Source organism: Parasteatoda tepidariorum, chromosome 6, assembly GCF_982258835.1.
Source record: "Parasteatoda tepidariorum strain Cologne lab strain chromosome 6, Ptep-v5.0, whole genome shotgun sequence".
NCBI lineage: Eukaryota > Metazoa > Arthropoda > Arachnida > Araneae > Theridiidae > Parasteatoda > Parasteatoda tepidariorum.
In genome coordinates this window covers 14,095,016-14,383,373 of record NC_141760.1, presented here as the reverse complement: position 1 = coordinate 14,383,373, position 288,358 = coordinate 14,095,016, and the positions used below count along the sequence as shown (strand labels likewise).

The 288,358-nt window shown below is 30.4% G+C and overlaps 8 protein-coding genes and 3 long non-coding RNA genes across 20 annotated transcripts; 7 read left to right on the top strand and 4 right to left on the bottom strand.

Annotated features, from left to right (window-relative positions):
- Positions 1-2,572: 2,572 nt before the first annotated feature.
- Positions 2,573-27,317, top strand: Dhfr (dihydrofolate reductase). Its single transcript, XM_016069283.4, has 6 exons — positions 2,573-2,786; positions 3,956-4,005; positions 10,846-10,951; positions 13,336-13,459; positions 24,123-24,232; positions 25,669-27,317. The coding sequence occupies exons 1-6, from the start codon at positions 2,581-2,583 to the stop codon at positions 25,784-25,786; spliced, it is 714 nt and encodes a 237-aa protein (XP_015924769.3). The 5' UTR covers positions 2,573-2,580; the 3' UTR covers positions 25,787-27,317.
- Positions 5,908-9,927, top strand: LOC139426091 (zinc finger MYM-type protein 1). The gene has a single exon (XM_087166576.1). It carries the CDS (start codon positions 5,908-5,910, stop codon positions 7,993-7,995), a length of 2,088 nt encoding a protein of 695 aa, XP_087022702.1. The 3' UTR covers positions 7,996-9,927.
- On the bottom strand, positions 19,728-22,635 carry LOC122270714 (uncharacterized). Its single transcript, XR_006225961.3, has 2 exons — positions 21,872-22,635; positions 19,728-20,046 (listed from the first exon to the last, which is right to left on the bottom strand). It is a non-coding gene; the product is annotated as an uncharacterized LOC122270714 (long non-coding RNA).
- A 22,563-nt stretch (positions 27,318-49,880) lies between the features above and the next one.
- On the bottom strand, positions 49,881-50,681 carry LOC147807586 (uncharacterized). Its single transcript, XM_087166698.1, has one exon. It carries the CDS (start codon positions 50,679-50,681, stop codon positions 49,881-49,883), a length of 801 nt encoding a protein of 266 aa, XP_087022824.1.
- A 3,417-nt stretch (positions 50,682-54,098) lies between these two features.
- LOC147807585 (zinc finger MYM-type protein 1-like) lies at positions 54,099-56,027 on the top strand. Its single transcript, XM_087166697.1, has one exon. It carries the CDS (start codon positions 54,099-54,101, stop codon positions 56,025-56,027), a length of 1,929 nt encoding a protein of 642 aa, XP_087022823.1.
- Positions 56,028-68,591: 12,564 nt separating this feature from the next.
- LOC107452712 (transcription factor E3) lies at positions 68,592-180,939 on the top strand. Of its 10 annotated transcripts, none has more exons than XM_016069279.5 (9): positions 68,592-68,928; positions 130,276-130,617; positions 166,802-166,997; positions 168,269-168,463; positions 171,369-171,470; positions 174,050-174,221; positions 175,932-176,007; positions 177,342-177,507; positions 179,018-180,939. In XM_016069279.5, exons 2-9 carry the CDS (start codon positions 130,322-130,324, stop codon positions 179,501-179,503), a joined length of 1,689 nt encoding a protein of 562 aa, XP_015924765.1. In that variant the 5' UTR covers positions 68,592-68,928; positions 130,276-130,321; the 3' UTR covers positions 179,504-180,939. The 10 variants fall into 10 exon arrangements, with proteins under 10 accessions (XP_015924765.1, XP_015924763.1, XP_087022704.1 ...); XM_016069277.4 differs by having other exon boundaries at positions 175,932-176,022; XM_071178977.2 differs by lacking the exon at positions 68,592-68,928 and adding an exon at positions 102,628-102,701 and having other exon boundaries at positions 175,932-176,022.
- A 1,580-nt stretch (positions 180,940-182,519) lies between these two features.
- Positions 182,520-188,404, top strand: LOC147807584 (uncharacterized). Its single transcript, XR_015434877.1, has 2 exons — positions 182,520-187,336; positions 188,246-188,404. It is a non-coding gene; the product is annotated as an uncharacterized LOC147807584 (long non-coding RNA).
- A 185-nt stretch (positions 188,405-188,589) lies between these two features.
- LOC107452714 (uncharacterized) lies at positions 188,590-257,374 on the bottom strand. The gene is made up of 6 exons (XM_043049188.3): positions 257,096-257,374; positions 208,263-208,324; positions 196,317-196,463; positions 193,222-193,308; positions 191,048-191,094; positions 188,590-189,750 (listed from the first exon to the last, which is right to left on the bottom strand). Exons 1-6 carry the CDS (start codon positions 257,208-257,210, stop codon positions 189,705-189,707), a joined length of 504 nt encoding a protein of 167 aa, XP_042905122.1. The 5' UTR covers positions 257,211-257,374; the 3' UTR covers positions 188,590-189,704.
- On the top strand, positions 225,005-229,282 carry LOC139425182 (TD and POZ domain-containing protein 4-like). The gene is made up of 2 exons (XM_071178976.2): positions 225,005-226,949; positions 229,108-229,282. Exon 1 carries the CDS (start codon positions 225,137-225,139, stop codon positions 226,268-226,270), a length of 1,134 nt encoding a protein of 377 aa, XP_071035077.2. The 5' UTR covers positions 225,005-225,136; the 3' UTR covers positions 226,271-226,949; positions 229,108-229,282.
- Positions 257,375-261,293: 3,919 nt separating the features above from the next.
- LOC147807583 (uncharacterized) lies at positions 261,294-270,766 on the top strand. The gene is made up of 3 exons (XR_015434878.1): positions 261,294-262,039; positions 262,142-262,252; positions 270,418-270,766. It is a non-coding gene; the product is annotated as an uncharacterized LOC147807583 (long non-coding RNA).
- Positions 270,767-273,571: 2,805 nt separating this feature from the next.
- LOC147807582 (uncharacterized) lies at positions 273,572-280,649 on the bottom strand. The gene has a single exon (XM_087166584.1). The coding sequence runs from the start codon at positions 279,838-279,840 to the stop codon at positions 279,073-279,075; it is 768 nt and encodes a 255-aa protein (XP_087022710.1). The 5' UTR covers positions 279,841-280,649; the 3' UTR covers positions 273,572-279,072.
- Between the last annotated feature and the right edge of the window lie 7,709 nt (positions 280,650-288,358).

Here is a 288,358-nt window from a genome sequence, read left to right as displayed (position 1 = left end):
TTCTTACAAATTTATTTTATTTTGTGTAATATTGTAAGTCTGGTCTGAGAATAATATAGCTCGAAACATTTAAAATTTAAAAAAATTACAAACTTGACTTTCTAAATAGACGGATAAGGAGGAAATAGTTTTTTTTTTTTGATGGACCTAATATCGAAAATATAATGAGCTTCCCTTCCTAAAGACTGAAAAAGGAAGATTTTTCGCGATTTAAGAAGTTTATTGCGAAAGTGATGCACCCCACCCCATGTTTTTATTCTTAAGCTTGGCAAAAATAAATTCGTTTTCTTGTAATACTTAAAACCCATAGTCCTTAAACGTTTATTTTATTTTTATTTTCAGTTGTGTGTTTATTAACTTGTTTTCGTTAGAAAAAAATAGAAACTTTGTTTGCACTATTCAGGAAACAATTGTAACTTGCATTGACACTAATCACTGATATTCAGTTGAAATTTATGCATTTTCACTCTTTGGAAAGTTAGAAGAAGGAAATTAACTAATTAATATATCGTACAGAAAGTAATAAAAAATGTTCTCAATTTCTACAACAATTCTTAGGACATTTGCAACGTATTTTGTAATGCTTAGCATTATACATCATAAAATTTCCTTAACTTGACTTAAACTAATGTTATACTAGTCAACGGCAAATTTTGCCTAACTCCGAAAGTTAAGGTGGAAAAGGTTGACGTGTTTCAAGTGCTAACAAGTTGTTTTTTATCAAGGCCCACCAACATGTGAATGTTGAAAACAATGTAAAATTGAGGTAGTTGAGGGAAACGATGGTGATTAAAAGGAGCAAATCAGATGGCAGGATACAATTTCAAGTGGTGCGGAGGGGCAAATGTCATTAAAAAGAATATCGTCATTTATATGAATAAAATACAATTTCAGAGCATCAAGATGAGCTAATGGCTGATGTGATTCAGTTTGAAAATATTTGATTCTAAATTTTAGGTACCAATAATAGATGATTTGTCTATTTCTTGATGTTGAACATATCTGTTTTGTTCTCAAAATCGAAAAATTAAATTTCTGGGAGTGATTTTAATATATATAAACTAAACTTTTAAAAGCAACTATAAATCTTAAAAATTTTACAGTTGTTATTATTATGAGCTCATATATTGTAATTTTCGCCTATAATAATAATCGATTTTTCTCAAAATTGTTCACCCTTATCACCTTTTAACGAAAACTATGCTATAGCTAATTTTTATAACTGTTGAACAATTCATGTTGTTAGGTTTAGTTTTCCCAATCTTTAGCTAATTCTGAAATGGGGGCAAAGCATTAATATGAAGAAAAGCCACAGTTTTATGAAAATGAAAAGCGTTAGTGATCTAATTTCTATTAATTATGGAACTGCAACGCTGCATTGTCTGGGCTCCTGAAAAGTTGCATAAATTGAGAATTATTTATTGATTTTAATGGTTTTTTATTGGTAAAAAAAACTCAATAAATTTGTAAATTTTTAGAAGTTTAATAATTTTTACTGTATGTTAGTTGTTTGTTCTCTCTAAAGCCCAGATAATTCTTTGCATCAAGATGGTCCGTATGGATGGGTGATCGTGTAAAGCTAAGGGTGGTGGCGCTAGTGTTAAAATTGCTCTTTTCAGACTTCCGGGTTACTGCTTCCGATATATTTTTACTCCGCAGATTGAAGAAACGCGCCATCATATTATTGCATCATATCTTTTGCAGTATTTCACATGTACCGAGTTCTTTCTTTCAGCCTTTAAACTTCAGTATTATCATATTAATATTATAATCATTAGAATATTTTCTAATTAGGCTAACTTAAAAAGATATTTTTGGCGACATTTTATTCAAATGTAGCCAAATAGGGGATAAAATACAAAACATGGCAAACCTTAAGAATTATTCACAATGAAATATTAACTTTCCAAAATTTTTTTCGGCCTTACGACCTGTGAGAATCAATACATTTCAGAAAGCTCTTATGAATGGTACAATTATGTTTAGATTTGAACCCAAATTACAATAGCAAAACTGCATGGAATATTAGGCTTGTTCACACATCGCCTCGTAGACATAACATAAGCGGAGGGATACACCGGAAATTTTCTAAATTTCTTCCGGTTTCAGGACGCTTGTTATTGTTTACATTAGATCACCCATCCATTGCTTAAAATTATGGATTTTTCTCTTGAATTGTGAATCTTTTTTTATTTCCCTTGCGACAACAGGCTATGAAAAACACATTCTATTGAGCCAAAATGACAGAATTCAGAAGATAGTGGCAATTACCTTCTGAATAATTACAGTATACTCATCCATGTTTTTATTGAGTGTTTCTAGTTTATTTTAAGTTTTGCGATTTGATTAAAAGAACTAAACTTGAAAAACTGTCATGAATGTCATAACTTAATTCTAATCTTTGAAACTTTAAAATGAAGCTTTTTAGACTAGAAAATATCAAATCTGTTTCAGATTTTAGAATCCGAGTCAGATTTCCCATATATTACCACTGGTATAAAAATTCTAATAAGCGCCATCTGTAAAAAGTTTTGTTCCACCACACCTCAAGGTTACGAAGACTAGTCAGATCTGATTGAAATGTTAGCGGAGTCCAGCATTAATTGTAACCGCACAATGAAAAGAAAAATAAACAAACTTGTCTGGAATTTTTGGCGGCTTTCGATTCGAACACATTTTGATTCTTACTCGTTAATGAGAAGATTTAAAATGACTCTACATATAGTTGCTGCTGCATGCGAAAATAACGGCATTGGAAGCAATGGACAATTACCTTGGCGTTTGAAGTATATATTTCGTTTTATTTCTTCAATGAGACACAAACTTCGTAAATGACAAATTTTTGCTTAACTGTTTCAATTATTATTTTTTGTAAAATCTAATTGTTTATTGATATATTATTGTTTTCAATATCCGAATAATGCTTGAATTTTTAAACTTATTGAGTTCCTATTTTTGTTATTCACTATCTAAATGAGAAATAATCATTTTCTTAATATTTCTTCAAGGAATACTGACATATCGGTACCTGAATTGACCAAGGTGTCAAATGATATTGCTTGACTGTTTAAATTAAAATACATTGTAGGAATATATATATGTGCTTGACAGGGGGTGGATCTCGTCTCGAATTTATCTCGTTCTTTTCTTCCGTGTTTCTTTTGTTTGGGAAGATTTCACTTATGATCTGTGACAGAATGATCGCCTAGTCTTTGCAACTTCTAGGCAGTTGTTACAAAAAAGCAATAATAATAATTGTAGAATGGGGCCAATTCGAAGTGTATTACTCTTAACCAATCTCAGGCTAATATCTACATGAGTTTTTTTAAAATTTGTAAGTTTAAAATCCATTTGCTACATTGGCAATATTTTCGTAACGTGATTAAACATGCCAACTACAATCATCGAGATAGATTTTAAACTGGTCATAGATGAATTTTAAATTCATGCCAAATGGATTTTAAACTGGCAATATTAAAGAAAAAAAATGATTGCAGGTTTGCCCGAGGGTGGCTAAGAGTTATATACTTCGAGTTGATCTCGTTATGCTTGTTCCCGTGATCTGATGCTTGGAAGTTGTCCCATGATCTAATGCTTGAAGAAGAAGACCTAGCGGGTTTTTTGTCACAGATCATGACATGGAAAACTTCCCTGATATAGGGTAAGTCTGCCCTAGAAAAAGTCACAAAATTTTGATGCCTACTGGACTATATAAATAATAAATAAATAAAAAAACATCACAGAAAAAGCTGAAAGAAACCAGCTTGATAATTGTTGCTCGTAGCCACCCTTGGAGAAATCAAAATTATTTGTTTATTTTTTATTTAAATTTTTGCCAGCACCTCTGGCACCTTGGTGACTAATATGTACGATTGTAGTGTACTTATATTATTTTTAAAAGAAAATATTTTAAAAGCCAAGAGTTAATTATATTTTTGCTTAATTTTCACTGTAGGAAAGAAATGGCTTTCTTCAAAGAATTGACCTCTTCAGTCCTAACTCCAGGTAAGTAACCCTTTGTGTTTGATTACAAATCTTTTTTTTTATTTATGTATTTTAAAACATTTGTGTACACTAATTTTGCTTGTTTCTCTTCACTTGTTTTGAATCATATCATTTAATTACTACTTTAAAATTATCTAAATCATGAAAATATTTTTATACCATAATAAAAATCATAGTTTGTATCGTATTTAAAATCAGTTGTGTATAGATATAGTTCTGACCTGACATTGATTTACATCAATAGGTTTCTAAAATTATAATTATCATCCATATCTATTTTATACTTAATAGTGCTGAAAAGAAGTCTTTACATTGCTTAACTTCTTTTGTTTTTATTGCAACAATGAAGTAGGTGAGTTCAAAGGTGCATTAATTGCAGATGTTTTTTGAAAGGCTGTTCAAATCAATTGGTAGTTTAAAGATTTTGATGCAATATTTATGATAGCTTTATTTTTATTGCAGTGGCGTACCTAGGGGGGGGCGGTGGGTGCGGTCCGCACCGGGCGGCACTTTCCTTGGGGCGGCATTTTTTATATTTACTTATAGTTGTAAAAAGCAACTTATTCATTTCATATTTATTTTCTTTCTTGAATAATAAATGATTATTATGATTATTATAAGTTTAATATTTGGTTTATATAAATTATGATTAACTATATGATTTCGAATATTATTCCTCGGTGTATATAAATGCATTTTAGTGTAAATTTTGAATTCTAATTCAAGAACAAGATAATAATTTTATTTTATTATATTCATTAAAATTCGTTGAATTCGTAAAAGGATCTTTACGATTTTGTTCGGCAATTTTTCCTAACTAAAATTTTTTGATATCAGTTTATAAATGTCATTTCTTTTGAAAAGTTTATATGATTACTTTGAAGTGATATATCAATATTTTTTTAAATCATCGATTTTTCTTTTGAAAAGCAGGGCCGGCGGAAGGCGGTCTAGGCGGGAAGGCGGAAGACCTAGCAGACCGCCGGTCTGCTAGGTCTGCAAAGCATTAGGGCGCCGGCATAAGAACTATCTTTTTCAAACAACAAAATCTAAACGAGACAAAACAAAAATACTGACGAAGTTACAATTTCAGGAATCGCAAATAGATAAATATACTCAGTCCGTTTTGAAGAATTGTATTTGGAATGATAAATTGCTTATAAACCATTTTGTTCATTCGCGATTCAATCTTTTAACAGTGAAGAGTGAAACAAATTATTAGGGTGCCAGTGCATTTGGAGAGTTTATTATAGGTAAGTATATTATATTACGTATTATAGATATAGATGTTATTCTAAATGCTATTCAGAGTAGTAAAATGACTTTGCCGTTTTCTATACATAATATACTATTTATTTCGACAAGTTATATTTTTATTATATATCCCTAGGATGAAACGAGTAAAAGAAAGTGGTGCGTCATTTAGAAAGAAAAGGAAGAGAAGGGAGGAAATACAGACTAAAAATACTGGAGCACTACTCAAATATATCTTCCATAAGTCAATTTCTAGTTCTTTTAGTATTGTTGCCTCAAATACGGGCGAAGAAGCAGCCCTCGAAGGCGAAAAAACATTTTCCAATGTTGTTCAAGAGGAAAGACCTGCTTCACACACTGGCGAAGAAGTAGAAAGTTCACCAAGTTCTGATGAAGAATCTGCTGCACAAATTATTCCGTCTATTTCTATGAAAGATATTGGATTATGGCCTAACAAAATTGACGACAATACAAGAGTATTTCTGGTACGTCAAGGTCCCTTTGCAATTCAAAATTTGTACGCTGACTTCAGCGAAGGAGTAAAACGTCCTAATAATACAATCAAAGCCAAAGGTGAAACAAGAAAACTGAGTCAGGACTGGTTTTTTTCAAATTTTGCCTAATGGCGAAAAGCTCTTAAGATCGTGGATGGTATATTCACCATCGAAGAAAAGTATTTATTGTTTCTGCTGCAAACTGTTTGATAATCTTTGTCAAGCAGGTTTTAATATGGAAAATGGTTTTAACAAATGGTGGAAACTTAATCCCAAAATTAGTCAACATGAGGTGAGTCCACTGCACATTCGATCATATTCCAAATGGAAGGAATTAGAAATAAGACTTGGACGTGGCGCAACTATTGACAAACTACAACAACAGAATATTGATAAAGAAATAAAAAAATGGAAGGAAATTCTAACAAGAATACTTGATATAATTAGATTCTTAGCAAAACAAAATTTGGCGTTTCGAGGACATCGTGAAAGTGTTCATCAGGAAAACATCGATTCAATGGAAAATAGAGGAAATTTTCTTGAGCTTGTTGACTTATTGGCTAAGTACGACCCAGTATTACGAGAACATGTAGTAAAAATTAAGATGGGTAATAAATATAGTATCTTTTATTTGTCGTCGAAGATCCAGAACGAATTCATAGAGCTATTGGGAGGCGCAGTCAGAAAAACAATTATGGATCAAATAAAGCAGGCTAAATACTTTTGTATTATATTTGACAGGACTCCTGACATTTCACACAAAGATCAAACCAGTCAAATTATTAGATATGTAGTTATTGATGGTAGCGAAGTTAAAGTTGTAGAATCGTTTATTGACTTTGTAGAAACTAAAGGAAAAACTGCTGGTGAAATCACAGATATGATTTTAACGAAATTAGAAAATGACGGTTTAGATATAAAAAATTGCAGAGGACAGGCTTACGATAATGCTGCCGTCATGGCAGGAAAGCACAGCGGTGTTCAAACTCGTATTAAAGAAATAAATCCAAATGCAGAATTTGTAGCATGTACAAATCATTCTTTAAACCTGGCATGTTTACACGCAGCTTCTACAGCTATCAATTCCATCACATTTTTTGGAACTATCGAACAGTTGTTTTCGTTGTTTTCTTCTTCCACTCATAGATGGAATGTATTACTTTCTGTCACTGGTCAAGATGTTAAACGCAGTGTAGAAACTCGCTGGAGCGCTAGAGCTGCCGCGGTAACTATAGTAAAAAAACATTTTTTTTGCATTTTAAGCGCTTTGGAAAAATTGACCTCTGAAGAAGAAAATAGTAAAACGAGATCAGATGCTGGAGTATTGCTCAATTCTATGCAATCTTTTTCTTTTCTATGTTACCTTCATTTATGGGAACCCGTCCTTTTGGAAATTAATGACGCTCAAAAATACCTGCAAATAAAAGGGTTAAATGTCCACCAATGCCATATAAAACTAAATTCTTTGCAAACACATTTCATGGAACAAAGAGATACGCTAGTACAAAACGCTGTTATAGCAGCCAAAATAATTTGTGAAGAGTTGGAGATATCGACTGAGCGTCGAGTTAGAAGGAGAAAAAATATGAGTGGGGAAAATTCGCGAGACGTGGGGCTATCCTTAGAAGAAGAAGAAGTACGAAGAGAAATGTTTTCATCTATGGACAGAATTATAAAGGAAATAAAAGAACGCTTCGATCAGTTGCATGGCCTTGTAAGAAAATATTCGTGTATAATACCGTGTAACCTACTAAATGAAGAATTTGAATGTCAAATAAATGACTTGATTGACATTGATAAAGAACAGTTCCATATTGAAAGAAAAAGGATCCAGGTTTTTATGGCTGTACCTACACTAAAAGAAGAGGCAAAACATTGGAAAAACGGGGAGAAGAGCCCTCTTGATCTGCTAAAATTTATTCAGCAGTATAGGTTGGAAAATTCTGTTCCCAACATTGTAATTTTGTTAAGAATTTTTTTAACAATTTCAATCAGTGTCGCTAGTTGCGAAAGAAGCTTCTCAAAATTGAAGTTGATAAAAAATTATCTTCGTTCTACAATGAGTGAATTAAGACTACAAAATCTTGCAATATTGTCAATAGAACAAGAAATTACAAATAATATAAATTTTGAGAGCATTATACACGATTTTTCTAGTATGAAAGCTAGAAGAGTAGATATTATATATATATGTTTACGAGTGCATACAAATATGTCTAAAAAAATTTACTCTGTGTATTAATTAATATTGATTAAATAACTTAATAATTTATTTATGTGTATTAATTTATAAAAACCACTATTTGATTGACTTATAATAGAAAGGGCGGCAAACTGGAGATCGCCCCGGGCGGCAAAAGTTCTAGGTACGCCACTGTTTTATTGTTTATATTTTTTAAATAACTGGATTGAATTTCATAACCAAATATATTCATTCTAATGTACGTAAGCCACGACTCCTTTGATTTTGTCAAAAAGTGGTGAGATAAAAGAAGAAATGATGGCTTTTTTTATTTTTTATTCAGTCTTTAAAAAACTTCCTTTGGCTTTTTAATGAGCTTAGTGAAGAATAAATACAGTTATATCTATTCAAAGTCAGAATAATTGGAATAAATCAATCTCCCAAAATTAAGAAGTGGATCAGTCTAAAATTTGAAGTGAATCAATCCTTAAAATTTAAAAAAGTGCAAATCACAATGCATTACCTTTTCTTGAAGTGCATTTGTCTGAGAGTAGAAATTTATGCTTTGATAAGAAAAATGGTACTTGGGGTTCTTGTTTTTTATTTATTTATTTATTTTTGCGTATGATTTATTGGATTGAAGTCAGATTTGTTTTCAAACTTACTTTTAGAGCTTTTGTAAATATAGTTATAATTATAAATAAATCATAACACATTTGAAACTTAATTACTGTATAAAATTTTTTTTTATAACAATGCATGGTTCAAAATTAATGAAAACATAATAGTATTTATCATTATTAATTATTATTCTTCATTAGCTGTATAACTATTTCTATTTTTATACATTAAGCGCAAGTTGACAAATATTTCAGCAAAAATTCCACTTATAAAAATAAAATTTCATTTTATTAATCAAATCAAGGACCTGAGTTAAAGTAACAAAATGAAAATGTTTGTGATTTCAAATTTGTTAATGCTATCGAATCATAAAAAGTGCGACAGAAAAAGAATCTGAATTTTTAATGAAATTGAAATACTTTGTTTCAATTTTTTATTTTACTTTTTTTTACAGTACACTCTCGATATCTCAAAGTTGGCTAAAAAAATTTCGAGATAACTAGTTCAGAGCTAATTATGTTCTAAAAAGTAGAAAAATATACTCTAAAATAGTACTCTTAAAAGTTGTCATGAAACATAAAAATAACTACCAATGTATGTAATGATAGCTGACTATAAGTCTAAATACAACAATGATAATTCTTAAAAGTAAGACAAAAATAATTATGCATTAAATAGAAAAGAATTGGTTTACAATAAACTTTGGGATTTTTTCGAAAAAAATCGTTTTATATTTCAAAAAATATTTGACATAACAAAGTTTTGAGTAGAAACTCTTTGAGATAGGAATTCAAATTAACATTTGAGGGATCCCTGTGGCAGAATTACAGCGACATTGTCACAGAACTTTGCAGAGTTCTTGCAGAACGATTTTTCTTTTGAAAAGTAACAAAAAATTTACTTTTCTTTTCTACAGAAATTTACACATAATATTTGAATCATGCATTTAGATAAACACTTAGATAACACTAAACCGCAGTAGTATCCTAAATTGATGCAATGTTTCGATTGCAGTTTCGGCAATTATTAATGTTGATTTTCACTTTGATTTTAAATAACCCGGTATATTTCAAACATTATGGAAAGTTCGAATTGAGTGTTTACTTTTTAGTGCAATAGTTGTATCAAATTTTCGGCAGTTGTTGCTCCATAGTTTTTAAATCTGATATTTTTTATATGATATTTATTTATAGCAACAACCTAGTCTCGAAACGAAACACGTGTTTAAGGAAATCGATTCGCGTGACTTTATACTGCACAAAAAATTTCAAAATGCTCAATTTTTTTTCCCTTTTGATTTTGTCTCTAGAATTCTATTGTAATTATTTTTCACTCCCCTGAAGTGAATTTCACTCTTCCAAAAAAAAAGAAAAAAAGGAAGTCTAAGAGTATTTTTACTCTATGAAAAAAAAAAAAAAAAAAAGCTGTATCACTGCCACCTAACTCTAGTCATATTGTTTACCAAATCTATATTCTATTATTATCAACAGCTATTTATGTTGCAGTGAAGCAGATGTTAAATTAACTGTTTTAACTGTTGTAGTTCTTTATGTTTTGAAATAAAAATGTATTTGATTCCTTCAATTAGCTATTATAGCAAGCAATGTAGTTTCTTTGTTTATCATTAAAACTGCTGCTGGTATCTCTCTGATATTATTATTATTATTATTATTTTTTTTTTGTAATGATTTGATATTAAGTTTTGCTAAACTGGATCAAACTCAAAAAATCCACTATTTTTGTTTGTTCTAGAAAGGTTGAGCATTTGCGATGCTACTTATTAATTTTGCTAAATAGGTTTTTATTCTGAATTAATTGCGTCTTTTGAATTGTTATAATTGTTCTCACCTTGTACATGCACTTTTACAATTCTTCATTTTTGAGAAATATTTCGAATTCAGGTATTTCCTTAAAAGACCCATATTTATGAGTTAATTTAATTTTTCAGGAGTCTAAAATATGTATAGTTTGAAGATTTTATTAACAAAGTTTGAATTTTTTGAAAACCAAATATTAATTATTTTGAATCAGTTTTAAAAATAATTAATTTTAAACTGTTCTTTGACGAAACATACATTATGTCTATAGGTTTTGTTTTCTATTTGAAGAATGTCAATAAGTTGGTTCTTTTTAATTTATTTTAATTCCTTAATTTCCGAAAATTGAAAAAATTGACTTATTTAAACAAAAATCCTCTTCTTATTGTTTTATGTCTTAGTCATTAAGATAAAATTTTTTGAATCTCAGTAATATTTTGTATCTTTTTTTTTCTTCGTATTTTATTATCAGAGAAGAAAAATGCTGTTATAATGGGCCGCAAGACATGGTTTTCAATTCCTGAGAAAATGAGGCCTTTAGCTAACAGGATTAATATTGTCCTTACAACAACTCAGTTGTGAGTATTTTATTTTGCTCTTAGTTTTATCTCATTATTTTATCCCAAGATTGTCTCAGTTTCATTCATTGAAACTCTTACAGTTTTGTTTCCTTTACTTTACAAAATAATTCTGGTAAAACCTTTAGGTTTTATTGGCTGTTTAAATTAAAAAATATTTTTTTCTTAATTCACAATAGTTTTCTCCTTTAATTGCAATGATGTATTTTTGTGTCTTTTTAAATTTTTGAAAAGAGTGGTTGAAAATCTTTCTTTTTAAGTTGGTTTGCATAGGTGAACCCCATGCAATTGATAGACATGTAATACGGCAGTTGCTATGGATCACTATATTGTATTGTTTTTTGTCCACTATATTGTAAATATGATTTAACAAGATTGATTTTAGTATTTTACTATATTTAAGTAAACTAACATTTGTTTTCTATGTTTCATCGCTGCTGAAAAAAAAAATTCTATCATGGAATCAAAGCTAAAGTATGTACGGCTTAGCAATAAAAGCTCAATCCAAGAAAACCTGTTTTTATTTGAAAAAAAAAAACTGGTTCTACTCTAAAAAAATACATAAGTGGAATGGAAAAAAAAATTTCTATCATGGAATCAAAGCTAAAGTATGTACGGCTTAGCAATAAAGGCTCAATCCAAGAAAACCTGTTTTTATTTGAAAAAAAAAAAAACTGGTTCTACTCTAAAAAAATACATAAGTGGAATTTATTCCATTTTTATCTATATTTAAAGTTAAGTTTAAATTATCTTTCATTACAAATTTTTTGCAGTCAAGGAACCAGTTTAAAACTGGTTTTATAAAGTTAGTTTGGCAAATATTTTGCAATATTAATTTAGTAACTTAAACAATTGCAAGTTGAAATTGCGTATCTTAATACATCTTGGAATGCTACTATTTCCTTCTTTTGATTTTTATGATTGATTTCAAAAGTAAAATAATGTATATAAAATATTTATGGTGAATGCATTTAACACATATCTGATGCAATAACAAATTGAAAATTGCTTATAATTTTTAAATCATTTAATACTCTTTATAGAAATGGAATATTTATAAAAGATGTTTTATGGCTTACTGATATTTTTTTTCATTCATTCCAAAAATATGTAGCTGTTTTTTTCACTGATTCAAGCACAAGTTTAATCACTAAAGTAAAATTATATTTAATTAATTAATACTAATCTTATTTGCTTAGTGCCTACTCTTTATTATGTCTTCCTGATATGCTTGTTTTCTTATTTAGAAATAATTAATATTATTTTAGGTAAATATATTTTCATTTCAGTGTATAATAATAAAATTTCTGGAATGATTCTCTTTATGAAATGTGAATTATTTCTTTTACAAAATTTTTAGGATATTACTTTATTTTAATTTTCATTCTTTGCAGTTCAAATATACTTTTGATCTTTCATCACAAGAGGTGAACTCGGAAAAGTAATCTAACAGTATCCGTTTTCCCTTTTTATGTCGTACACTGTTGACCTTCCAATACTATATTTATCATCGTTTTTTATCGAGTCAAAATAACTGCTCCTGTTAATACATTTGCAGGTGCACTAAAAATTTGTGGGAAAGATATTAATAAAAACCAAATAAATTTTGCCAAAACGTAGTTTAATTCTTGGTTGAAAACAAAAGGGGTTTTGGTTAATTAAGTTCATATCTCAGTAGAAAGGAGTCTTGTAGTCATTATCATGTCAATGCTAATGAAAGAATGTTACTCCCTATGTCTCCACCCCGTAAATATGAACATGATCTGGGAAGGAAAGAATGTTTCTCAAGAATATGTATCTTTTAAAACCAATTCAGAATTTCTATTTATTTTCTCCCTTTATTTTAACTGGCATTTCCCCGGTATTTCCTCTTTCCTTATCAATCTAATAAAGATAATGTCCACTTCAGTTTTGAGTAACACCTCTAGTTGTATAAACGGTAGACTTCCGTGTATAAATATGTGTATTTATACATGTTTATTGTATAATGTTTATATGCATACATAATGATATTTTTAGTTTATAGTTTCAATATGGTTAGTTAGTTTTAGTTTATAGTTAGTTTATGGTTTCCAGAGCACCACATCAGTAAAAATGCTGTAGAACGCAGTTTATATGTATATATAAACTGCGTTCTACAATCTGCGAAATACAAAATAATAATATTTAAAAAGATAATTAAAATAAAATGATTGTATTTCTCTTAGGTAATAAACTGTACAAACAAAATAATGTTTTTATAATATATTTATTAAAGTTTAAACATTGTTTAATTTTAAATAAAGTTTTTAAATGAATTTTTTTTTTAAATTGCAATCTTTGCTTGAAAAATATTCTTTAAACTCTATAGTGTGCTATTTTGAGATGTTTTAATATGATTTCAGAGATCTGAAAGGACCTGATTATGTGACAGATTCTTTTGATAAAGCAATGGATTGGTTGAACACTTCAGCGGTAAAAGAAAAACTTGAGAAAGTATTTGTGATTGGCGGAGAAGCTGTGTATAAGGTAATCAATTAAGGTCACTGTGGTTACACCTAAAACACTTAAATTAAAAAAACATGCTTTAAAGACTCCACTTATTAAAATGGAGTTAACCTTGAAAGGATTTATTCATAGACAATGTCAACCTTCCTCTATCAAAAGGTACCTCAAGATAGAATCGAGTTAACATGTCTTATATACTACTGAATTGGTATTTAATATTTGTAGCGGTAGTTATGCCACATTTCTCCCCTTCCAGAATTTTATCTGTGATAGAATTCGATGAACGATTACCTCATGCTGTTTATATATTTATATCATTTTTACCCATTATATTTTTCTTCATTTTTTTATAGCATTTTGCTAAATATTTTTTCATATTTTTGTTTATCGCATTTCTCTAATTTTTTCCCCTTCAATATTGTTTATTGACCAGGAGACTTTATTTACTTCACCTGATTTTTTTAAGCAGTATATTTGTAAGCAAATCAACTGTTTAATGTGGATCATCCATCAATACTGGCAAGTTCTTATCACGTCCGCAGGTCACCAAATGAGGGAATTTAATCACGTCCGGGTCACCATTATCGACCATGTCAACCTTCATCTATCGAAAGGTACCTCTAGATAGAATCGAGTTAACATGTCTTATATACTACTGAATTGGTATTTAATATTTGTAGCGGTAGTTATGCCACATTTCTCCCCTTCCAGAATTTTATCTGTGATAGAATTCGATGAACGATTACCTCATGCTGTTTATATATTTATATCATTTTTGCCCATTATATTTTTCTTCATTTTTTTATAGCATTTTGCTAAATATTTTTTCATATTTTTGTTTATAGCATTTCTCTAATTTTTTTCCCTTCAATATTGTTTATTGACCAGGAGACTTTATTTACTTCACCTGATTTTTTTAAGCAGTATATTTGTAAGCAAATCAACTGTTTAATGTGGATCATCCATCAATACTGGCAAGTTCTTATCACGTCCGCAGGTCACCAAATGAGGGAATTTAATCACGTCCGGGTCACCATTATCGACCATGTCAACCTTCATCTATCGAAAGGTACCTCAAGATAGAATCGAGTTAACATGTCTTATATACTACTGAATTGGTATATAATATTTGTAGCGGTAGTTATGCCACATTTCTCCCCTTCCAGAATTTTATCTGTGATAGAATTCGATGAACGATTACCTCATGCTGTTTATATATTTATATCATTTTTACCCATTATATTTTTCTTCATTTTTTTATAGCATTTTGCTAAATATTTTTCATATTTTTGTTTATCGCATTTCTCTAATTTTTTCCCCTTCAATATTGTTTATTGACCAGGAGACTTTATTTACTTCACCTGATTTTTTTAAGCAGTATATTTGTAAGCAAATCAACTGTTTAATGTGGATCATCCATCAATACTGGCAAGTTCTTATCACGTCCGCAGGTCACCAAATGAGGGAATTTAATCACGTCCGGGTCACCATTATCGACCATGTCAACCTTCATCTATCGAAAGGTACCTCAAGATAGAATCGAGTTAACATGTCTTATATACTACTGAATTGGTATTTAATATTTGTAGCGGTAGTTATGCCACATTTCTCCCCTTCCAGAATTTTATCTGTGATAGAATTCGATGAACGATTACCTCATGCTGTTTATATATTTATATCATTTTTACCCATTATATTTTTCTTCATTTTTTTATAGCATTTTGCTAAATATTTTTTCATATTTTTGTTTATCGCATTTCTCTAATTTTTTCCCCTTCAATATTGTTTATTGACCAGGAGACTTTATTTACTTCACCTGATTTTTTTAAGCAGTATATTTGTAAGCAAATCAACTGTTTAATGTGGATCATCCATCAATACTGGCAAGTTCTTATCACGTCCGCAGGTCACCAAATGAGGGAATTTAATCACGTCCGGGTCACCATTATCGACCATGTCAACCTTCATCTATCGAAAGGTACCTCAAGATAGAATCGAGTTAACATGTCTTATATACTACTGAATTGGTATTTAATATTTGTAGCGGTAGTTATGCCACATTTCTCCCCTTCCAGAATTTTATCTGTGATAGAATTCGATGAACGATTACCTCATGCTGTTTATATATTTATATCATTTTTACCCATTATATTTTTCTTCATTTTTTTATAGCATTTTGCTAAATATTTTTTCATATTTTTGTTTATAGCATTTCTCTAATTTTTTTCCCTTCAATATTGTTTATTGACCAGGAGACTTTATTTACTTCACCTGATTTTTTTAAGCAGTATATTTGTAAGCAAATCAACTGTTTAATGTGGATCATCCATCAATACTGGCAAGTTCTTATCACGTCCGCAGGTCACCAAATGAGGGAATTTAATCACGTCCGGGTCACCATTATCGACCATGTCAACCTTCATCTATCGAAAGGTACCTCAAGATAGAATCGAGTTAACATGTCTTATATACTACTGAATTGGTATTTAATATTTGTAGCGGTAGTTATGCCACATTTCTCCCCTTCCAGAATTTTATCTGTGATAGAATTCGATGAACGATTACCTCATGCTGTTTATATATTTATATCATTTTTGCCCATTATATTTTTCTTCATTTTTTTATAGCATTTTGCTAAATATTTTTTCATATTTTTGTTTATAGCATTGCTCTAATTTTTTTCCCTTCAATATTGTTTATTGACCAGGAGACTTTATTTACTTCACCTGATTTTTTTAAGCAGTATATTTGTAAGCAAATCAACTGTTTAATGTGGATCATCCATCAATACTGGCAAGTTCTTATCACGTCCGCAGGTCACCAAATGAGGGAATTTAATCACGTCCGGGTCACCATTATCGACCATGTCAACCTTCATCTATCGAAAGGTACCTCAAGATAGAATCGAGTTAACATGTCTTATATACTACTGAATTGGTATTTAATATTTGTAGCGGTAGTTATGCCACATTTCTCCCCTTCCAGAATTTTATCTGTGATAGAATTCGATGAACGATTACCTCATGCTGTTTATATATTTATATCATTTTTACCCATTATATTTTTCTTCATTTTTTTATAGCATTTTGCTAAATATTTTTTCATATTTTTGTTTATCGCATTTCTCTAATTTTTTCCCCTTCAATATTGTTTATTGACCAGGAGACTTTATTTACTTCACCTGATTTTTTTAAGCAGTATATTTGTAAGCAAATCAACTGTTTAATGTGGATCATCCATCAATACTGGCAAGTTCTTATCACGTCCGCAGGTCACCAAATGAGGGAATTTAATCACGTCCGGGTCACCATTATCGACCATGTCAACCTTCATCTATCGAAAGGTACCTCAAGATAGAATCGAGTTAACATGTCTTATATACTACTGAATTGGTATTTAATATTTGTAGCGGTAGTTATGCCACATTTCTCCCCTTCCAGAATTTTATCTGTGATAGAATTCGATGAACGATTACCTCATGCTGTTTATATATTTATATCATTTTTACCCATTATATTTTTCTTCATTTTTTTTATAGCATTTTGCTAAATATTTTTTCATATTTTTGTTTATAGCATTTCTCTAATTTTTTTCCCTTCAATATTGTTTATTGACCAGGAGACTTTATTTACTTCACCTGATTTTTTTAAGCAGTATATTTGTAAGCAAATCAACTGTTTAATGTGGATCATCCATCAATACTGGCAAGTTCTTATCACGTCCGCAGGTCACCAAATGAGGGAATTTAATCACGTCCGGGTCACCATTATCGACCATGTCAACCTTCATCTATCGAAAGGTACCTCAAGATAGAATCGAGTTAACATGTCTTATATACTACTGAATTGGTATTTAATATTTGTAGCGGTAGTTATGCCACATTTCTCCCCTTCCAGAATTTTATCTGTGATAGAATTCGATGAACGATTACCTCATGCTGTTTATATATTTATATCATTTTTGCCCATTATATTTTTCTTCATTTTTTTATAGCATTTTGCTAAATATTTTTTCATATTTTTGTTTATAGCATTGCTCTAATTTTTTTCCCTTCAATATTGTTTATTGACCAGGAGACTTTATTTACTTCACCTGATTTTTTTAAGCAGTATATTTGTAAGCAAATCAACTGTTTAATGTGGATCATCCATCAATACTGGCAAGTTCTTATCACGTCCGCAGGTCACCAAATGAGGGAATTTAATCACGTCCGGGTCACCATTATCGACCATGTCAACCTTCATCTATCGAAAGGTACCTCAAGATAGAATCGAGTTAACATGTCTTATATACTACTGAATTGGTATTTAATATTTGTAGCGGTAGTTATGCCACATTTCTCCCCTTCCAGAATTTTATCTGTGATAGAATTCGATGAACGATTACCTCATGCTGTTTATATATTTATATCATTTTTACCCATTATATTTTTCTTCATTTTTTTATAGCATTTTGCTAAATATTTTTTCATATTTTTGTTTATCGCATTTCTCTAATTTTTTCCCCTTCAATATTGTTTATTGACCAGGAGACTTTATTTACTTCACCTGATTTTTTTAAGCAGTATATTTGTAAGCAAATCAACTGTTTAATGTGGATCATCCATCAATACTGGCAAGTTCTTATCACGTCCGCAGGTCACCAAATGAGGGAATTTAATCACGTCCGGGTCACCATTATCGACCATGTCAACCTTCATCTATCGAAAGGTACCTCAAGATAGAATCGAGTTAACATCTCTTATATACTATTGATTTGATATTTAATATTTGTTGTGGTAGTTACGCCACAACCTCTTATCTAAGTTTCATTTTTTTCTTATTTTTTAACCCTAATACACCTCCAGCTTATTTCTGCTGCCAAACTGGAGGATCCACAATTCAGGACAAACAATATACTCGATAAGCTTTTAAAGTTCTGTTTCTCAAAATAATACAACTGAAGTTGAACTATGATATGACCATCTTATACACTTTCTCAAATTAATTTAAATTTTTAATCTGGGTTTAATAAAAACAATATTTGTTTGATGAATGAAATTTCACTATTAAAATAATCTAAGATATTACAAGTTATAATATATGCCCATTATTTCAGTAGTTTTTTTTTAAATCTAAATTTTAAAAATAAGGTGTAAAAAAATGAGTAATGAATATATATATATATATTCCGCTCTTTTTTGATGAAAATTTTTTTATACACAGGGTTAGTACGCCTTCTGAAATGCCTGAAAACCTCCTGAAATTAACTCTTTTTTTTCTAAGGGCCCTTATAACTCCTGAAATTGGCGTTTTAACTCCTGAAAATTACGTTTTATCTCCTGAGAAATTTTTAACAAACATAAAAAACTACTCTTAAATGAAGAAAATAATTAATCATCCCTTCCGTCTTCCCAAAATGCCTGTCTTACCAGTCATGCCGATAGACTCAGTACAGTGTGAATGCTCACAAAGCGGAATGATCATTCAGTAGTGCCAGCGTTAAGATCATTTGAAGTGAAGTTACTATTACAATTAATGTAAACAATCTGTTCGTGTGCACCCGAATGTATTGGATTAAGCGTTGAACAGCAATCGAGTATTATTTTTTCATCTCCATTGTATTTACAACTACAACAAGTATGCCTGGAAGAAAGTGCGTTTTTAATAGCGACTGGCTAGCAAATGAATTGTTTAAAGATTGGCTGCTAAGTGTTCCCGAATCTCGACATAAAGCACGTTGCTCACTGTGCAATAAAGTTATCAATGTTTGGAATATGGACGAAACAGCCTTAAAGTACTACATGAAAGGGCTTAATCATAAAAAGTTGGCAGAAAATAAAGAAAAAGTTGTGAATTTAAGAACTTTTTGCTCAGCTCAAGATCGTAGTGTTGGATCTCCTAACCAACCAAGTACTTCATATTCAGTTCAAAGTGATGTTCCTGTGCCGGTTTATAATGTGAATCGAGCAATTAATTTGAATAGCCTCACTACAAAAGCTGAAATTTTATGGACTTTAAAGGTTTTAAGCTCATATTATTCCTGCAAATTTTGTGAAAATTCAAATTTTCTTTTTAAGTTATGTTTTCTGATGGCGAGATAGCAAGCAATTTCAGTTGTGGTGAGAGAAAAAACTGCCTACCTCTCAGTTTTTGGCATAGCGCCATATTTTTCGTCTCTACTTAAGTCAAGGGTGAAAGAGGAAACCAATTATGTACTGCTTTTTTATGAAAGTCTAAATGATGTTAATCAATTCAAACAGCTGGATTGTCATGTAATATTTTGGGATGGTAATCAAATAAATATGCGCTACTATTCTTCAGACTTTCTAGGCCATGCCACATCTGAACATTTATTTGAAAAAATAAATGAGAAATGCTTGTGTAAAAGTTTACTACAATTATCTATGGATGGTCCGAATGTCAACCTAAAAGTGCTAGACATAATGATGGAAAAAATGAAGAATGAACACAATGTGAGTCTCTTGAATGTAGGTTCATGTGGACTGCACACAGTGCATAATGTCTTTTGGGGTGGTTGCTCTGCTGCTTTTCCGGAAGTAGAGCATGCTGCATCATCTGTTTACTGGTTTTTTAAAGACTCTCCTGCTCGAAGAGAAGATTTTGCATCTGTAAATAAATTGTTAATTGCAATAAGGAAAATTAAAATAAAATGAAAAAAGCTGGTATCAAAGGAGGCTGCAAAAAAAATATCAGCAAAAGCTGTCAAATTTCAGAGGCACTTAAAAAAATTAAAATCTAAGGTCTCAAAAAATTGTGCGAAAAATGAACTTTCTTGTCCTACCAACACTGATGATCAAAAGTCTGGAAAACGCAGTCTACAGATCAGTCATGTTAGTGAAAGACCATCGAAAAAACAAAGAATTGATGAGATAGTCCGCAAATGTCCTTTGACCATTAAAGAAATGTTTTTTAAAATGATGTGATACATAAAATCGTGCCTTTATGATTCATGCATGATTACTCAAAGTTATCTAAATTATTAAAAAAAATTATATTAATCAAGATTTTATTTAAGAACATAAGTACCATTTATTTATATTTATTTGAATAGATAATTATGTAATCAGTATCAGATTGGCTATTGAATTCATATAATTTTCTTTTGCACGTTTAGTGCTACAGTTATAAACTTCCTCTTTTTTGTCAATCACATCCCTGAGAATCGCTTTTGGCTCACAAGCCATTACTTGTTCATCCCTGCTCTCAATAATGCAGCTTTTAAGTTGGATCACTGTTTAATTTTAGGATTGTTATCATTTTTTTTTAACCATCAAATTTGGTGCAGCGAAATCGAAGATATCAGAGAAGAAAGTTGAAACATCAAAATATCAAAAATTTTAATTACATTTGTTCTCTCAAACATGTATTCAATGAAAAGCTTAACTCCATGATAACCCATTACACACGCATGAACTTTATCTATGCTGTTGAATTTTTTAAATTAATTAATATTTTCTAAATATTGTTCGCTTAAAAATAGGGGGAGGGGGAAAACATTTGATATTTGATTTGCAAGCTCTTCACTATTTGTCTCTAGTTCCTTTTTTGTTGCTCAAAATTATTGCTTTTGAAATACGTTGATAATGTGTTGGATCAAAATCCCAAATTTCTTAATTATTTCTGATTTAAGGTCATTTCTGATTTAAGGACTGAAAATTTAAATGTTACTACCAAATCATTGACAAGAGATGCTTTTGCTCTAAGAATAGTTGCTTTTCTGAAGTATACCCATCATGTAGTAAAGTTGGTTCTTATGCTTAAGGGAAAGATCTAAATAATTTGCAGAAGGTGGCTTTGAATATTTAATCAATCAGTAGTAAATGCAGTAATGTACCGTGAGTAAAAATTTTGGTACAATTAGTTAGAGTTTAGGCCGAAACAACAAAAAAAAAACATAAAGATCGTATAGTTTTAAAAATATTAACATTAGTACACAAAAGAAAAAAAAAATAAATTAACCTAAATTTGCCGAAAGGTTCGATTCAAAAAACAGATTTATTTATAAAAAAAAATCACTTACCTAAAGCTTTAAAATACACATGCTGAAACAAAAAATACCCCCCCCCTTTTCTTCATTACCTAAAACATGTTTAAATACAATGGGAAAAAAAAAAGGAAAACCAAAATTCTGTTGAGAAATGACTCCAATCATTAAGATAAAAAAAAATTATTTATTATAATAGCATGGTTATCAGGATTAGAAAATATAATTTTAGGTTTTATGGGTTTAAAATGCAGGGTAGTTGGCAAGGTTTACAATTTACTAAACTAAAAGTTCATGAGATGAAAAATAACTGTCCGGTAGCTAAATGCAGGGTAGTTGGCAAGGTTTATAATTTATTAAACTAAAAGTTCTTTAGATGAAAAATAACTGTCCGGTAGCTGCATTCTCATTATTACTATTGCAATTAAAAAGGAAACGAAATCATACCACGTGCCCCCTGGCACGGACTTGCTGGCACTTCCTCATGGATCATGGAGATGAACCAGATCTTGATCACCATTTTATCTTCCTTTCATACTAATCATGTAAGCTTCTGTGCCGCTTGGCACGAGTTTCTTTCCAATTCCACATGGCTTTCTATCATCAGCCAAAACCTCGTGGAGCACGACGTCTACCAGGTAGGAGAGCAAGAGAGAGCACGCTTTTTTGCACACCGCGCACACTTCCTTTTATATACTTTCCAAAAACGCCACCATTGCCAACACCTCGAAACTCACAAACAGAAATAATTTTTCAAAAATAAAATTATTTTAACAAAAATTGAAAGATAATTACAAAATAAAAATACCTTGCATATGTTGTGAAATGCATATGTTGATTTAAAAACCGATTTAAATACCTTGCATATGTTGATTTAAAAATTTAATTACAAAAACATATCAAATCAGCAGAGGAAAAAAAAACAACTTCAACTGAATAAACTGAAGTTAAGTCATGATTGATGCTGCCACCTGTCTGCTAAAAAAGAAACTAACTGAACAAATGTTTTAAAAAAAACAAACCTGTTCACTATTATTCAAAGAAACAGTTAAATAAATCTTTAAAGAGAAAAAGTTATTAGTCTAAAATTTAAATTAAATTAAATACTTAAAAAAACTGAACTCTTACAAGTAAGAATAATAAAGTTTACCAAAAATAAAAGAAATTTAAAAAGTTAAAGGTAAATAAAACATGTAGAATTTTTGAATTCTACAGTAAGGAGGGCCCTTGCTTTTATTTTCAACAATTTTTTCATAATTCAGACATGAGATTTTTCTTTAGATTCATAGTTTTCTTTTTTAATCGCTTTTTAGAATCATTTGTTTGAATTTATTTTAAAAATTATTTGTCTCTTTTTTTGTTATATTTTTGCTGGGAATATTAAAAAATTATCACACAGTTGGAAATTTTATCATAAACTTTAAAAAAAAATGCATAAAAATTTATCAAATTAGATTTTTTAATGTAGTTTATTAAGGGGTCATTCTCTGATTAATTTTCACTGTTTTGCCCTTTGAGTTTATATCGATAGTTACTATTTTATGTGGTAATATAATCTTTCCCCGTTGAAATTTTGTCATTAAACATTCCATTATTCTTAGATAATTAGAACTTTTTTGTTGGAAGCATGGTGTTTTAATGGAAAATAAAGCTGTATTTCACTGAAAAATTCTTCATTTGAAACTCCTAAATGAATTTCTTTCTATCTTCACTAAATGGAAAAATATAGGTGAGTTTGCACAGTAAGAGGTACTGACTGTGTAAATTATTCACTTTTTAGTAAAATGAATGGCCCCTTCTTTACATCAGAAGGGAAACTTTCCATTTTGTTTTTCTTTTTCAAAAGACTTTCTACTCCAACAGCATTTTTTGTCTTATGTTACTGTAGAAAATCTAAATAATGCGATTTCATAAACCACAATTCTTCATAAGTTGCATTAACTTTCCAAAATTGATAATTTGTTTCTAGTGTTCTTGATGGTTTAAACTTTTTTGTGTAAATACTTAAGTGCATAGTTTACGATTTAAACTATTTGTGTTTTTTAAATTATTTTAAAACATTTAATATTGATCTGCTCCAGATATATATTTCGCTATTTTTAGTTTAATAATATGTCAAATGATCTATATAAAACAAAATTCTATGTATTTCTTCAAAGTCTCATGTTTCAAGGTTTAAGTCATAAACATCTCCTGTATATACTTTTGCAAATTAAATGAAGTTAGCCTTATACAGTCTTCAGTTGGTGCATTTAAATAATATTATCCAAATGTATATTTTTGTATAAAAATATTTATTTTTATTGACAAAAAAACAAAATTGAAATGTAATTTCTTGATCGTATACATGCCAATAGAAGAGTACAGAATAAAATTTTTTTTCTTTTCCTTTTGTAAAGTGTTAAATGCATGAGAAAAACTTCATGAATGTGTTAAATATCTGAAAGATAATCATAGTTACAATTATGTTGAAATAAATGTATTAGGTGGGGATAACATTATATGTTATAATAACGCAGATACGTTCTTGATTTTATGTTTGTTATTTTATGTACTTGAACTAAAAGTAACATTAAAGCAAATAATGAGGTTTTTTTTTATCAGTTTTAAAAATTTTGCTTCATGCCTCATATGAGAGAGGTTCTGTTTTTATAAAAATAATCTCTATTAGTGTTAATAATTTTTCAATGTTTTATAGGTTGCCATGGATTCTGATCACCATCAAATCATATACCTCACAAGAATTCATGAAAAGTTTCATTGTGATACCTACTTCCCAAAAATGGATGACAGTTTTCAATTGACTGAGTATGATTCTCTTATTTATCTGGGGTTTCTTCCGAATTTTTTTTGTCTTTTATTTCTTAGTAAATTAATTAGCTATGTTATTGAGTTTGTGGCGCCCGGTGGCTGAGTGGTAGCGCTTCACGGTCCCGTGCTACAGGTCCTGGGTTCAATCCTCGGGCCGGGCAAGGTTGACTCAGCCTTTCATCCCTTCAGTGGATCGATAAATGAGTACCAAGCATGCTTGGGAACTAAACACTTGGGGTTCCGCGTTCGGCTGACCACCAAATCAGTACATCTGCTCCTGCACCCCAGAGCCCAAGGTCAAGAAAACTGGGATGGGCACAGTAGGCCTTGGCCCTCTATGGGCTGTCGAGCCACTGAGTTTTAGTTATTGAGTTTAAGTGTTAAAAAAATCAGACAGCAATTCCACTTAAATGCGATAACTTGTAATACAATATGCATTATAGTGCGTAATTTCCTAGAGGTGTCTCGAAGAGAGAAAAAAAATTTGAGTTGTCCTTTGGAACACTGTATTTTCGGGGGGAAAAAATAGTGCACCAGCAGATTTATGTGTCAAACGTTTGATATAATTTTTTAATAATATTTTATAACTAGTAAATTTATTTGTTTCTTAATTTTACCAGAAACCAGGTTAGAATACTTCTGAAAATACAGTGTATTAAAAAAGTTTGTCTCAATTTAATTGGCTATAATATGCTATTTTTATTTTAAATTATTAATTTTTATAATGAGTAATTAGTGTATCTATGTTATATGATATGAACTAATCACTAATTATAGTAAAATAATATATGCTCTGTAAAGCTTGTTTTTTCAATTTATCAGATTTAAACTGATCTTTTTTCTTTTATTCCCATGTTCGATAAATATAATTTAATGATAAGATTAGCTCATTTACAATTTAATTTTATTATTAATAAGTCAGTAATAAAATAATCATAATATTTATTCAATATTGAAATTGTTATTGATATTCGATCTTAATTAATTTTTTATCCTTTGCACATTTTTCTCAAAAGTTTGAAATAAAAGACATTGTTAAAAAAAAATAATTGTAGTGCAATATATTTTGATGGATTATTTCGAATATAAAAATTCTAATTGTTTGTAAGCCTATAGAATATAACATAATTTTAAACAAATATATTGTATGGAATAATAGACAATATTGTGTGTTATGTAGAATATTTTGTGTTTCAATATTTCTATCCAATATTTTGTTCGTTACTTTAGAAATTCTTGAAAAAAGAGATGGCTCTGCTTCTATAAAAAATATCACTGCTTGTTGGCATCCTTCTTTAAAACAGGAAGGAATTAATAAAATATTTTTTAAAAAAAATCACTTTAAGCAAACAGTTAATATTTTATGAGATTTCTGTTTTTTTAGTAGCTTTGTTTTATTTATATTTTAAAAAAGTCTTTTAAAAATTTTTTAGGGAATTTGAACCAGATTTTTTTTCAAATCATGATCACCTCAATTATTTTAAAAATGTACAAGAAGAAAATGGCATCAAATACAAGCATGAAGTTTACATAAAAAAGGACAAAAAATAAAGTGAATACTTGAACTGTTATAATTAAGAAATTATCTCTTTACATGAAACAAATTTTATGTTATTACTGACATTATGCCACCAATATCATGCTAGTAATTGACATTAGCTGTCTTATTTTTTTAGAAATGGTAAATATGTATGTATGAGCATTGATATACGATTTGTATTGATTTATGCTTCCAAAAATTAATCATTTATTTATTTCCTAAATATATATCACTGAAGCACACATTTTTATATTTTTTTATAAAATGGAAAGAGGGGAAGTTTATTTTAGAATTTGTTGTCTGTTTGAAATTACAAGTAAATTATGCCTTCATGTAAGTTTTTTTATACCTGCTATATTTGCTTGTCTGATTAAATTAGGCATAATAAATCTGTATGTACGTTAATGTGGCAATTTTTCAACCTAAGAATTAGGCATGTTTTTTTTTAATTGTTATTAGTCAAAAGTTGAAGTCTGCTTATTTTTATGTGTAACGAAGTGATGTTGCATTTATTGAATTTTTCCTATGAGAAATAAATAAGGCTGTTTTTTGAGAGCTCTAATTTTTTATTGTTCAAAAACTCACTCCACTGCTGCAATATCTGGCCTCATAAAAACTTGCAAAAAATTTGAATAAGGCATTAATTTTAATCTAGATAGAAAAATTTTGTTAAATTGGCAATTTTTGAATAAGTTTAGCTTTTAAAATGTTTAAGTTATTTTTCTGTTCTAAGTCCCTGATAATTCTTTGCGAGAAGATGGTATAGTTTTAAATTATTGCTTTCCTCAATTTTTCTATGTGAAAGAGCTTCAAAAATCTATGTTAACTCAGTACTTTTCAGTTAGCCAGACGCAAGGAAATTCAATTATTTATTTATTTTAATTTTATTTTGTGTTTAAAAAATAAATTAAACTATTTTAAGAAAAGTTGGCAGAGATCCACATTTTTTGGCAACATTTCGCTTGCTTACAGCTAACTAAAAAGGGTCCTCTTTTCTTTGTGCTGCCGCACTTGAATAATTGAACTTGACTGTTTTATTTTCTGGAGAAAAAAAAATCAATGCTGATTTGTTTAGGTTGTTACCGTCTTTTATCTTGAAGGAAAAATTCATTCATTCAAAATTATATTCAGAACTGATATTATATTAAAATTCTAAATACTTGTTGCTTTACTGTGTTTATATTGTGTATTGACATTAATGTTAAAAGTTTTTCACTTAAAGTTTAACCATATTTGAGTTTAATTATTTTATAATCTAAAATAATGTAATTTAAAAGTAAATTTTATATGTTTTATTCACTTAAAATTGAATTATGCATGTTGTCGAAATCATATGTGTGCTTTTATCTGGAAATAAAAAAAATAATGTATATATGTATTTACAAGCTGGTTCAATTAGTGATATTTTAACTGTTAAGATTATTCAATATATTACATCACACAAATCAAAATACAACTGTGTCATTTGAACATTAAAAAAAATGTTTGTAAGTAAGTTTGATAAAATAAAATTTTTCCATTTTTTCTTGTTTTCTATTAAAATTATTTTAATCTTCATTATTTATATTTTAGTGTTACTCATTTCTAATTCGTTTTGTTTGTCTAATTTTCTACTTTAAAAAATATCCTGCACTAATTAATTGGCATACTTATGGTGAAGTTCTGGAACAATTAAGATAGATTCTTAGTGTGTAATAATGTAATCATTAGATCACACTTAGACATTATAAATGCTTTATGGTGTTAACATTTGCTTTATCGCAAATGAAAATCATTGCCCGATATTAAATTACTACCTGATATTAAATTATTACTAATTTTAATAAAACTGCATTCATTAAGATAACATTTATTTAAAAAATAAATAAAACTATTTATAGGATTGTCTTTTATGAATCAAGTTTAAAGAATGATTTCTATAGACATCCTAAAAATAATGAGTTTCTGAAGTTGTGAAAATAACTAAAAATGATTAACCATAGGATATTCCATATAAAGTTAATGCACAATTCCAAAGTATATGCCACCAGTTACAAAAAATATTTGATTGTCGTGCAAATTTTTAAAATTTATTTATGAATTATTAAATTCTGTTTCCCGTGCAAGCTTCGAAAATTAATATCTAAAGTGTGCTTTGTAACATTGCAATTTTAATTGCGATTTTACCTAAAAAAAAATGATGCATGTAACTTTTTTCTCTGAAAATACTAGTAGCTGCAATCTAAAAATGTGTGGCACCATTTTAAGCAATGACTTGCATTGAAAGTCTGCTTTATGAGAAAGTATATGTTTTGTAGTTTAACCTAATTGAAATGAACTTTTTATAGTTTTCTGTGGCATTAAGTAACATTTTAAGAAAAATGAAAGTTAATTCTAGACTGCTATTTCTGTTAAAATTAGTAGCTCATAATTTTACAAAAATTTCTCTCATAGGACAAACATATCTCTTTAAAAAAGTTTGAATATACTTTACCCAATAATGGAAGAGAGACTTTCAGTTTTTCAACATTTTTTTTAAATTTATTATTATTATTAATTTGTTTTTTGTTTTTTTGTTGTTGTTTTTTTTTTTTGAATTTCCTAAGACTACTTGGAAGATTATTTTGTACCTTAAGAGGTGTTTAGGTCATGTGATTTCTTATCTTTATGATTAAAGTTTAAAACTTTGAGAGGCTTGGATTGATTACTTGGTTATTTGCAATGATTGCATAAAATTTCATAAACTTAGCTTTGATATTTATGGAGATGCAGCCATTTTTATAAGAAACTAATCCTATATTTTTTGCTATAACTTTTAAAATATTCAGTAAATCGAACGAAATTTTTGAAGCAATTTTAAGTTAGGTACAAAATTATCATTTTTAAAAACATTTCGGAAGATATGAGCATTTAAAGTAGTTCTTTCATACTGTGTAGGTACGGATAAAATATGAATAATTTTTCTCATTCTTCTTTTTAGTGAATCACATGTAGCAAATAATGAAAAGAGTCCAATCCGAATATCTTGAAAATTTAATACATTTCTAGCATTTTTATATGTAATCATTGTACTTATTAAAAGAAATTTCATTTTGTATCATAAAACAAAATTAAATAATGCTTGATAATATCCTACACTAATTGTCCATACACCAAAATGCGATGGTATAAGGAAAGAAAACATATTAAAAGAACTTGTATGGGAGATGATCTCCCATATAATGTCTGTGGTCTCGCTATTTATGGAAAACCCCTTAACATTCAGGCCTTTCTCTGAAATATGCACAAAAATTAAGTAGAAAATTACCAGCAATTTCTGACTATTTCTTTTACAAATTTTAAATTGATAATTTTGTAGTTAATTTTAAAAATGTTTTTAAAGTTATAGCAACAACAAAAAAAATGTGAGTCAAAAAGATTAATTTTTTGTAATGTCCATATCTCCATCAATATTCAATTGTTGCAAATAACAACCAAAGTATTTGTTACAAGTTTATTGCTGTATTTTCAAAAATACTTATTTTCATTTGTAGTTTATTATCGGTCTCTCAAACATCCTGAAAGCTATAAACCAGGGCTCGAAAAAACTCAGAAATTTTGCCCGTCCCCGAGGACGGCTTGTCCAACAATGCACCCGTCCTCCGTTGAAACCAATCCGTCCCTTTTAAATAAATGAAAATATCATTTTCTCCTATTTATTACAAGCATTTATATAAATTGCACAATGAATTAGTCGTTACTAGGATTACATTATACAGTAATAAAAGAAATACTAGGTTACTAATAGTAACCTAGTATTTCTTTTATGAAATAATTTAAATGACAAGGGTCAAGTTATCTGGAATATCAAGTTATCCGAGGGTACTACGTTTTTTAAATGAATCAAATATGACGTTTGCCAGTTCCACAATCAAGCCAATGATTTACAGAGGTTTCTGAACAGAAATCTGAAAGGAGTTTTCCATTTAGGTAGATGTTCATAATTGCTTTTAAAGCTTCTTGTTTAAGACCAGTACATATAGTCTTTTTTTGTAAGTTTATTGCTGCAAAGCCCCTTTCAACCGCTGCAGTACTCCCAGACAGAGAAAACATCAATATAGGCGCAGTATGTTGCTGTATTGTGGGTCATTTTACTGCCTTGTAACTTACAAGACTCTTGTAAGATAACAAAAATTTAAAATGTATCACGAACATTAACGGGAAAATGGCCGTCCGCGCGGACGTCGGATTCGAGAAATTCGTTGTCCGCGGAGAATTTTTGACCGTCGAGGACGGGCTGTTTTTCGAGCCCTGCTATAAACTGTATTGATGTGTATGAGAAATTGCATATTCTAAACATGTCTGAAGTTGCAAAATAATCCGCTAAGTATTTCTTAAGCAATTTTAAAAAAAATTCTCAATTATGTTATTAGTTTTTGATTGAAAAAAGAAGACTGCTTGAATATGAATATGGAAATAATAGTTAACTTGCACATGTTTCAAGTGTTCAATGATACGATTCATTAGGTTTTACTCTCGGATACCTCGGATTTTCTAGTTTTCTTTTTACATTTTTTCGTTGACAACTTTACATTGCAGATTTAAAATCTTTTTTTTCTTTCTTCTCATTCATGTCTAGCAAGTTGGTGCCTGTCTTTAAGCGCTTGAAAAATGTTAACTTTTATTTCTATATTCATATTTTTAATAAGCCAATGAAGTTTTTTAATAAAGTATATCATACTATTTCAGTTTCTTTGGATTATTTATCGAATATGTCATGTAATGTGGGAAGCTTTAATCAAACTTTCATTTGTACTTCAACGGTCTTTTTTTTTTTTTTTTTTTTTTTTTTTAATGGTTAATGTTTGATACAATTTAAAAAGAAAAATTATGTTGCACAAAATATTTATGTTTATACTTTATCAGTTTCAATGTTTAAGTTTGTGAAACTGATTTCTAAAATAATGCTCTTCAATATGTTTCAATTTCCTAAAAAAAATAATAATCTTATGATTGTTATAGCTGGAAAAAATTTGCAACTTAAATGAAAATTGTATGACACATTTTAACAAAAGAACTTTTACATGTTATATTTAGGTGCAAATTTGTAAAATTTAATTTCTGAATTGTTCTTTGTAATATACTAAAATTTAGCCAAAAGTATTCATTGCACTACCTTAACTAAAACACTTGAAATTTTTTTCTTATTTGAATTTTCCTTTATTTATTTATGAATTGAAAATTTTCTTCATATTTAATTTTAGTACATATGAGCTTTCTATTTAATTTCGATGATCTCTTAGTATCTCTATGTCAAAAGAAAAAAAAAAAATCTCTTGTCTCAAGTATTTTTAGTATTTTAAAAGAAAATATCTCCCACTGAGCACTTTAGAATCTATATGTTTTGTAGTTAAGATTTCTTTCAGTAACTAACTTGCAATAAGAAATTTAATTAAACAAAATTATAACAAAATTTTTTTTTTAAGTATTTGTACTTAAAAAAGAAATGTGTGATACAAATATTTTGCATATTAAAAAAAAAAAAAAGTTCAAGTAATTTTTAAAAAATAATAGTAATTTATGAAAAGAAAATTTACTTCCAACTTAATTCTGGAAGACCTTCCTACTGATAGTTTAAGTGTTTTCTCATTTTATTTAAAGTATTCCTACGGTAAAACAAAATTTGTGACACATGTTTTTGATATATAAGTTTTTTAAAAAGAAGTTCGTCTATAACACTTTTGCACAATAACTTAGATTTCTTAATTAAATAAAAAATTTCATTTTCCTCAGAGTATCTGTGCATAAAAGACAAATTTGTTTCAACGATATTCTTGATATATAATTTTTTTTTTAAATTCCCAGCTAAAAATTAGGAAAAAAAAAGAGATTTCTTTTAGTAATTTATGAAAAGGAAAAAAAATTACTTCCTATTAAGTTTTTGATTAAGTTTCCTATTAGCAGGAGTCTATGTTGTTCTGATATTTCCCATTTTCCTGATAAAAGATATTTTGTCCTGGTTTATTTTAGCTTTGTGTCTTAAAATTCCTGATTTTTTTGGCATGTTCAGAACATTCCATTTTCTAAAAATACATATTATTAAGAGTACAAATGTGTATTTAGATTTTTAATGTAACATATTTTGTCATTTAATTATCACGTCAGTAAAAATCATAAAATTCGAAAGTTGGAACTTAGCGACCATTGACTACTTGTATGCATGGTTCAGACGGGAATTGTTTCAGACTTTTTGGGGGCTTCAATGACTTTAATGAAGAAAAAAAAATGTATTAAAAATTTTACACTATCAAATTTTAATGGTGATGGATTCGAGAGTCACACTCTTATTTATTATTTTCAGCAAATGCAATAGTAAATCTTATAGGATGGAGTTTTGTAGTTTTTTAATTATTGATTTGTCTCTTTCAGCTGATTTGAAAAATAGTTCATACCAATCATCAATACAAAAATCATAGAATTTTTCAATGGTGAATATCCACAAAATTTAATCGTAACATCTTATATGCGGTAAATTCACTGTGTTTTGGTTTCCATATTATAATGCTACTTTAAAATTATTTGAGTTAGACTCGTAGATGGGGCTAAGCCTCAAATGACAGTGCCATACGTATCCCAGAAGATTTTATTAAAAAAATAAATTTTATCCACAAAAAATATTATTTATGCTGGTTAATATAGTATTCGTACTGATTTATATTTACACTAATATGTATCTAATACACAAATATAGAAGATTGAAAATAAACTAATAAAACTAGACCGTTTTATAGACTAAACTCAGTTTTCCAGACAGACATGTTGACCCAAGAACTCATTTATTTATTTATTTTTATTGTCTCCTCTCAATTTTTTTAAATATTTTTTGAAGGAAAAAAAATTATTTATTTTTTGTTTTACAATTTTTCTTCTTTTTTCCTTTTTTATATTTTAATTCTTTTTTCATTTATTTTTTTTCTAGATATATCACATTTCAATGGAATATTCTGAGCCATATCACGCAAATAATCCATAGTTGTACGCAGGGTCGGATTAAGTTTACGCGGGGCCCCAGGCCATTCAAATTTTTGGGGCCCTTTGATTAAATTTTTTTATCGTATATTTTTTATTTATTCAAATATAAAAGTATTTATATATCTTTTCATTTAAGAAAGCATATTTAAAATGAAAATAAATAATAATAAATTAAATTTTACTTTATTTTATTAAATTAGAACTAAAAAATAATAAAATTTTGAAAAATCATTGTTTTTCTTAATTTTTTTTAATTTATTTTCAAAAAATCTATTTTAAGGGGGGCCCTAATCATTAGGAGCCCCAGGCCATGTCCTAGTCTGGCCTAATAGGTAATCCAGCCCTGGTTGTACGATTGTTCCTATCTGAAATTATAGTGGAAATACGGTATTCTTTTTCAACGTATTGTCCGCGAATAGGCGAAAGAAGTCTGCCACGAACGATATCCTCTGATCGATGATGCACTTGATTCTATTCTTATTTAATTTTGTATTGTCTGATAGTACTATAGAGCGTGAATTGCAGAATTAGCATTTTTCAAAAATTAGTGATTAATCTGAAAAATTATATCTGTAAATCAGCCAGAATTTTTGTAATTTAGTTGTCTGGCAAGCACGAACCTGTTGGGCAAACGGAGGTTGATAATCGAGCATCGATTATGTATATAATTCTGATTCCTTCACTTTTCCTACTTAATTCCACTATTTGATTCTGGTACTTTTATCCTAAACTTAAAATATTTGTACATAAAAGAGAACTTTGTGCCACGTCCATTCAAAATATATTAGTTTATAATATTGTATTTTCTTAACGTGTTGTACTTTTTAATAGTCCAAAAGTAAGTAGTAAGTCCAATGCGTATGGTTCGCTTTACCATCACCTCTCTAAGCTTTTTTTTTTAATTATTATTTTTATTTACTTGAAAAGATTAAGTAAAAAAATATTTGCAATAAAAATCTTTAATCTCTGTTTTTTTCTTCTTCTAAATTTTAATTGTTATAATGGGAAAATATTAAAACGCCGCATTTATTTCTTTAATCTTGCTTTCTTTCTTATTTTTTTTTTTTAATCTTTATCAGATTGTTTACAGCTCTAGTTTTTTTAAACAATGATCTTATAACTGTTGATATAAATAATAGACTTTTTGGTCCGCTTTATCTTTGTAGTGCCAAAGAAAAATCGCCGAAAAGGAAAAAGACAATCCTTTGCCGAACTTTATTAAAGGACCTCCTTATCAATAATATTCGGCAAGTAATTAGAAAATAAACGGAATATTTTTTTCTTTCATTAAAATTCGCATTTTTACTATTATTATTATTTTTTTAAATGGATACATTATTTAGGAATATTTTATTTTATGCTGCGTTGACATTTAATATGCAAAATGGGCTCACAAATCTTCTTTTAGAACGTTTTCAAGAAAGTTTTTTTAATTAAAAAAAAAAATTTAATACGATTTAAAATGTTCCGATAATGAAATTTCTACAGCTTACAATGAATAAATTTGTCTACACTCAAATTTAAATTCAGCGTTTTTTACTATTAATGTCTATTATTGGAAAACTGACACGTGCACCATTTTTTTTATTTACTCACGTGATATATTTTTAAAAACTTAAGAAAAGATTGAGTCAGTTCCCCTGTACGGGGCTTTTGAAGCTCGCTCCAAATTCTTCTGATGATGCCGTTCGGAAACAAACTGATGAGTTTTGTTCTTTCTTTCTTATAAATAAGCAATTTTGTGTAAAATTTAAATGTTTTGAAAGCAAACTTTTCATTTTAATACAAAATATTTTTCTCTCTTTTCGCCTCTTTATCATCAAAATAAAAGTTTTTATAAAATATACATTTAGAAATTGAGAATTTTATAAGTGCATTTAAAGTAGAACGTACAAATCACATTCAATAAGAATGTTCCCTAAGTTTGTAAAAATCATAAATTGTATGGATGGTGTTTTCAATATAACAGCTCAATACCTGTTACAATATACAGTATACAATACCTGTACCTGTTACAATATACAATACATATACAGTAAACAATCTCGAGCTCAATACCTGTTCTAGTTCCGGTTAGAAAGTTTGCAACTGCTTACTACAGCTTATTCTGCGAGGCGATATTTTCAAACGGATAATTTTGTTTTCAATAAAAGAAGTAAATTAGATAATTTCTGACCTCAAATCTGCCGTATTTCATAGGATATTAATGTTATTAAGTAATTCTGGTGAGTTTAAAGTGAAAATTTGTTTTAGTTATTTATAGATATATTGTTAAAAAAGCCATACAATTTCTGTGGATACCTTAGGCTTAAAGTATCTTGCCATGTAAATTTCTATTGTTATCTTAGATTACCATAGGCGCCAAATTTCCCTCAGGTACGAGTTGTACCCATGACGAATTGCCTTTGCGACGAGTTGTGCTCAAGTTAAATTATTGCTGCAACGAAATGCCTCACTGCAAACTGTGCGCGACGAATTGACGCAGAACCTGCTAAGAACAAGTCTTTTTAATATTTTCGACTTGAATTTTATCAGGGCATTTCAACCAAACGAAGCTACATTTATAAGTAATGATATATTCCATCTATAAAATTTTACTTTATATCAATCCTTGATATTCTTTACTTCATATAAAAATGTCAACTAAGTTAACATTATTACCAAAACCAATAAAAATAACTGGAATCAATAATGATATTTGATGCAAAAGCCAAAAAGCGAGATCTCTCCCATTTTTGATCAATTCATCTAAAGAATCTTACAAATATTCTTCTCGGGTACTTCAAATGAAAGTTGAAGTATATGTTGACCTTGGAAAAAAAGATACAAAATCCACTTAATATTCTAAAGCATGCGAATAATTGTCGTCAGCAAAACGAGGCAAATAATTATTTACATGATTTCGTGTAAAACGCTGTATTAATGAAGAGCTCTCAAGGAAAATATAGTATTAGAATCTAGTTACAATTGATTAATTCATGCATTTGACGTATACAAAATTTTTATTCAATGTTAGTGTCTGGAATGTTGAAAAGTAAAAAAGCTAAATAGAGTTATATAATTATAATTTATGAGCGAATTATATAAGCGGAACGAAGGAGATTTTTTTGAAAGAACATTTGAAATTGTATTTAGTAGCTAATTTAATGAGAGTAAGATACATTTCTTTCCATTTTTGGCTATGTGATAACTGTATTAAATGATGTGCTTAACTGTGAGCCATAAAAGAAAAAAATTGGGGGAAAAAACAAAACTGCTAGTTTTTTATTACGGTAAAATCAGAATTGTCAATTTGCAGAAAAATTTCGGAAATTATAAAAGTATTGATTGTATAAATATCTTATTTTGATCTTCAAAAGAAGTAAACAATTCTTGATTATCACCGCTTGTTAATAGTTAAAAGATATGTATTTACTTTGTATAAGTTCCCAAAAATATGTATTTATATTATAATTGTTAATAATAGTGGTTATTACGTGTGGTTTAATCTAGTGATTTCCAAATAGTATTTCGCGGAGCCCTAGGGTTCCGTGAGTTTTTTTTCTCAGTTTGATTTTTTTAAAGAGTTTGATTTTCAAAACCTGTAATTAAGTTTCTATCCAATGAATAATCCGCTATTTATTTAATATTTTCGTTGTTTTTATGAAATTATTTAATTGAAATGCTCGTGAAGAAAAAAAAAATTCTAACAAAAATGTAATGAATGAATTATGAAGAGGACATTCATTTATGAAAAATTCCTTTTTTTCGTATTTAATTAAAACAACCGAATTCTACGATGTTTCTCTGATAATCATTCTCAACGTTCATATTCTTTCTTTTTTTCTTTTTATTTTAATGTAAGCTACATTTTTACTCATTCATTTCCAGTTTATGCATGCATCAAATTCACAATTCTTGCAGATGTCGCTAAAGACCTGTAAATTCAACTGTCTGACATATAAAACCTAAGTTTTACGACTGATATTGATAAAACGATATGATTAAAAGAATTAATTTCATTCGTTCATTCACATTTTCATATTCTTCATTCACATTTTTAAAATAATTAATACAATTTAAATCATTACATATTACATTCTAAATCATTACATTCTAAATAATTAAAAGTGTTTCCTTAATTTATGCATTCGCATGAAATGTATGCATTAAGTCTCCGGGTACCGTCAAAAGAAGTTCGATCATTTAGGGTTCCACAGAAGGAAAAAAAATTTGGAAAAGTTGGTCTAATCAATCTTGACTTGACTTGATATGAGTTGGTACGAAGTACCCGACAGCGAGGCATCTCCAATTCTTCATCTGAACTGAGCTCTGGGGCGATAACTCCACTGTTAGGCGTAAAAAAACAGTGGATGGTGACGTGGTACATTCAGTCGAAGCTGATCAAATTGTGCAAGGTCTAATCAATCTAAAATATAAAATAAATAAACAGGATCCTAGAAGAGTGAGGGGTTTCACCCTCCTCCCCCCCCAAAAAAAAACGGACTACCCAGAATAACTTTTGATTTAATGATCGGATCTTTACGTTATAGGATTCATTCTTAATGGTTTGAAGCGGTGACCTAAAATATTCCAGTTAATTACTGCAGACGTTATTTTAAGTTGCGAAATAAGACACAAAACCGTACTTTCTCTGAATAAACATACCTTTTTTTTCCGACGCATTCAGATTTCTGAACCCTTAAATATCGGGGATAGCCTCAATCTGGGAAATAGGATCACAACAGTGTGGTCCACCGAGAGATCCAAAGTTTGAACCCTAAATGTTCATTTAACTTTTTACGTGTTTCGCCATAACTCGAGAACTTTTTAAGCGAATTGAAAAATGTTTGCACACAATTATGAAATGAAGCTATCCAAAGATAATTCCATGCAAAAAATTAATTTTAGTAAATATTCATCATTTTTTTATGACTTTATTTTATAGTAGTCGAAAAACTTTTGAATCGTAAGTTATCCACTTTTTCACATAATTTTAAAGTGTACAATTTTACACTGCAAAATACAAAATTTCAGCGAAATCGGTCGAATACTTTCTGAGAAATCGACTTTTAAAGAAGTCTTATATTTAAAATTCAATTTCTCAGGATTAAATATAGTTGGGGATAAAACCATTGTAAATCAAATTTATCAAATCAAAAATGAAAGTATAAATCATAAAATTTACTACCACCAGATATTATTTTAAAAAAATGTTCCGTTTTAGCGAAAGAAGTTAGCACGTATGCAATTTGACCGTGTCTGGCATCAGGGCTTTATTTTCAAACGTATTAATTATGATATCCCGAATGATCTTATTCTACTCCTAAATAATTATCTAACTAATAGGAATTTTCATATCAAGATCAATAATTACTTAGATCCTACAGTATTCTCCGGATGCCCCCTGACGGGAGCGGGACGGGGTTCAGCTTTGATCAAGATCAATAACGCTCTACCAGGTGTATCAGGGCTGGGATTCCGCAAGGATACATCCTCGGTCCTGTACTCTATCTGAAAATATTCTTCAGATTTCCCAAAATTTGACAGCATGAAAAACATCATCTCTGCATTTTATGCGGACGATACCGCTCTGCTAAGCAAATCTATTAATCCAAAACAGGCTGTAGACAACATCAGAAAAATCTTACCGCATATCGAAGGCTGGTGCGCAAAGATAGCCATCCATACTTCTAAGTCATCTCTCATAGTCATAAGAAAATCTTGTTGAAAGAAAATTAAATATCCTGATTCAACGATACCGTACCATATGTACAAAAAGCTACCTATCTCGGTGTGACCATCACTAATGCACTAAAATGGAAGGTACATAACATATAAGCAACATTCTCGGAAGGTGCATATAAGAGATTTAAAGCACTTAAAACAAAGAGGACACTTCACCTTCAATGTATCCGCCCTATCATAAGCTACGCTGCTTGGAGCACTGCCACCATTACTTAGAAGAAGAGACTAGAAAGCACTCAAAATAAATTTCTTAGGGGACTCATTGGTGCTCCTATTAGGAACATAAGAATCGAAGAACTAAGAAAAGATCTTAGTATAAATAAAATTGAAGAACACATATATCAGAATCATTTGCAAACTTTTTTAGTGACGATATATCCTGTAATATGTGTAACTCTTATAAAGATTTCGACTTGACCTTATTCGTGATTACATTAAGTTCAGCCCGGCAACAGCCTTTTTCTTATCTGAGGGGGTTCTGTCGCGTAAATTCTGTAAATGCTTTACTTTTGTAAATATCATTTTTTGTTCTTATTTCAATTGCGCTTTATTATAATATATAGATTTTTCCTTAATTCATTGAGGCGAAGTGGCTTGAAGTGCACCCGTGAAGCTCGGGGCTAAAACCCCGGAGGGAGGCGAGGCAATAAGTCACAAAACCTCTTTCTCGTTTATATTTCATTTTTTACTTATTCACTTTGCTTTAATTTTAATGTAGCTCATTTTATGTCCCCATTTCCCCCCATTCAATTGAGCTTCAGCTATTTTTATATATTACTCCCACAGACGAATTAGTTAGAGTCCCTCGCGGGGCTTGTACTAAGATTTCTAATTTATATAGGCATGTATGCAGAGTGCCAGCTTTTTACACTTTTTGGGAAAATTTCTTTGAATGATAGCTAAGTTTATATTTTAATGTAATTAATCTTTGTTTTGTAAAATTGATTTAAAGTTATTTTCCATACCAACTACTTGTGAAGGATTCAAAAGTTTGCATGATGCGCCATTTTGTTCCAACTCTCCCGTGGTGAGGCTAATGTTACCAATTTACTGAAAATTCTCAAAACTTTAGTTTTAAGTCGTTTACTATAAAATATTTTGAGCCGTAACGGCTCAGAAGATAGAGCGTTCGCCTTCCAATGAGGTAAACCGGGTTCAAATCCCAACGATGACGGGTCGATACGAACTCTGCATCCGGCTTGCACCGACCACAGTGCAGACGCAAAATATCCTCAGTTATAGACGGATCATGGGTTAGTCATCCAGCTAACTGGGGAAATTTTTCGTGGTTTCCCTCTCTATCTAACACGAATGCTGGTTAGTTCCATCAAAAATCCCCCACGAAGGCAAATTTCTCCCACTACTTTATCCAGGAGTTTCCTTGTCTTCTGGATTGGGTTCAAAATGACAAGGCTACAGAATTAGTAGTCGTAAACCCCAGAAATTGGGTCGGCTGTTCAACGACGATTATAAAATATTTTGCAAAAACGCGTAGTAGTTGGCAATCCTGTGTATAGGAAGCTAATGAAAAGAATTTTTTTTTTAAATCAAAGAGAAGGTCTCCTTTATCATGCTTCTGGTGACATCTGGATCCTCATTGACAATCGCAGCTCCTTACAGGACTGGAATTGAGTTGTAGGGGCACTGAAATATTCGACACATCGGAACAACTCACCAAAATTCGAACTGCCTACTTATAATGGATCCCATCACATGTTGGTGTCTCTGGTAATGAAGTCGCAGATAGTCAGGGGCACAACTGAGGTTGCAACATCCGACTACCCCGTTACCTAGCAAGAAATTTTCTCGCCGAATAAAATCTGCGATAAAGAACTATGGTAAACCAGCTTCCCCCGAACACATCCTCGATTGTCTGGAATTTTCCTTAGAGGACATCCTCTTGCAATCAATTTTGGGGTGTGACTTTGCGGTTTAGACTCATGGATTTGATATAGCTGAGGCTATATTGTAAAGAATTGGAAGCAAAGACAACAACTGCTTTATCATAACGTTGCCACCACTTTTTAAAATTTTTAAAGACTGTACGAACCTTGGAAAATTTAAATGTTTTTACTATCGATGTCCCCTGATAGTTCAAGCCCTTCGTGAAACGTACAATTTAGGAAAGTTAATCAACCAGGTAGAGATAATTTTATTCTTCACCTATTGAGAATTTCACAGTTCCTGTTCCTAGGAGGAATCCTAGAAAAAGCAGTGGATAATAGTAGTACGGAAAAAAAAATACTCGAAAAACAATGATACGGAAATCAGGGCTGTTACTATGACAAAAAACTAGTTAAGAATGTTTCGCTTCTTTATTATTTTTTTTTCGTGAGGGGGGTGGTGGCAGCAGAGTTGGCCAAAAATGTAATCGATTACATTTTTTGATTACAGTAATCAATTACTTGTAATCATGATTACAATTTTCAAAAATTTTGATTACAGCTGTAATCATGATTACAATATTGATTACAGTAATCAATTACTTGTAATCGTGATTACAAAGTTTGATTACTGCTGTAATCATGATTATATAGTCGATTACAGTAATCAATTACTTGTAATCATGATTACAACTTTCAAAAAATTTTGATTACAGCTGTAATCATGATTACAATTTTGATTACAGTAATCGATTACTTGTAATCTTGATTACTTGTAATCATGATTACAAGTAATCACAACAAAAACGATTACGAGTAATTATGATTACAAGTAATCAAAATATATGATTACATGTAATCATGATTACATGTAATTTGATTACATGTAATTTGATTACATGTAATCTAAATACACGATTACAAGACTATTGTATTCTTATAAATGATTATATTTTATAGTAGATAGTAGAATGTATTTTATAATGATACATTTTGCACGTATTAACATGTACTGCATTTTGTAGGTATTTGTATACGTACAAATGAATGTAACTAAAATGTATGTACATATGATTTTATCTAGTGCATATGTTCAGACATTTTAGTTTCACACACATGTACATACACTTATATTTTAGGTATAAAATATATGTACGTATGTATATAGATAATAATTACGTATGTATGTGCAAACAATGTAGACATGTACATTTATACACAATGAATATATGCATTTTGTGCAAATATTTTGTGTATGTAAAATGTATATCTATGTTCATGTACGCATGTACATACAAGTACTTGTGTTTGTACGAACATACATACATTGTCTGTACAATGTATGTCCCATGCATGCATGTGCAATTTATTTATGAACAGCATAATATATGTATGCATGTACAATATAGGTATATCTGTAGGATGTACAATGTATGTATGTATGCATGTACATGATATGCATGTCCAGTGTATATGTACATATACATAATATGTTCATGCTTAATGTATGTATCCAAATATGCATAATACATTTGTGTACGATTGTACGTACATTGGGCGTATGTATATTTTACATATATTCATGCATACATTCGACATGCATAACGTACGTACATACACACATTTAAAAATGCATATATTGTACAGATGTATATACATATAACGAATATATACAGATGTATATTCATATAGTGTACATATGATGAAATGAACATATAATGTTCATATAATGTACATATGTGTGTACATATACAGTACATATGTGCATAAATGTATTGGGCGTAATTCTTTCGTACAAATTTTACATGTGTACATGCATGCTGTCCCTATCTATGCATATGGTGCAATGTATATATGTCCAATGAATGTATCCACACATGTACAATACACGTATGTTCCATGTATGCATATCCATATGTACTATATATGCACGTACAATACATGAATGTATGTACATACATTGTACATGCGTACATACATTACATGTATACATATGTACATTACATTTATGTCTAAATATGTGTACAATGCAATAAATAAAATGCATGTAAGTTAACTTTTAATGACTCAAGCAAGTTAAATGACAAAATCAAACGATATTTAAATTTAGTTTTCAGCTTTAATTGTTCTATATCATTTTGAAATTCTCTGAATAAAAAATTCTTTTCAGGTATTTTCATGAAATCTTTGACAATACAGATTTATTTTTTTTATAACATAATGCATGATTCATAGACATTTTTTAAATGGTAAGAAAAACGGTAAATTTTATGTGTGGAATTAATATTTAGAAATTCAAAATAAAATTATCGTTTGCTTTCTAAAAAATATGAGGTCGAGTTTCATATGCCTTAGAATAAATTTTAAAACAAATTTTACTAACCTTATTCATATAAATTTTTTAATGTATGCACAATGTATGTGTATATTGTAATTACATATATTTAAATGTACGCATGTATTTGTACATTACTTGTAATTATGTACAGTCGGCAAAAAAAAAAAGATATCACGCTGAATAACTTTTGTTCTAATGATCGGATTTTCACGATTTAAGTGTCAATCTTAATGGTTCCTGGGGGTGACCTCAAATATGCTAATTAATTAGTGCTAACTATTAATTAAGTTACGAAATCAGACACAAAAACGTACTTTCTCTGAATAAACATGCATTTTTTTTTACATATTTGGAATCCTGACCCTTAAAATAGGGGGGGTAGACAAAATTTCGAAAAAAATGGGTTGTAAATTAGGTCGCAATAAGGATTTATATATCTGGCGATGGTTTAAAAATATGCCAAATTACCTCGCCATAGAAGGGGAAATAATTTATAACAACCATAAAGAAACTGAATGAATGACAAGATGGGAAAAGATAGTGCTTCTCGTTGCTAAGCAACCAAAAGAATTTTTCGCGTTGCTTTCTGGGCTTTTTTTTTTTTTTTTAAATCTCCTTTAAAAAGGAAATTTAAATAAATTAATAAATTATTTTTGATTCTCCAAGATTATAGAATCTTTGACTTTTTATCTGACATTATTTATTTTTTTAAAGCTGTTTTAATGTAATTTGTAGGACAGTTTTGAATTAAAACCAATTTTCATAAGTTATCATAAATTTATGAAGAGTTGTAGGGTTAAATGCTTTTGCCCCTCACTTCGAGTTTCTTAGGAAAGGAAAAAAAAGTGATCAAGCAAAGGTGGACCTGAAAAAAGATAGCTATTCTGATGCATAATCGCAAAATTTTATAGAAATCACGGTATTTATTTTCGATAAAATTGTAAAACTTAATAAAGTTTATATGGCATTTTAAAAGCATTTTGATATATATATATATATATATATATATATATATATATATATATATATATATATATATATATATATATATATATATATATATATATATATATATATATATATATATATATATATATATATATATATATATATATATATATATATATATATATATATATATATATATATATATATATATATATATATATATATATATATATGTATATATATATATATATATATATATATATATATATATATATATATATATATATATGAATATATATATATATATATATATATATGAATATATATATATATATATATATATATATATATATATATATATATATATATATATATATATATATATATATATATATATATATATATATATATATATATATATATATATATATATATCAATATTATAATAAATAAAAACAAAAAAAAACACGAAGAAAATTACGAGTTGATGTTATTTACACACTCCTTTCGTTAGTTCTTTAAAAAACATGATTAAAAGAAAATTAGGTTTATAATACCCTTAATTAAACAAGAGTAACAATTGTTACAGTTTTTACAATACTTTTTCAACTCTGACACTCTTTTCATGAGATAACTTCTTTTGCCAACGATTTTGTCCCTTTTTTTTTGTTAATTGAAACCAGCTTACGCATTCTTGTAATTTTTACATTTTATCTTTGAAATTTCAATCTCGAAAGACATGCATGAAGTGACGCCTAGTCCAAAGAATCTAAGTTAAATAGTTGTAAGGCCGATTATTACGAAAACAATTAACTACTCTGGTTCAATGAAACAATTACAGTAAAACTTGTGTAAGTTGATCACTTCATGTGCATTGTTTTAGTGGCCAACGTAGACAAGTGGTCAACTTATAGAAGGGGTGGGACATTGTTTACTTTTTCGTTTCCTACATGTTGCTATACATTTAAATTTTTTTTTTACTTGACTTAAAAATTTGATTTAGCAAATGGCCAAATGAATATCTCAAGAAATGTGTTTAAACCTAAACGAACTTCAATTTGTTACACAGAAATAATTTTAATATTTAACTAACTTTTTAAAAAAAATTATTTTGTTAGTTATGCATGTGAAGTGTTTAATAAAAATAATTTCTTAAAATATCAGAACACGAAAACATTGAAAACTTTAACAAAACAAAATTATTTTAACACTTCAAAATTTATTCTGTTATTACTACACATATAAGCCTATTTGCTCACTATTGCAACTGGAAGAGCAACTTTTCAACTAACACACCTGTTTTCAATGAATGGTCAAAAGCTGAGTCCCTACATTTTCCCCAGATGGTCAACTCACAAAAGGGTTTAGATTAGCTTTTTACACTATTTCACCAAACAAGTGAAATATTAACATACATTGCAAAATGACAGAAACTTTTCTGAATTTTTTTTTTCTGGTCAACTTATGAGGGTTTTAGAATAGAATTTCATAATACTCCTAGACAAAATTAACTTATTTCAGTGGTCAACATACAAGATAGACAGGTGGTCAAGTTACAAAGGTTTTGCTTCTTTATTATGTAGGAAAATTTCCGTTCTTGATAATTGAGGTCAACTTATTCAGATGTAAAACTTACAAGTGTGGTCAACTTGGCAGGTTTCACTGTATAAATAAATCATTAATATTCTTGTTTTTTTATTACGAAATATTAGGAATTTGTTTACATAATTTCTTCAAAACGTGTGTTAAAACTATGATTATAAGTTATTTAAGAAGAAGAAAGTCAAATGGAGTAAAAGAACAATTTTTGAGATGATGATTCTAAAAATAGCACGTTTTTCTAATCTTTTTACAATTTTTTATTTTAGTAGTTGCTTAACAAAACAAGGCATATCAAACATTTTCCTGATATAGCAATATTTTTTTGAACTGTGCAAAAGTTGAGAAATCATACAAACAACTTTTAAAGCAAATATTTTCAACTTTTTAAGACAAAAGGGTTAGCGCACAAGATTTTCTTTGAATGTTGAATTAAAATTGCATGCCCATAGTTTTTTTGTTCATTTAAAAAACAAAACAATCTGTTAAATTTTTCCCCTGTGCGCACATACGCATTTACTTTTCATTTCTCGAATAAATAAGAAGCAATAAAAAAAATAAAATTAATAATTTATCTTCATTTTTCGTAAACAATAGTATTTTTAGTAAATAGTCAGCTGTTCTGCTTCGAATGATATTGTGTGTGATCAGTAGAATATTTTTAATTTCTTAACAAGATTTAATTCTCAGACAGCTGGCAATAATTCTAAGTTTTCTTTCAATAAGAACTTAGCAATAATTTAAAAAGTAATTTTATTTTAAAGAAAAACATAAATTAAAGTACTTAAACGATTGATTAATATATTATTGGACAAAAATATACATAATAGAATTTTAAAAAAATTGCATTAAAATTCAATAAAAAAGTTAGAAAAATAATTCTGCGAAACACGCACAGACAGGTAATTTACAAATTTATTTTAAGATTAAGGCGATATATAAGATGTAAAGAAGTTTTAAAAAACTCTACTCTAAACTCAGCTGCACGACAGTCCATGGAGGGCCAAGGCCTACTGTGCCCATCTCAGTTTTCTGGACCTAGGGCTCTGGGGTGCAGGAGCAGATGTTCCGTTCAGGTGGTCAGCTGAACGCGGAACCCCCAGTGTTTAGTTCCCAATCATGCTTGGTACTTATTTATCGACCCACTGAAGGGATGAAAGGCTGAGTCAGCCTTGCCCGACCCGAGGAACGACAGCGCGAAGCGCTACCGCTCAGCCACCGGGCGAAGTTTTAAGATGATTAAAAATGTTGACTACGCATTCGTATTAATAATTATAAAATATATATTCAAGAAATTGATAAATATATTATTCCAAATCTATGCATACGTATGTATATTATTGAAATTGTATCAGTTATTGAAAAAGAAAATCAAAAATTAAAAAATAATCACATTAAGTAAGCACAATCTGGTGCATAATCATATTCTATCAGAAGCACGCCTTTATAAAACTAGACATTCGTTGAATAAAGTGTTTTTTATTCAAAATGCTTTATTTATAATTTCTTTACTAAATTACAAATAAATTATTAAATTGTGGGGAGAGTAGTTACAGACCATGTCAACCGTCATCTATGAAAAGGTACCCCAACATAGAGTTGAGTTAACATGTCTTATATACTAGTGAACTGTAGTTGTAATTTTGTAGTGGTAGATACGCTACAGTACTCCCCCACCAGAATTATAGCTATGATAGAATTCGATGAATGGATGCCACTAGTTGATTCATTGCTGTTTTGTGCGTAGCCGGGAGAGCTGTATTAAGATCACCGTATTTTTTTAGTGCTGAATGTGAGAGGTGTATTAACTTCACGGTCGTAGTCGCTCCTCTGTTGCCGTTAGCAGTCGAGTAATCACAAGTATGCAAGCCGACGTTGTGTGTGATCGAGATGAGACTGAGTAGCAACTGCGTGAGGAGGTGGATAATGATGCAGTCACAAGTAGCAAGTCAACTGTTCAATGTGGATCATCCAACGAAGTAGGCGTTACTGCCGATGTAGGCGTATCCAGATCAAAGTGGGCGTTACTGCCAAGGTAGGCGTGTTCACATCACGTCCGGGTCACCACTTTTAGGCCCCCGTGTCTTCGAGGGTCTATTGAACGTTATGTACAAGGAAAGAAATATCATTCATACATAAACTAAATTTATTAACTAAAAACAAGAACACAACCATCTGGTTTGACAGCCGAGAATGAAAAGGTAAAACTGGAAAAGTGAAAAACCAAATTACAACTCAGTTGTCAACGGAACGTTGCCAACGGTATTGAATAAATTTAAAGCTTTAAATAAAGTTAGGTGAGGCTAGATCTGTAGCTCACCATAGCATGCAAACGCATGAACATTATTTTCATATACATTCATACATACATTGTCTACGTATACAAAGATACAAAACATTGCCTTTTTGTACAAACTAACATACACGCGTACATGTATCATAAATGCATAATTATATGTACTAAGCATATGCGCATTGCATTAAGTATATTACAATATAATTATGAATATTATACGTACAAACAACGTTTGTGAATACATTGTATGCATAGGAATCGCAAATGTACGTTCATGTCAATTGTACCGGGATGTGACAGGTTATGAAATTTGGAAAAAAATATTTGTCGGCAAGATTGAGGAATAAATGGACGTGCAACATTAGTGGAAGTATCACAACAAAGTATTATACCGTCAGGAGGATATACGATATTTTTGAAAACTAAACTAGAATTAGCTGACGACTTTAAAGTGCTAAGTTCGGGATCGGATTTTTGCGCTGCTGCAAGTTCAGCGTAGTCCATTGGACCAGTGAGTGCTATTTCCTCTATGCGGGAAAGTGCATCAGCAACAACATTTTCTTTTCCAGGCACGTGACGAATCGACGTTGTAAACTGACTTATATACTGTAAATGTCGGTTTTTACGAGGTGAAGAGTCATCCGATTTTTGCTGGAATGCGAAGGTCAGCGGTTTATGATCCGTTAGCACATGGAACTCTCTTCCCTCTAACATGTGAGCGAAGTACCGTATGGAAGAGTAGACTGCGAGTAACTCTCTATCGTACGTACTGTATTTCCTTTCCGTGAGCGTGAGTTTGCGAGAAAAGAATGCTAGAGGTTCGAGTGTGGAGTTTTTTAGCTGTTGAAGGACTGCGCCTATACCAACGTCGGACGCGTCTGTATGCAAAAACAATTTTGCGGCGGGTGTGGGGTGTGCAAGTGTTGCTGCCTTAGAAATGGCTTGTTTGCAAGTTTCAAAAGCGCACACAGCTTCGGTTGACCAATTAATGGGTGTAGGGTCTTTCTTTTTATTTGTGAGTAAGGAACTAAGGAGAGATTGTTTTTCGGAAGCGTGATCTATAAATCTATGGTAAAAATTGAACATTGCTAAAAATCTACGTAATTCCGATACAGTTTTAGGTTGGGGAAAATCGGTAATTGCGGACACTTTACTAGGTGAAGGAGCAATTCCATCGGGAGACACTTCAAAACCTAAAAATGTTAACTTTGATTTTCCAAACACACATTTTTCGGTATTCAAAACAATTCCGTATTCATCAAAACGTTTAAAAACTATATTTAAGTGAGTTAAGTGTTCTTCTAAAGTTTTGGAAGCAATTAAAACGTCATCGAGGTATACGAAGCAAAATTCTAATCCCCTTAAAACGACATGCATGAAGCGTTGGAAAGTTTGTCCTGCATTGCAGAGCCCAAACATCATTTTAGTGAATTCGAATAAGCCAAAAGGGGTTATAACAGCTGTTTTTTCAATGTCTGCTTCCGCGACAGGGATCTGATGATACGCTCGAACAAAATCTAACTTTGAATAAATTTTTGAGTCATTTAGGCTATAAGCGAAATCATGAATGTGTGGGAGAGGGTATCTGTCCGGTATTGTAATAGAATTTAACCGTCTGTAATCACCGCATATTCTCCAAGTGCCGTTTGACTTCGGCACCATATGAATGGGACTTGCCCATGGGCTACTTGAAGGCCTGCATAAGCCGGTTTTTAACATATAATCAAATTCTTTTTTGGCGGCTGCAAGTTTATCCGGTGGCAAACGTCTAGCTTTTGCAAACACCGGAGGACCTGTAGTTTGAATATGATGCTGAACATCATGAGTTGAAGTGTTGAAAGTTAAGTTATTCGTACATATGCGAGGGTACTGCAATAATAATTTTCGATAAACAGCATCTTCTGCAATAGTTGTTAAACCCAAAGAGAAAGTAGGAAATGTTTCCCCTTTAATACCAGCGTAAGTTAAGGAATCAATCAATTTTTTATTTTTTAAATCAACCAGCAATTTAAAATGGGTAAGAAAATCCGCTCCTAAAATTGGTTGAGTAACGTCAGCGACAAGAAATTTCCATTGAAATCGCCTGGAAATTCCGAAATCTAAAGTACATGTTGTCTGACCGTAAACTGCAATTTTCGAACCATTAGCAGCGTAAATATCAAAAGATTTATTAGAAATCAAATTTTTCTGCATATGTGTTTTTGGAATAACTGAAACAGAAGCCCCGGTGTCTATAAGAAACTGGCGGTTGGTGAGTCTGTCGTATACAAATAGGCTACTTTGACTAGGACCTATGTCTGCCGTCGCATGAACAGAGGGTCCAATCAGTTTTCCGAATTTTGAGCGTAATTGCAAGGAGGAATGCATTTATTAGCTTTAGTACCGAATTTATAGTGATACCAGCATAGAGGTCCAGCCACAGTGCGCTGTGTCGACCTTGAACGAGAACCTTGTCTACGTGTGCTAAATTTATTTTTATTCCGATATTGTTGTCTAGACAAACGTGTAACGGTCTCGGAAAGTTTACGAATTTCATCCTCCAATTTTTGAAAACGCGAATTGTCATCTGTCACATTTATAGAATTAACTGTCAATGAATTTTGAGTTACTTCCAAAATTTTATCGGCTTTCTCGGCTAGGAGAGATAAATTTTGCTCACCTTTTTCCATGCAAACTGAAAGAATTTGTTGCACGGAGACCGGTAAACGCTGAAGAAAAAGTGAACGTAAAATTTCTGTGCTTATAGAATTACCAGAGAGATCTTGCATGGAGCGTAATAAGTGAGAAGGTCGTTTATCTCCCAATTCTAAGTCTTTAAGAAGCATTTTCAAACGAGCAGTTTCGGAATCTGCATAGTTTGCAATTATTCTATTTTTAATCGTTTCATATTTATTATCAGTAGGTGGCTGCCGAATAATATCCGAAATTAAAGTTAGAACATCTCCATCTAGAGCAGACACAACGCAGTGATATTTTGTGTCGTCGGCGCTTATCCCAGATACGACAAACTGAGATTCCAATTGAATAAACCACACTTCTGGGTTAGCGCGCCAAAACGGGGGTGCTTTAAAAGCGACGCGAGCAACATCTGCCACGCTTTCAGAAGCAGTAATTTCGTCAGGCATTTTGTTTATATGAGCGAGTCAGAGAGCAAAAGTAAAAGGCATGCACAATAAATCACAAATTTAAATTTCTAATCGAAGTATATCAAACATAAGTTAATAAATGCATTTTGAGAAAGAATGCAAAATACAGTTGAAGAATACTTCATTTTAAATTAAAATTATTGTAAGTGAAGTTGAAACTAATTAATTGTATTTCTTATACTCTAATTAAAAATTCATTGCTTTTCACACATTGTAATTGAAATTTATAGTAAATTAAGATTAGAGTAACAAAGTTTACGAAATTGAAAAGTAGTTATTAAATGTCAAATATAATGACAGAATATTTTAAAAAGTTCAATTAACTTTATAGAAATATTAAAAAATTTGCATTATCTTAAGCATTTATAAATTTAAATTTCATCTAATATTTGAAATAAATGACCATATTTACGTCGTAGAATAAGCTTACTGAACGCCAGTTGACACCACCATGAAAGAAACACATTCTATTTGCAGACTATACGTGTTCTATGTCCAAACGGGTCACCACTTTTAGGCCCCCGTGTCTTCGAGGGTCTATTGAACGTTATGTACAAGGAAAGAAATATCATTCATACATAAACTAAATTTATTAACTAAAAACAAGAACACAACCATCTGGTTTGACAGCCGAGAATGAAAAGGTAAAACTGGAAAAGTGAAAAACCAAATTACAACTCAGTTGTCAACGGAACGTTGCCAACGGTATTGAATAAATTTAAAGCTTTAAATAAAGTTAGGTGAGGCTAGATCTGTAGCTCACCATAGCATGCAAACGCATGAACATTATTTTCATATACATTCATACATACATTGTCTACGTATACAAAGATACAAAACATTGCCTTTTTGTACAAACTAACATACACGCGTACATGTATCATAAATGCATAATTATATGTACTAAGCATATGCGCATTGCATTAAGTATATTACAATATAATTATGAATATTATACGTACAAACAACGTTTGTGAATACATTGTATGCATAGGAATCGCAAATTGTACGTTCATGCGTGCGTACATTCTATGTACATAAAAATATGTAAGCGCATGAATACTTATATAAAAAATTTGACTATAGTATACAATCTTAATAACTTGTAATCGTATAGTTTGATTACAAGTAATCACAATTACATGTAATCAAATTACATGTAATCATGATTACATGTAATCATATATTTTGATTACTTGTAATCATAATTACTCGTAATCGTTTTTGTTGTGATTACTTGTAATCATGATTACAAGTAATCAAGATTACAAGTAATCGATTACTGTAATCAAAATTGTAATCATGATTACAGCTGTAATCAAAATTTTTTGAAAGTTGTAATCACGATTACAAGTAATTGATTACTTGTAATCGTGATTACAAGTAATTGATTACTGTAATCAAAATTGTAATCATGATTACAGCTGTAATCAAACTTTTTTGAAAGTTGTAATCACGATTACAAGTAATTGATTACTTGTAATCGTGATTACAAGTAATTGATTACATAGCTGTAATTATCTGTAATCAATTACAGTTGTAATCGATTACTGTAATCAACGGCCAACTCTGGGTGGCAGTAAATATAACCAACCGGGAGTACCGCTTCTTTCCCTTGGTGATAACAATAATATATACACTTCTCAAAAGTGAAATTGCAACACCAAGAAATAATGCACGTAGCGTCGCTACGTGCATTATTTCTTGGTGTTGCAATTTCACTTTTGAGGAGTGCATATTTAAAAGTGAAATTTCTCTCAAGTAAAAGCATACAATTGTAAATAAGAAATAGAACTGACAAGGGCTCGACCAAGGGCGCCGGCAGAATACTATAAAAGGGGGTGCAACCCTTTAGCAAACTACCCCCCCCCCCCAGTGGCGTACCTAGAGGGGGGCGGTGGGTGCGGTCCGCACCGGGCGGCACTTACCTTGGGGCGGCATTTTTTATATTTACTTATAGTTGTAAAAAGCAACTTATTCATTTCATATTTATTTTCTTTCTTGAATAATAAATGATTATTATGATTATTATAATTTTAATATTTGGTTTATATAAATTATGATTAACTATATGATTTCGAATATTATTCCTCGGTGTATAAAAATGCATTTTAGTGTAAATTTTGAATTCTAATTCAAGAACAAGATAATAATTTTATTTTATTGTATTCATTAAAATTCGTTGAATTCGTAAAAGGATCTTTACGATTTTGTTCGGCAATTTTTCCTAACTAAAATTTTTTGATATCAGTTTATAAATGTCATTTCTTTTGAAAAGTTTATATGATTACTTTGAAGTGATATATCAATATTTTTTTAAATCATCGATTTTTCTTTTGAAAAGCAGGGCCGGCGGAAGGCGGTCTAGGCGGGAAGGCGGAAGACCTAGCAGACCGCCGGTCTGCTAGGTCTGCAAAGCATTAGGGCGCCGGCATAAGAACTATCTTTTTTAAACAACAAAATCTAAACGAGACAAAATAAAAATACTGACGAAGTTACAATTTCAGGAATCGCAAATAGATAAATATACTCAGTCCGTTTTGAAGAATTGTATTTGGAATGATAAATTGCTTATAAACCATTTTGTTCATTCGCGATTCAATCTTTTAACAGTGAAGAGTGAAACAAATTATTAGGGTGCCAGTGCATTTGGAGAGTTTATTATAGGTAAGTATATTATATTACGTATTATAGATATAGATGTTGTTCTAAATGCTATTCAGAGTAGTAAAATGACTTTGCCGTTTTCTATACATAATATACTATTTATTTCGACAAGTTATATTTTTATTATATATCCCTAGGATGAAACGAGTAAAAGAAAGTGGTGCGTCATTTAGAAAGAAAAGGAAGAGAAGGGAGGAAATACAGACTAAAAATACTGGAGCACTACTCAAATATATCTCCCATAAGTCAACTTCTAGTTCTTTTAGTATTGTTGCCTCAAATACGGGCGAAGAAGCAGCCCTCGAAGGCGAAAAAACATTTTCCAATGTTGTTCAAGAGGAAAGACCTGCTTCACACACTGGCGAAGAAGTAGAAAGTTCATCAAGTTCTGATGAAGAATCTGCTGCACAAATTATTCCGTCTATTTCTATAAAAGATATTGGATTATGGCCCAACAAAATTGACGACAATACAAGAGTATTTCTGGTACGTCAAGGTCCCTTTGCAATTCAAAATTTTGACGCCGACTTCAGCGAAGGAGTAAAACGTCCTAATAATACAATCAGAGCCAAAGGTGAAACAAGAAAACTGAGTCAGGACTGGTTTTTTAAAATTTTGCCTAATGGCGAAAAGCTCTTAAGATCGTGGATGGTATATTCACCATCGAAGAAAAGTATTTATTGTTTCTGCTGCAAACTGTTTGATAATCTTTGTCAAGCAGGTTTTAATATGGAAAATGGTTTTAACAAATGGTGGAAGCTTAATCCCAAAATTAGTAAACATGAGGTGAGTCCACTGCACATTCGATCATATTCCAAATGGAAGGAATTAGAAATAAGACTTGGACGTGGCGCAACTATTGACAAACTACAACAACAGAATATTGATAAAGAAATAAAAAAATGGAAGGAAATTCTAACAAGAATACTTAGATTCTTAGCAAAACAAAATTTGGCGTTTCGAGGACATCGTGAAAGTGTTCATCAGGAAAACATCGATTCAATGGAAAATAGAGGAAATTTTCTTGAGCTTGTTGACTTATTGGCTAAGTACGACCCAGTATTACGAGAACACGTAGTAAAAATTAAGATGGGTAATAAATATAGTATCTCTTATTTGTCGCCGAAGATCCAGAACGAATTCATAGAGCTATTGGGAGGCGCATTCAGAAAAACAATTATGGATCAAATAAAGCAGGCTAAATACTTTTGTATTATATTTGACAGCACTCCTGACATTTCACACAAAGATCAAACCAGTCAAATTATTAGATATGTAGTTATTGATGGTAGCGAAGTTAAAGTTGTAGAATCGTTTATTGACTTTGTAGAAACTAAAGGAAAAACTGCTGGTGAAATCACAGATATGGTTTTAACGAAATTAGAAAATGGCGGTTTAGATATAAAAAATTGCAGAGGACAGGCTTACGATAATGCTGCCGTCATGGCAGGAAAGCACAGCGGTGTTCAAACTCGTATTAAAGAAATAAATCCAAATGCAGAATTTGTAGCATGTACAAATCATTCTTTAAACCTGGCATGTTTACACGCAGCTTCTACAGCTATCAATTCCATCACATTTTTTGGAACTATCGAACAGTTTTTTTCTTCTTCCACTCATAGATGGAATGTTTTACTTTCTGTCACTGGTCAAGGTGTTAAACGCAGTGTAGAAACTCGCTGGAGCGCTAGAGCTGCCGCGGTAACTATAGTAAAAAAACATTTTTTTTACATTTTAAGCGCTTTGGAAAAATTGACATCTGAAGAAGAAAATAGTAAAACGAGATCAGATGCTGGAGTATTACTCAATTCAATGCAATCTTTTTCTTTTCTATATTACCTTCATTTATGGGAACCCGTCCTTTTGGAAATTAATGACGCTCAAAAATACCTGCAAATAAAATTGTTAAATGTCCACCAATGCCATATAAAACTAAATTCTTTGCAAACACATTTCATGGAACAAAGAGATACGCTAGTACAAAACGCTGTTATAGCAGCCAAAATAATTTGTGAAGAGTTGGAGATATCGACTGAGCGTCGAGTTAGAAGGAGAAAAAATATGAGTGGGGAAAATTCGCGAGACGTGGGGTTATCCTTAGAAGAAGTACGAAGAGAAATGTTTTCATCTATGGACAGAATTATAAAGGAAATAAAAAAATGCTTCGATCAGTTGCATGGCCTTGTAAGAAAATATTCGTGTATAATACCGTGTAACCTACTAAATGAAGAATTTGAATGTCAAATAAATGACTTGATTGACATTGATAAAGAACAGTTCCATATTGAAAGAAAAAGGATCCAGGTTTTTATGGCTGTACTTACACTAAAAGAAGAGGCAAAACATTGGAAAAACAGGGAGAAGGGCTCTCTTGATCTGCTAAAATTTATTCAGCAGTATAGGTTGGAAAATTCTGTTCCCAACATTGTAATTTTGTTAAGAATTTTTTTAACAATTTCAATCAGTGTCGCTAGTTGCGAAAGAAGCTTCTCAAAATTGAAGTTGATAAAAAATTATCTTCGTTCTACAATGAGTCAATTAAGACTACAAAATCTTGCAATATTGTCAATAGAACAAGAAATTACAAATAATATAAATTTTGAGAGCATTATACACGATTTTTCTAGCATGAAAGCTAGAAGAGTAGATATTATATAAATATGTTTACGAGTGCATGCAAATATGTCTAAAAAAATTTACTCTGTGTATTAATTAATATTGATTAAATAACTTAATAATTTATTTATGTGTATTAATTTATAAAAACCACTATTTGATTGACTTATAATAGAAAGGGCGGCAAACTGGAGATCGCTCCGGGCGGCAAAAGTTCTAGGTACGCCACTGCCCCCCCCCCAAAAAAAAACAATTTTGGAAATATACTGTTATTACATTTTGTTTTGTTATTACATATACTTTCATCTGTTAATTTTTTTCAAGATACATTTCTTAATTGTTAAAAAAAAAAGAACGAATTTACGTGGTACGAAATGTGGAGGAATAGTGAAAATTCTTATGAATCCCTCGAATACATCGATTTAGTTGTTGAGGTCACACCGTTTTATCTAGCTGTAGCGGAGGCAATCAAAATTGGCCTAACTCTTCCAGCTATTACGTGCAGTATTGAACGCACTTTTAGTACAATGCGACGCATCAAAACATGGAATCAGTCTACAATGCCTCACGAGAAATTAAGTAGTTTGGGCATGCTCAGTGTGCATAAGAAAAGAATCAAAGATAACTCAGAATTCATTGAAAAAAAAAAACAGATTTGGACAGCTAACAAGACGATTGCAATTCTTGTTTGATTAAGCAATTTCTTAATTGTTACGTATCAATAATTACTTAATTATTTGTTTTCGAATAAAAATATTTTTAATTGTTGTTGCTGTTGTAGTTCATTTACGTCGCACTAGAGCTGCACAATGGGCTATTGGCGACGGTCTGGGAAACATCCCTGAGGATGATCTGAAGACATGCCATCACAATTTTGATCCTCTGCAGAGGGGATGGTACCCCTGTTTCTGTAGCCCGACGACCTGCACGCGAAGTCGAGCACTTTACGGTAGAACAGTTTAAAGAGGACCAATACCGCACACCCATCCTACGCTGACTGATCCAAGTGGTCACCCATCCGCACACTGACCGCAGCCAGTGATGCTTGACTTCGGTGATCTACTGGGAATCGTGTCTTGACGATCAGTCCACTGCGGGACAAATATTTTTAATAAAAAAATTTTATACTCTATAATTGTTTATAAGAAAAGCCAGGGGGTGCAAGTGCACCCCCTTGCACCCCTCTGCCGGCGCCCTTGGGCTCGACAATTCTTTTGCCAGACATGCTAACGGCATGTAATAAATAATTCCAATTGGGCATTAAATTTTCACTCTTACATGCCCAGTAGAACATGTAAATATTTAATTAATTTTATACGGTGCATTATATTTAAACACCACCTAAAAATTTGATTATAATTAGGAGTGTATGAAACAAGTAATTTAGCTTATTTCTTTTTATTCCCCTACATTATGATTATTAGCATGAAAAAAACCCCTATCGTTGTGCATAAATATGTGATTTTTTTTCATCTGTAAAATTTGTTTTAAGTTCGTTTCTACATTAAATAAATAGTTTCATTTATTTGTTTTCATTAGCACGGATTGGAAAAAGATTTCTGAGTACATAAAAGTTTCTGGTATGTAATCGAAGTGACAAGTAATCATTTCATGTACATTTGTAGTCATGATAGCCAACAATTATCATCTACGGTTGTCAATAATCACATGAATTATAATTCCGATTAAAAATCATGTAAACATTTACCACGATTGCTATTACATTGATTACTTATCACTTTGATGTACAATTACGGATAGTAATTGCATAGTGATCAATTATAAGTAAATAATTACTGTATACCTGTTATCTGTAATTAATTGTAATTGCGAGCAAATCTAGCATTGAATTACTTTTTTCAGAAAACACCTTTTGTTTTCGTGTTATTTTCTCCAACTTAGCAAACAATTCTATCCATTTTCACACTAAATCCAAAAACAATTTCATGCGGTGTACGTTACATATCACATCTTTTGTTGGCGGTTATCAAACAAAAAATAAAAAACAAGCAGGCATTGTCTTTTTATATCTGTAGATTCTAAGATAAAAAAAATATTTTATTACAACACGGCCAATATAATGAATGACGAAATTAATTGTAGTCGTATAACTTAAGATTCTATCTCAGAAAGTAGAACGGAAAATTGTTTTCTTGTATATTTTTTTTTCAATTAATGCTTAATTAACCCCTTAACAGTGACATGCAATTCAGAAAAATGAACCAAAAATGTGAAATTTTTTTTGACTGTTTAATTTTCTTCTTTATGTTACTATAAAAGTTAGAAAATGGTTTTTTATTACAAAAATAAAATTTTAAATGCAGTAACTACTGTATTTATAATTTTTACAAACACATAAGAAAGTAATGAGTTACACACACATCTTATTCAATTACAGCAAATGAAACAAAATTTTGAAGCTAAATATAATATAACTAGCATAATATACTATAAAAACACAACAATATGATTTTCAATACATAAATTTTACAAATCTTTTACAGTATGATATATCCCAAAACACGGTACTGCACACAAGCCCATATCACACTCTTTGCATCACCCACATTTTCCCTCCCTCGACTGAAGTCGTAATTGGTGAAAAACTAGGACCACTAATGCCATCTATTAGGAAAATAATGAATTAAGTATCCTAAAGGGGAAACGAACTCAGCTCGGGTTTCACAAAATAGAAACGTTAATTTTTCTCCTGCCCGAAGTTAGTTCGAGCATCACAAGTACTGTACACGTAGTAGTTGCCCGAACTGGATTCGGGTGACGCTGGCAAGGGGTTAAAGAGTCGTGGTGGCTCAGGGGATAGAGCGCTTGCCTTCAAATGAGGTGAACTGGGTTCGAATCACAGCAAATGGCTGGTCGATATGAATTCTGCGTCGGGCTTGCACCGACCACAGCGCTGACGTAAAATATCCTCAGTGGTAGACGGATCATGGGTCATCCACTTGCCTTCCGACTAACCGTGGGAGGTTTTCCTCTTCATGTAACGTAAGCAGGGAGAGAAGTCAACGCCTCCTAGAAAAGAAAAAGTCTGAGCTCGAGCACAACGAGAAATTCGATCCTTTCGAAGTTCGAGCGTATTGACATGGTATTTCGTATTTTTCCCTCACTACGCAATTCAGTAGTCCATACGTAGTGATATATTTTGTATTTTTTCCCCACAGCACAATTTATGTTTGTTACGTCAGGCAACTAAATTTTTTCGCCTTCCTTCTTCTAGGAGGTATTGGGAGAGTCTATTCTATGAAAATAAAATCCTTATTGAATACCGGAAGAATTGGGAGCTTTGCTGCTCCAATTGTCTTATTTTTATATTCTGTATCGAAGAAAACAAGAATATATCAATATCTTTATTTTTCTTTTCAAAATAAGCGCGTATTTGCGTTGAAATAGATATGTTCCGTAGCGGTTTTATTTCCTTACGAATTGAGTCATGACACCTTACTGAAGGGAAATCTGATAACTAGTTCACATTGAATAAAAGCACCACACCTCTTACAACGCTTGCAACTTCTTTCCTGTTGCCCGCCGTCTTGTGATGGGAGAATAATACACTTTGGTGGTCAGACATTCCCAAAAATGTTATACATCAAATGGTTTTGTTACCAGTTTTTTCTATTTTCCCGGTACCAAACAGCACTACTTAGTCTAATTAGTATCTATTTTATAACATATGCCAACAAACACCCTTTCCGGTGCAGTGTCTGGCAGCACTAAATTTTACAAACAAATTTTGCAAACCACTAGAAATGTAAAGCAATTGCTTTTAAACGTTTAGCAAGCACTATTCTTTAAACACTTCACTAAGAATGTCCTGCTCGAACTAAAAATTTTAATCCTGCTATTTCGAAAAAGAATTAATTATATTAATAACTTCTTATTCAAATGGTTACCTTAGCCAAACATGGTCTTTGTCTGTTATAGTCACTAAGGTAGATAAATTAAAGAGGAAAAAAAAAGTTTTATATGAAAGAGGATATCGTTGTTCCTTTTGCTTAGTTTTTAAGGTTGGGTGTATTTAATGTTGTAGTTCTTCTCGTCGTCCATTAAGGTGGAAGGGGAACGCTTGTTTTCTAGTTGCACCATCTATGGCCAAGAATTCGACTTCTGCCACACTTATACGTCACATCCGTTTATAGGGCGGACCCATTCATACATACATTCATTCCTCCAAAGATCGTAATTTTGACCTGAACCGGAGAACGATCCATCTCCAATTCAGTACCCCCTGAGGTTTTGATTTGTTATGGGAATTCGGTCATTGAAGAGAGAGAATTACAGATTTTTGACTTTTTCATATTTTTCCAACAATATGAGCATATTGGATTTTTTGACATTAATTTTTTATTTTCGAGTAGAGGCTTCAGTTTTCAATTTCAAAATCTTAGTCTTGAAGTTTGAAAATCGACAAGTTTGGGTTTTTGGTTATGACAAGTTACCAGTGTCATTAGCATTAAAAAGTAGTGGGGCTATTCTTATCATCGCGGTTTACTGGAAGGTAAACTAAATGTAGAGTATAGGCGAGAGAATGCTTCCTTGAGCTATGCTGGCAAAAATGTTTCGGGTGGAAGATGTGGCTTCATTAATTTTGATACTAAAGTTTCTGTCTTGAAGAAAGTCTATTTAAAATTTTGTTGATTTATACGGGGAAATAGGGTTGGAAGAGTTTTTCAAAAAAAGTACTTCATGCCAGACACGATCAAAAGCTTTGCGATGTCTAACATAAGGAAAACTGATGATTCTTTTAGGCGTATGCCTCTGCCATTGATATCGATTATTATGATAAGTTGCTTTGTGGTATCTAATTCTGATCTACAGCCATGTTGATCGATGGGTAATAGGAGTAGGTATGGTTTAATTCTGCCGTAAATAACTTTTTCAAATAATTTTCTTATTGGCTTAAGTAGACTGATCGGTTTATAACAATCCGGCCTTGATGGATTCTTATTAGGTTTGAAAAACTATAACTGATTTCCCGATTGGAGGGTAATAGTTAAGTTTCAAGCAGGAATTAAATATATGCGATATGATGTTGCAGTAACATTCAGGAAGGTTTTAGAGCATTGTGTTGTTGATTTCGATCTCTGCAAGGCACCTTACGTTTTTTCAATTTTTTAATAATTTTTTTTAATCTTAGAAGCATTAGTAGGATCTATTTCCTCAGGGATTTGTTGTTTTGGAAGAAAATTGCTAACAGATTCTTTAATCATTTTTTCATTGTCTCTGTCCAATTCAGTATATAGCGAAAATGTTGTCTGCAAAAATTTTGTGCCTTTTTCCTGTCGGTGTAAACGGAGCCGTTTTTCCCCCTATATTGGTTTACTGACTAGCAGTGGTTGTTTTAGAACTCTCGCTATTTGTCAAAACGATTTGTATTGAAGTTCCAATAATTCGATATTATGTACCAATTGACCATAAATTAAATTCTTGAAGCTCTCTTCAATTAGTTTGTTGTGTTGGCTTGCTTCAATTTGATATTTTGAGTTTCCTGTCTTTTGATAGTTCTGTCTACATTTATTTCTGCGAAGGATTAAATGTTTGATGTTTGTTGGAAGTTTGAGATAATTTGGAATGGAGTCAAAAGTAGTTGTTGCATTATTATAGAAGTCCATAATTATAGATTGAAGATTGGAAATGCAATTATCAATTAAGGATAGGTTGTTAAGTTTATCAGTAACATTAATATGTTCGTCTCTTTGCACGATATTATGGTATAATCTCCAATCTGTTTTCGAAATTTTCCCTTTTTTCTTTTGCCAAGAAAGTGTCGATTTTAAATCAAACTGGTTGATGATCAGAAGACAGTTCATTAAATACACAGACAACAGATGGGATATCAGCATTTGGATTAGCAAAGTCAAGAATGTCGGGTCTATGCTTTCGATTTTCTGAGACATGAAGGCTTAGAAGGTTACACGAAAGGATAAATGATCTATCTGCCTTTTTAGAATTTTGCTATTTTTGTTCGTATAAAAACATACCCTTGAAGTATGTATCGAATTAAAATTGGCAACAACAATGGTTTTAAGATCAGAAGGAAACAGATTTATTATATCACTTTGAGGGGAGGTTATGTTTTGGTCGAATTGTAAATGCCGATGATTTTAAGTTTTTGATTGTCAACGAATTTTTGATTGTTATTTAAGAACAATGGAAATTTGCGAGTAACCATCTCTTTTTGTTACTGTTGTATTCAGCAGTATAAAGGCTATTTTTGGCGAGAACTGCAACTCCTTCTCCTCTATAATTACGATCACATCTATAAATATTATAATTTGTAATCTTGATTTAAATATTTTGGTTTAAGTGTGTTTCTGTGACAATTATGATGTCCGGATCTTGTTCAGCTATAAAATTTTTAAATTCTAAATTCTTATAGAGTAAATCGTTTGCATTCGAACCAATCATTTGCAAGGGAGTTTTTTTATTGCTCTTGATATACATTACTGTCGCCATTTTTTACCAGGTTTGAACCAGTGAAGGTTCTCAATATTTCGAGACGGTTACTAATTTTTACAAAGTTAACAAGATCTCTAAGTTCATGAAAAGCTTCTTTTGCATCCTCAATGACTGTCATTCTTTAATGTATTTATTTGATTAAATATGTTGGTTTGAAGTGCATCTGCGAAAGATTTACCTACGGTGATTTGCTTTCGAGTTCCTGATTGTGGATTTATCATCCTTTATAGGAAATTTAACACATTCTTTGAAGGTAGATGGATGTGCTTCTCCGCAATTTGCACATTTCGTTGGTTTTTCCTTTGGGTTTTTCATATTTGTATTTCCAGTGCTCGCAACCGTATTTCTTACATTTTGGCGCATGATGAGAGGATATTTGAACATGATTAAACCTTGGCACCGGAAGCATTGAGTCATTCCATGGAGATCTCTATATTCAAATTCTCAACTTTGATGCTAAGGCGTATCATATATTTAAGTTCATAAATATTTTTGTTGTTCTCAGTTTTGGCAGAGTCCTACTAAAAATGGCATTTTTTCATTTGTGAATCTCGTCATTTGTTTGAGGTTTGAAATTTTCCTTGATCAAAGCTGTATCTATTTCATTCATTTCAGTATCAGTTGAAATATTACTCAAAATAACTTTTAGTTTTTTTTTTACCGGGAAATAAATAAGTTTGGTATTCGATTTCATTTTCAGTTGAGATTTTCGTGACTTGTCTATGAGAGGCTTCTTTATAAGCTTTCAAGTTGATTCGGTCGCCAACGATCCATCGTCAAATTTTCTTTATTTTCTATGATCTCACGAATGTGCGAATCTGCTACCTGCTATTGCATGTAAAAGAGTGAGAAGATCAAAGTCTGTCTGCTAACGTATATGAATGTCCACATCAAACTAGACTATCTCAGGTTATCATGAAACAATAGATTGATATTGAATTTAACGACATAATAAAGCTTGTCTCAGGAAATGAAATATATTGTCTCATAATGTGGAATTTCCTGAGATTATTGAGCTCTATTGTCTCAAGCTAAGGAATATCCTGTGACGTGTCTCAGAATATACCGAGACAGTTTTTGAACGTCATGACGCTTATTTATAAAGTAGCGATTCATTTAAATTTAAAATATTTTTTTAACTGCCAATTTAGATTAAAGAAAAGAATGCATCGATAATTTCATATATTTGAAGGAGATGGAAGGTCCGAGTGCAATTTTAGTGAGTAAATGAGCTTATGCCTTGCCATCATTTCTTTTTCTCAGAGCTTTCAATAGAAGTAATCTAAAAAATTCCTAAAACTTATTTATGGCATACATACGTGCATGGCATTCCCAACAATACAAGTCTCACCATAATGTCCCTTCGTCCACTCTACTTTTTAATTTATATTAAATGATCACTTTATTTAAATGTATTGTGTTGGTAAATGTATATTCGCTTTATTTACATGTATGGCGGATACGAGCATTTTCCTAATTCAAGATAAATGTTACCCCATTAAAGACCAGCCACAAAAAGTGGCTCATCTGTGTAAAAAAAAAATACTTGTAGTACATATTTATTTATGCTAAGTAGATATTTCTTTCTGCAACTTACTATATTAGCTTCAGAAGCCACGTGCTTTGATCTCAATAAAAAAATAAAAAGTAGACACAAATTTACTTTGAACTAACAAGCATGCGTTTTAATTTAGTTTGAAGTTAATAAAATATTTCATTTTTAATTTTTGGTTTATTTTTAAAATATCACCGTTCGCAATTTTATAATTGCATATTTTTCATTAAATTGCCAATATTCCTGGTAGTTAAAATAAATTGACTACCATTTCAAATGCTTCCCAAGACACTGCGATCTCTGAGAATGTACTATATCTGCATTTGTGAATAAGGATTCTCGTGTTGGAATAATAACTGAATTTCATAAATGCTTTCCACTATCATAGATTTCTTTTAAAAGGGGTATCAAAACTGTTTTCTCATTCTATTTTTTATTTACCAATAACTTCTTCATTACCTCGGTCCAAATATGTGAACCTTCACTTCTTAAAACACGCTATTAGAAAATTTATAGTTTTACCTTCACTGAGACAAATTCGTGGATATTTATGCTTTCTGGGGATTCCGCAATCGACGAAGAATGTGTAAGTTATTTGAGTAGAGTTCCGCATAAACAGATGTGATTTTCGAAAAATGACACCAAATCCATGTGCTCGAAAGTATAACTAATTTTAAATATTATATAATTTAGTTATTCAGAAAATAAGTTTTTTTCTTTTGACTTAGAAGTTCTAGGATCAATATGAAGCTTTTGAATTTATATTTATTTTTAAAAATAATACAGTCAAGAACATGCAGGTCCACATACATGTACCATGGTATGATTTATAACAGCGTAGTAGTGAACTGAAATCTCATAATATTATGAGTATTCAATTTTATATCTATTTAGATATATTTTTATGTGTAGTTTAATTAATTGTTTTACATTAAGGTACATACATATATCTAATGAGTTTTACTTTTTGTGTGTGTGTGTGTTTTATAATTATGAAATTTTACCCTCGAGTATTATTATTTTTTATAGTTAATCTTTGAGACTCCCGGTGGCTGAATGGTAGCGCTTCGTCCTCCCATGCCACAGGTACTGGGTTCGATCCTCGGGCCGGGCAAGAAACTCAGCCTTTCATCCCTTCAGTGGGTCGATAAATGAGTACCAAGCATGCTTGGTAACCAAACACTGGGGGTACAGCGTTCGGCTGACCACTTGACTGGAACATCTGCTCCTGCACCCCAGAGTCCAAGGTCAAGAAAAGTGAGATGGGCACAGTAGGCCTTGGCCCTCTATGGGCTGTCGTGCCACTGAGTTTATTTATTTATTTATTTTTTTTAAAGTTAATGTTTGATTCTTTTCAATAATTATTTATTTTGCGCGGTTTTGCATAGTTAAAATAGTTTGGAAACTGAGATTTCATCCAATTATGCCCTGGTATTGCATGTAGTATTGCGTTTCATTGTAAAAATAACTTCGAAATTTTTTTAAAAAAATATTCTAAATAATTATTATATCTATTCATCATTGTATTTAAATAGTCCGTAATATAACTATATGCATGCTTGTTCTTACTTTAAGTAGAATTTAACATTTGAAATATTTATATTCTTCTACTGAGGTCCACGTATGTATACCTAAAATTATTAGCACCCTGGCAGTATAATTCCTATTTTGTTTATCTTATAACTTATGGCAGTAAAATAAAAATTTGGACTATAAAATTTTTTTTTAATATTCTTTAATACTTCAGCAGTGGAAAGGATATGTTATTCATACAAAACTTTTCAAACCAAGATAGTCGCCCTCGCGTCACATAGAGGTTTCTTCATTGGACGGTGTGATATTTTTGTAAAATAACATTTCAATATTAATAAAGATCGACTAAACAACATTCTTAAACTTTGAACGCTATATCACGAGAGATATTCTTCATGGCAAATTATCTGCATAAATATTTTAAAGTTTAGAGAACGCCGAGATAGTCTAGTTGGTAGGATGTTGGACTCGTGTTCGTAAGAACTAGAATTCGAATCCTGTTGGTCGGAGAATATTCCTATATTAAATGGAGACTGTTAAATCTGTCAGTCACAAATTCCCATTAGAAACCTGATGGCTCTGGAGATGAGATAAAGCGTTCACCTTCCAATGAGGTGAACAGGGTTCGAATCCCAGCTATGACTGGCCGATATGAAATCCGCATCCTGCTCGCACCGACTATAGTGCTGACGTAAAATATCCTTAGTGGTAGACGGATCATGGGTTAGAGATCCCTTGTCATCAGGCTAACTGTGGTAGATTTTCTTACTTTCCCCTACATGTAACTCTGGTTAATTCCCTCAAAAAGTCTTCCAAGAAGGCACAGTTTTCTAAATACTCGATCCAGGAGTTCCCTTTGTTTTCTGGACTGAGTTCAAAATTCAAAGGCTACGGAGTAGAACATTAGTTGTTGCAAACTCAAAATTGGGTCGGCTGTACAACGGCGGTTATAAAATAAAATAAAATACCTTTAGGGGCCCTAAATAGTAGATTGATCTTTTTCTGGTTCAGGTCCAAATTACGGTCTGTGTATGAATGAATGTAGTTTGATTGGGTCCCCTGTGTAAAACGGGGTGTGACGTGTGTGTGGCTTAAGTCATATTATTAGCCATTGGCTCCGCTGAAAAACACGAAAAGCACCCTCTCTGCCTTAAAAATTCATTTGATTTCAAGGAGGCTGCTGGTAGTGGCATAAGTAACAAAAATTTAGAGAAAAGTGAATTCAGATAAGCCTAAAATTAAGAAGTTTGAAATGCAGAAAAAAAGGTTCTTTTATTTTGTTTCTTCAACATATGTAAATGTAAACAAAATGTGACAGGATTGCTTAGGATAACGCGGCGTCTAAGTTACAGTGCAATAATTTGTTTCCATTTTGATAACATTTATCCAGCATTTTAAACTTTGTGGCTTACTCTGTGTTTACCTGAATTCACTTTTTTCTAAATTTGAAATTTTGAACTATCAATGGAGCTGAAAGAGAATTTGCCATGAACAGTTTCTCTCACGGGTACTCTTAAGAATTGTGAGAAATTTAAGAGTCTTATTATTGGATTGAACTCCATTTTGGAAACCCGCATGACAGAACCTGAGCTTATGTTGCTGTTTCTAATGCGACTTACCAATATCAGCAGGCCTGCTTGGTGAAACTAAGCGAATTTAAGGCTGAGGGCGCATTTCTTGTTTTTACAGTGGCATCATCTATGGCCAAGAATACGACCTCATATACACTCGCATCTCAGCCCGTTTATAAGACGGACCTGAACCAGGGAACGAACAATCTACCACTCAGTACCACCAGAGACCAGAGGAAAAATTTACCTGAGCTTATTATGTTACTTACCTTCGTCCTAAAAAAACTTGAAAAGTTGCCAATTTTTATGTTGTTTTAAAAAATTTTGAATACTCTTAGTCGTCACTTATTTAGTCGCCCGTGCCAACACTGCAGTTATCAAATTTTGTTACGAAAAAAAAAAGAACTTTAACTATTTTCTTAAATTATGAACGTTGTATTAGTTAATAATCAGTTATGTTTGATGATGCATAACAATCAAAATTAATTAACTATATTTTGAGAATATTTTGTCTTTAATAAAATTTGAATAATAAAAATACTTATTCAAATGCTTTTAATTACACTTAATTAAGTTAAGATATGAAACAAATTTCTTGTACGAAAATCGATACTTTTTAAAGAGATTGTAAATCTATAAAACAAATTTCGTTTTTTTCTTTAAATTTTGATGCATGAAATCTATTTTTTTATTTGTTAGCCACACATGTACAAAATAATTAAATTTTAATAATAATAATTTAATAACAATTAATTAATAAAATAATTTTTTTTAAATTAATGACGAAGATAACGATTTAAGAAACCTAGCTAAGCATATCCAATTAAAAAAGAACCTTTAACACTGCAAAATGTTTAAAATAGTTTCAATTTTTGAACAAAGTTACTTTTTTTTTTTACATTAGTAACACCAATTTTTGTTAAAACTAATGTTACTAAAAAAGGTTTTTAAAATATGTATTAACAAAGATAAACAATTAAATTTAAAACTTTCCTAAAATTAAAAAAAAAAAAAATTCTGATTTAATAAGATAATTTCATGCAACATTCACGCTTAAACATAATTTGTGATCAAAGCATTTTAATATTTAAAATTATTTTTAAAAAAATTGTTGCGCACGGTGCTATTTTTAATTAAAGATTATCTCACTAAATTTTCAATATATTTTCATGAAATTTTACATATTAAATATCTTTAACATCTTTAGTTTGCACAAAAATAATTAAGTTTTCAGCATATACACAATTAAATATTAATAATGAAAAAAAATCATTTTTACAATTTTAATGATCCGCTGACCCCTAGAGATAATTTTTTTTCTTCTTTTTTTTAATCAATGACCCAACTTAATAGAAAACTTCTCGTATTTTAGTTCGATTGGACGCCGCCAGGTAGAAATATGATATTCATGTCATACTGAATTCCCAGTGACCTATAGAATTTGGTTAAAGGGAAAATAGAAGAAAAAAAAGAAGAGAGATTGGAGCTTGCGAGAGGAGAGAGAGAGAGTAAAAGAGAATTTTTCCAACCATTCTAGAAAAGGCTGGTGTTCGGTCTTTTCTTTTTTTTCCTCGTGTCGGCTGGTTCATTCAGAAAACTTCATTCTCATCGGTTGAAAAGTGCGAAAAGGAACAATAGTGGTTTTGCAAACACCGTGTCTTGATTCGAAATTCGTGAGATAATATTATCATTTGCGTATAGAATATAATGTTATCTGAAATTCATTCGCTTTTATCTGTCCCTGGTGCAGTCCTTTCCGAAATTACGCCGGCTAAGGCAGGGGCAGATTTTTAATCTATTTGTTTCCGAGGTGAGTGCATTTTTTATCTTATTAGTATTTTATTTTGAAATTAAATTTTAAAGGGCTTTTATACTGTATAAAAATTTATTCTGGACACTGGATTGATTGCATTTTGTGTACTACTACTAAATTATGCTTAGCGTTGCCAGTTTTCGTAAATAAGTACGGATATTTTATTTCACGTTGCCATCTCCTCATTTGTAACTTTCGTGGAATGTAAGGAAGCTATATTGAATCGGAGAAATGTAATTGACTATGTGACTACGCTTCCACAGCCTTTACATTATTCCTAGTAGAAATTATAATAATAAATGTTGTTTTTTAATAATAGTTAATTTTAATTATAAGCATGATTAAACAAAAAAATTATAAATAAATAAATGTAATTAAAAATACATAATTTTTAGGTTTATTTTGGTTCATATTTTAGATATATATAACGTAAAGTATTTAATCGTGTCATTAAGTTTAGTACTGCCAGATTTTATAATCAAGTATACAAATTTTGCGTTTTGTATTATTAAATAAGATATTTATTTGGATCGAAGAATTGTTGTTGAATGTGCGTACAATAATTTTTGATAATTTATTTTTATGTTATCGTATCTTTTACATGAGTACAAATATTAAATTTGATTAAAACAATTTTTTTAACCAATAATTATAATTATAAATATGATTGCAATTATTTATAATTATAAATAATTTAGTATGAGTACTATTGCATAAATTTTTTTTAGGTATTTTCATTTTCAAAAGTTACCAAAATGATAGTGGTTTTATAGACTGTCGAAAAGTATTACATTAATAATATTACATTAATCAAAAATGAAAAAGTATACATTTACCATATTTATTGCTTTACTGCTTTAGCATGCAGATAGATTTTTAAGTTACATCAAAAATAATCGACTCATGGAATCGATTTTACATTCATATTTTTTAAAGAAATTTACTTAAGCATTTTTTAATCAAAATAAAATTTTATTTTTCATAAAAAAATTAAATTTTTACCAAATTATTTGCCAAATATATTACAAGTCACTAATTATTTATAATTATGAAATTGAAAAACTGATATATGGTTACAACATTATTTGTGTAAAAATTTTGTTATTCGCTCCTAAGACAAGAATTGCGTTCACATTAAAAAGGTGAAACGGTACTTATCGGTTATAGGATTTATATGTTGGCGACTGTTTTTCCGAGTTGTCGCCAACACGTTATAGCACCGGTTAAACGGTATCTAATTAATTATAAATGCTTCTTTGATTCCAAAAACTTTAATTTGAAACTTTTTCTCCATGTACTTGCACAATTTACAACATATCTTTTGAATTTTTAATATTTGTGTCAGTAATAAGTTAATTATTTTCCGTAAACCTGGTATAAGCAAAGCCTTCTAGGGTTTTTTAGGGTAACCGTTAGAGTATTAAATAAAGTTCCCACTTACATAGGCACAATTTCTTCAACAATTTCAAACAAATATAACTATATTTTCTAATTATTTTCTTTAAAAAAAATTTAATTTTTGTGTTAAGACTTATTATCAAAAGTTATTAATATCCAGAGCTACAAATCCTGACGTTTTCTCCCTTTCCATTACTTAATCAATTAATCCCCGATAATTATAACCAGCCACAGGGCGACTAAATGTAATAAATGGCGATTAAAAAATTGTCTGAAAATCGCCACATATTTCGTCTAAAATACATACCTAGTGAATTTTATTTTTAAAAAAAAGGGAAATAAATATGGATTTAATAAAATATTTTATAATATGTAAATATGACTTTATTTAACGCTTGATTTTTAAAATTTTCTCCATTTTAAAACTTAATCTTGTAGCGTTTACTGTATTTCGGGAAATGCTTTATATTATTAATATCAACAGTTTTTTTTTTCGTTTAAAATGCTCTGTTCTTAAAAAAGGAGACCACGTGTTTTGAGAAGTGGCCATTGTCAAAAATGATACAACAGCTCATTGGCTAGTAACAAAATTTTCAATTTTGCTCTATACCCTGGATCAATGTCCCGTTTTTTTCAACCTTTGCGTCAGCGCTGCAGATCACAATAAAATCAGTATTATAACTGGTTTCTAAGATTGTTTTATCACAGTTTGCTTCTTTTTTTTTTTTTTTTTTTTTTTGTTAGATTGAATCAGTTCCAGTAGCGAACACAGATTTATGTGCGAACCCCCTCCCCCCACTCGCAAGGTTTATAAGCGCGTTTATAAGGTTCATAGGGCGCTATTATAAACACAAATTTTTTAAAGTTAACACAAATTTTTTAAAGTAAACACACATTTTTTAAAGTTATAATATAAAGCAGAATCACCGTGTAAATTCTTTTTTCAAAAAAAAACATTTTATTTTAATTTTATTTTAATAATTATTTATAAAGAATTAATAATTTCGATGGAAAGTCGGGATTTAGATAAAGCAAGTTTTTTAAATGAAGGTCTACTTTATTCAGACATGTTGGCGGAAATTATGGTAATTTTAATATAATCATCTGTGTTTCAGACACAATACTTTTTATCAGTCAATTTAGTAATATATTTGCATAAAATTTAATTTTTTTAAAAATTTAAACTCATATAAGACTGAAAAATACCAAACTGATACTTTTCAAAATAAAAATATCTCAATTTTGTCAAAAAATAGATTTACCTGAAGAAAAAAAACAGAAATATTTGGAAAAAGTGATGTTTTTTTTATTACACAATGTAGCAAAAAAATTGTTATTTAAAATAAATTAACTGTAATGTTCTTGAATGAAAGTAAAAAATAAAATATAGATAAATATATTTTATAGAGCAAGATAAATGCAAATTACATATTTGAATTAAAGAAATTGTATTAGGTCTAAAATGATTGATTTCAAATGAAACAAACGCTTTTTAGCTTCAAATAAGATTCAACATTCAGTTCGCATTCAGTTCAGTACATTTTTAACTTTTATTATAACAGGAATTTATATTTAGTGAATTATAAGAGATTTTATGAATGATAAATCTTAAAATAGTATTTTTAGCACTTTTTTAAGCTACAAGAAATTCGAAACAAAGATCAAAAACCATAAGCAGTTTAAAAACCCAGCTTTGAATTTCGCGTTTTGTAATAATATGACATTAAAAATACCAATATTTAAAAAAAAAAAAAAACAGCAAAAAATCAGTAGTAACAACTGCAAAAAAATTAATAAATAAAATAAAAATAAATAAGTGAAACAATTTAAAAATAACATGGATTGCCGATGGAATCGGCACAAATGAAGCACGTGAATAAAATGCCTGTTCCGAAAATTTCTAGTCGTTATAATACCGGATTAGAATTATCAGGCTTTTTGAAAAAAAAAAAAAGCTTAACAATAACTGGTGTAAGAACGATAAAAAAAAATCTCTTAGATTTACAATAGACACAAATATAAATGCACGATTCGAATGTCATTTTAATCTATTTTAAAAATATCGATAATTTCAAAACCACATATGGAAACGCGTTGTAATAAAGTGCTTAACGATAGAAAAATAGCCACTTGGATTAACGATAAACTTGACACAATTAAAGCAAGTTACACGTGATTGTGATTTGCACGATTCGAAAGTCGCGAGTTGTTTGTCATAATATCGTGTGAAAAAGACTGGGATTTTGAGAAATACGCTGAAATCCGACGATAATCTCTGAAAACGTGATCGACCAGTTACTTGAATTAACTATGAAATGGACACAACTTAAAAGCTTCAAAAGTGATTGCCAAAATTAGAAATTCCCGCTTCATAATTTTTTGTCATAGGTTTGGCGCGTTAAAAACTAAAATGCCCAATTCAAAATTTCAGATTTTTTTTTTCATTATCTTTTAATTCTGTCATTTAAAAAAAAAATTAAGTGTGGGTGCACCCCAACAAATAGTGCAGTATTTCTAGATATCACTTCCTACATCAGAAAGAAGTTTGCGCACACTGTTTAAAAAGTGAACCAGTTGTGCACATGAACCCTAATTCTATTTTAAAAGTACTGGAGAGAAATTTATCATATATATTTGAGAACGGAATCTGTATTGGTTGACAAGTAAATAAAACAAATCAATTATATTCATAAATTAAACAAATTTTTAGACATATATTAGCTACCACTTTCTTATTCTTACTAGATTTTGTATTAAATGGCTCTTTCGTAAACTGGTTTACCTTCATAATGGTCAGATCAGACTACTTAAGAGAAACCGTGTGGAGGCTTCCAGTTATAGGAGACGTTGGCACACCCCCTCGAACGGATTATTGTTTAAAATTTAAATATTTTAGAAACAAAATTAATGCAAAACATTTACCGATAATTATTATTTGTCACTTTTTCATAAAAATAAAAATTTATATTAAATACATATTTAGAAATCGAGAATTTGATGAGTGCATTTTAACTAGAACAGTCAATATTCCTAAAATTTGTACAAAAATCGTGAATTGTATGTTATATTATTCTTTAAGATTTTAACTTTTCTTTACTGCAGTATAATTTTGTGAGAGAAATATTTGAAATTTGGCAATTATTGTTAAACCATTAAGAGATTAACAGCCGTATAACAATAAACTTCTCGAATTTGAAAATATTAGAGACGGGTTACAATAGCTTCGAGTTGCGGCAGACAAACCCATTGTCTTTAAATCTTATTCGATTTGAGACCTAAGATGCTGATTTTAAAATGTACAGGTGAATTTATGTTCCAACTTTTGTAAATTATCATATTTTACATTGTAGCCCTTTATTTATGATTTTATTATCTTTGCGTTACAAATAAAGCATTATGATCCTTAAAACTTCCGCGTATCTTTTATTTTATTTAAACTTTGTTGATTACATTCAAGGTAAGAGGAAGAAGACTCATACATATTTACGCACAAAAACTGAGTTGAAAATTGAAACTTTTTTTTACAATCTGTTGGCATAACCTTCACTTTTTTGTAATTTGTTTTTAATGACATTGTCTCATTCAATAGTTTTTACAAAAGAAAAAAATCAAGGTAAATTTAATTTGTGATTAGAGATTGTAACCTTTTTATGGTCCGAGATGTTTTTACACACACACACATATATATATACTTTTATCTATTGCGACTACATTTTGCATCATTCAGTTATTTTTATTTATTTTTACCGTCAAAAGATGTTTTCCAAAGAATTAAAACGAAGAAAAAAATTGTTTTGTGATAATTGAGGAGCTTAGTGGACGAAGCTGGTAAGGGACACTTTAAAACTGGTTACAATGGGGATAAGGAGAGAAAAAAATTAATATCGGAATTATTTTATTATAGATTTATTTGTAACCAGGGCGAATAATTCTTTGCCTCAATTTATTTACCACTACCTTATTTAAAATAAAATAAAAAATAATGCAAGCATATTCAAAATTAACGTGGATAATTTATGTTAAATTAAAATGAAAGTAAAAACAATTATGTTATGTTAAACATACCCATATTGATACGACAACTTTACGTTATTTCCCTTGATTAGTAAATACCTCTGAAAATGTCACTAACCTGCTTCATCCACCACTAAACTTTTCAATTGTTATTCGTAGCCTGCTTTATATTCTGACATGTTACATCATTAAAAAAATGGTTATTTTATTTTTCATATACTTTGTATACTTTCTGAAAATATTTATTTATTTATTTATTGAAGGCATTTTCTAATTCACTAACTTTAAAGAAAAAAAAATCAATGCAAATTTAATTTATAATACATTTAGTTGCCTTTAATCTCTTATGTGTCCGACATAATGCAACTCGACAAAAATTGGTCTTTTTAATATTTTTACTTCTAAATTACACAGACATTGCGCAATGTAGTAAATATTATATAATTTAGTTATTCTGAAAATAATTTTTTTCTTTTGACTCGCTAAATTTATATTATAATTTATATAAAATTTTAATTTTAATTAAAAGTTAATTAAAATTTATATTAAATTTTAATTTTAATTAGCTTAAAATTTATATTACTTAATATTTAAAAATAATACAGTCAAGAACATCGCGGTCCACGTATGTATACCATGGTATGATTTATGACAGCGTAGTAGTCAAATCAAATCGCATAGTATTATGAGTATTTAATTTTTATATCCATTTAGTAATATTTATAAATGTATTTTAATTACATAAAAAATAAAATGAATCAATTGTTTTATATTAAAGGGCATACATACATTTAATAACTTTAATTTCTTATGTTTTTCTTCTCAATAATTTTGAAATGTATTAAATGCCCGAAGGTATTAAACATCTTTTTTATAGTTAATGTTAGATTATTTCCAATAATTATTTATTTTGCTTGGTTTGCATTTTTAAAATAGTTCAAATTGAGATTTATTGCAGTATTGCATTGTACTTAATTAAAACTTCGTATTATATAAAAAATATTTTTTTTCTAAATAATTATTATATCTATTCATCATTGTATTTAAATAGTTTATTATATAACAATATGCATGTTTGTTCTTACTTTATGTAAAATTTAACATTTGAATATTTATATTCTTTTACTTAGTTAAAAGCTGAGGGCCACGTATGTATACTTAAAAGTATTAGTCATTCACTGTAACATATATACTATATTGTATACTTCAGTAGTGAAGCGGTTAAAGATTAATGTATGTTTACCTTGCATAATATTACACAATACCTTACATAATATACAAGATTACGTAATATACATAATATACGACACATCACCTTACATAATATACAAGAGTTATCACTTCATTGTAATCTATATAATAAGGGTGTTTGTGGATTATAAACACAGTTTTCAAATTAGCGCTTTTACATGCTAAGAATACAAACTATAATTTATTTATTAAAATTATTTGGAGTAGTTATAATTTCTACGTAATAGTTCCTACAAAACAGTATTCATACAATGAAATGTTTTTTTTTTTATTTTTGAGTAACTTTAAACTCATAACTTTCAACAAATTTAATTTTTAGGATTTTTTTATATGTATAATTGTGCTGTTATTATTAAAAATTTCATTTTTTTCTGATTTGAAGCTTAGTTGCTTTATAAAGGATAAGGCTTTAAATTAAAGGGTTAAAATAATTTTAAAAAATCGCGTTTCTTAATGTGAAATTTCAGCATATTGTATTACAATAAGAGTTTAAAATTAGAAAAAAAATGAAGGAAGAAAAAACTAGATAAGTGACAAAGATAACTGCATTCCGAGAAATATTAATAAAATAATATTTCATCGTAAAAGATCATTCGAAAAGTCCATCTACAAACATTCTAATTTTTTTATCGAAATCACATTTTATTTAAAGATAATACATTTCTTTTCACGATCATAATATTTTACATTTATTTATATAAAAAAGAAGGAAAAAGAACGTATTCAGGCAAACTTTATCCAAATATGAAATATATTCCAAAAATTGAATCCTTTACCTACCACTCTTTCTAGTTAATTCAATCGCTTCCTGAATACTTCAATAGGAAATAAACTTTGAGAAGGACACACATAATAGCAAATAAAAATAAAATAATCTTTCATTTTTTATTCTTTTTTTAATGGTGGATCTGCTTATTTCCTCACCTGTACAATGAACAGAAAGAAAGGGGGGAAAGTTGTTAGATGGCTTTTGGCAACACGCACAACTTATTTTGTTCTTTTTTATGACATTAGCACGTTTTCCTTCGTTTTTTTTTTTTTCTTCTTCTTTTTTCTCTCTCCTCTTTTTGTTGTCTTGTTCTTCTTTAAATGATTCTTAGTTGTCAATTAAGAAATATTCCTCGTTAAGGGTTTGTTTTACAAAGGGAAAATGTCACTCTTCATTTCATATATGCTGAGTTACCAGGAATCGGAAATATTTCATATCATTTATAAAAGTGATAATGAGATAAATCTGTGTATTAGAGGTAAAAGGTGAAACAGTTGAACGATTATTCCACACTTTTTTATTTTAATGTTGCCCTGGTTGATTTCTTTAATTTGCTCTATTAATTTTGTAAAATATGGTCATAAGGCTTTCAGCGTCCGAAACACAGAAATATTGATTTTGAAAAAAAGCAAAACTCCAATTTTTTTCTGTTATATTCATATATCATTTAAAAGGTTAAATGTTTATTTAATAATTCTTTTATTGTTTCTTCACAATTTTCACTATTGCTTTGTAAAAATATTGGGCACACCATTTCCTCTGGTACAGAGAAATGTTTATTTAAGACATGTGAAAATCCGCTTATCTTCTATTATATTTTAGGGTTAAATATTTTTTTAATGATTCTTAGATTTGTTTCCTTAAATTTTGCACTATTATTGCATTAATTTAGTAATAAAAGCGCATAATGTTTCTTGCCATCGATATACAGAATTTTATATTTTTGTAATAGAAAAATCCAATTACTTTATTAGCATTGTATTTATATAATTTTAAAGCTCGAACTCTTATGTAATGCTTCTTTTATATGCTTCCTTAAATTTTGGACCATTGAATTAATTTCGTAAAAAATCGGATTTAATTACTTTTTTCTCCGATGAACAGATTCTTGAAGAAATGCAAAAATCGAATTATTTCTATTAAAGTTTTATAATTTTAAATTCTGAACGTTTTTGTAATGATATATCTTATATTTTACACAATTGCTTTACTTTCGTTAAAAAAAAAGTAGGTATAAGGCGCTTAGCTTCCACTAAACAAAAATGTTTTTTTCCCTTTTTTTTCTTCTTTTTAAAATGCAGAATACGGGTTAGTTCCCTCAATAAGTCTTCTACGAAGGCAAATTTTTCCAAATACTCGATCTAGGAGTTTCTTTGTCTTCTGGATTGGGTTCAAAATTACAAGGCTACGGAGTTGAACACTAGCAGTCGTAAACCCAAAAATTGGGTCAACTATTCTACGACGGTTATAAATAAATTGCTTTAACTATTAATTACGGTTAAAAAATAATTACGGTTATAAATTACAACGGTTATAAATACGGTTATAAATACGGTTATAAATTAATTACTTTAATTATATATATTTATATAATTATAGTAATTTAAATATTATGAAAGAAAATGGTTTTTTGTATTTGTGGGGAAGAGAAAAGTAGATCTTACTTTTGACTTTGCCTTCGTATATGTTTTTTATAGTGTATAATAAAGCAATTCAAATGCAATTGATAGAAGTTATTAATTTTTAAAAGCATATCGATGGAGATAATATGTATGTTGAAAACTTCATATATCTTTAAGTAGTAATTTTCGCCCAATTTTAATTTTAACAAAATCATTTAATCGTATATGAAAGAAACTACAATCTTGGTAAGTTTATTTTTTTATCTGTGACAATTTCCATTGTTAGTCTGCTATCTGAGTACTATTTCATTTCGGCAAGTGTTGCGAATTTCGATTTTTTCTTTTTGTTTTTGTATTTTTCCTATTAACGACATCCATTTCCCGGTTGTTATCAATCAGCGTTTATTACAATAATAATAATAATGATAATAAAAATACATTGAAGGGTTAAATAATTTTCGAATTTGATATTTCACGAAAATAATTTATTTTTGTTTTGATTTTTAAATAGTTGGATTTTTAAAGTTATTTTCAAACAAAAACATTATAATAATAAATTATACAGTAAATGTGAAGAGAAGGGAAAAACAACTGTTTCTTTAAAAATTGTGATAAAATTACCAAATCGTTTTTTGTTATTTATTTTCTAGATTTTCGTTCCTCATAATAATTTTTAAGATATATGTTTCTGGTAATATAAAAAAGAAATCTTTAAGGATTTTAAAGAAATTTAAAAATAAAATGTTTAAAAAAATACTTTTCGTAAAGTTGAAAAAACATTGTACTCGCAAAAATAAAATTGTTTTGTATTGATTATAGGTACGAAAGTAAAGTAAATTGATAGAATCTATTGCACATAATGCAATAAAAAAATTCCATAAATAAATTGACTTAAAAATCAACAAGTAGTGTTTTTCGAACAATTTTATGTATTCTTGGGCAAGGACATAATAAAATACTATAAATATCTATTTTATACAAATGCGTACAGTTGTCCTTATTCTATTAGCACAGATTATACACATTATTCTGCACTTTGTATGTTGGTCTTTAAAGATATAAACAAACGAACGTGACTGTAAATCTCGAAAAAAAATACATAAAAAAGTAATTCTTCAACCGCAACCTTTCACCTCATTTCCTTTTCTTTCAATTGGAATTACCTTTCTTATATAACCTACTCGGTATAACTCAAAATAAATTCAGATGAAAAAAATCGTCAAAAACAAGTTATCGTTTGATATTTTCATATAACAGTAAGATAAGAACTTTTAACTGTGTTTACTGAACGAATACTTTTAGAACCGAACCGTGATTGTCATAATTATTCTGTTCGTAAAGGTCCTTGGTTTTTTATTTATTTTTTTTTTTTATTTAATTTTATTTTGATTTATTGATTTATTTATTGCTTTATGGCTTAGAATTTTAAAATCAAAGGTAGATACTGTAACTTCAACCTTGAATCTTTGAGAAGTGTGATACGCTATCTTAATGAACAAAGAAAAAATAAATTAAATATAAATGTATATTCAGTTGTAAGAAATGACGCTAATTTTGAGTAATTTTAATTTAATCGTAAATTGAATTGTAAATATTTAGATGTCATTTTTGTAATTCATACACTATTTTCCGTTCTAAAAAAATAGTTTCGAATTATTTTTTGCGATTTCTGTGGTTGAATCATTCCTTAATTAGAAAAATAAATCACGAACAAAATGTAGGATATTTCATGATAAAAATTTATTATAAGCAATTATCAAATAAAAAAAATATTATTTTTAAAAACCATGTTTTTGTAGTAGAGAATAATAAATAAAATACAAAAATTTGAAAAACAAAAATTCTCCGCTACAAAAACGTGGTTTTTAAAAAAATTACTTTTATTTTAATTTTACCACGTTTATATAAACTTGCCTTCGTGTATGTCTGTCCGGGTGGAATTTTGTAATCGATTTTAAACTAACTTCCCGACTAGCTACAAACTTCAAATTTGGCACACAGTTCAGAATTGGATGACAATGCATGAAAATGAAGAGAAAAAAGACATACAAAGTAAAATAAAATTAAAATTTAAAAAAATAATTATTTTCGAGATTGTCTTTTGTTGTCGATTCCATTATTTCAAATTATTACGTGTCAGGTGAAAATATTTTTGTTGTCGGAGTATTTTTATTGGCTGAAAAATCACGTGGTAGGATCCAGTTTCTCCTCATTCATTTCCAGATTGTTTTGGTTGTCATCAGCATAAAACTAATGAAAGTCGTAAAGGTATTGTTTTTCTATAAAGATTTTTGTATCCCTAATTTAAAATAAAAGTTCTATTACTTTAGTAGTGGTCTTGTAGTAGTTTTGACTACTCTTGACTCAGAAAAATAATCTAAATAAAAATATATATTTTTAAAAACCACGTTTTTTGTAGTGAGGAATAATAATTAAAAAATGATAATTTTTTAAAAATATAAAATAAAAATTAAAAATTAAAAAAATCTCAGTTTAAAATAAAAAAATTCAAAATAAAAAAAATTCAAAATAAAAAGTAATATTTTTAAAAACCACGTTTTAGTAGTGGAGAATAATAATTAAGAAAAAAATTGAAAAACGAAAAACGTGGGGCGCATGAAATACATAACAGTACATATACACATTTTCTTACTCATACACATGCACAGCCACATATACATGCACATACATATGCATATACGAAAGCATATTCCAGATCCACATTCAGATACAATTACAATTACTGATATACATACACATATTCTCAAGAGCACACATACACACACTAATATAACATTACTGTTATGTATTTCATGCGCCCCACGTTTTTCGTTTTTCAATTTTTTTCTTAATTATTATTCTCCACTACTAAAACGTGGTTTTTAAAAATATTACTTTTTATTTTGAATTTTTTTATTTTTGTACTCACTTTCAAAATCACAATTTTTTCACTCACTGTACACAAAACTTTTCATCTGACATGTGACACTAATTTGAAATAATTGAATCAACAACAAAAGACAATCGCGAAAATATTAATTTTTCTTTAATTTTAATTTACTTTGTATGTCTTCTTTCTCTTCATTTTCATACATTGTCATCCAATTCTGAACAATGTGCCAAATTTGAAGTCTGTAGCTAGTCGGGAAGTTAGTTTAAAATCGATTACAAAATTCCACCCGAACAGACATACGCGAAGGCAAGTTGATATAAACGTGGTAATAATAATAATAAAGAGTTAAAATGGCGTAAAATTAAAGCAATTTCAGCAAATAATATAAATAAATCGAATCAGCAACTTCGATTTACACATACACCAACCTGCTTCAAACTTAGGGAACGTTAAAAAACTAAAGAAGTATATTTTTTATGATCTTGTATCCCTTTTTAAGTCAGAAAATATAAGTCATTCGCATCCTCTCATGCGTATAAAAGAACTTTTCAAAGCATAATTTTTACCTAAATGAATTAATTGTTGTGAATAATGGGGGATTTCTTTCTTATACAGGGAATTTAGAGTCTTACACAAGCATGGGTCGTATTAATCCGTTACCAATTCACAAACTCCTTCTCTGAGTGCTTACGTAATGTTTTAATCATTACAAACATATCGTTATGAAACGATTTAGAGATTAATCGTTTGTACTCAGAATGAAGAAATTTTCTTTTTTTCATGATTAAAACAATTATCATCAACGTTTATATATTAATCGCATTAATCTTACACTTTTATCTAAAAAAACATGATTCTTCCTGTTCGTAATACATTTCTCTTAAATTCCCACTATATTTTTGGGTGATCACGAAATCGTAAAAAAATTTATATTCAATTTAGTTTTGTTATAAATTTTTACTTTTTTGTTTTAAATGTAGGTGTCACGCGTGCTTCGTTTTTGTTTCTCAATTGTAACACACTCTAAAAAAATATTGGTAAGATAACAAAAACTTAGTGTTTAAAATAAATGTAATGTGTTTAAAATATTACAAATGAATGTAATGTATGTAAAAATAAAATCAAATAATAATGATCGAAGTAACATTCGACAAAACGTCATGCACCATTAAGTGTTAAAAATTATTTCGTTATTTCAACATGTATGCACTATCATGAAGTATTAATGCTTTAAAAATTATTTATTTCGAATTAATATCAAATTATTGTGCAAAAGTGAAAGCTAATGAAGTAAAATATCCACTTAATGTGTACCACTACTTTTTTAATAGGGGCACTTTTTTCAGGGAAACCAATTAATTAGTAATCTGCATCTGCCAAGAAAATGTATATTTATTTAAAGAAAGTATCGTATATAAGTATAGTATAAGTATTACAGAAAATATAGTATTACTGACGTTCGATATCTTGTAGACACTATATCCGTATTGAGTAAACATTTTCTCATCTAGTTTACACTATATTCGTATGAGAAAATTTTTTCTCATTGCTCATCTAGTTGACATTACATGCGTATTGAGAAAGAATTTTTTCATTGCGCATCTAGTTGACACTACATGCGTATTGAGAAATTATTTTCTCGTTGCGCATCTAATTGACACTACATGCGTATTGAGAAATTATTTTCTCGTTGCTCATCTAGTTGACACTATATGCGTATTGAGAAAGCATTATCTCATTGCGCATCTAGTAGTCACTACATACGTATGGAGAAAGTACAGTAGAGAACCGATTATCCGGAACGATCGGGACTATCGCTATTCCGGATAACTGATTTTTCCGGTTTTCTGAATCGCTACAAAAAGCCGTTTTTTTAGTGTTAAACCCAACTAAAAAAAAAAAAAAAATATTTGGAAATAATCTTAAAAATAAGAAAAAACGATGAGGTATTACACTAATGATTATTTCTGAAATGATGGTAAGCTAAGCATCTTTCAAAAAAGAAAGAAAAATCCCAAAATCTTATGAGGAAAAAAAAGTTTTTTTAAAAAATTTGCTGGAAAATTTATCGAATTTCGTTCCGGTTTTTTGGTTTCCCGGTTTTCTGATTTCCGGATAACGGGTTCTGTACTGTATTTTCTCCTTCCTCATCTAGTTGACACCATATGCGTATTGCGAAAACATTTTAGTTTTATAAAATCAGTTTACACACTACTACCAAGGTAGCCAACTTCCTAAGCCTTTTGTAAAAATTCATTCTAGTGGTAGCTAAGTTAATGTATTCTTTTTATTCATTTAAACTTGTTATCCACACAACTACATATAAATAAATGATTTAAAAGTTAATAAGCTACGCCACTTTGTTGCAGCTCTTTCGTGGTGAGGCTTTTGAAATGTTGACAAAATTAACAAAGATTCCGAAAGCTTTGGTTTTTAAATATCTACCACTCAATAAAATATTTTTCAAAACGCGTAGTAGTTGGCAGGCCTGTACTACAGAGATGCCAACTACTACGCATTTTGTAAAATACTTTATAGAGTGGTAAACATTTAATAACCAAAGCTTTCGGAATCTTTGTTAATTTTGTCAACATTTCAAAAGCCTCACTACGAGGCAGCTAGAACAGAGTGGCGTTGCATATGAATGTTAAATTAATTTATGTGTAGAGGTTTTCAAATGCTCTAATCAGCTTATCTATTATAGTGGCGTTTTAAATAAGCTTTTGAACTATTTAAAAGTAGTGGTAAGTAAAAAGCCCGATAAATCGTATTTACTAAACCAAAAATAATACATTAAAAGACTACCACTCCAATATATTTATCCGCTGTCCGGGGCAAGTTGGCATTTCTGCCACTATAAACGCTACGAAAAATTATTTTAACCGATATGTTACCGAAGCATGTATATTTTTCCGAATTTAGCAACCACTTTAAAATAATTTTCAGGTCGTGCTGAGTGGAAATATATCAGGTCTGATCATTTGCTCATCAAATTTAATTTAACTCATTAACGCTAAAATTTTTCGGCAGTAATTTATTAAAAATTAGAAAATAAATGTACAGTGCGCCAAAAAAAGGAACCTTCCTGAAAAAACTTGATCTATTGATAGGATATTCGCGTTCTAGAACTCAATTTAAATGGTTCGAGGGGGTGACCTTAAATATGCTAATTAGTTAGTGCAAACGTTACTAAATCAGACTCAAAATTACTAAATCAGACAAAAGTTACTAAATCAGACACAAAAGCATGCTTTTTTCTGAATAAACATACTTTTTTTCAATGGATTCGGGTTTTTGACTCTCAAAATATAGGTAGTAGCCGCAATCTGGAAAATAAGGTCCCCATAGTTTGATCGAGAGAGCAATCCTAAGTTTGGACCCCTTAATGTTAATTTTTTTCTTTGCATATTTTGCCATATCTCGAGAACTTTTTAAGCGAGTGAAAATTTTTACACTCAATTGTAAAATTCGTTCATCCACCCAATAATTCTACCCAAAAAATAAATTCTAGTAAATATTTATTATTTTATTTAATGATAGTAAAAAAATGCTTGAATACAATTTTTTGTATACAATTATAAATATACAATTTTGTATACAATGTATACAATTTTTTGCCTCATTTTAAAGTAATTTTACAAGGCAAAATCGGTTGAATAGTTCCTGAGACATTGAATTTTGAATATACGACTTTTTTATAATTCAATTTCTCAGAAACTATTCAAACGACTTCATTCAAATTTCGTATTTTGCCATGTTAATTTACGTACTTTAAAATGATGTGAAAAAAATTGCATACCTTACAATTCAAAAAAGTTTTCGATTACTATTAAACAAATAAAAATAATAAATGTTTGCTTAAATTTATTTTTCACATGGAATTATCTTTAAATAGATGAATTTTAAAATTTTGTACAATTTTTTTTTAATTCACTTAAAAATTTCTCGAGATATGGCGAAATATGCAAAAGTAAAATTAACATTAAAGGTTCCAAACTTCTGATCGCTCTTCTGACCAAACTGTGGTGACTATATTTCCCTGATAGATGCTGCCCCCTATATTTTGGGGGTCAGAAATAGTAAATCAAATACAAGACAATCGTAAACTAACACTTTTCGTAAAATTTTTATGAAAGTTCCAACTAAAACCATTTTCGCTTGTATGGATTTACAAAACGAAAAAACACACATTTTAATGAATTAAAAATGTAAAATTTGATTCTGAATAAATTATTAGCAAATGTTGATTTCTGTTTCACTGAAATATTTTCCGGTAAATATAAGGCTTCTAAATATTAAGTGTAAGGTAATTGAAAGTTTATGTCTCGATGTTGTTTCTAAATTCATCAACGTAGTAAAATTAGGGTGCTCATTATCTACCACTTTATCTATAAAAAATATTGTTGTGTCATTATTTCCAAATTAATAGAAAAGTTATTTGTTTTGAAATACAAACCTAGATCCATCATTCCCGCATTGTTTCGTTTTTCGGTACGTATCGTTTTGAATTAATAGTCCCGTAACAAATTTTTATAATGTTAATGATTTAGATCATTTTTGAAACTAGAAAATTCCCGCATCTATGTTTCAGAAATAATAGCATCTCCTAATGCTAAAGATGAAGAAAATATAAGGATTTAGTGCAGTTTTGTGAAAACGTTGAAACTTGTGGCGTTGTCGGTTCCAAGAGACAGTTGCAGAAACTGTAGAAGTGTAAAAATACCGATGAATAAGCCGTAATGAATCCACACCCATTTCATTTTATTTTATAAGCGTCTTTGAACAGCCGATCCAATTTATTGAGTTTACAACTACTAACGTTCAATTCCGTAGCTTTGTAATTTTGAACCCAATCCAGAAGACAAGAGAACTCCTGCATCAAGTAGTAGGAGAAATTTGCCTTCGAGGAGGATTTTTGATGGTACTAACCCGCATTTGCGTTACAAGGAGAAGAAAACCTCCCACGGTTAGCTTGACGGCAAAGGTATTCTAAACTACGATCTGTCTACCACTGAGGGTATTTTACGTCAGCAGTGTGGTGGGTGCGGGCCATCACTGGGGTTCGTACCCGGTTCACCTCATTGGAAGGCGAGCACTCTGTCCTCTGAGCCACCACGGCTCTATCCACAACAATTTTTTTTACAACCGTCGTTGAACAGCTGACCAAACTTACAGTTTGCGATAATTAATGTTCAACTCCGCATCCGTGCGATTTTGAATCCAATCGAGAAGACAAGAGAACTCCTGGATCAAGTAGTGGGAGAAATTTGCCTCCGTGGAGGATTTTTTCATCGAACTAACCCACATTTGCGTTACATGGAGAGGAAAACCACGAAATCCTCCCACGGTTAGCGTGACGGCAAAGGGACTCTAACTTTTGTTCCATCTACCACTGAGGATATTTTACGTCAGCAGTGTGGTCGGTGCGGGCCATCACTGGGGTTCGTACCCGGTTCACCTCATTGGAAGGCGAGCACTCTGTCCTCTGAGCCACCACGGCTCTATCCACAACAATTTTTTTTACAACCGTCGTTGAACAGCTGACCAAACTTACAGTTTGCGATAATTAATGTTCAACTCCGCATCCGTGCGATTTTGAATCCAATCCAGAAGACAAGAGAACTCCTGGATCAAGTAGTGGGAGAAATTTGCCTCCGTGGAGGATTTTTTCATCGAACTAACCCACATTTGCGTTACATGGAGAGGAAAACCACGAAATCCTCCCACGGTTAGCGTGACGGCAAAGGGACTCTAACTTTTGTTCCATCTACCACTGAGGATATTTTACGTCAGCAGTGTTGTCGGTACGAGCCGGGTGCGAAATTCGTATCAACCAGCTATCGCTGGGATTTGAACCCGGTTCACCTCATTGGAAGGCGAAAGCTCTATTCACAACCATTGTCAACATTTGCAAAAAGAAATTTAATTTTTGCGCTGAGAGGAAAAGATTGTATTCAAACCAACATTTTCAAATATTTAAACTTATAAATGTGTAAATTTTTTGTGCACTAATATTTTTGAATAATAGATATAATTTTCTTCGATATTTTTTTTTTCTACACTCAATATTTTTTTTTTCCTACACGAATTAAACTTTTTAATTTTCAAGTCGTTTTTTTTATTTTTTTACTTTTTACACATTTTCAAGTCATTACTTTAGATTTTATGTTGATCTAACATTTATCGTTTTCCCGTATCTATCGTTTCAAATGAGAAACGATCGATAGAGGTTTTACTGTATTTTGGTAAAGGCGAATGTCTTATTTCTCTACAATAAATTTCAAGTATTTACGTTACCAGTTTTTATCATTTGAAAAGAAAATTTTATGAGAACTTTGGTTAATAACGAGTTATCGTTAGATTATTACGTTTTAAAGCTACATTTTACAATTATTCCGGCTTCCTGATTGAAAAGCAAGCTCCAGTTAGTTAAGAATGCAATTTTATCAACGTTGTTTAAACCCTTAATTGATGCATTTATTGTTAAGCCGGTTTACCTTGGGATTTTCTTTTTTACTACTTTTGACGCGGATTCAAGCAGCGCTCAGATTTCTGATTACACGTGTAAAGATTGTCTCAATTTTAATTTATGAAAAAATAAATAAATGTCAAGGTTTCAGTTTTTTTTTTTTTTTTTTGATGCTTTGGTGTTTCTAGAATTGTTAAATACATGAAAGATTACATAACAATACATATCTATCTCTCTTAAATAATAATTGATAAACATGACAAACAATTTTTTTATTGAATCGTTATATAATTTGTTATACAATTGTTTATAGGGGCGTTTTCGAAAACTTTTTTTGTTATACCTCACTATTTTAATCCCACATCTATTTTTCGTCACGAAAAAAAAATTGTAGACACGAAACAAAGAAGGATAACTCAATTATTCAATTTTTTACATAAATGTACTTTTATTTTCAAATTCAATAATTTATATTACATTTAATATCTTGCCATTAGTTCTAACATCTAATTCTAACTTTCTAATCTTGGAAGAAAAAAAATCTTCATACCATAGCAGCAACCGGAGTCTAGAATTTCTGGATGTAACTTTGTAAATCTGCAACTCCTATCATTAATAGCTTTTGAATATTACAGGGCTGCTTGGGAAAATTTATTCAATTTGTAGCTAAGCTTATGGCTCTTGCTAATGATTTGGTAATAACCGATCGGACAAAAAAAAAGCAGGTACAACGTTTAGGAGTTCTTCAAAAAAGATGCATCTATAGCTGTTAAGGAAGACAAGACCAAATGCATGCCAATTATTAAAGCACCTGTAAAGTACAAAATTTTTAAAAACCGGAAATTCTAAATTCGAACTTCTTGACAATTACCTTGGTTCAAATAGTAATGCCTAAGCGATATAAGTACAGAAAAAAAGAGACGCATTATGGCAGCTAATCGATGTCTTCGTGGCTTAAGAACATTTCTAAACTCAAAATTAATTAAAAGATGAACCAAAATAATGCTATATAAAACAACCATTAGACCTGTCTTAACTTACGGAACCTAAACATGGACTTTATCTAAATCCCCAAACAGACCTTGCTCGCTGTTTTTGAGAGAAAAGCCTCGAGAAAAATTTTTGGTACTATAAATGGAGATAACGATATACTTTCAAAATAGGCTATTCAAGGAAGCTGATATCAACAAATCTATCTAAATAAGTCGCTTAAAGCTTGCGGGTCCCATCTGTCGAATGGATCCCTTCTTCCTTGGCATTTTAGATCTTCAATTACAAACCAATGGGAACTAGAGTTAGACGTAGGCTTACGATCAGATGGCTCATTGACTGTGTGGAAGAAAATTTTTAAATCCTGAGAATTACTGACTGTAAAACAATCGCAAAGAAAAGAGCAGAATGGTGGAAGGTTTATAGAGAAGGCTCAGGCCCACAAAGTGCTGTCATGCTAATGGAAGAAGAAGAACCTAATGTTTGAATGAATGATTATTTACTTTAAGAAAATCTGATTTAAAGTTATTTTTCACACCACTACATAAAAATGATGTAAAAGTTCATATGAAACCCCACTCTGAAACAGCTCACTCCTTCTGAGGAGCAATAAGTATTGTATTATAATAATAGCTTCAATATAAACGAATGTAGTATAATATTAGAAAGTTTAAAGTTATTGACATCTGCTGTTTTTAATAGCAATTTTACTATAATTTATTTTATTTTTATACATAAGTGTGTAAAATCTATTTGCAGCATTAAAATTAAAAGCCTCAAAGACTTACTCGAATTATGTATTTCTAATAATCGTGACTTCGCCGATCACCGGTGACCCCCGTGGCGCTACGAACAAACTCAGTGCCGGTCACCGGTGACCCGCGTGGTGCTTCGAACAAACTCAGTGCCGGTCACCGGTGACACCCATGGCATTCAACGTGTTAAACTAGATTAGAAAATAATAATATTTACAGGTGTCAGAATATTTACATTTACGCAGTTGTAATAAAATAGAGGAAATGTATGCAACTATTTACATATTTACACGAGATTGACAAAAATCTGCCAACGACAAAGAAAAAGGTTATATTCTTAAAATGATGAAGTGTTACTTATTATTAAGGTATAAAAAGTTTTAATTTTAGAATGGTGACAGAGTGCAAAGGGTTAATAGCAATTGATTATAAAAATTAGCTATTTATAATTGTGAATTCAATTTGTAGTTTGTAGTAGTATGCATGTTTAATAGGTGATGATTTAATTTAATTTTTACTAATAAAATTTTATTGATATTAAAAAGATTTCTTTCAGTACAAAATTTGGTTTTATTATACTCATTTTCTTAAAATTTAAAACTACATTAAATTTATAATTCTTTCCAATTTCCGAATTTTAGTTTTTACTTGATTAAAAATGAAATTGAAAATTAAATAGCGTGGAAATTTATTTTATTAATTTTTTTTAACTAGTTTGCAATTATGAAATATTTTTCTATTTATCTTCGAAAAAAGTGTTTCTTCTACTTGGGTTGGAAGAAACAAACATCCAAACCAGCCTCTTCTTTTTCCACTTTTTTCAACTTGTCATCCTTGCGTTATATAATAGCAGATTAAACATTTGTATTTGTATAGGGCGTCTGTGGCTTATAAAATGCATCTTTGTCCAGAATACAAAGTATTTAATTTTTTATTTTCCTTTAATTTGCATTCCAGTCGCTGTAGAAGCCACGACCTGAATGTAATTACCTTTAAGATGGATGAGAATACAAAGAAAAAAAAAATATTTGATTACTTATATAAAATGAATGTTTTCTAAAAGAGCACATAAGCTTTTACTTCCAAGAATGTTTCAGGGTTGGTTGTGAAATGAAAATGGAAAAATCAATTTAAAACAAATATGTTTTTATATTTTACTATAGCTTTCGCAGCATTAAATGATTCGTCGAATTTTTGGGACATATAACGGGGGAATATGTGAAGTGGGAGTAGAATTGAGGGGAGAGGGGGGATGCCAAGCACCAGGTAGTAAAGTCATGATTAGGAAACCAGTCGGTTGAACATGCGATGAAATCGATAGGAAATTAAACATAATTGAGATTAAACTAGATTCGAATATAATAATATTTACAGGGGTCAGAATGATATTAACATTTACGCTGGTGTAATAAAATAGAAAATAATATAGAAAACATACACAACTATTTACCCGATATTAAAAGAAAAAATTGCCTCTGTTATAACGCCGACCGAGGCATCCTGGTAGTACCGCTCGTTTCGGGGTTGCTCATCATATAATTGCATGTTAATTTTATCAACCCCACGGCAGCTACCCACTGGGGTTGATAAAATTAACATGCAATTATATGTTTATTTTATTTTTTGTAGTGGTGATTAAATTTAAGAATAAAATAGATCGCTAAAGTTTTACTTTCCCTTTAAATGTAAACATAAAATCTGGAAAAGCCGGAAGAATCGACAACTATGCATTTAGTTCAAAGGCAAATAAGCTACCACTATTTGTCATGGCATCGTGAAATAAAATTAATTCGGCAAATAAAGGTTAAAGAATAATTTCGAATCTAATATAATTGTTCTTGTTATAAATATGATGTGAGGAATATATTTGTATGATTTTTCTCACGTGAAAATCTATTACTAAGTGACCAACCTTTAGCCTGATGGAAAAAGTTAATGTAAGTGTTTTTGGTATTTAACACATAATGCATGCAGGTAGCTTTTCCGAAAAATGCATTACAGCTCTGAGAGATTGAAATTTTAAAAAAGTGGTTGGCTAGACTTCATAAAAGCTTCAGCAAACTTGTCTCCATAGTTACACCAATTTTAAAAAAAATTATGACGAGTGATTATAATGCTGATTACATATATGCTGAATCATTTATGTTTGTGGTAATCACGAATGGATAATTTCTTTGTAAAACAGAGTGGAAATGAATTAATTTTGTTACCACTTTTTAAACTTTCGTATGGATTGCACTTATTTCAAAAAATTATGTTTACGTGACTCGCTTGCAATGAGTTAATTGGATCAGTTTATAAGCGTCACTAATTTTCTAAGTATAATTTTGTAATTTACATTGAAGGCCACAACTAAGAGAAATTTAAAAAGTGGTAAATAAAGATTGAAGAAACAAAAATTGTTTTTACTAATTCCTATCTACCGAAATACATTTGTAAATGAAAAAAATAAATCTAACTGTTAAAACAGACTAAATTTATTTTTAATATAAAAACTTTTGAAATTTTCAAAAGCCTCATGAAACATTTATTATCACTTTTTAAATTTTCTTTCGGTTGTGACCACCCTGATCAATTGCGGTTGTGGTAGCAGGGTTGCCAGGGGCTACTAAAAATGCAAAATGTAGAGACTAATAAAATTCAAATATTAATTAAAAGAGATTAAAATTAGCAACTTTTGTTTTGTTTGTTTGTGTTTTGTGTGGTAGAAGTCGAATTCTTGGCTATAGATAGCGCCACTGGAAAACAAGAACAATCGTACCCCTTACCTTAGTAGCATGTGACAACAACAACAAATGTTTATATTTGGTTTAGAAATTTGTAATTTTAATAAAATCAAAGCAATCTAAAATAATAATATTCTTCGGTTTATAGGTAATGATGTTACCTTTTTTTTCATTAACATCATTTTCACGTGTCTACAAAAATTCAATTCGGCAAATAAAGAGTTATGAAACTAAAGGGAATAAGTGAATAAAGTAAATAAAGAGTAATGTAATCAAACTTTTACTATTTGTATTTAATTTAACAGGAACGTTTCATGCTTGATACTGGCGATCGAAGAATCAATCGATCAATATTAACTTTATATCGTTTGTAGTTAATCTATGAAATAAATTACAGTTATTCTAAAATTGTTTCAATCTTTATAAAACGTTTATTCACTGATAACATTAAAAAAAACAATAAGTAATCAGTAATGAGCTGAATTTTATCTACTTTTTGAAACTCTCATTTTTTCTTATCAAATGATTAGAATTTTGCTGAAAATGGCTATAGCTCTATGTTGGGGGTTATCCATAAATAATGTCACAAATTCTTTAGGTCACAAAGTGTCACTTTTTACTATGCCCCTACTTCTCGAATAACATGTACACATTCTAACAGTTCAGAAACAAAATCATAAGTCATGAAGTAAATTTTAAATATAAACTTTAAGTATTTGTTTTAATTATATCTGCGAACAATAACAATGATTGGATTAGTTTTTATTTTGATAAAAATAAATGTATACGGAAATTTATTTAATCTGTGAATTCAAATGTTATTTTAACCAGAATGTTCAGAAGACACACTTTTTGTTACCCCCTCCCCTCTCCGTTGTCAGTAACTGCCACATGGGTGAAAGCGAGGCGCAAAAGAGCTGGTAGTAAAAGCATTTCAGTTTTGTTTTCAGGAAGAGTAAATGTACTCTCTTCTTCAAACTATTTAACAACATCTACTTTTTCGCAGGAAATAAGCCATTTTTATATATAAACGTTATAATTGTAAAAAAAAAAAAAAAAAAATCTCGGTAGATACAGAAATGTAATGTTTCTCGAAAACAAATGCTCGAATGAAATGCCTTTCGTGCCAGTTTTTTGCTCTTTTCCGTCTTCCCAAAGTCAAAATTTTTGATGCTTTTCCATTGATGGACCAACATAGTCTTGATGGTAACCATCCATCATGAACCATTATATTTTTTTACAGTAACCAACATAAGTAACCATCACCCTAATGTAGGAATTCGGACTGACTTATGATGGTTCGGCATAAGAATAGCAACTTGTTTTGATGGTTTGTTCATGTTGAACCATCTAAAGTTCTCTTTAATAGTTTCTTAAAAATCAAATGTTGGCACGATCATGAACCACCATCACCCCAAAGTAGGAATTTGGACTGATTTACGATGGGCCAACGTAAAAAAAATTTTTTTTTTGATAGTTGATTCCTGAGAACCAACAAGAATTCTCATTAATCCATCATGGAAATGTATAGTTGGAACTATGATGGACCGTCACGGATCACCATGAATTGTTCGTCTCTACGAGAATCAAACTTCTCTTGTGTATTGAAGTAACATTTTCTATCATGGAATAATGGAAGTTAGTTGGCATATCAAAAACCATGAGAGCATAATGGAAAATGTTGGATGATGATGATCATCAAATGATGTTGATCCATCATGAATCGCACTGAAACCAACATTAAGAGCTTACGGCTCTTAACTGCCTAAGGGACACTTCACTCCTTCATCTATGATATGTCTTAGGGCGGGGTTTCTTAACCTGTGGTTCATGAACCCCTAAGGGGTCCATGAGTCATATTTTGGGGGTCCGCTAACTACTCCTAATTTTTAAAACGTTTGGAAGCCTACCCATTTCTTGTAAAGTGAGCTATGGCGGCTATAGTTCCGTTTGCTACAATGTATCTTCGCGAAGTGGGATTTTCTACACTTGTGACAATAAAAACAAAACATCGAAATCGATTGAATGTTGAACATGATATGTACGTTGCTTTGTCGAACCCATCCCCTAATTCAATTCATTAATTAACGAAAAGCAGCAGCGGCCTTCACATCCAAAATTTTAATTATAAAAATTTTGTATACTATTGAAATAATAAAATTAAATGTTTTCTAATTATGGATGTTTTTTTGCAATTATTTTTTTCACAGGGGGGTAGCGCGTGACTTCTTAAACAATTTTAAAAGGGGTCCATTACACCAAAAAGGTTAACAAACACTGCCCTAGCCTGACTGTGACAAAATGGTGTGAAGAAAAGTGAACGCAAACAATGTTTTCGATATAAATATGAATAAATTCCATTGTAAGTCTTGGTGGTAGAAAGTTGAAAAATATGGACTGGTAGTTACGCGAAGGATAATTTTGATAAAAATTAGAGCAATAAAATCATTAGACTTCTCTTATTTAAACACATCAAATGAAAGTTAAACTTTCATAAACATGTTTACAAATACAACGGTGGAACTTGCCTGTGGTGATTAGTTAATGTTGATCAGGAGACTGATCATTAGAATTTATATTATAAACATCGAGAAATATTAAAATATGAAGAAGGTGAATATAAATCAGCACAGCGCGTGATACGACAGATACAGCTTAGATTGTTCTGGCGAATAAAAAGTTGAGCGTTCAAGTTCTTGATCGTAACCGTCGCGGTTATGATTAAATTGAGCCGCCGTGTGCTGTTTAAAAATGTATAAGAAAAGTGACCTTTAAAGCATAATTCGTGATTATTTATTCTAAATATAAAAAAATACGATTTATTTGATTTAAATCAGAGTTATTTAATTTAAATCGATTTCTTTTTCTTTTTTTAAATATTTAAAACAAATTTAGTCTTTAATTAATTAATAAATTACATTTTATAAATACAATTATAATGGAAATTTAATTAAAAATAAATCATAACACTCAATATCAAGCTATATTTCAGAATTAAAAACTATTTTATTCATATTCATTAAAGCAAATGCATGATTATTGAAAACTTGAAAAGAAACGTATTCTTAATTATTGAAAATCATCGAAAAATTAAGTTTAAAAAAAAAGGGTTTTTGAAATGACAAAATAAGTTGTTTGTCGACAATTCCTGCCTATCGAGAGTAGTAAATGGTGACTGATGCACCTTAAATTGTAGGGTCACAATGTCCTCCCTGTTCTCATAACAAATTTTACTTCTGAGGGTACAGAATTGGAGATGGATCGTTCTCTGGTTCTGGTCAAAAATGCGATCTGTGAAAGAATGAATGGTTGTATGAATATGTCCGCCCTATATGTGACGTATGGATGTGGCAGAAGTCGAATTCTTGGCCATAGATGGCGCGACAGGAAAACAAGAACAATCGAATCCCATGCCTTAACACGTTCACGCCGGGAAAAGTGAAAATACTGGTAGAAGAACTATTTCAATATTAGATAATATTCGGGAGGAATTAATCTATTCTCAACAATAACAATTCGCTGTAAGGAAATTTATCACGACGAAGAAGCAATTCAATATAAAAATTGTATCCGTTGCAAACAGTTGGTAAATATGGATTTTTATTATTCCCGGAAAAAAACTGAAAAATGAAATTTATTGTTATCAGTTTTTACTCCGGTGCGCTGCCAAGATGAGAAAATCTAGCGTGACCCACCGGTGGGTCACCCCGGCGTGAACGTGTTAATGACCTAAGACAGCAACAACAGGAGGGAAAAAAATGTCCCCAGTATTATCTTTCAATAACCCATTTTAAATAAAAAGTAGTATGTCTTTTCATGCAATTCAAAAAATTTCAATATTTCAGTACAATCATCATACTAAAAAATTTATAAAAAGATCGGAGATGTTCTTAATTTTTTTTGTTAAGATAAGTTCAGAAGAAAATTACATGTTGTTTTCTTAGGAATTCCAACAATGTGGCAGTTGCTATAAACAAATTACATAGACTAAATGTCTATCTCACTTAGTCTAGTTTTCAAAATAGAGAGATGTTTTTAATTTGTTTGACTTCTTTTAACTAACTAAACTTTTGACTAATTGAATACTATTTTGTTAACAGTTCCAACGATACAACAATTGCTAAAAACCAGTGACACAAGTCTAAATGTCCCTTCCATTTAATCTATAAAATATAAGTGAACTGTTCTTCATTCTATTGCCCACTTTGAATTAAAGTAACATGATGATATATAGGAAACAGTTTGAAACAAGTAACAGTTGCTCTGAACGTGTAACACCAGAATAAAAAAGACGTTCACCTGCAATAACAGAAGTATTACACATCATTTTCTTTTCCTCTCACATTAAATGCATAAATGCACACGTGTCTTATGTGATTCAATATAAAAATACTGAATAGAACAGCTGAAAGATATTATTCGCTGTCAATCGACTTGTCTGCGTTATAGGTCATCTCCCACCGAAACATCTTACGTCTTTTCTCTAATATTTGTTTCATTTTATTTCTATAATACATCACGTCAGGTCATAGCATTCATTTTCTGTAAGAAACAGACCACCATCACCTTTTATATTTTTGCAAAACTTGCGATACTCCTTGAAGATAAGCTCTACCCTTTCACGATAAGATATTTAAAGATAAGATACTCTTTGAGATAAGTTTAAAGATAATATGTAAAGATCCCCATTCTATAAAGTCCATCTCAATAAGATACGCTTTAGGTTACAGCTCACTTTTTATATTATCTTCATATAGTAATGGGAAACCTAAAAGGTATCTATTTATATTAAAACTTATTTTAAAGTTATGGAGAACTACAGGAGTTCCAGACCAAACGTATGCATCTGTTTTAAAGCACTTAGGAGCAAATTCAATTTGTGTTCCCCTTTGCTATATGATTGCAGGAGATCACGTTCATTGGGACAATTTTAAGTTTTATTTAATGTAAAAGTTGAAATTCACTTCACGTGGCCGTGGATTGTAAAATCTAGAATGAGTCTGCTAAGTTTTAATGATGTTTCTTTCCAAGAAGGCAATTCAATAACTACATAAATATCAGTCGATTTGGTTAAAACTTCAGAAGTATGTTAATCCCTTTCGCTCTCTGGTACCATAAATTACTCACCCATCTGATTGTTAAAATTTTTACACTCTAATGTTTAGTAAACACTCTATTTACTGGAGTTGCATATATTTTCTCTAGTATTTTCTATTTCATTACATCAGCGTAAATGTTAATATTATTCTGACCCCTGTAAATCCTATTATATTCGAATCTAGTTTAATCTTAATTATGTTTAATTTCTTATCGATTTCATCGTATGTTCAACCGACTGGTTTCCCAATCATGACTTTACTATTTGGCACCCCCTCTCCCCTCACTTCACACATTCCCCCATAATATGTCTCAATCCGACGAATCAGTTAATGCCGCTTCGCGACAACCCTTTGAGATTTGAGCTATGTTCCAATGTTATTTCATGGTCTATATGCGTTATACGAGTAAGCCACTTTACAACGTTGTATGAGGAAATTTTTTCGAGTGATAGCTAAGTTTATGTTTTGGTGTATATGATCTGATGCGAAATTATTCTCCATACTTAAATATATTTCCACTGTTCACTATAAATATAACTACTATAAATATATCACTATAAATATTCTCCACACCACTATATAAAAAGCCACTTGGTTCCTGGAAGAATGACAGAAAATTTGAGTTTTTAATAGGCTCTCCGTAAAATATTTTGTAAAAAGTGTAATAATTAGCAGGCATGATTTGAAGCTTCTCTGTTTTTTTCTTTACATTTGTAGAAAGAATTTTGAGCGCAAAAGTTTCATGCATTTACAGTTGGGTTTAAAAATAAGATGTTATTATCGGTTCTATTGTTTACGATTCATTGAATGATGAAGTGTTTTTCAACGTATTTTTAACTCTGCATGGTCGCAATTTCAATAATCATTTCTTTTTTTATAAAAAAAAAAGACATAACCCTACGTTTAATGAAAATTGCAATAATGATATCCAGCGTTTTAAAATCCAGGTAAATCGGGAAAAATTTCACTTGGGCCCAGTTATTAGCAAACGAAGCCGGTGGTATTTAAGACAGAATAGCATTTTCGTTTTCTAAATTATGTCATATGAATTGACACTCCTCCACCACAACAGCCAGGTGCAGAGATGTCTCAATCATTTAGCCACTGCTTTCTCCTTTAATAGCAGTTCTTTTTACCAAAGATAAAAACTGGTAGTAAAATTAGTTCATTATAAGATTTTCTTTTGGAGAATCAAAACTGCAAAACTGAACCTTTAATCTAAAATATATTTAGCTTTATACTCATACTCATATGTGGTGGTTATCTTAGCATCAGCCCCGCCAGGGGCTCTAACTAATTCATCTGAGTGGGAATAAATAATAAATCGCCGAATTTCAAATGAATGGTGAAAGTTGGGGTTCAGTAACATTTACTGAGTGAAAATTAAAATTAAGTAGCGAGATTAAACAAACAAATTTAAGAGAGAGAAGAGGTTTTTGTGGGAGACTGTCTCACCTCCCTTCGAGGTATTACCCCCGAGCTTCTCAGGTGCACAGTAGCCACGTAGCCTCAGAGAACATGAAAAATGCATGATGATAAATGATAAATATATATATACATGATGATAAATATGATGATAATATATGATAATATATGATGATAATGATGATAAATATATACAAGTATTTACAAAATTTACGGGTCAAAACTCCATCGGATAGGAAAAAGGCGGTGGCCGGGCTATATTTTATATTGTCTTTGATCAGCTCTAAATCAAAGTTTTTAAAGTAGTTGCATGTATCACAGGAGAGTGCATCTCTGAAGAAACTTGCACATAGTTCAGCTATATGCTCATCTATTTTGTTGATTTTTAAATCTCTTCTTAGATCTTTCATTCTGATGGATCTGGGGGCTCCAGTGATGTATCTGAAAAATTTGTTTTGAGTACTCTCCAGTTTCTTCTTTTGATTTAGCTTTATATTTTTAAAGATTTTTTTTAAAACTTTAAAGGATAATTATGGTAGATAATTTAATTAAATATCTGCAGAAAAGGACCGATTGAAATGCCCAAACTGCAATTAACCATTTATGCAACTGATTCTATTTTTGTTTCTTAATAGTTATTTTTTATTGGCAAGTGAGGGACACAGTTTGGAAAAATTAAACAACTGTCTCATCAAGTTGTCGTGAATTGCATAATAGGCTTCAATTTCAACTCAATTTTAAAGACTAAGTTCTTCAGTTGTATCAGATATATAATTTACAAATATCTTTATTATAAGATAGTGATTTGTTAAAGGATATTGTTTCCTCGATCTTTTTTTACCAGTTTTTAAACTTTTACAGAAAATGGATACACTGTGACCTAAAGGTTCGTATCGACTAGATCAACCCTTTGACGTAGAATTTTTATTAAATTCTCGTATAATTTTCATTATTTCGTATTAATTTCGGTCAAAATAAGTGAAAATATTATATTTAATATTTTATGGTTATGAAATACAACATGAAACACAGTGTAAGATTTCAATTTTCGTTAACTCTCCATTTTAATAAACATTTCTTAAGGAAATACACAAGAAGAAATAATTTGTAACATTTAGAGATCCTGTGAGACTTAGGCGCGCCTGTCTTGGCGAGTGGTGGCCATTTGGCGATGAGATGTGGAGTTGGATCCGAGAAGTGAAAATGGGAACACTGCTTTTGAACACTGTTCTCTCGCTCGAAGCAGTGTTCAAAAGTAGTGTTCCCATTTTTACTTCTCGGATCCAACTCCACATCTCATCGCTCGAAATCAATTTTTGTCTTATTTGGTGTTTTGACTGAATGTTATGTTTGTTTGTATTTGTGTATGTTGAGGAAATGAGAAGATTTTATAAATAATAGATTTACAATCCTGGAATACTTATTTGCCACACCGCTATCTTTTTTAAAGGTAAAATCTTCCAAGAACGGGTCTTCTTCAAGAAATAATTTTCTCATTTGCATTTACTAACATCTAAGAGAAACAGTTATTCTCTAGTGAAATATCTTCAACTAGTGGGCTGCGCCCCCTGCTCGCTAACGCTCGCCAATCCCCGAAAATTGCTACGCAATCTTATATGGTTTTCTTCGCAAACCAAGCTCGCTTCGCTCGTTACTAACTTAGGTGCATTGCAAATGCACAAAATTCTAAGAATTCAAAACAATCATTCAAATCCATATAAAAACTTTTTTTTTAAAAAAATTACATCTTTTTAGTAAGACCAATAGTAACCGACCTACCCCCGAAGGAGTTTGCGGATAAGGGTTTCACCCGTTTGCACGTGACTAAACACTATCAAACTACAGAAAAGTAAAAGTACTAAATTAAAAAGATTAAAACACATAGGAAAAATCCCAAAATCGAAAAAGTAAAATAAAAATAAAACAGAATAAAGATTAAAAGTGCTTAAAACATCAAAGTGGATAAAATCAACCGACAATAAAAGTGTCAAAAATACAGGTAAAAACATATAAAAGTAAGGTCAGGTAAAACAGCAAATGGTAAAATATGAAAAATCACATTAAAAATAAAAAAAGACTAAAATAAGCCCAATAGAATAAATAAAATAGTCGACTAAAAGTTCAAGTGTCTCCCTTTCAAGGCTAAGTGCTTCTAAGATTAAAATGTTCTAAGGTAAACCAAAGTTTCACTGAGATGATAACACTCAAAGATGACACCAGGTAAGACAGAGGGTGCTGAATTTGACCAAGAGCAAGGTTTCATTTCGAATGTCCCATGTATAATGAAGATGCCAGTTTAAGGGGAGAATAAAGTCATGGATCTTTTTAGTAAATACTAAGTCATTAAAATAAATTTGAATTCAAATAAATGACATGTAATTCATTAAACCTATTAGAAATGTGCTATAGTATAATTCGTAATATAAATCAAAAATCGTCAAATAAATTCGTAATATATAAATTCGTGAAAAAAAGCGCTTTCGACAAAATACTAAAGTAGAGATCTATCGACAAAGACTACTCACTTCTGCCTAGTTTAATAGTATGAGATTGCCGCAGCTGATGCTTACTGGTTATTTCAGTTTCCGTTTTTAAAAGCGCTATATGTTGAGCCACCTCAGCTAGATTTGGCATGTATGTGACATTTTTAGTGGTAATCATGGGTCGATTCGCCGTGTAAGAGAAATAGTAACGTAAACAAAGCAAAGCAAACGTTGCCACCGGTGGAAAAGAAATACAGCCAAAATTCTGGAGCCACGTAAGAGAATTATATATATTAGATTAACAAAGTCAATTCTTGTAAATTTTTGAATACGAATGAAAGAAAAAACATTTTCAAGCTACCTTTTTGGATTATAGATTTATCGTACAAATATAATTCCGATAAACTAACAGACTTTTTTAGTAACTGTTAGAGTGTTTTTTTTATGAGAGAGTACCAATATCTATATATGTATATATAATAAAACTGTGAATGACCGAAATATATACTAGGTCTAATTAAGTGCCACTACCCGGTATACATTTGCCCGGTATGCCCTAACATCAATGTTTTTTCAAGGTCAAGTGCTACTGCCCAGTATACATTTAATCAGTACTTCGAACCCTTATGTTTCTCCTAATCTATCTTCCGTAGATATTAAAATATCGAATAAATATGATTATATCAACGAATAAATTAATATCAAATCGGATATAACAAATATTTCGAACGTTTACCAAAGCGACTATGAGATTGTTGACATTCACCGGTGAAAGTCGACATTCTCTTGATTTCGTACCGATATATATATATTGTATTTAGAGCGTGAGAAAAAAAATATATAAAAGACACCAGTGTCCTAGAGTTAATACTACATTCGCTTTGTTACCACTTTTTACAGATTCACCAGTTTTCTAAACGGTGCTCCAAGTTAGTTCATAAGTATCATTTTAACCCTTTCTAAAGCGGTGGTAAGTATACTCACCACCTCTTTTTAAAGTCCATGGTAAACTTTTTTACCACTTTTAGTTTAGGTTTCCATTTGTTAATAACTTCAGCTTTCTTGAAGTGCGTTTGAATAAATTTGTTAACCGTTTTTTAGTTTAAGAAAGCGTATAAAAGTTATATAATACCTTTTGAGGTTTGTAGCATTTATAAAATATATTTTATAAATAACGAAAAATAAAAGTCAATAAGTTCCTAATAGATCGTGGAAAATATACTTACTACCAAAAAAAAAAAAATGGCATTAAAATTTCCATAAATTTTTTATGAGCTAAATTAGCTTTTTTTCTTTCTCATATTAATTTCAATGCCAAAAATAATTTAATTTACCTTTACTAGAAATAAATGACCCATTAAAGGGTTAAAGTAAAATTGCATTAAAAGTTTTGTACAGCGCAAATGTTTAATAATTTCAATCATTTCCTGATTGGTAATGTAAAGAATAATAGCATGATAATAAAATAAACATTGCAGTACAATTCGTGGAACTTACTCGCGATCAAAATATAGAGTGAATCACTTATTTGGCATTTTCTAAATGGCAACAACACTAATCTTTATGAAAACATATTTTTCGGACGCGTGCAATCGAGTAATCAAGACAGCTGTCTTCATACTACTCAAAAGTGATTGTGAATGAAATATGATCTTAGTTCACCTCATTTCAAGGTCTCTTTTCTACATTGATTAGGTTATTGTTGGTGTCTGGTTCATTTTTGTTATGAATCACCGCGACAGGAAATTTAAATTTTTCTGTGAACAGTGAAACCTCTCGGTAGCGACCGCTCTCCGTTCCACAGTTAAAATGGTCGCTGACGGAGATGGGTCGTTCTTAGAGGTTACCTCCATTGACTTCAAAATTGTTATCGAAGGTACGTGATTTCTCGCAGACGGTTTTATTTTTAGTCAATGTCGTTTTCCTGGTGTGGAAATGCCTCTTCTGTTGGCGTCATGAAAAGACGTATTGATGAATAAAAATTTAGCGTCTATAAAAATGATCCCGACTGATATAATTATGTGTAAAAACAATTTTACCAATTATGAATGATAAAGCTATTTTAAGTAAATAAACAATAACGTTTTTGTTTATGGTTGCTTTTCATTTTATAGCATAAAAATTAGTTAGTTTTAAAAGATGAGAAGAGGTTTGTTTATTAGAGAAGTTTTAAATTTACTCTATAAGTAAATCATTGATAGCATCGTCTTTAGCACTCTGACTGAAACATGAGGCTGTATTGTTAAAAAGAACTGTCTACATAAGAGTCTCACATAAATATTTAGAATGCATTTTAATCTACTTATTTGATTTTTTGTTTTGATATTTTTTCGTGTTTCCTTATTTGACCTTTTCCACATTGAGTGTAAATATTTGCCCGGTCACTGGGAGAGGTTTTAATGGTCTCTCCAAAAGGTTTTCTCTTCAATACAAAGTCTATGGGAAAAATTTCCGCACCCCCCCCCCAAATGTGGTCATAAATATATGTGGTCTTCCCTGGAGGTTTCACTGTACTTAGTTCATTGAATTTGTCTTACTTTCTTATGGGTTTGGATAAATGTCACATTATCACTCCGGATGTCACATTATTTTTTAAATAATTAAAATTTTAAAAGTAAATTATAAAAATTAAAAGCATTTTTTGTGTCGATTATAATCGAAATTTCCTGAAAAAAATTTTTCTTCACAATTTTGTTCTAAAAAAGATTAGTAATCGAACAATTTCATATTTCAGACTTAGCTCTGAGGTAATTGAGATTAATATGAATAAAATGCTCCGAATGTCACATTAGCTTTTAAACAATTAAAATTCATAAAGTCTATGATAAAAATTATGAATATTTGCATTTTTTTACTTAATATAGTAGAAATAAATAACGGAATTTTTTTTAAATTTAGTTTTTAATAAGATTTGTTAGTAATCGAACAGGATGTAACATCAGGTTGTTTAGAAATAACAAAATGAGTCGTGGTGGCTCAGGGGATAGAGCGCTCGCCTCCCAATGAGGTTTCCGGGTTTGAATCCCAGCGATGGCTGATGGATACAAATTCCGCACCTGGCTTGCACCGACAACAGCAGTGACGTGAAATATCCTCAGTGGTAGAGTTGCCTTGTCGAGAGTTACCTGTTCTTGGCAATAGTGGAATATCCTTGATGTCGTTTATCCATTTCTTGTCTTTGTTTGCCTCTTTTTTGTTTTTCCAAAAAGACAGTTATAAAATAAAAATAAAATTACGATTAAATTGTTTTAATTTCCATTGAATATTCAGTGGCTACAATATGAAATGAATTTGTGTCACTTTAGTGGAATTGACTCCAACTTTCCTAATCGACGGTATTTGCCTTAAGAAACGAACATTTGTTTAATGCCATTCGTACGAGCTAAGATAAAATGTTTCAGCTGCTTACATATTAAATTCCAAAATCCCTAGACGCACGCACTGGTAGTTGATGTTCGAAAAATAAATAAATAAATAGTGTCTTTAATTACTCTACACCGAAGTGCGAGTATCTTATTGCAAAAGTCGAAAACACCAAATAAATATGCGTAAAAATATTTTCAATTCTGTTTACTTTTATGTGAGTCAGTGAAATATAAATAGAGTTGTTGATTTGTTGAAGAAGAGATAAAAGAGTTTAGAAGGAACGTTTAATTGAGTGTTTTCAACATTATCTTCAAATCTAAATAGTCATCGACGCAAAGGATCAATAACTAAGTAGATAGCCCAACTTCGATAAAAATTTGACCCAGTCGGGATTGCGCATGCCCAGGCGGCATGCAACCTACCTTTACATCTACAGTTTGTAAAGAGAAATTTGGAGAAACATTTTTATTAGTATATAAATAGAATTAACAGCTAATAACAATTTCAAAACAAAATAAAAACTGAAAAATTAAGAAGGAGTTTTTTAAGGAATAGTAATATTAAATTACAACAAGTAGGTTTAAATATTTGGAACACATCATGCTTTTGAATTTCAAAATTAAATTTACTTCACGCGCAAGCTCAACAAAAATTTCGAATCCATGAAATTTTGATCCATTATGTGAGCAACCATGCAAATTAGATCCATTCTGTTGTCTGTGAGATTTCGAACTTATGGAATTCTATTCCGTATTGTCAGTTCCCCTAATTCCTTTACCCATTTGTTACAATCTTCTCAATTTAGAACATTGCTTCTAACAAGGGAAACTAGGGAAGTGTGACTCGCCAATTTTGAAATAAACTAGTGGGATGTATGCCTTATGAGGAATAATTTTAGGGGGAACCATTCGTTTCGGCCCATAGAAGGTCCTGTGAGAGATAAAAAATAGTTCAATATATAGAAAAATCGGTATTTTATTACTTCAATGCAGACTATTAGTTATTGCAATTGTCTCATACTCCAATTAATTTTGTGGTACTTTCACGTACTGTATAACGCATATTTACTGTCGAAATTGATTTCGAAAATTTTATATATCTGTAGTTTTTAAGAAAAATTTGTTAGGTTAATTTTTAAAAAAAATTGACATCAAATTTTTAAAATTTTTTTTTCAAGAAACTTTCCAAATTCATTGGAGTATGTAATTGCAAATCAATTAATAATTAATTAATTTTCTGATTGATTTATTAATTAGCAAATTAATTAATTATCCAATTAATTAGCAAATTAATTGAATTATGAGACAATAACTAATAGTCTGCATTGAAGTAATAAAAAACCGATTTTTCTATATATTGAATTATTTTTTATCTCTCACAGGACCTTCTATGGGCCGAAACGAATGTTAATTAATTTATTAATTAGCAAATTAATTAATTATCCAATTAATTACAAATTAATTGGAGTATGAAACAATTACAATAACTAATAGTCAGCATTGAAGTAATAAAATACCAATTTTTCTATATATTGAACTATTTTTTATCTCTCGTAAGACCTTCTATGGGCCGAAACGAATGTCTCCCCCTAAAATTATTCCTCATAAGGCATACATCCCACTGGTTTATTTCAAAATTGGAGAGTCACACTTCCCTAGTTTCCCTTTTAAGTGTAATAATGTTAGATTAAATAGTTTCTATTTCATTTTTAAATAAAGAAGGCAGTTTCTCATTCGTAAAAACTGGTACTTCAAGTTTGAAAAAGAAAAGCTGTAATACAGAAATTGCTCTATGTTTAAAATAACAAGCGTAGCAGAATGAAATTGCCATACGTCTCAGAAGGTGTTGCTGAGAAATCCAATCAACGAATCATTCTCTAAATCACCTCTAATCAATCTAACAAAATCTCTCTTTACAAACTGTAGATGTAAAGGTAGGTTACATGTTCCCAGGCTACCTCTTCGATTACTTGAGTAAATTTAAAAAAGTATATAATCAATGAAGGGTGCTAAAAATGTCAATTTAATTTCATTGAGGGGATATGTATGTATCATAAAAAGTTTTACAAATCTTTGTATGTAATTTCTTTATCTAAATTCTTCTTTTTAGTTTATTATTCAAAACGAAACTCGTTTTTACATTTATTATTCACATCCGGCATTTTAGTTCTAACTTTAGATTAAGGAATGCCGGAATTAACATTTTAAGTTTTTCCTTTAACCAATCGTGAGAACGGGAGAAATCCCTCAACCTATTTTTTGAACGAGTTACATGAAATAATAATTCCCTTTTTGCATGCTACTAAGTGATCATTGAGGTAAGAATGCAAGATTTTCACTAGCTTTCAGACTGAAGGACTTCCAACTTAGATCATTCAGCTTCTTGCTCTCTGTACGATGATTTCAAACTCCTATCTCATATAATTGCAAAACTGTAAAATCATTATTTATAATTAAATTTTTATAAATGCAAGCGAAAATTATTTGCGAGTAAAGAAATTGCTATTTTAAGCAAAATAACTTTCATCATTTCTTATACAGTCTGTTATATGAACAATTCACTATCGCAGTTGGAATTGTCGATAAATTTATTATGTATGCATTAGTCACCACCGACGCTATATTTATTTCTAAATTGTTGATTTAAATTGAAAATTGGAAAGTTGTTAGGAAGGCAAATAAATGACACGTCCCTAAAAAAGCATAAAAACATTAATTATATTAATTAAATAATTAATGATAATAATAATTGTTAATTAAATAATTAAAATAAATAAAAAGGCATTTTTGATACCTCTGAAAAGACTTTACTTGTTTCTATACAAAATATTTTGAGATTAGAGTTCAAATAAAAACAGACTTTAACACAAACACTAAACATCTTTTTTTGACCAATTACTTATTTATACTCCTCTGTCTTTATCAAGATAAAGATTAGAGCAATGAAAATTGATTCTGGAAGTAAATAGTGTTTATCTAAGATTAGAGAGACAATGAAATGTGATTTATATATTATGAAATGCTATTTTCTGACATTATTTATTTATTTGAATAACCTCTTAGATTGTCTTTTTTTTTTTTTTTTCTGATTGACATTTAGATGTTTAGTTACGTGATTCACCAAAGATTGTTTTGCTGTCAAGCTATGTTTCTGAAAAGATTGCCATGTATCGTTTATCAGTACAGCGAGAAAAAAATAATTGACGCCGAATTTTCTCTTGAATTTCTGTTTACCTCAAAAAAATTTATGTTTATCCTCTTTTTCAATGAATATATAAACTGCTTAAGACCCGAAGTATACATTTTCCACTCAGCTAAATGCAGAATACCTACGATTCTTTTTTGTTTGACTATTTAAAAATTTTTTTTAACAGGTTTACCATGGTTCTAATAATAAATTAATAGTGGTTACTATAATGAAATAAACTTCGATCATTTCGGAAATGTATGGCCAAAGCGATGTGTTATTTTATTTAAAAAAATTTATTTTTATGAAATTCTTGTTCTCGAATGTATTAAAAATGAGTAAGAAAATAAAAACGGTAACACAAACGGGCAAGATAACAATACGAAAAATAAATATGACATCAATATGAAAGGCTTAAAAATTCAGAATAATTTTAAGAAACAATAATAAATGAAAAGAAGTAACTAAAATTGCACACAATTAAAAGTGTAGTTATCTTTTAATCACATCCTTTAACGTCTGTGAAAGTGAAAGTAACTTTTCGAAAAAGGGTATTTACCGATTTATTTTTTTACTCATTTCCTTCCGTCAGCAGAATAGGAAAAGAAGTGAAATGCTACATAAGCAATTTATCGCCTGCTCTTTGATAAGAACAAATTACTGCGGTTTCCACAGAAAAAAAACTTTGTTTATTGTCTGCTGATCTAATTAAGTTATTGCTCATATTCATGTGGTTAAACGTGTAAAAATGCAATTTTTATAATAAGTTAATAAAATAAAAAACATTAGCATTACATTGAATCTTCTTTCTATCAGCGCTTTATCTATCAAGAATCTATCTATCAGCGCTTCAAGTTACAGTTATTTTCAAAAGTGACTACCATTTAACTATCAAATACACAGTTTCTGATAAAAATGAAGATACTTTTATTATTGATACTTATTTTGGGGAACACGAATGTTGCTGTCGAACCCAAAAAAATTTAAAAAGTAAAATAATTAGTGTACCAGTTTTAACTTTTTTGAAAGAAACGCAAGAGAGCATTTTTCTTCCCTTCCTGTGTAACCCATGGAATATCGAAATTCTCGCATAATTTCGAGACATAAATTATATAGTATAATTTCATTAGTTTTTTTTTTAAATTTATTTCTTTGCAAAATATATTAATATTATGAGTCGTTATATTTTGATTTAAAATTATGCATTTGCAATAACAACCAAAGCCAGACTATCAATGCACTGTGGGCCAGAAGACCATGATCTTTGACCAAAAATCAAAAATTAAATTTTCAACTAAAATATGTGTAGACAGTTTTAATATAGCCCAAATAAAGTATTCATAATCATTCCAAACATTATAATTTACTTTTTGGATCGACGAGAGTACAATGTAATGAAAAATATGTTTAAAAAATTGTTTTAAATTTAACTTTTAAATTTTTATTTCAGAAATATATATAGGAATTTCACCCTACTGTTACATTTTTATCAGAGTAATTAGTCTGAAATTATAGCACAATTTTTCAATGTGTTGGATTAGTTAATACTCTTGACAAACTTATAGTTTATATCTTATCTTTCGGAAAAACCTGCCCCATTTTGCCCGTATTGCAAAGGTGGACTAAATATTCCGAAAAACAAAAATCATGTTTTTTTTTCATGTTTTCGCGTTATTTTGTAATATTGCTTCGGAAATATAATTTGCTTTTTATTTTTTATGTAAAATTACGAAAATTATTATATTTTCATTGCTATATTTAATTATTTAAACGTACTATATAAAATTTTTATTTTTGCTCGCCATATTTCAGCAGCCATTTTTTTTTTGTTGGTATTTTTAGTGTATTTCAAAATTTCAACTATGAATTCAATTTACCTGCACATAAAAACCCCCAAATTTTGAAACAAATTTTATCGAAATACTAATTTTGGCAACGAAACCTTGGATGCTGGCCCACTGCGCAATGGTCCAAATTGAGGAGAGGACAACAGGGAAAAAACAGGGTTCCTACGAGTCTTGAAAATTTTAAAAGCGATTACGAAAATGAAACAAATATCGATATTTTAATTTTTGGCTAACCACAATAAAAAATTGTTTGTCAAAGAAAGTATATATGCATGAAAATTCGAGCTTCTAAAGCACTTAACGATAAAGTGGTACATTAAAATAAGAAATATCTTCTAGAATTAATTTAAATTTTCTACTACTACTAAAACTTTTCCAGGACCGCGGGAACCCTCTAAAAACTGTGTTTAAAATCTTTATTTGCGCACTACACTATACAAGGGGAAAAATTATTTGAACTTGATACAGAAATTTTTTATTAATCGAAGGATATTTAACGTACCCTTTAATTTTATTTTCACTTTCGCGTACCTAGCCATCTTAAAGAAGACGCAAGTTTAAAATTTTATTTCCAGCGAACCATTCGACCGATTTCGTTCGAATTTTGTCATTTAGAAATACAAATTTTAAAATGGTTTAAAAATGTTTATCTTAAGATTCAAAATATTTTTGACGATTAACTAAAATAATGAAAAAAATAACAAATATATATGCACATTTAAAATTATTTTTACATGAAATTATCTTTAGATAAACGAATTTTAAAAGTTTGTGCAAAAATTTTCAATTTTTCTTAATGTCTCCTAAACTATTAGGACAAAACTTTTAACATAGTGACTCACTTCCATAATTTAAATATCAAAAATTCCAAACAGGAGTTTAAATTTGCTGTTGCAAGTTGTTTCAAACATTTTTAACCATTTTTGAATATTTAATAATGTGCGTAATAATTTTCACTTTTGAAAAGAAGTAGATATTTTTTTAAAATTTCTGGGTTTCTAAAAATTAAAAGTCCCGCAGTGAACTGATCGTTAAGACACGGTTCCCAGCAGATCACCGAAGTCAAGCATCACTGGCTGCGGTCAGTGTGCGGGTGGGTGACCACTTGGATCAGTCGGCGTAGGGACCGAGGGTGTGCGGTATTGGTCCTCGTTAAACTGTGCTATCGTAAAGTGCTCGACTTCGCTTGCAGGTCGTTGGGCTACCGAAGCAGGGGTGCCATCCCCTCCGCAGAGGATCAAAAATTGTGATGGCATGTCTTCGGATCATCCTCCGGTTTCCCAGACCGTCGCTAATAGCCCATTGTGCAGCTCTAGTGCGACGTAAATTAACAACAACAACTAAAATTAAAAAAAAAAAAAGAGTTTTTAAAAATTGTGAATTGAATTGAGCAGTTATGCGCATTATAAGTATTTATACCAGTTGCTGGAAGAAAAAAATCTGGATACTATTTTTAAACTGTGTTGAAAAATTATAAAATATGTATTTTGCTTTTACGACACCCTCAATAACCTTGAGACTCCTTAATTATATATTTAAGGTAATTTCATATTTAAGGCTAGGTCCCAGAACCATTAAGATCGAGTTTTAAGACTTGAAAATCCGTTCATTCGTTCAAAAGTTATTCAATGTGATGACTTTTTTTATTTAATTTTGCACACTTAGCTAAGATTTTGTTTTTAGAACGAAATCGTTAATGATTTAGAATTTATGGCATAGTAAGTGTTTTAGTTTTGCCCGAAAAACTTTGAAAATGGAGGGAACTAGTTAAGAAATCAAATGCTTTCATTTGACGCTAACCTTAGTTTTGTTACGATATGACTGAAGTATCGTCACAAAATCGATATTAATATTAAAGTGAATAATTTTTTAGCAATTAATTTTCATACTTAAAATAAATATTTTTTAAAATTTTAGTAGTTTCCGGCCTTGTTCCCTTCTATTTATGCGGCCGCAGAGGGGAGTTTAGACTGACCTTTTCCTTTACTGATTGTTTCATAAGGTTTTATTTGACGGTCTAATAGCTTTTGACTTTTGTGGTGGTTGAACTTAAAACTTTTAAGAAAATAAGAGAGTGAAAGAAAGAATATAAAAAAAAGACCATTATCAAAAGTTTTACAAAAAAATTAGTTAGATAAATTTTTAAAAGATCGAGAGATATTTTTAAAAGGTTCAAAGGACACGGTTAATGATGATTTCCCATTCTTACATATCTCTCTTTTATATACAAACAAAATACATGATTTAAAAATATGTTATAAAAACTTTGAAATTCAATATGATACATTTTATTCTGTTAATAGAACACAGTATGGTGTTATTTTTAAAAGAAGGTTAACAAATTGTTTTCTTGTTTATCTCGGTTTTTAACGCTAGTAATTTAAAACAATGCATGCTACGTCACAGTTTGTCCAAGAAAAACGTGTTGAATGAAATAGCACGGAAAACATGTAACGTGTATCGGTGACACGTATAGTCTTTTACTTAAATTTAAAAACCATGCACATATTTTGTGAATCAACAAATTAACCTTCCCCATTATAACCCGACTTTGATTTAAAGTAGTTTCCTTCCTTAAAAATAATCATATTAAAAGCAATGCCAAACCTTATCTCTTTAGTTAATAAAGATGGATGATATAAGAAATTACTGCGTAGTTTACCTGCTTTAGATAAGCTATTGTTTTCGAAATGGATAAATAAACAATTTGTATTTGGAAAAAAATAATGATTGGTATAGGCGCTTCTATTTTACCTTCTTTCATAATGAAGTGTCATAATTTGTTTTTGATACTCATTGTAACACATACATAAAACAATTTAGTACGGAATATGATTTGAAATCTTTTGAAAATTTTAATAGTCTCACTCAGTAGTGGTCGGAAAAATTACATTTTTTTAGTAGTTTATTACAACTACATTGTTACAAATGTAGTTAACTACAGCAACGACTTTTTTTTTAAATGTAGTGATTACGAACTACTACTTTGAAATTCAGTACTTCACTACTTTAAAGAGGCGAACTTGACTGGAGAACTTGATGTACGCCTATGTTCAAAATGGTTCTGAATAAGAAATTGACTTACACTAAATATAAGGGAATAATTAAGAATTATTCCGCTCATGGGCTGCAATAGCGGCACAACTCAAAAAATCATGTTTTGAGATAAGTGGGTTTAAAGTTTTCATTGCTAAGCAAAATGCATAAAAAATGCTTTAGTTTGTTTAAATGAAGATTACCTTCAAGTTGAATTATGAGTTGTGCTAGTATTGCTGCTGAAAAGAATGTGTATTTTCATATTTACACCTGTTCTTAGTCCAAAACACGTGTTTTTTTAGTTGTGCCACTATTGCAGCCCATGAGCGATTTATTCCTGTTTACACGAGCCAGTTTGTTATTGCAAAACATTTTTTGTCTAGTTTATTCCTTTAACCTTCAACTTCTTATGCCTTTTTCGACGACAAATATTTAATTTAAGAAACTCGATACTATCAAATACTTGCAATTTTTTAATTGTTTAACGCTCTTTTATTTCCTCTAAGAAATTAAGTACATCGAAAATACGTTCCCTTACTTTGAAATAACATCAATGTTTCGTGAGTGCGAAAGTGTGACAGAAGTGATTCATTACCTATTTTTTGCAATGCTTAGTTTATGTATTAGTTGTACGTGATTTTAAATACGTAATTTCTATTAACGCACAGCTGCAGCCACAGGGTCTTTTCCATTGCATTTATTGACTGAGCAGCGAAGATTTTTACCCATCAAAATCGAATAATTAGTAGGGTTAGAGCCTTGTTTCTTTACTAAACTAACGTTAAAAGTAGTGGCCAGGAGTCGCTACAAACTACTGTTTTTTTTTTAATCGCACTACTCGCTACACTACTTTTTTTTTAAAAAAAAAATTACACTACTTTTTTTTAAAAAAAAATAGCGCGCTATAAACTACAAACTACGAAAAAGAGTAGCGACTGCAATAGTTTCACTACTTGTAGTGCGCTACTTCTGACCAGTAATCTCACTATACTTTTTAGTTTCTTTTAATTTTATTACAGTCCTGAATTATGAAAATTGTCAAAGTGTATGTCTCTATATTAAACAATCGTATGCACCGCTGCTACTATTTTGGCTGTTGAACTTTACATTTTGTTTTGCTATGCAAAAACTAAGACTCTTAGAAAGTTGAGATTATGAACGTGCGTAGAACGATATGGAGAAAGTACAAGGGAATAAAATAATTTAGCATGCGATTATTAGTTTGTGAATTATTAAATGCTAAACTTGTATTAAAAAATACCGTACAGGCTACTCCGCAGGCTGCAGAAATGCTACTACACGGTAAAATTTGATATGCTGATTTGCCATTTCTGTTGAACACGAAGATTTTTCGAACTTCCGATTTGTTCTAATTTATTGTAATTTTAAGTGCTTTCGCGCTTACCCCCCCCCCCATTTTTTTGCTTTAAATATTGAATAGTTATCAATTGTTGTGGAAATTTTGAATATATCTCTTGAGATCTTTATTTCATAAACTCACGTTTGATTTGTTAAAAGTAATAAAAATAAACTTCCGAAACTATATATATATATATATATATATATATATATATATATATATATATATATATATATATATATATATATATATATATATATATATATATATATATATATATATATATATATATATATATATATATATATATATATACATACATATACATAAGAAAGGAAAAACATTTTTAAAGTTCAAGAAGAAAAAAAACTGCCAAAGTGACAAATTTATTTTCAAAATTCCTTTGAAATTAAAAAAGAATATTTTGATATTATATCATCCTAATCCACGTCTGTGCTCGATCGTCACAGATATTTTCCCCCCTCTTCAGTGGGCGTAATCAGTAATCAATCTTCAATTGTCAAAATCGGAGAAGGAAAATCGGAGGGGTGAAGGACTAAGATGAACCTAGGAGAGGGGTGCTAGAGGATTATCCTTTATCGCCTCTTATTTGCAAATTATTTATAACAAGCTGATTATAATGCTGATTAGTAGAGGAAAGCACGTGCTTTTTTGAAAGTTATTATCTTAAAATTTCAAAAGTTTATTCCTGATTTAAGTTTAAGTCATTTAATTTCAGACAATTTATCAAAAAGGAAGTAAAATAATTCTATATTTATCACTTAATATAAATGGTGTTTTAAAAATCATACATTTCCATGAATTATAACTTAATGTTAGTTAATAATTTTAGTTTGCAGTTATTTAATTAAATTTATGTTATGTTATTAATGTTCAGTTATTAATTATTATTAATTTCTTATAAACATTGCGTAATGTTTCTTAAATATAAGTTCTCAAAGGTTTTAATGTTGGTTCCAATTTTTCCTTGGTTTACATTTATGCGCATTTTAATTTTTCTTAGTTATGATACTCAATTTATACCAGTTTTTTCATTATTTCGATTGTAACTTAATGATGTTAATGCTAAGTTCTCCTAATTGTAGTTATTTAGTTTAATTTACCTACAATGCAAATTTTTATTAATTATAATTATTTTTTATTAACATTTTGTAAAAAAGTTTTAGGAAAATTTTCAATTTTTTAAATGTCAAAAGTTTTCATTATTTTGATGTCATGTCATTTAAACTTATTTTTTATCTCTATCATCTATATTTATTTATTCGCTAATTTACAATTATACTACTGTTTTATTAAAAAAAATATTTTGTGAATATTTGGATTATATTTGATTTTTTGTTATTTTTCAATCATGGTTATGCGTGAAAATTTAACTGTAGCATAACTCTTATACGAATAATTTCGTAATCTCTTCTTAAAGAAGTAAATGTTAGGGAAATCTGTTTTTAACGGTTAACAAAATGTGTTAATAATTATAAGAAATACACGTGGAAATCGAGAAAAAAAGTTATATATTCTTTTATTCTTTTTAGTCTTATCTCTTTACAGGAAGGGTTTATAAAATGAAAAATTATGCTCGGGCTTTCAATAGTTGCACAATATATACATCACAGTATATGTCATGCCCTGCGAAAGATTTTATTCATTGCAAATTTTTCTTGCTGAAAAGCAGAAAATTTTGTATTTGCTGTTATTGTATTTGTTTATTATGCTACATACATACATACATACCTTACCTTTGAAAAAATTTATTCAATAAATAATTGTGTCAGTAAGTATTACAAGTAAGTACAGTCAGTATTATTACAATATAAGGCATATTTTAACGAACTCTCAATCTTTAAAAATGACTTTTCATTTCAAATCTTAAAGATAATAATTAATGTATTATAAAAACTAATAGAACCTTGCTTCTTTATTATTAATATTTTTTTTCGTCGCCATTAGGGTATAATATAATCTTTTACTAACAAAAACCTACTTTTTGTATTAATTAAATTTTCTTTCCTATTGCTATAAATGCTATAATTATATATTAATAAATATATATTAATGTTATAATTTAAAATAATATTTTAATGTTATAATTTAAAACTAAAAAATAAATCTTTATTATTTTCTAAAAAAAACCATCACTGCTTTTGTCCAGTAAGTGCCAATGCAATAGCCAAGGTGTATACAATCGCCGATGTCGACAGAATAATTTCGTCAACAAAACTTTATGTTAATAAAATATACAAAATAGAATATTGCTTAAAATTAAATTTCTTTATTCTTAGTTTGCATATATTTCTGGTTTTACATACTAAAGTTAATTATAATTTTGAAAATTTAAATTTTTTATATAATAGATTTATCAATAGGGTGAGATGAACACGTGCGAATATATATATAATATATATTATCAAAATAAAGGAAGAAAAAAATATATAAAGAAATTTTGATTATAGATATTTCTAATTTCCGTTAAAAAGGCTTCAGATATTTTATTTCGATTTTTTTGATTGCCATTATTGATAGTAAAGTCGTACCTCAATTTTCACTGGCATACTACTAGCATTGCAATTTTTAGCTATACACAGGGCTGACGATTCTAAGGTTGCACAGTAATCTCTTAATTTATTCCTTTCCTTGTGCGTCAGACATAGTTTAATGCATTTTTTGTCAGTATACCTGGTGTAGTAATTGTTTTTGTCTGACTTTATTACTTTCTACATTTAGTCATGTAAATTTAAAATGCATTTTCCTCACATTTTAATTTTCAAACTTCGTAGTTTACTTTGATTTTTTGTTAGTTAATGAAAATCCGAAGAAAATGATATTTTTTGAAAATTTCTCTATAATAATTTTGATTCCACGGTCTTTGTTATTTTTCAAACATTTTTAAACTAAATGGTACTTTTTGCTCATTTTTGGGATTAATTTTGTAACCCGTAATTCTTAATTCTTATTAATAAAATAAGTCTTTGTGAAAACTCTGTAATAGTTTTAAGGAGTACAACAAATTTTTCAGATTTATTTCTTGTTTAATTGTAAATATTTTTTTAAAACTTCATTTTCATAGGATTTTAACTTTTACATTGTTTATGTTAATGATATTTTTGTAAATTGTTTTCTCTATATTTCTTTAGAATAATTTAAAGTCATTAAATATATTTCATTCAATTTATACTTGAAATTTTTTAAATATTTTAAAAGTATATAACATAATTTCCCAATATCATTAGGTTTTTCAAAAATTTTTTTTAAATTTTCATTAGTCTTTTTCGCTATCTAGCTATCCAATTTTGTTTCGAATAGCTATAATTCGAAAAATAATATTACATTGTTAAGTTAAAAAAAAAATTATAATAACCATGCATAACATACAATATACTCTAATATACAATACACTCTAATATACAATAAATGTTAGGTTATAATTTTAGAATTAACAATGTGTTTAGATTATACTTCGTTAAATAAGAAACATATTTAAATATGACACGCTGGAAGATATATATACATATACTATTTTAATTTGTGTGAATATATATATATATTTCCTTTTATGTAAACTTAATTTTTATCTTAGACTAAATCAGTTGACTTGTTAAAATTAAAAGTCATTTTAAAATGAAAATTAATTCCATCATTTGTTTTAATTTTTTTCATCCCTTGTCCTCTATCATGAAAATTGAATTAATTTTACTCCTTGGAATAAAGCAGAAAAATCTGAAGACTTGTTAAAATTCAAAGTCATTTTAAAATAAAATTCAGTTCGAGAAATCAATCTCTTTTACGTCCTTCCTTTGTTTTATTTTTTTTATACCATGTGCTTTATCTTTAAAATTAAATTAATATCATAAAGTTAATTTTAATTTTTTGTATACTGAAAATTTATATTCATGATTAAATTCAAATCTATGTCAGAATCAATATGTAAATCACAAATTATTCCTGATTCAATATGTTTTTGCGGAGCGAAAAACCATTTCATGTCATTATGATTAGAATGCATCTACAAAATGTCTTGCTCAACATTAACAAATTTAAAGGAGTAAAACTACAAAATTAATTAAATGTTAATGCACTTTTTTCTTTTTAATTTGTTTTCGATTGATAAATCATTTTTTGTTAACTAATTTGTTGCTGTGAATGTAATAGTTAAATCATAGTCATAAACAACGGAAATAATTTAAATAATTACAATTAGTTAATTACAATATAAATAATGCAACTAATTTTAAAATATTAGATCGGACGAAGTTTATGACTTTGCATTCAGAATATAATCTTAAAAAGTATAACCCTATAGCCTCTGTAACTCTGTGGGGGAAACATTTTGAGCTTGTTAGGTGGGTCATCTTGACCATCATTTACTAGCAGGTGTTCCTTTGTAACACTCCTTACAATGCCCTTTGTTCATTTTGGGGGGAATAAGTTTGTGACGAACCTTGCATGTCATCATTTTGATGATATACAATATTAGAAAGCACTCTAATTTACGGATATAACCGTGTGAACTTAAGACGAGATGATATCTTCTCGTTATTTTGTTTTTTTGTTTAATTTTTAAAAGAATTTTCGAAAAAAAATTTGCTGTTTTTGTCTACTTCTTTAAAAATGTTTTTTCCTTTTAATTTCTTTCTTTGTAAATATTTATTTATGTATACTATTTTGTCGGTAGCAAACCGAATGAGCCGGCTGTTTTATTGACATTGAGACAACAATCAAACAGAGGTACATTCGCACGATATACTTCCATCTGTTTCAACAACAACATTTCTTTTCTAGAAAAAAAGAAAATCATTTCCAAAGCCTATTATTACTAGGGATTTTCCCTTATTAACCTCTTTAAAGATTTTGTCCACTCGTATAGACGTACTATATTTGACTTCTGCGTTATCAGAACATATTTGTTTATAAAACAATCCACTTAGTTTAGCTTGTCAGACCTGCAGTCTCAAAGAAGTAAACATATTCTACTAAATGTAAAGAGATATTGCATTTGATGGAACAACCGAGTTACCTTAATACTCCACTCGAATCTATTCTAGAAGAAAACAAGTTGCAGTCAGTTAAGATAAAGTTTATTCTTACCTGCTACATAGTTCTAGATTTAAATACAATATTTATTCAGAATTTTGAATTTCCGCTGTTCTATCTTACTACCTTACTGTACTAATTTGCTGCGTTTTTGCAGTTAATTTATTAGAATTTTGATCGTCTGCTGGAATTATTCCATTATAATGAATTTATCGTCTGCCCATCGGAAATTTGACTTTCGTGATGAATTGATCGTCTGTTTGAAATAAATTATTTTATAAAATTAAGTCATCGCTAGTAGTGAAAAAATAATTTTATTAAAATGAGTTAATAGCTAGTTTGATTAAGTTAGTTTGAAGTTTTTTAATTATTTTGTTAAGATAAACTCAGGGACTGTTAAGAAGATATTATTTTATTATCTTGAAATAATTGCCTGCTTGGTTGAAGTTATCTTTTTTTTTTATAATAAAGCAAATGTCAATGCAAATAGCACTTTGCTGCCATGAAATTAATTTTCCCCCAAAATATAAGTGATCATCCGTCAGCAGATGAAAATTAATTTATTATATTAATAACAATAATAATCAGCTACTGAATTGAATGGATTTTATTATCATGATCTCCAATTCCAAACGGATTCCATAACGCAATTTCAAATAGGATCTTAAATATTGTATAGAGCCTTACTGACCAAGAAATGTATAACAGTTCCTAACCATGGCCTGATTAGTTTGCAAAGTAAGTATAAATTTTATCTTTTAATATTGGTTTATCGTTCTTATTCATTTACACTTTAATTCATATCACTCCTCCTAATCGTTTTTGGGACACATCTTATCGATATTGAAAAATACCATCTATTTCTCGCTTTAGTTGCATGCATTATCATTGCTTCCCATATCGCTGCAGCAGTCTTTAAAACTGACAGCTGATAAACCTATATTAAACATAATTGAATACGCACATGGAATGCCCTCTGTTCGCTGTGTTCGAGGTTAAGTTAAATCAGGTAAAAGTATATTCACATGGACTTCGCTCTGAAATAAATGATATATTTTAAATGAACTGCCATCGATCATAGATTTTGAGTAATTGGTATTTCGAAGATTAGAATGGCTCGTTTCGCTGATAAAAATCTGGTTTATTCCAGCTGGAATGGGTTTAATTATTTAATCAGTTGTAACTATTTTCTTTTTTTTTTTTTGAAAAAAGGAAAATGATATGTGCTTGAATCAGAAGAATTTTTTTTTTCTATACTGGTTAAATTTTATTTTTATTTATTTATTTATTTTTTCATTCTCAGTTAATGCATTCTTCTTTACACGTTTTATTCCTTTATGTTAAATAAAAACTTGTTCACATATTCCTTAAATCAAAACTGTATAAATAGAAGTTGCGATGTATGGATATCTTTCTTAAAGTCGTGTTTTCAATGTGCAATGTATGAAAAAAAATTTGCATTTCCCGCGATAGCAGTTATTAAAACTTTCTATTATATTAACATATTTTTGTTTTCAAATCTTTCCCATAGTCTAAGGCCGTGAACTAGGCCGGTTCAAATTTTGTAGGGGCCCGGTACTGATTGGTAACCCGATGCCCTATCCTAAACAAATTTGAAAGCAATTATACTTTTTACGTACAAAAACTTTTATAACTATTAGACCGTTAGTGAACTCAATTGTTCCTATCGGATGCTTAAAAAATATTTAGGGATCAATGCCTAGATAGCTACGCCAGATACATAAATACAAGTCATAATTTGTTCTCTTTCTATATAAAACTACTTCACTAACTTTTTAACTATTAGTTTCTTTTATTTGTGTGTGATTTTAATGGATTTAGCTTAAAATATTTAATCAGAAACATTACATCTCTTGTTTAGGCAGAAAATTGAAAGTTTTGCACCCTTTTCCCCCTCCCCCGCAGTAAATTCTAGATAGAGACTAAAGCTCACTTTAAGAGAGGTGGTTAACTTAAGACATTCATATTGGTTTCAAATCGCATTTTTAAAAACTATTTACAACTTTTTTTTATTTATTTCTGTATTCAATCATTCAGGAACACCCCAAAATTTATGGTCTTATTATAAAAAAAACTTGAACCATAGTATTGTTAGAAGCCATAATATTGTTGAAAATAACCATAATATTATTAAGTTGGTTCTGCTTGTGATATAATTAAGTCCTGATTTCCAGCAATTTTTTTTTTCTTTCAAAATATGACACACTGTAAATTCATCTGACATACTGTAAGAAATCACGAACAAGCAAAACCGCGTTTTAAAAGTGTTTTTAACAATTTATTACAGAATGTGTTTATTCGTAATTGAATCGATGGTGCTCTTCTACTTTGTTATTCACTTTTTCTTTCAACCATTTTTGAGACAGAAATGCAAATTCAATTAGTTTTTCACCAGAGGGCACTGTGCAATCTGTTATTAAGTTGTGTACAGCCACTTTACTTAAGATTCTACTTTTATAGATATTGGCGATCGAAATGGGCTACAGGTGGCGTGGAACAGAACTCTCTACCTATGGCTACACTTCGCACGCTTTCACATGTAGCGTGTGGAGAGTCGTAGGAGAAGGAAGTACGTTAGTTTTTGTCTAGATTTTCAAATAGATTAAAAACTCTAAAGTGAAAAAATTATACGGAACTGAAAACTGCATTGAGTATAGATCTAAAAGAAAACGTCGTGGAAATTTTAGAAATTATTTTTGCTACATAAAATATTTAAGATTATTTATAAATTTTTGCTTTTATAAAATATATTATTAAATATATAATATAAAGTAAATACGAAAAGTATTAAGTAAGGGAAAAATATCGCAGTACATTCCTATACAACAGAGAAGGGAAGGGGAACGTGTTAAGACATGAAACCGTTGCAATAGAAGAAAGTAAAGAAAGAGAGTGGTTCTGGACATAATTAATCATTTTGCTTATTAGTATATGCAAAAGATATATAGAGAGGGCCAGTTAAAAGTTGATCCTCCTCCTTCTCTGAAGATAACATCTCCTATTTGAGTTTCATTACCGAGATTTTCTCTCACATCGAACTTTATCCCTGATCATCTCTTATCATTTCTTTTTCATGAGTATTCCTTATCAAATGGAAGAAAGTGTACGAGTTCCGAAATCGCATAGAATTAGTTACGATAACATTCCTAAATTATGTGTTTCTTTTTCTTGTAGACATTTCACGCTTTGAACCGAAAGAAAACATTTTGGTTAGGTTTTCTGTTTATTTTATTTTCCTTTGTTTGAAATCTTCATTTCGCAACTATTTCTCTAGAGTTATTTTGTTGGTTTTTCGTATTTTTGTCTCAGATCGGGAATATTTGTTATGGCAGAAATTTCACTTTGTGGCTATTTTCTCTTAACATTTATTCACCATAGGGCCCGTTCAGTAATTACATGGCTGCTAACATTTGCACTTTTTTCGTTGTGCAGGGAAACTACAGAAATTTCAGTTCAATATTCTTTTCTTCTTCTTTTTTCTGTGATCGTAACAATTATTTATAAAATAATTCATTACTATATATATATACCGATTTAATCATATTTTTACTGAGTAACTAGCTCGTAGGGCTATCTGCTCATTCATCGAAATTGGTTAAGGAATGTGGAAGGAATGAGGGAATAATGTACTCACATACGTACATAGTAGTTAGAGAGAAAAACATCAATGGGAGGATGCTATCGAAGGATGCTTCTCTTGAATCCCTGCATCCCTTCCTCCCCCGAAGGGCTTCTACGGTGCAGTGTGATGCAGTTCATCTTGAGAATTTAAAGAGAGGGTTCGTAAAGTAGCTAAAGTATTTCGAGAGTACATCGTAGCTAATGAAAAAGGCAGGAGCCGGACTAAATTTGGCATTATCATTCATTAAATTGAAATTAAAATCCTTAAATTATGTGTGTTTAGTGGTGTTAGAAATTCATTTTTATTTATTTAATCTCGCGCTCCCCAACGGACCGGTAAACGTTTGACAATTTTATCGCTAAATAGGGGGAGGCGTTGATTGTTTACATTTTAGATTGCTCCGATTTAATAATTTTAATATAATTACATTTAAAAATGCCTTTAAAATAAAAACAATTGCATGTGCGGAATTGGTACAATTCAATTTGACCGGTGAAAGTTTGTTAATTTTACCACTGAATGAGGAGGGGGAGTTGATCCTTTACGTATTGGATTGAATTGATTTGATAATTTTAATTTAACTATATTTAAAAACGCCTTCAAAATAAAAAACAAGTACATGTACGGTATTGGTACAGCTTAATTTGACGTCTCTTAGCTCTTGGTTAACCTCTCCTCCATAGAAAGTCGTGCAAGCCAGAGAGAAATACATCATGGTAAATAAAATTGAAATAATTTAATTTTCCTTGGTCGGCCCAGTACCATTGAAACCACGGTCCGGCCTGCGGCCCGGGTCTTGGAGATCACACATTTAATCTATCTAACTTTAAAATCGTAATTATACTTACATAACAAGTTACTCAATTTTTAAACATAATCATCCGCTGGATTCACTTTGAATACTAAATTGAAAGAAATATGCGAGAAAGAGTTGCTAATTTTAATCCCTTTTAATAGACTTGTGCTTTTTATTTGTCACCACTTTTTACATTTTTAGTCGCTCGTAGCTTCCCTGTATCAAAATATAAATATATTAACCCTCTTACCACTACGAAAATAATTTTCCAAAACTATGGAGAATAGTTCTATAGTAGTTCTCTGTATTCCCTTGGTGATGAAATGAGAATTGAAAAGTCAACTGTAGACAAAAATATTTGTATAATTATCTGAGCTTAATGAACCATCGTTCGATAATGATGATGCATTTATTTATATGTGTTTCATTTATTTTTTTGTAGTGGCCATTAAAATCATTGTAAATTAAGTTTATAAACACAAGAAGAAAATAAAAAAGCCAAAGTTTTTATTTCACTTTAAATACAAATCTTTCGAAAAATCTAAAAATATTCTGCCGCGGTATATTATTAGACTTTAGACTTTTTAATATGCTATTTTATTTATATAAATATCTATTTTCATACATGGCTGCTTCAGATTTTGCGTCATCATATTATAATTTCAAAAAGTGCTGATGTCTTTACCTTAAACTGAACTAGAAGAATTGTGTGGTTTGCACATATGCGTATTCATCAGACGTATGAAAAAGGGTGGAATGTTTGTCTCGAAATCATTTTAAATCAAAGTTATTCTTTTAACCCTTCAGACGAGAGGTTCCAACTTCAAAAACACGTTTTTTTTTTAAATGAAAATAAAAAAGAAAATGGGTTTTAATTATTTCATTCTTGTTGTTGTTGTTACTTTACGTCGCACTAGAGCTGCACAATGGGCTATTGGCGACGGTCTGGGAAACATCCCGGAGGATGATCCGAAGACATGCCATCACAATTTTGATCCTCTGCGGAAGGGATGGCACCCCCGCTTCGGTAGCCCGACGACCTGTGCGCGAAGTCGAGCACTTTACGGTAGCACAGTTTAACGAGGACCAATACCGCACACCCTCGGTCCCTACGCAGACTGATCCAAGTGGTCACCCACCCGCACACTGACCGTAGCCAGTGATGCTTGACTTCGGTGATCTGCTGGGAACCGTGTTTTAACGATCAGTCCACTGCGGGACTTTCATTCTTTAGATTTATTTTGAAAAACTAAAACGTTCATATATTCTACAATAGATTATTTATATAAATATCTAATTTGTTTACAAGTTTTTAGAAACTATACAGGTAATAACACTATATATATAATTTTATATTATATATTTAGATACGTATTATATTATACACACGGTTATTATATATAGATTAAAAGGGATTGCTAATTACAGAAAATTTTCTTATTTGGCCAATTGTCCGTCAGCTGGGTGCAAACAAATTAAACCATTTTTATTTATTTATTATTTTATTTTTTGTGGTGAAGGCCATTTTGTTTTTGCCGTATCGCACATCGAAATTGCAGAATTATAATTTTTTCTCGACTACATATTTTTCTTAACTTAGATTCATTATTTGTTTGCGTATTTTATTGTATCCGTGATATATTTTTGTTTTGTGCACCTGTCAACTTCGATGCATGATTAGTTTGTTTATGTTCTACTCGGCCTCATGCCTGTCATTACGTTAAGTAAAAAATATGTAATGAAAAAATTGAAATCTTTGTGTAAAAATATAGAATGTGTCATTAAAAATAATTGATACTTGACGGGCTTGGTTTACTCGAAATAGAATGGAAAGAGCAGTTGCAAACGTAAACAAATGCCACGTTTCAACTACCAATCATGATCGATACACCCACACTACGTCACTTGCACCTTATCCCATTTTGTAGTTGTTAATGGCAACACTTGTTTACACTATTTTTACTCTGAAAAGAAACGTAATCCGATTGACTGTCGCTACTTACTGATTGATCTTTGATACATTTTTAGTTAACAGGCAAGTGAATTGGTGTCAACTTAGATATCTTTATACTCTATACTGCCGTGTATTTGTAAACACAAAATAGGTGCTTCACGAAAAATTTCAGCTTCTCAATTATTTTATTCACTATCAAAGCTAAAAAAACAGAATTTCTGAAAACTAAAATTAGAAAAAAATTAATTTATGAAAAAAATATATATTTTTAGTATATATTTTATTATACGTAAATGCCCATTAAAATATTTAATTTTTTGTCGCTTACGTTGATTTTTATAATGCACAGCAGAATAACATCAGATAGTTTTACATTCACTAATAGTTTTCAATATTTTTGTAATAAGTGGTCCAAGACCATATGCATCAGAAAGACTTGAAACCTAGATATTATTAGATATTGTTATGGTTTATAATTAAATTTTTAATAATGCAAAAAAAAATATGATTGTTTGGAAAAAGTGGGAGGAAAAAACTTGTTAGAAGAAAAACTGGTTAGAAAAAATTTAAATTTAATAAAAATGCCTTACAATAATCATTTTTGCAATATTTACAATATTTTTTTTGCGTTATAAATGCTGATAAAGAGTTGAAAATATAATAGATAATTCTTTTATAATAAAACATTTGGGCATAAAGGTTTTTTTTTTTTGTGTTTAACTTCCAAAGCGTCTATAGCAAAATTTAATACAGATGTATAAAAGCGTATTTAAAAAGGCCTTAAAAAATAGAAAAAATAGAAAAAAAATCATTTATAAATAGAAAAAAATCATTTAAAAATAGAAAAAAAATCATTTAAAAATAGAAAAAAATCATATAATAACAGAAAAAAATAGTCTATAAAAAATTAAAAACAATTAATCCAAATTTATAAAATGCTTCTGACAAGAAAAAACCTACATTTAAACTAAAATCAATTAAATGGCCGTTAACTTAATATACTATCTATGCATAGTCATCGTACTGAGGAAGGTGGGGAAGGTGACGGTGAAAAAGACAGAGAAAAATAAGGTTTGAATTCCAAGAGGAGATAAGAGTTTATCTCTCTGATAACAAAAATTTATCATCATTTTATTTTGGAGAGATATTTGTTCCACAAGAAAAATATATACACCTATTTTAATGATGGATAATAAAAAAGCAACTATTTTAGCATGCACATTCATTTTAGATTTGTATTTTATAATTTTATATTGATTTATAATAAATATTTGGGGGGAAGGGCATTGATAGCTATACAATATTTTTCAAAATATTTGAAATTGAGCTCTAAAAAAGTTCTTGATTCAATAATAATAAATAGTATTTTTCAATAATAAATAGTATTTTTTCAAATATGGTTTGTTTAAATGGCATTAAAATGAAACATATTATCATCTTTGTTAATATTTTTTATATCATGGATTAAACCCTTTTGTGAGTGTTGCTAGATTACATTATATATAATACTATATTACAAGATTTTATTTTCTATAAAAATTTTCGAAGTAAAAGAGAAAAATAAATAAATAAATATGTATCGAGAGTTGCCAACTTGTTCCGCTTAGTGAGAATTCTTTTTCCAGTTTTAGAAAAATTAAACGAATTTGAACTCTACATAAAAATAATTCAAACATTGAAAGAAAATTAAAATTTGAAAATTGAAATCGTTTTCAAAATTGAAAGAAAACTGATTTTTCTCACCTCTCTACATAAAAATAATTCAAACAAACATAAAATACCCCTTTGATATATTTTTCTCGGGATGAGGCTCTTAGAATTGTTTTTAATGTTAAACAAAATTATGAAATTTTTGTTTTCAATATTCTACCTCTTCATTTATGCAAAGCACAATAATCGGCATCCCACTTACATTTTATTCAATATAAATTCGGTAAAACAAAGGCTCAAAAATGTTCTTCTGCGATTTGTGATAAATAATAATTTAAGTAATTGTCATAATATTCATTCGAATATTACTTTTCTTAACTATTTTCTTAATTGTAAATATTTATGTAAGTAACTTCCGCAAGATTAAAATCCTTTTTAATTCTTTCTATTTTAACCCTTTGACGCAGAGTGTTTTCATTAAACAAGTATTTCCATGCAGTCTTTTGTAATAATTTAGGTCAAAATAAGTGAACATTTTTTAATAAGTAAGCATTTTAATAATTTATGGTTATAAAATACAGCATGAAACACGGGTGTCTTTTTCTGCGATAAAGATAAAATCTTCCTAACACGACTCACTTCCAAACAATAATTTTGCGAATTCGTACTAAATTGTAGTTATTTATGTCTAACAGATACTCTCATTTATCATTGAAATTTCTCTAATTTACAAAGCCATCAGTTATGGATAAATTTTTGAATAGGAATGAAAAAAAAATTCAAACTACTCTTTTTTCCTGGGTTTTATATTTTAATACCAATATAGTTCCAATTATCTAACAGAATTTTTTTTTGGAATTATTAGACTGGTTTTTTTTAAGTAATTAACTAATACCGAAATATGTTTTGGCCCGAAATTAGAGAGCCAAAAAAATATTTATAAGAGGGAAACCAGTGACCCTCTTTTATATTTTTTTCTGTGTCCCTCTTAGCTATATATATTAGTTATGGATAAATTTTTGAATATGAAGGAAATTGAACTACTCTTTTTTTTTTTAGTTTTATACTTTAATACGAATATAATTCCAATTATCTAACAGATTCTTTTAGTGATTATTAGACTGCTTTTAAATAATGCCAAAATATATATTTTTGCTTGCAATTAGAGAGCCAGAAAAATATATATAAGAGGGAAACCAGTGTCCCTATTATATATTTTTTTTCTGTGTCCCTTTTATAAATCAATTATTGATAAATGTTTGAATATGAAGGGAAAAAATTTTAAACTACTCTTTTTTTGGGTTTTATATTGCAGTACAAATATAATTCCAATTATCTAACAGATTTTTTAGTAACTATTAGACAGTTCTTTTTTTTATTTTTTAAATAATTATAAGATACCAAAATATATTTTTGCTTGCAATTGAGCGCTAGAAAGAAATATACAAATGGGAAAAAAGAAAAGAAAGAAATAGAAAGAAATATACAAAGTTTTCGTTTTTTCTATTTCGACTGCTCGATTTCACAGCCCTGTTCTGAAACAAAAATAATAAGAAAATAATAATAAAAAGTATTTATTGCTCGAATTAATAATACGAAGGAATTATATAAATTAGAACTTAGTGAGATTCTTAATTATTTATTCAGTTTTTATTCACGAGAGCGACTGACCACAAGGAGCAAAGGTCGGTGATGTTTGTGTGCCAAATGGCAACTATTTACTTCACAATTATTTTGAACCAATTTTTTTTTTAATGAATCTAACTATGGCCTGCGGTTACGTTAAGATCTGCAATTAAACACGATAAAATACATTTATCTTTCATTTCTGTCGAACAAAAATTAGATTATATGTAGTTCGTTCACCAGGAGTTGGCATTTGGCTCCGCCTTCATTACGTGGTATCCGACGATACTATTTCACTTTTTTTAGGAGAAGGATGTGAACAGTCCTGAACAAGGTTGCCATTTGGCGATTGTATGACAAAAAAATTTCTTCGAAATCTTTATGTGCATTTTATTAGCATTAAATATTTCATAAATTTGATGGCATTTGTTTCTTTTGAGTGAATAGTTTGTCCTTTTTGAGAAATTTTGCTGGGAAAACAGCAGTTTTTATATTAAAAATATATTTAATTAGCTAGAGTAAAGAAAGATATATTAGCGATAGTATATAAATAGATATAGAGATAGATATAGATAGATATAGAGATAGATAAATAGATAGAAAGATATATAAAGCGAAGTGACTGAAAAAGAATTGACTGTTTGCGTTTGGTGCGCATTAAGGGTTGTCTCAATTTCAAGCGCGGAGATGTTTCTCCTCTTACTCCTTACTAAACTTATGAAGCGAATTATGAAATTCGTCTATCCAAATGTAATTCCGTGCAAAAAATAAATGTTAGCAAATATTTATACATTTTTATTTTATTTAATAATAGTCGAAAAATTTTTGAATTGTAAGGCATATAATTTTTTACGTCATTTTAAAGTTACATAGCAATTTTGCTCGGCCATTTTCATGGCAATAATTTTACATGGCAAAATACAATAATTGAGCACAATCGGTTGGATAAGTGGCACTGAGACTGAACCTTAAATAAACATTGATGTAGGGCATACGGGGTAAATGTATACCGGGCAGTGGCACTTAACTAGACCTAGTATATATTCCGGACATTTACCAAAAGCGACTATAGGATTGTCAACATTCCCCGGCGAAAGTTAACCAACCATTTCAATCATTCATAATATCATGTAAATGGAACTAATTCTACGGAACATCTTTTAGGAAACGCATAATAGTTCCGTAGAACAACTTTAAAGAACCGCTGCTTTATAATTCTGTAGAACAGCATTTAGGAACTGCTGCTTTATAATTCCATAGAACATATTTTAGTGTTCATATGTGTGTGTGTTGTAGTGATTAAAGCAATTTAAACTCAAATCTTTTCAAGCCTAGAGTAATATATATAACATAAAGTTATGATGTAATCGCTTCATCTCTTGTTTTAGCTACAAATTGAAATTTAAAAAGTCGTGTTTAAAGATATTATCTTTTCTTTAGCTAACCATATTTTATTCAGGACAGACAAGTCACTTCAAAGAAATAGGTTGAGTAAGTAAATAAGAATTGATTGAGAGAGGAAAAGTTTTGCCTCTACGTTTCTATCCATAAGTAAGAATCCATCCATTCCTCCATCTTTCTTATGTTTGGAGGAAACATTAAAAGATTAAAATCAAATCTTATCGTTATCATCTTCTCATTAAAACCTTCGTTTTAATTCTTATCCACTCTAATGTCTCACTGATAGTGTCTTTAAATGCTGTTAGTCAAATGAAAGGGTTTCAAAATTTGAAAACCTTTCTTTTTTGAGCAAAATTTCCAGTTCTACACACGAGCCCAATCGCAAGCTTTCGTTATCGCATTACACAGGTTCTAATTCTCTTTATAAGAGAGATAAATAGACTATAAAAATTTTTATTTTTACTGACTCATAAATTGAAACTGAAAGCTGCTTCCATGAGAAAGAATTTTTAAGTCAGTCTGGCTTACTCTTTCAGAGAGAAGAGAAGTGTGCGACCTTGCGGTGATATCACCCTTTACGTCATGCCAAGCTGTGACATCATCACTCCTGACTCCTCCTCTTCCTTCTCTGCCATCGAAACTCCTCCTACTCGACGTAGACCCACTGTAGTGCCGGCAACAGCACTACTCACTGTATTCCGTGACAAAAATTCTAATTGCATCCCCCACATCAAAACAACAACCCCTGATTCGAAAAGACCCCTCATCAAGTGCATTGTCAAGGTTTTGAAACGTTCTAAGAGCGAAGAGGATAACAATAACGAAGGTTCCAAAAAGCCCAGGGAAGATTTTAAGGAAGTTAAACAAGTAAACAAAAAGTAAGTGTAATTTTTTTTCCCCTTTTGATAATCATTTTATAAGGATGATTTGAATATTCGGTCAATCTTTATAGCTTCAATGTAAAATGTTCTAAGAAAGATATTATTCATAGTACTATTATCATGTTTTGGGATAGTTTTATTTATTTAATTTTTTTACCTTATTATGATGTTTGTTTATTTCTACATTTTCATTCCACATTTTTTAGATGGTTATTCACTTTTTTGAAAGAAGTTAAAAAATTACTTTTTCAAAAAAAAAAAAAAAAAAAAAAAAAAAAGCCTGCATACTAACAACAGCTTCTCTAAACTTTCGAGGAGAAAACCCCCCTTTTTTTCAAAATTTGCTTTCATAAAAAGATTTTTTTCCCTTTTCCACGTCGCAAGGGGGGTGGCAGTGTAGAATTATTTACATTCTTTTCTCCTACCAAGTGTTTCTTACTTCCATTTTTTAATGAACCCTCCAATGGGCCAATTTGTTTCTAAAGAGGATAAATTTAAATATATTTGGAATTGCTATTGAAATAAGGAAAAAAAAAAGATTTAGCTTAAATTTTAACACCTTTTTTTATTTATGAAATAAATTTTATAAATGCTACAAACTGCAAAAGGATTTATGTACTATAACTTCGTATATATTTTCTAAAACTAGCATAAATGGTTACCTATTCCTTTCAAATGTACTCAGGCCGACCAACTTCTACGCATTTTGTAAAACAATTTATAGAGTGGTAGACATTTACAAACTAAAGCTTTCAGAGTTTTTCTACATTTTGCTAAAATTTTTATAAAGCTGGATCAAAATAGCGTTGTATATGAACTTTTAAATCATTTATGTGTAGCGGTGCGGAAAATAAGTTCAAATTAATAAAAAAATAATACATTAAAACATAAACTTAGGTACCGCTAGAATAAGTTTTTACAAAAAGAGTAGAAAATTAGGCACCCCCTGTGTACTTCATCGCAATTGAAGATAATAACTAATGGAATACTAAATTTAAAGTTATAAAGTAGTTTACTACGGTGTTTTTGAAAGTGGTGGTAAGTCTTCTAACCACGGCTTGGTAAGTTCTTCTAACCAAGGATTAAACCGTAAACCAAGTGGTGGTAAGTCTTCTAATCAAGGATTAAACCGTGCCCTACTACTACTATGGATTTTCTGTAGATCTAGAAAATATTTTTCCTAGTGGTAGCAATGGTAATGTATTAATATTTTAATAAATAAGAAATGACAGTACTTTATACCCACGACTTATAAATCATTTTAAAAATGTATATAAATGGTCAGAAAAACGAATAGTCATCGTAATACAATTTATAATGACCTTAACAAAGTAGAAAATTATGAATGAAGCCACTCAGTGCACATAGTAGTGCGACTTTGATCAAATCTTCAAATTTGTTTTAAGCGACTCAAATATTAAATTTGTTTTATTATATGGGCATTTCAATTAATACTCACAACGCATTAAGATGGAATGCATCACTCTGCACCTCCGAATACCTTCGGGGGTGGGGGGGTGATTCAGAAAATTAAGATATCTGTTCTTTTTTCATCATTCTTCGATTTTATGTATATGTTCTAAATTATTTTTTCCCCTATCCCAGATTTTTCCTTTTTGTATATAACCTATTAGTTTATATTTTTTCATCATGTTAATTTACTAACGTTATCTTCCCATCTCCCCTCTTCCCTTAATCCTATTAAATTTCGATGAAGAAGCAGATAGTACAGATAGTGTTAGGTACCCATAATTTAAATTGACAATAATCATCACGAGTATTCGTCTTTAGCTATTAATAGTCACCGTGACTATTAAGATGCCAATTTGAACCGCTTTGTGAAAAAAATATTTTCTTGTGGTAACGATTGGATTTAAGTTATTTTTGATTTGTATTTACGTATACAAAAAGAAAGTGGAACATGGTATGTATTTACACTTTAACTTAATGATAAACTTCTAACTTTAAAGAGCATATATGACGTGCATCCGTATTCAAACTTGCAACGGAAGTATCAGACAAAATTAAGCGATACATCTGATACATACATTTTAGGGTCCTCCCCCTTTTTTTTTATATGTAAAGGCACCATTTGAATTTTTTGTATAATAAGGAGTGTTCTTTCGCGGGCAGAATTTTCCGAGACCTAATATATAAATAGATTTTAGCGAATGTGTTTATGCCATCAAAATAAATTTAAAGAATGAAATACGAGCCGCGATGGCCCAAGGGATAGAGCGTTCGTGAACGGGGTTCGATCCCGGCAGTGGCTGATCGATACGAATTCCGCATCAGGCTTGCACCGACCACACTTCTGACGTGAAATATCCTCAGTGGTAGACAGATCAAGGGTTAGAGTACCCTTGCCGTGAGGCTAACCGTGGGAGGTTCTCGTGGTCTTCCTCACCATGTAACGCAAATGCGGGTTAGTTCCATCAAAAAGTCCTCCACGAAGGCAAATTTCTCCCAATACTTGATCCAGGAGTCCCCCCTTGTCTTCGGGATTGGGTTAAACTTGATAAGCCTACAGAGTTGAAATTAGTAGTCGCAAATCCAAAAATTGGGTCGGCTGTTCAACAACGGTTATAAAAAAAAAAAAGAATGAAATACCAGATTTTATCGTTTTAGAAAACACATGGGTGAATGGGAGTTTTGACGGTAATGGCGTCCTATTATTGTGATGGCTCCATTTTTCATAAGAAAAAAAAGGGTAAGAGTCGTACACAATTTTAGCTTAATTTATTGTTATTGTTGCTGAGCAGCGGTGGCTCAGGACATACAGCGTTCGCCTTCCAATGAGGTGAACCGGGTTCGAACAACACCTCCTAGAATAATAAAGGCCTCAGCACGGATCAAATTAGTAGTCCGATGTGACGAAGTTAACTGCGCAGTTGATGAAAAATAAGAAAGATGTCATTACGTTCGGGGTACTAAGCTGCGCAGTGGTTGAAAATACGAAATATGTCATTACGTTTGGACTACTAAAGGATATTTATGGTAACCCGTGCAGAGGCCTACTCTTTTCTAGGAGGTGTTGGTTCGAATCGATAGCTGGCCGATACGAATTCCGCACTCAGTTCGCACCGACCACCGTGCTGACGTAAAATATCCTTAGTGGTTGACGGATCATGGCTTTCCTCTCCAAGTAACTCAAATGAGCTTTAGTTCCATTAAAAAAGTCCTCCACGAGCACAAATTACTCCCCCTACTCGATCCTGGAGTTTCCTTGTCTTCTGGATTGGGTTCAAAATGACTAGGATACGGAGTTGAACATGGGTGGTCGTAAACTGAAAATCCGGTCGGCTGTTTAACGACGGTTATAAAATAAAATAAAATGTATAACTGATAGAACATTTAGCAGAATGGATAGTAACAAATTACAAGAAAATAGTTCAGAGATAATTCTGTCGGTTGTAATATAACAACTCGTCCTCCTTAAAGAATTATTAGAATACAAAAAGAAAATAAGTTTAGTCAAAACCAGGAAATTTACTGAAATGAAGGACAATGCTTTGGGCAATAAAATTTCCAAATCCTTTGGCTAGAAACATGCTGGCAAACGAATATATGATTAAACGTCAAACATTAACGAGAATAATTTAGCAATTATATTCCTTTGAATAAAAATATGATTATTGCGTATGATTAAGAAAAAAACATGCAAATCTTTTATGTGCGTTTATTTTATTATTTTTACCATGTCCGTAAATTTCAGTGGATAAATTATATATTATATTTTTTTGGGGGGGAGGGGGTTCACATGAAATTTTCAAATATTATCTTCAATTTGCTCTTTTTTTTCCGCGACAAATTTGAAACCCTAATTATTAGTTATGTAAGATAAGCAAATAATTTTCCCTTCGTTTCACTTTTAAAACCATTTCCTAATTAATAGAATTTCAATTTTAAGAATTAGTAAGTAATTGTTTAATTTAATGCTAGTGCTTAAATCATTAGCATTTACGTTCGAGGGCAGATGAAATTGTTTTTCTTTTTTTTATGGTTTCTTTTTTTATCAGTTTTCTCCCAAATCGTGTTTTTTTCTTTTTTAAAGGGAGGCCCACCCTGCTTGCCCTTTGGTTCCCAAAAATGAGCCCACTTTGCCCTTTTTGTAAAATTAAGCCGCCCTCCCTTAAAAACACTGCCTTTTTATTTAGATTCCACTTAGAAAAAAATTTATTCATAGTTTTTAAATAATTACCCACTGGTAAAATTTTCTGTGTTTATAGCCTAAATTCTGATTACTATTACTATTTACTTTGTTAGAATTATTTTTCAACTGGTTAGATTTTTATAAGTATCTTCTTCGGGGGTGGATATTAATCATTTTTTTAAGGGATTTTAATAAAAAAAATTTTTTTTAAAAATACATTTTTTGAAAAAAAATGAATCTTTAAATGTTGATTTTCTCATACTTTTCAGTTTATATTATAGAAAAAAGCTTTCAAGTTGTTTATCAATTAATCATTTTTTCCAAGCTATATTCTATGCTCAGAGATTGCCTTTTAACATGCCTTTAATAATTTTTATAAGCTACAAATTTTTCTCTTATTTTGATGATAAAAGAGAATTACCATTTGAAATATACTCATAAAATAGTATGAAAGGATAATTTCGAAATTGTTGAGAATAAAATTCAGTTATTACATAATATTACACATTTTGATAAATATTTACGAATAAGTGAGTGAAAACTCTTTCAAAACTCTTAAGTGCGCTTTTCTATTTCTAGGGAGAACTCGGCTATTTTTTAACGAATCTCACTATGGAAAAAATTTGTTGTATTTATACAAGTACTTGAGAGTTCCACAATTAGCAAACAATCTATTTATTTTTTCTTTAATACATATTTATTAAATACAATGCATTACGGAATGCTATTATTACGGAATAAATACGAGCTTACAAGTTGTAGCTTAAAAATTATAGTTAAAAGTTGTTTAATTAAAGAAAAAAAAGCTTAAATGAAGATTTATATTTGAAAATTTAGTATTTAAAAATTATAAGTAAATTAAAATGAATACTTTTTAAATATCTCTTAAATTTTGAAAATGCTTTATTAGGAATTTAAAGCATAGCTCATTTAAAAATTTTCAATTATGCCTTTAACTTAAATTTTCTCGTATAGGGTGAAACCGGGTTAGTGGGTCCACTTTTCAATTTTTATTTTTTTCTCGCGGTAAAATTAAATATAAAGTTCAATTTCTTTTATAAGCTACATCACCTCCCATTCAAGATTGTTTTGCAAGAGGCTCAATTGGTAATTTATTTCAATTCATTACTATTAAAAAAAACTTGAGTTAACCGCCGTGTTCCGTTCATAGGAAAAATGTATTGATGAATTCATAGGAAAAATGTATACAGAAGCATTATTGGAAGATAAATATTATCCACTACAGTAACTACACTCTTTTCATTAGCATTTAAATTTAAAAATCCATTTTTGAAAATAAATAAAATATGACTTAAAATCGCCGATTGACCTGTGTAGGGGGCAGGGAACTGTCCTTGCATCAGAAAGGTTCTGGGTTCGAATCCTGGGCAAGGCATCGATGTTCTTTCCTTCTCTGTACTATCTGTCCTTACTGTGGGAACGACGTTGGCCCACCTAATAGGGTGCCCCTAAAAGAGAGGTCAACAAAATCGCCCTGTAAATACCTGAATTGACGGATGTTAACACTGGTGGGCATTGGAAAAAAAATGACTTGAAATTCCTTCATTCAAATTTATTGAATTTCATTAAAAACTAATTTTTGGCTTTCATTCAATAAATTTTGATAATTATTATTAAGATTATATCTGTGTATCGATATCTCGAACCCGATTTCGAGAAAATCTTGTTATGTCAAAAAACTATTTTTCCCCTTGGCAATATATATCCTAATTTGAATTCCTATGTCGAAGGGTTTCCTCTCAAAACCTTGCTACGTCAATTTAAAAAAAAAAAAAAAAAAAAAAAAAAAAAAAGGGAAATAGAAAATGAATTTTTTCTGAAAAATCTTAATGTAAGTTCTTATGTAAAAATCTTACTTTCATTGTAAAAAAATTATTTTCCATTGAATGCATAATTATTTTTGTCTTACTTTTAAAAATGAAATTATTATTGTTGTATTAAGACTTATAGTCAACTATCATTACATATATATATTTATTAGTAATTATTCTTACGTTTCATGACTCTACTTTTTAGAGTCATATTTTAGAATATATTTTTCTACTTTTTAGAGTCATATTTTAGAATATATTTCTCTACTTTTTAGAGTTATATTTTAGAATATATTTTTCTACTTTTTAGAGTCATATTTTAGAATATATTTCTCTACTTTTTAGAGTCATATTTTAGAATATATTTTTCTACTTTTTAGAGTCATATTTTAGAATATATTTCTCTACTTTTTAGAGTCATATTTTAGAATATATTTTTCTACTTTTTGGAACATATTTAGTTCTGAACTTGCTATAACGAAAACGAATATACTGTAACTAGAATAATGCTTAGAAAAAAGTTTATCTGAATTTTCGTCCCTCCGTTAACAGTGAACCAACGTATCCCATGTTGTAGGTTTCACAAAATAACACATAAATTCTTTCCTTATCTTATGAATTTAAATTTAATTAATGATCTAACTTTGAAAAATGATTGCAATTTATTGTATTACATTGTTAAAGAAGCTAATTTTAGAAAGTGAAGTATAGTAGGGGAGAGTGGGGTCAATCGTAACATTTTTTACTTAACTATTTTTAACTAGCGAAAAAGCCAATATATTATTAGTATTAATTGACAGACGAGTAAAGTAGACTATCCTCTACTAGAAAAAAAAAAACCTTATTTTAAATGTTATTATATTAGCTGTTACAATCGCCCCTTTACTTATTGTTACAATCGTCCCCAAAACGCCATTTCAGCTTCATTTGTTAAAAACAATGCTAGTTAATTAACAAAACTAATCTTTTTTTTTTGAAATTTTAATTAAGGTGTCCACTTACATATTCGGTTAATAATTTTTATTTGATTAAACAAAATTACTTTGTTACAATATAATATTCTAGTTCCAAAAAAATGTACTTACGTAGTGTGAAAATATCTTTTGTGATGTAACTCTTTCAAAAGTACATAAAAATGGTTGCCAACAGGGGTGTACATGTAGATTTATTATATACACCTCGTGCGCTACCTAGAAACCAAATCTAGAACCCGACACTCGAAATTTTTGCTCTGTTACAATCGTACCCTGTTACAATTGACCCTACTCTCCCCTACAGTTCAAAAAATTACTTAACAGTGCTAAAATACAACTTGTGGTAATAAAAATGACTCTCGGTGGCTATGCTTAAGAGGAAGCTATACAGTGGGAGAAACTTTTCATGGCGAATTTTCTTTCACCTCCATAAGTAGTTTAAAATTGATATAGAAAAAGTGAGTTCAGACGAACCTACAGTAAGTCACGAATCGCCTGGTCGGTAGGGCGCTGGGCCCATACCCAAGAGGTCGTGGGTTCGATCCTCGCCGGCCGAAGACTCCCCGTGTAGTAAATGGTGACTGATGCAAGTTAAAAAGTCCTCCATGTTCCCACAACAAATCAATACCTCTGGGGGTACTGATCCAGGAGTTTCCTTGTCTTCTGGATTGGTTCAAAATTACAAGGCTACGGAGTTGAACGTAAGTAGTCGTAAACCCATGAAATTGGGTCGGCTGTTCAACGACGGCTATAAAATAAAATAAAATACTGAAAAGAAATTTTCAAAATATGAAAATGAAAACAAATTATAAGAAGATAAATTAGCATTTTTCAATAGGGAAGTTCTCATCCATAAATTTGATATTTTAAAATTTTCTTTTCAGCATTTGAAACTTAATGGCTTTCTCAAGGTTCGCTTGAACTCATTTTTTTTTTCTATGCTACAAATTTTTAACTGCTAGTGGACGAGAAAGAAAATTTGATATTAAAGATTTCCCCCTTGGTATGGCGTCCTCTTGAGCTAAGGCATGTGATGTACTAGATTGAATTAATTCGATTTGATGTACTAGTTGTGAAATATGTTAATGGATAAAACAAAAAAAAATACTTAATAGGATTGTAATAATTGAACCTGGTTCAACTTATTCCATCTCCACCCATATATATCTGTGACAGCAATTCTCTCTTAATAAAATTAATTAATCTCGAACCTCTCGTAATTTGGAGTCTTTTAATTGAATACTTTTTAATTTTATTGATTGCGAAGCAGTCCTGGGGTTCCATGAGCGAAGCGATCAATATTCCAAGCGGAGGGCCTATTTCTAAATAAATAGTAAGTGCCGAGGAGTGTAGAGTAAACACGGATGCTTTAGTTAAGGTAAAAACGTTGACAAGATCGATCTGTATTTACAAATACCTAAATCGATTTTTTAAATTCATTTTTTATATAAATGCAGGAAAAAATTATTCTATAGTTAAAAATCAATTAATTAAATCGAAATTTCATTATTTCTTTAAATTTAAAGAATATTTTAATTTTTAATGACCTAAAATTTCATTATTTAATTAGTTGGAAGTATTTTTCTTGGGCCAAATATTGACCTGTTAAAAAATTTATTTTCATTAAAAAATAATAATTTTTAATGTTTTCGATTCGATGTCTTCTTTGACTAGATGCTTGGGGTTGCTGTTCCCTTAATCCCTTATAAATATTTGCAATAATTATAAGACTATGAAAATCATTACAAATATATATATCTATCCCATATTAAAACGTTTTGTAAATTCTTAAATTAATGATTACTTAAAAAATACCGTTTGATTTAAATTGGTGATTTTTTTTAAAAAGTCAGTTGATTTTAATCGTGATCGCAATCAAGCTTATTTAAATCAACAAACACTGATTCAAAATGCTACATTTAAATCATAAAACCCAGTTATCTCGGCGTTCAATCAGTGACTCCTGATAACGATCGAATTTTTTTTTTAAGACAGCATAGATAATGTTGTGGAGAATTCCAACATTTCCTTTTAATTTCCTATTCCATAGTAGTATGAGGTAAAAAAAAAAAGACTAGCAGTCGACCTGTTGAATTCGACCTTCACTTTTTGTCTCCTCACATCTTCTTGAAGGTGAGTGAAAAGATAAAATGTCTGTTACACTATTTGATTGAGTGGTCGCTACACAGTTGATGTATTTAAATTTAGAAAAAAGTTTGCGTTCAATTAAATCATAGTTGGCAAGACAAGGTTTGTTGCTGTTTATGAAAAAAATTAAAAAGTAATCAAATATTATTAAAAAGAAAATTTTTATAAATGACCACTTTATTTTTCTAAAACATACCCCTCTTTCATTTTAAGGCTTTTAAAATTTTACCGTCACAACTTTAGCACATTTATTATGTTGTATACGTTTTTTTAAGGGCTTATTTAGTGAATGTTTGCCTAATACTAGTTTCAATGTTATTGTCAAATTTTTTTATAAATATTTTTGAATCAAAATAGATTTTTTTTAAATACTGCATAAGTTATGCAAGATCTTATTCTTGTTTGGACATTTATTTTTATGTTGCGCCTATAAATAATAAATTGAAGTTTTTGTATTTTGTTTTTTATTATATTCCATATGTTTTTAAATAGTTTTGTAAGATTAATCAATAGATGTTTCTTTAAATTGTCATGTATCTCAAACAAAATCATAATTATTTATAAAATGTATTAAGAAACTTTATATTTTATTAAAAAGAAACTTTGTATTAATTTAAAAAAATTCTAAATCTAGTGTCGAAATTAATTGTTTTAAATGTTAACCAAAAAGTTCTTATTTATGAAAAAGAAGAATTTTTTATAAAATTTGGAATTTTTAAAATCGTATAAAAATTCTAAAAAGATTTTTTATTTATTTATTCTATATTTCTTGCATTTGTTTCTCATTTCTATAGTGAATGCCTATCATAGTTTCTAAAATAAATGCTTATCTAATAATGCCTAACAATCAAAAATAAATGATTTACACATTAATTAGGCCTAACATTATCTAAAATAAATACCTTCAGCACTTTAATTCAAAAATTAGTGAAATCAAACTCATCTGTTCTGTATTTATGCTTTTATTCCCAATATCGTGATTTAAAATTCACAAAATGCGAAGCGTCATTCCTAATTCACTGGATTTCGTAAATCGCGTGAATTTAAACGGGTCCCATAAACATCGTGAATCGCAATACTTGATCGGAAAATTTTTGAAATTATGATATTTAATTTGTATAGCGCGATAAAAAGAATCGCCATGTCTAATTCATATATACAGCAAATAAATATTACAATGAGCGACTTGTAAATCGTGAAAATACAAATCGCTATTTAGGATTAAAATAGCAAACATTTCAAAACTTTCACCTTTGTATTATTTTTAGAATGAAATAACTTTTCTTTTGTCACTCTGTTTTGTTGACTTCGACGATATATCTGAAGTTTAATGTACTATTTTATGTGTTTAATAACAATAGTTGAAAAGTATAAATTAGTGCATTAGTTTTTCCGGTTAGACAATTCAGCTTACCGAATCACACCTCGTCCTGTGGGTGTCACTTAACTAGGGTTAACTGAATGTTAATCGATTAAATGAAAAAGTAGTTAACCCATTACTTGGAAAGGTAAAATTGCCGGTACTTTTATCCAAAACTCTGCCAGGCATTAGATTATAACATACTATACAACCATATAAAAGGAAATAATTATATACAAATTAGGGGGGCCCAAAATGTAAACTGGCAAAGCAGTTATTTTATTCTTAGTTTTTTAAGTTCTTTAATAAAGCATGCCTCTACGCCGTGATATTTTAAAAATATCAAGCTTCAAATTTTTATTCTATAATCATGTAATTATGATTTCTTAAAAAAAAAAAAAATTCCTAAATAGTAGCTAACGTAAGAAAATTCCCTCTCAATTTAAGCATTAATGAACTACCATTCTTTTTGTAATAGCGCTTTTTATATTATTGCTACGTAAAAATACCGGCTTTGATGGCTTGTGGATAAATAGAATTTATATGTCCCACTGTCATGCAAAAAGGTAAAGTTTATGTATTTAAAAAAAAAAAAAAAAAAAAAAAAAAAACGACGAATTCTTTACTTTTTTTTTTAACTGGAAAAATGTGTCTCGTTAATTTTAAAATAAGTAATAAATTGTACGTATTTGATTTTAGAAATATTTTTCGATCTCTCACTTTTGCCGACTTCAGTTGACAAAAGCGCGACGCTTTTGTTTAGAACAATAGCTCCAAAAGTTACCCGTGTCCATTGTTAGGCGTTTTTTTCTCTCTCCTCTGTCTCAAATTTGGCATTGTTTCTCTTAAAATGACATCCCGTATCGTGTGTCTTCATCTTAGATTATCGCCATTACTTCGGTTTCAGGTGTATATTTAAGATGATAGATTGGCAATTAAATTGCTATTTTATGCATTTAATGCAATCTTTTGTTTGGGAAGATGAGTAACTATCTTTCATCGCTGATTTATAAAAAGAAAAAGAAAAAATACCAATTGGCATTTGCTAAGAGAGTGATAGAATAAAATGCTACATGATTGGTATTAATATGAGTAAAATATAAGCATATGTTTAGGCTTATAAAATGGATTATCGAATTGTCATTAACAATGTAAGTTCTTTTAAAAATATATAGTTCACACTGGCGACAAATAATAATTATTCGCTATCTAAAGCAATAAAATATTATATAAATATATCTAAAGCAATAAATAGAAAGCGTTCGAGTTATTATCACTATCTAAAGCAATAAAATATTATATAAATATATCTAAGCAATAAATAAAAAGCGTTCGAGTTATTATTCGCTATCTAAAACACTAATTATTTGGTTTTCCTGCCTAAAGCACTAACACGAGTTTCATTTTAAGACCAGCGTAAGGAAAATATACTTTTTCTGTTTATTTAGCACCTTTGCTTCATACTGAATGAAAATGACCCTTGGTCAGAAACTAGTGTTTATATGTTTGGCAATGAATTTTTCTTCCTCATCATGTAACGAAAATGCAGGTTAGTTCCATCATAAAGTCCAATTTCTCCCAATTATTGATCCAGGAGTTTCCTTGTTGTTTGGATTGGGCTCAAAATTACAAGGCTGCGGATTTCAACACTGGTTATAATAACACGTAGGATGTGTAATGTTCACAGCATGCTATTATATGACAAAACCAGCTTACCATACAATTTTATTCCAATTTTAAGACCGTCATTGAACAGCAGACACAATTTTTTGGTTTTAAGACTACTAATGTTCAACTCCGTAGCCTTGTAATTTTAAAACTAATCCAGAGGACAAGGATCTACTCCTGGATCAAGTATTGGAGGAAATTCTTTCGGGGAGGAACTAACCCGCATTTGCGCTATATGGTGAAGAAAACCACAAAAACCTTCCACGGTTAGCCAGAAGAAAAGAGAGATATTTTCCGTCAGCACTGTGGTCGGTGCCACCCGGGTGTTAAATTCGTGCCCATCAGCCATCGCTGGGATTCGAACTCGGTTCACCTCATTGGAAGGAGAATGCTCCATCCCCTGAGCCACCACGGCTCTTACCAAACTATTACATGGATTGCTGGTTCGAGGATAATTTATTTTATGGTGTTTTGAGTCAAAGTTTAGCGGTCATGAACTAACCAGTTGATTTCAAACCCCGCTTATAATTTCAGCCAAATAGACGCATAAGTGCCTAGGCGACTCTTAAATCGGATTTGTAGAGGATGAAACTTAATGGATTCTCAACCGAATAATTTCGATTTTATGTATGTAAACCTACTTTATTAATTTTGCTTTCTATTTTATCTAAAATTTTGGCTTTTTCGCATTTTGTTCAGTATATATGTTACTGTGAATGAGAGATATTGGTGGTGGTTGACTTCCACCGGTGAATGTTGACAATCACATAGGTCGCTTTGGTAAATGTCCGAAATATATACTAAGTCTAGTTAAGTGTCATTGCATTTATGTACATTATACATTTGCCCTATATTATACGGTATACATTTGCCGTGTGTGCCCTACATCAATGTTTTTTTTTTTTTTTTTTAAGGTCAAGAGCCACTGCATTTAACCGGATTAGGAGAATCATCAGTGTACTCCGAACACTGATGTTTCTCCTATTCTATCCTCAGAAGATATTAAAATATCGAATAAATATAATAATATCAACGAATAAATTAATATCAATTCGGATATAACAAATATTTCAGACATTAAGTGACTATTTAACTGTTGACATTCACCGGTAAAAGTCGGTAACATATACATAAAATGTTCTACGTTTTCTTTTCGTACTTAGTTTACATTCCATAATATCCTCCCAAAAAAATCCAAACGTCATTTTAAGAGTATTTGTTACTCATTTCGCATCAAAAACTAATGCGGTTTCGATAATCAAAACTCAAACACAACAAAATATTTGCAATAAATTATAAGACTATGAAAATCATTAAAAAAAAATTTATATCCCATATTACAACGTTTTGTAAATTTTTAAATTAATGATTACTTTAAAAATACCATTTGATTTAAATCGGTGATTTTTTTTTTCTTTTTTGAAAAAAAAATTTGCTGATTTTAATCGTGATCCCAATCAAGCCGATTTAAATCCGAACATAGATGTTTCTCCTAATCTCTCCGCAGCAGATATTAAAATATTGACATTCCCAGTTTAAGTCAACATTCTCGTGATTTCAGTAATTCACTAGTAAGGGTAGCTCGGATATTATTAATTTTCAACAAAACTAATAAACTTTAGATTAAAACAAGAATTCTTTCATTTGCTTCAAAAAAGCAGTTAATTAAGGAACATTAAAAAATTTTGTCCTTCTATTTTCATTTCTAACCTTAATAAATTCCTGCTGTTTAATATGGAGAAGTGGTGAACGTCTGGATTACTAAACATCCAATAAATATATTTTTTTTTATCATATTAGCAAACTTTTATGATTAATTTATTGACCGGAAGAATTTAGGAAATATTCTAGGAGAGAAAAAGAGAATTATTCGTCCTAGTTATTAAATTCTTCATTTATACGTAAGAATGCAAATAAAAATATTTATTAAACATTCATTGCTTTATTAGAAATATCTTTTATGGATGCATTTTAATTACAAAATATTTTTTTTATTATTCCAAAATGATTAAAATATTTTTCTTTATTATAAACCTAAATTATATTATATAATAAAATACCATTATTTTATTATATAATATAATACCATTATTTTATTATACACATAAATTTTTTACATAATAAAATACCATTTTGTTATATAATAATGATAATAACATTTACAAAAATTAAAACTAAATTTTAGAAAAAAATTCGTTTTAAAATCATTCTGATAGTAAATAGTTTGAAAATGTTTTATCAAATAGTAAAAATTAGTATTCCAATTTATTGTCACGTTTTGTCTCTGTGTTTTAATGCTGCGTCAGAATAATTCTGCATTTTCTAAGAAATACATAATTAAATTATGTATAACAGTTTTAACTATTTACTGTCGTAAAATAACTTATTTGTATAAAGGTGGCATTATTTTTTATTTATAAGCAATAGTAGAAAAAAAAAACGATGCATTAAAATTACCTAATCAAGAAATGTTTATAATTGTATAATTTATAAATGTGCGCAAATTTTTTTTAATTCGCTTAAAAAGTTCTCGAGATATGGCGAAATACGCAAAAAATAAAATTTACATTAGAGGGTCCAAACTTTGGATGGTTCTTCTGATCTAACTATGCGGAACCCAAATTGCGACTACCGTCAAAAATCCGAATCCATCGGGGGAAAAAAAGGTATGTTCATTCAGAGGAAGTACGTTTATGTGTCTGATTTCATAAATTAAACTGTTGTCATCTGCATTCATCAATAAGCATATTTGAGGTTACCCCCTCGAACCATAAAGATGGAGACCTAGAGTGTAAGGATCCGATCATTAGATCAAAAGTTATTGAGGGTGGTCTGTTTTTTTTGTTGTTGTTTTCTCTTTGGCTCACTGTACATGTAAAGGGTTCGCAAAACATGATAAAACAATTAGCTGTTTGAAGGTTTCGCGTGAATTAACACTTTTTAATGATCAATAGAACCGTTGTCAGTTTGCAATAATTATTTCGTGACTTTTAGGTAATGTCCTGACTGTCTCTAACCAACGTGCTAAAAATGAAAGTAGCTCAAAATGTCAGGGGAGATTTGGAAACTTCCGGGCAGTGGCCTGCGAGAAACTAAAAAGAAAAAAAACATCACTGAAAGGGACCCACTCGAAAGGTATGACTTGTAGCCACCCCCGAGCAAACAGCTACATGTCTTTTTTAAAAAATTTGAAAGTTTGAAATCTATTTGGTATTTTGGCGAGACAGGTCACGATACGGAAATATCCCCAAATGTCAATAGGGGGGAAGAAAAATCCCAATTTTTTGAAATTGCAAATTGTTTAAGATCTTATTTTTTTATGCTCAAAAAGTTTCTCTGTGCAATTTTAATCCATAGGGTGTGCCCTCCTAACTATCCTAGATGTTTCCCACAACATTTACGCGACCATTGTTATAAATAACGTTTTTAAACATCTACATTTCGATACAAAATTGACAGTTGTATATTCAGTACAGTTTTTTTAAGTATCATCAGTTACTGTTTGCAAATTAGGAAAAAGTTTCAACTATCAGGAATCTGTTTAGAAGAAATTTGGGTCCGATTTTTTCATAAAAACGGATCCTTCACAAAATATTTTAACTTAAAAACGGACCCTTCACAAAATGATTTTTCTTTTAATCGGACATTTCACAAATTTGTTTATCTTCATTATTGTTTTGTTAATTGAATAAACCTTACCCAGGGTAGAAAACAAGAAAGATGAATGTAAACGAATTAAGTTTTGTCTTCGGCAGACGATTCTTCCATTATTCGTCCGAAATGAATATTCTGCGTTCAGCAGTATAGGCTAAATACCAAATATTTGTATGTTGCATCTCTAATTTCGAAGTAGCAATTGCTGTTTAGTTTTGGAGAAAAAAAAATCTTTATTATAATTTTGCAGTGCCGAGCATAATCTTGTATCTATTTAAAATTTAAAAACTCCTTGAAAAAGTTTTTTGCAATAACCGGACCCTATTGCACAAATTCATAAAAGCGGATCCTGGTTGAAAGAATGTGAGTAATTTTTTCAAAATTTCACGAAAACCGGACCTTTCACAAAATGTCTGTACAGACCCCTGACTATAATTTAATGGATAGGAAATGCATTATTCTATTTTTCCCTATGCTTAAAGAATAAGCGAACCATCAAACCAGTTTCCCGAAACCAATTTTTTTTTCTAGGTCTTATCTTTTATACTTTGCCAAACATAAATAAGAAATGTTAACAACAAAATGTAGGACAGATAAGTGTCATTTGTAAGTTTAATCCTAGGAACTTTCCCTTCCTTCAAATCTGCTCAAGACATTTGTTGGTGTGAATTAATTTCATTTGGCGCCTCGCTGTTTATAAGTAAACAAGGTTTGACAATAGATTCTTCTTTCGATGAGATTAACAACAAGGTCGTATCTCTTGATTTGTAGGCAAATGGAGTGCATAGGATTGTATAACCTGGGAACAGGTTTTTCATTCAAAGAAATCCAATAGCCTTTCATCCTAGTCTATGTGATACCTGTCATTCTCTTAGTAACAGGGATATCACATTCATTTCCTCTTTCTGGGATTGAAACTGAGAACGTATTGATCGAATTTTCTTTCCAGATATAAAAAAAAAAAAATGTTGCGTCAAGGTATGTAGGAGACATTTTAGGCTCTTGGGAAGAGGAAAAAAAATTCTAATTCTGGAATTGAGATGCGTTATTTGATTCTAGTTCCACCTGAAGATCCATTACAGTTACAGTGAAAATAGACTAGGTTCTAATTTGTATATAGCAGAAACTCGTTTTTTATTATATATATATATATATATATATATATATATATATATATATATATATATATATATATATATATATATATATATATATATATATATATATATATATATATATATATATATATATATATATATATATAGATAGATAGATAGATAGATAGATAGATATCGGATACCCGTTAACAATCACTATAATAATTCATTAAACAATTATTTTAGCTTTGTTATTTGATTGAAGCTTCACCACGAAATTTATTACCGTTGCGCTTAAGATAAACTAGATTATAATATGTAGGTATATATGGTAGTTTACTTCATTTTTTAAAATTAAATTTATAAAGCAAATATATTTCATTAATTACAACCTCTGCACTAATTAATTAAAAGATAATAATTATTATTATTTTTTAATCTATTGTAAACTAGAATAACGAACAACGATTTTAACATCACAAAATTATTTTATAAAGCATGAGGATGCAGCGTTTCTGTGTGACAAAAAGTAAATTTTTTAAATAACATTCTTTTCTTTTTCTGCGGTGCCACAAGGAGCACTTTCTTCAAGCATACAAGTAAATCGAAAGGTAGTATTCCTTATACCACCGAAACTCAACCACTTTTTATTAAATGGTTGGTAAAATGGTATTCTATTTAAATGTTTAACTTTTATTATCAAAAAGGTTGGTTTTTTGTTATTTACAAAAATAATTTGTTAGACTTTTTTCCTGGACGCTGCTTAAAGTCATTTTGTCAAATAAAATCTTAGAAAACTAGAGCGAAAAAACGATTAAAACGGTTTTAAAAACTTTTTAATTTGTTTTATTTTTTTCTTAGCTACTAAGAGCATCGAATACCTAGCACACACACGAATTTCTCAAACATACGTACAAATAAATCCAAATGTTGTGTATGATTAAAAAGCATCTACAAGTAAAAACTTTAGTTATAATGAAAAATGAGAAGCAGAATAAGAAAAACCACAGTGGTCGAAAGGGACAAATCAAGGTAAAATGCATTTCCACGCGTTATGGAGAGTTGATGAGGAATTAATGTCATTATCAAAGGATTTTTTTTTTTTTTTTTTTTTTTTTTTTTGTGATCGCTTGAAATATGTCGACTGTTATTTCCAGTTAGTACATTTTGGAGCGAATGAAGTTTTATCTTGTTCAGTTTCTAGGGATTATTTATTTGATGGTTTTAGGATTGTTAACTAAAGCGAATTGTCACTAATAATGTATAACTAATCTTTATGTTTCAGAATGAAAGTTAAGAGTATTATTTTGTTGAAAGTAAATCTTTTTTCTTTCTACAGAACATTAATTTTAGCTTACTTTATGACTTGGTGGTATAAAATAACGGTTTAGATTTTTATTAATTCTATATTTTTCAATTTCATTTTTTTATGTGAATCATGCTGCTCTAGTAATTACACTCATTTCAAAGGCATTAAATCAAAGAGTTTGACCCGGTCATCTCCACGTCACTGTCTACTGTCATAGATAAAAATTTTAAATAGTACTTAAAAGTAATTTATCTAAAAAAAATGCCCATGAGGTTATGAAGCAATCTTTAAAAAAGTACCAGGGACACTCAAGTGTAAAGAAAAAAATATATTCATTCATGTTCTGAGTCATCACTTTATAAGCTACACATATATTTAAAATCCCCCTACTGAATGTACTCGAAGGCGGTATTCATCGTATGAAAGGTCAATAGGAATTTTGAACCTATTTTGGGGTTATTATTGGCGATGTAATGAATATGGGGCGCCAAATAGGTTCCATAATGTCGTCGACCTTTTGACTAAAGATTGGAAAAATGCATCATATTATACTATGTAAAATATGAATTATAGAAAAAAAGTAATATGTTAAAAAGATAACTATAAATTTCTAATGAAGTGATATATATTTATATATGTTTTAATTATGCTTATATTTAGGTTTACGAAAATTTTATTACGTAGAAATTGTTTCGTTATTCCAATTCTTATTAAATTATTTTTATTTGTTCTTCCTATTAAATTATCTAGTTTTTCTTCTTTTTTCTTTCTTTTTTTCAATTGATCTTTAAAACAAAAATTACTAGAAATTTAATACTTAATTTCAATTTCTTTTTTTTTTTTTTAACGAAGCAAGTTGCTCTTAAATTACTAAAGTATATCTGACCGATGTGTACATAAAAAAAAGCCATGTTTTCGAAGTTAATATGTATATATAATCCTACAATAATGGAAGAGACAGTTTCATCACTTTTTGAATTTTTTTTTATTTCTCAAGAAATACTCAGATGATTATTTTGTAACTTTAAAGTTGTTTAGTTCATGCAATTTTTTACACTTTGTAATTAGGTTTAAAGCTTTCAGACGTTTAAGGGGCCGACTGTAAATTACGAAGGATTTTTAGACAGACTATGCCGGGAAATCAAGCAATAAGCTTGTATCGATTTCTATAAATATTATTTGCAACAACTGCATAAAATTTCGTTATTCTAGCTTAAATATTTATACAGATATGAGCATTTTTTTAAAAAAAAATTTATTTTTTTGTCTTGCGATTTTGCTATAACTTTAAAAATTAAAACGAAATTAAACGAAATTTTTGGAGTGATTTGAAATTAAATACAAAAATTTTGTTTTAAAATTTGAAAAAAGTTCGCTTAAAACTACGCAAAATATGAGTATTTAAAGTAGTTCTTTGGTACTGCTCATGGGCGGGAAAAATTTTAATTTTTTTAAAAAAAAAATAGAATTTGAAGTATGATTGATATCGAGCATGTGTTTTATTTCTTGGTTGTGAGTTTACGGGTATATGTTACGGGTATCTGTTCATTATCTGGCATGAAGAAGAAGAAAAAAAAAGGTACGGCTTCACTTATGATTATGTATGTGACTTTGAAAATGCTTGGTTAGCGATTTTATCATTATTCCACTGCATTTTCTTTTTAAAAATTTTCTGCTGTTATGATGATGCTGAGAAAATGATTACTTTGCTAATAATAATTTTTTCCCAGAAATGCTTAATCGATGTTATTGATTATGGTGCAATAGATAATGAGAACTATTGTTCTTTTAAATAAACCCGACTTTATCATTCCCTTGTCCTTTTTAATAAAAATGAGTTATTGCTCAGGCTTGAATTCAACCCTTTATCTGAAGAAGACAAAAGAAGGATTGCGTTTAACACTTTCAGCTTTTGTTTGATTTCTTTAGCGATGGAGAATGTCCTTCAACAAAGTGTAAAAAAAACAAATCTTTGATGAATTCGATCTCACACTGATAACTTTTATCAATATGGCAGTTTTGATTTTAATAATTAAGATCGATAAAAAGTTACTAATCTATTATTTATCCTGGCCCACTTGTACTTTCTGTTTGTCGTAAATAATTCTCACAAAAATTCATAAGGTCATTGAAATTAAACTTACCCTCTTCGGAGGTCTAGGCCAGCGGTTCCAAAAAGGTCTTCTACGGAATCGTCAAGCAGCCGTTCCTAAAATATGTTCTACGGAAGCATAATACAGCAGTTCCTAAAAGATGTTCTACGGAAATATAAAGCAGCAGTTCTTAAAAGATGTTCTACGGAATCATAAAGCAGCAGTTCCTAAAAGATGTTCTACGGAAGCACAAAGCAGCAGCTCCTAAAAGATGTTCTACAGAATTATATAGCAGAGGTTATTTAAAGCTGTTCTATAGAACTATTAAGCATTTCCTGAAAGATGTTTTATTGAATTAGTTTTATTGAATTAGTTCCATATATACTGTGAATGACCGAAATCGGTGGTTTCTGACTCCACTGGTGAATGTCGACAATCATATAGTCGCTTTGGTAAATGCTCGAAATATATACTAGGTCTAGTTAAGTGCCACTGTTCGGTATACATTTGCCCGGTATGCCCTACATCAATGTTTTTTTTAAGGTCAAGTGCCACTACCTAGGATGCATTTAACCGGTACTCCGAACACTGATGTTTCTCCTAATATATCCTCAGCAGGTATTAAATTATCGAATAAATATCAAAGAATAAATTAATATCAAATTGGATAAAACAAATATTTCAGACATTCAACAAAGCGGCTATGTGATTGTTGACATTCACCTGTGAAAGTCGACATTCTCTTGATTTCGGTCATTCACGGTAACATATACACAGAGGACGAGTTGCATGTGCTCTATGTCGACATTGAAAGATAAATTTCAATTTGCAAAATTAATGTTTTTAAATTATTTAATATCGTTTTTGAACTAAGTAATGATTAAAGTCAGAAATGCCTGTTGTCTAAATTCCATTTCATCGTGACTCATAGTTTCATCCTGAAGAAAGTTTTAGTGAAATTTAGGTTTTGAACACTGGATTTAAGTTTAAACATACATTTGGTACTAAGAATATTAATTTGAATAAATTTACGCAAAATAACGTGAAGCAAAACAGTAACTTTTAAATTCAATTTTTACAATAAATTATATGCTTCACATTTTGGTTTTTTAAAAATCATTCATTGCCTTAGACTTTCCCTTTAAATAGCCCTATGCAACTACGTGTTATATATTCTTAAAATATAGTCTTAAATTATCTCTTGTTAATACATTGTCAAAACGACTAAAAAAATTTTTTTTTTAACTTTGTTTATTAAAAACCTTTTGTGAATCGTGGTCGGATAAATAAAAGAAATAATATCTTAAATGGATGCTCTGTTAGTCATAGTTTAAACAAATCGGTGTTGATAACTGCCACTTTAAAAGAAAAATCAAAGCGTCTAGAATTATTTTGAAACCAGTTTTGTCGAAATCAATCTCATTTCACTGTTATTAATCATAGATTTTTTTTATTATTATCTGTCAGAATAAAAAAACACGTCCAGAAAAATCTAGTTTGTCAACATCTTGTTTATCAATCCGAATATACTTTCTACGATGATCATCTGTACGTTGTCATAGAAACGCCATAAAACAAAAATTGAATCACACTGTTGCAATAGTAATGAAAAAAAGATAATCGTGATTATGTTTTAAATTTATTTTAGAATAGGGAATCATTAAAATGAAATCTGAAGTGATAATATGTTATCTTGTTGTTGAATTCAAAGCTTGTGTGAAATGGATGTATGTTTGTTAAAAATGTATTTTTAGATTTGCATTAGTAATTAAAAGGTATGAAGCTAAAACTCAAAAGAAGGGTTATAAATACTAAAATATTCTGTCCATTTGATTCCAATGCATGGCAGGTCAACTGATCCATTTTTAATACCGACTTTGATGTGATTTTTTTTTCATTCTCCCTTTAATATTTACTGTATGTAAAGATATATAACACGTAAATTTGATTAATTATTTCAATTGGCCGATTTAAAATGCCCTTTCTTAAATTTAACATGGAAATATTCGTTAACCATATTTTAACGTCTCTTTATTTTTGAATTTACCTGTAGCTTTATTTTATTTTATAAACGAACCCAATTCTGAGTTTACGGCTACCAATGTTTCACTCCGTAGACTTGCAATTTTGGACCTTACACAAAAGGCAAGTGGATCAAGCCTTGTGATAAATTAACCTTCGTGGAGGACTATTTGATAGAACTAACCCGCATTTGCGTTACATGGTGAAGAAAACCACGAAAAACTTACATGGTAGGCCTGTTGACAAAGGGATTCTAACCCATAATCCGTCTACCTTTAGAGATATTTTATGTCATCACTGTGATAGGTGCGTGTCGAGTGCAGAATTTGTATCAACTGGGCACTGCTGAGATTCGAATCTGGGTCACCTCATTGGAAGGCGAATGCTGCCTCCCCTAATCCACTGCGGCACTTTACCCTGAATTTTATTGCATTTTATAGCCGTCGTTAAACAGCAGACCTAATTTTGAGCAGACCACTGCCAATGTTGAACTCCATAGCCTTGTAATATTGAACCCAATCCTGAAAACAATGGAACTCCCGAATCAAGTATTGGAAAAGATTTCCCAACATGGAGGACTCTTTTAAGGAACTAACACGCATTACCGTTATATTTAGTGGAAAACCCCGAAAGGATCCCATGATTAACCTGACGTCAAAGTGATTCTAACCCATGATCCGTCTACCTTTGAGGATATTTTGCATTGTGCTCGGTGCGAGCCTGGTGCGGAATTCGTATCGACCAGCCACGACTGGGATTTGAACCTTGGTCATTGAAAGGCGATTGAACTCATTGAAAGGCAAATGATCTATCCCCTGAGTCACTGGCTGCGACTCTTTACCATGAATTTGAATTTATTCAAAAACCCAGTTTAAATGGTTCTTTTTTTAGTTTAACTCTGAATTAAATTTAATTAGTGGCCCAATTTAAACACCTTTTTATCTTTATGTATTTTTTTTTATACCGCAGATCTGAGCTCATTCATAGACAAATTTAATCACCGTTTTCCTGATTCGCTGGTCGGTGACCAACAAAGATGCGACGAAAGTCATTGCTAAATAAGAAAGTCCGGAGTCGAACAATTCAACTACAGATGGCATTAAAACGGTGCAAAAACTTCTCACTCTTAACCTTCAACTTTAAGAACGGCATTTGAATAAAGTTAGTGTTAAAGATCGTAATGTAACATTTTTCCAGGTGTAACATTCAAGCCTGTAGAAGACTTTGCAGACGGAATTTCATTCGTTTTACGATTGAAACGTCTGAGAGCATTCTTTTCGATTTGATTCATCATGTTTTTCTGCATCATAAAAAGGCTTATTTCAGTTTTATGACAGAATGAAATGCATTTAAATCTTTCGTGTGAGAAAAAAAAAAGATCTGCCATGAAGGATCTTTCTGGAATGTTTGGAACACAGAATTGTTCGAAAACATTAATTATTCGTAGTTTCTACATAAGCTGTAAACTTGTAAGAGCGAAGTTAAGTTGAACATAAAGGTTCATAAATGGCTTCTGGCAACTGAAGTGAAATGAGGATAAATATTCATACATTTAATGTCGTTTTCATGTGTCTTCATAAAATTCTATCACTTGATGGAATATAAAATTAAACCCTGTGCATATATATATTCAATTTTTAATAGAATGAAATGGTTTTATAGTTTTTTTTTATTTCTAAAAATTTTTGCAGTCTTAATTAAGGCAAGTAAAATGTTAAATGGTTATTTTGTTATCACAAGGGGTAAATGATAACGTAAAATGAGGTAGATTATTATAATTTTAAAAAAGTTACTATACTGTTATTTTTCAATTTGCATTATTTACGTCTGCGTTACAATACCAACGTTACAACGTTTGCAATTTAAGAGCAATGACAATTAGCAATACTAATTAGTATTTAAGCACGTTCCACTATAGCGTCACAGTACATTTCTTTTCACCATTGTTTCTAACAAATTTTAATTGGAAATCTTCGTATCTACAATATCAATTGATAACTTACAAGGTAACTAGGGAAGTGTGATTCGCCAATTTTGAAATAAACTAGTGGGATGTATGCCTTATGAGGAATAATTTTAGGGGGCAACATTCGTTTTGGCCCATAGAAGGTCCTGTGAGAGACAAAAAATAATTCCATGTATAGAAAAATCGGTGTTTTATTACTTCAATGCAGACTATTAGTTATTGTAATTATCTCATACTCCAATTAATTTTGTGGTACTTTCACGTACTATATAATGCATATTTATTGTGAAAATGGATTTCGAAAATTTATATATCTGTAGTTTTTCAGAATAACCTGTTAGGTTAATTTTAAAAAAAATTGACATCAAATTTTTAAAATTTTTTCTTCCAAAAAATTTTCCAAATTAATTGGAGTATGTAATTACAAATCAATTAATTAGTAATTAATTAATTAAAAATTAATTAATGATCGTATAATTGATTTGCTACTTTTGCTTTAATTTGTTAATAAGCAAATCAATTAATTAACCAATTAATTAATAATTAATTGCAGTATGAGACAATTACAATAACTAATAGTCTGCATTGAATTGATAAAAGACCGATTTTTCTACATATTGCATTATTTTTTATCTCTCACAGGACCATCTATGGGCCGAAACGAATGTTGCCCCCTAAAAGTATTCCTCATAAGACATACATCTCAATAGTTTATTTCAAAATTGGCGAGACACACTTCCCTAGTTTCCCTTGTTAGATACAAAGAATTAACAATCAACAAGGTTTCTTAGGCTTTCTCTCGTATTTTTATTTACTCCAACTTACTTATTTTTTTTTTAAAAATATTTTATTCTTTTATGTAATAGTTAAATTCCATGCCAACTGAAACCAGTAGTAGAATTTCAAGCGTAACAGAGGGGAAATCACACAGGTATTTTATCATAAAAAAAGTATTAAATATATGTGAAAACAAAAAATTGTGCAATAATATGCTACTTTAAGGTGCAATGTTTAATTAAATGACATGATATTCCCCTGTAACTATTTGCCAAATTTGCAAAATCCCCACTGTTACACTACATTTTTTGAAGTTAATAAAAATGTGTAAGCAATTTAAAAAGTCTTATAATAATTTATTTTACCTTGAAATGTGATTATTAAAAAAAAATTAAAAATAATGTTTAGGATGTTCCAAATCATAGAATGTAGCGGAAATAACAGTGCATGTTAAAAATGTGGGATTATCTTTGTCCCCCTCTGTTACGGGCGCTTTTAATTACCTGACAATTAAATTATGAGGCTCTTTTATTATTTTATGCAATTAAATTAAACATTGCCCCTTAAAGTAGCATATTATTGCAAAATTTTTTGTTTTTACATATATTTAATACATTTTTTTATGATAAAATGCCTGTGTGATTTCTCTTCTGTTACTCTTGGAGTTCTATAATAAATTCTTTTATAAACGAGGAAATGAAAATTGACTAAATCAAACGTTTAAAAATAACAAATAGAAAAATTTTATTAAATGATGAAATTACTGAAATTTTGATATTGGTGATTTTTGAAAGTTGTTTTTAATCAATTTCAATTTAATCACAAAGGATTTTTTTATTTTTTTTTATGAAAAATATGTGTTGATTATATATGGGAAAGCATTTAAATAGTAGCTATAAGCAATTGCATTTTAAAATTATTACTTTAATAAATTTAAAGATTTTATGGTGATATCAAGCACTTAAATATGTTTTTAACCACATTTAAGAACAATAAAATGGAGAATAGTTAAAAATTTTAATTCAAATCGTAATTTACATTAAATTATTAAAAACTGTACTTCTTCTTAACCACTCAGCATCCTTAAAGAAGTCGAGTATTAATAAGCATTGAGATAAAAAAAATTTAAAAAAAAGAATCTAAAATAATTTCATCAACTCATAAGTTGACACGAGTTAAGCTTATCACCGCAGAAAAGCATTGTCTCTTTTTTAGTTTTTAAAAGATAAGCCCGTTGTTTTTTACCATACTCTTGCATAAAACTGGTAACACTTTAATATTTCTCTTGGCCTATTACCTTGCATAAGATATCATATAAAAATTATTTTTTTATAATGTCGTAGTTACTTATTAAGTTAAACTCAGTGGGTAAAAAAAAAACTTGTAAACAATTAAAATGAGATCGAAAAAAAAACTTACAAAAATAGATAAAAAAAAATTGAGACACGTGTAATTTTATGTTCTTAATCAGATAAGTCTCGAGATTCGTCATTTGAAACAGTTTGTACTCTATTTTAATTTTCTTGGTTGCAACGGAATTACCCGGGAAGCTAAAAGCATCAGCCTGTAAGTCAAATAAGCTTACAATTTTCTGGAGAATCAGAATCTGCAATAAAAGTAGGGTTTTATATTAAAAATTCAAAAGTGTCCCTATCTCACTCCCAGGGGGTGGGAGTGAAAAATGGAGTTTGGTATCATTGGATAGTTTTTTTTTTTAAAAATATTGAATTGCGTCGATTTTCCCTTTTCGATCCCATGTATATTTCTTGAAAAATTTGGCCGTTTCGAAACTTTTTTACCCCGTTCAATTTTTTTAAAATTAAATTAATTTTGGTTTCACTAATTGTATATGAAATCGAATGCGAAACTTTTCGTAATACTTAGAAATGTCAGCTGTATTTCATATATTACATTGCTTTAACTTTCTTTATGTTCTAATCAAAACAGCTGTTTGACAAAAAATATCGTTTGCTTTTCTCGGGAGAGACGACCGCAAAATACAGCTGTGTACACGTTTAAAAACACTGGTTAGTGGGTTTTCAACTTATTTTGCCTCTATATAATCCATCTCTATTATCTGTCAAGGTGAGTTTAGGTTATTTATAATCTTTATTTCTGCGACATTTTCGCTTGTTTTTTTAACAGATGAACGATAAGTGATGTTTTTTTTCACCAGTTACTGGAATCTTACAAAATTCTTCGACGTTTCGTCACCGATATAAATACGGAGTAGCTGTAGTACCTTATATTCATATTAAAACGTCATTAATACGAAAATATGAAAAGTAGAACAACATATCTTACCAGTGCGCGCTTTGTTTAATAAAGGCTAATTTTTTTCTTCTAGTAATGTCATACTAAAATATTTTTAAGATTGGGATTGATTTATGAAAAGAAATTCATTTAGTTTATTATCTAAAATTAATTTGTAATACCCACTGTATAGAATGGGTCATAAATTTAAACTTTTGTACTTATAAATAACCGAATTTATAAATTCTGTGTTTATAACCACAAATGAACTCGACGATAAATGATCTTATTAGCGATCGCTTAATGCACTAAAGGAAACTACTCACCAGTATTGGTCACGCTTCTTGACACCACGCTTACCTTTACTGGTACCCATATTTATGCAAACAAAGCCGTGGTGATTCACGGAATAGAGCGCTCAACGAAGTAACCCTAGTTCGAGCTCCAGCGATAGCTGGTCGATATGAATTGCATAATGCATGTTTTACGGCTGGCATAAAATATCGTCAGTGGTTGACGGATCATGGATTAGAGTCCTCTCGCCATTAGGCTAACCGTGGAAAGGTATTCGTGGTTTTCCTTTCCATGTAACGCAAATGTGGGTTAGTTCCATCAAAAAGTCCTCCACAAAGGCAATAAAGTTATCCCAATACTTGATACTGGAACTCTGTTGGGTTGGGTTAAAAATTACAAGGCTACGGAGTGGAATATCGGTTGTTGTAAACTCAAAATTGAATCAGCTGTTCGATGATGGTTATAAAATAAAATTTTAAAGAAAAGTAACCCCTTACTTAGAATATTTTATTTCAGAAATAATCATGAAAATCTATATATATATTTCTCTTACACGGGGACAAAAAAAAGCCTCATTTCAACTCCCCGAATGGCAACGCTAGAAAATCGACCAATGATTGCCGGTAAAAATGTCACATGGCAAATCTAGCGAGCTTGGTTTGCGAAGCACACCATATAAGATTGCGTAGCAATTTTCGGGGGTTGGCGATCGTTAGCGAGCAGGGAGCGCAGCCCACTAGTAGTTTATAATTGGTGAGAAGCATATATCCCACTGCCTTGTAAATAGTTAAGCCAAAATATTATGTTAACTAGCAAAAGTAACCATAAATAAATAACGGAGTTAATTAATGCAATTGCTTTTAATCATTTTAACGAGACGATCTTAAATTTAAAAAAAAGTTTAAATGATCTTTTAAACATCGAAACTTAAGGTAATCTATCAAGGTTTACGAAGTCAAGATAGCCAATACTTAGGACCAAGCAAGATTTTAGTTTATACGGGTTACCATGAGCTACCGATAATGAAAGTTTTCTGTTTGTTCTATTAATTTAGAACAAATCAGTTTGTTTGATATTTATTATTTCATATCTAATTCATACTTGGAATTTGTTATTTATCAGAAATTATACTGTATATACTCGTGAGTGTCCAGCCACAAAAAGTGGTCTATATATGAGAAAAACACTCGTGTGAAAAAAATGGTAGTGCAGTGGGCAAATAAAAAAAAATGTGGAACACCCAAAATAATTTTTGATTTGCTGATTTTTCAACGATTATTTTGGATTCCTGGAATCTCAAAATATGGGTGATTATTGGTTTGAAGTAGAAGAAGAGGATATTGCTTTAAAAATATTAATATTAAATGTCAATTATATAAACCTGTATTTTATTCACCCTAGAAATAAATTTAAAAACAACAAAATTCTAGTGAGATTCAAATATTAAAATCAAACCTTAAATTACTTCAGATACTAAGACACGTTCTTTACGTTCATTACCCCACGACATCCATCAGCATTTCATAAAATTACGATAAAACAAAAAAACGGAATGGTTGGAAAGATTTTTAAAAATTTAATGAAAAATAATAAAAGAAAACGATAATCCGTCATTTAAAATTTGCAGTTAAGCTTTTTACCTCAGCGGGGCGCTGAAATCACGTATTTACCATTTTGCCACGCTTCGAAAAAGAAAAAATTCGTCGCCTTTTTACATATTCTACCCCCTTCGAGTGAAAATTCAATATTTCTCATTGATAAAGATTCGAAAGTTAAGAAATACAGTGTATATTTCACGATTCTTCTGAACTATTTGTAATTTGAACTTCAATTAAATGGCAAACTATATATTTTATATGGCTTATTTCAAACACAATTTAAATATATTGCTTCTAAATATCAAACTATGATAAATTGCTAAAAACTCATTTAACAATTTCAATAAATTCTGTCCACGTTTCTGGCTAGCTAGACAGTTTGACCTAATCTGTCATTCGTTAATTCCCTGCATTAAGGTTGTTTAAATTATTGCCACGACTTAAAGAACATGTATTACTTTAAATATATTTAAATTTATCCTCAATTTTAGATAATGATTCCTGCTAATTAGAGAGTTTAAAGTATTTTCCCCTACGATCTTTAGGGAAATTTTCTTTCTTTTTTTTTTTTCAGGAAAAAATAAACATGGTAATAATTATTTTTTTCCTTCTAATTTCATTGAATTGACGGACTAACTGTATGTAACTGATTGTAAAATTAAAAGAAGAAAATATTTTTCTTCTTTTAATTTTCGACCAGCAGCTACCAATTTTTCTCTTTGTTTTTTTCATCGCGTTACCTTTCAATTAAGTTATCGAGCTTCTTTTTGCTTCATAGATCTTAAAATTAAGTCAGCAAAGTTTTTAAAGCTTAGTTTTAAGTTTTTAAAACAAAAACAAAAACTCCCTGAGGGTACCGTTGAACACCATTTGGGAATCTCTGCCTGAAGATTTTATGGAACACCTTATGGGAACCGCTGGTCTAAACAATTGGGCTCAGCAATATAGAATTTTTATCATTTAGAATTTCAGCATTTAGAATTTAAAATTAAAACTTTGTTTCCACATTAAACTAAACTAAGGTTTTTATTTCCTTGGCAAAAAGAACTTCGGAGAACGCTTTTGAATGACTTATGACATTGCTCTTTTAAACAGCCACACGTGTCAAACATGAACAAGTGAAAATTCTGGAACGAGGAAAAAAGTAGTCGTCTACACGAATGTTAATTCTACTTTCGCTCTCTCTCTCTCACTCAATTCATTATTTTTCTCTCTCCTATTAATTATGTCATTTAAAGAGCCGAACTAAATTCAAAGTTGTTCAACTTCCTTCCCATAAGTTATTCTTTGCAGTGTTGCCATCATGACGCAAATTGTCGTTCTATTGATCAAAAACTAATAAAAGAGAAATGTCAATGGAATATTGGTGTTTCTACTCAGAGGGAAATGAAAGTAAATTCGATCATTACGTGAACTGGTTAAGCAAACAATTTATTAAAGAGTATTATTTAATCGCGAATCTGAGAAGAATCGAGCGTTTGAAGTCGGCCTTCAGTGTTCATCCTCGAGAACTTGTTGCCAAGGGAAAAATTCAAACGATAAATGAGCTAAATATTTCTTTTTTAAATAATTTATTAAACATTTTTTTGAAGAACTTATGCAACGTAGCATAAATTTTGTTACAAATTTATTTTATTTTTGTATCAAATACTATCAATACTTCATTTAAATAAATTAATTACTAATTATTATTTAGTTGCGGGTCGGAAAGGAATCGGATATTTAAAGTTGGCCTTTAATTTTTATCCTCAATATTGTTATTGCCAAGGGAGAGATATGCAAAATAAAAAATTAATAATAATAAATAAATGAATTATTTTACAATATATTCAAATTTCATTGAACAAATTAATGTAGTGCATAACTAATGCAGTGCGAAGCAATTTTTCTAAAAAAGGAAACATCAATGGGATAAATAATAAAAAGTATTTTAAATATTTTAAAACAATAGTATTTCAACAAAAAATGTGATTAAACTTTTCATTTATAAAAATTACAAAGATGATTTAAATACTTTGAAGAGCAACTAGGGCTGCATTACTAAAATACATGCTGCTAGTTAAATTGGATGAAAACGCTAGAAGTTATCAATCTTACGATGATACAAAACTATACAAAATACAAAAAATTCAATTGAACTTTACGAACGAAGAGTCATTCCGTCTATCTACGTATTACCTTTATCTTGCATACAAAGATTATATAGACCATTAGTGGCCAAGACCTCTACATGCGATCCACCTTTGTCAGTTATATAAGTTTGAGATTATAGTGACTTAATTTTTTTTAAAATTGAAATTAATTTATCGGAATTTTTTAAAGTTTATCGAATGTTTATAGTGTTTAGTAAATAATAGATTACAAAAAAGAAAAAATTACAAAAATTTTATAATAACTAATAAGTGTTCTTAATGAGGCTGAAGAATATAGTTCGCAAAAGTTACTTTAAAAAAGTCATATCAAAATAGTCATCATCATACATCATTGTACATGTAAATTATAGCAGTTACGCAAACATGTGAATGGGCAAGTTGTAGTTTATTTATGTAAAGGGATGACGTATGAGTTTTAATGCGCTATTGAAAAATAACAGTAAAAGAAGATACTAATCTGATTTTTTTCCCAACGAAGTTGTGAATACGTTTTAGATTTATTTTAATTTTATTTGTGCTTTAAATGATTTTTAAACACTTAAGTGTGAACGTTTAACAAAAGACGAATTGAATTATCATTATGTTATTTAAGCATTTCATCTGCTAAAAAGGGAAAGAAGAAAAAACATTCTTTAAATTCTGGAATAAAACGAAATACGTTACACCTCTACGTATGTATTTTACAAACTAATTGTTATTTTTTTATTTTACCATTTTATTTTTTATGTGTACCTTTAAAGCGTAATATCATTATTTACTTTACTTTTTTTAAAAAGAAAATTTGATTAAAAAGGTTTTTTCTTTCTTGTGTACGTTTGTCGAAACTAAAAAATAAATTATTACTAATAAGTGATGACACTCTTAGTTTGATGACAGTAAATTCAGTAAATTTTATTTTAAAATTCTAAATATTATTAGCGAATAGTTTTAGTTAAATACCAGCATGCTTCGTTAAGAGTATTATAAATTCCTAAAATATATTTATTTGTGTATAAATGATTTATACCTTTAAAAAAATATCTGCATTTCATGAGCAGTTTTTTTTAAATTTATTAGTCCTTAGTTAATAAATTAATGTGTCTATTATAACTAAATTGAACTATCTGGTAAGGAATTTTTAATAACAATGCTCAGAAAGAAGAAGATGATATTTAGCGCTGCTGAGTAAATAACCGAAAAGACGAAAACGAAACTCTCTGGTGGAGAAAGCCACATGACTTCAAAGAACCAATCATTGAAATGAACGAAAGCTCAAAGTAAATGTTGAAGTTCTTACTGGAATCGTGCCGAGACTTGTGTAATATCGTAAATTTCAAGTGATTTCATGCAAGTTATATCTTTCTTTATGCCTCAAAATTTTATTTCACATACTTCTTAGGCTTTTAAGGGGAAAAAGATAAGTGTTAAGAAAAAACTGTTTTCCTTTATTTTGAGTGCTGTGTTTCACTGTAACCGCAAATGATTGTTCTAATTGCAAACTGAGGTTGCGTAATCCTTGAAGTTTTGTTGTTATGATTTGGTTGTAAACACGGGTGTTCATTTCGGAAGTCTTATATTGTTTGAGGTAAGATTTTTCAGTAAAAAGGATGCATTTTTATTTTAAACGGCAGATTTATGTTCTTTATTTTGTACAAATCAGTTGTCAGATTATTTGAAGATACGATTTTTCTTATCAACAGTAAACGCCATACTTCGACATTTACTTCGGGAAATAACTAATACTCTTACAAAATTGAAGGGGGAAAAGTGCACTTAAATGTTTGTTTTCCTTATATTGTATCGCAGAATCAGTTGTCATATATTTTATAAGAGTTGTAATTATCTAAGGTTTGTTTTCCCTTAATTTTAAAGAGACTTCGTATTGTTTCAGTGTTACATTGGTCCTTATTTAACGCGTGCTATTTCTAAATTTAAAAGATACTACATAGTGTAACATTGTTTTTCTACTAGATATTTATTTACTATATAATTGTTTTTCTAAAATTTAACTTATGTTTATTAAAGTTACAGATTTGGATATATACCCCACTTTTAGCTTCTTTATAAAAGGTCAATTGGATATTTCCGTATCATGATTCAAGTTTTTATGTATCATTACATTAATGATTAAGATTTAAATAAAGGGGATATTTCAGTATTGTGATCTGCAGCAGAATAATCGCCTAGTCATGCAGCGGCCGACGAGAAAAAAAAAAGAAAAAAAAATAATACATCATATAAGGAAAGGAACTTGATGCCACCCTTGGGCAAATTTCTACCTGTTTTTTCTTTTCAATTTGCAAGCTTATAAACTTTACATTATCATTAAAAAACTTTAAAGCTGTGAAATAAGAATCCTGAATATGATTTCTTGCACTAAGTAGTACTATTATCTAATAAAAGTATATTGTAGTGAACTTTTGCACAGAGATTCATTTTTAAATAAATAAGTTGAACTTTAAATGCTAATGTCAAATATTCTATCTTTTTAAATTTTTGTTTTAATTAATAAATTTCTTTATAATAAATGAAAAAACAAGTGTTTCTTATTCTACTGATGTATGAATGGAATGGTGCTTGAAGATTTCTGTTAAAATATTTAAATTTGCTTATGTTGTTAACTATGGTAACTACTTGCTGTGCAAAAAGCGTAATAAGTTTTTTCTTCTTTTTTTTATAGTGTTTAATATTTTTATTAATTATCATTAAAAGATACTGTATATAAGCTTTACCATATAGTCTACAAGTTTTGTAAATTTATCCCTTTATTTTGCTTGGGATTATTCCGTTGACCTGACAACACTCGTGAAAATGTGTAAATCCTTTGGCGCCATAATAACGAGAAGCAATTCCCATAATAAACATTCTAAACACATTAAATTTATCAAATAATAATAACAAAAAAATGTGAGTGTAAAAATATGTAATAGAAAAGTGTAACAGAAGGAATCAAAACATAGTAAAAACCTCTATTTTTTTTAATAATTAGTCATTGAATTATTCTTGAATATAACCATATATATTATTAAAAATAATTATAAACAGTTTATTTGAACATGCTAAAAAAAACTTCTTGCATAGTCAAGGATTACACAGTAAATGTAATAAAATTTGTGTTTATTGGCTCTGGAGCTACCTTTTGGCAATAATATCAGTTTTGGGGGAAATTGTTGAGGGAATGATCCCAAAGTACGAGAATGGTCGACGGGAAAATTTCAAAAATAGAAAATGATTGACAGGATAATTCCAAAGTACGAAAATGGTTGACAGGATAATCCCAAAGTACCGAAAAATTTCTTCAACATATGTTTTACTTCTAGAAGTTAATGTATTTTTTGTAGGAATTAGATATTTTATAAGACAATGTTGAATTCATTCAGTATTTACCACCCTTAATGTGTTGGTGTTCAATGTTTTCAAAATTTAACAATGAATTAAAAAGTTAACAGTTTTATTTTTTGAAAGTTTTTTTTTTTATGTTATCGGTCAAAGTACGCATATAATATAACATTTTTACTGTTATTAAAGGAAATTCTTATTCTTAATATATTTTTCTTTTATTAAATGTTAATTTTCTTAACTAAAACACTGTTCTATAAAAAATTTTCCTCACATGTTAAAGTTGTGTAAAATAAATTTTTAAATAAATTTATTATTTGCTGCAGTTATAGTTTGGCAGTTTTATAACCAGCATTCATTGGTATCTGAAGTGTAGCTTTTTGATTTAAAAAAAGACTCCTGTATTGAAAATTTTTTTAATTGAGTCAGTAGCAGCAGAAGTTTTTACTTTATTTATTTCTCTTTTGAAAGGATTGATGATTTTCTTAAAGTCTATTGAAAAAAGTTCTTAAAGTTTAGGGAAAGAGAATGATTTTTTTCTATTTAAAAATCATGTAACAGATATGAATTTAGAACAAATACATCCATTTTACACAGGAATATTTGTTTTACTAATTCTTCAAATAACAGTTTATATTACATAATATTCTACTGAAATGTTTCTATAATATTCCTCTAGTAAAATATTCATTACTATATATCATAGAAACAATTGCGGGTTAGCATTTGGCAAAGGCGTAAAAAATTGAACATGTTGACTATACATGGGATCAATTACATAAATTTATGTTGGCAGTATAAGCCAACGGTTCGCAAACTGGCCGTCGCAAGAAAATTTTTTCGTGTTTCCAAATACAAATAAATTCAAATGTATGAAAAATCTATAATTATTCATTTCAAAGAACAGAAATAATACAAACGAAGAAACTGACAATTACTATTTTACGGGCGTGATTGCTATCACAGGGCTTCAAAACCTTGTTGGCATGCATAGTGATCTGTGGTATCGGCTACTCGCTTCCACTTGTAACAAATACCGTCATTCTTGCTCACTCCTATGCAAAGCAAAAGGTCGGCAGCAGAAACACAAGAACCAATATGGTCGTCGAGCAATGCCGGAGACCGTTGGTGTCAAGCCATGAATTCCTTATCACTCAATAGCAGCCGATACCGACTGTAAAAACTAGATGCTCCAAGCTTGACAATAAGAAGATTTAACAGTATTCTATGATTGTGTTTTGGTTTATATGCTGCTTCTGTTAATTCTGCTTAATTTGTTATCAAGTAATGTACATAACTTTTTTCTCATATTTTTGTATAGTTTTTTAATGTTGTTTTTTAATATCTCATCTCCTCTTGCGATGAATAGCCAGTTCCATTACTTTTTATTTTTACTAAGCCAGACAGTTTGGAGCTTACTATAAATCTTTGTATCTGTATGAATACTTTATGCAATTTCATCTTTCATTTATCCTATTTGTACTTAAGATGTATTTTTCTTACTGTTTGCAGACACATAATAAAACTTCCCATCATGATCAGCCGAACAAACCTGAAGCAGCAGCTGATGCGGGAAGAGATGCTGCAGCGGGAAAAGAAGGAGAGGGAGATCTCCTGCTCTGCACCCACACAAACATCCATCGCCATTAGAGTGCCTCACTACATCCCTCCACGTGTTCCTGTTCAGCTCCCTCGACAGGAATACAAGGTATCCCTTTTGCCTCTAGATGTTTATTTGATTTTTTGTGCATCCCAACCTTGAGTCATACTAACATTTCTGGCTCACCACTCTTTGTAAGAAGAAAATGCACAAAATAAATAAAAATGATTCTTATTAGTAGAAAGACATTCGATGACAATGGAATCGTCTTCTTGTTTGGGCTTGTCTGATGTGATGCACCTCTGCTTTTGAACTATTTTGTGCCAAATGCTCCTAACCCAATTCTTCTTAGTTCCATTTTCTTGGGTCGCCTACTTTGTTTATAGAATCTGACAGAGCCTGAATAGAGCTGAGGTGCAGTTCTTTAGGATGGGGAGAGTGCCTGAAGTTGTAAATATGATACACTGAGTCCACATTCTTGTAGCATTTCCTGCTTTTTGGTTCTTGTTGAAATAGTCCATGAAAGTGTCCACGATGGTGCCCAGTGATGACGCTCACAATTGTTAGTATCTTCAATCTTGGGAGCCTATGGATTTCAGAAGCGATTTTTGCAGATAGAACTGATAATCATATTTTAAGCATGTTTTTGTCCGGGGAGAATTGCGCCAAACTTTGTTCTTTTCCAGTTTTTTCCATTTAAGGATGATTTCCCTTGCAGTCCTCATGTTGATGCCACAGAAGAGCTCCTTTCCTATTGGATTGAAAGAGGATCCCTGTTTTGCAAGTTCATCAACTCTTTCGTTGCCTTCAAATCCCATGTTGCCTAGCACCCCTAGCATAAGGATAATCCTATTCCTGGTTGCCAATTCTCTTAAAAGGTTTATTTTCTACTTTCCATAACAATTTTTGATTTATTTTTGAATGAATTAAGGTCACTTGACTGTCCCTGAAAATAAGAATTCGCTTACTATAGTATCCTTTTCTTATATTTACCTGCAGAGAGTTGATGATGGTAATAACCTCTGCCTGAAAGACAGTTTCAGGCTTCCCAGGAACATCAAAGAGGTGATACCCCATATACTCCCAGTTCAGAAAGGTTACCTTCTTTGATCAATCCATAAACCATAATAATTTACAAAATATTTGTGAAATTTGGGATCAGGGCAATGATAGTTTAAATTTTCATGTCTTAGACGTAACTATTGAAGAGCTTGTTTTGAAAAGGATAATTTTCTAAATAAATATTTTGTTTTAAATTAGCTATTTATTAATAGTGCAATATTTTTGTCCCTTATACTTTTTTTTCTACTTATAGAAAATGTATGCTTTGCCATTATGAAAAGTTACATGTTTTAGCCAAACATTTTTCTTTGGTATAGAGTAAACTGGAAAATCCAACTGCTTATCATGTTGAAAAAAGCCAACAGCGCCAGTTTCAGGAGTATATTTTCCAGTCACATCATGGAAAGAAATCCAACAGCCTACCTACTCAACACATAGCCAACAGCGTTGAACCAAGTCCTGTCAGTGACTTTTCTACTGCTGTGAGTAGTAATGCTCCAAGTCCCACAGAAGTGAGTATTTTTTGTATAATTTATTTATTTTTGTTTCCTAAGGCAATGTAGGGTCTTTCAATCAGAAATTAAAAACCTCAAAACTCGATTAATGTTAATTTTACTTTCTGTGTATTTCGCTATATCTCGAAAACTTTATAAGCTAATAAAAAAAAATTGCACATTATTATAAAATTCTTTTATCCAAAGGTTAAATAAATTTTGAAGAAAAAATAATTTTTAGTAAATATTTATTACTATTTTATATAGCAATGTACGAAAAAATTTTGAATTGTAAGGTATAAAATTTTTTGCATTATTTTAGAGAATATGATTTTAGATGGCAAAATACAAAATTTGAGCAAAATCGTTCAAATAGTTCCTGAGAAATTGAATTTTAAATATCTGACATTTTTTTAACCTTTTTTGCGCACTGTACTTATAGTTCCTAATGCACAAAGAGCTCTTTTTCATTAGCTGGATTGTTACCTTGGTATCAAGATATTTGATCGTGTGAGCTCATTAAGGACATTGCTGTCTCGAATCTTGATGGTGCCAAATATAATCGGTCAAGTGAAATTTTTTTGTACCTGAAAGAAATTTAAAAAAATTACTTACTTGTTTAATTAGGCAATTGCCTTTGATTTTGCCTTTAGAGTTTATTATCTTGCGAGGCCTTTTTAGTTTCTCAAGCTCTTTGGTGCCAAAACTTGGCAACTAATAGGGCCCAGGACCCAAAATGAATTTTTAAAATACAGTGTCTAAGTCCTTTTATCAAATTTTTTTATTCAATATACCCTTATTTTCTTTTGTTTTGTTACAATTTATAAATTGCCTTTTATATGAGCTAGTTTTCTTTTAATTTGGGGATAGATCTTTATTTTTCACTATTGAACTTCTCTTAGATGTTCTTATATGTTTGATAAATGAATTTGTTCTAATCTTCTCACTATTTTTATATTCTCTTATGCTTTTTATATTTCTTTTGTTTTTTAAAATGTATAAATATGTGATTGAAAGTGTTATTTGTGTATTCTCTGGTACTTTTAAAGATAAGTTATACTTTTTTTTTAATATTAAAAACCACCCAACCGAAAGTAAAGTGTTGTTTAAATTAAAATTTGCAATTTTAATTTGAAAAAATTGAAATTTCCAAACTATGTTTCTTAAATTAAAATTTGCAATTTTAATTTGAAGAAAAAAACTTTAAACTGGGCAAAATTCTGTTTTTCATTTTGTTATGATGTATTTTTACAAGCACTTTTTAAAAAATTTCTGAATTCTCCTTGCTGTCCTCCTATCTTCGCGATAAATATATATATATATTTAAGTAAAGAATTTAAAGAAATGATCTCTCAATCATAGAGCTCATAATGAAATGTAAAAATATTTTCATAATAAGTAGGTTTTGCAGAAAAATGTGATTGTAAGTTCCTAAATTTGAACTCATGTTGAAGCTTATCATTGTATTTTGTTAAAAATATATATTTAAGTAAAGAATTTAAAGAAATGATCTCTCAATCATAGAGCTCATAATGAAATGTAAAAATATTTTCATAATAAGTAGGTTTTGCAGAAAAATGTGATTGTAAGTTCCTAAATTTGAACTCATGTTGAAGCTTATCATTGTATTTTGTTAAAAATAGTTTTATCAAAAGCAGAATCTCAGTATGTTAGTTATTATAATGTTTGTTAGTATGTTAGTCAGTATGTCAGCAGAATGGAATGTTAGTCTGCTTATATAGCATTTTTCAGATATTACTGGTTGGTAAGTTTTTGTTGCAGACCTTTTGATATTATGTGTTTTTCCTGTTAAAGAAATAAAGTTCTCAACACACTATTTTTCATAACATTTTTTAAATAAAAACTAACTTTATTTCAATATGTAATTAATAGAGCCCGGAATTTGATGACCTAAAAAATCTCAATTAATGCCCTTAAAAAGTGCAAAAAATGCCCTTAAAATTCGAAAATTGCGCTAAAAATGCCTTTTGACATGACTTAAATAGAAGTAAAAATATTGAACTAAAACAATGTTTTACTCTTTAAAATTATTATCAGTCTTTCAAAAAATATAAAGCAATTCAATACTTGTTCTACGTTCATTAAAATTTGAAAAATATGTTTTATATCCTAAAATAACAAAAAAGAAGGAAAGTATATTGACACCAAAACATTTTCATTTTGTATAGAAACTTAAATGAATATAACAACTTCCATCTCATAATGTTACTAAATATCAGAATTACAGTGGATTATTAAATGTTTTTTTAATATTTTGAAATGTAAACGAGCGTCTCTTGTCTGAAAGCAAATTTTTATACCAGGAGAAGCTTCTTTCAACGTCTACTGATGTTATTGGTGCGTACTTGAAAAGGATGGTCACACTTACTGACAATTCTTTTTCAATTTGAAAAGATGTTGCTTCACCTTTTAATATCCTAGAGATTTTCTTCATTGTTTGGAAGCCAGTGTAATAATAAAAAATTATAAAAAATAATAAAAATTAGAAAAAAATTAACAAAAAATTTAAAAAATGCTTTAAAATGCAAAATACGCTCCAAAATTTAAAGAAAATGCCCTATAAATCTCAAAAAATGCTCTAAAGGGCAAAAAATGTCCAAAAATGCAAAAAAATGCAAATGTCATCAAAATCCGGGCCTTAGTAATTAATAATGTATTAGAAACATATCTGTTACTTAAATTGTTTGCAAAAAAAAAATAAAAAATTAAATAAATAAAGTAAAAAATAAAAAAATAAAGAAGAATGAAAATAAATTTCTCAAGATTAGCTTTGTGGTTAAAAAGCACTTTCATGCTTGTGTATGATTGAAATTTTCGATTTTAATTGCTTAAAAATTAGTATGATTTTGTTATAAAATATTATTTTAAAAGAAAAGTTGTTTGATGATGTTTTACTTTTCAGTTGGATGAATTTTGGAATGACTTTGAGTCCTATAATAGATCTTGTACAGATTCAGTTGCTGATAATTTCTTAGATCCTAGTCTTACAGTTCCTGTTGCAGCAGTGAGTAATGTTAATATTTGATTATGATCTTCACATTTCATTTTGATGTCCTGTTTTACCATTTATTTATTATTATTTTGTAGATATTTTAAAATTACAGCGTGATTGTAAAAATAATTATTGTCAGATATTATGGAACCTATGGGTTCAGTATAAGTTGAAGTTAAATATATTATTTTAATAAATGAAATCTTTAAAAGAATAAGAAAACATCATAAAATTGAATATTTCAATTAAAAAGAAGCTTGATTTTTGAATTAGTTTTAAGAAATAAAAAGTTGTGTTTATTGTTTTAAAAGGAATATTTATGTTTGGTTTCAATTTTAAAATAATAATGTTTATACAAATTAAAGAAAGGAAAAGTATATTTAATTAGCAATTTAATTTTTAATTTAATTGGCAAAAGTATTTTAAAATGCATATTTTTAATAAATGTTTGGATTAAATACATGCAGTTTTATACTCCAATTTTATCTATTAGTTCTCTAATACATAATTATTTCAAATAGTTAATATTTTATAACATTATAATACTATGCTTTAAATTATTATTTTTACCATTACATCATTACATTTGTTTTATGTTTCTAAATTATGATTTTTAATTTAATAAGGCTGTGTTTCCCTTATTGTTAAATTTTGGAAATTAATTTTTAATTTTATGCCTTACCTTCAACCGTGTTAATGATTCTATGACTGATGCATTTCCAAAATAACTATAAAAAAAGTTAGATACAAATATGATTATTCAGTATTTAATTATTTTATATCAGCAGTTAGTAGGTTATAAAACAGCTAAGTAATTCGGAAATTTTGTAAAAAAAAAAAATAAAAAAAAATATGGAAGCGTTTTGCATTTCTCCCACATTAATCAGGCATAATATCTATAATATGGTAAACAATAATGAAAATTGCTCTAACTAGAGTTAATATTTTTTTGTATTAACTATGAAATTTTTTTAATACTTTTATTCAGTTTAATTCCTTCATTTTGGACATCAACATTTTCAGACTTTAAATATTTTACTACAGATAGTATAAATCGAACAGTTTTAATAGGGTTTCGAAAAATCCAGCCTTTTTATGAGAAAGACCAGCTTTCGTTAAGAGGGGGGGAAACGATTTTAATCCACTTTTTAACAATTTACATATTATGGTTTAAAATTAACATACATGTATTCTATTTATTTTATTAATCAGTATTCAGTAAAATAATATAATTAATATAAGTAAAATATGTTATGACATTATGTATCATATGACTAATATTGCAAAAAAGCACAAAATCTGATAAATTTAATAGTCATTGTGATGAAAACAATCAATACTATTAGTTCTATAATGGTAAAATTTAAAGATGTTTTTCGGTCTCATACTATTTCTCAAAATAAAACTTAGTATACAGAAATTTAAATAATTTAGTTATTTTTATTTTTTTGCATGCATCGATTATTAACAATACAAAAAAAAAAATTTAAGGTTGTTTTTGAGGTGTTGAACTTCTTTTAAAATGCATCAAAATGTAACAGGAACAAGTTCTAATTATCAATAATGTTTATAAATGCTAAGTAGTTTGGACATAAAGCAAAATTTTCCTATGTGTTTTTAATTATAATTTAATAAAACAATAATATTTTTTATCAGTTTGAAATAAAGTTTGAAACTGAACGGAAGCATAGATAGTTGTATTTATTATACAAAAATAAGTTATCTTTATACTTGTTTTAATTTTTATTGTACCGATTAACCGTGCTATTAATAATTTTTTTGACTCAAATTTGCATCCATTTTTCATTTTTTTTTTTTCGAGCTTGAAATTTATTTTTACTTTTTCTTAAGGACATTTATTCCATAAATAGATAAAATGTTACTAATTTTTCCAGTGTAATTACTGCACCCTATTTACTTTAAAACCAGACTCTTTTTTTTTTTTTTTTTGAAGTTGCTGCAAAATTATTTCAGTATTTCAATTATGTTTTTTCCTAGTTGTGCTTTAAATTGATTCAGAATAATTGATTTCTAAGATCATGCTTAAGCATCAGTAAATTAGGAATTCCTATAACGTATTTAGGAATTCCTATAATCCTCTATAAATGATCTAGTGTCCATCAAGAACCATTTTACTGTGGAATAGAGAGAGGTTTCACTGTATTAGCAAAAATTGTTTGTATATAAAATCAATTGAATTATGAGATACATTCCACATTTTTTAATTGATTTTGTTTCAAAAGTTATAGGAACAATGTTTTGGTTAAATGTTTGTAATGGAGGCATTTGAATGAAGCAAATTTTTTGTATGCATTTCAATTTATTTGTTTTATAAAAAAAATGTTACGACTCTTGTTATTTTAATAGTTAAAACTAGTCTTCTGTTAAAACTTAATATTATCTATCACTGGAAATTTATGAATTGTGTGAAAGTTGGATGATAATTAAAATAAGATATGAATTCAAAATTACTATCTTTTTACTAAATGTTCTTTAATAATTTTCCAAAAATTTATTAATTTTCTGCAGTTATGAATTGAAACCTTTAAGCAAAAAATTGGATTTTACTTAATTGCAATTTTTTACTGCAGCCAGCTGATCCTGCCTTACTAGATATGCTGTCCACTATGTTGCCACTTGATCCTGTGTCCACATCTTGCCCAGCAGAATTGGCTGAAGTTATCAGTGATGGAGAATTACTTACAGAAGAAAAAGTCCAAGCAATTCAGAAAGATAGACAGAAAAAAGACAACCACAACAGAAGTGAGTTATCTTCTGGTTGTTAATGTTTGACATGACCTATACTATTAGGCTTTTGGCTATAGTCTGGGATTCATCTCTAATTAATGATTGTAGTACAGTACTGGCACATTACACTGCCACTATTAGGTACTTATACTTCAAGACGAAGAAGATCAGAATACAATACCCACACGTGTTACCTATGACATCAGCTCCAGCTAATGGTTTATAAGCAAAATGGCGTGTTAAATTTAGGCTAAGTTTCTTTATGTAAACTGGAATGTTAATTAATGTGAAGTTGATTAAATACAGCTCCTTATCGCACGTAGAATTTGTTGAAATATGATTCCTTCTTGTCTACGTCTTTTACTTAACTTAGATTTTTTTAAATGTATTTTATTGAAACCGTGATATATTTTTGTTTTGTGTACCCTGCAACTTTGATGCTGCATCATTAGTTCTTCTCCTTGGGCTTCTTGCCTGTATTTGTGCTAAGTAAGAGATATATAATGAAAGAATTAAAATGTTTATGAAAGAATCTTTGTTTAGGAATATAGAATGTGTCACTGAAGAAAATTGATACTTGGCATGCTTGTCTTACTCAAAATGGAATGGAAAGAACAGTTGCTAACATTCAAACAGTTGCTTTTCAGTTGCTAACATAACAGTTGCTTTTCAGTTGCTAACATAACAGTTGCTTTTCAAAAACCAATCAGGATCGATATACCCACACTACATCACTTGCAGGTATCCCATTTAGATTGGACAACATTAATATATTAGTAGTTCAATTGAAGAAAAAAAATTATGAGCATTCTTTCTTTCCTATTAATACTTAAAGGGAAAAAATATTACTGCTTTAATTGAAATATAAATAGATTTAGAAATAAGGTTATTCTCTCTTTTTTAATTTTTTTATAAAGAATAGAATTTGTATATATATTATTGGCTTAATTGAAAATTATGTAGTTAAGAATTTAAAAGTATTTCTTTTATAATATTTTTCTGAGATAATAGAATTTATATTGTTGGGCGTAATAAAAGCTACATTGTAAAATTTAATATTTTAAACAGAATATATAATTTTTTGAAATTCAAAAAATAATCAAATACATTATGCAATTTTCTAATTATCATTTTAAACAACTATCGCTAATACACAAGTTTTTCAGAGCTCAAAAAAAAAAAAAAAAAAAGAGGGAAAAATTCTGCAAGGATTACAATTTGTCTGCAAGAAAACTCTGCAGAAATTCTTTGCAGAACAAATAGAAATGTTATGGAATACTCTGCGGTATACTTTGACGAGATGATATGTATATTTTACTACTTGGTGTTTCCTTTTTTTCAGCTTCCGGTGGGGCAATTTTAAACAACTGAACTCTGAGGAGATGACCCATTGTTTACACTTTACCCATTCCTTCACAATCCTAGGCGACATATAAATTCTTTTTTATCTATAACTTCATATGTTTTAAATTAAATTTTAACAACATGCATTTCTAGTATTTAATTTTCATCTGCCTTAAATTTTGCAATGTTTGGTAAGCCTTACTTGTGTGTGTGTGTGTGTATATATATATATATATATATATATATATATATATATATATATATATATAATTTAACAGATACAATTTCATCCTATTATTTTATAATTTTTGTTATTTGAAATGCTGGAATATGTATCTGTTTTAAGTCCTTCATCTGAAATTATTTGTAAAAATTTTTTAGTTGAAAGAAAAAGAAGATTTAATATAAATGACCGTATAAAAGAGCTCAGCACATTGCTACCAGGCTGCAATGATAAGTTAGTATATTTTAGGTATACTTTAATTTATTTGTTTGTTTAATTATTTCTTTTTTGTCAATCTCCCTAATGGTGAAGTGTAAATTTGAATCTTGTTTATTCTTTAAATAAAACTTGCTTATTCTTCTTACTGTTTCAAGTAATACAATGAAAAAATGAATAATATGAGGGAAAAAATGATATGTTGGTTGATAATGTTTATAATAGACAAGTAATCTGAAAATAGTAAAAATTTATTTCTAGTTGTCAATTTTGCCATATTGACAATTTTATTTAAAATGAATATATTATTTCCCATTCATTTTAACATTTTCCAATGTTATCAAGCAGTGTTTATTTTTTGTTCTTTGTGTTTAATCTTAATTTTTCTATCATAATACAATAATTACAGTGTTCGTATCTTTATTTCATATTAATAATTAAAAAAAAAATTATTTTGTTTATGAAATAAAAAATATTAAATTTAAAGTTTGAAATAAACTTTTCTAAAAATTAAACTTGTGTTAGAAAGTTTTCCTTTTTTTAAAAAAAAAATTAAGATTCCATTTTTTTCATGAAATTTGTTATTAAGCAAGTTATTTTGTAAAGTATGATTTAAAACTTGCAAAATCATACTACTTCTTATAAAAATGTATTTAATTTGATCATTCATTTCTTTCAAAAATTTATTTTCATTGAAAATTAAGTTTGCAGCTGTGCCTTGATGTTTGATTTTAATGTTTATTTATCTTAGTGTAAGAATTTCTCTAGCTTACATGGAAAAAAAATGAAAGTTTATTTTTAATGTTCATACTTATACTTATTTTATTGAACACATAGTTATGAATGCAATTTATTAAATTTTATTATTCATCAATGGATTGTCAGTGCTAAAAATGCCTGAGTTTTGAAAAATCAGTTAAAGTAATTCTGATTGGGATAGAAATGCTGTGTTCTGCTTAAGAAGCCAAATATTTTTTTTTTCATCTCAAATTTAGTAACAAATTCATCAAGAGAAGAAATTGTTAACTGAAAAAAACTATAAATCAGTATTTTGTATCAAAATGGAATGTGGCTTAGACCACATCACATTTTTAATCTGATGCCCTTTCAAATATTTCTGTTGAAATGATCTAACTGATTTTTTCTCAATCAGTAGCATGATCTATGACAAACATAGCAGGTACTAATTACTGTGACTAAATTTGTTGAACATAAAAACTTTTTTGAAGTAGAGCCATATTCCCCGACTATTCTTTAATCGGTTTTTCAAAATTTTTAGTCATGTTTTGGACATCTGAATGTTAGTTCTTCAATTGTTAATTTGTCTTTATTTCAATGTATATTTTTATTAGGTATTATGAATTGGTGAAAGATATTCGACAAAATAAAGGGACAATCCTGAAAGCTTCCGTAGATTATGTACGATGTCTGAAAAAGGAAGTACAAAAAATCCCTGACTTAGAAATGCGTTTGCGAGTTGTCGAGCAAACAAATAAAAAATTACTCTTGCATATTCATGTAAGTTTATTTCTTCATTATTGTTGTTATTATTATTCATTATGTGGTCATAAAATAACTTTATTTCATGTGAAAAAAATTTTAAAATTTTATAAATCTTAGTTTTTTTTTTATCAGGGTGAAATTTATGGTACATTCCGTTGCAATGTATTAAGAATGTTATTTTGAATCTTAACTTAAGTAATTTTTACTACTGTTGATCAATATAAATGAGAAAAGATTTAATAATAATCCATGAATGAAAACCCAAGAAAGTTCATAAAAATCATCATGTAATCAGGCTTTCCGAATATTTGTTTTTGTGTTTAAACTTCTACAATGCCTCAGAGTCCAAAGATATAACAATTTTATTTTTGAATGATGAAAGATTCTTCCTAAGTAATATCATATGTGAGTATTATGTGTTTTGTGATGATTTTATCACTGTTTCATTTTTAAGATATGGCTTGTTTTTTCTGAATTGGGAAAATTTGTTAATATCGTTATTCATTTTCGATTATAAGGAGAGCAGAACATTTCTTTCTTCTGAAATTATAAAAAATTCTTAACTTGCATAATGTGATATTTGTGAATTGGATCTAAAGGGAGATTTATAAAATAAATTAGGGTTCTAGTTTTTGAACATTCGTAATATTTTTTAAGCATACATTTGCACAAATAAAGTCACAAAATTAACAAAGCAAAGAATATTCAGTAAACACGACTAATAAAGGAGCTGTGTTTCTGGTTGCTTTATTTATGTTCAGGATGAAGATAATCTTCTTATTTTGAAGTGTAGAATTTGTAAAATTTTATGTTTCAACATATAGTTAAAATTGATATTTTTCAATATATGCTTTATAAATTAGATTTTGTAAATATATATATATATATATATATATATATATATATATATATATATATAGAAAGAGAGAGATTGAAAATAATAAAGATTGATGAAAAGATAAGAAAAAGAAAAGGTATTTCTAAAAAATATTTTAAAAATAAATTATTTAAAAAAAAATTAAAAACCATAAAACAAAATAATGAAGAGATATAATCTCTTCATCAGCTTACACGATTATATCCACAAAAAGGAGTGCTTTCTAATATTGTATCAATATAGCCTAAGCAAAATATATCAACACAATAGTGTGAGGAGCACTCAAGAAAATTGAAAAAAATATAGATCACATTAAGTAAAAAATATGTACAAAATTTATTTTGTATATATTTTTTACTTAATTCATTAGCTCTACTTTTTTACTTTCATTAACAATTTCAGAATTACAAAAGTTGAATTATTTTACTGTTTATTTCAAAATTGTTGAAAATAAAGAATCATATTGTATAAATATGTTAGTTTTCTTTTTCTATGTGCGCTAATTATAACATTGATTTGATTGTATTTAAAAATTAAATGTTGTGGTAGTGTGTGAAATCGTAACTCATTTTCAACTTGTTCTGTTTTTTAACTGTATATATCTATCTTATTCTGCTACTTGATTTTTTTTTCTATTTATTTTTCTAGAACTTAGAACTTCAGTTGAAAGCCAACAATATACCCATCCAGAAATCAACCTGGTACCCATCAACGGAAGAAGAGATACAGTCACTCATTAAACAAGAACCCATTCCCTACTCACCCCTCACCCATTCCTCCAACGAAAAGTACTTTATAAGTAGTCAACCAAATCTGGCACCTCTGCCAGAACATTGCAGCAGTGACTTTCAGAACTTTGACCCACTAGCTTTGCGCTTCCCGCACAGCGACCCCAATGGCACTCGCAGGAGAGTTCCCAACATACAATTCCTAAATGTCAAAAAAGAGTCCCAATCTCATACTTCCTCCTCCTCGTGTAGTCAAAGTCCTGCGACCTGTTACGCCTCGAGTCCTGCTCCCTCCTACAGTCCTTTCGAGGACTTGATGATGGAAGACGATCAGCCCGTTACGGGTGACCCCATGCTCTCGTCTCGCGACAGCATGACTCCTGAGCACATGGATTTTATGTCGTAGCTTGTGAAACGTCAGTTTTAGTCCTTGTTAAAAGTTAGACTTTAAGCTATGAAAGTCTTAACTTTCATTTTGATATTTAGTGAAAAGTGTGACTTTTGATGTTGCTTGAAAAAAAAGTGTGTCTTATCCTGAATTTTGAATCGGGAAAAGAGCTTTTAGGATATCGTGTTTTCCCTTTTGTGCAAAGTTGTGAAAAGTGAAGATTTGTTTAAGCAGGTAGAAGATGTATCTGGGTCCTAAATATTTATCGAACCTGTGTGACCAGAAAAAAAATCTTGATTTATTACTATATCCAGTAATCAATAATAGTATGTGAATTGTATTCAGTATGAATTAGCCTTAACTGATACAGGTACTCTGTTTTTATTGATCTTGTTTCATTTAAGAAAGTTTGTCCTGATACATCTTTGTTTATCAGTACCTGATTAGTATAATATTAAGTGGAATATTATTTAAATATTCGTGCACTATCGATGAATACTGTATGACACTCATAATGGCCTTCTCACAAAGGTTCTATCAGTTGTTATTGTTTTTAATATTTGTGCCAAGGATCTGTTTTCTCTTGACATTTTTTCTCTCGTTGTTTATTCTATGTATTCGTAATGTTAAAATTTTCGAAAAATTATTATATTTTTAATTTTATCCTGTTAAAAATTTTATCCTAGTTAAATCTTATATTGCTTTGGAAGCTTATTACCGACAATAATGTTTGCTAGTCAAACATCACTAGTAAACTTACTTCAACCTTGACTATCTGGTCTAGTTTAACCCCTTTGCCGTCGTATGGTTATTCTTAGCCACCAAATCCTTTTGAGTTTCCACAAGATGTGACCGCAATTTTTGTCATGAAGGCATGCAGAGATGCTCAAGTAATCGCAACAAATGAAGCTTTTATAACCAAAATAGGTTATGCCTGGTGCAGCTTTTTTATTGTCATAAAACATTTAACTTTTTCTATGGATGTGATTATACCTATAAGGAAAAAGCTAAGTTGTGTCACTAAATTCTTAATTATGCAAAAAAATAAATAAATTAGTAAATAGATCTAGTCCTTTTTACTCTAGATAATGATTGTTTTATTGGAAATATTAGTTTGATCACTAATTTTAATAAAAGTTATTGACCCAACTGAAAATTATTTCACTGTCTGTTTGAAACTGTTTCAGATGAAATATCGTTTTTTTGTCAACTGTGGAAATACTTGTTTTATGTGTGGATGGAATAAAAACTGTACTCTTCTTTTGCTAGAATTTTCAATTGTTATATTAAACAGTGCCTTTTTTCAGTATTTTACTATGGGTAAAATACTTCTATTTTAGCAGCTTACTCGTATTTAGTATGGATAATTTTAATTTGTATTTTAAATTCTTAATTGGATGTATAGAGTACCTTTGAGAAATTACTCATGAATGAAAAGCTTAAAATTAGGGAAATTTTTGGAATAAAGTGAAGAAGAGGTACATTCAGTTGAAAATTAATATTGAACAAGTGAAAATCATTGATTTGTTTGATCTATTTGTCTTTATAATTTCCACACAGCAGTTAACATTTTTTTTAAAAAAAAAAAAACTTTCCTGGAAATTGTCTTTTATCCAGATTCTAAACTCTTAACTATAGTTCATAACCTTCATTTAAAAGTTTGTAATTTAAAAGTAATATAACTTGGGGTTAAAAAGAATGACATTTTTTTTATAATTAAGTTCTCAGAAAGGCTTCTTTTAAGTGTCCCTTTAAATGAATAGTAAGAATTTTTTTCTTGTTGAAAATTTGTGTTGTCACACAAATTTTGTTGTAATCAATTGTATAGATTACAGATGAATTAAACTCTTAATTGCTTTTTGTGTTGACAGCATGAAATTTTTGTGGTTTACTTCCCAGGAAACAAAGTGACTTGCTTTTACTTTAAAAAAGTTTCTCTGAGTAATTGACTCAAGAGTTTTCTTGTCTTCAGATTTAGGATTAAAGTTAAAATATTAAAAGATGTTAATATAGATAGAATGGTTATTTAATTGACATGATAAATTATCTTTAGACTTCTGTTATAAACTATTTACTTCTGATAGTAATTGTGAACCTAATTCAAAGAACAAGGTGACTCTTGAATTACTATAGTTTGTGATTCTGGCGACAAAAAAAAAAAAAAAAAAGGATTAGCATTCACCACTCTTTAGTGTCATATATTTTATTTGCTGGTGTAAATAATTTCATATATAGAATTTATTTAAGATTGAGTGTTAAATATTCTCATATACATAACTTTTCACAATTACACCACATTTCAAGTATTGATAATACATACTTTTGAAGTGATGGTGTTGGACATATGTCATATTTTATTTCTATCTACAGTTGTGTAACATAAATCAAAATTTACTCATTCTATGTAGTATTAATATGCTATTTATAGGACTTACATTTCCTTATCATTTCATAAAAGTTTAACTAATAAAAAAAAAATTATCAAATCAGAATCAAATTACAAAATTGCCTTCTTATCAAAGCTGACTGTGACTAAACTGAATAAGTAAAGACTTTTCTCATTCTAGAGTAATATTTTCATTAAATGATCTATTTTTAATGTTCGTTAATCACTTATTGTTTGTTTGGATATTACATTTTTATGAAATATTTAAAAGTTTTATGAGATATTTTAAAGATTGCTTTTAAAAAAAAAGTATTTAGATTTATCATTCGTAATTAATAGATGTAACTTAAAATTGTGTTAATTAATTAGCTATAAGGGTGTATTTCTAAGACAAAACTGTGATGTCTAAATACTGATGAGAAGATAGCCATTTTTTTCAGACTATGAATTGTTTTTTTACTTTTATTTTTTGGAGACCCTGTTTATTTATATTTGAAATATTTAAATATGTCTTAGTAAAATCTTTCAATGCAATATTTAAAAAAGTTTATCATGTCTAAATATTGTGGGAAATATGACCATTTTTTCCATATATATATATATATATATATATATATATATATATATATATATATATATATATATATATATATATATATATATATATATATATATATATATATATATATATATATATATAATGTGTGTGTTAAATCTTTAATGCTATGTACTAATTAAATAGAAACAAAGAAGTTTGTCATTTCTAAATATTGTTGGTAATTTTTCTCACACATTACTATATATACATATTTATATTTGTGGAGGCCTTATTTATTTATATTGGAACATTCTTAAAACATTCATTTTCTTAATGTGTCAGTTAAATTTTTGATGCAATATTTAATAAAAAATATTATCAGAAAATAAGTGAAATGAATTACATTGCCGTAAAAAAAATTTAAACATTTGCATTTAGCACAGGTTAACATTTTCAATACATTTGAAAAACAATCAAATTACAAAATTAAAATAAAATTAGATGTAAATGTTTTATGGAAACGTTTTTTTATTTTTATTGGATTATTTTTAATCAATTTTTTTATGTTTTTATTTTATCTTCCAATGCAATATTTAATTAAAAAAAAATTGCATAAAAAATTGCTTGTGTTGCATTGCATAAAAAATGTTTGCATGTTGCATAAATTAACATGTACCCATATATTATAAAACAAAGCAAATTAGTTAAAACAAAGCAAATTAGTTAAAACAAAATTAAATATGCAGACATGTTCAATTAGATTATTAAATTAAAGAGAAATATTTAGTAATTCATCATTTAAATTTTCTTAGAATTTTTTATTTTATTTTCAAATTAGATGTTTTTTAATTTTAAGTTGATATTTTTATACACTCTTTTTTAACTTCTAAATAAAATTATAACTGTTACTTTTCAATGAGAAACAATCTTATTGACAGTTGTGCGGGGGATATCAAAGAATTATCAATTTCAAGTACCTCTCTTGATTTGATATTTTGTCAACACATCAAAGAGTTGTACAAAGTAGTTGATGAAATGGTTTCTGATTGAATTTTGTATATAAGATGAATTCGTGTAAATAATGAATTGCCTAAAAAATTTGTATATTATAATGTGTATAATAATTCTTGTTTAAATTTTTACATAAAAATAAAATTATCACAATGAGTTATTGAAATTAAATTTATACTAATTATCAATGTTGTACAGTTTTCTTTAAACAATACTACTGTGCCTTCTGTTATATATTCTATGAAATATTTTATGTGTGATGATTGTGGCATCACATTGAGTGGCATTATTTTTCAATATATGATGCTTTTTCTTTCAATGATAACTAGTCTGTGAATATCTTATGCCATTAAAAAAAATTATTAAATTGTTATTAAAACATGTCATTCTGCTCATAATATCTGATTATGTCATCATTAGAATGTTTAATAAAAAATATTCTTTGATATATTTCTGCGTTTTAACTTTCACACTATCTTATGTATGGTCCTTTATTTATTACATTATAATTATAAAAGTTACATTTTACATAATTTTTTAAAATTGTTAGTAAATTTACTCTTTTCAGTCGCATTTTGGTGATACTTCATAAAAACTGGTGGCTAGAAACAGGCGTACAACTTCAAGAGATTAAAAAATACAAGTAATAGAAATGTACATATTAACTTCGTGAGACCTAGCTTGCAATATAGTGAACAACATCTGATACAATTTTATCCCTTAAGGAAATTTTTTTTTAAATGTTTTTGCAAAGCGATCTGTCAATGATATTGAAGACGTCCAACCGTGTACACCGCGAGCTTTCTTTCTCTGTCTTTTTCTTGTCTCATTCACACGGGAAGTCCTTGAGAATGGCTTTAGGTTACCGGATGCTGTTACAATTGTAACAGACCTCGGTCAAATTTCCTTTCTAAAGATATTGGGTTTTTTAGAAAGGAAATTGACGGCAATTACATTGTATAAGAACTACAACTTTGAATAAAGGGTGTTCAAAAATTCTACAAAATATGAAAATAAGACTTTTTGTACTTTGAGGATGGGGCCCCGCAATAAACTTCGTCCCGCTGCTCGTAAAACCTGAGTTTGATCATGGCAGCGTATCCAAATTCTCTTGACGGTGTAAGAAACGTTTACTTAGCAGAGTTCGTAACAGTCCAAATTTTCCTGATTAAAAAATATTTCGTCTCTATTCTAGAAAATCAACGTAAGCGACAAGAAATTAAAAATTGTAATTTGTATATATTTGGCATCTCAGTATGATAAACTATATGTTACTGAAGCATTTTTTTTCTCAAAAATTCTTTTGTTTTATCAGTTTTCTAAAATTCAATTTTAGCGTTCATAGCATTAGCATTAGAGAGAAAAAAGATGCCAAGCTATTTTTCTCGTAATCTATCGTGAAGCACTTACGTTGTTTCTTCAATTGCACGGCAGCATTATAGCCTTACCCGCAGGATTCACTGCTTCAATTTTTTGAAAATTCAGTCATTTTGTGATAAAGGATCTCGATTAACAGTTTCACTTAATCAAATTTTTAGAATTCTGAATTTAGAGGTCATAGGCTTATGTATTATTTTGACAAATGCAGTAGCAATTCCTGTGGCTTGGAATTTTGTAAGTTTCACAATTATTGATTATCTCTTCCGTCTGATTTAAAAAAATTATGAATACCAATCAACATTACAGTAATCATAGAATTTTTAACTTATAAATTGTGGGATTATCCACTAAATTACTTTTTCAAACTTTGTCCCCAAATTTTTTCTTATAACCCAATAATGAGATGGTAAATTTGTCAAAAAATTATTAGAACTTAAAAATTTTTTTTTCTCTCCAAAGCTTCTTTCTAAAAGAGAGACATTGCCACCTTAAAACAGATTTAGGGCAGTTAAATACAGCGAATTGTCATAAGAAAATATAAAGTTACTGTAACAGTTTTTTAATGGTGCAGTGGTTATATTAAATTGAAAAGCAATGATTGTTTTCAGAAATAAAGAGACTATGATTTTTTACAAGATTTATTTTCTCAAAAGAAAAAAAAAAACACTATGAATACATCAGTAATAAAAAATAAAATTAAAAAACAATGGATCTCTCTGCTTCTACTACATATGATTGATTTCAACTATATACAAAATGAAGGAAAACTAGCTTTAGTTTCAATTCTCTCAAGCAACTTCAGGAAGAACAAAAATATGATAAAGTACCAAATTAGACATACTATAAATTCGGTACTAAGAACAAGAACCTCAAAGAACTCAAAATGACGGGAGAAAGTAAGGAGACAAACACGTTGCATTGAGGAAAAAATGGTTTTTGAACGAGGTGAAACAAGATTAAACACTTAATTTCTTTTTTACAACGTTTTTGACTTGTTTCTTTTTCTTGACATTTTGAGTTTCAACACGGAGAAATGTTCTTGTTTACAGTACCGAAATTATTATGTGTCTGTATCTATGCTTTATTCACATAGTCGGTAGTATACTCTGCCTTCATTTGAAAATACTATGCACCGCAAAACTGCACAAGAATTTCTAAAATTATTAATCGGTAATTAAAATTTTTTTTGCATCAACATAAGAACTTGCTTGCTTGTAAGTTTATTTCAAACATTGTTTTTATTAGTATTTATGTGAACAAGTAAGAATGCCCTTCTTTTATTATTACTTAGGCGTCGTAAAATTATGCAAAAGGTATTCATTATACTATTAAGTACCAATTAGTAATCAAATAAATAATGTTGATTACTTACTAAAACATTAAATACGCCTCTAAATTATAGAAGAAAGACAATATTGATCTCTAATTAATGCAGCAAATTATGCCATTTAGGCTGTTCTACGAAGATTCTATTCTCATATCAAATTAGCTCTTTTTAGGGAATAATAAGCTATTTTTATATCTGTTGCGAATTCGTATAGTTTATCACGACTATTAAGTTAATTTTTGTCCATCTATAATTAGGGAAGCCTCTGTACTGATAATGAAAATGGTACAAAATGACATTATGAAAACAAAGCCATTAAAACTCGTTATAATAAAAATCGTTTGGTGTCTAATTTTTCAATATTTAAAGTTACTCCAACAGCGCAATCTTAGAGTTCATAAAATATGCAAAAATTTAGAATTATTTACTGAATTTAATCACTTCTTTTTCACGCCAAAAACATCTCATCAAATGAGAGTATTTAAAATTGGGTACCTGTAACCAACGTCACGCTTGGTTATAGAACCTGATTCACTAAAATATCGTCTGCCTGACACATCCAGTTCGAAACGATTGGGTACCTGTAAGCGACGTCACGCGTGGGAGTCGAGCCTGATTGGCCGCTGAATCGCATCATTTGTTTATGTTATTAACTGTTCTATTAAGAAGCCTACAATAAACCAAGCCTAACAGATGTAACGTTACGTTAACACACTTGTTAACGTTACATCTTGTTCCTACTCAACAAGTTGATTGCAGCGGTCTTCTTCTGCTCGAATTCCAGGTACCCAATTAGTTTAATAAGCTTAGAAATATTAAAAATGTTTGTCGGTTTTAAACCCACAATTAGCACTTCTGAGTTGGTATGTATCGTATAAATAGTTTTTTTTTCCCTTGTCAGATGATCTTAGAAAAACACTCTTAAAAAGGCAAAATAGTAATTAATATTAATCTCTAATTTATACAATTAAGCCACAAAACTATGATAGTTCATATTAATCAGCAATTAATAATTCCATAATTATGCCGCTAAATTAATAAATTTTAGACAGTTTAACTTGTGTGCTCAGCAACGACTCGCGTTTAAAAAGAATGTTAGGTAAGCGGTGGTGGAGAGTTAAGACATTTCGTAAACGCAATATTCTTAGCAATGTAAATAGCAATTTTGTAAAAAAATAAAATGAGTAGGAAATTTGTAAATCAATTAAGGTGACAAGGGACTTTCAAAGAAGCAAAAATTTGTCAAAAAATCGATATTTTACATTTTATATTTTTGAAATTTAGGCATTTAACTGAACATTTTTAAAAAAAAATTTCTGGAATAAGAGCAAAATTGATGAAGTTATGGCCATTTCAGTTTTGACCACGCCCCTTTTTTTTACCTTTTTTTGTCTGCAGGTAACTGTTAAAATTAGTTTAGTTTAAAATTAATTTAAAATTAGATGAATATTTTGTTAATTTTTTTAAAAAAATTTAAAGTATGTAATTATTAAACTAGTTTATTAGACAATATTTATAGGTATTTATATTAAAAACAAGAAATATTTGGTCAGATGTAAAATTTGCAATGAAAAAGTACTAAAAGTCATTTTTCTCAAAATGTCTTTTTTGAGAAATTTACAATTTTCAAACTGTTCCAGCGTAATGAATTTTCATTCTATTGACCTGAGAATTTAATGCTATATATTTATGAATATTATTAACATTTTGTTGGAAAAGTTTTTTGAATTAAGTGAATAGTATTTTTTTTATACATGATATTTTATAGAGGTATCATGATTTTTTCCTAAAAATGTAGGTTTATTACTGTTTTTTTAATGTTATTTGTTTCTATAATAAAAAATTAAAAAAGTACTTCCAACAATTTTTTCAATATTACCTAATATGTAATATTTTAAAAGAATTTTGTCATTTTGACAAAATTTCAGACGCGAGGAGTAATATGAAAAAGCATAAAAAATTGAAAAATTTAAATTTTTTAATTTCTTAAATTTTGAAATATTTTTTTGAAATTTTGTATAAAAGTTGTTTTTAGCAATATAAATGTATCCTGAAAATTTCAAGCAAATCCCTTTATAATTTCAAAAAAAAAATTTTAAAGCCCTTTGTCGCCTTAAGTTGATAACTTCTACTGCTGGATACCACTTTAGTCATAAAACACAATGCATTCCCGTTGTTGTTGTAGTTCATTTACGTCGCACTAGAACTGCACAATGGGCTATTGGCGACGGTCTGGGAAACATCCCGGAGGATGATCCGAAGACATGCCATCACAATTTTGATCCTCAGCAGAGGGGATGGCACCCCTGCTTCGGTAGCCCAACGACCTGCAAGCGAAGTCGAGCACTTTACGATAGCACAGTTTAACGAGGACCAATACCGCACATCTTCGGTCCCTACGCAGACTGATCCAAGTGGTCACCCACCCGCACACTGACCGCAGCCAGTGATGCTTGACTTCGGTGATTTCCTGGGAACCGTGTCTTAACGATCAGTCCACTGCGGGACGAATTCCCGTAATTTCAGGATGAAATATAAATATTCTAATCTAATATACTCAGGTTTACAGAAATGTCTTTATCTTTTCACGCTAAATGTTAAAAATGAAATAACACAGTTACCAGTCGTTCTCACTTTAAATATTGATGCAAGCAATGATTTGGTTTGGTTTCTACATTGGAAATCAACGCATAATCTTTTTTATTCCAAAACTTATTTTTCAGAAAAAAATGGTACTAAATATTTACCTGAACATGATTTAAATTTTTAAGTTTTTTTAGCATTTTTTTTCTTCCTGCGGTCAAGGGAATTGTGGCTTATGTATTAAAAAAAATGTTTCTCCTGATAATCAATTCTTTTTACTTGTTCGAATCGTGAGATGAAGTGCATTTTACAAATTATCATTTTGATTTAAATTTCGAAGTTGGTATATTGTTAATAAGGTAAGAAGTGTTTTACAACGATTCTTTTTTCAAATGACGATTCTTACGTCTTGAAATGACAGGTCTTCAAATGACAATTCATATAACACGATTCTTCTTTTAAACACAAATAGTAAATCAGGTAACAAACACACGTATACAAGAAATACTACTCAGGAGCGTCTCAAAACACAATGATCACGTTGTGGCTTCAAAACACTCCAAAAATAGTTATGCGGAAATACAGACAGTCAAGAGCTTGCAGCGCTCCCTAGTGTAGAAAACACCATCCAGAAACATTGTACTATTATTATTAATTCAAATTTCGATGATTTTTGTTAAAAATAAAATTTAGTCGGATGTGTCATCAATGAGAAAACGTGCAAAAAGTAATATTTTCAAAGGATGTAACGAATTAACCTGACAGTTGCTTAGTTCATTCTCGCTTTTGGATAATATCTAATTGGATAAATCCTGTTCTATTCTAATGCTTAAACACAATCACAAACTGGACGATAATGCAAAAGGATGGCAAATAAAAGTGATGGCAATGTCCTTGTATGACGTATGAATAAAATTAAAATGGCATTTGCCTGTCAATATCACAATTATAGTCAAGAAAAAATTCCTCTGGGAATATCTTCAGAAGCAAATCATCATTCTGGATCTTCAATCAGTGTGTTCTCATTTCTGTTCCTTGTGCTGCAATACATGAATATATATGCTCGTTATTATTTAGAAAATTTGCTTAATTAATTTAGGGGGACGCTATAGCACTTTAGAAATCCTTAATGGCAAATTTACTTTCACCTACATAAGTCTAATTTAAAGTTTAGAAGTTCAAGTAAGGCTAGAGTATGTCATTAAATATTAAATGCTGACTAAGTGTTTTCAAAATATCAAAGCGAAAGAATTTCTTACCCATTGGAAAATTGGGTGTTGTTTTGGGTTTGATGGCGTGCTTATTTATTTGGACGTCATCACACTTTTCAACTGTGTTCAAGAGTAAAAAAAGTAAACAGTATGCATGCGTCATCATTGCATGCATTACTATGGAGACCGCTGCTGTTTGATAATTTTTTTAGAATTCTTTTTTTTATTTTGTTATGCACTAAGTTGGTGAGTTTATTTTTGAGATAGGGGACTAGAGAGATTCCATACATACTTCTTGAGTTGTGAATAAAAGAGAATTTCATGATTTGAACGATATTTTTGTTTTTATTGCTTTAATTAAGAATCAGAAATTCTAACCTACAGTTCAAACCGGATCGTTTTCAACGCTAATTTAGGGGAATATCACAAATAAAGAGGGTAAAAGAAATTAGACGACAACCACATTGCCTTTCGGTGATAAATTTTTTTTCTCTTACTCTTTTTAAATATTTTTTTTAGTTAAATTTAGTTTTCTTTTGCAAAAATTTTTAACTAATGTTATCAAATCAAAAAAGTATCTGTATCAAAAAGTGTCTGTATTTTCGTATTTTATTTTATTTAATTACCGTCGTTGAACAGCCGACCCAGTTTTGAGTTCACGACTGTCAATGTTCAACTCCGTAGCCTTGTAATTTTGAACCCAATCCAGAAGACAAGGGAACTCCTATATCAAGTATTGGGAGAACTTAGCCTTCGTGGTGGTGATTTGATGGAACTAACACGTATTTGCGTTACATGGAGATGAAAACCACAAAAATCTCTCTCAATTAGCCTTACGGCAAGGGGACGCTAACCCATGACCCATCAACCACTGAAAATATTTTACGTCAGCAATGTGGACAGTTCCAGTTGGGTGTGGAATTCGTATCGACCAGCCATCGCTGTGATTCGAACCCGGGTCAATCTCAAAGGTGTGTTCTATCCTTTGAGCCAACATGGCTCAAACAAATTATTGAATGATTACTTTCCCACTGCTTAATCCTGCCATCAATGGAGGTGAAATAGAATTTGCCATTAAAAATTTCTGTCGTTATATGGCGTCCTATAAAATGAGGAATGAACTTACCTGTCTTTTAAGTATAGTGTTGGAGACTGATAATTCTCGAAACATTTCTACGTAAAAAGGATGAAAAATATAATAGGTTACAGCAAATATATTATGGTATACATCAAATATATTATGGTTATATTGCGGACAGTAAAAAAAAAAATATATATAATTTTTCTTAATCATCTGCGCTAATCTCCCTTTTCTTTTAGTCTCTTTTTTTCTTTATTGTGCTGTACACAGACAGGGGAAAAAATCCCAACATCAAGAAGTTGTGCTAGATAAACTAAATTTGGTAGGCTTGTCTATTGTGCTTGGCACTAGTAGCGCCATTGTGATTATGCAAATCAGGGTTGCTTTTTTAAATACGTGTTCTACAGTATGAAAGCATCATATTTCGTTAAACTTTGTCACAGTGAGTTGCTGTTAGTCAACAATGCCTTTAGGAATACAAAGAAGCCATTATCGACAGCTCACTGACTTTGAACGTGGTCTTGTAATAGAGTAGCGAGAAGGAGGATTTTCTTTCTGCGATATTGCAGAAAGACTGGGTGGGGAGAAATGTATCCACTGTGCATGATTGTTGGCAGTAGTGGTCAAGGGAAGAACTGCTTCAAGAAGACCGTGTTCTGGGCGGCCACGCGGCACTACTCAGAGGGAAGACCGCAGTGTAGGTCTGGTGCACCGTGCTGCATCTGCGAAATTCGAGCTGCAGTTGGCACTGCAGTGACACAACGAACTGTCACAAATCGGCTACTTCAAGTACAGCTCCCAGGGAGACGCCGTTCCACTCACTCAAAACCACTGAGTGGTGTGAGTGATTCAACAGCATAACAGTCTCCCCCATAATGCTGTTGTAACCCAACATGAATGTCGACATGTTGCCTTAGTCTGCTACATCACCACATCTTTCACCCATCGAGCAAGTACGGGACATCACTGGAAGACAACTTCAGCATCATCCAACATTAACTATCCCCGTATTGACAGGCCAACTGCAACAGGCTTGGAACTCCATCCCACAAAATGACACAACGTATGTACAGTGCAATGAATGATCTTGAAACTTTAATCAATGTTACTCAGACAAACGCATTGCCGAAATTTCATTACTCTACAAAATTTTTTTCTTAGAGTTGCGATTTATTCCCATCAATGTATATGTATGTATACAGAACTGCCAACTTTCTACGCATTTTTCAAAAGTTTATAGTGGTAGCTAAGTTTATGTTTTAATGTATTTTTTTTAAAAATTCATTTAAACTTATTTTCTACATTACTACATATAAATGATTTAAAAGTTTATATGGAAAGCCTGTTTTGTACCAGTTCTCTCATGTTGAGGATTGTAAAATATTCGTAAAATTACCACCAAAAATTCTGAAAATTGTGGTTTTTATATGTCTATCACTCTATTTGCAAAATGCGAAGTAGTTGGTTCGCTGGCATTATCTATGCATATATTTTTATTTCCAATGAGCTGCACAATCAGTTTTCTCGATGTGCAGACCTAGTGCGTTCTCCAGAAGTGGTATCCACTCTTTCAGGACCACAATGGGTGAGATAATGGGTGAGTTGGCCATGTTAATTTGGACGTCTCCGGGGATCTTTTACATGCCGCATAATCATACGACATGGCCGCTGAGGATTTTCTGCATGCCGAAAATCCGGTATCTGGGCCGGGGATCGAACCCGCAGACTTGGGCTCAGAAGGCCGACGAAAAACCAACTGCGCCACCCAGCCACTATCTATCTATCTATCTATCTATCTATCTATCTATCTATCTATCTATCTATATATATATATATATATATATATATATATATATATATATATATATATATATATATATATATATATATATATATATATATATATATATATATATATATATATATATATATATATATATATATATATATATATATTCTCACGAAATTTATATATATATATATATATATATATATATATATATATATATATTCTCACGAAATTTATATATATATATATATTACTCACGAAATTTTCACAATGTTTCGTGGAAATCAACCAAGGGGTTTGGTAACGGAGATGGGGAGAAATTTACTAGTAGTAGCATAAAAAAATAAACACTATCCCTAAGCGGTTACTATACTTTATTTTGTTGAAATTTGAAAACAAAAAATAGCTAAAAAAATGAAGCATTACTTACAGCAAAAGCAGCCTGCCACATAGGCAATGGACGTTGTACCTCGCCTAATACACAGGCCATCCTGCCCAAGGCAGCCAATCCCATCACCTATAATGGAAAATTTATGTCAATATTATTTAAAATATTTCACCACAACGTACATAATTTAAAAATAATTGAAGATCATAGAGGAAGAAGGTTATAAGTAACACTCTTTAAGAAATTGTATTTCTCGGACAAATTTTTTTTTTAGTCTTAAAATAATTTCAATTATTTTGACAGAACGGAGGTGGCTCAGCGAATAGAGGGCTCTCTCCCAATGAGGTGTCCCTGGTTCGAATCCCACCGATAATTGGTCAATTTGAATTTCGCCCCCAGCTCGCACCGGCCACAGTGCTGATGTAAAATATCCTCAGTGGTAGACGGATCATGGGTTAGAGTCTCCTTGCTTTCAGAGTAAGCGTAGGGGGTCTTTGTGGCTTTCCTCTCCATGTAACGCAAATGCGGATTAGTTCCATCAAAAAGTTCTCCACGAAGGCAAACTTTCCCAATACTTGAACCAGGAGTTCCCTTGTCTTCTGGATTGGGTTCAAAATTACAAGGTCATGGAGCATTGGTAGTCGTAAACTCAAAATTGGGTCGACTGTTCAAGGATGGTTATCAAATAAAATTATTTTTAGAAGTAATTTTTAGTACTTGTTTAACAGTTAATATTTTCGAATTGTTTGTCGCATGTAATTTTTTTATTTCATCATGCCCCATGTTTTTTAAACATCTTCGTAATTTCAAGTTTCTAAACCTAACGGTTTTTACGCTACAAAAAAAAAAAATAAATAAATAAAACTTAAAGTTGAACACCCAAAATAGGGACTTCTTATAAGGGTTTTTAATAAATAGAGATGAAAAATGTAACAACTTTCTCTAACATTATATAGGGAAGTAAATTATATAGATTTGGAAAGGAAATACCTATTTCGTCATGTAATTCTGGGAAGAGAGGCATAGTTGGGATTGTTGAAGCGTTACTTTAATCACAAATTAGGTCAATAATTGTATTATTTCCCCTTTCATTGGCCCCCATACTGTGATCTATTTGCGGTATGTCTAAAGCGCCCTCTTGCAAGGTGGGTATTTCCCGTACCATTTGACATCCTTTTTTACTTCATCGGTCATTTCCCCCTAACCACTTTCACTTTCATGAAATTCATCACTTTCACCTTAATTTAGGGTTGCCAAAAACAAAAAAAAAAAAAACAAAAAAAAAAACGTTAAGTACATCTTGATTTCTCAATTCGTTCTGTCGTTCTTTGGGATTAAAAATGTCGTTTGCATCAGTCCCATCATACCTCGAGGCGGAAATTGCTCCGTAGGAAAGGTTTGCAATTATGACTGAGTACTTAAAACAAACTGCACTGCTTAAGTTATTTTGATTAAAGACAGTAAACAATCGTTTCGTAACTATTATTTTAATTAAATTTTATATTATATTCAGAAAACTGTTGGGGTAGTGTGATATTTATTAGATTTTATAAAACAAATTCCACAAATTTATGAAATTACAAAACATTGTGGTTTTAAATAAAATATTTTAGAATCACAAAATAATATTTAGTGTATTTAATCTAGTATTTAACTTAACGATGTTTCTCGAGGCTCTCTCACCAAGGGGAAAAAAATGTAGATTAAGTGCTTTATGCTATGATTTTAAACAGACAAATAACTTAAACTTTTTAAAGGTTATTCATAAAAAAATATAAAAAAATCGCCGATTTGATAACATTTTTCCATTCAAATTTAAGTTATCAAAATCACAGCCTTATTCTCAGTTTTTGCAAATTTTTACGAGACCAGGTAATGCAGCATTAGAGTAAGTTCTTAAATCTTAAAAAAAAAAAAAAAAACCCGAACTTTTTTTATTTTCACAAAACTGTGGCTTTTCTGCATATTGATGTTTTGCGCCATTTTCAAAGTAAGCGTAGACGTTGATAGATGGACTAAACTCAACCTAGCAGTCATGAGTAACAGTTGTAAACTCACAGCAGTTATAAAAATAGCATATTTTTCTGCAAAAAAGCATAATTTCATATTACGAGGGAGCCTTAAAAAAACAGCTTTAACAATTGAAACTGTGCACTTAGGTGATTTGAATTGGTGATTTGACTGATATGTGAATTTATTCAGGTGATAATAGATAGTGTCCATCTCCACATTCTTCTAACTTTGGATCAAACTTAGAGAACTATTTAGCCAAATATCAGGACTAATTCTCTTACAAGGAAGACTTTTTCCTTTTTCTTCTTAAATTCTTTTTTTAATTAATTCATTTTATTTATTTCATTTAATCAAACCTGAACTTACCATAAAAATACATCGGAAATCAACCTCGATCAGCCTGACTGCAATAATATTCTATTTCACAATCCGTCTACAACTGGGAATAATTTATGTTCACTTTTTTAGTGCTTTCAAATAATCAGAAAATAGTAATGAAATAATTTTCTGTTAATAAATAGCAAGTCATTACTCTTTGGAGTTAATTAACAGTGCTTGATAACTCAGACTTAAAGGCCTCAAATATTTTTCCACTTCTTTGGCACTATTTAGATTGGCAATGAAAGAAGCATTCTAAACAGACAAATTTAAGAACAGCATAGTCTCAACCTCCATAAAAAAAATTTCAGAAAAGAATCAATTAAAAATAATTATACATTCTAAACAGTGGAATAAACATAACGGATACAATATAAATAAATTGGCGCTCCCGCAATAGCCCGTTGTTGACCATGGAGGTCAAGGCTCCATAATTCTTTAACCAACGGCATGATTACGGTATAGTGTTCAGCATTACACTCAAGTTTCGTTAATGCTTTACGTGGAGTTCCCAAACTAATTGGTAACTGCCAATCTGAAGTTGGGTGGGCTTCAAGCTGCCACTGAGGGTCGTTCCCCAGTCCTTCACAATGAGAGCTCAGGGCTTTTTAACCAATGAGCCACCGTGACTTAATAAGCGTAATAGTAGCGCAATGCTCAACGAACCGCAATATAACATTGAAACGCGTAAAACAATAGCAATGCCTAAACAATTTAAGAACACTCCACAAAAGATGTTTACTTACCTTAGTCAGTTGTTGGGGTGGCGCTGTGTGTTTTGCGACCCATTCTGGTACGTGGGTCATTTGTTCGCAAAATTCCTTCACGGAATAGGTCTCATTTGAACCATTGCGACCTGGGTCTGACATGCAAAGCTCCACTACTGACACAACCTACAGAGAGAGAGAAAAGGAATCTTAAAAATCTAATATGGAAAACAACAAGGTGTGAAAAGATAAACATTATTCGTTTTGATGGGAATGATTTAGGATGCTGGGCCCATGTCCGAGAGTTCGTGGGTTCGAACCCCGCCGGCCGAAGACTCTCAAAGTTCATGCTTATTTACTAAATTACTAGTACTTAATTTATTTCTTCTTTCCGTACATCACAAAATGAGTTAGTTACTATTTTGTTTTAAATTTCTTATTATCTCTTTGTTGCGTTATTGTTTTTCGGATAAAACTCATAGCCAGAAAACATCACCCATTTCGCTTTCGTAAAAATTTCACTTTTTTGCTGAATGGTCAAAAAAATTTTTTTCTTCGAGTAAAGCGTAGCTAACCTGCGTAAGGCGGAAGTATGTAGAAATTTCATAAATCGCAAATATATTGCTCACTGAAAACGGGGTTTGCTCGTTAAAGCTCTGCTCCTAAAGACTTAACATTATACCAACAAAATATTTTAGATTCGTTCGTTAAATCCATGTTATTGTTAAAGGGGATCTTGCTATAAATGTGTTCGTTTTTCGTTTTGTTGTTTCGATTACTATTTGTCAAAGCCAGCAAGACTGTTGGGGAAACCAAGCGAATTTAAGGCAGAGGGGTGTGCTTCTTCTTGTTTCTCAGTGGTGCCATCTATGGTCAGGAATACGATTTCAGCCATACACACATGTATCAGCACGTTTTACAGAGCGGACCCATTCATACATCCACAAATCGTAATTTTGACCTGAACTAGAGAACGATCCATCTCCAATTCAGTACCCCCAGAGGTATTGATTTGTTATGGGAACTTGGAGAACTTTGTAACCTCGACAGATTTAACGTGGAGTCACGTGGGATTTTTTCGGCTGCCGGCTGGATTCGAACTCACGTTTTCACGAACACAAGGTGGCATAAAGAATAAATTTAATCCTCCCGAAAACTAGCTATAACTGAAATAACTTTACTACCAGCTTTTATTCTTTTCTGTCTTGCTTTCCCCGAGGCACAGAAAAAGCTATTTTACTTAATTTAATGAGTTAGCGACTAACTTGTTAAGCTTGCCAAGTTGGACACCAAACTATAAAATTAGGAGGAAACAGCTATTACTGGAGCAATATGAAGGTAAATTTTGACTAAGAAAAAGTTATTTTATCATAAAACTAAGACAATTTAGCTTTTAAAAGTAAGATTTCATATGTGCAAGAGCAATCAGCTCATAACTTGGGAGACGCTTCGCGAGGGGCGCAATGATGTTACAGGACATGATTCGATTCTCCATTCTTTTGATATGCCCTATCTCAACTTAAAGGACAACCCTTATATTAGGATAGATACAAATGACTTGATTGAGCTGTGGTGGCTCAGGGGATAGAGCGCTCGCCTCCTCATGAAGTGAACCGAGTGTGAATCCCAGCAATGGTTGGTTGATTCAAATTCCGCACCCGGCTCGCACCGACCACAGTGCTGACGTAAAATATCCTCAGTGGTAGACAGATCATGGGTTAGAGTCCCCTTGCCGTTAGGCTAACCGTGGGGGGTCTTCCTCGCCATGTAACACAAATGCTGGTGAGTTTCATCAAAAAGTCCTCTACGAAGGCACATTTCTCCCACTATTTGATCTAGAAGTTCCCTTGTCTTCTGGATTGGTTTCAAAATGACAAGGCTACGGAGTTGAGCATTACCTGTCGTAAACCCAAACGTTGGGTCGGCTGTTCAACGACGGTTATGAAATAAAATGTCTTGATTGCACTACCTGATAACCGCAGTTACGATCTATCCCCAGAAACAGTAGGATTTTGTACGTGTTGAGTGACAGATACGAAATGAGCTTTCAGAAAAGTTTTTTTTTTTCATTTGTTGCTCATTTAGTGATTGGCAAAGAGTTCGCTTCTCGTTTTTCATTTATGTTTCGTCTTGAATTTAGCATTCAAATTTATTAAAATAAAATGATAGTGCCTGTGTATGTATTTTAAATAAGAGGGTATTATTTATTGATAACAACCAATTTAGTGAAATTAAATACAATATGGATATAATAAATTCCACACTTGGATTTTTATGTTTTTCGGCCGAACAACACTGACTCCACGATCCCGAGGCACCCCATTCATCATTTCTCCTTTTCAGCATACCAGACTTAGTTTATAACACTGTTTAATCAGTTTAGATTACTCAATACCCTTCACATTTGTCGCAGAATAGACAAAACGAAAACTTCTAAATAGTAAGATGTACACGTTTCTTAATCTTCTTAAATGATGTAATTTGAAATAAAGAATTGCAAATTTAGTGGGTCGAACAGTTTCTGATAGATAAGACTTAAAAACAAATCGCATTTTTAAGTTTTCATTAGTATAATAATATTTCGTAAATTAAGCAATAATTAACAATTATATAAATGTTAGTATTTTGTTTAACATTTTCGTACAAACGTATTTATAATTGTGACTTGCTTTAATAGTTTCAGAGACATGGTGAAATATGCAGAAAGTAAAATTATGGGGCTCAAACTTTTGACCACTCCCTTGAATAATCTGTTGGACCTTTTTTTCTGATTGCGATTACCTAACAGATTTTTTAAGATCGAAAAAGACTTGCTTATTCAAAGAATGCACGTTTTTCTCTGATGTTTGGTTATGTAACATCTGCCTTAATTAGTATATTCGAAATCAAACATTTAAACCATTAGGATTGCATCGAATACATGAAAATCGAATTATTAAATCAAAAGTTATTTTGATTTCCCGATTTGTATTTTGCACATTGTATAACAATAATAATAATATCACAACTCTATCGTTGGTCAAAAAAGTGAATCAAAAATAGTTTAAAAAGACATAAAGTATTCTTTAACCTCATTTAAGCTGTAGATATATGATTGTATAATTTAAAAAATTCTCTTTAAAAAACCTAATATTAATATAATAACTCTTTCGTTATAAACTGTTTACTCTTATAATGGTGATTCTCTACTTGTATAACTCTTATTTTAGAAACTGTTAATCTTTTGATTACGCTGATACTATACTTGTATAATTCTTTCTTTATAAACTGTTACTCTTAATAACGGTGATTCTATACTTATATAACTCTTATTTTAGAAACTGTTAATCTTTTGATTACGCTGATACTATACTTGTATAATTCTTTCTTTATAAACTGTTACTCTTAATAACGCTGATTCTATACTTATATAACTCTTATTTTAGAAACTGTTAATCTTTTGATTACGCTGATACTATACTTGTATAATTCTTTCTTTATAAACTGTTACTCTTAATAACGGTGATTCTATACTTATATAACTCTTATTTTAGAAACTGTTAATCTTTTGATTACGCTGATACTATACTTGTATAATTCTTTCTTTATAAACTGTTACTCTTAATAACGCTGATTCTATACTTATATAACTCTTATTTTAGAAACTGTTAACTCTTAATAATGATGATTTTGTACTTATGATTGTCGTGAAAACTTATTGTTTTTGACTAGTTAAGTGCATTTTGATGACGACATTCTTTTGTTAATGGGACATGCAGACGAGATCGTGATGATATTTTAACGACACCCTCCCTATCTTAGGCAGGATGTCTTTTAACAAATATTTCCTCATTCACAGTTTCAATTTTAAGCCCTTCTTTATTTATCCTTACGTTCTTTGACACTTTCAGAATAATTAGCCTTTATGTAAAACTAAATATTTATAAAAGCAGGTTATTTTGATACTTCTGTAATCCTGAGTAAAAAAACAAAAATTAGTTCTTCAGACAAGAAACAGCTACCAATTTTTTTTATTTTAAAAGTTATATTCTGATTTATATAATTTATCCTACAACAATAATAACTTATCCTGCAACAATCATCACTCAAACTTAGTAGCAAGAGCAGGTGACAAGTATTACAGTTAGCTTAAAGAAATGTTCTCATTAGAAATTTTTTTTAAAATTTAAAAACTGGTAATTTAAATTATTTATTCTTTATCTTAAAGAAGTAACATATTTGTGTTCTCTATAGCAGTGTTCCCCAACCTTTTTATCACCGCGGACCTGTCAACGTTTGATAATTTTACCGTGACCCGCTGGGGGGGAGGAGGCATTTATTGTTTATATTTTAGATTATTTTGATTTATTAATTTTAATTTAATTGTATTTAAACATGTCTTCAAAATAAAATACAGTTACACCAAAAAATAAATATAAAGTGATTTAACATTTTAACTCACTAGAACGTTAAAACTATGAGAATCCTGAGATTGTTTCTTTGCAATGAGACGGTTCCATCTGGGGTTAATCGGAGACAATGATACATTACAAACATTAAAAAATTTATGTCACTATCCACGGACCAGTACCGGTCCGAGGACCGGGGGTTGGGGAACACTGCTCTATAGTATATTAATCATAGGTGACAATAAAATACGAATACTTTATTCTAATTCAACTCTATGTTAACGATCGTTCTACTAGAGGCAAGCAAATGCTTTGAAAAATTTTACGAGGCAAATCTGTTGGCACAATTTGAAACGTCATGCTTGAAGCTTTTAGAAATTGTGTCCTTTTTTGCATCGACCAAAATGAACGTTGAAACTTGTTGTTGTTGATTCTATTATAGTGCTGTTTTAAAGAGAACTCTTCCCGACTGGGGTTGTCTACTGCTATGGTAACAGGTGTGAGCACATTTTTAATGGGGGTGCAATGGAGGAATGAATGTGTCGATTGGTTTAATCACGCTATGCCTAGATCAAGACAAAACTTTTACCACACACCCTTATTCGAAGTGACTGTTCCTCGTAACCATGGTACCCGTCCGAAGTGAGACTGATGCCTGGAGGAGTTCTCCTGAAAGCCGCACTATACCTACTTGCCATGCCAGCAAGCCTGCTTGGGAAACCAAGCAAATTTAAGACCGTGGATGTGTTTCTTGCTTTTCAGTAGCGCCATTTATGGCCAAGAATATCATTTCAGTCACACACACAGGTCACAGCCCGTTTTACAGGTCGGATCCTTTCAGACATCCACAGGTCGTATTTTTTGACCTGAACCAGATAATGATCAATCTCCATTTCAGTATCCCCAAAGGTATTGATTTGTTATGGAAACTTGAAGAACCTTGTGACCCCCACAGATTTAACGTGCACCCATCACATTTAATATACGGGGTTTCTTCACAGGCAGGATTCGAATTCTCGTTCTCACGAACACGAGTCCAACGTCCTACCCACTAGGCTATCCCGCCTCACGTTGAAATTTAAAAGCTTTTATCCTTCTTTAATCCCCTCTAAAAGCATTCTTATATAAATATCACAATTCTGTATTATGATTAAAAAATTTTTTAGTATTACAGCAAAAAAGACAATGCAAGCAAGCTATGACAATAACGAAACTGGAGGAAAATTGTATCGCAATATTTGAGAGAAAGATTTTGAGGAGTATACTTGGTGGTGCAAATGAAAACAATAACTGGAGAAGGAGATTTTACTTCAAACTGCGCGAGATTTATAAACAACCCGATATTATTAAGTACATAAAAATGAATTGGATGGCCCACGTGGTTCCAATGTGCGATGACAATACAATAAAAAAGATATTGCTTTTTAGACCCACAGGAACAAGAAAGCGGTGAAGGCCGCGGTTGAAATGGGATGATTCGGTGGAGTCTGATTTTCTTGCAATGAGTGAAAAGAATTGGATATCAAACATAAATCAGTCGCTATGGAGAAATCTTCAGAGGAAGGCATTGGCCCACATTGGGCTGTCTGGACAACTATGATGTTGATAAAGCAAGAAAGAAATTATATACGTCCTTTTCTCAATTGAGTTGATCCGTATTTTGCATTGGTAAAAATGACACCATTTCTAAAAGCATCATCAAACACGATCTCCCACCATAAGAACTCGTATTATTTTGTATCCCATTTGTATTTCAATATCAAAATCTGTGTTTTGATCAGTAATTAGAAAACTAAGACATCTTTAAGCTAAAATGGTAGCCAACTCTAGAAAATATTAAATTGATTTAAGTATCAATTTATCACCACTTTTTCATAAAGGTTCCTTTTACATTTCTACAAAATGTTACGTTTTTGAAACGGTATTTAATGATACTGTATCCACAGTTAACAGAACTCAATATCTTAGCATCACCTACACAAATACATTAAACTTGAAAGTTGACATTTCTTCTAATATTCTCAACAAGACAGAAGGAGCTTACTAAGAACTCCATATTAACCATAACACAAAATTTACGCTAAAAATAAAAGGAAGTTTTACTTACATTGTATACTTCCCATTATAAGCTATGCTGCTCCGTCCCGTAGTGGACTGATCGTAAAGACACGGTTCCCAGTAGAACACCGAAGTCGAGCATCACTGACTGCGGTCAGTAAGCAGGTGGGTGACCACTTTGATCAGCCTGCGTAGGGACCAAGGGTGCCGGGTTCTCGTTAAACTGTTCTACCGTAAAGTGCTTGACTTCGCGCAGGTCGACGGGCTACCAAAGCAGGGGAGCCATCCCCTTTGCAGATGATCAAAATTGCGATGGCATGTCTTCGGATCATTCTCAGGGATGTTTTCCAGACCGTCGCCAATAGCCATTTGTGCAGCTCTAGTGCGACGTAAATAAAGTACCTACTTATGCTGCGCCAGCATGGAGTGCAACAACTAAAATGCAGAGAAAACACCTCAAGATATGTCGAAATAAATACCTGAGTAGGATCATTGGAGCCCCCATATTTTTAAACAAAAGACAAGTTGACAGTATTAACGAGCATATTCACATTTTTCAAGGATGCACTCAAATGTAATTACAGAAACATCTTTGAACTATTAGAGGAAAATGTAAAATACAGTTCAGCAACTGCGTTCTTCTATTCGAACGGAGTACTTTCGAAAAGATTCAGTAAGTAGCTGATAATATATATATATATATATATATATATATATATATATATATATATATATATATATATATATATATATATATATATATATATATATATATATATATATATATATATATATATATATATATATATATATATATATATATATATATATATATATATATATATATATATATATATATATATGGCATCTCCTGTGCATCAGTGAAACTCGGGGTTTGACCCTCCGGGGGAAGCGAAACAGGAGATTGAGACCGTTCTATTTTTATTATTTCTGATTCGCAATTCAAGAATGCATTATTGTTTTTATTTTTATTTTTCTTACTCAACTCAAATGTGCTTCGGCAATTTTTACTCATTGCCCATACAGATGAATGAGTTAAAGACCGTCGTAAGGCTGGGACTTCGATAAGCAGTACACATAGGCATAAATTTTTGAAACGATAGTCAGGACCAGTTCCAACAATTTCTTTGACTTTGTGACACAGTCGATAAAGCCGTCGCTCACTCCCCTGGTGGAGGACTAGTTATTTACCCCAGTCCTATTTTTAAAATTCCCAAGATCATTATCTCATTTCATATTAAAAGTATAACTAATCAAACAAATAAATATAGAAATTTAAAGAAAAGAAAAACTAAATTTTTTAAAAACTACCGACATTTTTAAACATGCTACTTAAAATTATCGTTCTACTTGTCTACCTTAGTTAAAGCTCAAGGTTTATGATTGACAAATACGGTAAAAAAAAAAAAAAAAAAAATTTTCAATGTAAATATCGCAACAATTAACAAATTAAACTATATAACGGAATAAACATTCTTTAATTAACAGTCGAAACCCGTGTACATCACAAAGCCTACGAGAATTTCATAACTCCGAAAAAAAACCTATTAATTTCAAAGCGTTTCTCAACCAGTTCAATTTATTTTCAAGAAAAATCATCTTGAGCCCTTGACTCTTATAATCAGGCCTAGGTCGTCTCCTGCGACCTTGTCTCTTGGGAGACACTGCTGTCACACGCCAACCATAAAACGATCATAAAGGGGGGGGGATAGATTAATTCCATTGACATTGAAATCCATGACGACAATTATGAGTGGCTTATTGAGAGATTTGATTCCGTAACTGCGCCTTAATTACTTAGCGCACGCAATTGTTGTTTCAAAATAGCTACTCACTTCATTTTATTATTTATATAATGAGCCCTTTGGGTTTATTAAAATAGAAATTACTATTTGATTTTCATTTGTGGTATAATGCATGTATATCTGCCAACCTTCATAATTTTAACTAGGTTTTGTCACTGTGGCAGTGAAAATGCATTTAAGTAATTGACTCTATTTTTTTACCTAGAAAACGTGTAACAACTTCAAAGCTTTTTATTTATTTAGTAGGGGGATAATCCCCCTGTCCACTGACGCTCACCAACCCCGGTGATTGCTGTTTCTTGGCATAAAAGAATTGTCGTAATTCGTAAGAGTATATTAATGTAATTTGCACCAAAAAATAATAATTTTAGTAACGGTTCATTAGATCAGGCACCGATTTAAATAACTTTATCTTAAAATGTAACGCAGAATGGCATTATTCTAATAATAATAATAATAATTTTAAAAAAACAATGCTCCTAAACTCTTAATTTCAAAAATAAACAAAATCAAAAACGCAATAATAACAGTACAGTAATTTTGACATTTAAATTAGGGAAACAAAGATATTTATAGGAAAACAATATTTTTATGACTTATATCAATTTAATGCTGATGACAACCAACCCAATATGAAAATTATTGTTGTTATTGTTCATTTAAGTCGCACTAGAGCTGCACAATGGGTTATTTGCGATGGTCTGAGAAACATCCCTGAGGATGATCCGAAGACATGCCATCGCAATTTTGATCCTCTGCAGAGGAGATGGCACCCCCGCTTCGGTAGCCCAACGACCTGCACGCGAAGTCGAGAACTTTACGGTAGAACAGTTTAACGAGGACCCATACCGCACACCCTCGGCCTCTACGCAGGCTGATCCAAGTGGTCACCCACCCGCACACTGACCGTAGCCAGTGATGCTTGACTTCAGTGATCTGCTGGGAACCGTGTCTTAACGGTCAGTCCATTGCGGGACAAATGAAAATTAATGTGGGAAAACTGGATCCTACTATGCGATTTTCCAGTCAATAAAAATGTATAGACAACAATGGAAAACTGCTACATCATCATTAGATTTGTATATACAGCAAGATTCACTATTGCACACACCTGCAAAGGCCGCTTATAATTGAAGAATTAACAAATTGAAGGGCTGATAGCACAAATCAGTTGTTGTTGTTATTGTTGTTGTAGTTCAGTTAGATCGCACTAGAGCACAATCGGCTATTGGCGATGGTCTGGAAAGCATCCCTGAGTATGATCCGAAGACATGCCATCGCAATTTTGATCCTATGCAAGAGGGAATGGCACGCCCACTTCAGTAGCCTGACGAACTGCACGCGAAATCGAGAACTTTTCGGTAGAACAGTTTAACGAGGACCCATACCGCACACCCTCAGTCCCTACGTAAACTAATCCGAGTGATCACCCACCCGCATACTCACCGCAGCCAGTGATGTTTGACTTCGGTAATCTGCTGGGAACCGTGTCTTAGCGATCAGTCCTTTACGGGAAGCACAAATTAGAAAAAAACGGAGATCTCAAATATCCAGGGTTATGACCGGACTCGAACCTGCTACCTCAATGCTGCAAAACGTTCGATGGATCGGCGAGACCGCTCGGCCAAAGAGTTATTTATATTTATTTATTCACAAATGCAGACTTCTGTGATCATTATAAATATGTCTTATAAGCTCTTGTCAAGTTGAACAACAGACAATACTAATTGGAAAAAGACATCACAAACAAACATAAAGAATTACAGCTGGATTCGCCCCAGCTACCTGCATGTTAAAGAGTGTTTGTGCAGATCAGCGAAACCAACGGAATTTTTATTTCAAAGTTCTTTTAATTATATATGTTTCTTGGTGTTATATTAAAATAATATTCAATCAGTTTTTTAAAATCCAAAAATAAAATTTTTCAGCATAAAGTTTTGCTACGACTACAGCAAATCCTTCATAAAATGTGTGAGAGTTTTGAGCTATGTGCGACTCGATTGATGCGGGAAAAAAAAATTCCAGAGTTAAATTTTCACCAATCAAAAATCGTGATGGAATTTTTTAATAAAATTGATATTAATATTTCTGCACACTTTTACTTTTAAAATTTAAGAATATTTTAAATTTAAACTAATTTTCAAATATGTTAAAAAGATCGTCAATACTCAATTTAAACAAAATTGGCCAACTAAACAATAATTAATGTTTTTTTTATTAATTCAATAGGATATATTGAGATGATCATATCAGGATTTATCAATTTAAAAATCATGATCTTAGTTCAATCGATTAATTCAATTTCATAATTCATTGAAGATCAGTCTTAAAAGAGTTCAATATCAAGAGGAGTGGAATTTTATTTCAAAGAATTTTTTTTCTTTTCAGATTTTAAAATGCTTTTACTCTCTTTTTAAGTTTCGAATTTTTTTTTATTTAAAAACAACACAATTAACCGAAAAGGTCGAAAATAATTTAAGAAATAAGATAATTTATAATTCCAGTTTAACAAATCAAATTAAATTCGTCATTTTACAAATAAACCTTTTTAAAAAAATAATTTCATAATTCTATTCAAATCAGATCAATTTTTTGATTCTTTGCAAATTACATCTTAGGGTTATTATCTTTTGCTGAACTACAACCTTGGTAGCGAATATAAAAAAATATTTACTACAAAAAAAAAGGTTAATGTTCTTAAATATTTGGTGACCAGTTTGAAAAATGTGGTTTGAAGAAAAACGTCCTTAAAATTCTTCTGATAATGCTGCAGGACTACATTATTATTCTTAACTGGATCATGTTTGAATAAAAAAGTTTAAAAAATTTGCTTACAGTTAAAAGTCACACTTTTAAACAATAATAAGACAACAGAATTTATTTAATTTCTTGCTTAAGATTAACAATTAATATTTTTTAATGTTGAAATTGTTACTAATTCCACTTTCCAATATCAAAATGAAATCAAGCGAATTTTTATGGCAGGTGTTGCGCTTCTTTTTTTTTAGTGGTGCCCTCGAAGTCCAAGAATATGACTTCGGACACGCACACGTCACGACCCGTTTTACAGGGAGAACCCAATTATACTCCATTCATTCATCCACAGAATTTTGACCTGGACCGGAGAACGATCCATCTCCAATTCAGTATCCCCAGAGGTATTAATTTGTTATGGGAACTTGGAGGACTTTGTGACCCCGACAGATTAAACGTGCACCTGTCACCATTTAATACACGAGGATTCTTCGGCCGGCTGGATTCTAACTCCCACTCTCACGAACACGAGTCCAACACTCTACCAACCAGGTGGGACGTTGAAATTAAATTACGCAAAAGATAAGCCGTTTTTATACCACCCTAATTCTTTTTTTTCTTTTCCAATTCTATAAAATAATTTTATAATTGCTGGTAGTAAAGCTGGAATGAAGTAATTGATTTTGTCGCCTCGTTTCGAATTTTGCATGAGTAACACTGGCACCGTTTCTTAAAGCATAAACTTTAAAATTGTGCCAACAGTTTTGCCTTTTTAAAAACAGTTGCCGCCAAAAAGAAAGTTTGTTTACACAGAGTTAGTAAAGAAGTACTATTATTTTGTCTCTCATCTGTATTTTCAAGCGTATTTGGTTCATAGGTAATGTGTTAAAACAATTTGTTCCATCAGTGTGCAATTTTTATAGGTTGTTGCCAACCTGACAGTAAAAATTAATTCTCACCTCCTTTCCCATGTGTGAACTGACACAGGATAAACTATCTTGTCGATGTCGTTCATCAGTGGCTGCAAAATTAAAAGAGAAAAATCTATTATTATCAGGTCGTTTGTTTATTTCACCAACTCTTTTGGTTGATAAGTTATTGCGTTGTAAGAGTTGAATAAATGTAAAGTGAATCTTTGCTTATAATGTGACTTTAACTCAGAATTCATTACCATCAGAAAGAAACTTTTATGAAGAAATTGACAAGTATGTTTTTTTACCTTTGCAACCAGGACAGAAATCTTATACAGGTTGTCCAGTAAATGTTTTTTCATAGCCGTCGTCGAACAGCCGACCCAATTTTATGAGTTAACGACTACTAATGTTCAACTACGTAGCCTTGTAATTTTGAACCCAATTCAGAAGACGAGGGAACTCCCGGATCGAATATTGGGAGAAATTTGCCTTCGTGGAGAACTTTTTGATGGAGCTAACCTGCATTTGCGTTACATGGAGAGGAAGACCACGAGAAATAACCACTGTTAGCCTGACGGCAAGGGGACTCTCACCCATGATTCGTCTAATACTGAGGATATTTCACGTCAGCACTGTGGTTCGTATCGACTGGGATTCGCGTTATTGGAAGGCGAATGCTCTATTCCCTGGGCCATCGCGGCTCTCCCGTAAATGTTGAGACAAACTTCTAGGAGAAGTAGAGCACGTCATAAGGAATAAGAGTTACCTAGGAAACCATGACCGGAAATGTTATTGTATGCCGCTAAGGGCGCTTTAATATTATGAATTATTACATCGTTGACCTTAGAACATCAGGTATATTTATTTATAGAAATTATCTTAATTTTTTGTTTTATAATTAATTACTGTCAAAAACTGCGTTCAAATATGTAGAGTATTAGCTGTTTTATCGTCATTTAAGGATTTGGCGACTCACTGCACGAGCTCGCTTATTATTAAATTACGATAAAGCAGCATTTCTGTGCCTATTTTAACGGAACTCTTGACAAAATCTAATAGTGATATTTTTGAGTAGTAGTCCTCAGTGGTAGATGGATCATGGGTTAGAGTCCCCTTGCCGTTAGGCTACTCGTGGGTAGTTTTCCTCTCCATGTTATGCAAATGCGGGTAAGCTCCATCAAAATCTCTTCCACCAAGGCAAAATTTCTCCCAATACTTGATCCAGGAGTTCTCTTGTCTTCTGGATAGGGCTCAAATTTACAAGGCTACGGAGTTGCACATTAGTAGTCGTAAACCCAAACACTGGATCGGCTGTTGAACAACGGTTATAAAATAATAGTAACATAAAATTAACATGAAAATAAAATAATTTAGAAAAATAAAAGTGCAATTTCAAAGGCACATGTATGACATGTCCATAATGGCAAGCTCCCCTAGCAGCGTAAGATGACATTTTCGGTCATGGTTTCCCAGGAAACTCCCAATCCTTATAATGTGCCCTACTTCTCCTAGAAGTTTGTCGCTACAACTGCTCCGCTTTCTGATAAAATTTTAATAAATTGGTAGTGAATTAAATTGCAAAACTTGTAAAATAAGGGTAATTACGCCCTCTTTTTCTAAATGTCAACACAAGATAACTGGCTGATAATAATAATGAGATAAGAGTCCCTAACTATGGACGTTATCTACTTCTTCATCTGATATAATAATTTTAAAGGGTGAAAAGGATATGAGATAACTGCGAGAGAGCAGAGATGTCAACTTGCTCCGCTTTATTAAAAAATATTTTCTAGTGGTAACGAAATTTAAGTTTTTTTTTAATGTAGTATTTTCAGTTTTAATTACTCTTTCCACCACTGCTTACATAAAATTCAAAGTATCAGATGAAATGCAAATTTTGAAGCATAATTATCTCGTGGTAACACGTGTAGAATCTGGGAGTAAATGTCCTCATTCTACAAGTTTTACTCTTTGCTGCCAATTTAATGCTACTTTTGCAGGGAGCGAAGCAGTTGCATTTCATTTATATTTTGAATTTTTGATATGTCGTGGTGGAAAAATAACTTCAATTTCGTCACCACTAGAAAATATTTCCTTCGCAAAGCGGAGCAAATTGGTATCTCTGTATATATCAAACCGGATAAAAACTAAAACCAACATAAAATTCATTTCATTGCAGCTTGTTTTTGAGAAGATTAAAATATCCATGACTACTCAAAATTTTTAAAAGGTATACCATGAAAGTATTATTACTTATTACCCAAAAAAATATGCAGTCATAAATATTTTATAATTTAGAATAGTAAAAACTAATTTTACTCCCTGCGAAAACAAACTATAAATGAAATGGTTTTACTGCCAGTTTTTCATAATTCCTATCTTAGTTACAGCCAACTCATACCGTCGTTGATAAATAGTGTTTCTTACTGGAAGCAATATTTGTGTTAGAATGTAAAGTTTTAATACTTAAAGTTTAACCAAAAAAAAGGTTTTATCTCCGTAACAAATGAATAGTTGAAACATGTAACTGTTAGTAGTACTATAATTGAAGATTCCGACTAACTCTTAAAAAATTCATTTAACACACATAAAATAGGGCACATATAACAGTCACAAGAAATACACATATTAAATGTGACAAAAGATTATTCTAAAGCTGATAGGAAACATTGACTTTCCTCAGAGACACAGCTTAACACAGTTCAGCTACTGAAGATAGACTAACTTTAATGTCCCCAGATCGCTTTCAGTTCTCTTTCACTATCTTCATCGTGATTTATATTTATGTACTTCAGTAAAAGTTACTGATCCCCCTTTCCAATTGCGATTTTCATACCTCTTCACTCAGATGAATTAGTTAGAGCTCCCAGCGCGGCCGATACTAAGATCCATAATTCAAATAGGAATGTACTCGGTTGCAAAATCCATAATGAATGGCAATAGCAGGATGTTCTGTGGTTCCTCAAAACTATTGTCATAATATGTATTTCATGTTTTTACAAAGTTAACATAAAACATTCCTGATCACCGTAATAATTCCATAACGCAAGGGCATATTAAGAGTTTTATGTAAAAAATGGTGGGAAAATGTATAGCATTTAAGTGGTAGCTGAAGCAAGTTCAGGGCTGCCAACTGCTACGCTTTTTGCAAAACATTTCATGCAGCGGAAGATAAAGCTTTCAGAATAAGAGAGCTTGAACAAAGCGCCGTTTCATATGAACTTCTTGCATCATTCACATGTAGTAGTGTGGAAAATAACTTTAAATCAAATTTACAAAGCAAAACACTCATATATCAGAACATAAACTTAGCTACCACTAAGTTTCGTGCAGCAAATTGTCAATCCTAGCCAAGAGAATTTCGATTGTTTTGATACCACTATTACAAGTTACATACCACTATAACAATTTTGGAGACTGCTAGAGGCACTGGAATAAGGTTTAAAGCGTCCCAGGTGCCCATTTGAAGGATCAGGTTAAAAAATGCATTACAATTATGAGTAATAAAAGGTTTCTAATATTTGCTTTCAATTTACTTTCAGAAAATAAAAGCAACTGTATGAGATTTCTCTTACAAATATACGTGAGAACTGTTCATAAGTCTAGGTAGTCACGAATATTTTACAGTTCCCCCCAAAATAAACTGCAGAAATGAAATGTTTTAACTACTACGTTTCTCTCTTTTGCGTTTTAACTTTCGTCTTGATAAAAATTAGAAATAGTAAGGTTTAGTAAGAGATTACTTCATAAATTGTAAAAATCAAATGGAAATAATAATGGTCTACTAAAAAATTACCCCATCACTGGTCAATAAGAATAAATAAAGTCTACTAAAGTATAGTAAGAGATTACTCAATCACTGATAGAAGTCAATAAGAAATAATAACGTAAGGTTTTACCAGTAAGGATTACTCCATTACTGGTAAAAGTCAATAAGAAGTGATAATGTCAACTAAAAGATTATTCCGTTGCTAGAAAAGGTCAATAAGAAATAATAACGTCAACTAAAGTAAAGTAAGAGATTACTCCATCACTGATAGAAGCCAATAAGAAATAATAATGTATGGTAAATGATTACTCCATTACTGGTGAAGTAAATAATAAATTATATCTAGTATGATATTACTGAATCACTGGTTAAAGTCAATAAGAAATAATAATGTCTAGGAAGAGATGACTCTCTTTACTGGTAAAAGTCAAACTGTCGAACAGGTTCTGGAGTAGTAACTGTTATCGGTGGTAATATTCTAGTTTCTCTATACTCATTAATTTCCCTCACTAGATCAGGCCACTCTTTTAGCAAATAATTCCAATCTTCTCTCGATGTCACTTCTTTCCAGTAATCCAGAGCGTACCTGATGGCAAACTTTTTCAACTCTTCGTCGAAACACATATCTGCGACAACAATCAATTCTAAAGTATAGGCCGGGCATATTTGTGACTTTAAATAGTCCCTGCATTTCTGTTTAAATTCTGGCAACATAAACTTATCGGCAAATTTGTAGAACTTGTAGGCATCTTCAATTTCCTCAAAGTTCAGCTCCGTATCTTTCAAGATAGTGCGTAACATTATCGAAAAAGCCTCATTTTCATCTTTATCGAATAAAAAAGCTGGGGCATTTTCTTTTGTCAGTATTCTTTTAAAATACTCTGACTTTTCGCTAAGAATCGCTCGAAAGGGATGATTTTTATCGTTAAGAAGCATAGTTAAATCGGTGTAGCCCGTCTCGCGTAAAAGTTCCTCCCACACGTAACTACTTTTGTGTGGATAAAAGTAAATGTCACACACCACAAGTAATCTTCCATTGCATGTAACATCCGAAGTTAACAAAAAGCTTTTTTTCATGCATCTATCGAAGCGAAACTTTCTAAATCCACCTCCTGGTTTTCGAAACGGGAAATCATCCGCATAGTCAATAGGAAATGATTGGGGAAATCTCCGATTCCCTTCAGCGTCTAGTACACACAACGTAAAGTTCAAAGTGAAGTTCTGACTTGCGTGAAGATTGTCAATTTCTTCGAACATCCAAGAAATGTATCCTTCATTTTCTTTACAGTAGCCGTTGGGGTAACACGACAACTTAAAGAACATATTGAAAATCATAGAATTCATTTTACCAGAACTGTTTTTTGTGCCCATGAAACTCACGCCACAAAGTATCTCTTCCTTGAATATCGACTCAGAAAATGAGTAGAAACACGAGAACGTCGTCGCATCTCGACAACGTGGAAAAAATAAAGGACTGTGGCCTGCTTTACGATTCATCTTAATTATAAATGATAGAAGCAATGACAGAAACGATAGCAACACTGGAACAAAAAGAAGTATCGTTATCTCAATCCCTGATATCGTTGCAGCTCTTGAAACGTCATAAGAATGCTTAAAAACAATAGCTCTGTCACCCACCACCTAAAATTAAAACCACATACATATATCTCGGTTTTGATAAGACCAGTGTCATTATCACAACAACAAAAAATGGGTTTAAATATTTATCTTGTTAGATTTCTAGTTACTTATCAGTTATCAAGGTGACAAGGTATACATTACTTTCATAGAAGTAAATAGGTTAATGTAAGGTGAAAAGCGTCTTTCAAAAACTCAATTCTCTTTACATCTTCAGTATATATATATATATATATATATATATATATATATATATATATATATATATATATATATATATATATATATATATATATATATATATATATATATATATATATATATATCAGGGTTGGCAAGGTTTAGGACAGAATGGATTAATCCACGGTTTAAACCCTGGTTTAAACCGTCCTGTCCAAAACCCTTTTACTCAAATTATGTCACAATTTTATCCGAACAATATTTAAGAGGTAAAATAAACATAGAACTAATAACATATTGATAATTAAATGTACCAGAGAATATTTGTTTTTAAAAGTGTAATGTTTTATTAATATTTTTGACTCTTCAATTTAAACAAAGGAAGATTAATCAGTAATCAAGTTCAATTGGTCCTCTCATTCAATAGTACATAACTGAATTTGGCCTTGCCATACAGTTTAAAATATTAGGGACTAAGTGCTTGGTTCGTCATAAACAGGTTTATTTATCTATAGTACTATTCAAGAATACTTTTATTTCATTCATGTTCAATTCTTTTAGCATAGTGGTGATACATCACCAGTGCCAGTCACTGAAACTGATGTTATGCCCTTCAAAACTGTTAATACCTACATTTTTCAGTTATTTTGTATATTCAATTTAAACTAATATATTTATATTTAAAAAACATTTTTTTTAAATAGATGTCTTTTTTATCATCCTGTAATGCAGAAATTATAACATTTTTTAAAAAAAATATTGTGAAAAATAAAAGGTTAATTTTTGAACAAATTTAGTATTTTTTTTTAAGAAAAATTCTTATTTTTTAATATTGCCATATTTATCCTTATGCAAAAATATTATTTATCAGTATTAAAAGCATATTTATATTTAAAGGATTAGTTATTCACTTTTGTTGTTCAATGAATTGTGGAGCTTCAAAAATTATAAACCTTTTCCTATTATATTATATTATTTTCTTTTAATAAGTTATAGTAAATTGTATAAAAAATATAAAATATTTATTGATACATGTAATTATTATGTGTACAATGGTTACACCTATAGAATTTTTACCTTTTACCAAAGTTCAAGGTTTTGGACACTTTAAGACAGTTTAACCCAGTTTAGGACAGTTTAACCTAGTTTAGGACAGTTTTACCCAGTTTAAGACAGTAAAACCCACGTATCCTGTCCAAAACCCCAACCCTGATATATATATATATATATATATATATATATATATATAGAGAGAGAGAGAGAGAGAGAGAGAGAGAAAGAATATTTAATTGGAAAGATAAAGCAGTTACACAAATATTCGTATAGAAATTTCAATACCAGTTTTTTTTTCCAGTTTTTTGAGGACGATAGTCAGCTTAGCATTTATTTGTGTTGTGATTTATAAATAAATAGTGATTATCTTATAGAGTTTTAATTCATTACTGTTGGAGGTAGAGAGAGTAAAAATTTCTCTTGCTCTTATAATAAAATATCTCATCCTCATCAAAATTTATTAAGGCGCCAGAGGCCATTTATCCATCCATCTTGAAGTTTTAACCTAAAGGTAATATTTTCTGTTGAATGGAATGCAAATTTAAGTGAAAAGAAAATTAAATATTTTGTTTTCGAGATGAAGATGCATCGCTACAAAAATAAGTAGCCATCGGCTTAAGGTTTAGTGTCTTTTTTTTCAGTTTTTTTTTTAAAGTAAACATTTCTTTGAATTCAGTGGTATCACAACTTTTAGTTTTTTCGAAAGAAAAAAATTGCAATTAAGCTTCGAAATAGGATGGTCTAAAAAATCAATGTTGGGATCACGATGTATGTTCGTATTTCGGATAAACCATCTTAGTGTTATTTTTCGTAGTATTTTATTCTGACATCAATAAGATGTCTCGATTTGAGCAATTCAATAATTTTTTTATACTTTGGATGGAAGTTTTCAATTCCTGGCCCCTTAAAACAGGTAGGCGACAGTCAGGGTAAAAAGATAAAACTGGTTCTTCCAAACTAGTTCTTCAGCAATTTATTTTTGAGTGGGATAATAATAGTTTATTTTATTTCATTCACCACAAATTAATTCAAAATAAAAATTATATAGCTATAATTTGAACTTAAAACTAATTCGACGTGATATAATTAAAGTGAAGCAAAACTTAATCTGTCAATTTAGTCATGCTGCCCTCATTTAAGGTACCACTTTTTATTTTCTTCCAGGCTGTCGCCACCCTGCATTTATAGGATTTACCTCACCCTATAAATCTTAAGTTAAATTATTGATCAAAAAAAATTGTTACATTACATAATTATATCGTTTAACATTTTAAAAAATAAATTTTAAAAATGCAGAGCACACAAATTTTCTGATTAAATGAACACAATTTTCACTATGAATGTAAACGCATATAAGAGAAGTAGTAGCAAATTGTTTTAAATAAAAATGACACAAAGTAATTTTAAAAAAAAATCTAAAAGACTTGCGTCAAAATACCTATCTAAAACTTTTCATTTCATAGTCTTATCACGTAACAGTTTGAAAATTTTTTTTAACTAACAGTGCTCACTTATTACCTGATTAAATGATCACAATTTGCCTTAAAAGTGTACAAACATAAAGACAGCATTAATAGCAAATGCTAAAGAAAATAAATAAACATCTATATCTTTGAACTTTATCAGTGTACATAAAGATTTTTTTTCTTCTTTACAATCATAAACTATCTGATATTAAAATACTTCATACATAACTAAATGAAAAAAGAGCGTAAGTGTTATCATTTATCCTTATCTTATGGACCTCTGGATTTTGATCACATCTCCTTAGTAATTCGTTATCACAACGGAGGTGAATTACATTCTGCAATAGGCGCTTACAGATAGTCACACAAACAACATTACAAAACCATTTACGATATTAGAAATCGTATACGATGCAACCAGTTTAAGATGATAACACCGTATACCTTTTACTTAATTACGATATACCTTTTTTAAAATTTTGATGATTTTGGAGTTTGATATGGATGTGCCTGACAAACAGCTTTCTAGTACGTGTGATATTGTACCAGAAAACCAGAAAATTGTACTGGATGACGGTAAATCAATCCCGAGCTCCTCTGAAAATCAGAAAAAAATTAAAAGGGGTGACGGTGAACCACTTTTGAGATCGTTCAAAGAGTCCCAAGGGATTTCATCAGGTGATCCGATTCCAACTACCTCCGAAGAGCCACTAGTGTTTCATCCAAAGCCTCTTCCGTTTAACCACGAAGAGTATCAAACCTACATACCAGGAATTGGGGATACATTTCCATATTTCAGAGATGTAGCCGATTTTCGATTGATCTACGTGATTCCTAAATCACTGTTACTAGATGAAACAAATAATGAGGGGGTGATGATTCAACTAGACGAAGAGTTTCAAACGGGTGAGGAGGCTGAATTTTTCACGCGCTATTTCACCTTAAAATGTTACCCGAATGGTGATTGCAAAGAAAATGAAGGTTACATCTCACTGTTATTTGAAGAAAACACAAGCAAAATGTTCGTTCAACTAAGCAAATTGAGCATCACGTTCGCCCTGCTAGATGTGGATAAAAATCACAGATTCCCGCAATCTTTGACAATGGACCACAACGATATACTGTATCTCAATCCAGACAACTTGACAATTGGCCTCAGTAGGTATATGAGAAGAGACGCATTGTTGTCTTCCGACGCTTTTTGTGCTGAAAAATTACTCGTACAGTGTGAGGTGCAGTTCCACATGATTGACAATGTTCTGCAAGAAGTGGAACCCCCATTTGTTCGGGAAGACTCGTACGATGAAAAGTCAGTTCATCATATTTCAATTGTTGTGAATGCCGGCCATCTTCTGTGGACGATTCTTAGCGAAAAGTCGCCGTACTTTCACAAAATAGTAGTTAGAGACCGCAATACAGTTATAGCTATGTTTGACGAAATGGAATACAAAGCTTTCGACGTCATCGTGAAGTGTATAGTCAGCGGCACAGATCCCAGCATGCACGGTCTGAGTATGCAGAAAGTATTCAATCTCTACGAGTATTCTGATTATGTTCTATTGGCGGAATTCAAAGAGATGAGCAGAGACATCATCAAGGAAAGGATGACAGCTAAAATCGCGTGCAATGTGATCGCCATGGCGGATATGCATGGCGATGCTGATTTGAAAAAGTTCGCGATTCAGTACGCGATGGAGCGTTGGCGTAAAGTGACTGCATCAAAAAGTTGGGATATTTTGAATAAAGAAAGGCCGGATCTGGCGAAGGAAGTGAAGGAGTGCAGAGTAGCTGAAAATGAACCTCAAATAAAGAGAAGGAAAAAAGTGTTAGAGACTGAAACGGAATATGTAGAACAATTTCAGTACTATCAGTGATGAATTATTTTTCACGCGTGTAAATAATTAGTTCAATTTTTCCGTGGAAGAATATCGTGCAACTTAAGTGATTTACGGAAACAACATCTTGAAGGAAATTTTTTTAAAACGTTCTAGATTTAAGAACATTTTAGGGTCAACTGTAAGTATAGAATAATGTTTTTTACTAATGTGCATAATTGAAAGAGTTTTCAGATAGTTGTTTGTATAATAAATATGTTTTTTTTAAAAACAAATTTCGTTTATACGAGGTATTCCAAAATTATCATCTTAACTTCTATTTTTAGACTCCTTGTCATAAGCCAGGTAAAAAAATCTACACAAATTGAAGGTCGTCATTTAAGATCATTAACCAGAAAGAGGACATGAAAGACATCAAAACCAGTTTATTTGCCTTAAAAGTGTTTCTAATGATCACCTTTCTTCTAATCTCTGTTTCATCCAGCCACCAAACGTGTTTTGGTATTTTCACTCCCACCTCTCGCCGCAGTTATTTCGTTAACGTTTTTTCACTTCCTCGCTTCAATAAAAATAGTGTGTAATTTATAGTGTGTAAAACCGATAGTGTGTAATTTTTAATAAGCATTCTAAAATATATATGGAGGACAGTCATTAAGGTACCATTAGTACTTGATTTGTTTAAAGAAAAAATAGAACTTACGGGGCCTTAGCATATAAGGAAGCCTAGATGTTTGTTGTTGTTAACCGAAAAAAAATCATTATCTGATAGATAATTCAGGCAAGAAAATATTTCTTAAAAAATTTATTTTTCTGAAAGTAATGTTTTCTATTCTACTTTTCCATGTTAAGCTACAGAGAATTATATGAATTTCATAATTCATCATAAGTTAACACGGGAGTTATTTTGTTAATTAAATCAATAATAATTTTTTTCATTTTATTCATAAATATGCATTTTACAGAATTTCGGTATCAAGTTTTTATAATTGCTTTGCAATCATCTTTGTTCGTAATGAATTAAAAATTTTACAGAAATTCAGAATTTGTTTCGTTTTGTATATTTCATCTACTATTACCCCTGCCTCATTAACGTTCGCCTCTTCATTATTTATAACTTTGAATTCAACTTACAGAAGACTTCTATTGACAAGAAACAAACTCATCTTCGTGGAAAGTATTTCGAGTGAAATTAACAAACCTTAATAACCAATTGCGATTATCGATTGTAACCAATCATAACCTTATTATACGTTAAAACCCAGTTATAATTTTCAATTGTAGACAATCATAACCTTATTATGCCTTAATAACCAATTATAATTATCAATTGTAACCAATAACAACCTTATTATACCTTAGTAACTAATTATTAATAACCAATCTATAAACTGTACACACTCAGAAAAATAAATTCAAATTTGAACCATAATATCGGAAACTTCAACCATATTATGATAAACATTTCCTGTAACTTTAATAAAGAAATAAAAGGAACCATACTTCTGTTCAAGTTTAGCCATACTATTGTGCATACAAGTATAAGGTGTGTGTTAATTTGCTTCAACTTCGCTTCATTTAAAATTGCTGAACGATATTATGGTTTAACCCGCTCAAGATAACCTTTTTTTTGAACTTATGATTATTATTTTTTTTTCAATTTCATTCTTTTCTCTTTTGTAAAGAAATAAATTCATTTTTAAAGTTTTTATACTTCATTAAAAAATGAATAAATGACAGAGTAATGAAATAAATATGGAAAAATATTAATCTTTTGCAGTTACTAACCAACCTTTAATTGACAAAGACTACATCATGTCAGAGGCACAATCAAAAATTATAACTTTAGGTGGGGTTTTTTAGGATTATAAATTGAATTATTTTTATGATTTCACTTTTGGTATTATAATATTTCAAGCATAGATAAAGTTTGCAAAATATTTTGATTTTATTTGTTAGATTCATATGTGTCCAGTGAGATCACCTCAAATTTTTTGAAATTTGTCTTGTTAATTTTTTTACGAGAGGCATATCACTTCAAAAATTGTTGTTTGTTTTTCAGTGGCACAATCTATGACCCAGAATAGGACTACAGCCACACACGCGTCACAACCCGTCATTCATACATACATAGCTCGTAATTTTGACATGAATCAGAGAGCGATCAATCTCCAATTCAGTACCCCCAGAGGTATTGTACCTCCCATCGTTGGACAGCCTACCCAATTTTTTGGGTTTACGACTACTAATGTTCAATTCCGTAACCTTGTATGTTTGAACACAATCCAGAAGACAAGGGAACTCTTGAATCAATTATTGGGAAAAATTTGTCTTCGTGGAGAACTTTTTGATGTAAATAAACCGCACTTACGTTACATGGAAACGAAAACCTCCACCTGTTAGCCTGACGGTAAGGGCATTCTAACCCATGATCCGTCAACCACTGATGATATTTTACGTTAGTACTGTGGTTGGTGCAAGCCGGATGCGGAATTCATATCGACCAGTCATCGTTGGGATTCGAACTCGGTTCACCTCATTGGATATTGATTTGTTATTGGAACATGAAGGACTTTGTGACCCGTCATATTTAACGTGTACTACTCACCATTTACTAGGGGAGTCTTCGGCCGGCTTGGAACGAACTCATTACTTCTTGAACTTGGGCCCAACTCCATATCAACCAAGCTATTTCGGCTTTACATTAAAAAATAAAAATTACAATGAAAGTTATAATAAGGAAAATAATGTTGCTAAATTCGAGAAAAAAGAAATCACCTACAAATTAAAAAGGCAATTTAGGGGATCCATTTAAGTTGTGTTGCACCGATTATGAAAGTGTTCAGGTATTTTGCTGAGAGAATATAAAATCTGCATTATTAGATTCTTATTCTTAATCATATTTTAGCTACCTCTTTCTTTGCATAAATTTTAAAGAAGAAAACTTTAAAGCGTCATTTTCAATAATAGGATAATAAAACCTTATCAATTCTTATCACTTTAATGGTTTCAAGAGTGATCAAGACTAAAGTCCTTATGTTATCTACGAATTTAGTGCAATGTTTTACCCTTTTTAATAAATGTTTCACTTTTCAGTAACAACAAAAGCAAGATGTATGAGCTTATACAGGAGATAATTTCAATTTTTGTTTCTTATTTGATGAGATTTACTCTTTTAACCTGTTAGAAATGGATGCATTTAGCCAATGCAGTTCATTCAAAGATTCGGAACAGTTTGTCTCAGATGTTGAGGAATCCTTTCCGTACAATAAATATCTAACAGAGTTACAAATAATCTACAATATCCCTAAGTCAATATTCTTAAAACAAACGAATTGTAGTGTAGGAGTTCAACTAGACGTGACAGAGGAGAATGAAGATTATGACGAATTCGTGCGTTACTTTTACTTAAAATGCTACCCAAACGGCGATTGCAAAGAAAACGAAGGATTTGTGTCCTTAATATTTGAGGAAAATCCAGACGAAATGTTTGAGGAGCTGGATACTTTGAATGTTACTTTCGCTTTAGTGGACGCTGATCAAAACAGGAGGTTTCCGCAATCTTTTACACTGGATCACAAAGAGAGACTCATACCGGTCAATGAAACGATGCCCATCTTGAGGTTCGGTCTGAGCAGATACATGAAGAGAGAGACATTGCTGTCATCAGACATTTTCTGCGCAGAAAAACTGTTTGTGCAGTGTGACATTCAGTGCTATACGCTTGAAAATGTTCTAGAAGAAGTTGACCTGCCACCCTTCGTCCTAGAGGATACAGTAAGTGAAGAAGGGTGCCACACTTCGATCATTATACAAACAGCCCACCCCGTGTGGAACTTTATAAGTGAAAGATCACCATTTTTCAATAAATTGTTAATTAAGGATGGCGTGTCGAAGATCTCATTGTTCGATGAAGATGAATGTCGATCCTTCGATATTTTGGTACGATGCATAATGAGTGGTACGGATCCAAGCAGGCAAGATTTGAACTTGGAAGAAGTTTGCAATCTTTACGAATTCGCTGATTATGTTCTGATGCCAGATTTCAAGCAAAAATGCAAAAACATTCTAAAACAGCGGATGACTTCTAAAATGGCGTGCGATATCATCGTTATGGCGGACATGAGCTGTGATACCGATTTGAAAAACTTTGCAATTCAGTTTGCGATAGAAAACTATAAGAAGGTGGTTGCATCTAAAAGCTATCGCGTTTTCTGCGAGAAAAGATCGGATTTAGCGAAGGAAATAGAGGACTACAAGGAAACTGTAGTTGGACCTCCGAAAAAAAGGAAAAAAATATTAGAAACTGACGATGAATATGCACAAAGTTTCCCTTTTTATCAGTGAAAACATTCCCTGGATTAGGTTTCTACTCTTAAAATATAGTGTATATGTATAACATAACAAATTTTATTAGTGGTAGAATAAGTTTTTAGCTAAAATGTTCATGAGTTTTACCTACACTAACAGTTATAAATAAATAAACTCATGCTGCATAAATACGGTATGATTACATTTATCAGTAAAATACATTTTTTCCGATTATTTCACGTTAATTTCATTTTATTGTTTCCAGTTTTCATATTAAACGGTAAGAATTTCTTATAATTTCAACTATCTTTGGCAAATGCTTTTTACTATTTTTTAAATTCATTTTTAGGAATTCCTCATATTGATTTGTAACTATTACCCGCTATACCTGGTTTTCCTTAGTATAAGATTATGATAGTCATTAGTTACAGTTTGTCAATATTTCAAGCATTTAATAATACCATTTTATAAAATTCCCTTAGGAAAATATTTCTCATATTCACTGGTTTTAATTTTTCGTATTCATTGGTAACATTTTGCATAAATATTCGCAACATTTGCACTTTTGTATTGGTAATATTTGGTAAAATAATTTTCAAAGGCGATATTTCTCAAATTCATTGGAAAGAATATTTTTTATTCATTAGTAAGATACTTCTTGTATCATTTAATATAACCTAGCTGTCAAATTGTACAGTAGTTGAAAAAGATTTTGAAAAGTGATGGAATGCTTAAGGAAGCGTAGTTACTTAAAATATTAAGAAACCCAGAACAAAATGAGCTCTTTTATCAATACTCAAAAATATAATCTGCTAACTATAGTTTGTCTATTGAAAGAACACCCCGCACCACAAAGTCTGAAGTCATCTGCTGTTATGGAAACAAGAAACAGCACAAAGGGAGTTTCTCTTTCCTCTGATTTTCTTCCTCCCTCGGACTCGAGCCAAAACCTGCCTTAAATACTGACCTAACACCCCTACTTGAAATAGTTAAACCTCGTAACCATAGTCACAGTCACTGTACCAGACGAATGGCGAGGGAAGTTCTTTCCATAGGCATACTGTAATCTATCTTACATACATATTAATTGTAATATGCAATAAATTAAAATAATCTTGCAATAAATTGACTCTTTTATCGTTGTAGGAAAAATAAACTTTTAAATTAAGATTGATACTTTAAAATATGAGTGTTAAATTAGATTGAAAGATATCTTAATATCTTGAAAAGATATCTTAAAGACCGTACACATCGGCATCTATGGTATAAAAAAATAATTGGTATTATTCATCAATATCAGAATTATTATAATAATTTCTCAATATTTTCCCATATTCATTGTTAAAAAAAATTTCATATTCATTGAATAACTTCTCTCAGTCTTAGTAAAAGATTCATACATTTAATAAAACAAATTTATCATTATTTCTTCTATTTATTAATAAATAACTTTTCAAATTTATTGGTAATAATTTTTCAAGATATTGTACAATCGAGTTAAATATTATTTTTTGCATTCATTTGTAAAAATATTTCTAGTATTCATTGCTGCATTCAAATTTATTTTTAATATTTTTATATTCATTGAAAAGAATATTTTTCATATCATTTAGTTCTCGTTTTCATCGAACACTTACTATTGTAATAGAAAAAATCTCATGAATAAAAAAGAACATATATTAATAAATTATTAACATGACATATATTAATCAAACATGTCTCATAATTCCGTACTTTCATGGGTATTGGTATTGATTATAACTCTTAATATTTTCTTTTCTTTACTAAGAATTTCTTACATTTATTTATAAGAATTTCTTACATTTATTTATAAGAATTTCTCATATTTATTGTAAAGACTCTTGTTTATTTGTAAGAATATTTCTTAGTCTAACCAATAGGCAAGACCAGCACCATGAGTTTGTATACGTTCAGAAAATCTAATACGAGAAGGTCTCAAATCCTCCCTCTCAAAACCCAGGGAGATGATCGGGTCTGGATTCCAGATCAATTCTTCTTGATCCTTTAAGTGCTCACTTGATAGTCTGGACCATGGTGTACTAATATATGAGCGCCTAGGTCTTCACAATGCAACAACGAAACCCGTCACTTTTTTCGTTCAAAGGTATGTATTGTTGTTGTTGGCTGCTGATGGGCTGATAGTCCTAAATTTTCATCAAAAATTAGTTGATGAAATCGGTGGCCGGCTTTTCGCAAATTAATTAATTTTCTAAGTAATCTGAGCAGTCTACTAATAAAATAAGGTGCCGTGGTGTTAATGTCTTGGGTGATATGATCTTCGATAATTTTCCACAAATCTTCTGGTTGTTTTTCTTGATGATTGCATAAAGTTAACAAGAATGCACTTTTTTTCATGATGATTAGTTTTTACCACGCAAAAACTCCAAACTGAAGATAACCTTTATTTTTATTAAAGTTGCATAGCAACCTGATAGCACGCATGTACAAAGCAGAAAGAGATAACCTTCAGATAAACGGCGATTATTCATTATCTTTTTGTTTAATTTATAGATTTTCCACTTAAATAGCTCATTGACGGCCAGCAGCGAAGACGATTATATAGAATCTTGGCTTTAAATTATTTGTTGCAAAATTCATACAATTCTTCTATCTTTTTCATCCTCATGTGTTTAGGAATTAGTGTTTAATATGAGTACAAAGTTGCGTAAAAATTACGGGATCTCTTTGAACAACTATAAGTGGTATTTAAGTTGGACTATTCCTAAGAACGAGTTCATTAAAGAATCAGAATGCGGTGTGTTTGTCCAAGAATCGCCAAACCACGAAGAAGTTCCGTGGAATTTGGCGCGGATATTCAATTTCTTCTGTTATCCGAACGGCGAGAGCAAAACATCAGAAGGCTACGTTTCTCTGATGCTTCAAGAAAAGACAACAATGTTTCAGTATTGCATTCTAAACGTTACTTTCAGTTTGGTAGATGTCGATGGAAACCTGAGATTCCCACAATCCTTTGCGAAATATTACGGAGAAACTTTTCTGAGGCCGCATAAAGCCAGCCCTAAGCCATTTGGCCTAAGCAGGTACATAAAAAGAAGTTCGTTGTTATCTTCAGATGTTGCCGACTTGGAAATGCTGCACGTGCAGTGTGATATTCATTTCTATAAGGAAGAAACTCTAAAGTTTGTTCGAAAAGTACCCTATATGCTGAGGTATCCTAAATGTACACTTTACAGAACAAGCGACATTACAGAAAAAGCGGGGACTTTATTTATTTTAACTAATGAACATCCCCTGTGGGCATTTCTTAGTGACAATTCCCCTTACTTCCGAAAATTGTTAGTTGAAAATAGAGTTACGCAAATAGATTCGTTTTATAGAGATGATTATAGGGCTCTAAACACGATAAATAAGTGTATCTTAAACAGAGAGGACCCTAAAATTTTTGACATAGATCAGGCTTTCGCCCTCTACAAGTTTGCTGACATGGTTTTGATTCCACAATTCAAACAGAACAGCGGTGATTTTCTTAGAGAACATATGAGGGATAATATTGCATGCATTGCAATTGTGTTGGCTGATATGCACAGCGATCCGTCATTGAAAGATTTTGCAATTCAGTATACCTTGAGCCATTGGCAAGATGTGATAGCAACCACGGAATGGGGAATATTTCTAAAGCAGTCGCCTGATCTGGTTGCAGAAATAAAAGAATACAATTCGGCAGAAGAAAATAACTTTTACGAAAAGTTTAAGAAAGAAGATTTCAAAATGGCCACTCGGAAAAATCCACACCATTTAGATCAATATCAGTTTTACCAGTGACTAAATCATTTCGTATTACTTTACAACTTCTCATTTGTTACTTTTGCAAAACAAAAGTCCGGATTTAAGCATCGCATTATGTGCGGATTTGCATGCATGCGAATACTGATTTTTGCTGGCGTAAAGCAACAACTTGAAAATATACAAGGGTTAAGAAGAAACTTAGAATTTATTTATGAAATAAACAGTGTAACATCGCCTTATACATGAGTATTTGATGATGTAACGCAATAATTTGATAAATCGTATTAGAGTTAAGAAGAAATAAACAAATTTGCTTATGAAATGAACAAGTAGTATTGCATTATACAAGTGTACTTTCTGTATTATCACAATTCAATGTATATTACAAGTATCTTGTAGTGTTAAGATGAAATTGACATTTTGTTTATGGAATGAATAAGTAGAGTAATACTTGATTATACACGAGTACTTGCTGCATTACCGCAGTTTAATATATATTATTAGCGTTAAGAAGAAATTGACGTTTTGTTTATTAAGTGAATAAGTACTGCATTATACACGAGTATCTGTTGTTGTTTAACAACAGATTTATGATTAGCCATTTCGATGAAGAAATAATTAAAATCCTACACCGAAAGATTTAACAACTTCAAGGGGCCATTGTTATGGATTTATTACTTACCACATTAAGACATAAAATAATATTAAAATACAGGTAAGAATTTGTATTTAATGTCTATGCTTGTTTCTAATTCTTTTCTTGAAAAATGATTCAATTATTTCTCAAGTTCTTTTCATAAGTTCATTTTTGGTATTTTCGTTGGCATTAAAAATAGGGGCTCTATGCTTGTTTTAAACTTGAATTTTAGCTTCTAAAAGTATTTTAAAGAATTATATAAATCATCAGGAAATCAAATTTCATAAGAAATTTGTTGTATGGATTCCAATCAATACACGTTAAAAAGTACGTTTGCTTCAAATTTATAATAATAGTTAAGGAGTACCAAAAAAAGTCATTGTATTTCTAATTAAAAGAATTACTTAAAAGAAACTTTGTGCTATATTTAAAATTAACAATGGACTTTTTAACTCTCTACAAGATGCTTTTTTCTGTAATGTTAAAAAATTTTTGGGATGAGGATCGATTTAAAAACATAAATTCATTTATCTTGTTATTCATTATCTTCTAAAATTCATTTAATTTTTTAAGACATTTTTAGGTGGGATTTTCAAAATTGTGCACACTGTTTTGTAAACTCGGAATTCCTGTGCTTATAAATAACCGAATTTATAAATTCTGTGTTTATAACTTTAAAAAAAATTGAATGAGAAATGATTTAACCCTTTATAAAGTCGTGGTAAGTATACTTACCACTAATTCAATTTTTAAAAATCGATAGGAAACTACTGATAATTTTAGCAAGCACAAAACGATGCAGGACTTCGTTTTCATAAAAGTGGGTATCAAGCAACAAACGTTTGTGTGGGGTCAAATAGGAAGTTCATGACAGGAAAGCTATTTTCTCTATTTAACCCTTTGCAGTTCGCTCTGATGCATACCCTTCATACCTATACAACTTGGTGGCTATCAGCAGCTTTTTCCGTACTTTCAGAAAATATTATTCCTAGTGGCAGCTAAGATTACATATTTTACTTTAAATTAGATTTTTAAAAAATATTGTTTACCAGAACATGTTTAAGGCTGACAAACTTTCAACACTTTTTGTAAAAATTTATTCTAGTGGTAGCTAAGTTAAATTGTAAATTATTTGTGAATAATTACAATTGAATTTCCAAAGTTAGCATTCAGTGAACATTATGTAACAGTTAACACTCGATTACGTATCACGTTGAAACTTCATCAAATGAATGAACATTTCCGAAGTTGATATTCAATGATCGTTTTCAATTATGTGGCATTTAACAATTTATTGATGAAAGAAGTTAAAATCTAATCTATTTATGTATCTCGTTGAATTTCTATCAATTAATTGAATATTTTCGACTCGAACTGTTTTAATAAACATTTCGATTCATCGGCAGTTTGGATTTATTCATGAATCACATTCAAGTTCTCGGAAACTTAAAGAGAATATTTAACTATTGGTAAGATATTTTTATTTTGCTCTGTTTGATACAAATTCTTTTTTTCTTCTTCTTTTTTTGAATCAGGAATTTAAAACTCATTTGTTTTGTAATAAATTTTTTCCAAAACTTATTTGAATAAATTTTGGAATTCCTTTTATGAGTGCAATGAAATATTTTTCCTTTTTTTCTTAAGGCTTTCCTGTCCAAATTTATTTTTAAAAAAAATTCTCTGAAATCGATGGAAAAGTAAAAAGTGGTAGCAAGCAACAGGCTCCCATAGTACGTCTGGAGGCACCCTGGAACTTTGTCATGGAATTTGTTTGACCACATGTCGATGTGGTAACAAACGATTTCTTTTTTTCAGCTTTTCATTATTAATTACTTTATATTTACACTAGATCTGCCCCTTATAAATATTTTAAATTTTTTTTTTTTTTTTTTTTTTTTTTTTTTTTTTTTTTTTTTTTTGCATTTGACCTTTAACGCATCGTTTATTCAAACCCGAAGACTAACAGCAATTACTTTATTTATATCTAGAAATTATATTTATGCAAAATGTAAAGCCCTAAACTGCAGAATCTATCTCTGTATATATAATTGCTACAGTGATGGGTCGTATGTTTAGAGTTATAAAAAACGGTGACTAACAAAAAAGCTAAGTTCAGTAAAAAAAAATTAAAACTAGCAAATTTCTCTTACTCATTTTTTTCACTTTATCATTAAAAATAACTGAATTTAGAAATCGAATATTAAAAAAATTTTATGCTAAAACTTTTTCTCTTTAGTTCTCAATTCAACTCTGCTGTTACAATATTCCTGATGCTGGTCGCTTGAATCTACAAGAACCTTTTCACATTCATTTGATATAGAAAGCATCTTTACGAAAGATTTACATTCAATCTATGTAGATATCTTTTTCTGTCAGATAAAAATTTATCATTAATAAATATGCGCTCCATGTAATTATAGATATCGATATAATTAATATGTAAGGATAACTGCTTCTAACTGAAATGGACATTTTGTAGTTTCAGAAAATAATTTTTCCAGCAATAGTAAAGTAATGAATTGGTGTTTTAAAAAATTAGAATTAAACACGCAAAAATTTAAACGGATACATAAAAAGTTCAATGAAATAATGGTCGCATTCTTCGATTCTATTAAAAGCATTATTATAAATGTCTGCTTTAATTTACTATCACTAGAGAAAATAATGCACCAAAACCTCGGATTTTCTTAAGGTATGTGATAAAGGCTAAAAGCATGATTGCCTAAGCGGTTTTACGCACATATGTTTGAATTATTTATTTGTCGTGGAGAGTAAAAGCATTTCTGCAACAGACCGTTGTGGGCTGGGGGGATAGAGGTCAAGGCTCCGCAGTTTCGTGACTAAGGGCATGATTGTGGCAATGTGGTCATCATTGCGCACAACTCACCTCTACTTCCCTGGTAACATGCTGGGTGAGCTTAAAACCGCCAATGGGAATCGAATCCCAGTTCTTTACAATGACAGTTCAGTGCCTTAACTACTGAGCCATCGTGGCTTCGTAGTTGGTAAAGATATATTTTGTTTTATTCGTGTTTTATCTATTTTGAATCTTCAAAAACAAAGATTTACACATTAAAACATAATTATTGCTCACATTAAACAATTTTTTTTTTCAACGACCGCCCAGATCGGTGTCGGAAAAAGAAACAGTCTTGTAAATATGACGCCTGGACGATAACCCGTTAAATAACCTCTTCCAAAGAAAAAAAAATTATAATTCAATGTCTTCAGAGATTATAAAATAAAAGCGTGGCGACATGAATGAATGTAATTCACCTGTTGAAAAAAAAAGGATGAGGCTGAAAATAATGATGACCTGTATCACAAACATTGGATGTCCTAATTTGAGGAAACTTTCTTTTCGGGAGAGTGATTTTGTAACCACCCTCAGGAGGTGGCAGCAGATAGTGATCTTATTTTTGGCCCACATTTTCGAACGATTCCTCTTAGGGTGAAAGTGAACGGCCATGAACTTTTAAAGAGAGACGACAACGCCTGTCGGTGAGTAGGAGGGAAAATGGTGGCCACTCAATTTGCATATTTCATTATTTAAAAATCACCCTAACATTCATGGGCAACTTGTTAATAACAGCTTCAACAATCAGGTTTGTGAATGTCGATGGAATAAGCGCCCACGTATATAATTTCGAATTTTTTTTCTCTATAATATTTGGGAATTAGATAGGACAATTTTTACATTTAATTCTCTCAGCAGTAAACTAAACAATATTTCAATAATATTTTGGAATTAGATAGGAAAATTTTTAAATTTAATTCTCTCAGCAGTAAGCTAAACAATATTTCAATAATATTTTGGAATTAGATAGGACAATTTTTACATATAATTCTCTCAGCTGTAAGCTAAACAATATTTCAATAATATTTTGGAATTAGACAGGACAATTTTTACATATAATTCTCTCAGCAATAAGCTAAACAATATTTCAATAATATTTTGGAATTAGACAGGACAATTTTTACATTTAATTCTCTCAGCAATAAGCTAAACAATATTTCAATAGTATTTTGGAATTAGATAGGACAATTTTTACATTTAATTCTCTCAGCAGTAAGCTAAACAATATTTCAATAATATTTTGGAATTAGATAGGACAATTTTTACATATAATTCTCTCTGCAGTAAACTAAACACAAAGCAACTTTCCACCAATTTTAATTGAAAGAGAAAAAAAAAATATTCCGATAATTTTTTTAAAACAACTTCATGTGTTAAAAGATCAAAAATATGAACTACTTTATTAAAAGTAATTCCCGAATGCATTTGTCATATTTGTTTTTTTCAACAATATTTTGAAATTAGCTAAGATGTCCAAATCAGTTTTAAATTTTTACACTTAATTCTCTCAGCTGTAAGCGAAACACGTTCCACAATCGTAATTTTAAAAAAAATAGATTGGAAGGATTTTTAAAACAACGTCATGTGTTACCTGATTAAAATTAAGAACTTCATTCGATTCAAAGATATACAAATTAGAAATATCAGTCGACATGTTTCAGGCGTGTTATAAAACAGACTCCCATTTTCAAGACTTGCCAGACGAGAATGAGATGAAACGAAAGTGATTTTAAATATAAAACGTAACGTTACCAGTTCTTTTTCTCTGTCTTGACTACTATTTTTCTAGTTTTATTTCGTCGCCAATAGCCCATTGTGCAACTCTAGTGCGACGTAAATGAACAACAAAAACAACAATCTAGTTTTGTTTCCCACCTTTATTTTTGCGTTGGCAACTTTACGTTTTATATTTGACATCACTTTGTTTCATCTCATTCACGTCTGGCAAGTCTTGAAAATGGGAGTCTGTTTTATAATACGCCTGAAACATGTCGACTGTTATTTCTAATTTGTATATTTTTGAATCGATTGAAATTTTTAATCAAAATGATATCTTCTCGCTTCAGTTTCTTGAAATTATTTATTGAAAGCTTCGTGTGTTGTATTTTAAAAAAATTAAGAACTATCAGCATTATAAAATATAGCGACCGTATGAATCTTTATAGAACTCTTATTTCCTCAAACAATCATTCGATTAAATGTCCGGATTTGAAAAAAACTTAAATCCAAATTTTCAATTGATTATTAGGGCAAAATTAAAAAAATGACCAGTTGTAGCATTATTAACAAAAGCCTCTTTTTAAAACATGAGACCTCTTTTTAAAAATTTGAAAATTTCAAACGATTGGAAAAAAAATCTCTCGGTATTAATAATGTAAGGTATTTCATAAATTATGATAAATATTATAAGGTTTATTTCTAAAATGAAGAAAAATTTTAAACGTTAAATAAAGACAGTATATTGCAACGTATCTAACAGAAATTACTGTAGTCAAAAAATTATATATATATATATATATATATATATATATATATATATATATATATATATATATATATATATATATATATATATATATATATATATATATATATATATATATATATATATCAAAATAGTAATATTAATAATAATAAGTGCACATGGGGTGCAGTTTCGAAGTAAAAATGTGGTGTTCGGTTGACAACTGGCAAACAATATTTTATAAGCAATTTGCTATAATTGGCCAAGGTGACCAATAGTTTTGTCCTATACAGTTGACCATATATAATATTGGGCCTGAAGCTTGCCATTATGGGAACATTTTTTTTAAAATTTCAAACAAGCGGTTAGCGTGCCTGACTGCGAAACCAATGATTGCAGGTTCGAATCCCGCTCAGGGCATGAATGTTTCTCTTTGTGTGCTGTCCTGTGTGTGATACATAAATGAGACCCACCCTATGAACAGATATCTGTGGCGTGGGTAATGTTGCTCGCCTTCGTCACAAGGTACTCACCAGGCAACGCAAAATGAGCAACACCTTCCACGGCGAACGACCATAAATTCAGTGCCAGGTGTTGAAAAAATAATAAATAAATAAATGAAAAATATAAGTAACTAAATTATTTAACCCTTGAAACTTATTTTGGGTAAGCAAGTAAATCGTGTCGAACATAACGATTATTAATCGTGATGTAATAATAGATTATTAATCGTGAAATTAATAATCTAAGTATCTTAATTACATCGTGATGCGATTTTTCTTAACAAACACAAAAATAGCAGCTAAGGCTGAATAATTTCCATTTAGTTTTTTTATTATTTTTTTATAGAACTACAAGTTTAGCTCCTTTGCCGTGCGTATACAATTATCATTTATTGTATAAATCAAATCTTTTCTAGCAGCAAAGCTCAATTTGGTAAATGTCAAAGATGCCAAGGATTTTTAAAAATGGGTAGAAATTGTTTTTTATTTATTTATTTAATCTATTTAATTTTAAAATCGTGAATACCACCATGACTTACATTGTAAATTATTCATATTTAAAAAAAAAAAAAAACTTTCTTTATATTCACTAAGAAAGACTAAACTAAAAGAAATCTTCAAAAAAAATTGATAATTTTAATAGATTTTTGCTTTTTATTAGTCACCACTTTACATTTTTAAACGCCCGCAGCAACCCTAAAATTATTATAACGAATAATTTAATTCATATTGGGTAAATTATAACAAATTACTAAATAATACGTAAATTGTAAGATAAATAAATATAAATAACTTTTCAAAGTTGTTTTTTTAACTCACGTGAATCTATGAATAAGGGAAATCAATGAAAAATAAAAATGGAAAATTAAATAGGGAAAGAAGTTGCAATTTTCTAAGCATCTGGAATAATAGACTTAGATAAAGCTTACGAGGCAAGTAACTTATGTACTCCATTGTTAAATTTTTTTTTCTCTACAAAATTACTTAGACCTTGCATTTCTTTTAAAAACGATGAAATATATTTCTGCTTAATATATTATTGACCAAGCATAAACAGTTCAAACCACGCAAAGTCAACGAATTCTGAAAATGTGACATGTCTAATTTTTTCAGCAAACAAGCGCAACCCAGATATTGCACAAAAATACACATTCCTGCTTTTCTGTAAGTGCCCATCGGCGGCTTCGATCAACACACTCGCCAAAACAAACACATCGAACATCCTTTCACCAAATAAACAAAGCCAAAGCTTATTGAAATAAGTGACATCAAGAGGAAAGTATTCTCTCTCGCCATCAATTATACACACTCAAACTAATCTTAGAAAAGGAAATGATGTTTGACTTCCAACTTGACATCTCCTTGCGATTTAAGGTTGCTTTATCATGCATTGCATCTTAATAATCATAAAGTAGTTAAATCTATTAGTAACATATCAATAGTTAAATAAATAAATAATTTTTAGTACGATGAAGTTTTTATTAACATTGCATTTTTGATCATCTATTGAATTTATATTATTGGGAATACAAATTAGTTCGGTCCGTTTTTAAAAGATGGCTCTGGCTGTTATGTTTCATAGTGACAGTTGGTTTCAGAGAGGTTATACATCTGTCAATAATATTCAGTTTATATCGCTTTGAGTTTCATGCAAAAACCCTGTTTTTTACTTTGTTGAATATGTCAAATTTTGCGGTAACTATGCAGCATTTGCGGGAGATTTTATGTTTCTGCTTTAATTGGAACAAAAGTGAAGCTGAAGCGCGTCGAATGCTTGTAGAAGTTCATGGTGGCAATGCTCCAACTGATAAATCATGTAGGGACTGGTTTCGAAGTTTCAAGAATGGTGGTGAATGAAGAATGGTGTTGTATGCTATGAGCTGATACAACCTGGCGGTTCCATTACGGGTGATCGATATAGGCTACAATTGATTCGTTTGAGCCGTGCATTACGAGAAAAACGGCTGGAATACGAGCAAAGTCATGAGAAAGTCATTCTTCTGCATGATAACGGTTGGCCTGATGACGTAAAAAATATTTGGAAACGCTCAAGTGGGATATTTTACTGCACCCGCTGTATTCGCTGGACATTTTTCCTTCTGATTACTGGTTGTTTCGACGGATGCTGAACGATTTGGCAGGTCACCGGTTCACTTCTTTCGCAGAAATTGAAAATTGGCTGATAACTTGGATCCCCTCAAATGACGAGACATTTTTTCGAGATGGAATTCGAAAATTGCCTGTGAGGTGGGGGGAAAATAGTAGCCAGCGATGGACAATACTTTGATTAATCTATTCATTTATTTTGTTCTAAAATAAATGCATTTTTGACCACAAAACAAAATTAGACCGAACTAATTTGTACTCCCAATAATAAAGTAGTTAATTTAGTGGGGTTTCTTCTTTTACGTACCACTTTATTTTCGAAAAGTCACAGTTTCATATGGTTACAGATATATTCTTAGGTACCTAGTAACAGCCACCCCATTGACTGCTGAACTCAAACTGTTTTTTATTTTAACTTTTGTAAAATTTCATGATGTAAGGGATATGGGCCTTCTGCGCGGCCCAGGTGCCCAATTTTTGTAAATAAAGTCTTAGATAGCTATCACAATATCAATAGCATATACATAACCTCATTTTCACCATAGCTCAAGTGATATCTCATATTTTTACATTATGGTCTTATCACCCTACTGCATATAACTATAGAGTTAGAACCTCAATGATTCACATGAATACTTCATTTGCATTCCACCACCTCATGAAAACACCACAAAGATCAAGTTAAAGATGAATGGGAAAAGATGTCTAGATGTTTAAAACAGTACAGTTAGACACCTTTCAATTTACTTCCTGTCCATCAGGCCAATACTCACTTACGCATGCCCAGCTATTACCACCTTAACTTCCAGTCTCAAAAATAAACTCTGTGTGACGGAAGGAAAAATTCTTAGAAAAATGGTGGGTGCACCTTGATGCATCAGCTTCAACATTATAAGAAACGATTTAAAGATAGAGGATATAAACATCTTCATGGACAAACACAACGCTAAATTTTATGAAAACTTACACGATTGCACTACTAGTCACTTCAACTAGACATTGTGTAAAAGTGTGAACGTGAACATTAATTATATTCTTATTACATATTTAGTATTCCATGTTTTGGCAACAGCAGTATTTAGTATTCCATGTTTTGGCAACAGCAGTTCTTGTGTACTATATAGATTTTGAGTTTTTAGAATAACGGTGTGCGTAAATTTTAATAAAAGTAAACAGTAAATGATCTGCGTTTTTGTTTTTCTTTTAAAAGTTGTTTCCTACATTATCAGAAGTGGGATAAACAGGCAACTGTAATTAATTTTGAGTTTTGAGTTTAAAATGGCATTTTTATCGCGATTTCGTAAAGATCAGTTAAGTTACATAGCTAATGAGTTATCTGAAGATGTTTCGTCTACTACTTTGAAAATCCCTGACTTGAGAAAGTTAATATTGAATAGCGAGAAATACGATGAAGAAATGGTTCGAGGAATGGTCGAAAATTTGGTTGAAGATGCCGAGCGCCTTCGTCAAGAAGAGAAAGAAAAATCCGATCGGGAACATGAATTGGAACTCAAGAAGTTAGATATTGCTGCTAAAACTTCAGGAGTAGTCGAAACTGAAGTAATAACATCGTCGCCAAAAGTTGATTGGCAGTCACAACTGAGAAAGTTTTCTACCAGTAATGAGGATATCAGCCTTTATTTAGTACAGTTCGAGAGAGTAATGAAAAGAGTACAAATGCCAAGTACATTGTGGATGGCATGTTTAATTAGCCAGTTACCAAGTGAAATTGTCCAAATGATAATGAGAGAACCAGAAGAACAGTCAGAAAATTATGACTATGTTAAATCTCTTTTGCTTAAGTGCTACAGACTAAGTCCTGAAAAATTTAGACAACTTTTCTATTCTCATGAGAATACTGATGGAAAGTCATGGAAAGAATATTACCACGAGCTTGAAACGTATTTTAAGGGGTGGACTTCAGGACTTAAAATAAGTAGTTTTGAGAGTTTAAAAGACCTGATCATCACAGATCGAATGAAAGCTCGGGTGCCGCCAGATATACGAGAACGTTACTTGGATCAGTGGGCCCATATAATTTCACCTTATACATTAGCTGAAAAGGTAGATGAATGTATTGAACTCAAAGATGTTTTTAAGAATCATATTCAGTATAATAATAAATTTAGTAACAATAAGTTTTTGAAAGAAGAAAATATCGCCAAAGGTAAACAAACAGAGCCAAGTCGAAGTACAACTAATAATCAAACTGTTTGCTACAATTGTTATGATACCGGCCATTTTGCCCGTGATTGTGTAAAGCCAAAACGCCCAAAGTTTTGTACTGCCTGCAAAACAGAAGGACATGGTACAAAGGAATGTCCAAAGAGAGCGTCTTTCCCATTAGTCAATGCAGTTTCGTTTTTACCCAGTTCCAGTAATAGTACAACGAAGAATATTATCATAGAAGAAGTAAATACAAGTGCTCTTATGGATACCGCTGCTGATATATCTATGTTAAAATATAGTTTTGCACAAACGTTTAATAAAAATATTCATAAAAATATAGTTACACGAATTCGAGGTATTGGAGGTGTAAGGGAGTCACTAGGAATTATCATACTTAATGTAACAATAGACAGGGTAAAGCTGAAGGAAGTTCTGTTTTATGTAGTGACTGATGATACATTTGAAGGCCCGGATGTTCTCATCGGGAACGACATCATTGACTCACCCGAGATAATAATGGTTAGAAATCAAGGCAGGTCCAAGTTAGTTCATGTGGAGGAGTTGGATTTCTTGCATGATTTCCAGATTAAAGAAATGCCTGATAGGATTGTGTTGAAGACCCTCGAAAAGTTCGTGATTGAACCGCGTACAGTTCAATTGGTAACTGTCTTCAGTGCATGTACATCTCAAAACGGATTTATTTCCTGCAGTGGTCGAGATGATCTAAGCAAGGATGTTACGTTTGCTATCCACGATGGTAAATCCCAAGTGCCCGTCGTGAATCCTAGTAGCATAAAATTACAATTAAAGAAAAATCGCGTTATCTTGCGAGGAAATTGGGTATCTGAAAATAGTTACAATTCAATGGTTAAAGAAAATGCAGATTCAACCCCAGCCGTTTTATTAGCAAAACAAATTGTGCGAAATCTTATCGATAGAGAATGTGTTAAAATTGGACCATCAATAAATAAGGAACAACAGCAAATTTTATGCGATTTGTTAAATGAATTTAGGCTGTGTTTTGCTTTAAAACAAGATGAACTAGGATGCATTAATAATACTGTAATGCGTATCGTTGAGACACCGGGTAGTAAACCTGTTTCTCGTTCACCCTATCGAGCTTCGAACTACGAGAGACAAGTTTTAAGAGAAATCGTTCAAGAATTAAAAGATCAGGGTGTTATTCGTGCCAGTTCTTCTGAATACAGTTTTGCTTGCAACTAAGAAAACTGGTGATCATCGTATGGTAATTGATTACAGACATTTAAATTCACAAACTATTAAGGATAAATTTCCATTACCCTGCATCGATGATTTGCTTGAAAGACTGTCTGGTTTTAATTTATTCTGCATCCTTGATGCATGTCAAGGATTTAATCAGATAGCAATGGATGAAGAATCCTCACGAAAGGCAGCGTTTACAACTCCTGATGGACATTACGAGCCTACACGTTTGTTTTTTGGCTTATCGAATTTTCCACCTGTTTTTCAGCGAGCGATGTCATTAGCTTTGGGTGATTTGCTTTGGAACGGTGTATCATGTTTTATTGACGATATATTCTTCGGTTCGATCGGCTTTGATGATATATGATAGTGAAGCTTCGACAAGTGCTTGAAAAGTTGCTAAAAGCTGGGGTAACACTGAAGCTATCTAAATGTGAATTCGGAATGTCAGATATTGAGTATTTGGGATTTGTAATTGATAAAAATGGAATACGACCAGGTCCAAGAAAACTTGCTGCCATTGCTGAGTACCCCGTTCCTAAGACCAAAGATGAATTGCGTCGTTTTCTTGGCTTAACAAGTTTCTTTCGCCGATTTATAACACGATATGCTTCAATTGCTGAACCCCTCACAAGGATGCTAAAGAGAAATTCATCGTTTACATGGACTGATGATCAAAATGATGCTTTTGAAAACTTGCGTTCTAAATTAGTATCGAGACCAGTGTTGAAACTATTTGATCCACGCGATAATACTGAATTACACACTGATGCAAGCTCTGTTGGATTAGCAGGAATGCTCTTGCAACGAAATAAGTCTAGTGCTTTTCAGTTAGTTTATTTCGTAAATCGCCGTACAACTCCTGAAGAAGAAAAGTATCATTCAAGTCGTTTGGAACTTATAGCTGCGGCATGGTCAATGACTAGACTTCGTCCTTTGTTGTTGGGTTTGCATTTTACATTAGTCACCGATTGTTCAGCAATAACATACTTGAATACGTAAAAGAACATTAAACCCCAGGTAGCTAGATGGACTGAACTGTTGAGTGAATTTAATTATAACGTTAAACACCGAGATGGTACTAAAATGGCTCATGTAGATGCCCTTAGTCGTTCACCAGTCGAAGAAAGAATTTGCACACCATTGTATGAAATAGACATTACGAGTCCTGTAGAACTAACAAGAGAGCCTACGGTATTTTACATCTCTACTGAAGAAGACAGGGTAGCCCTCATACAAGCTCAAGATCAAGATTTGCAAAAAAATTGTATTTTCCTTAAGAAAACCAAAGACAAATAGGTCACTGGAAGAAAAACAACGAGTCGATAATTTCGAGTTGATTAACGGAATACTTTATCACCTCCATTATGAATCTGGTGATAGAAACAAGAGACGAAAGTTGTTTGTAATGCCAAAATCAATGAGAAAGTATCTTGCTGTTCGTTTCCACGACTTTTCTGGTCATTTTGGAGTTGAGAAAGTAATTCAAATGATATGTCAACAGTTTTGGTTTCCACGTATGGCAAGTTATGTCAAGCAGCATATACGACAGTGTGTCGTATGTGCATTTACAAAAGTACCAGGTGGGAAAGATCAAGGTAAACTTAATGCCATTCCACCTGGTAATCGCCCATTTGAAGTTGTGCATATGGATTTCCTTGGCCCATTTGTAACAAGTTCAGCTCGCAACAAGGAGCTTTTGGTTTTTGTCGACAATATGACTAAGTTTGTGCGCCTCCGTCCATGTCCTAGTTGCTCAACTATAAGCGTTTTGAAGTACCTTGATGAATTTACTGATGATTTTGGTTCTCCGAGGCGAGTCATTACAGACAGAGGGAGCTGCTTCACGTCCTCGGCGTTTGAATGCTATTGTATGCAATTGGGAATCAAGCATACATTAAATTCCAGTCAAAGACCACAAGCTAATGGACAAGTTGAACGCATCAATCGTATACTTATTCCAATGATATCTTCGAATGTCCAAACGGAATCTCACAAGGATTGGGATAAAATATTACCAGAAGTACAACGGTGTATTAACTGGTCTCCGAGTAAGTCGACTGGAAAACCTCCTTTTGAACTCTTGTATGGATACACGCCAGTAAAGCCTGGATATTTTCCTCAAGATCTACTACCAACATCAAATGACTACGTAAATCCAACATAACTGCAAAGAAATGCCCAAGAAAGTGTTATCATTGCACAAGAATAGATGAAAAGGAATTATGACAAACATCGATGTGAAGCATTTAAGTACAATATAGGTGACGTTGTGGTCGTAAGACGATTACCTGAACACACTGCCTTATCTAACACTAAAACCCAAGTTAAGTACAGAGGTCCTTTAACAGTCATCAAAATATTACCATCCGACACTTATCAAGTAACTGATTTACGCGCAGTTGGACAAGGAAGAAGAAGGCAACATAATTATACGACTACCGCCCACGCTTCGCAAATGAAACTATTTCATCTGGTCAACGACGAAGATCTGTCTGATGATGGGGACAATATTACTGGAAGTAAGGAAAACTTCATTGCTTGTGAACCCATAAACGACAACAATAGTACAAATCAATGCAACGACGATCCAAATAAAAATTTAAGCCAAGATAACAGTAGACCAAAGAGATGTAAAAGTGTGCCGCTTCACTTGAAGGATTATAAGTTGTTTTGAAGGGACGAGGTCGTTCAAAAGTCAGGATGGTCGAGTGTAAAAGTGTGAACGTGAACATTAATTATATTCTTATTACATATTTAGTATTCCATGTTTTGGCAACAGCAGTATTTAGTATTCCATGTTTTGGCAACAGCAGTTCTTGTGTACTATATAGATTTTGAGTTTTTAGAATAACGGTGTGCGTAAATTTTAATAAAAGTAAACAGTAAATGATCTGCGTTTGTTTTGTTTTTCTTTTAAAAGTTGTTTCTTACAATTGATCTTAAAGATGACAACACCAAATATAGCCCCGTTCTTCCTGGAGTGATACAGGCTTAGCCTTTTACCCTAAACTATCACTCCATTAATTTAATCCCAAATAAACACTCGCGGTTTAAGACACGACAATTCATCGGCACCGCGGTATGCGAGCAACCCAAATGGGTAGCAGTCGTAGAGACGATGCTTAAGTGTGATGAGCCACCCAGAAACGAGTGGTATTACCATGATGCCTGGGTCGTCACTATAACAGAGTCACAGACAAGATAGTTGCCGGACTGTCTATCGCTTGTATAACCTTTCCTTTGTCGTTGACAAATTTTTGTCAATCTCGTCTAAATATGTAAATAGTTGCATATATTTTTTCTATTTTATTACACCTGAGTAAATGTTAATATTATTCTGACCCCTGTAAATATTATTGAATTCTAATCTGGTTTAATTTCCTATCGATTTCATCATGTGTTCAACCGACTGGTTTCATTACTTTACTATTTTATGCTTGACACCCCCTCTTCCCCAATTCTACCCCCACTTCACACATTCCCCCATTATATGTCCCCAAAATCAGAGGAATCAGTTAAAGCCACTGCGCGGCAGGTTCTTCTTGTGATTTTGTTTCAAAATGGTATCATTGTTAACATATTGGAGGGTAACCTAATATTGGACGTTGTGCAGCCAGAAGAATCCAATATAAAAAACTTAACAAAGAGAAAAATAATTTACATATGTGACTATTTTTATGAGGAATATTTCGTGCATTACAACACAAATTATTAAAGCTACTGTTATCATTATGATACAGTAAAAACTATATGAGCAGTTTTGAAAGAAGAAAAATAAATTAATAAAAAGGAGATCAAGTTCACGCAATCCCTTTTATTACCTTATTCACAAATAACTTTACGAATGCATTACTTTTAAAACCAATCAATCCGGTTCGCTAACTCAATGAGGCGCAAGATAAGGTCAAGAACCTGAAACCATTAGAATAATGAACCGTGTTTTGAAACCATAAAGACTGACAGATAAATAAAAAAAGAGAGAAGGAAATTCAAGAGTATGAAAACAATGAGAAGATACGGATTTCTTTTATTTTATTATTATTGCAGCCGTCAATAAACCTGTGATGACCAGAATTCGGTCAGGGTGTCCATTTTTTCTTTCCAGGAAATATCGGCGGTTAGTTTTCATTGTTTATTGTCATGATTTTTGATGAAAAGCGCTATTTTCTTCCGATATAGCCTAGTTTTTGCATTTTGAGGTAAATTTGATAGACATCAAGCATAGGGGGGAAAACACAACAAACGAAATAAAACTGAAAGCTCTCATTTACATTCTAAGAGCGTTGCATTCAGAAAGAATAGAGGAAAAAATGCGTGTCAATGTCTCTTTATCTTTTCAAACATATATTTTACTTTGATTTAAAGTACAGAATAAAAAACTGAATATGAAAAAGTACTAAAGAGGAGAGAGATACTTTTATCTTTGTCACACTTAAAACGAAAAACCTAGGGCACATCACATGCGAAAGACGTGGAGGTAATTTTCGATGGGTGAACGAGCTTTATTACGAAAGTCATTGTTTTTAATGTGACAAAAATGAATTATTTTTTTCTTCTTTAGTCTCCTTACATAAAAAAACATGATATTTATAGCAATAATTTACTGTTGTTAAAAAGAGAAAACTGTTATTCAAATAAAATAAAGAGTTTTAAAATTGTGTTATCTAATTTTTATAATTCTCTTACGTGGCTCCCAAATTTTCACTATATTTTTTTTCCGCTGGTGGCAACTTTTGCTTTGTTTTGTTTACGTTACTATTTCTCTTACACGGCCACAAAAAAAGCCTCATTACAACTCCCCGAATGGCAACGCTAGAAAATCGACCAATGATTGCCGCTAAAAATGTCACATGCCAAATCTAGCTGAGGTGGCTCAACATATAGCGCTTTTAAAAACGGAAACTGAAATAACCAGAGAGCATCAGCTGCGGCAATCTCATACTATTAGTCTTTGTCGATAGATCTCTATTTTAGTATTTTGTCGAAAGTGCTTTTTTTCACGAATTTATATATTACGAATTTATTTGACGATTTTTGATTTATATCACGAATTATACTATAGCACATTTCTAATAGGTTTAACGAATTACATGTCATTTATTTGAATTCAAATTTATTTTAATGACTTAGTACGTATTTACTAAAAAGATGTAATTTAAAAAAAACAAAAAAAAGTTTTTATATAGATTTGAATGATTGTTTTGAATTCTTAGAATTTTGTGCATTTGTAATGTACCTAAGTTAGTAGCGAGCGAAGCGAGCTTGGTTTGCGAAGCAAACCATATAAGATTGCGTAGCAATTTTCGGGGGTTGGCGAGAGTTAACGAGCAGGGGGCGCAGTCCACTAGTATAAAGTAAACTAATAGCAAAAATTAATTCAATTTTTGTCACAGTTGAAATGAAAATATCTGGCACATCGCATGCGAAAAGTTTATGGAAAAAAAAATTTTTTTTTGTTGATAATTTCTCTTTTGAATAAAACGTAATGTTTATAAATACTGTTTTTGTATTATTTTCTTTTTTTAATATTTTGTATCTGTTAATTTGATGACAATAAGTGGTCATAATTTCAATTAGTGATACTTGTGACATTAAGGAAACACTTGTAAATTGTATTGTCATCAAGTTGAGAACCCTAATTAAAATTTGATCATTCTAGATAGACGATAAGTGATCCAATTATATTTGATGGATGATAATTTTTTTTTCCCGATAATATGACGATAAAATATACTTATAGCAATCAAAACACGATTTAAACACATTCCAGTTAAAATTGGAGTGTTCAAAAAAGTTAGAAAATTATCGAAATTGTGATTAAGGATTGATCGCTGGAAAATCATTTTATAGCGGTTAGGAAACGATGCAAATTTTTATTTTCATCAAGAACAAAGCTTTAATAGTGATTTCAATGTTTAAGCTGGCCGGAAAATAGGTCAAAATTTTGACTACAAGACTTCCATATCACACAAAAAATATAGAGTTAGTAGAAAATGTAGAAATAATGAAGAAAAAAAACTATTTAACTGTCATTTGAATGATCAATAGTTAGTGCTTAAATAATATTTTGTAAAATGTAGCCAATTTTTTAAAAAAATTATTCCTTATGAAATTTTGAAGAAAAAAAAACATATTTTTTTTTTTACATATTTTACCAGAATACATACACATTTGTGGACATTCCAAAGAGTGTAGGTTAAAACCAGAATGTTCAAGACAGAACAAAAATGTTCAAGACAGAACAAACTGTTTGAAGTTATCCAAAAAATGTATGAAAGTGTCCAAGATTTTTAAAAATAATGAAATCTCCATGTTTACCATAGAACACTTATTTTAATAGATATCCAACTACTTCTTGGTAAAATCTAATTTTGAAAATTAAATAAATAAAACTTAAAAGATTTCCTGCAATAAAATTAAAAGTTTTATTAAGACATTTCGCATTTCTTTATATAGATAAATGAAGTATGAAGGGCTTCAAACGTTATAAACCACATTTTTAAATTATTCTTTATACCATTTTTAGATGTGTTTTTCGAATAAACTTTTGAATAAACATGATATAAATTTTTTTTTGCGAATAATATGTTATTTGTATAAACTGTTGGTAATTTGTAATAGTCATTCATGATTGTTAGAACAATTTTTTCATCCATCTTTTACCAGCGTAATTTATGCTTATTATGGAAGCAAAATTTCAATATGGAGAAAAACCACAGTTTTGTGAAAAATGAAAAATGTTAGACCCTGTCGTTAAATAAAGACAAAAAAAAACGCTTTTTTTGCAAACAATATGTTATTTTCATAAATGCTGGGAGTATGTAAAAATTATTAATGACTATTAAGTCAAGTTTAGCGGATAGTTAGACGTATCCTCTAATGACAAGTGAATTCTGAAAACGGCGCAAACAAATTACAAATTCAACCAATTTCGCTCAGACTTTAGATAATATTAAATTACGTATCTTGTTCGGATACAAACTTTCTATTTCTAACAATTTAAAATATTTCAGGTATAAAAATAGCTTCGATTATTAAATGAAATTATAAATAAGAGTAAAAGTATTTTTTGATGCAATTATCTTTGGATAAAAAGTTAATTCGATTCTCTTCGCTCAAAGTTTTGCCAATAAATAGCATGTGCGCAAAAATTCAAGAAAAAAAAATTTGTAACCCTCACCTACAATTTTGAGAAGTCTCGTGCAGATTGCGTCAATCTCTATATCTTTGTGGTCCAACATAATTATCCACCGAAAAAAAGAAGAATTATTTTTATTTGGAGCAATTCCATTAACTGATACATCTGCATTTAATATACCTTAAGAAGCTTATCAAATAATGAAGAACGCATAGTAATACTCAAAACCGAGATCATAAAATTAAAGGTTAATAGTAACGTTTTTTAGTTTACGCACAGCAAAAAAAAATTTTAAAAAATAATAAATAAAAACCAGATAAATAAACATCTGAAATACCGCTTCATATCGTTCTTCGAAATATAAAAACAGCATTCTGATACTTTTGTTTGTTTATTTATTTTCTATATTCATACATGACTAAAGAGTTGCGCAAAACAACTCTCAATTAAAAGATCTTTGCGCAACGATAACTCCTTCCTCGAGTTTCTAAAAATAAATCTTAATCTATCATCTTTCCTAATAGTAACGAATGTTTTTTTATTTTTTCTTAACTTCCTACGTTACGATATCTCTTATTTGATTGACGAAAGTCTGTTTCATTGAGGAGGAAACGTAAACAATGGATTTATCTAGAATAGAATTCGGGAAGATACGTAAGAGTTACATAAAAATAGTTTCTCGGAAATGATGCAATAAAAAATTTGAAACTACGTTTTGCAAGTAGACTAAAAGAAAGAAAACATTTTTATTTTTGTCGACTCATTAACACGTTGAATGCCATGGGGGTCACCGGTGACCGGCACTGAGTTTGTTCGTATGCGCCACGGGGGCCACTGGTGAAGCCAAGAGTATCAGAAACACATAATTCGAGTAAATTTTTAATGCTTTTAATTTTTTTAAATATTATTAACGTTACTAAAATGGCTTGAAGAAATTAATGCAATATAGAATTCACAAAAATCATTTTGGCCAGACGGGTGAGCCATGTAAAATTAGCGTGGCATTCAACGCGTTACCGAAAAACATAGGGCGCTTAACTTTCGAAAAGTGAAAAAATTCGGTGAAGGGTAATGATGTGAGTTTAATGTGGCCAACGTTTTTCGTCAAGTCTAACGAAAATTTAATTATTTTCACCTATTTAGTCAACTTGATAAAACATCGTTCTTGAAATTTTTATTTCGTTTTATTATTTTCTTCTTTTTGGTTTTATTTCCAATAGTTTATGTCGAAGAGTCGTCAAAATTTTTAAGGATAATAAAATGGCGATAAATACTGCTTACACTATTTTGTAAATAATTGTAACTTCTAATTGGCATCAGATGAGAGCTCCAGCTGTAGTTGAAATTTGGCCAATCAAAAAATGGTCGAAATTACGATTAACGTTGAATTCTATTTGACGATAAAACGATGATATAAAATCTGTTTGAAACGGTTCTAAAACTATTGAGACTTCTATCTGTTTTAACTTTGAGCTCCGGTTTTGTTTCGAATACTTTAATTAATCGTAATTCGGATGGGCAATAATTTCTGCTTGTATCAGTTTGGAAACCATTGAAACTTGTATTCTCTTTTGTCTCAAAATTGAAATTTGAGCACTAAGTTACAGTTGTAGTTGGTCGGATATTCCGTACTTTTTTTAGTTGTAGTTAGTGGATTTGCGTTCGAAGAAAAATCTCTTTCCTTGCTTTTTCCTAATTCTCTTTCTTTCCAGAAAACAAAATATCTGTTTTATTTTCATTATTCAAGTGTTGGTGGGTCTTGATAATGAACAGCTTGTTTTGAGAGCTTGAAACATTTTTATTTTCGATTCGTGGTTTTGCATTTTTATTTTTGAAGTTTTTTCCTTTGGCAAATATACTTTTTCACTTTAGTTTCTTGAGATTATTCATTCTATATGCTGTTTCTCTGCCAAAACTTATGTATTCCTAGTGTAAATAATTTAAAGTTAATGAAATAATTAAAGATTGGTTCAAATCTTAGCGGCCCATAGAGAAAATGCGTCCTCTTGCTTTTCGACTTTAACTCGTAAGAACTCTGACGTACGTTTTCTTTCTTTTTTTTTTTTTTTTTTTTCATTTTATAATACTTTAACTATTCTTTTTGTGTTACTTTCGAAATACTAGTTTCTGCGTTGTTGGGAGCATGAATGTTTTTTTTTTCCTGCTTCATGTAGAAAAAAACATCAATGGAAGCAAATCTACCTGCAGCTGGGTAACAAAATTTTGTTGCTCGCATACTACTAATTATTGCAGAACAATGAAGACCATTTCCTTATTAAAATATATTTTACTTCACAGCTCTTCGTTTCATGTTACTGTTCGTTTGATGGGATACCTGCAAGTGACGTAGTGTGGGTATCTCGATTCTGATTGGTTGTTGAAACAAGGTATTTGTTTACGTTAGCAACTGTTCTTTCCATTCTTTTTCAAGTAAGCCAAGTTTCTCAAGTATCAATGCTCACATTCGATTTTCTTTCACTAAGATTTCAATTCTTTCACTATACATTTCTTATTTGACACAAAGACAGGCAGGAAGTCATGTAGAGCATAAGCAAACTAATTATGCACCGAAGTTGCGCGAGGTACTCAAAGCAAAAATATATCACGGTTACAATAAAATACACAAACAAATAATAAATCTAAGTTAAGTAAAAGGCGTAGACCAGAAAGAATTATATTTCAACTAATTCGATGTGCGATTCAACGTTGTATTTAATTAACTTCACATTAATTAATATTCTAAACCATGTGGAGAAACTTAGCTCGACTTAAACGCGCTGTTTTGCTTATGAACGATTAGCTGGCGCCATAGGTCATATGCGTGGGTTTCCGTCATCTTCTTTTTGAAGTGCAAGTACCCAATTATTGAAGGGTAGTGTCATTTATTATTAAATTTTGCTTTATATTGCAAAATGAAACTTGTAAAAAAAAAAACTCTTATGATTCAGAGATTATTTTTGAAAAAAAGTACAAAAACTAATTAGAACATTGCCTCAAACTTTTAAAATTTCAAGCTGTTCAAATCAGATTTTTTTTATAAAGTTACCAAATATGATTGATTCACTGTAAAAGTATGAAAAGTTTGTTTTAAATGTTTTCGAAAGGACTACTTTAACTAGTCATATATTTCCTCAATATTTAACGATGTTTTTTCCAATCAAATTTTAAAATGGCACTTTGTTATTGCTTAAAAAACTTCGTTTAATTTTATTGAGAGGTTTTTCAATTATAAACTGCTGTTTGTAGAAAATGCAACACCATGAAAGAATCATCAGAATCAAATGAAATTTAATGCAGAAACGACTTGTACTGATACAAATAAATGATGAAATTTTCAAAACAAAAGAAACAAATTAAGCGTCCGAAATCAGTATTTGGTGCAGCCACCACGCGCTGCAATAAGTGCTGCTATACGACGTGGCATGGAGTCAAACAGATGTTGAATATCTGCTTGAGGAAGAGAATTCCATATCGCTTGTATGCGCAACCAAAGTTCGTCTTTGGAAACTGCAGGACGCGGATCACGAGTGAGACGCCGACCAACCATATCCCACACGTGCTCAATAGGCGACATATCCGGCGAATAAGCAGGCCAAGGAAGAAGTTGCATGCGTTGTGCTGAACAGAAGTCTCTAACAGTCCGCGCAACATGTGGGCGTGCATTATCCTGCTGAAAGATAGCTCCAGGGATGCCTTGAAGGAAAGGAACGACTTCGGGCTGTAGCACTTCACGGACGTATCTGTTGCTATTGAGATTACCCTCAATTAGTATCAAATTGGATCGTCCATGATACGAAATCGCACCCCAGACCATAACTCCGGGTGTTCGACCACTATGTCGTTCAATAATACACTCAGGAAGGCAGCGTTGACCGGCATAACGTCTAACACGAACACGGCCATCATGGGTCTACAAATTGAAGCGTGAATCATCTGAAAAGACAACTTGGTGCCAATCAGCTCGCCAGTCTCTGTGCTCAAGAGCCCACTGCCGACGCAGCCGTCGATGATCCGCCGTGAGGGGAATCCTGTATAATGGCACCCTTGCACGCAATCCACGGCGCAGCAGACGACGACGAATTGACGAAGCCGACAATTGTACACCTGTAGCAGTAGACCAATGTGCTGCCAGCTGCCTGGAGGAAGCTGTGCGATCATTCACCGCCATGCGGAGCAGGTGTCGATCATCGCGCTCTGACGTCACCTTCTGTCGTCCAGTGCCTGTTTTTCGAGTTGTTCGGTGCTCGTCGGTCCACTGCTTCCAAACTCGTATCACTGTGGAACTGTTCCGCTGCATACGAGCTGCTATTGCGCGATAGGAAAATCCTCCTTCTCGAAGGCCGATTATCCTCCCTCGTTCAAACTCCGTAAGTTGCTTGAATTTCTTATTCTTCCGTCGTGGAGGCATACTCAGGTCTCACTAAACGTTTGCCACTAACAAATAATCATAGACTATTTTCAACGTCCCGCTACAGCACTTTATTTATACGCTTTCAGCATCAATTCAGAGGGCGCTGCGCGCGCCACGCACGCGCGATGGCTCTGAAACTTTATTAATTTGCATAATATCCTATAATTGACATTTGCTGCGAATTTCATTTGATTCTGATGATTCCTTCATGGTGTTGCATTTTCTACAAACAGCAGTTTAGTAAAACATTACGTAAGGGAGAATTCGTTGTTTTTTTTTTAAAAAAATATGTGATCACAGTTTTATGAATATTTAGGCAGAATATACGAAAATGTATGCAATTATTGCATATAATAACCAATATAATTTATAAGCTGATTGCCATAATTCCAGCATAAGGTTCTTAAACACACTCTTTTTCGTTTCTAATTTATTACTGGTCCTTTAAATCTCAGAGAGCGTTTAACTTAATCGATAACTATGAGCAATCTCATGATCTAAATCGATTATATATATATATATATATATATATATATATATATATATATATATATATATATATATATATATATATATATATATATATATGTTTGTATGTATTTGTTACGCTTTGAAAGCATAAACATTTTAAGTTCGTAGTGTGGCCGGTGCTTCTTGAAAAAGATACAGAATCATAATTTTATTAAAGTTAGGGCCGGAGGCCCACAAATTAGAACATTACATGTTGGTGGATAGATGGAGAAGAACACATTTGACCATGGAACGAGGTTTTTTATACCTTTTCGGACAATATATTTAAATATTAATAGTTCTTAGTAACGTGAGACTGATCAATTTCCTAAGCTACTAAAGACACATCATCACATTTTCTGCGATGATTGGATCAATATTATTACTTTCATTGCAGGAAAGGTTTTAAGTGATAGCGCGTTAGATAAATGCTCTATTTATGGATTATATTTAATATATAATTGTTTTAACATTATATATATATATATATATTTATATTTATATATATATATATATATATATATATATATATATATATATATATATATATAAGTTCAAAATGAAGAATGAAACAAAGAAAAATTATAGACATATGAAAAAAAGGGGGTGGGAAATAATAAGTAAAAAAATAACAAACAACATTGTATTTAAAAAAAAAAAAAATGAATTGTTAATAAGAAAACCGGAAAAAAAGCCTTAACTTTCTTAGTGTTTTCTTGTATTTATTTATTTATTATATATATATATATATATATATATATATATATATATATATATATATATATATATATATATATATATATATATATATATATATATATATATATATATATATATACTAAAGCAAAAGTGAGCCCCTGAAATGAGAATTGAAAATATGAATATATTATTTTTACTCAGAGTCAACTTTCTGAATCCTAACTCCTATTGTCTAGTTATATAACCGTAACGAAAGTAGAACAATAGGGTCAACTGCTTATTTCATTTTGTCTAATTTTATTTGAACTGCAACTTAACCATGATAATGATTTTTGATTTTTCAAACGAGCTCAAAGGCTTGTTAGAAAATCAAATTAACATGAGTTGCGCCATAATTATAAAACAAATTCTCCCGGCATAATAACCGATTATGAAAAGTCGTGCACTTACAAAATAAATAATTCCATACCTGTTTTCAGAAGAAAAGTAAAGCATTTATTTCTTATTTTAGTTTCATCGTTTGTTTTTATTTCATTTTCACGTGCATATATTATGTGCTTTCTTATCTAATTTATCCATATTTGTATTTATCAAACGTGGCACCAAAACCGCGTGTATTTCTCAATCTCAGGTGGCAACACTTGAGTCATACGTTAATTCGTGAAATTTATTTTTGCTTTTTAAAAAGATGTGAATACATGACGGACCTACCAAAAAAGTAAAGTTTTTCTATTAAAAAAACAAAATTTTTTTCCTAACAAAATACATTCATTTCCTTTTTCTTTTTTTTTTTTTTTTTTTTGTTACTAGATATTTTCGAAGTCATGTACGTAGAATAAATTTCAGTAATCAAGAAGATTTTAAATAGATTTCTAAAGCACTGAATAAATTTCAATTGCTTACCATCCAAAACATTTGTTTAAACATATAGGTAGTTGTTTTATTGCTCTGCTTAGAATTTTAATATTGTTATCTACACCTATGCACACTCAATTACTTCACAGCTACTGCAAGTATTGTGTAGTGATGAAATTCGGGGTTGGCAGCTTATTTTAGGAGAAAGGATGAGAAAATAGTGCAATTTAAAAAATAAATAAAAAATTTAAAGCAATTTAAAAAAACAAAAATTATTACCACTTAACATCACAACTTGTTAAATATATATTTAAACAGATTTTAATATTATTCATATGATCAATAACATCACCTAATTTTTATAGGATTAATTTTGCTATCACTTTAAATATTTAGTAAGTCTGTCATCATTTTATTATTCAGATAAATGTTACATTTATGCTTCCCCCCTCGACAGGGAATTCATGTGTTATCTCAAATTATGATTTTACGAACTAAATTGAAATTTCTATTTCATTAGCCGCATCAATCATTCATTATTATACAAACTGTCAGATACGAGGTAAAAATGGGTTTAGAAAATGCAATTATTATTTTCCACTCTGTGATTTCATCTAAATAAGAATTAATTAATCTGAAAATCCTCTATCACTTTTTATTATATTTCCTCCAAAATGTTTTTCGCTAAGGTAGTAAGCGGTTTGTGACAATTACTGAAAAATCTAAAAAATAAGATAAAATTGCACGAAATAAATTTTCGTAATTCTTAAATTGGATATTTTTCAAGTGATTGGCGGAACGGGGAAGTTCTTGTCTGGATTTAGATCCGAAGTTGGTATTTAATAGACTATCTTGAAACACAATTAAATGAGGTTACGAAACATCAATTGTCAAATAAATCTGAAAACAAACAAGGAAGGACGGAAGTTCAGTTTTCTAATAATTTAATTGCATTTCGAATCTTATCAAACCACAAATTTCTTACTATTTTGACCTGAACTATGGATCGTGGGCCCATTTTGGGCTCTACAATAAATATTTAAATAGCCAGAATCGCGTATCGTCGCTCCTACTCGTTAAAAACTAATTTCGAAGGAAATCAAAATTTTTAACAGCTAAGTAGCCGGAATTTCTGTTCCACTAATTTAGATTCAACATTTCTGTTTTAAACAAAGATTTTCTGCTCCTTTACAACATTTAGCTTTAACATTTCTGTTTTAAATGCAGATTTTCTGTTTCTTCACAACATTTAGCTGTAACATTTCTGTTTTAAATGCAGATTTTCTGTTTCCTCACAACATTTAGCTTTAACATTTCTATTTTAAATGCAGATTTTCTGTTTCTTCACAACGTTTAGCTTTAACATTTCTGTTTTAAATGCAGATTTTCAGTTTCTTCACAACATTTAGCTTTGACATTTCTGTTTTAAACGAAGACTATCTGTTTCTTCACAAAACTTCTTCACATTTTATTCTTTTCTTAAACCTAAAACCTATCACTCTTTCATAATAAGATCTTCAACTATCTTAAAATTATCAAATGTATAGATTTATGCTGCTACCTTCTTTAGAGTTTTTTTTTTTTTTCTGGTAGTAGCAACATGTATTCTTTAACTATTTGATTATTGGTTTAATTAAATGTGATAAAAAGAGATTTAGACCACCACAACATATAAACATTTCAAAACGTTGTTCAATAATCTCATAATTATACAAATATGATTTAAGTACTGGCTAAATTGCATAAATTTATACTAAGTCAAATTTCAGTTGAATTTTTCGAAAAAGAAAGTATTTTAAAATATAAGTTTAAGTTGGTAGATACGGATCCAAAATATATTCTGACAACTTTTTAGAATTATGTCAATAACAGGAAAATATAAGTTTACACGTTTACTTGCCATAAAAATTCCTAATACAGTTGCTTTTCGCCAGGGGAGTTTGTAAATATAAAGTAAAAAATAGTTACAATAAACTATCGTTAACTCATTTACTGAACTGAGCTGAAGTGTATTAAATATCTGTGCACCTAAGGCCGCTTGTGGCCTTAAGTGTATATAATGCTTACTGCAATAGTGAGCTGCTATTGGTCTAATGTTCTTGCCTTCAATTAAATTTCAATATGGGAATATTTTATTGAAATTTGAGCAAGAGATGGCTTTTTCATAGAATTTCATATTTGATTTACCTATATATTTGTCTATTGCATTGATTTTGAGGTCGTGGTGTACTTATTGCGTCGTTTCTTACGAACCATCTGGCTTTTACTATCCTTATCAACGCATTTAAACGTCGTTTTATGGGATTCGAAGCAAGTAGAGAAATTTAAAAAGTGGTATCAATCTAAAAAGCAGTATTTTATTGTGTTCGTGAACTAGAATGTTTTATTTACTCCATGTAAATATGTCTAAAGACTGATTTTTTGAACACTCTAATGAGAGCGAATACTAAAATTTTTAAGCCTCTTTTTAAAAAAATTTAACAAATTTCGTTTTAAAAAATAAAAGTTTTTAATTTTTTCAGATGCATATGAACCCTGTTGTAACCCATTATGGAAGAACGTTTCTGTAAACTTAATTTTTTAAAAAATATATGGATTGGTTACTCAATTTAATTAATATCTGAAATTTTTCGAAAAGAAAACCATTCGGATATCTAATTATATTGCTATCTGAAGAAGCATGATATTTAAAAACTGAAGTGTTAAACACAAGAAAGTATTAAATTAGTTTGAGCATAAATGCCCTACCTATTTTTACCATTATCCAAAATTGTTTCTCGTTTTTTATTTCTACCATTAAATTTTATAAATTGAAAATATTGGTAAAACTCAATATAATATTTAGGAATGATAAAAATAATCAAACCCAATTTCCTTGCACCAAATCAAAATGATACAGGTAACATATGGGGGCAGGTCTGCCAACTTTCTACGCCTTTCGGAAGAATTTATTCTAGTGGTGTTTATGTTTTAATCTTCCTTTTATAAATTTGGTAAGAAGTTTTTTTCTTCTCACCACTACTTGAAAATGAATCGAAAGTTTATATAAAAAGCCACTTCATGTGAGGTTAGACTGCTTTTAAAATATTGAAAAAATAACCAAAAATTCTGAAAGCTTTAGTTTTTGATTATCTACCACTCAAAGAAATATTTTTTATGAAGCATAGTAGTTGGCATATCCCTCTATATGGATTAATTTGTTTCTTAATCTAATTTCAGGATGAATGGGAAAAGGGCCGTAAGGCCTCAGACGCCCAGTTCCATTACAACGAACAATATGGATTCATTTCTGATATTTATCAGATCCACCAACTGCTGAAAAACCATCATCGATCCTACATCTTCGACGAATTGGTTAATGCCACTTACCGATATTTGCTGAATTTCTAATGCATGGATTAATTTTGATCCATAAAAATTTTTATGACTTAGAAATAAATTAGTAAAGGTTATTCGTAATATTTCACAATTTTTTGCCGTTTAACAATATGTAAACGCATTAAAACAGATCGGCAAAAACTTTATTACTGATAGCACAATCGTTCCATTCTTAGTTTTAATCTTTGAAAATGAAACATTCCGGACCTTCGGCGATATTCGTAAAATATTGTTCAAAAAGTAATATTTTATGATTATCACCAAAAATGAAATTCAGGGATAGCAAACATTAGAAATTACCCACTTAATTTAAACATTAATGAGCTACAACATTTACTTTAAAATCACTTTTTACATCATTTTCGTATATGAGTGTTTATGGATTAATATTTATAGCGATTCGTTTATGCTACTTAAATCGTAGATTTTATGCCCTTAGAAAGACAGGAGTTTTAAACTTCTCTCAATAATTGTTTAACTATTTTATTCCAGGTTCATATTCTTTCAGAGGTTGGAGGAAGTGCTGTAGAAGATTTTGTTCCATGGTTATCGTCAAAGAACTTTTTTAATCGAACATTTTTCTTATTCTTACTGTTGTTCATTATGTATACATGACATAAAAAGAATTTCCTTTTAATATATTTAAAAGAATCTTGGAAACTTTCTTAGTCTTGACTCTTTCTTTCATTGTAATGTGTTTTTCAATTTTATTTGCCAAACACATGTTGTGAGGGATTCGGGAGACTGCTCAACTCAGACTTACGTTAAGGAGTGATTAAAAAAAAACATTTTTTCTTATAAAAATTATTTAAACAAATATTTATAATTATGTGAAAAACTATCACTCAAATAAATATTTTGATAATTATTTGAATTATGACTCATTAAACTATAAAAAAAATTTTTAAAAGTTCAGAAAAATTTAGAAACTATTGTGACATCTACATTAATAAATATATTTAATTAGTATCTTTTAATTTATAAAATCCAAAACCAAATTTATAATTAATTTTATTAAAAATATATGCAAATGAGTGTAATATATTCTAGAAATAGTTTCATAGTGCATAAATATTTACTAAAAAAATTTCTTGTCATTAAGTGATTATACATGTGTGTGAGATTGAGAAGTTGACACATAATTCAGTGGTTTAGTACGATTTCAATCTTTGTACAGATTTCTTTTTTTATTTTTTATAATTCATTTATTATATTATAGTATTTAAAAAGCTACGTTAAGTAAAATGTTCTTAACCCTAATTTCGCATAAAATAGAGAAATCTATCATTTACAATTACCTTCCAAACAATAAAAATACTTTTAATAATTTCCAAGCTACCTCGAATAGAAGTCGAAGTCAAACTACCTCGAAAAGCCGCAGTTGGAGTTAACTATCGACTTTCTATCTCTGGTAACTAATGTTAGTCATTAAAAATTTTAAAAATTTTCCCTAAATGTGAAAGCAACATAAAGAATTATAAATTGAATTATTGATTGTAAATTTTTATAGGTCGTTTATTAAATTATTTGCTTTGTATCTTAACAGTTGAATTAATCCGTTTGAGTAAATTAAATTTTTGTAAAATTTAAAAACAAAAAGGGCTGATTTTAGAGAAGATATTTATTTAAAAATATGATTTATGAAAAATGAATCAACAATCATTAAATTAATTAAAAATAATATAGTTTTCAAAGTAACATAATCGGCAGTTATTTATTTTATTTAAAAATTAAGTTTGATGCTCGTTGAAATTCGATATAAATTAAGTTTTATATTGAACATGGAAATTAAATTTTTTTTTTATTCATTGTAAAAATATCAATTAAAACATTTTTCTTCAAACAATATTTGCGTATATATAAATTAAAACTATCAAAATAAGCCAATATATTTAATTATTACTCACAGCAAACTTGGTAAACCAGTCGCAAAACATCGTAAACTGTAGGAACTTTACCACCATCAGAAAAACTTAAAACTAATACTGTGAATATCCACAAAATAAATATCGTTCTCGCCATGACTTTTTTTTTTAACGTTTTAAATTAAATAAATGATTTAATCTATTTTTATTTAGCTTTGTTTGTGTATTAAATGACACAACAAGAGAGAACAGCAATTCACGAACACAGATCGCGGATGAAGATTCGTTTTGAATTAAACCGGCAGCCGACACGTTTTTTACTTTATAAGAGATGCGAATTGTCAACAAACGATTGCCTCATTTTGTGATTTATCGCTGTATTTGGCAATATCTTGAAATCTTTTGAATGGAATTCTTTTTATCGTTATCTTAACGTAAGGAAAAGATAGAGTAATATTTACGTTATGTTTTTGAGATGTATTTTTTATGTAATGAAGAAGAGGTTTAGAGATGCGTACATTCTTTGGTTATCTTAAAATAAATGGCAATACTCAAGTCTCAAAAAAACATCACGAGACTTAAAAATAGCTGCACGTGTTCGAATTTGACCTACTTGAATTTATCTATTATTTCACGTGATTTTATACGCCTAAACAAATAAAAAATGACATTGAAACAACCTCTCTGCATGATTAACTATGATTATCAATAATATAACGGAATTTCATATAAGGCCGAAATGGGTAATTTCATACTACAAAAATCTAATGATGTTTTCCATTGTTGTCAATACATTTTTATTGGCTGGAAAATCACATGGTAGAATCCAGTTTTCCCACATTAATTTTCATATTGGTTTGGTTGTCACCAGCATAAAATTAATATAAGTCATAAAAATATTGTTTTCCTATAAATATTTTTGCTTCCCCAACTTAAAGATTAAAATTACCGTACTGTTATTATTACGTTTTTTATTTTGTTTATTTTCGAAATTAAGACTTTTGGAGGATTGTTTTTATTAGTATTATTATAATAATGTAATTCTACGTTATATTTTAAGAAAATGTTATTTAAATCGGTGTCGGATCTTATTAATCGTTTTACAATTATTATTTTTTGGTGCAAATTACATTAATATATGATTATGAATAGCGGTTAAAGAGATTTGTTAAATGATATAGAACTTTACTTTCCGCTTCATGCACAAAGTGATGAATGCAAAAATTGTATTTAAAATACATTCGTACGTTTGTTAAGCAAAAACAATTACAGTGTGGCGTAAGTACCACTATGATTATTAAACATCAATTCACTGGTATAACCAGGGCTAAAGAGAATAGAAGGGCTGGTTCACTCCTTTGAAGTATCTCTTGCCGCGCCGATCCTCCGACGTCACTCTAGTGACGTCACTTTGGCGCAAAGCTCGCACTTTTACTTCAAGAACGGAGCGTTTGGCCTTACTAGCTCTAACTAATATTGGATCATTTCTTTTTGCGAGATATTCTAGGACATTTGTTATTTGCTATAATGACTTTCCTCAGTTTTTGCAGTGAATTTACAAGAATATAAAACTATTATCGAAATGCCAGTTTGCGCGATTGCAACTTGCAAAAATTCTGATATAAAAACAAAAGGAAAAAGTATAATTTTTCGCGTGTTCCCTAAAGTAAATGAACAACTATGTAAAGAATGGATTCCGAAATGACACAGTTAATATAAAACAGCAATACGTTTATTCTGTCGTAAAGAACTTTTATAAAAATTCATTATCTAATTAGAAACCGCCTCGTTACTTCATAAAGAAAGGCAGGTGAAAAGAATTAAAAATTAGATAAAGTCAAAGAAAATTAAAATGTAAGTAAAAAGTATAAATAAAATATATAGTATATAGTTGAAATTCTCCTAATTTCATAACATATTTTTTAATGAATATTTATGATTTTTTTTAAAAATTATATTCTCTTCAATTTAAATATCTATAAATTATATCATCGTAAATTTAAATGTCTATAAACAATTGTAAAATTTCTAATGTCATTATGAACCTAAATTATTATTTTGTTTCAGTAATTAGCGTTTAAGGTTGATGTTTCCTAATGATTAAGTATGAACAAATTGCTATTAACGACATATTTTAAAATCAGGGATTCTAAACTTAACTTAACTTATCTTTATAAAAGAATATGTAGATAAAAAAAGTGTCGATATATGCCTTCATTTTTCTTAATAGTTAAAGTTAAAACTGAACTTTTTAAAATAAAGTATTTATCGTGTCATTTTCACCAACTAGCAAAACATTTTTATAAGTTTAAAATGGTATTTTTTTAATATAATAACCAAGAAAGTTTTTTTTGAACTATGTCTATGAACGGAAATAATGTGTTAATTACGTAAAGTTTGAAGGCTAATAACCAGAAAAAGTCTAACTTATTTTTACAAAGAGAAAGATGCAAAGTTATTATATCTTTGCTTGCGATCTCCGAGATCTGTGGACACAGTGACGTCATGAGGAGGGAAATCGTAGCTTCAGCTCTAAGAGCGGAGTGAACTAGCCCTTGTATTCTCTTTAGCCCTGGGTATAACCAATACCTCCTAGAAAGGAATCAAGCCTCACGACGGGTTACTATAGGCGATGATGACGTAGTAGAGTTAGGCCCAGAGGGAAACCAGTCAGGGTAGCTATTTTTACGAAAAACTCCGAATCTGATCAAACGAGCCATTGGCGATATTCTCAAGTATTATAACCTGTGTCGGCATTCAGCCAATTGGCGAATATTTTTGATTTGAATTTGTAAACAACCGTCTGTGTTCTGGTCTCAACGTTCTTCGTAAAATTTATATTTATTCTACAAATGATAAAATGTCAGCATTAATTTAATTCTTAGTGTTATGAATAATTGCATATGAGTGCTGTGTACCAAACTGCAGAGGATTTTACAAAGTTGATGGTACAAAAGTATTAAATTTTGGATTTCCCAACACGTAAGAAATGGCTTGCCGCCATGCCAAGAGATTTTGAAGTTGCAAGGAATTCTAAAGTGAGTAATATTTGTTTTTATTTTTAAAAATTTAATTATGCTTCTTTATTATATTTTTACTAAGAGTAAATTATTTTTAATTGTGGATAAATTATTTATAATAATTAAGTTGTTCTTATCAATCATATCGCAAACTATTGTAATATATAGTTATTTTTATAGAGTTTTATTTTATAAAAATATTAATAATTTTAGTATTTTATTAAATTTTTGCTCAAACTTTAAACATTTTTGTTTGACCATAATATATTGTAATTTATTTGATTATGAAATTTAAATCTATTAATTTTTCTACAAAAATCTATTAATTTTTCATACATGAATATAGTATGTACTATTTATTTTAAATGCACATATAAATATTGTATTCATTTTGTTATAGGTATGTGAGATGCATTTCAAGGAAAATGACATTAGAAAAGAGATATTAAATGACATTAGAATTATTTTTAAATGCTACTGAAAGTTAAACATATATCAGTAAAATTTATGTTTACATTTTATTTATCATTTTTTGAATTTGCTATTTAATAAAATATTTATTATCTAAGGTTGCTTACTTTATTTTAGTTTATCAGTGTGACGGGTAAAAATTATACTTTTTTAAATGTTACTGAAAGTTTAACATATTTCAGTAAAATTTGTGTTTACATTTTATTTATCGTTTTTTGAATTTGCTATTTAATAAAATATTTGTTATCTAAGGTTGCTTACTTTATTTTAGTTTATCAGTGTGATGGTAAAAATTATACTTTTTTAAATGTTACTGAAAGTTTTAACATATTTCAGTAAAATTTGTGTTTACATTTTATTTATCGTTTTTTGAATTTGCTATTTAATAAAATATTTGTTATCTAAGGTTGCTTACTTTATTTTAGTTTATCAGTGTGATGGTAAAAATTATACTTTTTTAAATGTTACTGAAAGTTTTAACATATTTCAGTAAAATTTGTGTTTACATTTTATTTATCGTTTTTTGAATTTGCTATTTAATAAAATATTTGTTATCTAAGGTTGCTTACTTTAATTTTAGTTTATCACTTCTAACAATCACACTTCCACAGGAAAAAAATACAAATTATAATCATGCTTTTGATATGTTTTTTTTTTACTATCTAAACCTTGTTTGAAGACTGCATTTGATTTTCTAAATTTTTTTAAGCTCATTTTATGTCATTGTTTATAAACAATTTCAATTTTATTTCGTATGCTCTAGTTCTAATAACATGCAAAACATAATCATTAAAATCCAAAATAATCATCTACTAAAAATGTAAGTATCATATTATAAAAATTAGACCCCTTTCTTAGTTTTATGTCAAAACTATAATAATAATAAATGTGTAAAATCCCTTTAAAAATATATTTCTTTGTTTTTAATCCATACATTTTATAACAAAAAGTTAGATAAAATTTTCCAATTTATAAAATAAAACTGATATTTAATGCTTAAAAATATATTTTTTTTCATTCACACAACAGTTATTTTTGTTAGAATTGATTTATTGTTAATCATTTCTGAAAACAAATAAATATATTAAGCATTTTTACACAATTTAAGAACATTTAATCTAGACAAAAAAAATAATAATAATAATTTGTAGAAAGTAAAAAATTAGTAGAAGAGTAACGAAAAAGTGTCGAGAAACAGAAGGGAAAAAGAGAAGCTTCGTCAGAAGTGATCAGCAAATCTGGGCCTAACTGTATGAGTCACCGTTTTCCGTCCTTCGGCTTTCTTCCATCTAGGAGGTATTGGCATAACTCGCGAAAGTCGTAACAAAATTTGGCACAATGCCAGCGCTTCGTGTACGGCGGAGAAGTTTGTCTCCAGGGGCTCAGTGCATCGCATGCGCATTATCATCCTTAGTTTTGGAAGGAGAGTTTGGAGAAAGAAGCACATGAGAAATCAATCAATGGCGGACGTTAATTTGACAATTATCCCTAACAAGTAAGTGCGTTTTGTATAACCTATCTTCTGTTGATTTTTTTCTCCTTGTTTTCAATTTTGATAAAGATTCTAATCCTCTTTTTTTCTTTCAATATTTTTCAGTGATTCTTCTGTGCGCAAAGCAAAGAATTATGATAGGTATGCTTACTGCAATGTAAATAGAGCGGGTTATCCAAATTTGAAATTGTTTCGCTTTCCACAAAATATCGAAATGTAAGTAAATAGTTAAGCATTTTCGAAGATTTCGGTAAATTATTTTTCAATGATTGATTATATGAACCTATTAGATAAGACTGACTTAGAATTGTAACTAAATGTGTGACTAATTTATAGTGTCCGACTTTAATTTAATTTCATTTGGTTTTTAAATTCTGTATAATTCCATAAGTCCACAGTTTTAAATTCTGTATAATCCCATAATTAAATATTTACAAATGAAATTTATGTATATAACTAAGTAAAAATTTAAATGTTTTTCAAGAAATGTGAAAAAGATCTATAAATTTGACATTTTAAATTTTTGAAAGTTCATTACATATATGAAATTATTTAAATAGTGTTAAGTGTAAAAAGTGTTACTTTTTATTCATATAATATTTATAGAGTGGTTTATAGTAGATATATATATTTTATTTGTCTGTTAGCTCTAAATGTCCAGCAAACAGTACCGTCTTTACTTACAGGCACACAGGGCAATGCCCGGGAACCCCATTTTCTCAGGGGGCCCTTGAGAATCGTACTTTTTTGAAAAATTGCATTAAAAAGAATTTAAGACTAAAAACATTACCTTATATATTTAAAAAAAATTTTTTTTATAGAGTATGCATATTTTTTCTACAAATGGTGATTGATTATCAAACACCAATAATTGGGTATAATATAGCCTACGTCACAGGTGTTGTTGTTCCTACTAAATTTAACCCATGAACGGCATTTTCTGCGAGCCTAACTTCAAGCCACAAATAAACAAACGAAGTGTTCGATCATTTAAATAGCTGCTCGCCAGATTTTATTGCATTATAAAGAAAAGTTATTGAAACTAAATACAACTAAATAAACAACAACAACTAAAACAAATAACAACAACTACTAATAACAATAACTAAATAAACAGTAACTAAATTCCATTCGTTTAGCATTGCGTCATATGTTGTTCCTACTAAATCGAAGTAGTTGTGTTTTTTTCATATTATACCCAATTGGAGTAGTTTATCACCAAGAAAACTTAAAAAGTCAACCGAAAACTATTTTTCTTATTTTATTATATGAGGATTACAACTGGTTAGCGTATCAATTTTTTTTAAACTATGCATAGTTTAAAAGTACTTTATTTGAGTTTTTGTGGTAATCAAAATTAGTTAAAATTAATGCATTATGCAGTCCCTGGTCAAATTATTAGACGCACTATAAGATTCTATGTAAAATCTTAATTACTCAGGTGATACTTCCACAGCTTTATTGTATTTACGCTACTGAAACCGGTTTGTACTTGTTTACGTTTGTGTATCAATTGGTTAAATTAGGCGATATGTAATATAAATTCGACAAAATGTTATAAATATACAGATTATTTATTGTATCAGGTACTATATTATAATAATTAGGTCAAATTAATAGACGCACTGTAGTTTTTTAATAATGACATGATTTGCACGAGTTTACATACTATACTTTTATAATTAAACATACGCGTTAATTTATTAATATAATGTATTTAATTATAAAAGTATTAATATACATGTTAATACTTTTATAATTAAACATACAAATAGATTTTTATTTATTTTTAACGTATTTCATTTCATTGTTAACCAACTGATACACTAACGTAAAGAAGTGAAAACCGGTTTCAGCTACGTAAAAACAATAAAGCTGTATAGTATTACCTGATAATTATAATTTTACATAGAATCTTAAAGTGCGTCTAATAATTTGGCCAGGGACTGTATCTTAAAAATGATTTATTTTTTGTATGTGAAGTTTTTTAGTTTGTTTTGAAGCATTACGACACATTACAGGTCTAAAATATTTTTGTGCCCTGGGCCCCTGCATGCTATGAAGATAATACTGCTAGTAAAACATAAATTTAATTGATTTTGTTATTTAATCCCCCAATGAATTGTTTTGTTATTAAATTTCCTTTCTAAATATTTTCCTTAAACACTGCCTGCTTTTTTAAAACTATGTAATAAAATATTAATACTTAAGAAAAATAATACATATAATTTATTAATGCCATACATTTTAAGTTCCGTTCTCGAATTAGACAGCATTCTTATGTCTTTGTTTATACGCTAGTTCTCAAAACATTCACAACACAAAAAAAGATGACTGGAACTTTAAATTATCATCACTTTTATTTCTCGGAGATTGTTTCACTCCTTACACATAACACTCACATAGGCACACTGCCTCTCGTTACACACTAATTAATTTCTCTCTAGGGGGCGCTACAACACAATACTCTCTCTAACACTGAACATCCACCCCCGGATTGAATGACATATTCAATGCTTAAAATTAAACAATCAAACAATTTAATACAATGTTCACAATAAAACTAAAATATTCAAAATACACACAAATTTAAATTTTCACACTTATTGATCATTTGAGAATGGTAAAATACAAAGTTTAGTAATTGGACGTTTAAAAATTCCATTTTTAGTTTTCACTAATACTACTCTAATTTTCTTGTCTTTACCAGAATACACTTCAAGAACTCGACCAAGAGGCCAGTTACACACGGCCAAATTATCTTCTTTCAAAATTACCATATCATTAATTTTTACATTGTTTTTCTCAAAATACCATTTTGTTCGATTTTGAAGTGTACTCAGATAGTTATTTGACCAAAGCTTCCAAATTTGTTGTACAATTTTTGATAATCTTTGCCATACTTTTAACCTGTTTTCAGGTACTTCGGTAAAACTTGGCTCTGCTATCGCTGTGAGGGGACGGCCTACTAGAAAATGACCAGGAGTTAAAGCTTCAAAATCCTCAGGGTCACATGATAAAGGGTAGAGGGGACGCGAATTGAGAATGCCCTCAATTTGGTTAAGAATGGTTAAAAATTGCTCATAAGTAAATCTAGAATTACTCATAACTCTTCTAAGGTGATGTTTAACGGCTTTTACCCCAGCCTCCCAAAGGCCCCCTTGATGTGGTGCTCTTGGTGGAATGAAACTCCACTCAACACGTTCCTCGCACAAAAAATTACTCAAATTATTATCACATTTACTCAAAATTTCTTTAAGTCTTTTTAACTCTAATTTCGTACCAACAAAATTGGAAGCATTGTCTGAAAAAATGCGTTCAGATTTTCCTCGTCTACTAAAGAATCGCTTTAAAGCCGCGATGAAGGCTTCACTAGATAGATCTGTAACTATTTCGAGATGACATGCTTTAGTGACCATGCACACAAATACACACACATATACTTTGTTTAAAACTCCTTTCCTTTGATTTGGATATTTAATCCAGAAATGTCCACAAAAATCTAATCCGACATAGTTAAAGGGAAAACTCTGAGAAACTCTCTCGGTTGGCAATTGACCCATAATTTGTGAACAAGTAACAGGGTTAGCCTTAAAGCAATCTACACAATTATGAACCAATTTTCTACACATATTGCGACCGTTTAACGGCCAGTATTTTTGTCTAACAATAGATAACAAAGTTTGCGGACCAACATGCAATTGTCTTTTGTGGGTCATTTCAAGAATTAAATTGGTCAATCTATGATTGTTAGGAAGAATAATCTGGTGTTTTTTGTCAAAACTCAAATTACTGTGTACCAGTCTACCACCTACACGCAAGACACCTTCAGTATCTAAGAAAGGTGAAAGATTTTTAATCTTACTTTTTGGGTTAACCATACCCTTACTGGACAAGTCCTTCACTTCCGAGTAAAATTCCACTTGTTGTACCAGCCTTAAAAGTGTTGTTTCCGCACGTTGGATTTCACAGATCTTTAATGGTCCAATTTCTCTGTATAATGGATTCCTACAATTTTCGATGAACCTGTAAAGATAACTCAAAACACATACAATTTTACGAAAGTTATTATGCAAAGAAAGGATCTTGTTCAAAAAGTTATTGTCCAAAGTCATAGTCAGAGTTTTTCGTTCGGATTGGTTTAGTTCTTCATCGTATTCATTGCTGTCACTAGGTACCACAATGTCACCTTTAAAGACAATATTTTGTTCATGAAGAAAGTGCGGCCCATGCCACCACTTTTCACAGTTCAACAGTAAGTCGGCGTTGATACCTCTCGTAAGAAGATCAGAAGGATTGTCCTTTCCAGGACAATGATGCCAAGAATCTTTGTTTGTCAAAGATTGTATCTCTTTCACACGATTAGCGACGAAGACCTTCCATCCGTTGCTAGGACCTTGGATCCAACACAGGGCTATAGTCGAATCAGTCCAAAAGTAGTTGGTCGGTGATATTTTCTTGCTGAGGACCCGTGAGACTTCTCTAGCCAATCTCGCAGAAAGTAAAGCTCCCATTAGTTCCAAACGTGGAAGAGTTAATGGTTTTAGCGGCGCCACACGACTCTTGGAACTCACAAGATGAACAAAGATTTTCTGGGGAGTTTTCAGTCTTATATATGTAGCTGCTCCATACGCCTTAATGGAAGCATCGGAAAACGTATGTAGTTCACATTCTAGAAAATTCTCATCATCACACTTCATAATATATCTAGGAATGTGAAGTTTACTTAAGGAATGCACTTCTGAACACCATTGTTCAAATTTCTCACTAACATCTGGCAGTAGCTCTTCGTCCCAGTCTAATTTTTGTTGCCAGATCTCTTGAAACAAAATTTTAAATCTTATGGTGAAAGGACTCACAAATCCAATTGGATCAAATATTCTGCCCGCTGCCATCAACAAGTAGCGTTTTGTATTTTTCCTTTCCTGAAGAAAGTCTAAAAGACTCTTTAAACCAAGGCTTAAATAATCATCTTGAGGACTCCACAACAGTCCCAAAACACGATGTAACTGGTCATCGAGATCGTTTATGTCTAAATGGTCAAATGTTTCTAAACGCCACAGTTTCATCAAATCACAGTCATTTGTTATCCATTTTCGTAAGTTCATCCCTGCATCACTCATAATTTTTGCAGCAGTCTTCGACAAGTCAAATGCTGATTCCACAGTATCTTCTCCAGAAATGAGATCATCGACGTAAACACTTTCATTGAGTGTCTGTACGGTATTGGGATATTGTTCTGCATACTTCTCAATATGAATCTTTATAGTTGCTGCTAACAAAAATGGAGACACGTTGAGTCCAAACAACACACGATTAAATCTGAATACTTCTTGTTTTCCATCATTAACCACTAAGAATCGCACAACGTCCTTATCTTTTTGAGCCAAGGAAATTTGTAAAAACGCTTTTTCGACGTCAGCTAAAACAGCAATTTTGTTTAGACGAAAAGATATTAGCAAGTCAAAAATTTTTGGGTTTAAATTTATCCCTTGATACAAACAGTCGTTTAATGATAACTGTCCTACTTCGTGTGCACTGGCGTCGAACACTATTCGTAGTTTTGTTGTGAGAGATTCATTTTTTATTATCACTTGGTGAGGAAGATAAAATACTGGATTATTTGTGGTAAAAAAGGGACTTGTTACCTTCTCAATTATTCCCTCATCTAGGTAACCCTTTAAAACCTTACGATACTCAGAATATAAAACTTTATCACTTTGCATTTTTCTCATAAGACTTCCTAGTCGTTTTTTCGCTAAATTGAAATTATCACTCAACTCACTACTATTTCTTTTCCACGGAAGTTCAACCTCATACCTATCATTTTTAAAACTTACACTTTCCTTAAACATTTCCAAATTTATATCCTCCTCACTACTAATACCCTTATCCTCGATACCAATAGATTCCAACTCCCAAAAACTCTTTAATGTAGTATTTAAATCACTATCTCGTATTAACCCACAATGAATTTTGTTATCCCTCATCTCATCGACATTTCCGCCAGCGACATATCCGAACACTGTATTTTGAAAAAGTATTCGAGAACTTCCTATATAAATTTGACCTGGTCTAAGTAATTCAAAAAATATTTCAGCGCCTAGTAAAATATCAATTTCACCGGGAATATTAAATGTGTGATCAGCTAGTTTTATTTCGTTAGGTAAATCGACTGAAATATTAATTTTTCTAGACGGAATTAAATCAGTTATTTTCCTTACGACTAACAGATTAAGCTCTTTTTTAAAACTCATATTCTTGTTATTTATTGTAGCCGTAACACACCCATTAATAGTCATTGAGGAATCATTTAAACAAGATACAAGTAAATTTATTTTTTCATTTTTCAACTGTAATCTATCCGCACAATCCTTTGTTATGAAATGCGATTCACTTCCCCCATCTAACAGGCATCTAATTTCATGTATGGCGCCATATCTGTCTCGAATAAAACAACGCGCGGTACTCAATAGAACTGTCTTAGTTTTGTTTTGTAAAAAGCTCGTAGCCACAACTGCTGAATTTCTCTCATTCTCAATTTGGGGGAAAGCAGCATTTTTCGACCCTCCCTGCCTAACGAAGATCTGCGCTTGAGGATTTAATGATGAATCAGCAGCAGCTCCTGTGACAGTTGGTGCCTGGGTGAAAGAATTATAGTTTTCTAATTTAGGAAAATGAATTAAACGATTATGCGGTTTCCCACAAAAACAATTGTTTACTTTACATTTTTTAACATTGCAATCTGAGCGCAAACACTTATAACACAAATTATTAGTCTTTAAAATCTCTACTCTTTCGTTAACATTTATAGATTTGAAAACAGGGCACAAATACAATGGGTGGGGCTCCTTTGAATTACAACAAAAACATTTAACACTTTTGACGGAAGAAAGATAAACATTAGAAGTAATTTTTGACCCCTGAAAATTGTTTCGATTATTGCCATCATGACGTTGCGGTTCATATTTAGATTTATATTTAGGAAATAAACTTTGTTCCGCTTTAATTTTTCCTTTTGATGATATGAAAATATCGCACTCACGGCCTAATTCATGTGGCTTATACCATGTTTCTCCTTGCTTAATGCCGATATGCGTAGTTAATTCTCTATCCAATGTTTCAATGATTTTATCCGACACAATTAATTCGCAAACTGATTTAAAGTCTTTTACTTCTCGCAATTGGCAATAATATTCAAAATTTGCACTCAATCTAGACGCGAACTGTACATAACTTTCATTAGGTAATTTTTGTGCTCTTTTAAAGTGACTTAAACATTCATTGGGTGTAGGTTGAAACTCTTTCAACACAATAGCTTTTAGTTTATGATAGTCACTCAAATCTTCTTCACTAAGATAAACCATTAAATTACACGCTTTTTCTCCAAGAATATTAAAAAGAATTTCGGGTTTCAATTTTTCGGGTACGTTTTTGGTTTTAAACGCCTTTTCAATTGACTGAAAAAACAAATTAAAGGACTCTGCTCTTACGGGTACTGGAATAGTTAACGTTTTGACACTCTTAATTAAACTTTCAACATCACACTCGTTTGAAATGGTTTGAATTTCATTATTTGAAAGTCTAGATTCGCTTTCGATTTCACGTAATTTAGCTATTTCTAATTCTTTTTCTAACTGTAACAATTTTATTTTCTCGATTTCTAATTTGTTTTCGTTTTCTACTCTCTCCCGCTTAAGCTTATTTTCGTTTTCTTTTATTTCCTCTAATACACAATCAACAATAGTCTGATACGATTCTTTATCACTGTTATAAATCTCACTTTCTAGTATTAACTTTCTTAACTCCAAAATTTTAGCATTATCAGGTATTGGTAATTTTAACTCCTCGGCAATAGCCTTTAACTCATCTTTTTTAAATTTAGTAATACTCATTTTCACAGAATAAATTTATCTCAATCACAATAAATTTCATAAAACACTGAATAATAACGCTTCAAAACACTAGATTAAATATTAATATCACTAAAAATATGTCACTAACCTCTCACCAAGTAACAATAACAATAGAATCTCCGTGAAATTGAAACTCGAACTCGTGCACCATACACATTTTTTTTTTTAAATTTCTTTTCTTCGGTCCCAGTCATCTGTGGCATCGACGGACCATGTTTATACGCTAGTTCTCAAAACATTCACAACACAAAAAAAGATGACTGGAACTTTAAATTATCATCACTTTTATTTCTCGGAGATTGTTTCACTCCTTACACATAACACTCACATAGGCACACTGCCTCTCGTTACACACTAATTAATTTCTCTCTAGGGGGCGCTACAACACAATACTCTCTCTAACACTGAACAGTCTTATTAGCACTTTAATCTTACTGTGTGATTTTTTTTAATTTTTTATATTAGGTGCACGAAATGATTAGAGGCCAGCAAAATTGTATCGTTACGGAATGTTGATACTGACAGACTGACTACATAACAGATGTAGATTGTGTTCAAGACATTCTAAAATTAAAGATTATGTATCAAAAATAATGCAGACTTGTTCCTAGTGCAGTTCCAATGAACCAATATTGCATCTTTTTAATTTTATGTTATTTTATTTCATAAACTTGCTCAAATAATTATTTATTGTATAAAATGTATACAATTTTATTTGTGTAATTTTCATTTTATTGAAAAGTATATTCTTAAAATATATAACCAAAAAGAATATTTTTAGATACGTTTAATAAAGATAAAACAAATTCTGCAACAAGTGTCTCGTTTATTTTTTTAAAACTCTAAGTATATATATAAGTGAAAATTTTTATTTTTACATAGCACATTTCTTATACATATACACACATGGAAAAATTAACAAAGCGAAAAAGTTTTTTTTTCAAGGGGAAATAAATTTTACTCAATTTTTTAAAGTTTTAATGAATTTTTATTTTTTAATATAAATTACTTTTGTTAAATAAATATTTACTACTTTAAAATAAATTATAATCCTGCTAAATTTGTGAACTGAAAAAAATTTAAAAGCAAAATCGAATCCGATTATAATTAACGAAGAAAATATGAGTGCATTGGGTGAAAATCAAAAGGTCTGCGCCCGTTCTTCAATCGCTTTTGACGGTGGCTTTCCTGCATTCCACCTTCAGCGCCCAAGTTGGGGGAAAGATCCTTACGACTTAACATTGATAGTATAGGAAGTTTCCCTTCTTTACGCGAAGCGTATAAGTTCTTTGGATGGAGGTTGGTAATGTCGATAACTCCGCTCCGAAATTTGTTATAACAATATACTTCTAATTTTTGTTATTTTTTAAAAAAAATTATTACTTATGTTCACTTATAGATCGTTAAGACACAGTTCCCAGCAGATCATCGAAGTCAAGCATCACTGGCTGCGGACAGTGTGCGGGAGGGTGACCACTTGGATCAGTCTGCGTAGGGACCGAAGGTGTGTGGTATTATTCCTCGTTAAACTGTTCTACCTTAAAGTGCTCGAATTCGCGTGCTGATCATCGGGCTACCGAAGCGGGGTTGCCATCCCCGCTGCAGTGTATCAAAATTGTGATGGCATGCCTTCGAATCATTCTCAGGGATGTTTCCCAGGCCGTCGCCTATAGCCCATTGTAACATTGCAAGGTATGGCTTATAAGCCTAGATAAGTTGAAGAAATAAGCACGAAGATGCATCTAGGGTAACGGCGGGATTTGAACCCGCTACCTCCACGCTTTGCACAGCGTTAGGCAGGCGATACCGCTCAGACAGAGATGCCCCTTTTTCATAGGTTTATTGGAATTGCATACATTGGCAGGCTTTTGTGCTCAATTTAAGCTTACAAACCTTTGTCAAATAGAAGGACAGGTAGCACACAGTACAGAGAAGGAGAGCACGAAGATATATCCAGAGTAAAGGCGGTATTCGAGCTCGCTACCTCCACGCTTTGCACAGACAGGAGGTAGCGGGTGGTGGCCGTTTGTGAGCCGTGGTGGCTCAGGGGATAGAGAGGTTCGAATCCCAGCTCTGGCTGGTCGTTACGAATTCCGCACCCGGTTTGCACCGACTACAGTGCTGACGTAAAACATCTTCTGCGATAGATGGATCATGGGATAGTCCCTTTGCTGCCAAGGCTAACAACCGTGGGAAGTTTCCCTCTTAATGTAACAAAAATGTAGGTTAATTCCACCAAATTTTTCCCAATACTTAATCCAGAAGAGACCTATTGATAATGAACATTAGAAAAGCAAATATTCATACACAATTAGCATCAATTTGTAAAGTATATAGGTATAGATAATTTAGTACAGTATTAATTGTAATATTATGTAAAAGCTTATTAAAATAATATTTAAATTTTCTGCAGAAAATCATTATAAGAAATAAAATACAATTGCATATTATTCAATATTCATTTTGATTTAAACATTGCAGTTTAACATTTCTCCTGTGTTTTATAGCAATCTAGAGATACACCATGTGTATTCTAAAATATTAAAAAAAAAAGTACATAAAATAAAAGCCGTATTTGATGCTGTAATTGAGAATTTGAAGTTTTCCGATATCAAAATATGTTTTCTTATACCTCAATGTAAATGAAAATGTAATCCTTTTTTGGTTTAAAGGTATTTTCATAATAAAATCCACTAAAATTAATACCCAATTTTAACCAACTAATAAAATAGTAGAAAATTACTTGGTATTTCTTTCAGAAATGGAAGAAACTAAAAATAAGTCATATAATTGTTTAGTAATAAACCAACCACGTTTACCAATTTATTAAATTGTTCATAATTATTCTGTAATTTGTAAATGAAAATTCAGTAATTAGTGAAATAAAATACAGCAGTTAGTGAATTCTTAGGTCTACCTCATAAAGTTAATTGACTAATAGTTTGCAATAATAAAATCTTTACTAAATATATTTATTTTAAAATTTCTTCACCATTTTATCTGAAAGTTATTTAGAACATTCATACTTAAAAGTATTTAGTAATGATTTAAAAATTAACATGCATTGTGAATACAATATGACCTTTCTGCCTCATAATAAATAGTTAAAAAAGAGGAAAGCATACTATAGCTGGAAAGTTGTATTCATGTAAGCATTATTGAAACTAAATACATAATAAGAAGGTTTTGTAAATTTACGTCCATTCCACACGTGCATATTAAAATATGTACGTGTGGAATTCTATATTGTTTGCACATGCATATGTAATTATTACATATATAAATATATACATTTTCTGCATATGAAATAAGTGTATGTAACTAAAATGTCAGTACATATGCATATATCTATATATGCATATGATAAATGCATATTGTGACAAACTTTCCTCTTTCCCCTACTACAGCGCTTCTGGCGGTGAAATAAGGCAGTCTGCTAGGAACTGCCGTATAATACGGAACCCTTTACCCCCTCTTCCAAATTCTTGTATTTCCTTTTTTTATTCTTGTTTCATTTTATATGTGTTTTGTTTTTTTCAATAAATATTTAGAGTTAGTTAATTTCTGGCCTTTCATTATTTATGTGAGCTGGTAAAAATACAAATAAACCAAGACAATATACATTTTAGTTGCATACATTTTAATTAAATTCATTCATACATACACTAAATGTCAATACATACAAAATGTATCATTATACTACCTACTGAGAAATATAATCAGTTATAAGTAAGCAATAATCTTGTAATCATACACTACATGTTTTTACCTGTAACATGTTTTTACCTACATGTAATCATACACTACATGTTATTAGAATACCCATCCAGAAACTGAACCTCATCATCGATGAGGAACCAGCGTGCGTTGGGTAATCGCAGAATGTTGATTATTTTAAATAGTCTATAGTTTAAAACTCTCTCAAATCAATTCAGAATTCAAAAAACTGACCCGAATATTAAAAAAAACTTAACTTAAAATTAGCCCAAAACGAAACTAATTTCATGTGACACAAAATGAGATGGAGTTTGCTTATGACGTCTAAGTAAGGGAGAGTGGGGTTAATTGTAACAGGATACGATTGTAACAGAGCAAAAATTTCGAGTGTCGGGTTCTAGATTTGGTTCCTAGGTGGCGCACAAGGTGTATTTAATAAAGGTACATGAACACCCCTGCTGGCAACCATTTTTATGTACTTTTGAAAGAATTACATCACAAAAGATATTTTCACGCTACGTAAGTACTTTTTTTGGTATTAGACTATTATATATGCTGTGACAAAGTAATTTTGTTCAAACAAATAAAAATTATTAACCGAATATGTAAGGGGATACCTTAATTAACATTTCAATAAAAAAAAAGATTAGTTTTGTTAATTAACAAGCATTGTTTTTAACAAATGAAGCTGAAATGGCATCTTGGGGACGATTGTAACAATAAGTAAAGGGACAATTGTAACAGTTGAAAATAAATAATCTTATGTTTACAAACCATTACTTAACTCTTTAACCACCAATAAGAATCTTAAGAACCATCAATAGTTTCCTATATCATTTATATTATGTTGCATGTGCATTATTTTATTTGTCACCTTTCACAGCATAAATTAAAATTTTTAACCCCTAAAGTTTAACCCTTTAGGTCTCTGTTATTATTTTTACTCCTAAAATATCACTTCTATTTTGATCAATAAAAAAATATATCAAAAATATGATAATATGTAAAATTAACTATGTTTTAGTTGAATTTATGAACTGTTACAATTGACCTCGTAAGTGGCAACAATTGTAACAAGTGCACGACTGACAAAAAGTGTTAATAACTAATATAATAACATTTAAAATAAGGTATTTATTTTTTTTCTAGTAGAGGATAGTCTACTTTACTCGTCAGTCAATTAATACTAATAATATATTGGATTTTTTGTTAGTTAAAAATAGTTAAGTAAAAATTTTTACAATTGACCCCACTCTCCCCTATAGTAACTCAATGAAAAGGAGGAGTTAAACCAAAGCTTCCTATCTAGAGATGTGTTACAAAGGAGTTTTAATTTGAACTGCATTTTTAAAAAATTGTTTTTCTTTCATGTTTATATCATATATATAGTTTAAATATATATGTAGCGAATATTAGTTGCATCCTCCCCCTTGAGAAAATTTTGTGGGCACCTTTCAGCATAATGAAATAAAATTGAGGAATGAAAAAATAAATGTCGAAACTACTTTTTTTCAATAACTTTTGAAATAAATTCATTTTTATTTATATTTGTCGATATATAAAAGTTTGAACTGTTTTGAAAGTTTTTATTTAATGAGTTGATCCCAATTAGAGAGAATGGAATGAATGGTATATGACGTGGAATTTAGGTAAATTTTTTTTAAAAATTCTTTTTTATTATTAACTTCTAAAATATTTTCTTGATTATTTTTTTTTTGAAGAAATGTAAATAATGCTAAACCCCTATCATTTTTTATTTTAACTTTGATATATTTTTCTTCTTGATAAAATTATATTTTAACTTTAAAAAAAAAGGACCTGTACACCCAGGGCTAAAGAGAATACAAGGGCTAGTTCACTCCGCTCTTAGAGCTGAAGCTACGATTTCCCTCCTCATAACGTCACTGTGTCCACAGATCTCGGAGATCGCAAGCAAAGATATGATAACTTTGCATCTTTCTCTTTGTAAAAATAAGTTAGACTTTTTCTGGTTATTAGCCTTCAAACTTTACGTAATTAACACATTATTTCCGTTCATAAACATAGTTCAAAAAAAACTTTCTTGGTTATTATAAAAAATACCATTTTAAACTTATAAAAATGTTTTGCTAGTTGGTAAAAATGACACGATAAGTACTTTATTTTAAAAAGTTCAGTTTTAACTTTAACTATTAAGAAAAATGAAGGCATATATCGACACTTTTTTTATCTACATATTCTTTTATAAAGATAAGTTAAGTTAAATTTAGAATCCCTGATTTTAAAATATGTCGTTAATAGCAATTTGTTCACACTTAATCATTAGGAAACATCAACCTTAAACGCTAATTACTGAAACAAAATAATAATTTAGGTTCATAATGACATTAGAAATTTTACAATTGTTTATAGACATTTAAAATTACGATGATATAATTTATAGATATTTAAATTGAAGAGAACATAATTTTTAAAAAAAATCATAAATATTTAGAATAACTACATTAAAAAATATGTTATGAAATTAGGAGAATTTCAACTATATACTATATATTTTATTTATACTTTTTACTTACATTTTAATTTTCTTTGACTTTATCTATTTTTCATTCTTTTCACTTGCCTTTCTTTATGAAGTAACGAGGCGGTTTCCATTTAGATAATGAATTTTTATAAAAGTTCTTTACGACAGAATAAACGTATTGCTGTTTTGTATTGACTGTGTCATTTCGGAATCCATTCTTTACGTAGTTGTTCATTTACTTTAGGGAACACGCGAAAAATTATACTTTTTCCTTTTGTTTTTATATCAGAATTTTTGCAAGATGCAATCGCGCAAACTGGCATTTCGATAATAGTTTTAAATTCTTGTAAATTCACTGCAAAAACTGAGGAAAGTCATTATAGAAAATAACAAATGTCTTAGAATATCTCGCAAAAAGAAATGATCCAATATTAGTTAGAGCTAGTAAGGCCAAACGCTCCGTTCTTGAAGTAAAAGTGCGAGCTTTGCGCCAAAGTGACGTCACTAGAGTGACGTCGGAGGATCGGCGCGGCGAGAGATACTTCAAAGGAGTGAACCAGCCCTTCTATTCTCTTTAGCCCTGCTGTACACCACTGTTCTCTAAGAATAAAATCCTTTCATTTTAATGAATAAAAAAATAAAGAAAGAAAGTGATCTGAACAACATTTCATAAACATTTTAATTCAGTATAATGAATTATTCATGCAGAGAAGCTTATCAATCAGAAAAATAATCTTATAGAATTAAATTATAATTAAGTAAGTTACTGTAAAATGGTCTTAGCAACAGTATTTCCCCCACTCTTTGTTCATTTGCAGTCTAACACTAATCTTCTACCCTAAACATCAGGAAAACTATTTTTTAGAAACACATTTTATGAATTTATTCTTAAAATAAGAGCTTTTTTAAATTGCATTCTAGAGAAGGGGCGGTTTTTTGGTACTGGCTGGCAATCTGTATTCGCGTGAAAATGCAAGGGGGCGCTTTATTGGTTTTTAATGGTAATTAGATAAATTGTAATTATAATTACATGTAATCATGATTATGTGTAATCATATTTTTTGATTACTTGTAATCATGATTACAAGTACTTGATTAAAGTATTTGGTTATGTAATCACGATTTCAGTTGTAATGAAAATTTGTAATAATGATTACAAGTAATCAATTACTGTAATTAGAAAATGAAACCAATTACATTTTTTCCCTACTCTGATGTAATCAAAAATTATGATTATTTGTAATCGCAATAACCTGCAATCGTGATTACAAGTAATTGATTACATAGCAGTAATTATATGTTATCAATTACAGTTGTAATCGACGCCCAACTCTGACATTAGTCCATAGGTGAGGCATCGAATACAATTAATATTTTTGTAAAAATTATATGAAATTTTTTTTTTTCATATGTTAACATAAATTTATCACAACTAAAATTTTTTTATCAAAGATATCTTTCTTTTTCCTTTGAAATTTAGAATTCTATTTCAATTAAGAATAAGGAAAAAAAAAGACCATGAAAATCTTACATGATGCTGTTTTTAGTGCTAAACAAATGCTTCACCGTTATTTGATTTATAGCATATTTTTGATTAAAAAAATTATTAATTGCATAGTCACACAACTATTACAGATATACTGAGAATAGAAACTTAAATATTTTTGAATATAAAACATAACTTTAGAACAATAAAAGTTTTAATTTGTTTGTCAACTAAGTTGAATTTTGTACCTTATAATGTGAAAAACAACTTAAATTATTCACAATAGGTTAATAAATTTATGCAATATATCAATGAAAAATAAATTTATATAAAAACATTAGAGCAATAAAAATAAGTTTGTGAACAAAGTTGAATTTTGTACACAACGTGAAAAACTACTTATATTATTACACACAGTAATTTAAAAGTAAAATAAATTTATTTAAAAACATGCAACAAAAAATTGATTTTACTTGCAAAATTACATTAAAAATCATTCTTTTTATGTATAGAACGGAAAAAAATTGCCATAAAAATTTTGAAAAACATCTAAAAGCATGTTTATAAAATTTTTTAAAGAAATTATATTCTGTATTGTTTTTGTTTTCAAAATAAAATGCATAATTTAAGTAAATAAATTAAATGAAAATATTTTTGATAACATTCTACTTCTAAATAATTTAATGTTAAATGAATTAGTAAAATATCATATTCATTGCATTTTATCAAATAAATCATTTTCTCTGCATTTAAGTCTTCACAATTATTTCAATTCTTATGTTAAATTGTTAAATATGAAGTAGCAAGCAAAAAAGCAGCCAAATTATAAAATTTAAGTAAACTTTTTTTAAGATAATTTTTAATTTTTATGTTTAAAATGGTATTTTATATAATTTAACTTAAATGTGAAGTTATATTCCAATTTTCATGTTTAAATTTAAGTATTAGTAAATTTAAGTATTTTGTCACAAAATCAAATTTAATTATTAAAAAAACTGGATTGTTACTCCTGAATTTTTTTAAAAAAAACTCTCTTCTTACACTTCAAAAATAGTGATTTAGAGATTATGTATCAAAAATAATGATTTAGAATATTATATTATACTTATAAACAGATTATATCATCATTTAAACATTATGTGAATAAATTTACAAAAATAAAGTTAGTCAGTAATATGAACAGAACATATAGCATAAAATTCTTTTATAGAGATATACTCTAAGAATTAACAACAAGAGAATCAGGTTTCTCACAAGTATGAACACGGAAATGCTCAGTCAGACAATTTCCATATGAAAAACTCTTATTACATATACTACAGGAAAAAGGTTTCTCGCCAGTGTGAACGCTATTGTGTATAGTCAGATCACTTCTGCATGAAAAACTCTTATTACATACACTACAGGTGAAAGGTTACTCACCAGCGTGAACACGACTGTGTTTATTCCTATTACTACTGCGTGAAAAACTCTTATTACATATTCTACAGGAATAAGGTTTCTCACCAGTGTGAATACGATAGTGTATAGTCAGATGAACTCTTTGTGAAAAACTCCTATTACATACACTACAGGAAAAAAGTTTCTCACCAGTGTGAACACGATTGTGTTTATTCATATTACTACTGCGAGAAAAACTCTTATTACATATACTACAGGAATAAGGTTTCTCACCAGTGTGAATACGATAATGTATAGTCAGACGACCTCTTTGTGAAAAACTCATATTACATATACTACAAGAAAAAGGCTTCTCACCAGTGTGAACACTATTATGTCTACTCAGATCAATTCTTTGTGAAAAACTCTTGTTACATATACTGCAAGAATAAGGTTTCTCTTCCGTATGAACACGACTGTGTCTAGTCAGAACACTTCTTCGAGAAAAACTTATGTTACATATACTACAAGAATAAGGTTTCTCTTCCGTATGAACATGACTGTGTCTAGCCAGATGACTTCTTCGTGAAAAACTTGTATTACATATACTACAGAAAAAAGGTTTCTCACCAGTGTGAACGCTATTGTGCACAGTCAAAATACTTTTTCTCGAAAAACTCTTATTACATATATTACAGGAAAAAGGTTTCTCACCCGTATGAACACGGCTGTGATCAGTTAGATGACTTCTCTTTGAAAAACTTTTATGACATATATTACAGAAAAAAGGTTTCGCACCCATTTGAACACGATAGTGTTTAGTCCTGTCACTTCTATGTGAAAAACTGTTATTGCATATACTACAAGAAAGAGGCTTCACACCAGTATGAACATGACTGTATTCAGTCACATTACTTCTTTGTGAAAAACTCTTATTACGTATATTAAAAGAGTCAAATTATTAACCAGTATAAGTCTGACTGGTGGTCATTTAGATTACTTTTCTATGAAAACTCATATTTCATAAGTAACACACCTTTCACATAAACATTATGAAGAGATTTTCTGATACTGTTTGTAAATTTAGACACTTTAACACAAAATGCCGAAATAACTTCTTAAGTTTTAAATGCATAGTAATCATGAGTACAAGGAAGCTCTAAATAATATTTGCAATGATAATGCCTGTCTTTATAGACTTATAATGAAGATTCCCTAATGAATGACGATAATTGTGCCATACTAACAAGATCTGTAAAAGGTAAACAGTTTATAGAAATGAAGCTTTTACTATATTTTAAAACACTTTTTGCCATTTATTGCTTTGAAGTATTTTCCTTCATACATTGCCAATGTCTTTTCAACAAACATTGTGTTAGTATCTTAACGCAAACAATCTAAAATCAATGAATATATTTCCCACATATTAAAGCAAGAATTTCTATTTAACATGCTAAATGATATACCAATTTAGAGCACATTTTTCCATATTCGGATAACAGATTTCCTAACTCATCAACATCTATACTTGATTGTTTAGATTGAAGATGATGATTGATTACTGTCGGGCATTTTTAGAGCTCTTTGCTTGGTTGCGCTTATAGCTTGCCTATTGTAGATTGAAAGATGGGATGAAGCTTATGGATGGGTGATCGCGTAAAACTAAGGGTGGTGACGCTAGTGGTTAAATTGCTCTCGGCAAGACTTCCGGGTTACTGCTTCCGATATATTTTCACGCCGCAGATTGAAAAAACGTGCCATCATATTATTGCATCATATCTTTTGCAGTATTTCACATGTACCGAGTTCTTTCTTTCAGCCTTTAAACTACAGTATTATCATATTAATATTATAATCATTAGAAATAAGGGATAAAATACAAAACATGGCAAACCTTAAGAATTATTCACAATGAGATATTAACTTTCCAAAATTATTTTTGGCCTTACGACCTCTGAGAATCAATACATTTCTGAAAGCTCTTATGAATGGTACAATTATGTTTAGATTTGAACCCAAAGTACAATAACAAAGCTGCATAGAATATTAGGCTTGTTCACATATCGCCTCATATTCATAACATAAGCGGAGGGATACAAAGGAAATTTTCTAAATTTCTTCCGGTTTAAGGACGCTTGTTATTGTTTACATTAGGCCACCCATCCATATTAGCGATCGAAATGGGTTGCAGGTGGCGTAGAGCAGAACTCTCTACCTATGGCAACACTTCACATGCATTTCCCCATTATCGTGGAAAGTCATAGAGGAAGGAAGTACGTTAGTTTCTCTCTTGATTTTTATGTAGATTAAAATCTTTCACGTTGGAAAACTATATGGAACTGAAATCTACATTAAACATATTTCTAAAGAAAAGTATCACGGAAATTTTTATTAAATAAAAAGGGAAAATATCGTAGTACATTCCTATACAACTGAAAAGAGGAGGAGAGGGAAGGGAGAAGGGCTAAAGGCATGAAACCGGCCTCTCCCCAGATTTCGTATTCGAGTGTTCCGATCGGCAATAAGATGAATATCTGAAATGACAGGGCTCCGACGCCATGTTGTTTTCGGAGTGCGAAGCGCTGTTGATTCAAAAGTGGGCATATGAGTATTATGTGGTATCTGCAGGAGAACCGCATCTACATTTATTGTTTGGTGCTAGGCCAAAGCGGAATAGTTTAGCTTTTGTTGGATATGTTCTGGTTCGAATTCGAAAAAAGGTTACGTCTCGGTGTTTGCAGGCGAGGGAAAGTCTGTATTCTTTAGTTATATTGGTCATATGTGGAAAATCTGCGTAGTATTTACTGTTTTTAAAGACTGCTTGTCTAGTTTGTAGGAACAGTTGTTTGATCTCGCGCTATGCGTCTTCTGGTGTAAATTTGTTGTAGATTTAGGTTTGATTATAGCCGCTTTTGCTATCTGGTCTGCAATTTCGTTACAGAGAATTCCGGAATGACAAGGAACCCACACTAGTTCCACTGATTGGCTGGATACTGAGAGCGTTTCCAAAGAAGATATAATGTGATAGATGATTGCTTGCGATGAAGCAGAGGTAGAGCCGAGAGCTGTGAGAATTGAAAGTAAGTCGGTTAAAATTACTTCATGTTGGGTGTTTGAGTGACATCTTTGAATCGCCAGTAAGATGGCGATACCCTCCGCTGTAAATATTGAGCAAATGGAAGGGACAGATGCAGACAACGATGAACCGGAGCGAGAATTGTAAATTGCTACTCCAGTCTTGCCTGACATCCGGGAAGCATCTGAATAGCGTAAAGTGTGGTAAGGCCAGCGATTGCGGACAACATCCCAGAATACGGTCGGAAGTAAGTTTTTTTGGTATCTTTTTATCTTGGAAGGGGAGGTTGCATAGATGTGTACAAACTTTTGATGGCAACTGAGGATCTCGTTGGGGTATATGAATCATGTGTTTGATGTTGATTCCGTGTTGGTTTAGCCAGTTCTATGCTTGTAGAGGAAGAGCTGATTTTCTATAAGAATTCGGGATAAAGAGGTTACGGTATGTTATTACACCTAATGATTTGTAGTTGAATTGTCGGTCATAAAAGCGCATCGAGAGCATATTATGGCGTTCTTGAAGACTCAGAGAACCTGCCTCCTGATAAAGCAGCGGTAATTGGGGTCCACTTCGGAAGACCCGTAGCAATGCGTAGTGCTGCATGATACGCAGTGTCTAAGATCTTGCGCTCACTGCTGCTAGCAAGGGAGTGAAGGTGGCAGCCAAAGTCGAGAGTAGGAGTTATATATGACTGGACGATGCGAAGCAAGTGATAAGAACGTGAGCCCCAAGAATTTCTTGCAATACATTTCAGTATATTGAGCTTTTCCAGGGTGGATGTTCGTTTTTGTTGGAAATGGTGGCGATAGCTGAAATTTGAGTAGAAATAAATACCTAAAATGCGGATGTGGGATGTTTCTGGATGATACGGATGTGGGACCATATGATTGTTTCTCCTTGAAAGAGGAGATAGGGGAGGGGTTCAATCTAACGGTGGGAGAAGTCGATTGCTCGACATTTGCTAATATCTGCCTTTAGATGCCATTCCGTTAGCCAATTCTGCACTCGTAGTAGAGTTAATTGTAGTTTTCGAAGTACAGACTGTAGGCAGTGGGAGTAAATAAGGAGAAAAATGTCGTCTGCATACACAAAACATATGACTCCGCCTGGGAGAATGTCAAAAATGTCGTTAATGTAGATGATGAAAAGGTGAGGTGACAGCACTGATAACTGGGGCACGCCCTTGCTTGCACTAAATGTATTTGAGTACGTGCTCCTCCAACGCACTCTGAATTATCTCTCAGAAACAAAGTAACAGATCCACTTATGAGCGGATCCCGAAATGTTGTGTTGTAGAAGTTTGTATGCTAAACCATCTGACCAAACGTGGTCGTAAGCTTGAGCGATATCCAAAGAGATGCCTATCGTAAAAAGGTGATTTGCCTTGGCAAATCGAATGCGGTGGTCTAGCGTGGAGAGAAAGCTGTCGCATCCACGTCGGGGAAGAAATACGTGGAGGGTTCATATTGTAGAAGATTTTGTTCCATGGCTTTCGTCAAAGAACCTTTTTAATCGAACATTTTTCTTATTCGTACTGTTGTTCATTCTGTATGCATGACATGTAAATCAATAAAAAGAATTCCCTTTTAAAATATTTAAAAGAATCTTGGAAACTTTCTTAGTCTTGACTTTTTCTTTCATTGTAATGTGTTTTTTAATTTTATTTGCCAAACGCATGTTATGAGTGAGTCGGGAGACTGCTCGACACCGACTTACATTAAGGAGTGATTAAAAAAACACAACCTTTTTTTCTTATTAAAATTATTTAAACAAATATTTATAATTATGTGAAAAATTATCACTCTAATAAATATTCAGATAATTATTTAAATTATGACTCATCGTAAATGCGTCACATTTTAAAGTGTTTGAGCCTAGGTTTCATTAAACTATTAAAAAATTTTTAAAAAAGTTCAGAAAAATTTAGAAACTGTTGGGACATCTATATTAATAAATATATCTAATTAGTATTTTTTTAATTTATAACAACCAAAACCAAATTTATAATTAATTTTATTAAAAATATATGCAAATGAGTGTAATATATTCTGAAAGACTGAAAGAATGCTTTCACATTGAGAAAAAAACGTTAAATTTTTAATGACTAACAATGTGAAAGCGACTGAAAGAATTTTAAATTGAATGATTGATTGTAAATTTCTATAGGTCATTTATTAAATTATTTGTTTTGTGTCTTAACAATTGAATTAATCCGTTGAAGTAAATTAAATTTTTGTAAAATTTAAAAACAAAAAAGGCTGATTTTAAAGAAGATATTTCTTTAAAAATATGATTTATGAAAAATGTGAATCAACAATCTTTAATTAAAAATAATATAATTTTCAAAATAACCTAATCGGTAGTTATCCATTTTTTAAAAAAAAACTAAGTTTAATGCTTGTTGAAATTCGATATAAATTAAGTTTTATACTGAACGTGGAAATTTAATTATTTGTTTTTTAATGAATTGGGTATAATATAGCCTACGTCACAGGTTGTGTTGTTCCTACTAAATTTAACCCATGAACGTCATTTTCTGCGAGCCTAACTTCAAGCCAGAAATAAACAAACGAAGTGTTCGATCGTTTAAATAGCTGCTCGCCAGATTTTATTGCATTATAAAGAAAAGTTATTGAAACTAAATACAACTAAATAAACAACAACAACTAAAACAAATAACAACAACTACTAATAACAATAACTAAATAAACAACAACTAAATTCCATTCGTTTAGCATTGCGTCATATGTTGTTCCTACTAAATCGAAGTAGTTGTGTTTTTTTCATATTATACCCAATTGTAAAAATATCAATTTAAACATTTTTCTTCAAACAATATTTGTGCATATATAAATTAAAAATATCAAAATAAACCAATATATTTAATTATTACTCACAGCAAACTTGGTAAGCCAGTCGCAAAACATCGTAACTGTAGGAACCACCATCAGAAAAACTTAAAACTAATACTGTGAATATCCACAAAATAAATATCGTTCTCGCCATGACTGTTTGTTTTTTTAACGTTTTAAATTGAATAAATGATTTAATCTATTTTTATTTAGCTTTGTGTATTAAATGACACAACAAGAGAGAACAGCAATTCACGAACGCAGATCGTGGATGAAGATTCGTTTTGAATTAAACCGGCCGCCGACACGTTTTTTACTTTATAAGAGATGCGAATTGTCAACAAACGATTGCCTCATTTTGTGATTTATCGCTGTATTTGGCAATATCTTGAAATCTTTTGAATGGAATTCTTTTTATCGTTATCTTAACGTAAGGAAAAGATAGAGTAATATTTACGTTATGTTTTTGAGATGTATTTTTTATGTAATGAAGAAGAGGTTTAGAAATGTGTACATTCTTTGGTTATCTTAAAATAAATGGCAATACACAAGTCTCAAAAAAAACATCACGAGACTTAAAAATAGCTGCACGTGTTCAAATTTGACCTACTTGAATTTATCAATTATTTCACGTGATTTTTATACGCCTAAACAAATAAAAAATGACATTGAAACAACCTCTCTGCATGATTAACTATGATTATCAATAATATGACGGAATTTCATATAAGGCCGAAATGGCTAATTTCATACTACAAAAATCTAATGATGTTTTCCATTCTTGTCAATACATTTTTATTGGCTGGAAAATCACATGGTGGGATCCAGTTTTCCCACATTAATTTTCATATTGGTTTGGTTGTCACCAGCATTAAATTGATATAAGTCATAAAAATATTCTTTTCCTATAAATATTTTTGTTTCCCCAATTTAAAGGTTAAAAACAAAAGCAGAGCTATAAGCGATAAGCAGAGAGCTCGATGCACTTAACTATATTCAATACTCGAAGATTAAAATTACTGTACTGTTATTATTACTCTTTTGACTGTTATTATTACTCTTTTGACTTCTTTACTATTTTGTTTACTTTCGAAATTAAGAGTTTATAGGACGATTGTTTTTATTATTATTATTATTAGAATAATGTAATTCTACGTTACATTTTAAGATAACGTTATTTAAATCGGTGTCGAATCTTATTAATCGTTTTGCAATTATTATTTTTAGTGCAAATTACATTAATATACGATGATGAATAACGGTTAAAGAGATTCGTTTAATGATTTACAGCTTAATTTTCAGCTTCATGCACAAAGTGATGAATGCAAAAATTGTATTTAAAATACATCCGTCCGTTTGTTAAGCAAAAACAATTACAGTTGTGAACTTAGCAAATTTGTTATAACAATATACTTTTTCCCCTCTGCAGAGGATCAAAATTGTGATGGCATGTCTTCGGATCATCCTCAGGGATGTTTCCCAAACCGTCGCCAATAGCCCATTGTGCAGCTCTAGTACGACGTAAATGAACTACAACAACAATATACTTTTAATTTTCAATGTTATTTCAAAAAATGATTACTTAGAAAAATTGCTTATGCTCACTTCTAGATGTCCCGCAGTGGACTGATCGTTAAGACACGGCTCCCAGCAGATCACCGAAGTCAAGCATCATTGGATGCGGTTAGTGTGCGGGTGGGTGACCACTTGGATCAGTCTGCGTAGGGACCGAAGGTGTGCGGTATTATTCCTCATTAAACTGTTCTACCTTAAAGTGCTAGACTTCGAGTGCAGGTCGTCGGGCTACCGAAGCGGGGTTGCCACCCCCGCTGCAGAGTATCAAAATTGTGATGGCATGCCTTCGAATCATCCTCAGGGATGCTTCCCAGACCGTCGCCTATAGCCCATTGTAACATTGCAAGGTATGGCTTATAAGCCTAGGTAGGTTGAAGAAATAAGCACGAAGATGCATCCAGGGTAACGGCGGGATTTGAACCCGCTACCCCCACGCTTTGCACAGCGTTAGGCAGGCGATACCGCTCAGACAGAGAGGCCCCTTCTTCATAGGTTTATTGGATTTGCAGGCTTTTGTGCTCAATTTAAGCTTACAAACCTTTGTCAAATAGAAGGACAGATAACACAGTACAGAGAAGGAGAGCACGAAGATATATCCAGAGTAAAGGCGGTATTCGAGCTCGCTACCTCCACGCTTTGCACAGACAGGAGGTAGCGGGTGGTGGCCGTTTGTGAGCCGTGGTGGCTCAGGGGATAGAGAGGTTCGAATCCCAGCTCTGGCTGGTCGATACGAATTCCGCACCCGGTTTGCACCGACTACAGTGCTGACGTAAAACATCTTCTGCGATAGATGGATCATGGGATAGTCCCTTTGCTGCCAAGGCTAACAACCGTGGGAAGTTTCCCTCTTAATGTAACAAAAATGTGTGTTAATTCCACCAAATTTCTCCCAATACTTAATCCAGAAGAGACCTATTGATAATGAACATTAGAAAAGCAAATATTCATACACAATTAGCATCAATTTGTAAAGTATATAGGTATAGATAATTTAGTACAGTATTAATTGTAATATTATGTAAAAGCTTATTAAAATAATATTTAAATTTTCTGCAGAAAATCGTTATAAGAAATAAAATACAATTGCATATTATTCAATATTCATTTTGATTTAAACATTGCAGTTTAACATTTCTCTTGTGTTTTATAGCAATCTAGAGATACACAATGTATATTCTAAAATATTTTTAAAAAAAAGAACATAAAATAAAAGCCATATTTGATGCTGTAATTGAGAATTTGAAGTTTTCCGATATCAAAATATGTTATCTTATAGCTCAATGTAAATGAAAATGTAATCCTTTTTTGGTTTAAGGGTATTTTCATAATAAAACCCACTAAAATTAATACCCCTTTAAAACCAACTAATAAAATAGTAGAGAATTACTTGGTATTTCTTTCAGAAATGGAAGAAACTAAAAATAAGTCATACCATTGTTTAGTAATAAACCAACCACGTTTACCAATTTATTAAATTGTTCATAATTATTCTGGTCCCGCAGTGGACTGATCGTTAAGACACGGTTCCCAGCAGATCACCGAAGTCAAGCATCACTGGCTGCGGTCAGTGTGCGGGTGGGTGACCACTTGGATCAGTCTGCGTAGGGACCGAGGGTGTGCGGTACTGGTCCTCGTTAAACTGTGCTACCGTAAAGTGCTCGACTTCGCGCACAGGTCGTCGGGCTTCGGGCTACCGAAGCGGGGGTGCCATCCCATCCGCAGAGGATCAAAATTGTGATGGCATGTCTTCGGATCATCCTCCGGGATGTTTCCCAAACCGTCGCCAATAGCCCATTGTGCAGCTCTAGTGCGACGTA

Coding starts and splice junctions, on each gene's coding strand:
- Dhfr (XM_016069283.4), top strand. CDS start 2,581: ATGTTAGCGGAGTCCAGCATTAATTGTAACCGCACAATGAAAAGAAAA. Junction 2,787..3,955: donor CAATTACCTTGGCGTTTGAA/GTATATATTTCG, acceptor TTTTCACTGTAG/GAAAGAAATGGCTTTCTTCA. Junction 10,952..13,335: donor GTCCTTACAACAACTCAGTT/GTGAGTATTTTA, acceptor ATATGATTTCAG/AGATCTGAAAGGACCTGATT.
- LOC139426091 (XM_087166576.1), top strand. CDS start 5,908: ATGGTATATTCACCATCGAAGAAAAGTATTTATTGTTTCTGCTGCAAA.
- LOC147807586 (XM_087166698.1), bottom strand. CDS start 50,681: ATGCCTGACGAAATTACTGCTTCTGAAAGCGTGGCAGATGTTGCTCGC.
- LOC147807585 (XM_087166697.1), top strand. CDS start 54,099: ATGGAAAATGGTTTTAACAAATGGTGGAAGCTTAATCCCAAAATTAGT.
- LOC107452712 (XM_016069277.4), top strand. CDS start 130,322: ATGCCAAGCTGTGACATCATCACTCCTGACTCCTCCTCTTCCTTCTCT. Junction 174,222..175,931: donor AAAAGACAACCACAACAGAA/GTGAGTTATCTT, acceptor AAAATTTTTTAG/TTGAAAGAAAAAGAAGATTT. Junction 176,023..177,341: donor GATAAGTTAGTATATTTTAG/GTATACTTTAAT, acceptor TATTTTTATTAG/GTATTATGAATTGGTGAAAG.
- LOC139425182 (XM_071178976.2), top strand. CDS start 225,137: ATGAGTACAAAGTTGCGTAAAAATTACGGGATCTCTTTGAACAACTAT.
- LOC107452714 (XM_043049188.3), bottom strand. CDS start 257,210: ATGGCGAGAACGATATTTATTTTGTGGATATTCACAGTATTAGTTTTA. Junction 191,095..193,221: donor TGTGGCAGGCTGCTTTTGCT/GTAAGTAATGCT, acceptor CTTTTTACGTAG/AAATGTTTCGAGAATTATCA. Junction 189,751..191,047: donor ACACTATACTTAAAAGACAG/GTAAGTTCATTC, acceptor CATGTATTGCAG/CACAAGGAACAGAAATGAGA.
- LOC147807582 (XM_087166584.1), bottom strand. CDS start 279,840: ATGGGTGCGAAACCTTTTTTCTGTAATATATGTCATAAAAGTTTTTCA.